General features: G+C 38.6%; 13 protein-coding genes across 24 annotated transcripts; 4 read left to right on the forward strand and 9 right to left on the reverse strand.

The window, feature by feature from the left end:
- The first annotated feature begins 32833 nt into the window (after nucleotides 1-32833).
- On the forward strand, nucleotides 32834-56057 carry LOC131985154 (adhesion G protein-coupled receptor B1-like). Its single transcript, XM_059350206.1, has 32 exons — nucleotides 32834-33318; nucleotides 36330-37226; nucleotides 38132-38281; nucleotides 38379-38477; nucleotides 38618-38782; nucleotides 39196-39360; nucleotides 40487-40651; nucleotides 40747-40911; nucleotides 41001-41102; nucleotides 41209-41315; nucleotides 41447-41641; nucleotides 41767-41835; nucleotides 42945-43053; nucleotides 43539-43682; nucleotides 43774-43843; nucleotides 44055-44157; nucleotides 44580-44623; nucleotides 46903-47029; nucleotides 50304-50407; nucleotides 50513-50615; nucleotides 50760-50910; nucleotides 51031-51100; nucleotides 51205-51271; nucleotides 51370-51455; nucleotides 51650-51821; nucleotides 51955-52050; nucleotides 52166-52205; nucleotides 52389-53011; nucleotides 53132-53167; nucleotides 53280-53384; nucleotides 53600-53650; nucleotides 53896-56057. Exons 2-32 carry the CDS (start codon nucleotides 36524-36526, stop codon nucleotides 54091-54093), a joined length of 4584 nt encoding a protein of 1527 aa, XP_059206189.1. The 5' UTR covers nucleotides 32834-33318; nucleotides 36330-36523; the 3' UTR covers nucleotides 54094-56057.
- A 12189-nt stretch (nucleotides 56058-68246) lies between these two features.
- On the forward strand, nucleotides 68247-70852 carry LOC131984478 (ATPase inhibitor A, mitochondrial-like). The gene is made up of 3 exons (XM_059349302.1): nucleotides 68247-68406; nucleotides 70318-70430; nucleotides 70546-70852. Exons 1-3 carry the CDS (start codon nucleotides 68335-68337, stop codon nucleotides 70685-70687), a joined length of 327 nt encoding a protein of 108 aa, XP_059205285.1. The 5' UTR covers nucleotides 68247-68334; the 3' UTR covers nucleotides 70688-70852.
- Nucleotides 70853-70992: 140 nt separating this feature from the next.
- Nucleotides 70993-81954, forward strand: LOC131984475 (heterogeneous nuclear ribonucleoprotein R). 3 transcript variants are annotated; one of them, XR_009395567.1, is made up of 15 exons: nucleotides 70993-71885; nucleotides 73155-73315; nucleotides 73420-73538; nucleotides 73619-73726; nucleotides 73842-73955; nucleotides 74102-74278; nucleotides 75031-75166; nucleotides 75286-75491; nucleotides 75909-76058; nucleotides 76147-76268; nucleotides 76358-76896; nucleotides 78892-78952; nucleotides 80752-80812; nucleotides 81473-81593; nucleotides 81805-81954. XR_009395567.1 is itself a non-coding variant. In XM_059349300.1 (13 exons), the coding sequence occupies exons 2-12, from the start codon at nucleotides 73159-73161 to the stop codon at nucleotides 78924-78926; spliced, it is 1863 nt and encodes a 620-aa protein (XP_059205283.1). In that variant the 5' UTR covers nucleotides 70993-71885; nucleotides 73155-73158; the 3' UTR covers nucleotides 78927-78952; nucleotides 80752-80872. The 3 variants fall into 3 exon arrangements, 2 of the variants coding, with proteins under 2 accessions (XP_059205283.1, XP_059205282.1); XM_059349300.1 differs by lacking the exons at nucleotides 81473-81593; nucleotides 81805-81954 and having other exon boundaries at nucleotides 80752-80872; XM_059349299.1 differs by lacking the exons at nucleotides 78892-78952; nucleotides 80752-80812; nucleotides 81473-81593; nucleotides 81805-81954 and having other exon boundaries at nucleotides 76358-77784.
- A 2109-nt stretch (nucleotides 81955-84063) lies between these two features.
- dnajc8 (DnaJ (Hsp40) homolog, subfamily C, member 8) lies at nucleotides 84064-93369 on the forward strand. Its single transcript, XM_059349301.1, has 9 exons — nucleotides 84064-84172; nucleotides 85985-86086; nucleotides 86324-86380; nucleotides 87235-87301; nucleotides 87513-87607; nucleotides 87727-87798; nucleotides 88748-88839; nucleotides 92413-92488; nucleotides 92594-93369. The coding sequence occupies exons 1-9, from the start codon at nucleotides 84101-84103 to the stop codon at nucleotides 92714-92716; spliced, it is 756 nt and encodes a 251-aa protein (XP_059205284.1). The 5' UTR covers nucleotides 84064-84100; the 3' UTR covers nucleotides 92717-93369.
- A 4106-nt stretch (nucleotides 93370-97475) lies between these two features.
- On the reverse strand, nucleotides 97476-102715 carry si:ch211-81a5.8 (uncharacterized protein LOC560648 homolog). Of its 2 annotated transcripts, none has more exons than XM_059349480.1 (4): nucleotides 99821-102715; nucleotides 99042-99406; nucleotides 98650-98737; nucleotides 97476-97952 (listed from the first exon to the last, which is right to left on the reverse strand). In XM_059349480.1, the coding sequence occupies exons 2-4, from the start codon at nucleotides 99263-99265 to the stop codon at nucleotides 97794-97796; spliced, it is 471 nt and encodes a 156-aa protein (XP_059205463.1). In that variant the 5' UTR covers nucleotides 99266-99406; nucleotides 99821-102715; the 3' UTR covers nucleotides 97476-97793. The 2 variants fall into 2 exon arrangements, with proteins under 2 accessions (XP_059205463.1, XP_059205462.1); XM_059349479.1 differs by having other exon boundaries at nucleotides 97476-97955.
- A 156-nt stretch (nucleotides 102716-102871) lies between these two features.
- clk2a (CDC-like kinase 2a) lies at nucleotides 102872-113994 on the reverse strand. 5 transcript variants are annotated; one of them, XM_059349475.1, is made up of 13 exons: nucleotides 113768-113994; nucleotides 112247-112458; nucleotides 111810-112095; nucleotides 110608-110698; nucleotides 109688-109754; nucleotides 108400-108516; nucleotides 108025-108191; nucleotides 107342-107436; nucleotides 107022-107151; nucleotides 105877-105959; nucleotides 105474-105553; nucleotides 104524-104614; nucleotides 102872-104431 (listed from the first exon to the last, which is right to left on the reverse strand). In XM_059349475.1, exons 2-13 carry the CDS (start codon nucleotides 112456-112458, stop codon nucleotides 104243-104245), a joined length of 1608 nt encoding a protein of 535 aa, XP_059205458.1. In that variant the 5' UTR covers nucleotides 113768-113994; the 3' UTR covers nucleotides 102872-104242. The 5 variants fall into 5 exon arrangements, with proteins under 5 accessions (XP_059205458.1, XP_059205457.1, XP_059205459.1 ...); XM_059349474.1 differs by lacking the exon at nucleotides 113768-113994 and adding an exon at nucleotides 113422-113660; XM_059349476.1 differs by lacking the exon at nucleotides 113768-113994 and adding an exon at nucleotides 112596-112946.
- A 2438-nt stretch (nucleotides 113995-116432) lies between these two features.
- setdb1a (SET domain bifurcated histone lysine methyltransferase 1a) lies at nucleotides 116433-126220 on the reverse strand. 3 transcript variants are annotated; one of them, XM_059350726.1, is made up of 10 exons: nucleotides 126084-126220; nucleotides 124379-124553; nucleotides 123510-123625; nucleotides 122502-123371; nucleotides 120859-121005; nucleotides 118732-118933; nucleotides 118583-118656; nucleotides 117137-117324; nucleotides 116891-117016; nucleotides 116433-116789 (listed from the first exon to the last, which is right to left on the reverse strand). In XM_059350726.1, exons 1-9 carry the CDS (start codon nucleotides 126094-126096, stop codon nucleotides 116921-116923), a joined length of 1881 nt encoding a protein of 626 aa, XP_059206709.1. In that variant the 5' UTR covers nucleotides 126097-126220; the 3' UTR covers nucleotides 116433-116789; nucleotides 116891-116920. The 3 variants fall into 3 exon arrangements, with proteins under 3 accessions (XP_059206709.1, XP_059206708.1, XP_059206710.1); XM_059350725.1 differs by having other exon boundaries at nucleotides 116884-117016; XM_059350727.1 differs by lacking the exon at nucleotides 126084-126220 and adding an exon at nucleotides 125105-125196 and having other exon boundaries at nucleotides 116884-117016.
- A 1330-nt stretch (nucleotides 126221-127550) lies between these two features.
- LOC131985531 (histone-lysine N-methyltransferase SETDB1-B-like) lies at nucleotides 127551-134365 on the reverse strand. 2 transcript variants are annotated; one of them, XM_059350689.1, is made up of 8 exons: nucleotides 134011-134365; nucleotides 131700-131807; nucleotides 130954-131286; nucleotides 130652-130825; nucleotides 130362-130563; nucleotides 130180-130253; nucleotides 129166-129356; nucleotides 127551-129061 (listed from the first exon to the last, which is right to left on the reverse strand). In XM_059350689.1, the coding sequence occupies exons 1-8, from the start codon at nucleotides 134048-134050 to the stop codon at nucleotides 128960-128962; spliced, it is 1224 nt and encodes a 407-aa protein (XP_059206672.1). In that variant the 5' UTR covers nucleotides 134051-134365; the 3' UTR covers nucleotides 127551-128959. The 2 variants fall into 2 exon arrangements, with proteins under 2 accessions (XP_059206672.1, XP_059206671.1); XM_059350688.1 differs by having other exon boundaries at nucleotides 131700-131810; nucleotides 134011-134364.
- Nucleotides 134366-140102: 5737 nt separating this feature from the next.
- Nucleotides 140103-153368, reverse strand: cers2a (ceramide synthase 2a). Its single transcript, XM_059349640.1, has 11 exons — nucleotides 152973-153368; nucleotides 147859-148032; nucleotides 147614-147731; nucleotides 147276-147394; nucleotides 146687-146744; nucleotides 146287-146337; nucleotides 145516-145608; nucleotides 144608-144736; nucleotides 143786-143892; nucleotides 142663-142816; nucleotides 140103-141873 (listed from the first exon to the last, which is right to left on the reverse strand). Exons 2-11 carry the CDS (start codon nucleotides 148029-148031, stop codon nucleotides 141736-141738), a joined length of 1140 nt encoding a protein of 379 aa, XP_059205623.1. The 5' UTR covers nucleotide 148032; nucleotides 152973-153368; the 3' UTR covers nucleotides 140103-141735.
- A 13255-nt stretch (nucleotides 153369-166623) lies between these two features.
- On the reverse strand, nucleotides 166624-208504 carry celf3a (cugbp, Elav-like family member 3a). The gene is made up of 14 exons (XM_059349564.1): nucleotides 208092-208504; nucleotides 206716-206868; nucleotides 201824-201906; nucleotides 187820-187868; nucleotides 185395-185523; nucleotides 183515-183594; nucleotides 182857-183000; nucleotides 180271-180415; nucleotides 175883-176032; nucleotides 175569-175628; nucleotides 174664-174768; nucleotides 173262-173405; nucleotides 171156-171288; nucleotides 166624-167350 (listed from the first exon to the last, which is right to left on the reverse strand). The coding sequence occupies exons 2-13, from the start codon at nucleotides 206858-206860 to the stop codon at nucleotides 171161-171163; spliced, it is 1362 nt and encodes a 453-aa protein (XP_059205547.1). The 5' UTR covers nucleotides 206861-206868; nucleotides 208092-208504; the 3' UTR covers nucleotides 166624-167350; nucleotides 171156-171160.
- Nucleotides 208505-212997: 4493 nt separating this feature from the next.
- rprd2a (regulation of nuclear pre-mRNA domain containing 2a) lies at nucleotides 212998-230063 on the reverse strand. Of its 2 annotated transcripts, XR_009395636.1 has the most exons (12): nucleotides 229601-230063; nucleotides 224870-224999; nucleotides 224439-224590; nucleotides 223563-223615; nucleotides 223279-223405; nucleotides 222969-223144; nucleotides 221398-221740; nucleotides 219841-220053; nucleotides 218767-218952; nucleotides 216540-218650; nucleotides 213208-213358; nucleotides 212998-213077 (listed from the first exon to the last, which is right to left on the reverse strand). XR_009395636.1 is itself a non-coding variant. In XM_059350598.1 (10 exons), exons 1-10 carry the CDS (start codon nucleotides 229770-229772, stop codon nucleotides 216852-216854), a joined length of 3351 nt encoding a protein of 1116 aa, XP_059206581.1. In that variant the 5' UTR covers nucleotides 229773-230063; the 3' UTR covers nucleotides 214947-216851. The 2 variants fall into 2 exon arrangements, 1 of the variants encoding a protein (XP_059206581.1); XM_059350598.1 differs by lacking the exons at nucleotides 212998-213077; nucleotides 213208-213358 and having other exon boundaries at nucleotides 214947-218650.
- A 1624-nt stretch (nucleotides 230064-231687) lies between these two features.
- ciarta (circadian associated repressor of transcription a) lies at nucleotides 231688-238185 on the reverse strand. Its single transcript, XM_059349126.1, has 6 exons — nucleotides 237951-238185; nucleotides 235755-236102; nucleotides 235575-235650; nucleotides 235382-235460; nucleotides 235128-235281; nucleotides 231688-234469 (listed from the first exon to the last, which is right to left on the reverse strand). The coding sequence occupies exons 2-6, from the start codon at nucleotides 236100-236102 to the stop codon at nucleotides 234089-234091; spliced, it is 1038 nt and encodes a 345-aa protein (XP_059205109.1). The 5' UTR covers nucleotides 237951-238185; the 3' UTR covers nucleotides 231688-234088.
- Nucleotides 238186-242794: 4609 nt separating this feature from the next.
- Nucleotides 242795-244669, reverse strand: mrps21 (mitochondrial ribosomal protein S21). Its single transcript, XM_059350039.1, has 2 exons — nucleotides 244519-244669; nucleotides 242795-243246 (listed from the first exon to the last, which is right to left on the reverse strand). The coding sequence occupies exons 1-2, from the start codon at nucleotides 244599-244601 to the stop codon at nucleotides 243066-243068; spliced, it is 264 nt and encodes an 87-aa protein (XP_059206022.1). The 5' UTR covers nucleotides 244602-244669; the 3' UTR covers nucleotides 242795-243065.
- Between the last annotated feature and the right edge of the window lie 2472 nt (nucleotides 244670-247141).

Here is a 247141-nt window from a genome sequence, read left to right on the forward strand (position 1 = left end):
CTAGAAGCCACTCCATACTAACAAAGTACTAATGATTTAGTAGCTTGCGAACTGGTAATGTAACTTTATTGGAGGAAATGCTAATGGCTGCTGGGAATATCAACATTTTCTTCATGACATTACAGATATAACTACAATGACAAAATCTCTATATGACTAAAATAACAATATATTTACATACCATTCACCAATAAACAAAGATCCATGGTCTCTGCTACTTTCTGAAAAAGTCAGCATACATGACACACTTTTAAGATTTCAGATATTTTGCACTACCCAGGTTATGAATATGACAAGAGAGTGGTGTTCATATGCACTTACCTCATAAGCATGACCCAATTTAAAGGCACCATGAGGTCATTGTCGAGCTGTTGTTGAGCGAGTTATGCATTTACATGAGCTACAGGCATTTTGTCTTCTCTGCAGTATATCTAAGTTTGTTCTCACTTCGCTCCAGTGGTGGATTTACCTTGCAAGGCAGCTGGATTCTCGGGAAATCACAAGATGAGGCGAGAGCCACGGGATTACAAGATAACAAATCCATCTTGTCAGGCCTAAAGTAATGCATTTGTTTCTGAACAACCAGGGCCTCTAACTAATCGGCGTCCCTGGCAGCTACATTATGTTTGCGTGCGACAACAAAGAGAGATGACTCTTTGTTCCAAACAACAATGGCAGCGCCTAAAGAGGTTAGTGCAGGTGCTGCACTCATCAGTTGCAGAACATTTCTTTGGTAAAAGAGGAGCAGAGACCAGCACTGGAGGTTTTTGCTCTTCTCCCTTGTTAGGATGCTTTTTTTCATGATCCTGCAACTGTTGAACTCAGCACAAACGTAATACTTAGATATGTGTGTATTTCAGGCACAGACTTGACGTCACTGTGAGAACTTAAGATGTTCCATGAAAGGACACATTATTGTTATGGGCCACGACTACATAAGACCCTTTTTGTCCTGTGTTGTACATTCATTCATTCATTCATTCTGTTCTGAACTGAATCAGACGTCGTGTACCTTAAATGCACACTGAATGCCACTTCTCAGCTTCTTCTCCTCCTTCGTCAAACCACATCAAAAACACATTATATCATCTCTACTTTCTTCACCACAGACGGTGTGTGATGGTGATAGACAGATCCAATCACCTGCCAGGTATTTTTCTTTCAAAGTGTCTGCCTTTTTCCAAACACATTCCAATGAAGACTTCTCAGATGGTTCTGTTTGACAAACCATCTGGCGGCGTCAGGTTAGTGGTACAGCGACCATCTGGCAAACTGGGTCAGTGGATCGTCAAGAAAAAGAGTTTGCAGTCTAGTTTACATGTAACATTTGCTATCTTGACTTAGTATCCATCAATAGTTATATTAATCAGGCGCCCCTGTGGCTCGCTGGTAATCTGGCTCGGGACCCTTTGCTGCATGTCTCCCCCTCTGTCTCCCTCCTTCCATTCTCACTATTCAATAAAGCATGAAAATATGAAAAAAAAAACATCAACAAATCTTTTTAAAAAAACAGTAAACCAAATAGTAAATTAGTAAAATTATTATTTCTTGATTTAGATGTCAAATTATAGTCATTTACTTGCATTCCTGAACAGAAAAAAAAAAGAGTTTTTGTAGTTGAATGTTGTGTGTATTTAATTTCTGACTTCTCAGAGAAGCCCAGTGAGCCGGCTCAAATTTGGGTATAAAAAGTTGAATTCAGTTTTAACATTTTAGTTTCAAACAAGCTTTTGAAAGATTTGTTAAATATTTATGTTTTTTTGTTTTTATGATAAGATGAGATAAGACCTTATTTATCCTGCAGTGGGGAAATTTAGTTGTGACAGCAGCTCAAGCTACAGACAGATAGATGTATAAGACAGAATAAAGACTATAATAAATAAGACAAATACATACATTCTATATATTATACTACTATTTGGCATTTATTATTAATATTTATATTTTTGTGTTTGTTTTCCTGAAAGTACTTGGTTTTTGTTTTTGTTTTTATATGAGAGGTGGTCTAATACATTTGGTAAGCACTGTATATTAATTCATCAAAACATATATGAAATAGTTGCATTTATGTAATATTTCATGGTAGTAGCAGTAAATGGATACATCCTGTTTGGTCCCCGCAGCGAGAGCAGTGGGTGGTAAAAGCATAAGTGCCTTTCAGGTCCCTCAGAAGACTTCAGGTTGATGTCTGCGTGAATGCAAACAACACCACGTAGAACGTAGGAACGTCAGTGCGTGGCTCCCTGTGACGTCCTGTCTACTCAAATGTGTCCATATTGGAGCCACTCATAGTTATTGTGTGGGTGAGAGGCCCAGCCATTATGGGCCAAACCCTGCTGATGATTCAACCCTTATGGCACCTTCTGCGAAGGAAGACAGAGTTGGAGTGGTCCCTTGTATCGGACCTGCCAGCTGTAAGCGTCCTGTTCTGGGCTGTTGGCCAAGTTATCAGTCACAGATCACGTGTATGAAGGGTAGCTTGCAATGTATCATTCGAGTGGTATTCTGGCTGGAGATGGACAGCTACAGACAGGCCTGAGCCTTGAGGAGTGTGGGCAGAGGTGTTAACTAAATCGTCATTTACTCCCTGCTGCGGTGTTTCATCACCACACACAGCCTCATGGGGCAGACGTCTTCGTCACTGGTTGTCTGAACAACACCTCGCAGCATGGCCGTGCTGTTATTTTGGGCACTGATAGAAGGATATTCCATTCACACACAGCAGCAATAAAAACAACAGTTAAGAGGAGGAATAAACATGTGGGATGATGATGTAAAAAGGGTCAGAGAGACTTAGGACGTCACTGTGTGGAATCCAGACAAGTCCAGGGCAACAAAGTGTGTGGAAATTAATTACTTAATTAATTAATTATCTTATGTAAATACACTTAGTTACAACCGTGATTCCAAAAAAGTTGGGATTCTGTGTAAAACATAAATGAAACAGAGTAATTTGGTCATCCTTTATGGCATATATTCAATTGCAAACTGTACAAATCAATGTAGTATTTAACCTCTTAAAACACACCTGCCTAACAGCAGATGAGGGTCGGGGTAGTTTCCGAGCATCCACATGCTGAGCAAGCAAAACTGCAGAAACTAGAAGATGTTCCCTTTGGGGCGGCTGTGGCTCAGTTGGTAGAGCGGTCACCCACTGATCGATCCCTGACCATGGCAGCCTACATGTCGAAGTATCCTTTGGCAAGATACTGAACCCCAAATGGCTCCCGATGCTGCGTTCATTGGTGTATGAATTAACTCCCAATGGTGGCAGGTGTGCCAAGTATCAATGTGTGTGTGAACGGGTGAATGAGCGCAGTACTGTGTACTGTGTACTGTGAAGCGCCATATAAATGCTGACCATTTACCATTTACTTTCAAATAAAGCCTCATGCATGTATTTTGGCCTTATAATTTATCTGTTATAAGCTTTGGCTAAAAAAGGCTTCCTCTAGACATTAATCTACCCAGTTAGAGGTTAATGTTCAAACTGATATACTTAGCAAGGACAACTTTGGGTTGCCAGGTTGTAAAAAAAAATCCACCAGCATGGTATTTGCTAGATAGCTCATTCTCCAATAGATAGTTCGACCACTTACCTTCTGGAAAAATCCGTTTTTAAATCTATTAATTGTGAACTTATTACCAGTTTTACTGCAGACTTTATTGATTGCTGTAGAAAAAAAACACTTAAAAAAAAACGTTTTAAGCCCTGCAAGAACTGTTGGGGTTGGGCCCCCTTTTTCCTTCAAAAGTGCCTTAATTCTTCGTGGAATAGATTCAAACAAACATTTACTAGAGATTTTGGTCCATATTGACAGGAGTGGCACCCGGAGTGGTCTTCTGCTGCTTTAAGGTTGGATGTGTTGTGTGTTCAGAGATGCTCTCCTACAGACCTTTGTTTTTATCATCTGGAACCAGTCTGGTCATTCCCCTCTGACCTCATCAACAAGGCATCAAGGCTCACTGGATATTTTCTGTTTTTCTGACCATTCTCTGTAATTCCTAGAGATTGTTGTGTGTGAAAATCCCAGTAGATCAGCAGTTTGGGAAATACTCAGAAACCTGCAACCATCCCACGTTCAGAGTCACTTAAATCAACTTTCTTCCTCATTCTGATCCTCGCTTTGAACTTCAGCAGCTCGTCTTCACCACCTTCTACTCAATGCTAAAATGCATTGAATTTGCTGCCATGTGATCGGCTGATTAAATATTTGCGTTAACAAGCAGGTAAACAGGTGTACCTAATGAAGTGGCTGTTGAGTGTATAACATTTTTTTACAGACTTGAGAATAAGTTACAGGATTATTATTATTGCAAAGTGTAGAAACCAACATTTATCTCTGCATTATAACAGAAACAAGCAACAGTCATTTTTCATGGTAGCCCAAACAATTTGTTCATGTTTGGCCATAAGTCTTGGTAAACTTTTCAAGTGGTGCTGTAATAATGTGTTTATTTGTATATATGGGTGCACTCACTAGTGACTCACCAGTGGCTGGCAGAGCAATTACATATATTATAACAAATCAAGGAAAGTTTAAAAAGGTACACATTTTTATTGATGTAATGGCCAAACAGAATATGCTGAGACCAACTCGTGAAGTGTGCTTTGGGCCACAAACAGTCCAGAAATACCCCACCCCCCGACTGAGCTGTGAGTAATATCTGCCCGTCCCAGCGGGGAGCAGACGGCAGCTGCCACTGATTGGAAACACGAGACCGATTGCTCCAAAAGCGAGAGGAAACAGCCCATTCATTTTTTTCTCTTTCTGTGATGAAATGTTGGTTCACCACATCTACTGCTTTTAAAATACCTTCAAGTTTTTATAGAGACCGATTCAAAGCAGTTTGACTCAATCTCCTTGACATTATAAGTACGTGACCAATATAATAGATTATTTTAAATAGTTGACTGTTCTCTTCTATGTAGGCCTGCACTTCTTTTCTTTTTTTAGAGCTTTCATTTTTAATATTTTTCTCTCAAAATCCTTTGACATAAATGGGGTTTTTTTTTGTCCTCTTTGTCATTTCTTCAGAGCCAGCTGAATTCTTGAAGGACATGGTGTTTTTTTTATTATCATCATTATCTGTCATCCATAATCTTGTAATAGGAAGTATTTTTCTGAAACATATGTGTCACACAAATTAGATACACTTAAAGTATGTGGTCATATAGTCACATAAGAGTTTCCTTTTTTCCCCTTACTCATAGAAATAAGACTGTGAGCTGTTCAGAGCTCAGTCTCCCTCTGAGAAAAAATAAGAATGATATTGAATGTTATTTGAGTGATCAATCCTGTGGCCCTTTTATGTTTCACAGAGTAAACATTTTGTATAAGCATGCAAGTTCAGGCTTTCATGATCAAACCAAAATCTGATACTGAAGAGATTTTTAGACTTTTTTGAAAAAATCATCACTTTAAAGGGAGAGTTGAGATTTTTGAAGTGGGGTTGTATGAGTTACTTATCGATAGTCAGTGTATTAACTACGGTAGAAGGCAGTCGGCACGTCCCAGTTTGAAGAAGCAGGCAGCTGCTGTGGACAGATGCAGCAGCAAAATGTGTTTTAGCCACTTAAAATAAACCTGTATCTGTTAAAGTCTATGCTTTATTTAGAATATTTCCACAGTTTTATCCTGCCGTCAGACAGCCCTTTCTGACGAGTACCTGAAGCTGTTATCTATGCTTCAAAGCCACCAGACTCCTTTGACAAAAACAGTAATTTAACATCACAGAACACAGGAGTTGCTTGTCTACCGTTGCCTCAACTGGTACATTTTGTTATATTCTTGTGTGTCTTTAGTGTTTTAAAGGGTTTGTCGGGATTCATCAGAGTCACAGAATAACACAAATCACCAAACCAACTGAGGCAGCAGTAGACAAGCAACTGTTTTTGTCAAATGAGTTTGGTGGCTTTAAAGAGAACATATACATTAAAATAACGGCTTCAGTTCTGATAAGATGCATTTTTCTAGATGTGGTTGAAAGAAGGAGATGGTCGAAGAAGTGGAGTTCAATGCACGTGATTCAATATACACAACGTCGGATTCATCTCTCATGCAGCAGAATGAATACAAGTACAAAGACGTCGAGGCAATTTATACATTCGTGGCTCAGTGCCAGAAGTTTTGGGTGCATTGAAAGTTGCTTCACATTGTGCTTACATGGTAAAGTTGTCAACACATGTAATATATTACTAAACTTGATCAGCTTATATGGTCAACCTGTCAACATAGCTGAAAAATCTAAACTCAAGTGGTCAGAGGCGCCACAAGTCTAGTTCCTCAAATACACATTCCCAAGTTCACGCTGAGCTTATGAACACATACTGAGCAGGAACATAAAACACAGAATAACAAGTTCCCAGTTGGAAAGAGCTGTCTGATGGCAAGATATAGCTGTTAAAATATTATTAAATATAGCACAGACCAAAACTGGTAATAATCTTTTTTACATGGGCCTGTTTTGACGATGTGCAATTTTACATCATCAAGTACTCATAATATCTCAAAAAGAAAACAAATGAATCATCAGAAACACAACGTAGAAATTATCATCTGTATCTTTTGTTTCTCACTTGTGATTTCCAGCACGTTGCAGATCACACAAAGTACGTCAAACTGAAGAATGAGACTCTTGACTCGCAGACATCAGACATTTCATCGTACTCTTCACAAGAAAGTCACTAAGCTTGGATTTTAATGATCTAACCACTTCAGATTGATTAAAATCTTGAGTCCCTTTGGACACTCGTACATTCCATATGTCTCAGGATGTTTTGTGTTGGATGTGACCGGATGTGTTGTTTCACTCACCCTGACTTGATAATTTACCAAGAAGTGCACTTGTCAATTACAGACGTAGAAATTTGCCCTTGATGGGATGTTATGACGCACATTTCTCAGAGCTAACGCTACCTTTAAACACGGCCGGTCGTGCCAAAGTAAATTTCCTCCATGGGTCGTTTAAAGATGCTGTCGTGGTACTTATTGCTTCTGCCTAAATCAGGAGGGTTTAATGGTCGTAGCAACCCCCCATTCTCTGTAAAAGTGAATGAGCAAGGGAGCAACTGAGTGATTCAGTGAGGGAGCGAGAGAGCCGCTGAGCCAGGAAGTACACTCACTGACATTATGATAAAAGGATTTTCCTGTGTATGCAAGTGTGGGTGGACAAAATATTAGAAACACATTTAAATATAATTGCTTTCTGAACAACACGGTCACTAACTGTCTGTTGAAATAACAGTAGGATTAACACTGAACACTAAATGGCCGGGTGGATTTATGTTTACATTTGTGCAGGATTTACCATTTTTACAACACACATAAATTATACCTACAGTTTAATTTAAACTTTGACACTAGCCACTACATTTAACCACTCTGAATGAACAGTTATTTCTTCCCTAATTAAAAAATATTGATGACTGACAGCAAGCATAAATACTAAAGCCACCTTACTGAAAATACATTAAAGGGAAAATCTGACAGTCCAGTGAGATGAAATGTTTCTGTTCAGCCTCCCTTGTTGTGGAGTTAATTCAATTCTGCTTTAATGTCCTCAAAGGATAATTTCAGTTTAATGCAGGTAATTTTACAGGTTTTAGCTTTACAAGCTCTTGTTCCTGCTCATCTGTAAATCCAGTAGACATGTAAAAATACAACCATACAATGCATTAGATTCAAAAAGGCTCCAAAAAGTACAGTAAAAAATAACACTTTCATCACTGGAAATGCAAATGGACACAAAAAAATACAAAATAAAAAGTGGAAAAGTGACATTTGCTTATCCAGTTCCTCACTTGATCTGTACAAATGGAGCATGAGTCCACATTTCTGCCAACTCCAAAGGAAAAGCCAGAGCCATGTTGGCTGTGGTAAGACCATGGATCTCTTTTTCTTAAGATTGTTGTAAATATCCATCCCAGTTTACAAATCGACCTCCCTGGATTTTTAACATGTAGTGTAAATTTCCTTTCTATTTTACCTCCTTCTAGCAAGAAAGTGCCCCCTTTTTTTGACCAAATTGGACTTTAATGTAGCAATGTTGCTTTGTTACTATATATCAGCGCTTCTCAAACTGTGGGGCAGTTTTCTTCAGGTCACAACATGTAGCAGACGGAACTAATGTTTTGGCATTGCAGTACCCCGGACTCATTTTAGGGACGTATCAATAAAAAAATCCACTGCTATGGTGATCACAAGAAAGTCAACAGGCTTGGATTTTTATGATCTAAACACTTCAGATTGATTAAAATCTCTCTCACTCTTACATTCCAATCATCTCAGGATGTTTTGTGTTGGATGTGACCGGATGTGTGTTTCACTCACCCTGACATCATTTACCAAGAAGTGCACTTGTCAATTACAGACGTAGAAATTTACCCTTGAGGGGATGTCATGACGCACATTTCTCAGAGCTAACGCTACATTTAAACACGGCCGGTCGCGCTGAAATAAATTTCCTCCATGGGTCGATTAAAGATGCTGTCATGGTACTTATTGCAATGGTTTAGAGAATGAACAACTTTCTTAATGAGACTAACGAGACAATGTCAGCCGATGTGAACAATGATTCACCACCAAAATCCAAGATGAGAAAATATGAAAATCTCAGTCTTGGATTTTACTTGGTTGGGCATTACACTGACTTTACTTTTTACATGATTTTAGATCTCATGCTGGCATTTAGGGAGAAGAAGAAACGTGACAGAAGGACAGAGATGGACTGTTTGTGTGTCCCATCTTACCTTTAGTTCTGAACGAAAAGTTGTTGTTTTTCTGGCATGCCTCCAAGAGTCCAAAATCAGAGAAAATGTTTGATGAACACCTTGAACGCCTCCAGATGTTGCGATATATAGTTTTACTTTTGTCAAATGCAGCCCTCATTTACTTCAATTCATCAAGACTTTTCTATGTTTTTAAATTCTTTCTTCGCAGTGGAAGCATGCCAGAAAGTTTTCTTTAAGAATCCAAGGTAGCATGAAGTGAGTCATTTACACGGTCGCCCATTAAGTTTCAGACACATGGTTTCATTTTTTATTGTGATATGTTTGGAAGAGATTGATTAATTCACTTTCTCTGTCAAGAATAAATCACATTGTCACAATCATTTCATGAAAAAAGGTAAAAATAACTATTCTGTTCCAATTTTATGGGCAACTGTGTACAAACAAATTATAATTTCCAGCATCCGGCTGCAGTGACGGTTGCATTTGACTTAAGGAGGAACTATGAGGTCACAGGGTGCACACATACTAGAGGTGGGGGGGAAATCGATACAGTATAGTATCACAATATTTTGCATGGCAATATTATATCAATTCAAGTATCATTCTGAAGGCCCGCCGGCAGGCTGTCAGTATTTCCCCGTTTTATTTTTTTTCTCCTCAAGGCCTTAGTGGGCTTTAAGGAATATTCTGGAAATGTGTCAGGAAGTTGTCAAAATAATGCTGCGAAGTTAGGATTTTTTTTTATGTTTCATTCAAAAACATTCAGAGCAGTGAAGCTTTAAGTTGAGGAAAGTTTGATAAAATGCTGCAGTTGTTGTTGTCCATACATGTTTGATATCAGTTCAGTTCAATTTGACTGAATACTTTGTTGGTCAGTCTGTGGGTTTGACTCTCATTGTGGAGAAATAAAAAAGACTGAAGTGAGATGAATAGACTGAGAATTTTCTCTTATTTGACAAAACAATTCTTGACTGAAATTCATTTTGTGGACACAAAATGCAGTTAAACAGTTAAATCGCAATATGTTGAATCGCAATACTCACCATATCACAGTAATATCATATCGTGACTCAAGTATTGGGATAAAATCGTATCGTGGGGCCTCTGCTGATTCCAACCTTCAATACAGACTCACTGCTCAGAGGGCAGCAGGTGCAGGTCAGTGGGGGCACAACATCAATTGTTGACATCCAGGGGAAAAAAGTGGACTGGAGCAGACTTATCGATTTGTAGCTTGTAGTTTAACAGGACAATGTTTCAGCACTACCATGCTTCCATCAAACAGGTTTCTGCCAGGGGGTCTTTAACAGGCCGATCTGACCTTTGGATGTCAGTGGTCAGTTTAAGATCTTTATAAGTTCATACTTGCATGTGCTTTGGGAAAATGTTATCTAACACTCTGGCTCTGCATTTCTTCTCATAGCCTGAACGTAGGCTATTATTAAGTTGCATTTGCAATGTGTCTTAATGCATCTTGAATTTGTTCATTACATGGAATTTTTAATTGATCTATGTATTTTTTTAATTTAATGTTATCTCTGACTGCGTATCAGTACTCACTGAACTGAAACACGGCCGAGCGTTCAGTTCTGCGGCCGTAGTTGAATAAGCCAATGAGCTGAGAATTAAGTTGGATAAAGCCTCAGTTTGCAAACTGAAAGTTGCAATAACAATTATAAAACACACATAAATACAAGAGTATTAATTTGAGCAAAACTAGCTTACTGTATCAAACCTTGCTAGCATGAATTACTTGGTTTAATTTGATCCAAAACGTATTCAAACACAAAATACATTTAAATATTTAAGATTACTGTGAAAACTAACCTCATGTCTCTTTGGGCGCTAAAACATAAAACATTCCTCCTTGATGTTATCTTTACAGTATCACCTCAGTTGAGTTAGTTTTCTACAGGAAGTCTCTGTTCGTCCTTTCAAAATAAAAACACCTTTTTGCATAGTACTGTATATATATCTTTTATTTTGCCCATGTATGCATGCAGAAATCAATCGATTAGTTGATTGTGAACGTTATAGATGCTCAAGTTGACGCCCATCCCTAATATACAGTAATAAACTACAGTTATAGTCATTTTAAGTGAATGTGGTGGCACAAAGCATTTTAAAAGACGCTGACGTGTTTTATTTAATTAAAACATTAGACCCAAAATGTGAAAAACACATTTATTCTCAACATTTCACTATCTTAGACATCCAGTATCCCATAGAGAATATGAACTAAATTATTATGCTGCAATTCTACTGCAGTGTCACTCTACGCAGGGAATCGTTACCCATTGTTTCACAGATCACATGCTGAGATGGAGGAACACACAGAGACAGAATGCTTTTGTAAAACCGGATGAATCAAAAGTCCTACAACATTTTCAACAAGCACAGCCTTGTTTTTCAATCCTCAGCCCTCCTGGTGTTTGTTTTCTTGTGTTATTTGCATCACAAATGTCATGTTAATGTTCTGACAGTTTTGTTTTGTTGTTTTTCTGCCTTTTCTGCCAACTAAAACACATTTTCTGAGGTACACTGTTTCAAGGAATATGTCTCTGTCGGAAAAAATAAGTTTACAGAATAATTGGATTGCCACCACTTTGTACCGTCAGGATTAATGTTTGTTTTTGCTTCTGCAAATAGGCGGTTTTAAAGACAGCAGAACATTATGGAGGGTTTTTGGCTTCGGAAAGTCAAGTTCAGTGAGACTAAACTGGCCTCGGCTCAGCCACTCAGACGTAAACAAGTCGAATGAGTCCAGCCTTACCTCTTCAAGTTTAATATTTTTTGCATAAATAGTAAAAACTATGTAAATTTGCATACAAACAAAACATTTATGTGCCATTTTGCACATATTATACCCTATCTATGCAGAGTGAAAGCTAAGTATGTGTGGAGGTTAATAAACAAGTTTATTTTTGTCTTGACATGAATTATAGACACTCCAGTTATGCAAGGCATCAAAGAGCTGGTTGGTGATATTGACATGCAGTGTCAAATCAATCAAGTGGAGTCACAACAACAGCAACAACAATAAAGCCAGCTGTGCAGGAGAAGGAGGAGAAGGACAGAACGGGAACATGATTGGGGAATAAATAGTTTGGCTCACTGTCGTCTTCAGCAGTCGCCCACTTCACACCAGGATCTGTGAGTGGGTTTGCCAACTGACCAAGCCAAACCAAATCATATTTTTATCACACAGACGCAATATGATCAGATGACTGGATTATATAATCAGAATGAGGGAAATGATGAGTGAAATTGTGTTCAACTTTGAGAATATAAAACTTTGTAGTACAGCAGTGTTGAGTGACCTATATATGCAAAACACTGCCGACAATATCACTGAAGTGACTTTAGGACTTTTTAACCTTAGACTGTTTTGTCCCTTTTTGAATACCTTTCATTCTGCCACTCAAAAAAATGTTTACCATGACATGTTGGTTTAATTTTTTCAGCAAAACTCACCTATATAACCTGATTTTTTTGTTTTTACTTTTACTTACTGGATCAAAATTGTACAGAAGAGGATTTCTGTAAAGTTGGAAAGATATTCATAGATTCATGTCAAATAAGTCATCAGAGGAACATTGTTTTAGAGAAACGGCACATCTATCTGAACAGTTAGTTAGACTGCAAGCTACAACCTGATTTTCATAAATGTCATAAAATTAGCAATAACCACAATATTTAAAGGTGTAGTAGTACTAAAATCCTCCTACACATAACTATTATTTTGGGGGAAATCTGCTTTTATGTAATTTATGTGAATTTTAAGACATATATTGTATTATATTATATATAATATATATATTTATATATAATATGTATTTTCTCAACATTGTATTTCGATTTTATTCTCCTCATCTGACTTTTTCTCCTCATCCGACTTTTTCTCAAACTTATTTATTTTTTTCTCCTACATTGCCCTAATCCTCTTCCGTATAATTTGGAACCAAAAGAAACAAAACAAAACCCCAACATAAAATCGAATTTTGAAAATGATGGGGTTTTTTACTTTCAATTCATCACTCATGATCAGTTAAATGTTGCAAATGTTGCAAATGTGAACACAGGTTTCATTTATAACATATAAGAAGTAAAATAAGGATAACATCTAGTTATATCGTTTTATACTTGATTTACACAGTCTCCCATAAAGTTGGAATAAAATATTTTTACCTCTTTCCATGAACTGATTGTGACAATGTGATTTATTCTTGACAGATAAAGTGTATATCTTCTCAAAACATTATTATTAAATCTCTTCCAAACATATCACAATGAAAATGAAACCACAATTAACAGAGGATTGTCTCCGAAAACAAAATTATTCCAACTTTATGGCTGACCGTGTATTTGACTTTATCTCCGGTTGAAGTTGAAGTTGACAGCAGGGCTTCGTTTTTAAGTTGTGACATCAAGAAGGAGTAGTACGCTGCAGCTTTAGTGGATTGCAGAGGGTTAATGAGAAAAAATGCATTTAAGCTAATCAATATTTGGTATGTTATAACAGTATATGAAACTTTTTGGTTATGTCTGAACTCTTCGTATGAAGCAAAAACTATGTAAATTGTACACTATTTCAAGTAAAATACTACAGCTTGTAAATACTGGACACCACACTGCCATAAATATCCAACTATTTTTTGTTGTCTTTTCTCTTTGGTATTCTTTGTTATATTTTCTCAATGTTTAATCAGTATGTGAATGATTCTGAAGCTTTCTTTTGTGATTAGGATCTTTTACAATTTAAAAAATTAAAAAGTACAGCAACCAGGCTGCTCTGTTAACATATTTTGCCTGAGGTTTGCATTTTATAGCAGCTGAAGTACTCCCACAGACGTGAAGAAAAACCACAAACTTTAAAAAGTTCATGGAGTCAGTTGAGCGGAGGCTCTTACAGTAGGAAGTGACGCGGTTTTTACAGTTCAGTGGGTATAAAAAGACACAAACTACTGTTTATAATAAATTATATTACACTATTTTACACAAACTGAGTCTGTAGTGCAAATGAACGGACGCAGCATATATGTAATGTGAAAGAAATACTTGTAGTGACAAACCCACCGAGAATCATCACCTGACACTCGGCTCTAAATTCAAGAAAATTTAAGCGTCTCTAAGCTCATTTTATTGGTTTTACAGTCCACAAACTTTACAGTGTGGATTGAGTCTCGCAGCTTTCATCAGCGTGCTTCCAGCCACAGCGGACAGCTGTTTTCAGCCAAAAAGCTGATAAACTGTACAGTGGCTGCTCAGCACCAAACGGCACACAGACACAAGACACAGTCAGTGATTAGCTGGCGAAGCATTTAGCTGTTAAAGTTAAATATTTCTTTCAGGGGCTGAAGGGGACCAAAACACAGCCAAAAGGAGTCGATTTTGCACTTGTTTTTACACCAGTTAAATCCGACTCTAGTTCATTTTTCCCCGTTCTTGTTATGATTGGACAGGTGCATTAATCTGCCACCTTGGATGTTTAGTTTCAACATGTGGTGTAATTAGTCATGGAATGTGGTGGCAGAAACGTATTCTGTGTTAAACAAAACAATTCAAGGTGAGCTAAAGTTCAGAAGCTTTATTTGCAGAGTATTTTCAATTGAAAAGGATTTTCAGTTCAGTGCTCAGACACACAATGAGTTTGTTCAGAGTATCTGACGAAGAAGAAGTAAAAAACAGATGTATTTATAGCATAAGTGTATATGACCAGACAGATGAAGGTTCATAAGACTCAATAAAAGAACTGCGTCCTAGCCTAAGAGTGAGAGGTGTGTGCGGGATCATAAGCAGAACGGGCAAAAGGTCGGTTCTGTGATTAAGTGCAGTGGTGGAAGAAGTATTCAGATCCGTTACTAAAGTAAAAGTGCAAAAGTATCAGCATCAGCATCAAAATATACTTAAGTATCAAAAGTAAAAGTATTTTTTTTTTGTGATCAAATTTTTATTATTTTCTTCTCCTTTCAAACCACATACAGCCACATCCCACCCCACATCCAACTGTACAGCATATCAAAAACCACTGTGGGCAGCATGTGAGAAGAACAACAAACAAGAATCTGAACTACCTTCCCACCCCCCTTCCCCCCATACCTCCCTCACCCCTCTGGCTTACTCCCTCCCCCTCCCTTTGCTGGAGTCAGTCATAAATAATAAAAAATAATAATAATAAGAGAAAATAAAAATAAAAAAATAAATAAAAACATAATAATATTAAATAAATAATAGCAATAATAATAATAATAATAATAATAATAATAATAGTAATAATATATATATATATTTTTTAATATAACAAATACAAATAAATAGTAAAAATAACAGTTATTACACAGGCAATTTAGTTAATTACTACAGATAAGAAATATGTGGAGAAAAAAAAAATAAAGAAAAAAGAATAAAAAATAAAGAAAAAAGAGTTGTACCTCTCCTCTTTACATAATGAAATATTCAAGACCCAAACATAAACAAAAAGGGTAAAAAGAAAAAACATACATACATACTAAATACATGTAATTATCTGTTCATATATTCCGTAAAGAACAATAAAAAATACAATTTTACATGAACATTTATATCTTCCAACCCATTTGGAGAGCCAAACCTTGTTGGCCAATCAGTTTCACCTATGTAGCTTAAGCCTAACCTTCTCCATTGCTCTAGAGAGGATCTCAATATTATCTGCTATAGCCCCATTTGATCGAGCAATAGATAATTCTAAAATAATAATGTCATGTAATAGGGCCAGCCACTGAGGTATGTGGCGGTTTCCATCTTTGTATTAACATTTTCTTTGCTGCTGTCAAACCTAGAAACAACAATCTTCTCTGAGAAAACTTAAAAAGTAATTGCGAATCATCATTTAACAGTAAAATAATCGGGTTACATGGTATATTAACCCCAATTATATCTCCCATCAAGGATGCTACTTGCAACCAAAAAAACTCCACATCTGGGCATTGCCACGTCATATGTAGATAAGTTCCTATTTGTCTGCTATTACATAAAGGACAGATGGGAGTAGAAGAAAGATGGAGTTGACAGCGTTTCCTAGGGGTGAAATAAAGTCTGTGGATAAATTTATAATGGAGCATTTGATGATTGAAATTTCGTGACGTAACTTTAATATTTCCCCATACACTCTTCCAGTCAATAATTTGCTTCCACTCCTTCAAATCAACATTCCATACTCTGGTCACCCCCAATGGAAAACTTTTAGCCTCTTGCAGTTTTTGATATAAGGTGGATACCAACCCCCTCGATTTAGATTTAATACAAAAAAGCTTAAGGAGCGGATGTTCAGGAGGGGAGGTATTACATGGGATTCCATAAGCTAAAACCGCACTTCTCACTTGTAAATAAAAATAAAAGGATGTTCTAGGTAAATTATAAGCACCCTTAAGATCCTCATAAGGTAAAAGTAAAAGTATTCATTGTGCAGAATGGCCCCAGATTGACTCAGATTGTTTTATTTATTCCAAATATATGTTGGATTATTATTTTTCTAAGTAGCTAACAGTTGCTGTTTTCAAGATAGGGCTAATTTTAACTACTTGATATACTTTTATGTGGTTTAATTTATAGACATGTGTAATCGTTTAAAATTGATTGTATTTTTTCATGTTACATTTCAACCTGAAAGTAACTAAAGCTGGCAGCTAAATCTACTGGAGTAAAAAGTACAGTATTTGTGTTTAAAAATGTAGTGGAGTAGAAGTATAAAGTTACATATGTAGAAATACTCAAGTAAAGTACATGTACCTCAAAATTGTACTTAAGTAGTTTAACAAGGCGACTTTAATCCACAACCAGGCTTCACCTCTATACTGATGACCTGCCCCCCAAAAAAGTCAAGTATCTTTAATATAATTGTATAAAACAATAAAACTGTGAAGTATCTCACTCAGTCACAGAGTGCAAAAATGTAAAAAGACAAAGAAAAATAGTTTCTAAGAATAAATTGATTTTAAAAAGACATTCTGCATTTTATTTGAAAAGTGTCGTTTTTTTTATTGTTACTTTAATCATAAGACTTTTGCTGAAGTTTAGGCCCGTTCTGACTGAGTGCATAAAAGCTGGCATCAAGCCAGAGGCTCCTTGTAAGCTAATAACTAATAGCTATAGGGCTTTGACATCATGTCAGATTTGGAGGCGTTTGGGAGCATAATAAATAATAAACAGTATGAGTTGTATCCTTTTAAGGCTTAAAAGTTTAACCTCGAAGCTTGCACGTGTACGAACATGTGCGCCATACATTGAGCTGTATGCAGTCACAATTCTGGTTTGCAGAAAAGTTAAATACGCCACGACACAGAGAGAGAGAGTCAAAGAACACAAGGCTGTATACGAGACAGGACCCTCTTTTTTAGCAGTCCTTAAGATCTGACAAATTGTTCTCCCGCTGTACCTAGGCAGTGTATTCTGATGTCTGATAATAAAGAAAACAAAAATGAACATCGACGTGCTCCTTGATTCATTTTCTCACTCGAGGGGTAGTAATTTCACTACAGGAGGGGATTAGCACGGGACAGTGGAGTGTGTGGGCTCGGGAGTTTTGTTTTGCAGCCTGACTGCTTTAGAGAAAAAGCTGTTCATCATTCTGTTCATCCTTGTTCAGACAGACCTGTGTCTTCAGGAGAACAATGAAATGGGCATATGAGGGCTAATTCTGCCTCTCTCTCTCCAAGAGTAAATTATTAATTTTCCATTTCTGATCATTCATGCACAGGGGATGTTTCTACAACCCACTGACACACAAATACAGATATGCAAATACATTAGGGGCAATTTAAGAGCATCATTTCACCCCTGATAGCATGTCTTTATACTGCAGTAGGAAAGTGGTAAAATCTCTTCTCAGAACAGCAGTGAATCAGCAGAGGCCCTATGATACGAATCTATACTGATACTTGAGTCACAATACGATATTATTGCTACTTTAAGCATTTTGTGATATGGTGAGTATTGCGATACAATATATTGTGATTTAACTGTTTAACTGCATTTGTTGTCCACAAAACAAATGTTTTGTCAAATAAGATAAATTTCTCAGTCTATTCATTTCCACAATGAGAGTCAAACCCACAGATCGACCAACAAAGTATTCAGTTAAACTAAACTTTTGATTAAAAACATGCATGACGGCAACAACTGCAGCATTTTTTCAAACTTTCCTCAACTTTAAGCTTCACTGCTCTGAATGTTTTTGAATGAAACATAAAAAGCCTCACTTTGCAGCGTTATTTTGCCAACTTCCCGACACGATATCCTAACACATACAGCCTATAGAGTCCTTAGATCTTCGAGTTTCATATGATATCAGTATCTCCAGTAAATATCGATACTTGGTGACCATAAATCAATATAATATTGCCACGCAAAATATCGCGATACTATGCTGTATCAATTTTTTCCCCCACCTCTAGTAGCCAGTGAAGCTGAGCTGAATAAATCAGGATATTTCATCCGAATCCATTTATTCCTACAAGGATTCGGTGTGTCCGCCACAGTCAGACATTGCAGCTGTCTGGTCCACTGCAGGTTGTTTGTCACAGCAGCAGCATGTCTCTGTGTGTTACGGATGTCTGAGAGCGCAGGGAGCTGATGGCCTGCAGGAAGTAGGGCAAACCTGCAGAGACATCACATGGATGGAAAACGTCTGAATTAAATGTCATTCTGACACAATGCTCCTCCACAGCGGAGACAGGAAACACCAATATACCCCAAAGATGTGGTGATGACATGACGTTGGGAGGCGAAGACATCTCACCTGAAATGGAAAAGCCACCCAAAGAGTCTAATGTGTGTCTGGAGACATGGAGTTTTTGTTAAATGTGGACAAAAAGATCAAATAAAGCACCTGCAGCAGTGTGACCTTAGTGTTGAACACTTTTTCCCCATTGTCAGTCAAGACACAAAAATGGGATACACAAGGCTTTGAATTCTTGACGTATCCCTGTCAACGAAAGAAATCCATCTGTCGGTCTGTCTTTCATTCCTTGTATCCACTATGTGTGCACACATAGAAATCTCAGTGCAAAAATGTCGTCAGAAAAATCCAGAATATGGCTAACCATCAAAATACAGGCTAAATAAAGATCACGCTTGCGCAAATTAATTTAGTAAACATGATTAATAAGGGAACATTGACAATATGGGCAACCTGTTGTTTTTGTCTTCTAATGAATGAAGTGATCCTGGTTTCAGCTAGTGTGTGTTTGAATATAATTAGAGACGGCACGTGCACTGTATGACTGTGTGAGAGAGAGAACTGCTGTATAGGTTTATATCAGGACTGCTTCAGGACACTATAAATGTCCCCTTAATAAAAGAAAACCCTGATTTAGCCACGTATAAATGTGACAATATTTGTCCTTGTGGTGATGAAGATACCTCAAGTTAGATATCCTTGTTGTGAAAAATAGTACAGAAGAAAAGAAAGTTCATGCTGTCTCTGCATTGCCTGCTCCTCTCCACTACACAAGTGCAGAAAAATGGATTTCCGGGCAGCCCAAATATGGCCAAGCAACGATGAGGTGTGCAACAGATGAGTCATCCTTCAGACTCCCACACTCCCCATCCTTACATGTGTGCAGGAGAGAGAGGGAGAGAAAGCAGAGTGAGACGGCGAGAGAATAAAGAAATAAAAGCCTTGCAACACTGTGTAGAGCTAACCTGCAAACCAAGTAATAGTGTTCACATTATGACATCCAGAGATTTTTCACTGAGGGAATAAAAAGATCAGAGAACAACAGCAGAGACTGTGCATAACATAAGTCCCTGCACCCCAGAGATATAAGACATTTTCCTCTCTGCAGATAGATATTCTACCGACAAGCTTAAAACAAAGAGCTGCTGCTTGTTCCCCTGCTATTTGTCGTGCACTTTGCAGTGCATTAAGATGCAGAATGGAAAATAATATGTATTTGGCTAATTGTGCAATCAAGACTAAATTGCACGTCATGATAATTCAGTTTTTCATCTTTACCACAGTTTCCCTATACAAGTGATTTTTTTTTCATAAAAATTTGATATGCAAATGCTGTAATGATAAAACTTTTGCTGTGCAAGCAGCCCTATTAGAATGTAACTCTTTACACATTGGAGAAAAAGTTACTTGAAGGGTGGAAACTGAACTAAAAATGGGAGTGTCATGGGAGGTAAGCTCATGATTAGCATGCAGTACACCAAAAATATCAGGATTGATGTCCTGGTTGCATTTTGCAATATGCAAGCCAGCATGCTTTTCTGGCTGCTCTGCCCCTCAGTACTACGCAGTACATATACAGTGTTTTATTAGACCACCTTTTTAAGTCACAGCTGTTCTAAATTAACAGCATTAGTAATTACCAAAATCATTTTTTATGTTTCTATAATGGTTGATACACCAGTATGTAGAAGCTCTTTAACCAAAATGATATTTTTAATGCAAAAATATAATTATTATTGTTTTCCATGATTTTTCTAAATTACTTTTTACAAAAAAAAACCCTGTAAAAATAGTAAAGCACATTATTATTTCTTGATTAAGATGCCAATTTATAGATATTTTATAGTTAAAAATGTGGGTATAAAAAGGTGAATTCAGTTATAACATTTTTATTTTTAAACAAGCTTTTGAAAGATTTCTAAAATATTTATGTTTTCTCATTTTTATGACAGATGGTCTAATAAATTTGTTAAGCACTGTATATATGAGCAAGAAGGTCAAAGTTTCAATTCAATTGCATGCAACAGTACATACTTTGTAATATGAGCTGCAATAAGTAGTAAAAGTAAAGACAAAAAGTAGACTACACAATTTGAAAAGCAACTTCAGTTGTGGAATGAGCCTAATAACCTAAAGTTTAACAGTTGAACCAGTTGAACAAACTAACTTTAATAAGTTTTAAAGGAATAGTTTCACATTATGGGAGAAAATCTATGTGTCAATCAAAAATATAGTTAAAATAATTGTAGGCTGCATTCTACATTTTATACCAACAGGCTAGTTAGTACACTGTAACAGTATGTGAGATTTTTTTCAAGTTTGTCCAAAACCTTAGTATGAAACCTATAATATAAAGTATATACTATAGGTTTCATACTAAGGTATTAATATTACAGTGTATACTATATACTGTAATATTGGTACCCCAAGATGCAATGCAGTAGTGATGACAGTGGACAGTAACAGTAACCAAGCAGCTTTGTAATAACACTTCAATTTTCTTTTCTACATAATTGGACTAATTACCTTTTTCCAGAAACCGAAGCATTATTATTATAAGTTGGCACAGGTTTTTTCTGATTATGTATCTCAAACTGCCAGTGAGGCTCATCGAACCATAAAAGATACAAACTAGTTTATTCACACAATAATTCATCTAACTCTCAGCAACAAAGCAAAAAGATATATTTCACAATATCCCAAATGAATACAAACAAAAACGGAAGGTATTGTGTCGACGGTGTCTAGTAGTTATAATGTAACACAATGGTACATAACACAGTCGGAAAATTACAACTAATCATTTTTGAACAGCTTAGAGCCGCATAATTAAACTCTGTAGACCTCCTACTTTGGAGAGAATGAATATAATCCCTTTTGAGCCAGAACAGCTCGTCTCTCTGCTGTTTGTGTGCCAGGAGACATGATGTTACACTGTCCCCAAAATGTTACCAAACTGGGTTTTTCTCCCAAAGCACATTGAAGAAATTATGATTTAATGTGTACAAGACTTTTTAAAGCTCCAATGCATTCTTTTTCATTAAGATAGATAGATGGATGGATAGATGGATAGATGGATAGATGGATAGATATGCGATATGCTCTTTGAAGACACTGTCAAGGTGTGATATTGCTTTTTTTCAGCCTCCCAGTCTGTCTTTGGAGATGAAAGCCAGCCAGGCCGACATGGGTGCCAGTTCTTTCCTTTGATGTACAGGTGTTCATCCATAGGTGAGGCGAGGCTGTGTGAGAAAATTTGATAATCACATTCATAACACACATTTACGTCTACATGTCTGAGTTCTATTTAAAGGATGCCATACTGTTAGCAGTGCCGACTTTATATGTTTTTACTCTCCCGGGAACATTTGTTACATCATGAAATACTGGATGTAATGTGAGCGGTTGGAGTCTTCTAAGATTCCTGTTGAAATCCTTTTTGTTCATCGATCATAAGGGGTCATCATTTTTTTTTTATTCCAAACAAAAATCCTGTTCTATTTAACACTGTTTTAAAAATAATCTCATCCCCGGTGGCTCACTGGTAGAGCACATACCACTAAGGCCGAGTCCTTGACTCCGAGGTCCCTTTGCTGCATGTCTTCCCCTTTTATTCTGTCTGTCCCTATCAAATAAAGCATGAAAATACCAAAAATTAGGCCAAACAAAACGTGGTGAAATCACCCTAATCCCAAAGCCATGTTGGCCAGTCAGAACCCCGAAGAAAGAAAAATTTCTTACCAGAACTGTTGAAATAAACATACCGTTCGTTTGCGATTTACATTTTTTTAGAAGCAGAAGACAAAGTGGTCAAATGTTATTTTTTTATGCAAGTAAGTACACAGTGTAAAGTACTACATGTGCAGTGTGCTATGTGAAACAGTGCTGACAGAAGTTACTTTTTATTGATTGGACAGATATTTGACTGGTATCAATCTTCGTATCTCCCAAAAACACTGAACTGCAGCACTTTCTCCTCACAGCTGGAGGGTCACGGGTTCGAATCCCGCTTGCGTCTCTTCTGTGTGAAGTTTGCATGTTCTCCCTGGGTTCTCTCTGGGTTCTCTGGCTTCCTCCCACAGTTCAAAGGTTTAGGTTTATTTGGTTATCCTAAATTGCCCGTTGGAGTGAATGAGAGCATTTCCCTAAGTGTCTGCCCCAGTGATGGTCTGGCCACCTGTCCAGGTTGTACCCCGCGTCTCGCCCCAATGTTAGCAGGGATCAGATAAACAGTTTAAGATAATGAAAGAATTAATAAATGGTCATGATGTGTCGAAGAAAAGCTTTTATTTCCTGTTAAAGTATGAGTGAAATTTTTATGTTAGTGTCTCTTTGGCTGCCAAAACTTGTGTAAGCCTTTTTTCAAAAACTCATAGTGTCAAGGCCACCCTGGCTCAGCTTTCTGCTGCTTTCTCCAGAGACTTACTGGATTTACTCATCAACAGGTAACACCATGTATGTCTTTCCTGCAGCCGTGTCAGTTTCCTCCCTGCAAGCGAGTTGTGGACAGGCCTTCCTCTGGCACTCGGCAGAGCGAAACTCCTGTGAGTCACTCTGCTATATGCCTACATCTCTCTCTCTTGCTCGCTCTGGTGTTTATTAAATTCCCACCACCTGCCCCATCCATGCCTAATGAATCTTGTCCCTTCCATAGACGTGACTAAGAACAGTTTGATGTGTGCTGTTTGCTTGCTGTTGTTGTTGAAAGTGACGAACAGCAGGGAAGCCTTAACAAAATTAAAACCCAGCTTTGTGTTCTTGGCAAAGCCCTCATGTTCATGCAATGAACCAACACAAGCTCAAACCAACATGAAGCATTCGCCTGCAGCCCTTTCAGCCCTGTTGTTTTTGCAAAACTTTTTTAAGCATGAACTGCAACCGACCTCAGCTTGACCACATGACAGGTCAGGTAAAGCCATTACTGCTCTTAAGAAAAAGCCAGAGGGTTCAGGTAAGCTCTGCTGGATGTTGCATTAGAAAGAATCAATTTCCTGCCTCAACTCAAATGGCAGCATTTCAGGGCTTTTTCTTCTCTGTGTCCATATTGATTGCCAAAACAATTGCACTGCCACCCAGGATGTTCAGTAGAGGCAGCTTTAAAAGGGGAATCGAGACAATGGCAAAGTTTATCACCAGCTGATGAGCCCTGTGGGACATCGACTCAGAGAGTGAGACCCCATTTAGTGTCTGTCCAGCTGAATCTGCTCTGTGTGAGAGTCTAAAAATTTACCAATCTTGAGACCTTTAAAAGGTTTCAATGCTAAAGACTTCACGCCTCCGTCAGAAATTATATTTATGTACTACAGATTATTTGTGAGCCACCAATGTGCACTCTGTGGCAAAAAACGACATGTTTTCTGTTTGAAAAACCGAATAAACTATAAAGCCTCCATCAAGGCCAACGGTGAAATCACTCACTTCTCAGATGGTTCTGAGTTGATGAGTCATTCTTTTGACTTAGTTTTGTTCCTAAACTTTAATTTGTAATGTGGAAACAATATGGATGACACAAAGACTGATTTTTTTTTCATGTTATTGCTCAGAGGGTTTAAAGACTTTTTTTAACTGTTTCTGGTCTGGAAACAAGTGAAATATGCCGAGCTCATGTTTTATTTGATCTTCTCCCATTCAGACAGATTTCCAGCTGACTTGGCTCTTGAGTGGCAAATCACAAACATTTATTTCATAGAGGGCGGGTTTGATAGCATAAGTGATATCCAGCACTTCTCATGATACTAAAACCAAACTGTGAAACTAACTAGGCAGCCCTGATCAAATATCAATCAAGATATTTGTCACCTCAAATGTTCTCGAAAACACATTTTAGTGTAACGATAAGCTGTATTTGAGAAACTTTTGTTAATGCTCATAGATTTGTATGTTTATAATCAATTTTACTGACCCATCCACGTGTCATTTGTGAAGATAAACTGTAAAATATAATACATTAATGCGCAGAGTACACTGTGTCCTGCTTTTGTTGACCATAAACTCATAATACTGCATGATTTTTGGTTTTGATATCCATGTGGAGGTTTGATGTGATCTTTAATTATATATTATTTATCAGATGTACTGACATAAAGCAAGCTAGGCCCCTGAACCCTTTTAAAAACAAGGGCACTCTCCTGGTTTAGTGGGCACGCTGATTCTGACACCACATGTTACATGTTACTGTGTTCTCAGAGTGTTAACTAAAGACTGTTTAAAATCCATGTTGCTAAAGGTGTTTTTTTGCCTTCATGTGAATTTTACCTGCAGGAAACTCAATTGTCCCATTGTTCTGACAGCACATGAATGCAGCATGAATGCCCTTTCTTGCAAAGTTAACCGAAATGAAAAATAATTAATGTATCTGCCCCTTCATTCAGACCTGCTCCAAAATTTAATTAGTTCTACCTTGACTCATGCTACACCTTTACACCAAGTTTTATTAAAATCAGGCCAGTAGTTCTTCCAGACAGACAGCCATAAAATCATCTCCTTTATCTGGAGGTAATGTAAAAGAGCAAGCGAAGCACTGACAGACAAAAACAGACCACCTTAAAGCATCTGGTGTGTTCAGTATACAGTTGAGTTTTGCAGGCAGTTGGCAGGCTTCAGTCAATTTAAAGATTTTTTTAAAGGTATGATTGCATGGCTCAGAGGCTGGCCTCACACATCAGATTAGTTTTGAAACATATCCACTCAGTGCCGGTGTCTGAGCTCCCTCTTGTCAATCTCTACATGAGGGATGAAGGACAGATAAGAGCTCGGAGGAAAGCAAGAACTGAAGAGGAAGACCCAGCGAGACTGTCAATGCCTTCAAGAGGTGGAAAGAGTCATAATATAATTTGGAGAGGCTTTTAAAGATATTGTCTTTCTTCTCTCAGCTGTGGTTAATAAGAGGTCCCCATTTGCGCTAGAAGTATGTTTCCATATAAAAGAAAAAAACTCTTTATCTTGTAATTGTAAATACATTGTGCCTATTCTGTCTTGTTAAGTCCCGTGTTTCCACATGTAGGGTAAAATTATATAACTGTGTGACCTTCCCTCACGTTATGCTCTTTCCTTTGCTTTCAGGAGAGCTCTTATGGTTGAGAGGGGAGACAGAGCAGCCTGTACTCCCAATAATACTTATTACTGGCACACATGAAGGAGGTTTACTGGGCAGGGGAGGAAGGAGTCAGGAGGGAGGAGCATGAGGTCATTGGAAGTTCTCTGGAATCATTTTATTTCTCCACTAGTTAAAGTGACCAATATCTTACATTAATATGATGCATCACAAAGATATTTTAGCAGCATTTTAAATCGGTGCCAAGCCAAGCAGTCAGAGGACCAGAGCATCCATCGCTCACGCCTTCAAACACCCACCCAACATTTCTGTTTTTGTCTCTTGTTTCATGCTTTTGTCTTCAGTGGTTGCTGTGATATTGTAGCCAATACTTAACATACAACCACACAAAACCAAAAAAACCCACAAGAGAAAGAATATTTAATGCAAACCTTAAGTTCACAATCTACAACCCTTTGTCCTGGTGATATTTAAATCGATGGAGTGATGCTGGATGATTTATTTCTCTACAGAGACACTCTACAGGTGAATAAGTTGAAAAAATATTTAATAGATATCATCATGAAAATTCCCCAGTTAATTACTTATGCTAAGACAGTTATTGTATGATTATTTTATTATTATTATTACTTGAAAATGTTCAAACCATTTGGCTGAAAAGTGAGTTTTCTTATCATAATCTTTAGGCACATGGGGCTGCTATTAGGAAAAACAGGAGCCCAAAGACTAAATATAGTGTGAAAAGAAAATGTCTCTATCATAAAAACTACAAAGAGCGCAATCACATATTTGGTATCTATGAACTCATAACAGTTTAAAAATCATATATGCATATACACGGTCGCCCATAAAGTTGGAATCATTTTGTTTTCTTTCGTTAATTGTGGTTTAATTTTCATTGTGGTATGTTTGGAAGAAGTATTGAGAAGATATACACTAACTGTCAAGAATAAATCACATTGTCACAATAATTTCATGGAAAGAGGTAAAAAATATATTTTATTCCAACCTTATGGGCAACCGTGTAGGATTTTTTTTTTTAAGAGGAAAAAACACTAACATCGTGTTTGTTAAATGTTTTCTGAATAAATATATTTTTAACTGACTTGATAAAAGTGTGATCAGTCATGTGATCTAAACATTTCAGAGTTGAACTGTTAGACACTCTCATAGCATACTAAATATAGTCTTTGACTTAATAATTGATATGTTTAAATATGTAAATGAGGCATGATCTACTTCTAGCTGAGGTCGCTGGTTTGATCTGGTCCGTGGCGGTCTACATGTCAACGGGTCCTCAGGTTGGAGCCACAAATTGCCGCTGATTGCTGTCCCATCTGTGTGTGAGTGTGTGTGATTGCAGGGTAGCCCTGCCACCTGAATGTGTGTGTGAACAGACTTGTTGTGTCAAAGTGCTTTTACTCTGACTGTGACTAGAAAAGCACTATACAGTGCAGTTCATTTACCATGTTAGTGTTATATATAGTGGGGAGGGTTTTTCAGGAACTACTCCAATTTGTTCCTCATTTGTTTCTCAATAACTACTCAGACTTTTAAAGTGTACTGAGCACTTTTTTTATCCCCGGTACAGTTCTCTGTCTTTTTTCCAGTTGACTCGGATACATTTGAGAAAAGATGAGCTGCTGCAGGTTATTTATACTGTTTGTACTAACAACAGGACTGAGACCTCTTTAACAAGTGTGGAGCTCTGCCTGGTTTGTGAGAAGTGATTTGCAGGTTCAGGTCATGGTAATTGGTTTTTGGACAAGCACCAACCTGGCTGTTTGTTTTGTTCTCCTCTGCTGTGTCATTTCCACTTCTGCTCTGCTGAAAAGAAAGAGAACCACAGCTCCCAACACAGGAAAAGAGTTGTTGTTTTTCAAAACTCAGTCCTTCCGGTGCATATTTCTATTCAAACTAAAGCTGCAACAGATGTTCAGCATGAACAGACAGCTTTGATAGCATCTCATTGAGTTGGACAACACCCTGTACAGTACATCACAGATCAGCTGACTCTGTTATAAAGCACCTGTAGGATCCACACTTGATGTTCTAGTGGATGACAGTGTCAGATTGGATAATATGAGGCCAAACTTCAGTCTGATAATCACTTACATAACACTCTGCATGAAAATTGAGGCTAAAGGCTCTTTGTGTTCTCCCAAAGCGTGGCAAGGCGGCTTCAAGTGCTCTTTGACACGTGCAGGCATCAGGCGGTTCGACACTTATGGTCAAATTCAGCCAAAAATGCTGCCATCATTCACCATGTCACTGTAAATTACAAACCGTCTACAATATGTATGTTAAATTATCATCCTCCACATTAATTATCATAATTATATTTATCCGTCTCGTTTAGCAGTTTATGTCCTAATATAGGAACAGCTAACTGCATATTTTTTCATGTTTCTCTAATTGTGTGATTACAAATCTATTTATTGATCATGTATGACATAATTGTCTCTCTCTGATCATTAACCACACCTCTTTTCTCTGCTGGTTTACACATGAACAGCACACAGGCACAACATGCTGCATCCTCATCACATAGGGAGGCAGAAAGCATCTAAAAGCAGCACCATCTAGAGGCTGGATCCCCTCATAGCTGCAAGGAGCACAGTCATTGTAGTGCAACTCATCGAACTTGAGCACTAAACGTTCTGAAGGAGTTACAGACTGTACAGCGGGCACAACTTCTAAAAAAAAAAAAATTAAATGGGGGAGAAACAAGCACTTTACATGTCCAGTATTGTATAAATAGTAGCAAATGTGGCCGGTTGCAGCATTTACACTAAACTCAAACAATCCTTGAAGCACTCTCCCACCTCAGTGAGGAAACTACATCCTGTGATTCAGCGATACGCGGGGATTTGCCTTTTCCTGGGTCTGTAAGTGCTTTCATCCTGCCGCCAAAATACTTAGTGTAGTGTGAGGGCTGTCCTGGCTCCCGTGGGAGAAAAACAAATGTGTGTAGGCGAAAGGTACAGAGTTGCAGTGGTGATTCCTCAAAACTTTTTTTTTTCCTCTCACATTCACTTATATGGGCATTTGTTTATGTAACTGTGCCTGCAGCGGCCCACGCCTCCCTCTGAAATGAGCTATGGCAAACAGAAAGCAGCCAAGGGTTCAAACGAGCAGGTGCAACAAGTTGGTTGTCGGCTGTTTAGAATAAATGATGTTGATTAGCACATGGTGTTTATTCGTTAATTACTCCCACTTTAATTGTATTCATGTGCTCACGATTGTTGCTTCAGATCATGTTGGAGGTTAAATAAGCTGCAGTTTAGCATTAGATTCTCTGTGTGTTGTCTGATGACTTTTCCTTCTACCACTGTTTGGCCACTTCATCCGAATAAACATCATCCTAACTCATTATTTCTCCTGGTCCCCTGTGACTGCCATCCACATTACAAATGCAGAAGGATGGAGGGTTCTCGAACATCCAGTCAAACTTGTCCTCGTCTGATTACACAGCTGGACATAAATTAGTGACTTCCAGTGAGAAGATTTCTGCTTGATCAGTGGAAGAAGGAGGAGTGAAAAGATTTCTTCTTGGGCGACTGGGGAAACCTGCTAGTTTATGGATTTTATCAGCGTGACAAAAACAGCTGCAGGGCGATTATTAGTCGCCTAGAGGTGTACAGAGAGATCATTATCTGTTTAACCGAAAGAATTGTCTCCGTCTCTGCAGCTATACACTGATAGGAGAGTAAGAGTCATAGAAGTTGGAAGTCACATTAAATCAGCAAAATGTTGTACTTTCTAATTTAATATTCATTGGAAATAGTTGTGCTTCCGAAGCGTCAAATGAGTTTAAAATTGGCATATAATTCATTATATATATAATCTTTTTATCTCTCTATTTTATATTTTTAACTACAATGAGTTAATTAACTGAAGTCTGGCGTCCAGCACTGACTTCACAGAACGTGGCATCACTTTTTATTAATTAGTGGTTAAATTAAATGACTAGTTTGTTCAATCAAAGTCGTGTGTAAAACAGGATGGGATTTCTTATGATATTACTCCATTTGAAGAACTATATCAGCTCATGTACATGTCAATCATGGCCTCCTTCTTTCCCTTGAACAATAAGTGTGATGTGATGGAAACAGACATTTCTTCTTCCCGATGTTGCTCATTATTTGTGCTTATCTGAATTACATGTGACTAATCATTTATGTCATGAACCAGTTTATGAAGGGAATCTTTTACCAGATTACACATTATTTTGCTCCCACTTTAATCAGATATAACTTCAACTGTTGATGAGTTGAAAGCCACACAAGCTGCATGAAATACTCAATCCTAATCACGATGTAATATGTACATTTTATGACGAATATCCATTTTAATCAGGGTACTTACAGAGTTAGAATGGACTAAAAATGATTATAATTACTGTTTATAGTGTATCATTAGGTGATACATGTAGTCTACACCTCTTGAATCTGAATGGATGTAATCTACGTACAGTATGAGAGAACAATGTGTGGGATGAAGTCATTATGTGTGACAAGCTGTTTTACGTATGTGTGACATGATTTCTCATGTTGTGCTGAACAGGAAGTTGTTGTGTTGTGACACTTTTTGTTTCTGAGGCTACACACACACACACACACGTATGAAGTCTTACCAATGATGTTCTTCTTTCTCAAGGTGCCAGCGTCATGAGCCCCGCGCTGACTCCGATCCAAAAAGCAAATTCAATTTTTTTCAGCAGCTGTCTCATAACAGTGAACTCACTGAAGGGATCTGTGGTCGGCTGTCTGCACAGTCAAATATCAGCGCTGTCAGGGAGGCAATGAGGGGACAAGACGGAGTAGATTTACCAGTTTTTATGCATGATGTTGAGTAAAAGACAAGAGTTTGAGATGATTTCTCATTTTAAAAAGTGTCAGTTATATTGAAAATAACAAGTGCAGCCTCTAAACAACAGAAAGTTCTTGCATAGAAAATGATTATATCATACTCAAAGTAAATTTGGTTTACAAACCAATATAAATTCAAAGACGATAGACGATTTAGATGATAATCAGAACTTTCCAGAGCCTAAGGTGAAGTCTTAAAACGTGTTCAGTCATTTTTATATGTGACCAACAGAGATAAAGCAGAGGAAAGCAAAAATGTTTATCTAATCAGGTTATTAAAATAGTTGATGACTAACTTCATACTCAGATTTTTTTAGTAAAAGTAGTAAAACCAAGCTGTAAAAGTCCTGCATTGTAAACATTACTTGATTAACAAAAGTATCAAAATTAAAATACCAAAAGGAAACATAAGCATAATGCAGTGACCCACTTCAGAGTAATATACAAATTTAATTATTGATGCATTTGTGGGTTTTATTGCTTTACTACTGCAGCTTGTAACTGGAGACATTTTTCATTTATTTTATATATTACTGGGCAGCTTATAAATTTCCCCCTGGGCGCCGATAAAGTCCTCTTGATATAAAAAATAGAATTATTTATTGATTATTTTGTGTCATCAGCCTGAATCTGCAAAGTAGCTTGTAGCTAAAGCTGTCAGATAAATGTAGTGAAGTAAAAAGTACAAGATTTACTTGAGAGATGTAGTGGAGGAGAAGTATAAAAGTGAGGAAATAAGATATCAAAGAAATTATTTATTACTTCTATTTATCTTCTTTTATTTACTTCAAAAGGCATTTCATAAAGGTTTAAAGAAAATATCTTAATTTGAAACAAACTTGGCTGATCTTGTGAAAAATATGACTTCAACATCTGTGTTTTATTTAAATACTTTCCCCCAAGAATACATGTAAAGATTTTTTTGGGGGTGGATGATAGTAAGATATTTATGTCATGCTGACAGGACACAATTCTGTCTCTGTCATCGCAACCTAAAATTGTGTGTTGTGTCCACATTTGTGCGCAAAATAGAGATTTTCCAGATGACAAATACAAAGAAATCCAGCCCTTCAAGTTACCATAACCACCTAACTATTAGGTTAAGTAAGCCTCTGCCCTGGACAAATACATGCTCTGATCCTTGACATAACATCTCTTTAATTGCACCAGGAAAACTAATTAATGGAGGAGGAAATTACTTTTTTTATGTTGCTCTATAAAGCACACTGTAATTTCCCCAGCAAGTGGGATCTAAAAATTCCCATGGCATCACAAAACAGCACAGTGTGACTCCTCACTCCCACCAGGCTCAGCTTTCTTGAGGAGACTGTGGGACAGTAATGACAAAAAAAAGGACAATGAGTGCATGATCACTGCTGTTTTTCCACTTCTTGACTCATGTTGTTTGGACAGTAAGTTATTTATTTATTCTCGATTCTTCTCTCTCTATCGAAGAGGAAGCGAGCCAGCATTACACCACCAGGCAGACGCCCACATCAGGTTATCCCTTTCACACTTTTGAAAACTACCCAGATCCACCCACATCCCCGGAGAGAGAGAAAGACCCACAGAGAGACGAGAGAAAAGGGAAGAGGAGGAGGAGAAGGGAGGGAGAGGAAGAGAGTGGGGACGCCTTATTCCTGTGTGCAGGTGTGTGTGTGTGTGTGTGTGTGTGTGAGAGAGAGAGACAGACAGACGGAGAGAGGGAGGGAGGGAGTGTTTCCTCTCCTGCATTACTGCACTGTCTGAGCCTCTCCTCTACTTTTAATTGGACGTGGAGTCTCTATGACAGCAGCCGGAACAGGCATGCTTTCTGCACAGCTGAGTGAACAAACCCCCCCACGTGACCAATCAATAACCCTGATTACCTCTTAATTACCTCTAGAAGGGAGATTACCCCTTTTAATAAACTGGAGAATGACCCTGTATCCAACTTTCAGGGAATAAATTGGACATTAAACTGTTTTATTAAAAACTGTCTATTAATTAACAAATTATAATAATATATGATGATTATTATATGTCATCATATGTGTGCAATGTTCTGTGTGTTGTGCAATGTCCCCAAAGTCATATTTCAGTGGATACAATGCTTCATCCCCGTGCATGCACCATGCACATAGATTCCGCTGATCCTCTTTCCGGTACCTTTGGCTCTGCGTTGATATCTGCGTAGTTTGGTTCTCATAATCGTTTGTCTCCGTCTCCATGCACAGATCCCTCCCTTCTCTTCACATTCACAGTCCCTCCTCTCCCTCCCTCCCTTCTCTGACACAGTCACACTTACACACGCGCGCACACACAAACACTTCTCCCCCGCACACTCCTCCCCCCTCCCTCCCGTCTTGGTGCTGTCTCATTCACTTCAGTACGCCATCCACGCACTGACTCCAACTTCGAGCAGGGGGGGCGGGGTTGGATATATACCTCCGAGAAGAGGCCACAAGCTACACTGAGACTGGACCCACTTGCAGTGCTAAGACCACAAGCAAGAAGACTCCGAAGCCGGGAGTAGAAGTACCAACATTTATCCTGGAGCTTAGAAAGAAAAGCAACGACCACTTCGTTTGATTTAACGGACTGTCTGCTGCTGGAGCTCCGATACAACCAATTTGTCACTCCGCTATACGCCAGCTTTTCTGGATATAGCAACTAAACAAAGTTGGTAGTAAACTCTTTGGAGTTTGGTTAGAGTCACTATTTTTTCTTTGCTTGTGAGATTGGACTGCACTGAAACTTGGGATCGATCCCTTCTCTGGGGTCGGGTTTTGGACCTGGCGCATCTTTTTTTCCACGAGAAAAGTTTTGGCCAGATCTGAAGACTTCCGAGTCGAGTCAGACTTTTGAGTACACTCAGCTGCTGCTACCCCGAGCCCAGATCCGACACCTGGGCGAGCGGATAGAGAGCCACTGACTGACAAGACCTCCAAGAAACTATTTCAAGGTAAGGGAAAGCTTTTAATGCTCTGCTTTTACTGTTAAATGTCTGTTTCCGGTGGTTCGTGTGACTCTTGAGTGTTGATGGACGGAACATCGGAGGTTTTGAAGTGAGTGATTTGAATGAATGTTTTCTGAGTTTGTTTCAGTACATTTTTTCTGTTTTAACTCGTCTGTCGCTGTCCGTGGTGCTGAAACTCTCCAGTCTGACAACCGGCTTCTGCTGTGCTGAAGTGTCCGAACAACGTGCTTCTACTGCATTGCTTTTTGCACATGTATGGTCGCCACAATGTCTCTTTCCTTCCAGATTTTGTGCTAGAAAGTTCGCTGCTTTTCTCCATTAGTGCCGTAGTGGTAGTGATGCCGCTGTGATTCGATCTGATCGCAGCAGAGGAAAGTTAGACTGTAGCAACAGGTTACTGCCTAGAACTTTCTCATTTCCTCAGACTGCATGACAGATTGAGTTGTGGTTGGGGAAGATGTTAAAATATGAAGACCTGCTTGATTCAAATCCATAAAGGCTCACATCAGGCATCTGTTGTCAAGAAAGGATGCTTTTGCAACAAAGTCTTAAACAGCTGCAAGGATTTCTCCTTGTAGGTGTTTGAATCAAACAGCTTGACAAACTTGCACAGCAAGATTAGGATTTATTTGCTTTGCTTGATCCTTCAAGACAGCAAAGACTCCTGCATCTTAGACTTCATCACAGAGATACTCATGACTAATTCACTTTAATGCACATATGGCTTAACCTTCCTCCCAATATGTGGGGAGTTGCTGTCAGCAATCTGCAGCTATTTGTTTAGTTGTTGTTTCTGCTGTCACATGCATTTGCAACAAAACGGTCCAGTTTCCTGCAAGTGTGCAAGTATTTCACCGGGCACAACAGAAGAGAACATGTGAGCAATTTTCAGATGAAGGATGACCTGAACGGCTCCAAAATTGGCTTTTTTCTAAGGTCTGCTTCAGCAAAAGAGAGCATAAGAAAAGAGTGAGGTCAGGAAATTGTGGTTGCCTGCCTATCTTTCTATACATACATATACACACAAGGTTATAATGTACCATTCAAAAGGGGAAAAGCAATTTGGACTGAAAAGCTCAGTTGTCCCAGTTTAGTGTGTCTGGAAAGCATAAGAGTCATCCTGCAGCCCTCCAGGTGAATGTATCAGATGGATAGTAATCAGTTTGTCTTCATTTATTTTAACTTCAGGTTATCAGTTATGCAAATCACTTCACCATCTGCAGAAAGTAATCAGCAGCAAGTGAAAATGTCACATCTCATCACATGCTTTTAAATTTCTTATTTACATCTTATGTCTCTTAGGTCTGCACACAATATGTCTTATGTTTCTGTGATGAGACAGGCTATTACAAAACTGTGCACGGTGGCAAAAATAGAAAGCATGTCGCTGATTGTAATTTTGCAGTTCTTTACTTGTTTTTCACACTGATATGCAAAAAATAAACCTTATGTCTCCATACAACAAATGCCCCACTTTTTGGGCTGCCTGCTTTGCACAAATGTTGTTGACGACAGCAAATAGAGAAAGGGACGGAAAGACTGGGAGGGAGGGAGAGACTGCGCAGAAAAAAAGAGCAACACAGAAACAGAGTTCTCCTACGACAGCTGGACCTCTTTCTTTTCAGTGTGTGCCTCATCAGCTGCCCATTCATGGAGCTTCCGGTTGTTAGAGGGCGGGAGAGAGCCTCCCACCTACACAAAGCAGAGGTCTTTGCTGTGCTGCTCACAGAGATGAGAGGGAGGGTTAGAGTGATGCTGAGAGGGAGGGAGAGATGCGAGGATCGTAATTATGAGTTCTCTGCCTGAAAAGTGCAGGTGTCTCTCAAAGTGAATGTCGCTGTAGGCATCAATTGTGCGGCTGTCTCTCTGCAGCCCCCTTCTTTATGATTAACCTGTTGGTCACGTACAGCAAACACAGACATTTATTGCTAAGTCTTAAATAATATCTTCCTTTATACAGACATCATGATGCCCAGTCTGTTCCACTGGCAACAATAAGTGACAACGGAGGGAATGACACATGAAAACACAGAAGAATAACCCTGAATGTGTGAAAGATGTTGCTGAGCAACAGTGTTTCCTCCTCCCCTATGAGCATCTGACATTAATTCAGATGGTTCCGGTCAGCTACAGAGACCTTGATATTGATTCTGCACTCCTTCACCAGGCAGGATTATTTATTCGGCGGCAAAAGTCAGAATCTCTACATGATTAAGTGAGTTCTACATGAAGCATGTTTGGAAGATCTGTGGGAAAGTAAAAATGACAGAGGATGCTTCATTTGAATGCATGGAGCCTCTCTGCAGAGTAGCATAAAAATGCGTCATTTGAATAAGTTTTTCATGATGCATCTTCATTACCCTGCATGCATTTGCAATAATATGCAAGAGTGACTGTCAATTGTCATTCCAGATGCATATTTCATTCCACTCTATGCTCTGGTATGCAATGCAGGAAATAGTCCCAAAGCAATTTTGAGTCCCACAGCAGGGTATGTAATCACACTTTGCAGTGGACACAGAGTAACCATTCCTCTTGTTTATCGCTCAACAGGAGGAGTGCATTGCACAAATAATGGAACTAATAGGCGTCTGTGGTTGCCAGTGGCAATGTATCTATGGACGTCAGACTGACGCACACGTTTCGCGGTTCAGTTCAGTGTGTGGGAGGAAAGAGCAAGAGCTTGGAGATACCAGCCTGCTGTGAAGGACTGTAATTGCAGTACAGAGCAATTATGTCCCAAAGAACTAGGCATTTTAGATCACCGAATCTGCCCTGAAACACTATGATACTGATCACAGGCAAATCCCTGATGCATATATCAGTTCAACAATGAGTCCAATTAAAATGCATCTCATGAATATTGTGAAGGAAAAAAAGCATTTTATTTGGAGAAGGCTCTTATCCTGCATAGTGATATGTTTTTGTTATGATTATTTACATGTTGGAGCACTCTGACTGATTTTTTCTCTTTTTCATCCTCCTTTTTTGTGCAGCTCTTGCATTGATACAGACAAGACAGATTGTCTGATGCACTAAAATCTGCAAATACAACGGAGTGCTTTCAGAGATACATCAAAAGATCTGAAACGAGTGCAGTAACTTGCAACAAAGAAGTAAAAAAAACAACCTGGTAAAACCAGCAATTACGAAAACAAGAACGACACCATCGTCCTTCAAAGCCGACCCAATGGCGTGGTCAGCTCTTACCGGCCCCTGTGTGGCCCTCGTACTGCTCTTCTTCGGTTTGACCTCCTGCACTCCCTCTGGACCGGCCTCTGCCACCTGCGCCACCCTGGAACAAAGTCGCTTCTTCGGTGTATTCTCCTCTACGACAACCCTGCACTCCACACCATGCTCCTGGACCCTGCAGAACCCTGATCCTCGCCGCTACACTGTCTACATGAAAATCACCAAGCCCACTGACACCTGCGTGCCCCGCCAGATCAGGACTTTCCAGTTCGACTCCTTCATCGAGACCTCTCGCACCTACCTGGGTATGGAGAGCTTCGACGAGGTTGTGAGGCTGTGTGACGCATCCACCACTGTCACCTACCTGGAGTCCAGCAAGCAGTTCCTGCAGATCCGCAAGGTGGCCGCGAGAAATGGCGTGGAGATGTTGGAGGGTCAGGATGATGTCAGTGAGTTCAAGGCTGAGTTTCTGGTCGTGGGGAAGAGGAACCCAAGTATGCCTGCCTGCCAGATGCTGTGCCAGTGGTTGGAGAAGTGCCTGTCCAGTAGCACCCATGACTATCCCTGTGGCATCATGAACACACCCTGCCAGTGCTGGGAGGCCCCGAAGAGGAAGCCAGGAAGCTGCTACAGAGGCGGTGTCTACGTTGAGAAATGCCTTCCTGTTCCCAAAGACAACGGACGCGATGCTGAGATTATCAGTAAGTTTGGAATATTCTTGGTTAGAATAACATCCAGACTAAACTTTATGAAAGATATTATGACAGAGAATGTGAGGGAAACATCTAAAACATCTCAAAACAATGTGTTCTTCTGCATTATCTGTTTGGTAATGACATTTATTAAGCTACCTGCAGAGCTGTGAGGGTCTGAGGAACATGGGGATCATGTTCCTCAGACCCCCACAGCTCTGCAGGCGGTCTCCAGCCCTGCTATCTCTCATTGTTTAGGTGTTAGGAGCCGCTGAGGGTAATGATCCATGTCTGTAGAGCAGGAGCACAGGAGGAGAATGTGCACTCCACTGCCACAAAGTAATGAGAAGTAAATGAAAGGTGTTAGAGTAATTGTACGTCTCCAGGCCTCATTGACCGGACTGCCTGAACCGCACACATAACTCTCCGCTCTCCGTTTTGTCGAAGGCAGGCATGTTCAGTTTAACGATTGGCAAGAAGTTCGGGTTGGGTTCGGTGAGGAATAGAGGGCATGTTTGTGTGTTAGGTCGGGGGGGTTGGAGAGAGCACAAAGACCTCACAGTCTGCTGGCGGCGGAAATCGAATCGCAGCACTTGTGGTCGTCATAGCAATGCACCTGCCTCACACACTGCTCTGCCGCGGTTCACACCAAGTGGTTAAGAGTAAACAAACACCACTTCAAATGAAAAATGTATCTGGTTTAATGCTCGGTTCCTCTCACAAAGAAGCAACCCTGCTTAAACTCTGCACATAAAACACTCACTGGCTGTTCTTATACAAGAAGTTTTGGAGTCATGAGTCATGCTTTTGTACACTTACAACTTAGGTTAAACTAGGTTACTTTTTATCTACCTGCAACAATGTCAGCTTCCAACCTTGCTCACTATTTCCCCTCTTCTTATCCGTTCCTGCAGAGGGCTGGGCTGGATGGGGCCGCTGGTCAGTGTGCAGCCAGGAGTGCGGTGGTGGAGTCCAGGTGCGCAGCCGAGGCTGCCAGCCCGATGACGGTGTGTGCGAGGGAACAGTTGAAGAAGGACGTGCCTGCAACCCTCAGCCCTGCATTGGTAAGCCCACCTGTCATTTAGTCATTTAGTTGGGAGCACTCTGCTGCAGGTGGCTCTGAATTGAAACAATAATTATGCAATTTTCAAATTCTCTCAGGCAAAGAGCGCAACAGGAGCCAGGGCCTGAGAGCCATCGTTGGTTTAAAGAGAGACAATGCTGATGATGCTACCCAGGGAGTTGTTGCAACCCAAACAGGTGAGATAGGAAGGTCTTGTTAATGGATGTTTGACACATAATGCCGATTTTGCACATAAAACTGAACCACAGAAGCCAAATGAAGACCAGAGTGCAGGCTTATGGTGTGCTAATCCTCTTATTCATGTTTTTTTCTGCAGTAGATGCTAAGACTGATGAGTGGTCCTCCTGGAGTGCATGCTCAATCACCTGTGGAGAGGGCTGGCAAAGCCGCACCCGCATCTGTGCTACCTCTTCCTTCACCACCCAGTGCACCGGACCCCTGCGTGAGAACCGACCCTGCAACAACACAGCTGTCTGCCCCGGTGAGTGCCCGGCTCCTTTTCTCTGTAATGTGAGCGTGACAAGGGGAGAATGGAGAAAAAGAGAGTGTGATCTTGACAATGTGGAAACTTTACACAATGGTGGTAAAAGCCATTATCCCTTAATGATTTCCCTTACAAAAGACCAGCCACAAAGGGAGGCAGATAAAGAGGAGCGTTAGAGGCATTTTGAGCTGTCACATGCATAGATTCAGATTGTGGAAAAGAGGCTGCAAATCAATATCAAGTTCATCTCCCATATAGTTTGTGCATTAATTGCAATTTCTGAGGGCTTGTGTGAAGAACTGCCCCACCTAGTGGAGAGTTTATTACATGTTCCTTTTAGTGTGGAGCCTGTATAAAAACAAACTGTGACTTCTTTCATCAAATTATCCCTCTGTGTTCCCCATGTGCAGTGGATGGAGCTTGGGATGAGTGGACCCCCTGGAGCTTGTGCTCATCCACCTGCGGTCGTGGTTATCGTGACCGTACCCGCACATGCAAGATGCCCCAGAATGGAGGAGAGCCTTGCCGTGGCCCTACAAGACAAACCAAGTTCTGCAACATCGCTGTCTGCCCAGGTGAGTCACAGATCTGCAGATTTTCTAATTGCTGACTGATTTAAATAAAAAAATGTAAAAATCACATTACCTAAAAAAAAATCCCAACACTTATCATTTTGTCAGTTTGTACTTTTTACCATCATATTTTAAAATCCATGACAACTGGCTGCGGCACTTGACCTTTCAGCTAACTGATTCATACATGAGAGCTAATTAAACCACTCATTAGCATCACCACCATCACAAACAGCAACTGCAGTGGTAAGTTGTCATTACATCTGACGCACCGACAGAATAAAAGCCTCCGTGGGCCTTAGTCAGTGGCTTTATAATACACGCAGGTGACTCATGCTGTGCTCATGGTCACTCAACACATTAGAAGCTTTCCTACTCTGCCACCTACTCGTGTGCTGAAAGGATTTCACTCATTTTAAAGTCACAGCTGCAGTTTTTACAGTTACAGTTTCTCACTTCTTCCACCCCAGATTTGGCAGTTATTATTATCACATGTTTTTCATTATTCAAAAGCGATTTCTCTATCCATCCAGCAATATATTTTCTTGGTTGCAATTGCATGCTGCCATCAGCAGATGTCTCTATGCGCCACAGCTGTCTGAACAGGGAGGACGGGCTGTTGGGCAAAGTCATTACTGAGAGATGATTATGCTTTTTATTTGAAATTGAAAGGCTTGCAAAATCAAATCATCTTTAATTGCCCCTTTAGCATGATGGATAATATTAATTTGACTAACTTTTTTGCACTTTATTCCTTATATTTTTGTCAACCTTACAAGACAGCTTCTTATTTAAGTTTCTATACATTTTATTTAAAAAAAAAGATGCATCACTTTGCATAAATGACTTTTATATTACAAAAAAATGTTCTCCGTGCTCATGATGCCTACATTAGCATCAACTTGATTTTAGTTGTGAAGACAGTGGATCTTAGAGGTGAAGAGGCACACACAGTCATGCTTGAAGGACAAGCTTACCGAGCTCCAACTTTCTAGTTCACTTAAACTCAGCTGAAGTGGGTCATGTTAAATGTTAATGGCATCATTGAGTGTGCCGTGATGGCCGTGGCCTGAGGGCTTTTCTTGTCCTTGTGCGCCGCTTTAACTCTCTTGTCTCTGCCTCCCTCTAGTGGACGGATCCTGGAACGAGTGGTCTGTGTGGAGTGCATGCACTGCTACCTGCTCCAACGGCACCAGGCAGAGGATCAGGGAGTGCAACGGCCCGTCCTACGGGGGCTCAGAGTGCCACGGCAGCTGGAAAGAGTCAGCTAACTGCTTCCTGAAAGACTGCCCCGGTAAAAAAGAAAAAAAAACTAATTTCACATATTAAACAGGCACTATAACATATCACAGTGCAGAGTTCATGGTGTGAAATATTCTCTTTCTTTAGTTGATGGACGCTGGCATGCGTGGAGCTCTTGGGGCAGCTGCAGCAAGACTTGCGGTGGAGGCATTCAGCAGAGACAGAGAGTGTGTGATGGGCCTTTCTTTGGTGGAGAAGCCTGCCCCGGTGACAAGGGAGAGCAGAGACGTTGCAGTGAGAAGAGATGCCCTGGTTAGTGACTCCCAATACAATGCATACACACTCAACAATACAAAGCAGTAAGGAGAGAGATTTCTTATACTTTTGCTTATACTTTACAGAGCCCCATGAGATCTGCCCTGAGCAGAACACTGGAGATGTTGTGTGGAAGAAAACCCCCGCTGGAGACATGGCAGCTGTTGAATGCCCTGCTGATGCCTCAGGTACAGAGACAGCGAGGACATGCTTTGTCTGGTTTCCTAGCACATGTTAGACTGTTTATTATCCCCCATAATTATGCCAATTACAAGCACTTTCTCTCATTAACAGGTATGATTCTGCGCCGCTGCTCCCTGGACGCTGTAGGTCTTGCCTCCTGGGAGGTCCCAACTCACATCAAGTGTGTCTCCAAGAACTACGAGACCATTCAGACTCTGGTAAGCCCTGACAATGGACCCTAATTAAAACGCCTCGTCTGTTGTGTCCTCGCATGGCTAATTTCCCAGTAGAGAAGTCAAACAAGTGTATGTCAAAGATTCAGATTAACTTCTCGACTCTTCTTCTGCAGTCGAGGGACTACAACTCCAAAGCACAGATTGGGCAGAGCGTTGATGGGGTCGCCGAGGTGATTTCACGCCTTAGATTCTCCTCTGATGAAGGGGCCACGTACAGCGGCGACCTCTTGGCCGTCATGGAAATCCTGCAGAACACCACTGAACTGTACAAGGGAACCAGACTGAGATTGAGCAACGCCGATGTTGAGGTAAGCTGAAATATGTAAAGAATAATATCATGCAACACTCTGTGCTCCTCTGACTGAAAATAGAGTCTAATTAAGATGGATTTTGTTGTGTTCTTACACCTCTGCTTGCATTTAATGATCTGCAGAACTACGTACAGACAATCAGCAACTTACTGAAGGAGGAACATCATGACAAATGGGAAGAGGCACAGCTGGTACGTGATAAGAGAGTGTATGTGTGTGTGTTTGTGTGTGCGAGGGATTCAGAGTGATTATGAGCACAGGAGAAATTAAGTCTCTCATGCTAACGTTCCTGTGATGGGTGAGTGTGTGCAGGACAAATTAAGGGAGAGAATTGTCAGGTTTGGGAAGTTAGTGTGAAAAATGTGCTGATTAACACTTTTACACCAAGAATATACACAAATTACAACAAAGGCATTAAATTACATTTCCAGAGTGTGATCTATCTTCTAGTTTCACCTCAGCTTTTTTAGACTTGCTGATAAGTTGAAGTTGCAGCAGACTTAACAGGACTCTGAGTCACTTGAGCAACCTGTTGATGCACCTTTTCTTCAAATCAAATCAGTGTTCCTGCTAAAGTGAGTGAAGAAGCAGTTCCTTCTAATGGAGTTCCCTGAGAGAGATAAGCAAGTGTAGAAAAGTTAGACAAGCAGAAGACTCCCACTGCAGAGGGTAAACACGTATTTGTGCACAAATTGAAAAGTGGATTGTGAGTCGCCAAGGCCACTGCGACAAGAGAACACTTGAAGGTGACAGGGGGAGAGAGAGAGAGAGAGAGAGAGAGAGATTGAATCAGGGAGATTCACTACGCCTACTTTGCAATCTGTGAGTCTCTTTGCCTTCCTACATACTGATGGCGGTTGTAAGGGGACGCAGACAGCACATCACATACAAGAACACACCTTGCGCCCACATCGATGCAGTTCTGCGTCAGAGACACGCAAGTCAGGCAGCCCTCCCTTCCACCGAGCGAGAGGACAAAAAAAAACGGAGTATGAATCAACAGCCTGCCCATTTATGGCCTGAAGGAAGTTCTAGGGTTGCATAGCAGCAAGAAGTGTGTTTTTTCTTCTTTTTTCTCTCTCTACTGCTGAATGCTCTGAAAGAACAAGTACAAACTGGACTGAGACAAGAAAAGGAAATCTAGATATGGCCGTGTTATCAATGAACGGTAGCCTAAGTGCTCAATTATACTAATTGTGTAAATTGCATATAATGAATGAGCCTCTGAACTTTTCCCTATTTTCTCGTCATGCTAACTCTTTCTCCTTTTCTCTCTTCCATTTTTTTTACTGTTATCCAGATGGGTGCCAGCATTAAAGAGTTCCTCCGCCTTGTTGAGGACTTTGTGAACATGATCGGTATGCAAATGAGCGGCTTTCAGGACATTTACGAAGTCACCGAGAATTTAGGTGAGCCCTAATTTCCCCTGCCAGCTGCTCTATGCTCATGTCTAGTCAGGATGATTTGTCCTTTCTCCAGCTGGGGAGTGCATCAATCTTACTCTCGCTTTATGAATCTGAGTCCATATAAGCAGCAGCAGAATGCATCAGTCATCACTCTGACAGAGTGTCAAGTCCATCAGCTATACAATATCACTCGTGTTATCTCCAAGATGCTGCACACATGGCTTCTACACAAACTTATCAATACTCTAAATAACTGTAAACTTCACACTCTGAGTCACTCTGTGTGAAATTGTGGGACTGTTTGGGCCCAGTGAAGGTGACATTCTCACAGTATTTAGTGGAGAATGAGTACTTGGACACACATGACGCATGAAACCAAGATGTCCCTGGCATTACTTGATTCTTAACACACACACAAAAAAAAACCCGTCACCTCTAAGTGCTGTTCTCTAACAAAGCCTGTGCCTCTCAATCTGTGTCCTTCTCAGTGCTGAGCATTCACAAGCGCCCAACCACCACAAGCTCCAACTTCACCTTCCCTGTGAAGGGCTGGAGAGGCATGCTGGATTGGGTCAGGAACTCTGAGGAGAAGATCTCAGTGTCCCGGGAAGCTCTGTCCATTGAACAAACTGGTAAGATCAGACAGACATCAGTTTCTAAAAAAAAAATGAGTGTGCAGTCTTGTGAATTTGAGTCTAAGCATGGTTTTCTGCTTTCTTTCAGAAGGCAATGATGCTTTTGTGACCGGCATCGTCCTCTACAGAAACCTTGCCTCTTTCCTGTCCTTCCAGAGGTAATATATAATTTTCTGCTTTTATATGTATGCAACATGAAATATATATTTTTGCCACCAGATGGCGCCTCTTTCACTAGTTATTGACTTCTATAGTCTTGCTTTCACTTCACATATTTTAACTGCAAAGCCTTACATATTGCTTATATCAAATCATGGCCTCACTGTCTTATCTGGACGACACTGACAGTTTGTGCAATTATCCCCACAGCAACACCACCCTCCTCAACTCCAAGGTGGTGACCGTGATCGTGAAGCCCACCCCAGCTCTCCTCTCCTCCCCCGTTGAGATCGAGTTCCCCCACCTCCACAATGTAAGTCCCTAATGCTTACAATCTAATGGAGCCTTACGAAAAAATATCAACCCCCTTCTGGGTGTTTGCTCACCACGGTATACACAGCCTGACATTTGGTTGACATTTGCAGCGACACTGTGACTTTTACTTATACTTGTGTCGGGTTGAAATCCGGCAAAGATTACAGCGGAACCAAACGGTCAGTTGGCGATGATGCAAAATCATGCGCAGTAATTAGTCCCCGCAGCTGATAAGAAGCTGTTTTTAGTTCTGTGTGTGTATTATGGGGGGGTGGGTGGCGAGAAATGTGGGAAGGTGGCTCTCTGCAAGCTGTTGCATCTCACAGTTTCATAGTACGCTGTCCCAACCTACACATTTCTCTTTTCTGCAAATGCTCCTCATACTAACCACTCCATCTGCCTCTTTTTTTCTTTTTGCAGGGCACCATGAATGAGACGTGCCTCTCATGGGACGAAAGTGAAACGTAAGTGTTGACCACAGTTGTTTTTCTTCTTAAACGTGCTGTCACTCACATCTATTTTCTGTCTTGGGTGGCCTTGTTAGCGGATCTGGCGCCTTGTTGATTATTGCCTCGCTTGTAGCCGAGGTCCTTTCAGTCATGCATCATTCACTGCATATGAACACACAACCCCCCCCACCCTTCGAATCACCGGAGAGAGAGAGCAGTAATATTTCATCCATGTTTCATGTCAATCATCTCCGACAAGGAGGACAAAGCAATGCCACAACATGTTGACCCATCTCTACCAGCCGGAAGCAGCAGGCCTCCCCCGGCTGTCTGACATACTTACTGCATGACACATAGACTTATATGACAACCTCTGTGATCCTCAGTGGTTCTAGCTGACACTTCACTTCGATCGAGCTAGTCTCCAGCATTGCTTTAAATGAACCACATCCTGCGGAGGGAAAAACACACAGGCATCACTTCTAACCTCATTACATACATCAGTGAGTAAACCCATCGCAGCGTCCCTATAGGTCACAGCTCTGAGTGTCAATCTAAAGACAATGGCAGCTCTCCCTCGCTCGCTTTTAAGTCATTTTCATATGTCACTTGCTGGGTTAATGGCTGAGGCGCGTGGGAGTTTTTAAAGATGCTTAGATGCATTTGAATGACTTATGAAAGGAGCTGCTGGTGGCCAGGCCTGGATCAATCAGCCCCAGGCCCACTCTGCCCTCCTGAAGAATACACAGGTGGACCATTTGCATTTAGATAGATTTGTACACTTACACAGGACAGATAAGAAATGAAAATGCACCTGCACCCGGATACCCGCCACACTTTTTTTTTTACATAAAGCCACAACAACAAGAGCATAAGCAAAAATGAATCGGAGGAGAAAATGTAATTAACTCTTATACTTTCGGAAGGAGGGCAATGTGCCTCAAGTCAAATTAGATTCATTTTTGACAGCGGATGTGATTAACTGAAGGATAGAGACAGTGGGAATGGCAAGAGGAGGAAGCTCTGGCAGAGTTTGGGGTCAGTGCTTGTTGCAGAGCTGCATTTGTTTGATCACAGGAAGTGCTCCATTAGCTCTTCTACCAGTGAACTTTAACCAGATGGATGCAGATAAAAATCTGCAGCTTTTTGTGACAAAAGATAGACATTTCAGAGCCACACATGTCTTTTTTGGCTTTCTTGGCATCACGCAACATTTAACCCATCTGCATGATATGACAACTTGAACATAACACACATTAAACTGTGCAGCCGAGCCTGATTAGACGCTTATTAGATGAGTTTGCCCCCGGGCCGAGCGCCCATGACACTCTGCGCCAGGCTGGACCTGCTGGCTATGATGCCCCCCTGTATTCACCAGTCAGTCAGAGCCTCGGGGTGCTGCTTGTTGCCTTAACCTCCTCTGTGCTCTGTGGCATCTGCTCCTAATGCTGTGCACACACAAAGGCGGATACACGTTCTGAACAGAACGTTGTAGATTCGGTGATTAGTAGAAGCTGATTTGTCATCAAACTATAAGTGCATCTCATTTAAAAGATGGCCTCAATGAAGCACTCATTATTGATTCTACTTTCTGTTTGTAATGTGATTTATCCATTTTTTTTGTCCGACCAGGCTTGGCACAGCATAAACAAGGATAATCGTGACAGATATCGAACATATATTATGTCAGAAATCACTTTTACTTTGTTTTAGATTGAATAAATACAAACATTTATCATAGTGCAAATTTCCTCACTGTGGAAATCATAATTCAGTTTGTCTTCACATTCCCCTCCTTCCTTTTCAAAAGAGGAACACATTGTCCTTTGTCCCAGAGTGCACTGGACAAGTGCTGCCAATAATCTCATGTCTGCTGAGGAAAGATTGGCCATAACAAGAAATGATCCAGATTATGCTAATAATGAGATTTATGAAGGCCTATCATCATTAATCATGGCGCAGATGGCTATTAATCACATAAATGTAGAAAAGCCATCATTAAGGCTTTCCTGAGATGCAATTGAGCACCTCAGAGTTATATGAAATAATGTTTATTTTTCTTACATTAGATACATTCAATATGTGTACGTTATATAACCTGTCAAACAATGAGTCTGCATTGGGCTACTTAAAATGCAATTCTGAAAAGCTTATAAAAATGGTCTAAATGTATTTCTTTTATCATAGGCTATATATATATATATAGAAGAAAAACCTCATTAAGAGGCATTCACATGAGATTAGTCAGATCTCTCCTCTCCTAACCCGTCCTTTCCCTCTCCTTCCCTGTGCAGTTCCTCTCTGCTTGGGTCTTGGTCTGCTCGGAGCTGCAGAGCGGTCCCCGTTCATTCATTCAGAACCAAATGCGTGTGTGACAGCCTCTCCACCTTCGCCATTTTAGCGCGCGTCAACTTCGACTCGGTAAGTCTTATATCTTTTAACAATGTCTGCTTGTTTTTGGCCATAAAAAACGTCTTAAATGTTTCGTGCAGTGTGTGTGTGAGAATGCGGTGCAGTGAATAGAGTACTTGTTGTTTTCGAGCGGTTTTGCTGTAGCGTTGCCTGCCAGCACCTCTTTGTCTCCGTGCAGGTGCTGCTGATCGGAGAATTACAGCCCATTCTGCTTTTATACTATTGAAGAGGGGAAATAACCGAGCAACATGTTGATATGAAGGCATTTTATTTAAAACACGATGATTCGCATATCGACGTGTCGTTTTTTTTTGCACGCGTTAATTGATGTGCATGCAATCAGCTGCATAATGGACAACATTAAAATAAATCGCACCTATGGGAAATAGCTTATGCAGTTGTTTGCATGGAAAACATACAACCTCGATTGCATTTTTTAAATTTTAATCACTCACAGTGACTTTTTGATTGTTGTGTGATCTGGCTTTGCATTAGTGTTTCCGATTATTCATGCTTTTTTGATTAATGCATGCAAGATTAAGTGAACAGAGTTAATGCAGGGGGAGCTTGAGTGCACCAAATGTTTTGATTATCGAAATCTGTCATTACGCATCGGTGTATTTTATGCGCAAAGACAATGTGTAATTTTCCCCCCTGTAGACTGTGTTGCCTCAAGAGCTGCTCTTTCTCCAGTTGCCGTGGCAACGGCTTCTGCAGCGCAAACTCGGCCTGTGTGATTTTTGATAACTGAGATGCTGAGGGAAAAAAACACACACACACACACACACCTTATCTTTTTCTCTGAGCATGCAGACCCCCGGGACAGAGGAAACGGTCTGTCCATGTCTGCTGTGCATCAACACAAAATACAATCAACAGATGTCTTTTAGTTTGAGGAAATGCACGTTTTAAATGTTCATTTTCTCCTTTTATTGAGTGTGCAGAAGCAGCTCATGAATTTGGACTGCAGTGTTTTTCTGCTGCTAAGCCCCTTCAGCCTCCTCTTTCTCTTTCCCCCCAACCTGTTGTTTACATGCTAGATTTGATTTGTCTTGCTGTTGCCAGTCTGAACAGCGCCTCCCATATTTGTTATAGGCTGCTCCTTGCAACCTCCCGCAACAGTAAAAAGGCAGCTGCACCAATCATTCCAGTCTGCCAGTATCTCTGAATTCTCGATTACATCCAGCCCCCCCCCCCTTCTTCCTCATCCTCCTCCTCCTCCTCCTTCCTCTTCGGACACAGCAGCCAGCCTGAAAATGCCAGAGAGGCGGACCAATGAGAGACAGACGTCTGGTCATGCATTTATGGTTCCTCCTCTCTCCCCCTCGCCCTCCCGCCCGCCTCTCCAGCCATCCTTTGATGTGTGCCGTGGACATTTTCAATAACATCTTCCTACGAGGAACACCAGCGAGAAGTGAGAGGCAGAGAGAGCGAGAGAGAGAGAGAGGAGATGTGAAAAACAGCCAGATACTGCAGTGTGTTAGCTCTCATTTGATATGGTCTGATTTCAAGAGTCCCGTGGCATCATGTGTGTTGGATGCATGATGGTCCAGAGGGAGCAGCCCACACAGTTAGTACAGCAGATGCCCTTCACCACTGGGTTAATCAATGTTTAAAAAAAAAGCAGAGAAACTGTTTACCTGCTTCACATTTCTTCAAAATGAGAACATGTGATTCGGTCAAGGACAGGCAGAAGACTTCATGCTTCATATTTAGGTCAAACCGACTGTCTGGATTTCACTCAAAGGCCCATGGTGCAAGCATCAACCCAGATATAGAGATTGGGAAGAGAGGGAACAGAACATACTGTCGCCCTTGTTATTTTTTTTCTTCCCCTCCCCAGATTCAGTAAAGGCTGAAGCAGAAAGACAGCTCACCGCTCTGCTATCTGCCATCTGTTTTGGGGCGCTTCTGATGTAGTTGGATAGATTTTGAAACAAATTTGCCACACTAAATTAGTCTTTGGCTGCCGTAGGCCGGACTTCACCAGCTGTGCTTGGATATCAGAAAAGGCCTATGTGGAGTGCATATTGAGATGAAGGGAAACAATCCTTTAAAGCTCAGTATTGTCCCATTTAAATCCACTACCAACAATGGCAAACGTAGTAGAGGCCATGCTTCACATACACTTGCGATGTAAGGATTTATAGCCATCATAAATCAAATGAAGGCCAAAGGGGTGTCCATTTCTTCCCCTCTACTGTGCTAATTTGATACCTGCAGATTTATTATATTTTAGGACATTTTCTCTCCCACCGCTTTTTTTTCCCCCTCAACACATTATCAAAAATATAATCACACCATTTGTCAATGAGGCTGCCTTTATCCCGAACAATTTTTATCCAGCTTACACGTTTTGTGGTGATGACAACTTGATCAGAGGTGTTGGATTAACTCAAAACCCTATTAAAGCCGCATGAGGAGGTGTGAGACAGACGAGGATTATGGGAGCAGAGAAGCCACACAATTAGCTGCTGGGGGTTTGTAGGTGTTTTAGCCGAGCAGCTTGGGAAGTCTGAAGGAGCTGAGATTTGTGTGTGCAGCAGTGACCCGCCGGCCCTCCAGGTGAATGAGCAGCAGGGAAGACGGGCAAAAGACAATCCCTCCTCTGTTTCCTCCACCAGAGGTTCGGTGCCAGGGCTGTTTGAAACATGGGGCGGTCACCGCCGCTGGCAGTGGCAGGCGCTAAGCTGCTGTCAGAGATCAGAAGGGCAGGTGGTGGCAGATTAATGCACAGGTGATAATGGTCCACCTGTTCACTCCTGCAGGGATGAGCTGCTGGTTGGCACAAAAGCACCAAACGAGCGAGAAAAATGCTAAAACGCAGCTAAAGTGGAGAGAAAAAGAGGATGTGTGTCGATGATTAGAAGCTTCTGCGGCCGCTCAAACTGACTGAACGCAGCAGCCCCCCTGAACTGCCCCTGGGAATTGAACCCCCCTCCCCTCTTTGCTTAGTGGAGAGAGATATATGTGCAGTATCCTCCTCGCCTCATTTGCTGACTCAAAAGCGCACTGGAGGAACGCAGTGACCCTGACCATTTGTTTAGTTTGCCGCTCCATCTTTCTGACATGTTCACCTTGGGGTCACCTTGCCTCAGCCGTGGCCTGATTGTGCCATTCAACTGTTTGCCTACAGGGAGCTGTCTGCTTTTCCAGATAGCGCTAACCCACAGGCTTCACTAGTGCTTGTGTGTGTGGATCGCAGCGCTTGTTCCCCCTCTGCATGAATGTGTGTTCATAATCAGCTCTAAGAGGCATGTTTGGTCTTGTCTCCTCTCTGTAGATCATGGACAAGGCACTGCTCCCGTCCGTGACTCTCATCGTTGGCTGTGGGGTCTCCTCTCTCACCCTGCTGCTCCTCATCATCATCTATGTCTCCGTGTGGAAGTAAGTAAACCCTACCAGCAAAGTCCGGCCTCTAACATCACATCATGCTGTGTTTCCCATCCCTAAAACTCATCCTTTTTCTTCTCCCTTTTTCCAAAACTCCAGGTACATCCGCTCTGAGCGCTCCGTTATCCTCATCAACTTCTGCCTCTCCATTATCTGCTCCAATGCCCTCATTCTCGTCGGACAAACTCAGGCTCGCAACAAGGTAAGGCACTCACCCAGCCAATCCTAACCTCTCTTATAAACCTCTCTGAAACTCACCGCTTTGGGGATTTTCTAAGTAGCAGCGCCACTGACACAGATTTCTCCACTTTCCTCTCTATCTCCCGTTCCTTCTGGGCTCCCACAGGTGGTGTGCACTCTTGTTGCTGCTCTCCTGCACTTCTTTTTCCTCTCCTCTTTCTGCTGGGTGCTGACAGAAGCTTGGCAGTCCTACATGGCTGTCACTGGTCGTCTGCGCAACCGCATCATCCGCAAGCGTTTCTTGTGCTTAGGCTGGGGTAAGGGCACCTGTCTTAATGTGCATCTTTCTTTTCTTGCCACCTCTGCTGCATCACTTTTTATTAAAAATCACAGAATCTAACTTTTTTCTTTCTTTCTTGCATATTTCTATCTTACAGGCCTCCCTGCACTGGTGGTGGCTGTGTCTGTGGGTTTCACAAAGGCTAAGGGATACGGCACTGTCAACTAGTAAGTAGTCCGCCATTTTCTAGGCTTTCATTTTCTCTGCATTTATTCTGAAAAACTCTTCCCTTAGCTCAGGCATTAATATTCTCCCTCCTTCTCTTTTCTAGCTGCTGGCTGTCTCTCGAGGGCGGGCTCCTCTACTCCTTTGTTGGCCCTGCCGCAGCTGTTGTTTTGGTACGTATTCTGACTTTGCCGTCCCAATCCATCAGTGTGTTTTGTAAATGCATTACCTATTATTACATTGTCTCATCCATTTTTCTTCTTGCAAACAGGTGAATATGGTCATTGGTATTCTGGTCTTCAACAAGCTGGTATCCAAGGACGGCATCACCGACGTGAAGCTGAAGGAGAGAGCCGGGTAGGTTTTTATTGATCTTCTGCGTACACCAGAGTATTGCGCTTATCGCCCTCATCAGTGCCATTACAGGTATATCGATGATGTGCTTTGATATCAAGCCTCACAATCAAACAACAGGGAGGGAATCGAGATCTGCCAGCAGAGAAACAGAAGTCCGTTGTGTGATTCTAATCTGTTGTTTTCTCGCCCTGCAGAGCATCACTGTGGAGCTCCTGCGTGGTTCTGCCCCTCTTGGCTCTCACCTGGATGTCTGCAGTCCTCGCCATCACCGACCGCCGTTCAGCCCTTTTCCAGATCCTCTTCGCCGTCTTCGACTCTCTGGAGGGTTTCATCATCGTCATGGTTCACTGCATCCTGCGTAGAGAGGTAAAGGAATAAAATGAGATAAAGTAGCAGGAATTAAGATAAAAAGGAATGTTGTTTCTTGTTGTTTTATGAGGTTACATAACCAGGGATTTTGAATGCAATTTGCTGAAGTTTTTTTCCCTCCATCCATTAGGTTCAAGAAGCTGTAAAGTGCAGAGTGGTCGACCGCAAGGACGACGGCAACGGAGACTCTGGCAGTTCCCTTCACAATGGCCACACCCAGCATATGGTAAATTTCTTGGCTTATTGCCTTTTTAATGTCTTGAGTGCCTCTTGCATTTTATCCCTAAATGAATATGTGCATACATTAAGCACTGATAGAACATTTTTTATTCTTTTATCAGCAGTCTGATAACGAAAAGGATGGAGATTCAAGCAGACAAGGTAAGCATCAGCTTTTTCCCTTCTCGCTCTTAACCATTTTTCCATTTGCATTTCAATCTCTGTGAGCGTTGCACTTAAAAACATCTGGTCATACATAAAAAGAGAACATATTTATTGAACTAATTCTCCAGACGTGGCATGGTTCTTTGTTTCTAATTCTCTGTTGCCATTTTTTCTTACCAGGAATGAAGAGCTCCTCTGAAGAGAAGATGCCTCCTCCTCAGCTGCCTCTCCCCATGGGCTCCAACTTCCACACCCTGCCATCCAACCCCAGCAAGAGCCACATGCAGGCGGTGCCCGAATACTCCAGCCACACCCTCACCCTGAAGAGAGAGAAGAGCCGTCTGGCGGGAGGAGTCGACCCATCCTGCGGGAAACCCGTGTACGTCTGCGAAGGGGAGCTTTTCAAGCAGCTGGACGCCGATCTGGCTCGGGCTCAGGCTGAGGGCAGCTTGTCCGACGGCAGCAGCTACGTCCTCATGCCCAACACTACCTCCACCCTGAGGTCCAAGCCCAAGGACGACCCCACGAAGTACAACATCAGTGTGGAGCAGCTGCCACAAGCCAGACTCATGCACCTCAGCGGGCCCTTTGCAGAACCTCAGGCTGCTTTCGGGATGAAGTCCATCCCCATGGACCAGGTCAGCGTGTCGTACTCTGAGAGAGACTCGCCCATCCAGAACATCCACAACATGTCTAGTGAGTCTCACATCACCCACAGCAGCCTGGAGAACACCTTCGAGTCCATGAACTCCATGATGTCCAAGAGTGAGACCATCTCCACGCTGTCTATGAGCTCTTTGGAGGTAAGAAAAGATGGAATAGTGTCACATCTTGCAGATGTTGTTTCTGTTGTTTTATGTATTCTTGTCTCTGTAAGTATCTGAAACTAAACCAACTTTCTTTATCTTTCTCTATCTTTGCAGAGACAGAAATCCCGTTATGCTGAGTTGGACTTTGAGGTAAATATTGTTAGGAATCCAGCTTTTGAAAATAACTTGACATTTATTTAATGTACTGCAGCAAGAAAGAATTATTTGAGAGTAAAATGTTTTGGTTTTTTGTCTTTTCTAGAAAATAATGCACACAAAGAAACGCCACCAGAACATGTTCCAGGACCTGAACAGGAAGCTACATCATGCTGAGAAAGACAGGGAGTCACCTGCTTCTGACAGCAAGGTAACATACCATTATATTATCCTCATCATCCATTTCCATAGGCATTCATTTCCAGGAGATCTAGAAGAAGCGGGAAATGCAACAGAGGCAATTCTAATGTTAAAAGAGGTTCTTTGGTGTCATAATGACCTTAAAAAAACAACCAGGTATCTGTGTATTGAGCTATGGTTGAGGTCATTTGATTAAGGATGTATTTTCTTCCTTCCTTCTTACAGTCTGTGAGATGGAGTGTGTCTTCAGGAGGAAGTGACAAAACGAACCACAGTGTGAGTGTTTATATACAAACTCACAAACTCAAATTTTTTACTGCCTATAAACCAGACACACAATCAGATCTTACACTTGCCTCAGGGGGGAATCATTTCCCCCGCAAACGACAGCATGACTTTCATTATTAGAAAATCACCTCTGATGTAATGAAGCCCATTTCATTTTGATTAAATCAGGAAAATTTGCTCAGGGCAGATGGGTGACACCAGTGTTAAAGTGCCTCTTCTTTGTGCCTCAACAGGACAAACAGCAGGGTCCCATGGAGAGGCCGTGGGAGGGAGTCCGGGGAATTCAGCAGTCACCCCCTGCATGGGTGCGTAAAGACCTGGAGCCCTTAGCTGCCTCGCCCCTGGAGCTGCACTCTGTTGAATGGGAGAAGGCCGGCACCACCATCCCTCTGGTGGGGCAGGACATCATCGACCTGCAGACAGAGGTCTGAGGCGGAGGAGGGGGGCTCGACAAGCCACCTGATTTCACCTCGTGTTCACCTTTTTGGTATGGGAATGGGATCCTTTATGGATAGAATAGAGGAAACCAAGGATGGGAGAAAGTGAGAAAGTAGGTCCCAGAATCAGTGTCTTCAAACCCTCAACCAGTGCAGGAAGGGAAGGAAGATGGAGGAGTGGATGTGGTGAAGGGATGTTTAATGTAGCTTCTCTGTGTGGACTTAAAGCATCTCGTGTCAGAGTGCTCTGAAAGTCAGAGGGTTAGTGGAGCGCTCAGTGGTTTCCATGGACCAGGACTGGCTGTGGTTCCATTAATGCTTCACTGGGAGTTTCCTGAACTCCTCAGCCTGGGTTCGGAAGATGTGGTCGACATGTCTGTGCTTCTAATTTCCTTCAACTCAACTTTGGAGAAAAAGTGAGATAATATAACACGGTGTGTCCTCCCTGCTTCTCGGGAGGAACAAACCGTGAACTCTTGGCTGCTGCCGAGTTACCTTCCAAAATAGGACAAGGCAAAGAGAGCATTAGGGACCACTTTCATGCTTGGAGTCCAACACTCTGCACTTTGATATTTGGGCGCACATATTTTGTTTTTGTGCAGTGGGTTAATTTATTTTTTCTATTCGTGCATTTGTTCGTGCTGCTTCACACCTGGAACTGCTTCAAAATGAGACTCTTCCGATGAGACTCTACTGAGAATATATAACTCCTCTACTGGAGAGCATTATCACACTGCTATTACCACAATGGTTATTATTATTCCGATGATTATTGTCAGTGTTATGATTATCATTATTATTCTCGTTATTGAGTTTATAGCCTATATTTTTTATTTTTCATCCCCCTCATTACTGTCAGGCACAAAATTTATTGTTTTTGTGCTGTGACCGACAACATTAGGCTCCGAGAAAAGAAAAAAAAAGATTCAATGCATATTTAATGTGTTGTGAGCCCATATGGACTGCATCGGGACAAACATACTGCGGTGATGGAGGTTACCTAAAATGTCCTGGTTTCTTCAGCATTCTGCTTCAATACCAAAACACCAGCACCAGGATGAACACAGACTCTCACACGGGAAGAGCAGTGCACTCTGGGAAAACGCTGGGTTGAATTTTAAGGAGGCGGCAGCAGGGGATACCTCCCCTCTCAGCTGGCACAAGATGCAGGCTCTTCCATGTCGTACATGTGGATTCCAGAGGTCGGCGAGACCTTTACACCATCGCCCTTTTGTTTCTCAGCCTTGCAGGACTCTTGGACCGAGTAGAGGCTCCCGGCACTCACGTGACTTCCAGTGTGGTGCCGGGTCCTCGAGACTTCAACACATTTGTGTTTTCAGCCATCAGTGTGAAATAGTGCAATATGATGGGCGCTTGATGCTCAAGCAAGACTGATTATGATTTAGGCAGAATCTTTTCTTACCAATGTTTCAACACTTTTATACCATCTTCCTCATATAGATGCTTTATGAGAATATTGTATAACAAATCTGTATTAGTAATTCAAGGAATTTATTTACTAGAGATTTGTTCGCGCAAGACTCCATATTTGGAGCTTTCTGTGACAGGTAGATAATTGTACTTCTATAAAGCGAACATTATATAGAATGAATGATAGCCTATGAATATCTCCAAACTGTGCTTCAGGATGTTTGTTATTACTCTCCGCTGTGTAGCGACGGGGTAATTGAACCTCATGTCTTCTGTAACAGTGTGTTTTTGATAACCTTGTCAGTAACTCAATAGTATGTACTACCAGCCAAATTCCTTGTCCCCTTCAAACTCCTATGTCCAACCCCCAGCCCAAATCATACCTTGAGTTACTTGTACTGAATACCCATTTGTATTTTCTTGTCACAACTTTGTTTATTATGTTCTGTTTTACCTCCTGTAGATGTACAGTTTTCACAGCACAAAATGAATGTGACTTATTTCTAATAAAACAAAACTCTATATTACATGAAGAATGTCATCTTGATTATTACTGGGAAGAAGTATCTCAGTGGTGAAATACAACTTTAAATCTTTTCTGAAGTCTTGCATTCATCTGATTCAGGACAGCTGAACAAACAACTGCTCCTGCAGATATCTTAAGCCAGAACAAAACAAATAGCACCTAAAAATAAAAGATTAAAAGGAAAGCGGCCATCCAACAAACTGAAAATACAAAAAAAATTGATGGTTTTTCTCATGTTTTTGGCCCAGCTGGAGAAAAAACCCATTATACTGGCTGAAATACATTCTGTGAAGTCTTGCAATCTTCAGATTCAATAACAAATACAAATACCTTCTGTAGATATCTAAAGCAAGAACTAAACAAATGGCACCTAGAAAAAAAGTTTAACAGGGAAAGTGGGCATCTAACAAACCGAAAATTCTAAAAATTGATGATTTATCATAAGTTTTAGTCCACCTGGTCAATACATTGTCTTAATTCTACCAAGCAACTTCTGCAGATATTTAAAGCCAGAACTAAACAAATCAGCATCTACTAATTCAAGTTTAATCGTAAAACTGCCATAACTGAAAATGCTTAAAAAAAAAAAAAAAAGACATTTTCAGCTTTATTTGGTCCACCTGGAGAATAAACACATTATATCGATGAAATACAACTTTATATTACATACTGTACTGTTCCTGTTTGCAGAAAGTGAGACAGAACTGGATTTTGAACCCATGCCACATTAAAGCCTCTGGCAATCATTTCGCTCTCTAAATATAGACGTGATTTGCAGGTACAAAAGCAGCAATCTCTTAAGATGATAAAAGTGCAATTCTCCTCTGTTCTATTTTCATGCTTTGCAGGAAGACAAATCATTACAAAGAAAAGAAGATCTGTGAAGTTGAGTAATGAGAAAACAAACAATTTTGACAGGGGCCAGAATATGATTGTGACCTCTTTAAAAATAGGACATGTTGTCAACAGTTTAAATTTAGTTTTTGGCTGCTTTGTCTGCAGCATGGCCACTCTGCTTTCTCTCCTCTCCATATAATCAGCTCTTGTTCTTGTTTTTAATTGAACCAGTGTGCTGTAATTCTGCTGCAAGGCATAAGCAAAAAGGAGATTTACATCATCCATTTGTGTAGCGCTGCTCGTTCTGTGAGGTCAGCCGCAGAGCAGACCGGCTTGTGTGCAAATGGTGCTTTTCACTGCATTCCATGTTTGTTAGCGCGTCACGTGGTGTGCACCATTTTCTCTGTGGCGTCTGAATATTTTTTCTGCTTTGCTGAATGTTTCGTGCTAATTTATTTTCACACCAAAAGTCAGCCTGCTCATCCCCATGAGTAGAGGTGGTATGCACATTTACTCAAGTTCTGTACAGTGCTTAAGTGCAAATCTGAGGTACTCGTATTTCCATTTTATGCAACTTTATACTTCTACTTCACTACCTCTCAGAGGGAAGTATTTTACCCCTCTACATTTATCTGAAAGCTTCTCAGATTACACTTTTCCATGCCCTTCCTGTCTCCAAATGTGTTGATTTTGATTGTTGGTGTTGCATGTGTCCTTTGCAGTGGTGGAAGAAGTATTCAGATCCCTTACTTCAGTAAAAGTACTAATACCACACTGTGAAGTTACTCCACTATTAGTAAAAGTCCTGCATACATATTTTACTTAAGTAAAAGTACAAAAGTATCAGTATCAAAATGTACTTAAAGTATCAAATGTAGAAGTATTCCTTATGCAGAATGGACCCACTCAGATTGTTTTTTATATTCCAAATATATTTTTAGATTATTAATATTGCTGCATTCATTAATGACGTCAAGGTAGGGCTCATTTAACTACTTAATACACTGTTGTGTAGTTTAATTTATAAACAATCATTTTAAATTGATATATTTCTTCATGTTAAATCTCGACCTGAAAAGTAACTAAAGCTGGCAGCTAAATGTAGTGAAGTAGAAGTATTACGTTCCATAAAATGGAAATACTCAAGTAAAGTACAAGTACCTCAAAATTGTACTTAAGTACAGTACTTGAGTAAATGTACGTAGTTACATTCCACCACTGGTTCTTTGCATGTTGCGAAAATGGTTCATCTGATATACGTCACACTTGGCCGGTGAATTGCTGGGGACTCAAGGGTTTGCAGCGTCAAATGCAGTTCAGTTTGTCCAGACTGTTGCGCTATAACAACAAAATGTACTTATTACAGCCTCTGTCCAGACAAATCTATCCATATAGGCCCATTTTCCTGAAAGATTTTTGCCGTATTGGTTGTGTCCAAGTCCATTTTTTTTGCTATTCCTCCTACAATAATGATTTTTTTAATGTTAAATGTCGTCCTTAAAAGTAACTAAGGCCTGTCAGCTAAATGTAGTGTAGTAAAAAGTACTATATATATATATATACATATATATATATATATATATATATATATATATATATATCACAAAATAGAAATACTCAAGTAAAGGGCACATAACTAAAAATTGCACCTATGTACAGGGTCCAGATAAACTTGAGTTGGTTTCAAAAGGATGCACACTCGAAACAACCACACCCTAAACTGAGAAAAGAGAAAAAGTGCAACATCATTTGCACATATTACTATTATATATTATAGTTTTTAATGTTGCATTTACTCATATAATCTATATTCACATTATTTTTAAAACAGCATGAATATCTTTCTGCAGCCTTACTTCATTATGACCTGTGGTGGAATGTAACTTAATACATTTATTCAAGTGTTGCACTTAACTACAATTTGGAGGTACTTTTACTTTGCTTGGGTATTTCCACATATGTAACTTTATACTTCTACTTCACCACATTTTGAGGCAAATATTGCACTTTTTACTCCACTACATTTAGCTGACAGCTTTAATTACTTTTCAGGTCAAGATTTAATATAAAAACATGATAAATTTGAAGTGATTAGACTTTTTTTTATTTTTTTATTAAACCTCATAACAGTATATTAAGTAGTTCAAAAAGGGGGGCTTATCTTTACAGAATTAAAATGTTGCTTACATATATGCACCAAAAACAACTAATCTAATAATAATAACTCAGATTGTTGATTGTTTTGATACTTTTGTACTTTTACTTTTTTAAAGTTTTGAATGCAGGGTTTTTACTTGTAGTGGAGCAATACTTCTTCCACCACTGATTATAACACACAACTTCCCTTTAGGTGCAAGAGGTTGCTGCGACCATGCACGCACACACACACACACACACACACACACACACACACACACACACACACACACACACATACTGTATAGCCACATAAACACACATACACAATCTGTATGCAGCTATAATGAAGCCTTTTCTTAAAGTATTATCTAGAAGGAGACAGCCCCTCTCTCTCATCAGCCATTAACAAATCAAATCCAATCAAAATCACAATAATTAGTATATGCAGATGCAGTTTCTCTCTGTGTGTGAAAAACAGAGTCCCAATGCTAATAACATCCTAAAGCTGTCAATGACTAACCACCACCCACCATCCAGCACACACACTCATACATAACACACCATTCTCATCTCAACCCCCCAACCCTCCCGACGTGAAATCCAGTATCAATTAGCACCTTGCTGGCAGTAACAGCGAGGCCCTGGCTGTTTCTTAATTGAAGGCTGTTGCTATAGAAACAGCAGATGCTAATCCTCAAGACGGGCAGAGAGGAGAAGGTCTTTAAACTCCCCGAGAGAAGTGAAAGAACAGAAAGAGAAGAAGCCATTTCTTTTCCACAGGCAGTCGTGTTTTCTTAATGATTGTCAGCAGTACATGAAATTATTGTAATTAAAGCAGCAGCAAGGTTGAATTCTGCATTTTCATTTCCTGTAACAAATATTTTTATTAAGCTTGGATAGGAAATTAAATATAATGGGAAAGAGGAAGTTTGATTACTTCACTGTCTATTTTGTTCTCCCAAAATAAATAAAAAAATTAATAACAAATAATGATAATTTTCTGGATTTTATGGGTGGTAGACATTTTCACATTTGTGCATGTATGTGTACAAAATATTGAGCTATGTATATATATATATATATATATATATATATATATATATATATATATATATATATATATATATATATATATATATATATATACACTTAATTATATATTTTTAGAATTGCAAAATATTTTCAGGGTTATTAAAAGATAAAAGATACGATAGACTTTTATATAAATATGTAAAAATAAAAAAATAATAAGATATTATATGCATGCATAAATATATCTACATTATATGCATAAAACACTTGGCTGCTATTGAGTGTTATTGTTAATATTGCACAAGGCTTTTCCTAAGAGTATTTTTTATTGTACAGATATTGCTTATTGGTTAAAATAGATTGTTGCATGGACAGGACAATACGTTAAAAAATAGATATAGTGTAGTATTAAACATGAATCAAATATAGATATATATGTGATACAGCCCAAGCTTCAGTGAATATAAGAAACCTTGCATCTCAGTGATTTTCTCTGCAGAGCACTAAATATTACACAACAAGGAGAAAAGAAAAGACTGAGGGGAGCTGTGAAAGAAAAAGTATCTTTGGCTGTCTCTTCATAAATCCATTAATGCTGCTGCTTTCTGCATGGTGTCACTTAAAAAGTGTATGACACTGTAAGGTGACAGTTTATCTGAGATACTGGACAGAAGCAGTGATTAGAGAGACAGTTACACAATTAAAGGATTGATTAAATCTCTGGCACCAGTCAATGTCTTTTAACCAGCGACGCTGCAACCTGTCAACAAGCGAGACACTGAAGTACCGCCTGCTCTCTCACTCCAACATCAGCTTCTTGCCTGAACACTGTTATGTAATGTAACCTAATTTATATGCAGGTGTGGACACAGTAAAAGTATCACAAACCAATACACAACTCCAGCAGCAACACTGGGAAACAGCTGCAGGTTTTTATCCCAAGGTCTTTTTAGGAGCTGTTGGGGGGTTTGAATCACATCACACTGTCCTCATCAGCAGAAGGAGTTTGGCAGCGTTGTCAAGGTGGATTTGTAGATATTCAAAGTTTTTGTCCACCTGGTTACATAAAAGTTAAACAACGGAAGCCTGAAGAAGTTCATGTGATGTGATAGATCGCTCGAGAACAGCTACTAAACGGATCTTGTGGGGAAATCTTCCTCTTAAAGGTATTATGTGAAGCCATTATAATTGTGATTGTGATATAACTTAAAAACTTCCTTCACTCTCTCAGTTACCTACAACCACTTACAAGAGCCAGAAAAAAACAAAGGATGTGGCATTTAGGTAGGCTTCTAAGTGCGTTGCCTTTCTTCAGCTCCCCTACAGCATGACAACAGTTAACAACGTTAGCTTGCTTTCTAATGCCAATTAATTAAAAGCTACCTAGCACAGCAAAATACTGTCTTGAGTGCATAACAACAGCTGTTACGTTGTTTACGTAAGTTGCGTGAATCACGTTTTTTTTTTTAACTTGCGGCAGTCACTTCCGGCATTTATGTACATTTATTTACGTTTTTATCACTTTTTTACAACCGCAAACTGTTTGTGTGTGCTGTTTTTAGAACTGACACATGACCTCTTCTGCTGTTTTAACTTGTTGCTTGCTTGCCGTTTGCAAATTACAACACTAGATCCTTTCACCGTTGCTAAGTTACAGCTAGCCGGCAAAGCTTGCTTGCTCACAAACAATATTGCTACAAAAATACCAAATGGATTGTAAGCTGGCTAGTTTGCCAAACTGCCTCCCTGGCTAATGTGACCCATGATACTAACTAATGTATTATGACAACTGGTTTGATTTTTAGCCAACAAAAAATAATATAATGGGGCAAATACAGTTCAGCCTTTTTGTTTCAAAACTGTTTTGGCCGTGGTGTCCCATTGGTAGAGCGCTTACCACTAAAGTTTAGTTCTTGCAAAGCAGTGGGCTCGGGTTCGAATCCGGCACTGAGTCTTTTCCTGCATGTCCTCTCCTCTGTCTTCCCCTTTCACTCTGTATCTCAATCATTAACGGCTGAAAAGTGGAAAAGAAAAACTGTTTTAGCATTTTAGCATGTGTCAGTAATAACATATAGTACCTTTAGTTTGACTCTCTGGATGTGAACTGTGGAATTTTCCTCCCCGGTTTACATCTGCTCTCCATTTTGCCGGGGCCCTATTGCTGCATTGTGGGCTTTGCGCCCCCCAAGACAATTGTGATTAGTTTAAAGAAATACCAAACAAGCTGAAGTGTTTGTTTTTTTCCCTATAGGATGATAATGTGTGCTGCCAGACCTTCTCCAGCGCTGACACAGCACTGTGGAGACAGGTCTGCCTGTAACTCTTTAATGATTTTTTTTAAAGCATGTATTGCTCAGTTTTTGTTGTAACAGGTCAGAGACTGTGTCTGCTTTAAACCAGTAGCAACCTTTCTGATGTTAGTGAGTTAAATTCCCTTATATAATTAGGTGTATCTTATAATCCTATAAGGATTTTATATGCAGGTACACATTTAAAATGTATGATATTAACATTTACACCCACAAAAAGGGACTCAGAGTTCAACAGTTTAAGAACTGATTATGCTGTTAAGTTGATGGTACTGTTGTGCTGTGTTTGTTGCGGGTTTCCAGTCATTGCTGGAGAACAAAATTTCAGCTCTGAAGATTAGCTGCATCCATTGTTTTCAGCTGTGGCACAGCATGTCCTCCAACTAAAATGGTACTCTTGTTTTCCAGAGCGTAACAGATCCCAAAGCAAGACCCTGAGATGCTTAAACTGCCGGCTTGTCTGATTCGTATGGCAGAATTTCTGTTGAATGTCAATACATATTTAAAGCAATCACGGACCACTCAGGAAATCAGCACAGGGAGCGGGAAAGATAAGGAGAACTGTCGAGGTTGATACGGTCTCTCACTAATCTGAAATAACCACTTACTCATATCTGCACATACACTTTCAATGTCTTTCTCTCTTTCACCCACACACATTCCCTTGTTCTTGTACTTTACCTCCTGGTGTGCTGTCTTTACCTCTAAATGACAAGATGTCAAATGAAGTGGATTACAGCTGTGTCTGTGCGTCATAGCCAAAGGCCAGCGGTCTTCTGAGGGTGGTTTTTTTAGAGGGTATTGCCACTTGTCTTCCTTTCAGACCGTATGCTAACCCCAGGGGTCGACTGGGTCGGGGGGGACTAATGACCAGGTTTGGTACTGAGGGAATGCAGATGGCGTTAATATTGAATTGTAGAGGACATTATGAACGATAAAATCAGCTGGAACCTGGAGAGATTCAATGCAGTCACCAGTGACTCAGTCAATAGTGAGGCTTCAAGCACGGTTGGCAGTTAATTGAGATAATTGCAGACATGGGAAACGGGCATTGCTTTGTGAAGAAATTATATATTTTTGGACATGCTAGCTATGTGGTTCCATTACCTATGAGGTAATTAAGATTTTTACAGAGTAGTTTGTTGTAGTATTGTGTATCATTGTGCTGTGTATACATTATTGTACACACAGGAAGCATTCTCATGTGTCATCTCATCTCATCGTCTTTTGGACTTTTCTGTCTTTTATCTGCAACTGCAGGTTTCCTATCCAGGATAAGTGATAAAGAAAGTAAGTCATATTTGTGTGTCTTCACTTTTTGTGTGTGAAATGGTTAGACAATCACTGGATGGATTGAAATGACACTTTGTACAAACTCTTGTGGTGCCTAGAGGAAGAATCCTAATGACTTTGGTGATTTTTATTACTTTTCTTTTTGCACAACCAGCAGGTCAAAGTGTCACATCTTTCTAATGTCTTAACACCTCTGGGTGGCTTGCCAAGGTATTTTGCATTGACATTCATGCTCTCCGGATGATATATCCTATTGATTTTTGTGGTAATAGTGTCATAGGCTCCAGCTTCCTTGTAGTGCATATTTAGGTATATATTTTTTGAAAATGTATTGTCCACATGATTTTCCCTACACATTTATTTAGTGGAGTCTCTAAGCTGCAAGTTGCACTTCAAGCTCAGAGGTACAGCCAAACAGAGCTGGTAGCAGGAGCAGGAGAATATAATTATATAACTACCTAAATAAAAGTACTAATACCACAATGCAGAATTACTCCACTACAAGTAAAAAAAAGTCCTGCATTCAAAACTTTCTTAAGTAAAAGGTACAAAATAATCAGGATCAAAATGTGTATTAAAAGTACTAGTTATGCAGAATGGCCCCACTCAGATTATTCCAAATATATTATTGTATTATTTGTATTGATACATTTATGTATGCATTTTTTATTTTTGTAAACTTAAATTACTTTTATGTGAATTCAATTTTAATTTATGAACATGCATAATCATATTAAATTCATCATATTTTTTTCATGTTAAATCTGGACTTGAGAAGTAACTAAAGCTGGCAGCTAAATTTAGTGGGGGAAAAATACAACATTTGCCTCTAAAATGTAGTGAAGTAGAAGTATAAAGTTACATATGTGGAAATACTAAAGTAAAGTACACATACAGTACTTGAGTAAATGTACTTAGTTACATTTCACCGCTGTTAATGTGTACCTTACCTATTTTCTACTCTGTGATTGTACAAAGTGGCCAGTTATTGCTGTAGGAGAACGAAAGCTTTTACATTATAATTCAGCTGTCTGATTCTGTGCTGCAAGGTGGGGTGAAAAGTGATGCACCTTCAGTGTTTTGCAACAGTTTCTGGACTCTTCACATTGTTATCAGTTTGTTTAATGAGTTATATTCCCCTTTAATTGTTGCCAAGCTGCCTGTGAATCTGGTAAATAGTGTGTACTGTTCCTTGGCCAAAAGACCTTGTATGTACAGAACACAAATAATCTGGACCCCGTTATCAATCCTGATGGTCTCCATGGCAACAGTGGCATCATCCAGGCTGTTAAGAACAAGGAGTTTTAGCAACAGCAGATTCAGACTGAGCTGGCTGCACGTAGGGGACATAACTCTACATTTAAAACGCATACTACAGTTTCCTGCACTGCAGCTCAAATGCAATTGAATTTCTGTTTTTTGTTTTTTTTGCATGTTGGAAAAATGTGCTCCACAAAGAGGCTTCTAGGAAATGGATGTGTTTGTCATTTCATTGCCTTACTAAAGTGACACCATGCCAACACGGTGCTATTAGCTGAGCAATATGCGTTGAAATGCTGAACAAAAGGTTCACTTACATCCCTGAGGCGGCATCAACATATCAACATTTTCCCCAGAGGAATGAATGAATTTCAGATGAGAACACTATTGAAGGAGGCTGATTATAAGCATTACATCCATACATGTGGATTCATAATAGACTGCACCAAAAAGTGTGAGCCATGCACAAGTAATGTGAGTTCACACACAAAATCTCATATAATAGTGCAAAAATGCTGAAAGGATAATATGACACAATTATAATGAATATCCTCGCAAGCCGAGGTTATGAAAATGAGTTGTTCATACAGGCACATTGTACCACATCTTGTTGTCTGCATGACCTTACTTTGTCTTTGCTCAGGTTAGTGCTGTTGCCAGGATACTATTTCCTATGGCAACACTTGAGCCGGCGAGGTGAGCAGCTCTGAAAGGATCCAGATAACTGGCTGCTCTGTATCCAGTGGACCGGAAGTCCATACATGACCATAAAAAAACATGCACAAATGTGCACGGCCGCACACAAAAACAGACTCTTAAAGTTCAGTTTGCCTCTGTGTGTTAGCTGATATTTTCTCCTAAACAATACATTACTTCCAGTTCTAATCAGCTATGATTAATTCTCTCCTCAAAGGTAGTTTTGCATTGGAAGGTATTCACATAAATAATTGCTGTATGTTGATGCTCCCCTTATTGCTCTTATTATTTTAAAGATGCATCAATAATTTTGTTGCAGCAAAATCAGCAACATATAATTATAACATATAATATATCAGTGTGTATATTCATTTTTCTTGGTGCAACTAAATTTTCTCACTCATTCGAAGCAAAATGAGTGCGCCACCCACTTGCTGTCATCCATTACAAGAGAAGAAGAAATTGTTATATATCATTGCTATATGAAGCTTATTCCATATTCACTGTAAGCAGCTGCCCTCCATCTGTATGAGATTATACTGCCACCATTTGTTGCAAGTGTGTTACTACCTTTGGTGTGCAGTTTACACAAACTGATGTGGATAATAAAGTATAAAGTAATGAGTTCCAGTCAAACCACATATAAATGTTTTTTTTTTTACTGACGTTATTCTGTTGTTAATATCTTGTTCCCATCTTTATAAACCAAGGATGTTGAATTTCAGAACACGGTGGAACAATTACTATACATACGTCGTTTTTTCATTGGAGCTTCCGCATCACCATGGTCATTGCTGAACTTAAACCACTTGATAGGATAAAGCACGTCATCACAACAGCGCCACTCCTACACTTGTTCATTGACCGTCAACTCTGCTGGATTCAGACGATGAAGAGAGGGGAGGGTCAGGGGCGGTGAGCTCATACGGGCTGAGCATTGTCTGGCAGGGAGGACTCTTCATCAGTGGGACTCCATTATGACTCATCTGTACAAAACACCCACAACCTCGCTTTACTGTGCAATGCTTCCCTTTGTGCTGCTGAGTGTGTCTCATCCAGCACTTGAGAGATGAGCACTGTGCCTCATCCTTTTGAGTAATAGGCCCACAACACAAGGATACCGGATTGCTGCACAGGCCTGTAGACAACGGTTATAAAATCAAATTAACTGGATGGGCCTGAGCAGCTTTTTATGGGTGATCAATAGATGAAAATGACTGAACACAAAGAAGAGGAAGCCTGTGTTCTCTGTATTGTAATCTTTTGTATGACTGCATTAGAAAGGTTTAGAAATGAGTGACAGATTGTGCTTGTTTTCCCACTGACTGCACTTATCTGTCTTGGACTTGAGACCTGTTGATCTGTGTCTGCTGCTCAGCTCTGATAAGTGTTTGACAAGGTGCAGGATAAACACTTGTCTGGCTTTTCATGGTGCAAACTTCAGTTCTGTACAAGTGAGGTTGCTTTACTTTATGGGTCCATGTTTTCATATTATTTTTTTAAATAATTTTCCAGAATGGTCAGTGTTATTAGTTTCTAATCAAAGGGAAAATTACAATGCATTTTACAGAATGAATTTAATCAATTTTAATAATTTATTAGGTCATAGAGAGAAGGTTTCAGTCAGTGCTAAGGAGGCCAGGAAAACTTTTTTTTAAATGTTGATTTTCTTTATGAGCAGCAATTCAAAATCTATGAGGACATAACTTTCCAATAACAAATTATATTTTACTTGGGTTAAAACATTGCTTTTTTATCGGGGAATCCCTGAACCAAATCACTTCTAGATTTAGTGACCCGCAATACACAAGTTTAACACATTATGGTTGGCAGTTTTTGACATGTCAACAAATGTACTCATTGTGCAGTAAAATGTTCCCTGTCAGTGTTATACTGTTATATATATATATCTGTTATATTTTAAATGCTGTTTTTGGATTCATTCTACTGCTGAACTATTGTGTTTGTTATATTTTATAAATGCTTAAGATTAAGCTAGTTTCACTTGTTTATATATGGTTGGGGATCTTAATCTACAGCAATGCATGAAATTATATGATATATGTTTTAGCGTCACTGTCTTGCGAGAACCACAGTTGACTAATAAGTAAATTTTTCATGGTGTCAGAAAAACAGCATTTTCCAGGTGATCTCACTGGGGTTTTATTTAGTTTAAGACAAGATAACCTTACGAAAGAAACGCATTCAAATTTAACAGATCTCTATTCTCTGGAGAGGATTTATGCTCTCAGATAAAAGTACAATATGTACCTCTGACAGACAGACAGACAGACAGACAGACGGACAGACAGAGCAGATATTAATCCCTGAGGGGAAATTGTGCAATTCTGTAGCAGTGGAGCAGAAGTATAACGTTAAATAAAATGGAAATACTTAAGTCAAGTACAAGAACCTTTACATTTTAGTACTTGAGTAAATGCACTTAGTTACTTTGCACCACTCCTGCTGCATGAACACAGCTGCAAGATAGATCACTTGTGTGAAGAGCCCACTGCATAATGCCTCCTTGCAGTACCGACGCCTGACCGCCTGGGGGCAGCAACAAGAACACATGTTTGAGAGGTGGCTGTCTGCACCCCGGGCACGCCTTTGCGAGACGTTTACGCTTAAATTTCCGCATTTCCAGCCAAGGACCAGAAGACACACTCAAGTTGTCTCTGCCTGCCCTCAACACTAACATCAAAAAGTATCATGTCAGGATTTTTAATTAGAGCAAACCTGAGGAGGTGCATCTTCTCTCAGATCAGAATGGGATCTGATCAGGTAACGTTGAGTGGTGGTGGTGGAGCGGACTGATGACTTTTTACTTGTTAGCATTAGCTTTGGTGGTAGCAGCACAGTTGTTGGTCTCGGACGACGTTAGCAAGGCGAGCTCGCTGCGAAGTTACACAACAAGAGATCAACTTGTTGTGCTGGTTCACTGATGGCACGTCGCGTTAAAGGCTGCAGCAAGTTGTTTCTGACCCCACTGTAACGATATAAATGTTTCTAGTCATGCATAAGAAACTAAAAAGCTCCTGTGTTACTTGTTACTTGCACTCCTGGTGTTGTAGCATTACTAAAGTGCAAGTTGCAACTAATTAAATTTACTTTAGTACACATCTTAGACATTTGCACCATTTTTTTTACTTTACACTTCTGTTTCACTACATTTTAGAGTGAAATATACTTTTTACTTACCATTATATTTATCTGACAGCTGTTTATAAAACAACCCGAACAGTATGTTCAGTTGTTAAAATTAGCTCTAACTTGACAACACTGAAATGTTGCTTGAACTTTACCTCATGAATCATTAATACAATTTCACAGATAATAAATTAAAGGAGCCATTTTGCTCAACACTTTTTACTTTTGATATATAAACACAATTTTCTCGTAATATTTACATATTTTCGATTTGTTTTTTCATTGCTGTATCGCAACTCTCACTTGGTAAAAAATGCGAGTACTTTAGTCTTTAACATTTGACCTAGATAATGAAATATATTTTTCTTTAAAGGAGTTATTGAACAGTGCAAAACACTGGCAATAAATAGGTTTAGTAGCAGTACTAATTTGAGATAGCATTTTATTTTTTTTATCCTACTCTACTGCTTCACTACATTTCACAGAGAAGTATTTTACTTTTTACTTCAATATATTTGTATATCCATTTATCCAACACTATTTAAATTTGTTAAAATACACTTTACTACATATACAACACTGAGATGTTGCCTGAACTGTAGTTAATTAATCGGGAATATAATTCCACTAATAGGTATCTAATAAATGAAAGAGCCATTTTTCATGATAACCTTATATTTGATACATAAACACAATGTAATGCTAATATTTATTTGTTATTTCAAGTAAAATATGTGAGTATTTGTCTTTAAAATTTGATACGGGCAGTGAACAAGATGTTTGTTTATTGAACAATGGAGATAAGGGACATGTCAGTAAACACATGTCTGCATATACAAGTAGGTTAAGTAATAGTAAAATATGTGTAACTTCTAGCAGATACAGCATAAAAAATAATAAAGTCATCTAATGTGTTTCAGCATGAGTTGTATCTTTGTTGTGACAGAGATTGTTTAAGTATTGCAAAATCTTTCCACATCAATGAGAAGAGTCTAAATTTAGCACCACTGTTTGTTTGTTTTTTAGTCAATAAAATGTCAGTCAATTGTTCTGTTTTTAGTATGAGCAGATAGAATATATGTTTATTTATGTTTTATCACCTATGCTGGTGGTCTGACTTTGACATTGTATAAATTTTTCTATTTGCACTTTATTGCTAACCTAGACTTTTAAATTTGCATTTTTTTACTGTATTGCAACTGCTGCACAACAATTTCCATCTGGATAAATAGTTTAATTCTAGCTCAACCATGCATTCAGTGTAATTTTAGTTTACTGAAGCAACTAACAAAGAAACATCTGTACAACATTTTTGAGAACCAACAGAAAATAAAGAGGTTTATTGATTGTATTTAGATTTACACAATGAGCATATAGGAGCAATACCTTATTATCTTTACTAAATTGTTATGTAGTTATGCGATTTTTTTCTTTACAAACATGAGAAGATCAATTGTTTTTGGGGTTTTTTATTACCAAGAAAGTTCTGTGACCACCAGAAAATAGTCTCAGAATAAATACTCATGTGAAATATGCTCATTCCAGCTTGGCGAAATTGGCTCAGGAGTAGGCAAAGGTGGAGGTGGTGGAGGCTCTGTGAGGGAAGCAGGTGGTGCACTCGGAAAGCGAGAAGTGGCAGAGGAGGAGCGGTACTTTAGGTGAGATTAAGCATGCTTGTATATTAGTAATCACACTGTTGCAATCTCATGCCTGTGGCCTTTGGTTTCCACAAGATTTGACCTCGGTTTCTCTCTACATTGTTTCCACCTGCAGGCAGAAGGAGAAGGAGCAGATGGCAGCGCTGAGAAAGCATCATGCAGAGGAGATTGACCACCACAAAAAGGAGATTGAGCGCCTACAAAAGGAAATCGACCGCCACAAGGGCAAAATCAGAAAGCTGAAACATGACGACTAAAGCTGGGAAGCCTCATATCATTTCTTCGTCCGACCAACCGATTGCCAAGTCAATTGTCCACTATTGACTAATTGATTTAATGCTGGTCAAGGCAGGTCCTGTATGAGAAATCAAGATTACCAAATTAAAAACAAAGAAACAATAAAGCACTTAATTTTTACACGACATGAAAGCTTTTCAACATCTGTGTGGCTTTTTGTACATCTATCTTGTTTATTGTGTAAAGGTCAGCTGTGGGTTGTTCTTTGAGTTCTTTTTGCATATGTTTTCTTTTCACTTTTAGTATACTGCAGCTACCCTTAAATAATATGTACTGTACTGTACAGATTGCAGGACTGAATAGTCTAGGGAAAAATGGATGCAGTTAGAAATTCTGGTATTTTACTTTTGCATACTGCATTTGACTTGATATTGTGGATACTGATACTGGGACTCACTAAATCTTTTTCTAGCAAACTAAATGGTATTAGAGTTGGAACTTGCAGGATGTGTGTTAGAAAAAAGGCCGATAATGTATGTAGTCCGTACAGAAAGGTAAAGTTCATTGGGTTTAAATCGCGTCAGTCAACGTTCAACATCCGTCATTGGATAGTTGATGAGGAAGCGCTTGTTTTCAATCACCGTGCTGCCCGCTCGGATTGACCGTCGTCCCTTGAACGTAACTACCTCCTATACCTTTTGTTATAGTGAGGAAATAGAGCTGCTTTGTTTACATTAAGGACATATCTCATACCTTTTTGAAATATCCTGCGATAGATGTTGCTTTAAATGTATTGTCGCTTTATTTAGGTCAGTTGTACATTATGGCTGCCTTTAATTTGCATCAAATGCATTGATGTGTTGTGTGATGGTCAATTCAACGCCAATAGTTGTGTGTTTAACATTTTAAAGCATGTCTTCACTAATCTATAAACCACGGGATCCATAATAGGTATAATTTCTCGCCGGATTGCGGGTTAAAAGAAGCCAAAACGAACACACCCTCCCAACTGCGCGTTTTTTTTGTCCAAATCTCGCGATGTTTGGTGAGCGGTGGCGTTGTTCGGGCGAGCCGACGACGAGACCGTAGCTGTCTGGAAATTTGTCTCGTGGGTTAGACTCAAACATATTCACCATATTAGACATTTTTACGACCCTGCGACGAGTTAATCGCTCTACATTTTTAAACACGCCGTTATTAGTGTCCCGAATTAGACTGGTAAGTTTTGCTAACTATCTGTTTGCACCCTGTACGGAGCGTGTGTGTGGATTCAGTCTTTCTGCACGGCGAGGCCTCCGCCGAAGCTCGCTAGCTAGCAAGCTAACAAATGTTATTATTAGCTCAAAATGCGACCGCTGGAAGTTTAATTTCTCTGTAAATTGTAAAATTCACCCGATTGTTTAAATTGCATTCGCTCAGAATTACCCTAACCATGTAAATGTGAAAATAAAACGTGATCAGCGCGATAGCTAGCAAGCTGCATGTGAAGGGGGCGGGACGGCGGCTACTGTTGAAGTGACCGTGTTGTGTTACCATGCAATACCTGCACGTTCTCGCAGCAGTTCATTATCTTAGAGTAGCTTTAACAATGCAATCCATAGTATGCTGTTGTTACGGTTATAAGAAACGCCGTCTGTTACTATTTTAAGTGAAAGTCATGGTTTAAAGTTATATAGGCCACCAAGTCAGTTTTGACCATGCATCCGTTTAAAACAATTTGCTTATTAACAGTTGTCTTAACGTTGTCTTTATTAAAACATACATTTGGTATTATAAGATTGAAATCCTAGTATTTGTTGTTATATCTTGAATAAATTCAGCCCTGTTCTACCATGTGCCATTTTGAATAACATTTGAAAACCCACCTTTTATTCCGCCCTCTTTTAGTTTGATCTCTTTTAAGTTATTATCAACTTACTCTTACTGCTTTATTCAGGGTTCACACGGATGCTTGAAATCCTTGAGAATGCTTAAATTTGAATGTTGTATTTTCAAGGTTTGAAAAGTGCTTGGATTTTGGATAAAGTGCTTGAAATTATTACTGTATTTCTCTTGCAATCGGACTATAGATAATCAAATGTTCAATGAAAAAAATAACATGCAACTTACAACCGTTGTAAGGTGCTGGAAAAGCTTGAAAAGTGCTTGAATTTGACCACTCAAAGTGTATGAACCTTGTTTATTATTTGTTGTTGATTTTATTCTATTTTTCCTAACGTAACATTTTATTACTTTGACTTTTATTTCACTACATTAGCTATTAAATTCATTTTTTCCCCCACAATTTTGGTCAATCTTGCTTTCTTTACCCTTTTCTCTGTTATTGTGTTATAATCTCTATTATTGCCTTTTATTAAGGCAGATCTGAACCCGTCTGCCTCAACTGTAAAGCACTTTGGTCAACTCCTGTTTGTAAATGTGTCATATGAATTAGCTGACTTGACTTACATTGTTTTTCTTGGTTGCTCTATAATTTACAAATTACAGGACTATGGCTGCCGCTGAGGTGAACGGTAGCTCTGCCCCGACTAAGGAGGAAGAAGAGCCCATGGAAGTGACAGCACAGCACACAGAGAATTACCAGACCCTCATTGACGCTGGCCTGCCCCAGAAAGTGGCTGAAAGTCTAGATAACATCTTCCAGACAGGTTGGTGATGGTTGTTTTGACCTGCAGAGCTTTGGTCTGTAACATTCACATGCTGTGCTGGAGTACTGTGGGTGTCTAACAGTAAACATGCTTTGTAATTGTAGGTTTGGTGGCCTATGTTGACCTAGATGAAAGGGCCATTGATGCACTGCGTGAGTTCAATGAGGAGGGAGCGCTCACAGTGCTGCAGCAATTCAAAGAGAGCGACTTGTCCCACGTACAGGTAATGTTGTTTATTTTGAGAGATTTATTGTCATTGTAGATTATTAACAATAACCTGTGTTTTGTTATTTTTTAATGTAGAATAAAAGCGCTTTCCTTTGTGGAGTCATGAAGACTTACAGACAGAGAGAAAAACAAGGAAGTAAAGTACAAGAGTCCACCAAGGGACCAGATGAGGCCAAAATAAAGGTAAACAAAGTCAAGTCGCTGAGCTTTGTTGTGTAGAAGGTCAAAATGAAAGTCATATTTGCTTTTTAACGTATTAACAGCTTAACAAATAACTTATTTCTTATGTATTTTTCAGGCTCTGTTGGAGCGGACAGGATACACCCTGGATGTCACCACAGGGCAGAGAAAATATGGAGGTCCCCCACCTGAGGATGTGTTCAAAGGAACACAACCAGGGATTGGAACTGAGGTAGAACATTTTTATTTATAGCCACCTGACAATATTTTTTAATTATTAGGTCTCTGTTCTGCTACCATTCACAATTCTGCTGAATATTGTGTAAATATATTTTGTTCTTTACACATCCTTACACCCTTTTCTTCTTTCTTTATCAGGTGTTTGTTGGAAAAATCCCAAGGGATTTGTATGAAGATGAGCTGGTGCCGCTCTTTGAGTCAGCTGGTGCCATCTGGGACCTCAGGCTAATGATGGACCCTCTCTCTGGTCAGAATAGAGGTTACGCCTTCATCACATACTGCAATAAGGATGATGCCCAAAAGGCTGTAAAGCTTGTAAGTAGAATGGCACAGCATTGGAAGAAACCATTAGGGCTGTACCAAATGGTTAGAACCTTTGAAGCTTCATTGATAAAATCATATTTGCTTTCTAAATCCAATCTAATGCTTATCTGCACAGTAGCAGATACGCATTAGGCCACACTGATATTATTAGGATTATAGAATTTGTGTAATAAGATTCCGGTGTTTGCTGCGTAGGGTTGTTTCTGACTCAAGTGATCTAAACATGAATCCAAATCGTTGTAATGTCCAAAAGTCAAACTTTATTTAAAAAAAGATAATTGTTATAATTTCCAAAATTCACAACATCTTTGTATGTACAATTTATAAAACCACATATTAATTAAAGAAAGGTGAATAAAATAAAACACTAATTTAATCAGAATAATTACTTTATGCAAATTTGATTTTGGATTTTGTTTTAGGTCGATCACTTAGTTAAATATGGTGCCAGATATTCAAAGCTTCGTTCAGAAACCTCAATAAAAGCTTTGACGGTAAAAAGCAGAACAAAACTGGTACAGCCCGACAAGCCCGAAACTAACTGAGTTAGTTTTAAAGGAATACAAATTTTCCCGTGGGGACAAGTGTTCATCTACTGTAAATATTTAGAAAATAGTCTGTGATCTATGGAGTATTACTTTGAAGACCTTAAATAAAATCCAAGCTTCATATTGCTTGATGCATTACATTGATGTTCATTTAAAATGAATTTCACACCATTCGGTCTTTCCGTTTTATTTCAGTGTGATAACCATGAAATCCGCCCTGGCAAGTACTTGGGAGTGTGTATATCTGTTGCAAACAATCGCCTGTTTGTCGGATCAATTCCAAAGAACAAAACAAGGGAAAGTATATTGGAAGACTTTGGCAAAGTCACAGGTCAGTTTCAAATCACAGGTGGATTTGTGTCAGAAACTCATTAAAATGAATATGCAGTCATAAAGGATGATAGATGGAGAACTGTTTTGGAGGTCAGCTTTTATATTTTTGTCTCACAGAGGGTCTCCAGGAGGTGATATTGTACCACCAGCCGGATGACAAGAAGAAGAACCGTGGCTTCTGCTTCCTGGAGTACGAGGATCACAAGTCTGCAGCACAGGCTCGCCGCCGCCTGATGAGTGGCAAGGTTAAGGTGTGGGGGAACCCTGTCACTGTGGAGTGGGCTGACCCTGTGGCTGAGCCAGACCCGGAGGTCATGGCCAAGGTTGGTGTCTCTCTAAAGTACAAAAATCAGAGTTCATACAAAGTCTTTAGTTTAGAAAATGTTTGATTCTAAAGTTACTTTTTCAAGCTTAGGAATTAACTGTATTTTAATTTACTGCATTGCTTGATTTATAACATTATCTGGTATCTCATCTACATAGTCATTCTTGCAACCCAAAAATCTTGTATTATTTCATTTTGTTGTCTTTTGGCATTTTTCCGTTACACTCCACACCATCATGAGGGCAACCAACTGCTTATTTTTATAGTACAACTTAGATAATAGCTTTGAGAGTCTGGACATTTTTTATTTGAGCACCTTTTAAAAATGCTTGTAATTTACCTATAAATGCTGGATAATTTCTGAAATATGCCCTGTTTTATAGAGTAACAAACATCCTCCTTTGTGTCTTCCTAGGTCAAGGTGCTCTTTGTAAGAAAGCTGGCCACAGCAGTGACTGAAGAGCTTCTGGAAAAGACCTTCTCTCAGTTTGGAAAGCTGGAGCGAGTGAAGAAGTTGAAAGACTATGCTTTTGTTCATTTTGAAGAAAGGGATGCTGCCGTAAAGGTGGGGGTTTTATGCTTTTGGATAAGCTACGTTGTATCTCTGATTATTTTCTGTACATTATAGTGATGTATTGTTTTTATTTGGTTAGGCGATGGATGAGATGAACGGGAAGGAATTAGGAGGAGAGGAAATTGAGATCGTCCTGGCAAAGCCCCCAGACAAGAAGAGGAAAGAGCGCCAAGCAGCTCGGCAGACCACAAGGAATTCAGGGTGAGGGACAGAGACATATGACTTGTCAACTAGCCAACTAATTAGCTCATAGGGAATTCTTTAAATGTAACACTATCCTCTCTCTGCAGGTATGATGACTACTACTACTACCCACCTCCACGCATGCCACCACCAGGCCGAGGCAGGGGTCGTGGTGGCCGTGGGGGCTATGCATATCCACCAGATTACTATGGATATGATGACTACTATGATGACTACTATGGCTACGACTATCATGACTACCGTGGTGGCTATGAAGACCCGTACTACGGCTACGAAGACGTGTACAGCATGAGGGGCCGTGGCACTCGTCCCAGCAGGGGAGGGCCTCCTCCACCTAGAGCCCGTGGAGCGCCCCCGGCACGAGGCCGAGGGGGCTACGCCCAAAGAGGGCCACCCCTTGGTGGTCCAAGGGGTGGCCGAGGAGGGCGGGGAGCCCCTTTCCAGCCACAGAGGGGGCGCGGTCCACGCGGTGCCAGGGGCAATCGTGGTGGTAACGTCGGCGGAAAGAGGAAGGCAGACGTGTTTAACCAGCCTGACTCCAAGCGCCGCCAGACCAACAACCAACAGAACTGGGGGTCCCAGCCCATCGCCCAGCAGCCCCTGCAGCAAGGGGCCGACTATTCCGGTAACTATGGTTACAGTAATGACACCATGGAGTTTTCACAGGATTCTTATGGGCAGCAGTGGAAGTAGATGCACCCAAAGGTATTTGGCAAAGTGACAACAAAAAAAGAGAAAAACAACAATAAAAAGAAAAAAAAAACAGGAGATTGGCCACAATTTTTGATTGACTTTTTATTCTTCACCCCTCATGAAAAAAAAATTCTGTATATATCTCAGAAATAAATGGACAGACCCCAGAATTGGCTCGAGATGATTGGCTGGAAAGCCTTTTGGCTGAAGAAGTGAACGTAACCGTTGTGGTGAATCATTTCTTACTCCTTCGGTTACATTGGGACATGTGTCTTTAAAAAAAACACACTAAACACTTTTATTGTTACGTTCTGTTCCTGATTCTTTTAAAGCCAACAATGAACATTCACAAAAAAGGTGGACATTCATTCTCAAAAGTCTGAGAGGACATTAAATAATGATATTGCCTTGCAGGAAGTTTTTGTCCATGCCCCTTTCCTCCTTCCCCTTCTTGTACTCCCTTTATTTGTGGTTTCTCATAGTTGCTTAGGGACTTGCTTGTAAATAAATGCATATGGTTAGAGCTTCATACTTCATTTTTTGCAATGGTGGAGAAAAGAATCCACAGGAAGGAAGAAATCAAAGTTTTGTAATGTTCAAAGTGTATGCCTAGCATTTCTAGAGGTAGATAAATTGTGTTTTTTTTTAAACTGATACCATAACTTCCTATGTTTTCTTTGAACTTGCCCAATAGAATTTGGTTTGGCTTACCTTAAGAGCCATAGCAGTTTGTTCTGATGTTATTTGTATTTATAACTTTTACGTTTGTTCCGTTTCAATAAAACTCAGCTGAGCATCAGTCAATTGTCAGATACTCAAATTCAGTGTTGTCATTGACCTCAATTCTCTCATTTGGATGAAGATCTTCAAATTTTTTTTGCCTCAAAGGATAAATACAAAAGGCTGAAATTGCGCAAGAGAATCTGAAAGATGTTTGGATGATAACAGGATTTTAACCCTTTATTTTTCAGTGCATGTTGCATCAGACTACAGTCATTTCTTGCACTCAGAATTTATATCATGAATTTCAACAATACCAACTATTAAAGGACCAAACTGCACATTTGACTTCTTGCAATTACTCAAGCTTGTACTTGTCTTTTGAATTTGTGTGCACAGGTAAACAGTGCATGCTTTAGTAAACATCTCTGCCATTCATGTAGGAGAACACTGCTTCATAAAGATGATTTATATTTGTAGAACATTTTGGATGCTTAAATTACTAGAAAATAGTAAGTACTGTCCTTTACTTAACACTTCTACCTTTTACAAAGTCAGCAAAATAAACATATTTGGGATGCAGCTAAAAAAAATGCATGTCTTGTGCAGAAGCATAGAAATCTGCATATATTTGATACTTTTTTCCAAATTAGTGTGAGTTAGTATACTAGAACATCAGAGGTAATTTATTGGAATAAAACATGCATTATTATCACAGGTGTAAATCCCCTGTGCCTTGCAACTCAAGTTTTAGTTTTCTTTTACACCTTTTTAACAAATATAGTTTTCTTAAGGTAGGTTGACTGAAGCATGCACTGTGTATTCCTGTTACCACAAACCCTTTAAGGACAAGTACAATCTTGGACAATAGTGAAATGTCACTTGCACTGATGAGGTCCTGATACTGACAGAGCAACACATTTGACTTTGGATGGATTCTGTACTTGTATGCTGAGTTGTCTCCAATTCATTTTTTTCCCAAATCTGCACATCATCTCAACCATCTGTGCTCTCCTTTTTGAAGACACCAAGGATCTGACCACCCAAAGGGTTAAAATTCTTAAAACATGCCTTCTGCCATAGAAAGCAAGCCACCTGTCAGAATGTGTGTTTACCATAGAAAATTGTTTTTAGCATCTGCCTTTTGGTACCATGGTATCATTGTATTTTGTTTCATGTGTCTGTCCTCTTATTCCAACCTGCCTAGGTGGAGAAGCATTGAGAGCGGCACCACTAGAATGAGGAACTCACCTGAACGGTACTCAAGGGTGAGCTAGCCTTGCACAGAGTACTGTCTCCTCTCCTGTAGCTAATTGTAATCACTGGACAAACATTAGCCATAATTATACTTTGTTCTTTGTACTTTGTTTCCTTACTAATATACTGTACTACGAATCAAGCTTCTTCTTTTTTTATTCAGTGGGAGTATGATTTTTTTCCCCCAGGCTATGAAGAGCACAAGTCCCTAAATGATTGAAGAATCATTGGAAATATTAAAATTATTTTTTACAGCATGTTACGGGGGTTAAGAGAATACACGAGCAGTGCGTATTTCCTTTTAAGACATGGTGCATATTTTTCCCCTCAAAGGCACAGTTTTTTTTAATGTTTTTTCCTTTTACCTGTAGTGGTATTTATCGATCTAGAATGTTTTCATGTGAACTGCAGAGTGTTGAAAGATATAGGCCAAGATGATTTGGAGCGGATTGTTTTTTTCACTTTCATAGACTGGGCTTTGGTTGAACTAGGACTTATTTAATCACAGCAGAAATGGTAAGTGTGTCATAAAGGAGACACCACGCTGTGTTTAAATCTCTAGATGTGCCCTCAGGATCGGTCAAGATCTAAATTAAATGTCCTGTTTTTCTAGAAAAAAGTAACGCACACAGTTAAGGTTCATACAGTGAGCCTGTGTGTGTGTATTTTTGTGTGCATCAAAAAAGGCGCACGTCAGATAGAGCTTGATGTGATTGATGTCAGAAATTGCAGACTTTGTCAAGTCGGAGCCAGGCTCGGACTTGAAACTACGTGCCGAGGCCAGCGTAGGGCTTTAGTTTTTGGCCCATGCCGGGGTATGGCACTTCCAGAAATCATGATCGGGTAACTCAAGATAATCCACAGACCTTGTGTTAGCAGCAGTTTCATGTAGACACTATGTTTTCGAGTATAGATTCTACATTAAACTGTTAACAACAAGGTCTATTGATTATCTTGAACAATCGGGAAATAATCTTAGTTTTGAGCACCACAAGCCGAGTGCCATTTATTTTCATTACATTTAAGAGAAGGCAGACACCTCTATCCAACACTTGGCAACTCATGCCAAAACAATCTAGACTGATAAATAGCACTACAGGTAAGATGAAAAAATATCTATTTTTGATTTAGGGGGAGCAGTCCCTTTTTAGCCAAATGAGAAGTCATGCACATTTTCAAGAGCCAAATGGCTGTTCCTTTAGGCTGGATTAAACAGCCAGAAGGCACACAGCCAAGGATTTGGTAAGCGCTATAAACCCCACAACCCTGCAAACACCTGTTGCCTGTCTTGGCTCACTGCACCAAAATCACCTCCGCTGTCTGCACACATTCTGTGAATGGAGGGTGGTGATGGACATTTCCCCTCTTAAGCCGCTAGAGGTAGCAGTTCCACACCAGCACCACTAGTGAACCATTGTTCCTTTATCCGGCGCGGCATTGTTTGGCCATTTCCTGAGCTGCAAAGGTGTTAAATAATATGTAGATATTAACTTGAGGAGCTGTTTTTCAGACCTATTCAGATAACTTTGGGGATACTGGATGAATTACTGATCAAATTTGCTGATGTTAGAACAATGGCTGTGCCTCAGAAAATGTGTATACCCTTTAACGCCACCAGATGGCAGTAGATGGGCTACAGTATTAATAGTGCACAGGTAAGACTGAAATAGGGAGCACAGTAATACAGTACAAAACCAATTGTATGTATTTGACACATTTTGGTTTGTGTTGAAGTGCCATCAAATGCTGGAGTTTCCTTTTACAGTTTCTCATCAGAACTGTGTCTTTATATGTTGCCTCTTGTCACCAGGCAGTAATGGAGCTGCCCCCATCCATGTGAATGAATTCACACAAATGGAAGGGACTGATTGGTAAGATTGTTCATTATCTGTACTAATGCTGAGACTCTCAATATGTTTGTCTACTTTTATTTTTTTAGAAAAAAAAATGTCCTGCTTATCTCTGTGACCTCTTTATTCCCTAGAACCTCTACATTCTGTAAGTTGGGTTTCAGAATATCAACGTGGCATCAAGTAGCAAATCTGGCTTACACTTTTTAAAAATTTTACATAAAATCCATTGTAACAAAAATAAATTACAACATTCATACACCAATCTTTAGATTAATTTTTCAGCTTCTATGCAACACACGCCCACAACCCCATTTCTGTGCATAATATAGTGTGTATACACATGTTTATATGTAAAATTAGACGGCAATAGATCTTGGGAAAAGGATGTTCCCTGCTTATTGGATCACTGAGATTTACTCCGTTGATGAGAAATTTAAATTTGGCACCAAATGACATGGCATTTCTTTATACAGATACTGTGGAGGCAATTTGCTTGGTTCCTTAAAGTATCAAAGTTTGGTACCCAACCCTAGCTCTTATAAAACAATTGCATTATATTAAAAATAAAAACAGTCCTTTGTCTCTTGTCCTGTTGTTTGTGTCGATGCTCATGTTGATGCGTGCAAACTGATTGATCAAATGTATTAACATGTCCTCGTGGTTGTGGCCCTTTTCTAGCTGTCAGTCAGGAGGCTGTTCTCCACAAGCTGCTAGCCGGACTCCTCACAGGGTTTCAGATCCCTCAGAATGAACTACTGACTGGTCCAGTACTCCAACACCAGCTCAGCAGAAGGCACAGGTGAGAAATAACTGTCAATTAGTGCAGCAGTTCTTGGACCAACTTGATGTGTCACGTTTTTATTGATTTTATTATTCAACTAAAGTTGTAACACCTGTAACTGTGATTTATGAGCGGTATGAAGACCAGTAGTGCATTTGCAACAATAACTACATGAGTCTTGAGAAATATCTACATTCTAATTTAATGAATGTCTTTTCACTTACTGCAGAAGCGTAGGAGGATACTGTTGGACATGTCATGATCCAGAGCCCCATCCAGCAGACTGCTGCTTCTTTATCCAGCTTAAATAATTATATTAATGTAAAAGTAAATTATCTGTTGCTCATGATTGTTAAATACATTTTATTGCCCAAGTAAATGTGTTTGTGAATTTTTAGTTTATTTTATTTTTAATGTTCTAACATGGATCATGTGCACAACTTTTACTTGAGTTTACAATCCACAGTTCACTGAAGTAAAATAGGGGTTCCTACTGTCATGGATGGTTTACTAGCCTTCACCTGCAAAAAATGTCACTCAAAGAGCACAAAGGAATGAAAATGACCACAGAGACGTTAAAGACATAAAATCAATGTAATAAAAAAGATGGTGCGTTACATCTACAGAGACACACAAAAAAGAGGCAAAGGCATCACAAAGTTACTTGCTCCTAAGTATGAACAATGGTGGGGCCTTTTGCATATCTGTGCCCAGGTGGCTATTGTCTCATAATTCGTCCATGACTGCGGTATGCAGGCCTCACCCTTATTTATACAGTCTATGGCCTCACCACACAAACGGATAGGAATGGGGTACGGGTGTATTAACATTAAGGGTTGTCTACCTGTGCAAATCCTGTTTAATGCGTTTCCCATTTCCTGCTTTATTGTTGGTAAATGAAAGGTTAATTCATGAGGTTTGAGCTGTCAGAATCGGAGGAGCATGGATTGTAGGTTAAATTTAACCAATGTACTAATTCTAAGGGTACCGGTCTTAAAATAATTTTTGCTTGATTACAATGCTAGAGCTAACCGCGATCGAATCGGCTTTGCTTAATTTTGTGGAGAAGTTGCGGAAATACTGATAAAGTAAGTTCACAACCTGCATCTCATTGGCTGTGTCCCAAAGTCAAGGAAGGATGCTCAAATGGCTGGATTTGAAGGACACTACGTCATCGACATCCGCCGAAGGACTGTCCCAATGTCGAGGATGCTCCGGAGGACAGAGTCCTTCTTTTGCCCAAATTCCGAGGATGCATGTGTGTATCCTCCGTGCGCTCCGACTACCCGTAAAGCATTGCGCACACCGGTCTACCGGGAGATTTAAAAATGGCGAGCGTAGAAACAGCGACGCCGGCGGCGCAATATGCATTTAAATATATAAGTATTTTCAGTTTACACTGAATGTTATCACATAACTTACAAAACGTGTGTTCAAAGTCAAGCAAAAACATATGAATAAGCATATGCCAGAATATTAAGCTAAAGATAATAAACGTCATCTTGATACATTGCCGGTTAAGCTAATTAATGCCGTCTCAGTCGCTAAAGTTATTGTTAATTAATTTATATGCGTCAGATGATGATGATGTACTATGTGCAACTGTGCCATTCAGAAAGTTATACATTTCTTTATTGTGTTTACAGGGACCGAAAGTCCGCTATTATCCGTTATTGTTATTTATAAATAACTGTTATTGTACTGTACTGTAAAATAAAAAATAAAAAATCACAGAACATATTTCCATGATGAATTATGCGCCGCTGCTTTTATGAAACTAAGTAGCGGCCAAATTCAGCCAGGATCAGTTAAATATTCAGGTTTAATCCACTTTGTGGCTTTTTCATTTATTTATTTTTATTAAACTGATAAGAACAGATACTAGAGGCCGAGAGCGGCGCTGAATTTAAGCAGGACGGCCAATTACGCAATGACGCACAGCTGCACACTCCGAAGGCTGTCCCATTTATGCGTTACACCAGTGAAAGGAAGGACTCTGGCCTCGCCTCCGGAGGACCCGACTCTGAAGGAAGGATCCTACCAAGGAAGGATCCTTGACATTGGGACACAGCCACAGTGCAGCATTTTTCTCAAGTGATTTAAACCCGTGATGAAACGAAAATAACACGGGCCATGCTGAAATACAAGCGGAAGTTCCTGTTTTGGTTTTTCAAAATAAGCGATATTTTTATTTGAGAAAAATAAATATAGTTGTCTAATTTTGTTGCAAATTATGTTTCATAATCCCCGTCATCAGTACAGACAATTTACCGTTTGTATTTTAGCATCTTTATCAGAAATTTAGTTTAATATTTTATTTAATAATCATTCCAATATAAACTTCTCATGTTATCAACACCAGCTCAAACTATTATAAATAATTAATTAGGAATATTATTGATGTAAATGTATCCATAAAGATTTTCTGATTACAAGACCGCGCACTGATAAACTTTCAACGGTTTGAATTAAATAAACTGCGAGGTCACGTGACGCATCTACGTCACATGTAAACCAGGGGGAAGATGGCGGCCGCCGGAGGAGAGTCGTCCACCGAGAATGTGTCGGATGAATTATTTAACAATTTTTACACGGAGGTACGACAAAACTCTTGTGAATGTTTGTGCTGTGAACGTGTCAGCCGCCCCCGTACATCGGCTCAAGTCGGCTACATAACGGTTCACCTGTTTGTCAGCAATTGGGCCTGGCGAACATGAATATGAGCGAAGCTAACGATGAGAAGCTAACTAACGTTGACTGAGGTGTTTTTGTGCGCAGCTTCGTCTTTCTGCTGTTTTTATCAGGACACCAAAGATCGTATATGCTGTTTTGTTCATTTAATTAAATCCCACAAGTCACATTTTCTCAATCGCACCTATAACTGAATAATTCTACATAGAGGTGCTGTTAGCCTTCAATCTAGCAGCTCTATCATTCGCAGTGCAGTGTAAAGGATTGAGGTCAGGTTCCCAGAGAGGATGCAGAGTAACCTCCTCTTTCATACTTTTACTCATGAATGGGTCTCCTGGTGTGCAGCAACATTTATGTCAACATTATTTCTTCCTTATATGTTATTTTAAATGTTGTTAGATGTGGTTTAAGTTACATTAACAGTCATGGAAATAGTATTAGACCATTGTTTTATTCAATTTCTTGTTCATTTTAATGCCTGGTACAACTAAAGGTACATTTGTTTGGACCAATATAATAACAACAAAAATAAGAGTTTAATTTAAAAGCTGATATCTAGTCATTTTCCATTGTTTTCTTGATAATGATTTTGGATATTATCAAGCGGTTCACAAAGTAATCATGATAAATCTGACTGATTCAATAAATAAATACGCCATTTTCCCACTCTTTTTATCCCCCCATTTCTATTTGATGTTGTAGGGAGAATGTCATTTGTTCTAATAAATGCAGGTGTTTGATAGTGTTGATAAATAGGCCAGCAGTGGTGCAGTTTTTCTGAAGCCAGTACTTTGTAATGGCCTTTGTGCTTTCTGCCAGCAAGATCTTTCAGAAGTAGGCATAATCTCTACTCAGCCTTTCAGAGATGTGTCCTAGATAGAGGGATGTGAAAGTTACACTGACATTAAAAACCAGGAATTTTTAGATATTTGTTGCCACTTTCTCTCAGAAAGTTTGAATAGAGTGACAAGAACAGGAAACATGAGCAGTATCAACCATGATTTCTCCACATTCTCTCCAGCAGCTTCATTTGCACCCCTAATGTAGATACAGATATATATTAAGAGGAATAGTTTTTTGCTTCAGCATTTTGTCATTTGTTGTATGTCCCCAATATAATTTCCCTACCCGTTAGTTTGTAGTTTTTTGACTGCAAATCCATTAAGACCTTTTTCAGGGAATTACATCATTTTTTCGACACGCAGGAGTAAATTAGGGTGAGCATAAAATGTATTTTTATCCCCATGTTAGTCTGTTTGACACACTCTTGAAGTTTCCAGTTATTTAATATAGAATGTAAAAGTTATGTTTATGTGTTGAAGGTTAGCTGGATAAATCTGGATCGCTCACAGACCTGAGGCTAAATGGGTTCAAACATCTCCACCCTGTTAGGTCGATAAATCAATATGTACCATTCCATAAGGATTATTATTATTTAAGTGCCTGAGAATTGACATGTACATTTTTATAACACAAAACATTTACAGGGCTTGGATTTTTGTTTTTGATCTCCATTACTTTAGCTGCTGTACTGTTTGTACAAATGTTAGATTCTAAAATAATGCAAAAAAAACTGTTTTGTTTTTCTCAAAAGTTTTGAGGCTGAAATGTTGCAATATAAAGAGCAGCACCAGAAAGTGCAGCTTCAGATTGACTTTGTAGATATCAATTGTTTGTATTATTGTAAGTGTTCATGGTGATTGTGTCTGTTTTAACAGGTAAAGCAGATTGAGAAGAGAGACTCTGTGCTGACCTCCAAGCAGCAGATTGACAGACTGCTGAGACCAGGCTCATCCTACTTCAATCTCAATCCATTTGAGGTGATTTTACGACCAATTTAGTACTTTAATCATTGATGTTTGTTTAATTATTTTTTTGGTTAATTGTTACTAGCATTATTAATCAAATTCCTGACATAAAGGTTCAACCATTTTATTTTAGAATCATGGGGGGGGAGCAAAATATCTCGTGTTGGGTGCAAAATAATAATCTTAACGAGACACTTTGGTACATATTACTATGTAGAATTAATCTGTTAATGTTCACATAACTTTCAGGTTCTGCAAATTGATCCAGAGGCAACAGACGATGAATTGAAGAAAAGATTTCGGGCGGTAAGTGGAAAAAGAAAACATCAGCAGTCTCCTCTGTGAAGATGTGATTTGACTGTGCACATAGTGATAGTGCTGTCATATTTTTTGTTTCTTAATTAATGCCCGAGCAGGCAACGACCTGCGAGGTCCCTATTGTATTTCGAATGATTATTTATTAGGGACCGAGCACTGAAAGTCCGTCTATTATTATACTTTTTTCACAAAAACTAATTGCCTTTTTGGGGCCTTTATCATATTCAAAAACTCACCATTTTTGGTGCGCATGCGCAGGCTGCAGCGACCACGCAGAGACCCGCGCATAGTTTATGTTAAATCTCGACCTGAAAAGTAAAAAAAACAGTAAAGAAGTAAAAAGGACAGTGGTGGAAGAAGTATTCAGATCCTTTACTTCAGTAAAAGTACTAATACCACACTGTGAAGTAGAAGTATAAAGTTACATAAAATGTACAACAAAGTACCTCAAAATTGTACTTTAAGTCCAGTACTTGAGTAAATGTACATTGTTACATCAGTTAAGAGTCCTCCTTCAGACACTGTATGAGGATTAAAGGGATAGTTTGAGCATTATTATACAAAACTTGGTACAATTATTGTCAATGCCCTCCTGAGGATAACCCTTTAAGGTTTTATTGATCGGCCCCTAGGTGGCACTGTGGTGGCAGTCTAATTTCATATTTGGTACCGTGGCCACACTATAACACTTAAGGCAATGAAATTCATCGGGGTGGTATAGACTGGCCCCTGTAACGCACACACCCCGACGGCAGCATGCCCCGACATGCGTGTACTGCGAGGGCCCGTTCAGTACTGCTTGCAGTCCTACTTCCTAATATTTTTTCTCTTTATCTCTGCAGTTGTCCATTTTGGTCCATCCAGACAAGAACCAGGGTGATCCAGACAGAGCACAGAAAGCCTTTGAAGGTAAATGCTCACACTTTATGTTGACTTATACACTGTATGTCATTAACCTGATGAACCTGTTGCTCAGTTTGTGGTGTCGTATGATTTTAATAAACATGTCTTCTATTGAATTTCCCCTCAGGGATGAATAAAGTAATTTTGATTTGAAGTAATTTTGATTTGATTGATTTGTACGAGAGTTTAATTTAACCTGCATGTCTCACTGTTCCAGCTGTGGATAAGGCGTACAAACTCCTACTTGAGCCAGAGCAGAGAAAGAGAGCCTTAGACGTGATCCATGCAGGACAGGAATATGTGGAGCATAATGTGAGTGTTCAACACATTCCTTTACTGTTCAAACATTAAAGGCCTCCGTGCTACTCAGCTCTCCTGACAGATATTTGTTTGGTAACATTTTATTTTCTGCCATTTAATGCTCCCAACAGGTGAAGGAGAAAAGGAAACAGTTGAAGAAGGAAGGAAAGCCAATAGATGTGGAGGAGGACGACCCTGAAATGGTCAGTCAGAGATTTAAAATAAAACGTACTGGGATGGTGTTGAAAATAAAATAGAGAGTAAAGGAAAACACAATTTTAAAAAAATGTTTCGTCATAATTTAAATCATGGTATTAATTGTGTTATTGCACATGAAAGTGGTAGTTTTGAGATAGAAGAAGTAGCAGTAACGGTGAAAGTAATCTGCCTTTTTTTTGTTTTGTTATTCAACATACAGCTCTGATTACCAAAGAATTGAGACATTGTCTAAAACATTAATAAAACAGATGCAATGATTTGCTTATCCTTTGTGACACACACTACCAGTCAAAGTTTGGACACACCTTCTTATTCAATGTTTTTTTTAAATGTATTATTATTTTCAACATTTTACATTAATACTGAAGACATACTATGAACGAACACACAGAATTATTAGTAAAAAAAAAGAAAAGTGTTAAACAAATCAGAATATGTTTTAGATTTTAGATTCTTCACATTATCGTGTATCGTTGTTTTGATGACAGCTTTGCACACTTCTCTTATTCTTCTCAACATATTCTGGTTTGTTTGACATGTTTTTGTTTACGACATAATTCTGCATGTGTTCCATCATAGTTCTGCTTTTTTTAAATATTAATCTAAAATGTTGAAAATAATAAATAATTGAAAACCATTGAAGGAGAAGGTGTGTCCAACTTTTGACTGGTTGTGAATATTACATTTCTTTGGACTCTGTTTTATTTAAAAGGATAGTTTGGGTTTCTAAAATGGTGTATGAGGTATTTATCCACAGTCAGTGTAATACCAACTGGAATAAAGGCAGGAGAACTGACACAAAAGTGAATTGAAGTATTTGTTATATTTATAATTTCATTAAAGTTTATCTTGCTGTTAGTTAGACAACTATTTCTGACCGTAAACTGAATCTGTTACATCCATGTGAGTAACACTTAACTTTTCCTTTTCCAGTTTAAGCAAGCCGTTTACAAACAGACCATGAAGCTGTTCGCAGAGCTCGAAATCAAAAGAAAGGAAAGGGAAGCAAAGGAAATGCATGAAAGGTAAATGACACACATGTATGTTTACAACCTGCTTTTTTATTATTTTACGATATGAAAAATAGTTACCTGCCTTTAAAGGCAAAATCTGGACCTTTGAAACAGGCTGCAATGTAATCCTTCTGGGTAATTCAAGACGGGCAATATACATCCACTAAAAGTGCTTGTTTTTGCCACTGACAGGCTTATTATAATTGTCCAATAACGTGATGAAAAAGTCCCCACAGAGAAACACAACCTCTTTCTTTACCTTTCACTTGATCTGGTCTGCTTGTTAATGTGTCCAGCCAAGTCTCGGTCAAGGGGAAGTTTTCTTCTGAAATCTCGCAATGTGATTTGTTGCAGATGTCATGCTGTCGTTACATTATTACATATCTATATTTAGGGCCCGAGCAGGCAACGACCTGCGAGGTCCCTATTGTATTTCAAATGATTCTTTATTTTTATTCTTTGTCCCAAATGATCGCATTTTTCACTGCCTGAACATACTCCAAAACTCATGAAACTTTAAATATAAGTCACACCTGGCGAAAAATGTTATAATCTATTGTCATCCTGAATTTCCACCACTAGGTGGCGCTATAATAAAGGAAAGTGCGTTTTGGCTAATAACTCCCACATACTTTATCGCATATTCAAAAATCTTATATCCACGCGTTCACTGAGTTTTGCTGAATCTCGTTATAGAGGCCAAGCCCATTTTCGCCTAGAGTTTTTTTTTCCGCAATTTTGCGAAATGTCTTCGAACTCCTCCGAGGCAATTTCATCGTTTTGCACCAAACTTTGCACACAGCATCTATGGACCCTCATAACAAAAAGTTAATAAAAGAATTTTGATAACCCAAAGAATACTCAAGTTATTAAATAACAACTTCCTGCAGGTGGCGCTATTTTCAACACAAAACACGAAGTGTTGCAGATCTCCACATTGGTGTGTCTGAATGACATGAAACTCAGGTTACTACTTCCCCATGAGCCCCTGAGGCTCTGTGCAAAATTTTGGCCGATGACCACTAGGTGGCGCTCTTTGGAAAGAAGTATTTTATATCTCCAAATCGGTTGGTCGGATTAACACCATTCTTGCCCTCCTGAGGATAACCCTTGAAGGTTTTATTGATCGGCCCCTAGGTGGCGCTCTGGTGGCAGTCTAATTTAATATTTGGCACTGTGCCCAGACCATAAGACTTAAGGCAATGAAATTCATTATCATTATCATGTTTTTTATCTTTTGATCTATGTTATTGTTATTTACTTTGTCTGTTGCAGTATAGAGTCCTCATACACACACACACACACACACACACACACACATGAGAGGCACATCACACATCATTCAACTTAAGACAGTGGGAGTTAAGAAATGGCAAGTTAAATAAAAAAAATAAAAATTATTAAAAATTCTTACAGGTCCAGACTATACTTAGATATTGATGTGAACTAAAATACGAATAGCAAAAAAAAAAGAAGACAGAAAAATTAACAAAATAAAACAGCAAAATAAAATAAAACTTGTTTAGGCTGTAAAAACGTAGATAAAAGTTAAAATGTATATATAGAAATAGTAAATACATACATAAAAGCAACGATAAATAAACACCTGTGCAAAGCATAGCAGGGACAAAACTGTTTTTGTGTCTTTTTGTTCTACATCTAGGGATTGTAAACCTACATTTACTCAAGTACTGGACTTAAAGTACAATTTTGAGGTACTTTTATGTACATTTTATGTAACTTTATACTTCTACACCACTACATTTTGAGGCAAATATTGTACTTTTTACTCCTGTCGTAAACCTACTTTTTCTTTCTTTTCACTTTTTATTTCAGTAAAAGTACTAATACCACACTGTGAAATGACTCCACTCCGCTCATTTTAACTACCTAATAAACTTTTAAGTGGTTTCATTTATAAAAATGGGTAATCATTTTAAATGTATCATGTTTTTCATTTTAAATCTTGATCTAAAAAGTAATTAAAGCTGTCAGCTAAATGTAGAGGAGTAAAAAGTACAATATATGTCTCAAAATGTAGTGGAGTAGAAGTATAAAGTTACATAAAATGTACATAAAGGTACCTCAAAATTGTACTTTAAGTCCAGTACTTGAGTAAATGTACATAGTTACTTTCCACCATTGCTACCTGCCTCTTCTAACTTATACATATCAGTTAAGAGTCCTCCTTCGGACACTGTATGAGGATTAAAGGGATAGTTTGTGCATTATTATACAGAACTTGGTAAAATTATTGTCAATGCCCCCCTCAGGATAACCCTTTAAGGTTTTATTGATCGGCCCCTAGGCGGCACTGTGGGGGCAGTCTAATTTCATATTTGGTACCGTGGCCACACTATAACACTTAAGGCAATGAAATTCATAGGGGTGGTATAGACTGGCCCCTGTAACGCACACACCTGACGGCAGCATGCCCCGACACGCGTGTACTGCGAGGGCCCGTTCAGTACTGCTTGCAGTCCTAGTTTTATTTTATTTTTTTACAGTTTTTGGACATACTGTAATGTAGTGGGGTTTTTTAATCTCTGGATATACTATTCTACTACTATGATCAATGTACTATTCTAAAGCGTTTTTAGGCATTTTTGGAGAAATTACGATTGTTAGAAAAAATTTCAATTTTGACATACTATGATGGTGATATATGGTGTTTGATATTTTGGGACACACCATACTATTACCATGATCAACATACTATAAATGTTAGGGCCCGTGCAGTACTGCTTGCAGTCCTAGTTCTGTATTATATTTCATTTTATTGTACATATATACAGGTGCATCTCAATAAGATAAGTGAGTAATTCCATTCAAAAAGTTTACATTACACACAGAATGAAACATTTCATGTCTTAATTTATATAATTTATTCTAATTATAATGATTATGGCTTACATTTAAAGAAGACCTAAAAATTCAGTGTCTCAAAAAATTTGAATATTACAAAAGACCAATTTTAAAAAGTATGTTTAGTATGGAAATGTTGGCCTCTGAAAAGTATATCCATCTATATGCACTCAATTCTTGGTTGGGGCTATTTGACTTGAACTACTGGGAATGGACTTTTCCATCATATTCACATTTATTGAGATGCTCCTGTATATTTACTTCAAATGTATTTTTTATATTTCATATTCCTATTTGTATCTGTATATTCCTATTTTGTATTTGTGTCTTTATTTACTTAAGACTTGAATTTGTATTTATATTGTTGTATATTTTACCTTTATTTTATTTACAGAATTACTTTCTATTCTATTCTTATACAGCCGCAACCGTAACAAAGCAATTTCTCCCCTGGGATCAACAAAGTATTTCTCATTCTGATTGACAACCCCGTCAAATAATAATAAACTGACCCTGAGACGACAACAACATGGGGAAAATAGGCTCCAAGTTAAAAAACACCAAATTTTCCTTTTGACCTCTTTACTTAAACTTCCAAATCATGTAAATTGTGTTTCTAATATCTTATTAAAATGCCATTACAGACTTCACTATTGAAACAAAAAAGCATGCAGTCGTACAGACTTTTTAAAGAAAATATTTTTGTCATCATTTCCCCAGGAAAAGGGCAAGAGAGGAAGAAATCGAGGCAGCAGAGAAAGCAAAGCGGGAGAGAGAATGGCAGAAAAATTTTGAGGTACGTTCTTCCATGACTGGTTGGTTACTTACAAATGGAAACATGACCGTTTCAGGGTTTTTTTTGCATTTCTTTTAACTTTTTTTTTTTTTTTTGTATCACCAGGAAACAAGAGATGGGCGTGTGGACAGTTGGAGGACCTTTCAGGCCAAAGGCAAAAAGAGCAAGGAGAAGAAGAATAGGTCCTTCCTCAAGCCTCCGAAAGTCAAGATGGAACAGAGGGAATGATGCTGTAAAATGGGACTTTATTAGAAAAAAAACCCACTGTTATAAAAACTCCAGTTGTGTGTGTCCTCACCTTGTCGTCCGCAATCAACTATGAAGTTGTTATCACACAGTCACCGGGATACTTCATCAACCTGACCCTGACAAACGTAGTTTTGTACTTGGTTTTCTAATGTACATAATTGTGATCTAGACCCAGAGATCAAACCTGCCTCACGTAAGAAAGACAAAATGATGCATCTTCCACATCTGTAACTGAGGAGAAAATGTGGTTTATCATTGTTGTTTTTTTGGTTCTTTTTTTTTACTAAATAAAGCTTGGTCTTAACAAGCAAATCCTCACAGTGGTCTACAAAGTGGAGTCTGAAAATTTTCACCATAAAATGAAAGGTATGTATGGGCGAGGTGTGGGGGATTACTGTTTTGAGAATCTGGTTGTTGTAAACACTTTACCAAGCCAGTCAAACTAATTGGATTTACACACAAAATCTTGAAATATGCTGTCAGATCTGAGCAGAATAGGAAAACACTTTTGTGTTGGCCACCAGGTCACAAAAACAAGAGTTTATAGTGAAAATGCAGGTTTTGCAATTAGTGTCTTAGTTTTGCATGTCTTAAATGTGTTAAAATACTGTCAATAAAAACACCTGACTGGTGTTTGTTGCCAATAATTACCTATTTATGTTGAATTATGAATAAAATCCTTTAACCTTTAGTTTCTGCTTTGGATTTCAAATTAATCCACAAAAAGAGCAGCTCAGGAGTAAGAACACTGGATAAATATATATTAATATATGTACTATAATATGGTGTTTTTCCTGGCCATTTTAATAATTTCAATCAACAGACTATAATGGCCATTTTTAACATTTTTAGGCATTACATTTTTTTCACTTTTTGACAAAAAAATTACATGACTTCTTTTTTCCCTCTGTTTTTTCTCAATGCTGCATAAATTATATATGTATCAACAGGCTATAATTGGTACATCTTTGACAGGTTTAGACGTTTTTTTAAAAATCACTTTTTGACAAAAAATGACATACTATATGACTATTTCCTCTCCAAATTTTGGACATCCTACAATATGGAGTTTTCTATCATTTCTGCATAAATTATATGATATGTATCAACAGACTACAATAAGACATTTTTAAAAGCTTCACTTTTTGACAAACGGTAATTTTGTAGATGTCCAAAAATGTCTCAAAACATTTATAGTATGTTGATCATGGTAATAGTATGGTGTGTCCCAAAATATCAAACACCATATATCACCATCATAGTATGTCAAAATTGAATTTTTTTCTAACAATCGTAATTTCTCCAAAAATGCCTAAAAACGCTTTAGAATAGTACATTGATCATAGTAGTAGAATAGTATATCCAGAGATTAAAAAAACCTACTACATTACAGTATGTCCAAAAACTGTAAAAAAATAAATAAAATAAAACTAGGACTGCAAGCAGTACTGAACGGGCCCTCGCAGTACACGCGTGTCGGGGCATGCTGCCGTCAGGTGTGTGCGTTACAGGGGCCAGTCTATACCACCCCTATGAATTTCATTGCCTTAAGTGTTATAGTGTGGCCACGGTACCAAATATGAAATTAGACTGCCACCACAGTGCCACCTAGGGGCCGATCAATAAAACCTTAAAGGGTTATCCTCAGGAGGGCATTGACAATAATTGTACCTAGTTTTGTATAATAATGCACAAACTATCCCTTTAATCCGCATACAGTTTCTGAAGGAGGACTCTTAACTGATATGTATAAGTTAGAAGAGGCAGGTAGCAATGGTGGAAAGTAACTATGTATATTTACTCAAGTACTGGACTTAAAGTAAAATTTTGAGGTACTTTTATGTACATTTTATGTAACTTTATACTTCTACTCCACTACATTTTGAGACATATATTGTACTTTTTATTCCTCTACATTTAGCTGACAGCTTTAGTTACTTTTCAGGTCAAGATTTAGAATGAAAAACATGATACATTTAAAATGATTACCCATTTTTATAAATTAAACCACTTAAAAGTTTATTAGGTAGTTAAAATGAGCGGAGTGGAGTCATTTCACAGTGTGGTATTAGTACTTTTACTGAAGTAAAGGATCTGAACACTTCTTCCACCACTGTGTTTTTTACTTCTTTACTTTTTTTAAAAACTTTTTTTTACATTTATTTTTTTTTCTTTATTATATTTTTTAATTTTTTGTTTTTTAAATTTTTATTATTATTTTTTAAAATTTTTATTATGTATCTATTTTTCTGTGTCTGCGCATGCGCGGCCTTTTTTGCTTCTGCGCATGCGCAGCTTTTTCTGCTTCTGCGCATGCGCGGCCGTATTCGCTTATGCGCATGCGCGGCTTTTTGCGGTTCTGCAGATGCGAAAAACCGCGCATGCACAGAAGCGAAAAAAGCTGCGCATGCAAGAAAAAATAATACATAAAAAAATAAAAAAAATAAAATAAAATAAATGTAAAAAAAAAAAAGTAAAGAAGTAAAAAAGACAGCGGTGGAAGAAGTGTTCAGATCCTTTACTTCAGTAAAAGTACTAATACCACACTGTGAAATGACTCCACTCCGCTCATTTTAACTACCTAATAAACTTTAAGTGGTTTAATTTATAAAAATGGGTAATCATTTTAAATGTATCATGTTTTTCATTTTAAATCTTGACCTGAAAAGTAACTAAAGCTGTCAGCTAAATGTAGAGGAATAACCACTAGGTGGCACTCTTTAAATTGAAGTATTTTATATCTCCAAATCGGTTGGTCAGATTAACACCAAACTTGGTATACTTATTGTCAATGCCCTCCTGAGGATAACCCTTTAAGTTTTTATTGATCGGCCCCTAGGTGGCACAGTGGTGGCAGTCTAATTTCATATTTGGTACCGTGGCCACACTATAACATTTAAGGCAATGAAATTCATAGGGGTGGTATAGACTGGCCCCTGTAACGCACACACCCCGACGGCAACCTCTCATTGAAAAATAAAAACTCAGTCAACCAAATAGTAAAGTGGTCTAGTAGACTGATTGGTGAGCCACAGCTCAACGTGGAGACCTTGTACACAAAACAAATACAGCGCATTACTGGTTCAATTAAATGACAGTTCCCATCCATTGCACATTGAGTTTCAGCCCCTCCCCTCTGGGCGTAGGTTTACAATCCCTAAGTGTAGAACAAAAAGACACAAAAACAGTTTTGTCCCTGCTATGCTTTGCACAGGTGTTTATTTATTGTTGCTTTTATGTATGTTTTTACTATTTCTATATATACATTTTAACCTTTATCTACGTTTTTTACAGCCAAAACAAGTTTTATTTTATTTTGCTGTTTATTTTTCTGTCTTCTTTTTTTTTTTTTTTGCTATTCGTATTTTAGTTCACATATCTAAGTATAGTCTGGACCTCTAAGAACTTTTAATAATTTTTAATTTAATTTTTAATTTACCTTGCCATTCCTTAACTCCCACTGTCTTAAGTTGAATGTTGATATGTGCCTCTTTTGTGTGTGTGTATGAGGACTCTATTTGTACCCAGAGGTAGATTTTGTTTGCAGTATGAAGTAAATAACATAGATAAAAAGATAAAAAACATGATAATGATAATGAATTTCATTGCCTTAAGTCTTATGGTCTGGGCACTGTGCCAAATATTAAATTAGACTGCCACCAGAGCGCCACCTAGGGGCCGATCAATAAAACCTTCAAGGGTTATCCTCAGGAGGGCATTGATAATAAGTATACCAAGTTTGGTGTTAATCCGACCAACCGATTTGGAGATATAAAATACTTCAATTTAAAGAGCGCCACCTAGTGGTCATCGGCCAAAATTTTGCACAGAGCCTCAGGGGCTCATGGGGAAGTAGTAACCTGAGTTTCATGTCATTCAGACACACCAATGTGGAGATAAGCAACACTTCGTGTTTTGTGTTTAAAATAGCACCACCTGCAGGAAGTTGTTATTTAATAACTTGAGTTTTCTTTGGGTTATCAAATTATTTTAATAACTTTTTGTTATGAGGGTCCATAGATGCTGTGTGCAAAGTTTGGTGCAAAACGATGAAATTGCCTCGGAGTTCGAAAAAGTATGTTTAAAAAACTCTCTGCGAAAAAGGGCGTGGCCTATATCACGAGATTCAGCACAACTCAGTGAACGCGTGGATATAAGGTTTTTTTTTTTTTTTTTTTAAGATATTTTTTGGCCATTTTTCAGCTTTATTTGATAGTGTGAGAGAGAGTGAAAGGGGGAGACAGAGGGGAAGACATGCGGGAAAGGGCTCCGAGTCGGACTCGAACCCGGGCCGCCCGCTTGCAAGGTCAAAGCCTCTATGGTACGCGCTCTACCAGGTGTGCTACCGGGGCGCCCCAGATATAAGGTTTTTGAATGTGCGATAAAGTATGTGGGAGTTATTAGCCAAAACGCACTTTCCTTTATTATAGCGCCACCTAGTGGTGGAAATTCAGGATGACAATAGATTATAAAAATTTTCGCCAGGTGTGACTTATATTTAAAGTTTCATGAGTTTTGGGGTATGTTCAGACAGTGAAAAATGCGATCATTTGGGAAGAAGAAAAAAAAAATAATTCGAAATACAATAGGGACCTCGCTGGTTGTTGCCTGCTCGGGCCCTAATAAAGGGTCAGTGTAGTTTGTAAAAAAACAATCCTAAAGACTTTAGAACAGGCTCCTGAAGAGAGTCCTTCTGATTACACCCAACTTACCAATGCCTATGTTGAATAAAAACCTGTCACCTATATGTATTTATTAAAGGCAGACGTTTCAGTAGATTTTTTTTATTCATATTTCATAAAAACAAGTGGATAAATGAAACAAAGCCTGATACAGAGTTCAACAATAAAAAGCAATATTAATTTTTCTAAAAAGGAAAAAACCTAATGAAGCTTGCATGTCCCCTTTTTCTTGGGTTGTGATGGTGTGAGCCTCTTTGTTACGGCATTTTCAACTCAAGTCACCTTTCTGCCATGAGCCCTTAGTCCTTCAAGTCTCTCAAGCATCATGAGGATCATCTGAACAGTCCGATTATCCTTTAATGTTAAAGTAGCTTTCACATGACTTTGCATGGATCTCCGCCACCAGCAGCAGCAGGCACAGAGACAGCTGAAGATCCACTGCTCCCTCCCAGCAGTTCATCCAAACTGAGGCCCTGGAAGGCTCCGAAGAACGAATCATCCTTCACTGAGGCTGGTTTTCTGGCAGAGGTGGTCTGCTGCATGTGAAAGAGAGGGTGAAGATTGTTGGATTGGTATATTTTAATATGATTGTATTTCATTAAAAATGCCATAAAAAGTCATAGTATGTCATAAAATATGCCAAAAAAAGTCATAGTATGTCATCAAAAATGTCATAATGTGTCATCAAAAATGCCAAAAAAAGTCATGGAATGACATTAAAAAATGCCAAAGATGTCATAATGTGTCATCAAAAATGCCAAAAAAAGTCATAGTATGCTATAAAAAATGCCCAAAAAGTTATAGTATGTTATGAAAAAAAGCCAAAAAGAATCATATATATAGTATGTTATAAAACATTTTTTGCAAAAAAAGTCATAGTGGAGTATGTCACAAAAAATGCTTAAAAAAAAAGTTTTAAAAAATCTAAAGAAATTTCATAGTATGTTGTATTTTTTTTCTTTCAAAAAAGCTAAATTATTTTTTTTTAAAGTCATAGTATAGTACATCATCAAAAATGCCAACAAGTCAGTGAAGTATGTCATAAAAAAATGCCAAACAGTCATAGTATAGTAAGTCATAAAAATGTCATAAAATGTCATAGTATAGTACGTCATTAAGAAATGCCCAAAAAAAAATCACAGTACAGTCTGTCATCCAAAATGTCATAAAAATTGAAAGTATAGTACGCCATAAAAAATGTAGTATCACTTGATTTCATTGCTTACTGACCCTCGGGAGGCAGTGGTGGCTCCTGAAGTGCGTCTTTCTGACCGTCCTCTCTGCGTTCTTCTTGGCCAGTATGGCTTGCTGTCGTTTCCTTTGGCAAACAAACAGACACAGAACAACATGAGGAGCAGCACATGGACAAGCAGCTTAATTCATGTGACGAACAGCCTTATCCTCACTAAGCCAAGTCTGTCCCGCCAGGACCCTCAGCTGGTTAACAAGACAGTAACTGAACTTCTTATCGACTTATCACACTGTCAGAAAGTATTATTACAACTATCTATACATGCAAAACTGTAAACAAAAGCAATATGGGATTACAAAATATCATTACAAAAGACTGGAGTGCTCAAGCTGAGTGAATGGCAACGAAAGACTATGAATAGATCCGATACCTTTCTCTCTTCAGTTCAGCCTGGTACATTCTGAGCCAGGAGTCCGGGACCTTCTGGCTGCTGCAGGGAAGGCTTCTCCTCCTGCTGACGCTCTTCCTGCGGGTGAAGCTGCTTCTGCGGACGGACTGGCTGCCCTTGGCCCCTCTCTTGGTGGAGGTGCTTTTCCCGGACACGCAGCTGGTGAACTGCTTCAGCGGGGCGCCCAACGACATGAGGGAATCCATTTCAACAGTCGTCCGGCGCTGGTGTTGTTGTTGTGTGGTGCTTGGAGTTCCTAGGTTCTGATGTGGTTCAAATGATTAAACACTGACTAAAGTTCAGGACCAAAGTCGGCGTTGTTGCTCTTTACTTTCAAACGAAGAAATCTGCAAAAACAAAGAATAACAATCATACAGACTGATCAGCTAGTATTGCACATAAATTAACTCTACACGTCTGAGCAAAAGTGCAAATAAGCACAATATACAGGTGCATCTCAATAAATTAGGAACATGGAAAAGTCCATTTCCAGTAGTTCAAGTCAAATAGCCCCAACCAAGTATTGAGTGCATATAGATGGGCATACTTTTCAGAGGCCAACATTTCCATATTAAACATACTTTTTAAAATTGGTCTTTTGTTATATTAACAGTTTTTTGAGACACTGAATTTTAGGTCTTCCTTAAATGTAAGCCATAATAGTTTAAATTTGAAGAAATTATCTAACGTTTCTATGATATTCTAACTTACTGAGATGTACCTGTACTTTACATACATGCCATAGTATAAATAAGACTTACCAGCAAGTGATGCTCCTGCAGACACAATCAGCTGATGTGTATCATTTGTCAAAGCTGCAAAGTGTAGAGTCCATTCATCGCATTGCGTCCAGTTCTTCAGTGTTCTGCACATGTATACACCTCTGCTCTCTCACCGACTGCTCTTATGGGGATTTGACTGATGACCTCGCTGCTCCTCAAACCGGATTAGCTGAAGACGTGAGAGTTTATCTCATTAGTGACGGAGCACTGCCAAACAAACCTCTACAGGACAGCAACTGCTTGTTTACATTTAACTAAAACAGCTCATATAACTCATGTTCACGGTGAGGGGTTTGACTTTATATATGCTATTTGATCTAAGTTCAAAAGTCACATTTTCAATTTTTTCTTAGTAAAGACCTGTATAGTTGTGTTTAAGTAACAGCTGATGTGATCATTCAGACAGATGGAGCATCAACAGACAAAAAGTTGGAAGGTGGCACATCCGTGACGCAGAGAGGATTTCTTCCTGGACGGCTTCATTCACCGGAAACATTAAGCCTCTGAGTCACAAAGTTGAATGAGTCCTTCAATTCACTGATTCATTCACCCAGAACTGAATCCAGGTCAAGAGAGATAACACTCCTCATTCATTCACATTTCTATAACTGGCTCTGATTCTTCTGAATGGTCCTACTAAATCCAAATCAGGGATCCAAGATAACAGACTTATAATCCTGTACTTGTAAATGTGAAATTCCCAACAAAGGTTTAGAGATTATTCTGTACATCACTAGGGGCATTTCTGGCTTTTTATTCTCTGATCAGTTTTGGCTATGTGTTAATGCATATGGGATATATTTTGGCAAGGTTGTGAGCATTTTTTACTTTGTAGGTTCAACCTTAGCTCCTATAATAAACTGTGTTGCCAAAATACAGACACTCATACATTTAAGGACAATTTTTTTTTCCAATGAAACACATAAAATCCACAATTTTTGACCCCACAACCACTACAGCATACATTCATCCATTATAGTATGCTTTCAATCTGGAGTCCTGGCTTCAACATTCTAATTTTTTACTATTTTTCACAGAATTTAACCATTTTCTCACGTTTGTCCTATGGGGCTAATACATGCGGGTTTCCTGGTTTCCTCTGGGGGTTATTGCTGCTGTATAATGGAGCACCGTACTGTTTGATACAATACATCAAAATCAATGTTGTGGCTAATCATATATCATACAGGTGCATCTCAATACATTAGAATATGATGGAAAAGTCCATTACCAGTAGTTCAAGTCAGATAGCCCCAACCAAGTACCGGTAGGTATAGATGGACATACTTTTCAGAGGCCAACATTTCCATATTAAATATACTTTTAAAATTGTTTTTTTGTAATATTCTTTTTTTTTGAGACACTGAATTTTAGGTCTTCATTAAATGTAAGCTATAAACGTTATAATTAGAAGAAATTGAATAAATTAAGACATGAAATGTTTCATTCTGTGTGTAATGGATCTCTATTATGTTATTTCCACTTGAATTTAATTAACTACATAAATAAACTTTCTGTGATATCCTCATTTATTGAGATGCACCTGTACATATCCTAGTGAAAAAAATATCCCTAGCATACAAAAATTTGTAAAAAGAAAAAAAAGAAGCAATTTAAAAACAGTGGCTTAATGGAAACAACTCTCATTTAAAGGGTTAAAATTCTAAAAATGAACAAATATTTTTTAGTTATGATTAAGACTGAAGTTGATTTAAAGATTTAACTCAGTGAAAGAGTAATGCTAATATATAATTTTAAGGCATTTTTAAAAAGTTCCGTCCTTTAGGGATATAAGGGTAACATCTTTAAAGTGAGGCACAAGGGTTAAGTCAAACAGCAACTAGAAAGGTATATTTATGTAGTTAATTAAATTCAAGTGGAGATAACACATTATATAGATAAATTACACACAGAATAATTATAATGATTATGGTTTACATTTTATGAAGACCTAAAATTCAATGTCCCAAAAAAATGTAATATTACAGAGGACCAATTTTAAAAAGTATGAACTACTGGAAATGGAGTTTTTAACTGCTCATATATCACCTTCTACTTCTGACCACTACAGGGGCTCTGAGGGTCCCAGCATTTCTGTCTGACAATTTAAGCACAAGTTTAGCCAAGAGGTAGGTTCCCTTTATCCTTTTTAATCTTGTATCTTGGTGTATCCAGGGTCTGGTCTTGGACGCCCAACAAGCTCACTTTTGGCTGTAGAGCACTCCAGCAGGTTCTTTCATTCATTCACAGACAAAGGTGGAGGGAGAAAGAAAGAAAGGGGACAGTGAGTGAGGTTATAATGGTACATTACCGACAGATGGAGAAGCTTACATGACGAAGCATCAAAACACCTGTTGCGGCAGATCTCCCCTCTCTTCCTGTGCTGACAGGGTGACAGATGGAAGCGTAGGTTTATGGAAGAACATGAGAGAGAGATTAGTTTCACACAGAACTAAACAAGTAGTGAACGGTGACAAGAGGCAAACAATACCTGGACATGTAACCGCCAAGCCGTTTTCCATAGTTTTCTTGATAATAACCAAAATCATGACCAAGAAAACCATGGGAAATGGCTGGATATCAGCTCTTAAATTAAACCCTTATGAGCTATTTTTGTTGTTTTCATTATATCTGTCCAAACAAATGTACCTCTGCTTGTACCAGCCATTAAAATGAACAAGAAAGCAAGTAGAAAACAAGGGGGGTGGTCTAATATTTTTTTTCCATGACTGTAGTTCCAAAATTAAAAATTCCTTAGCATTTAGGAAAAAAGACTAATTTTGTAGCTTAACTTGCATGTGGAGCACAATAGCTTCTTTCTAGAAAAACAATAAGGTGATAACTTTTTAAAAGTTAAGTAATATGTTAATTTCCTGCAGGAAATACATAAATCTATATTAATTTTCAAGACCAATTAACGAGTCCTTAAGTTCAACCTTCACTTGTGCATTTTAGACATCACTGACTATTTGAAGATCGTCCAGCAGAGGCATTAGTCAGTGAGGTAAGAGACGGACTCAGACACAGTGATGGTATTTAAAGACAGAACACCTCCCTTTAGCTACCAGAGGCCTCCACTGATACTGAGAGCACCATAAGCCTTTGGTAAGGAGGACTTAACTTTAATTCTACACAATCGTACATATATACAGTTTTATACGCTTTAAATTCATACAAAAAACAAAACAAAAAAATGTCACGTGCAGGTGGGGGGGGGGGGGGGGGGGGGGGGGGGGGGGGGACTATGAACAAAAAATAAATACCGGCAACAGGAGTTGTGTTTGGCTCATTGGCTACCACCAGGAGCTGTGCTTAACCTCGATGAAGAGTCTGACTTAATCCCACATGGAAAAGGCAGTTTTTTTGTGTTTAAAAAGTATGTGAGAATGATCCAATAACTAACGCTGAACTACTAAGAAGTCACTGAAGTAACAGTAATATGTCACCCACACAGTCCCTCACCTACACACTCTCACACTCTCACACACACACACATACACACACACACACACACACCCAGAAAGCACTGCATAACGTAACAAACATATATCTATCAATAGGACAGGCCGCGGAGGCCCGTGTGTGTGGAGTGTCCATCACCATTATCATCTCATTGGCGTATATTAAAGAGACCTACTGAACTGAGATTAGGAGCAAGAGTCTCCATATAAGGGATAATCCTTTTAGATGTTTTAAAAAAATAGTAATAATGAAAATGATATGCAACGCAAGTTCTCACTCAACAAAACGTAAACAAAAAATTGGTCTCTGCATGAGATACTTGCATTTTCCAAGGAAATATGATATTCAAATTGACTGATTTGATGTTGACATTATTGAATATCTTGCATGTCTCATTGTTAAAACTTATGTGTGAGGACTTGCACTGCATATACAGCTCTATCTCCTTTATATCCTTTCCTTAGACTTCAGCATTGGAAGACGTTTCTTCTCCAAAACTAAGATGTTGTGTAACTGGTGTTGTAGTGCTTTTTTTCCTATGAAATATTTTCTTTACATGCTGATGGAAATAATAGACGGGCGGACGGAAGGTAGTTCAGAAGTCAAAAGGAAGACAGGAGCTGCATAGAGGGCTACTTTGGGTACAAACATTCTTCCATTTCAGTTTTTGTCCTCTATTGAGGCTGTGGAGGCTGGAAAAGATTTATTCTTTTCAACTCTTCCAGTCTTTTGTGGGTGATTTCGGTCTCTCTGCTGCAAAACCACGCCTGCTGTGGCTGCAGAGACGGACGTCAGGAGGGCAGGATGGAGGAGCAGGAAGTTATGGTGTTCATGCTTCAATGACAAACGACAGAAAACATCCGAAGCCCCGTTCGATTTAACAGTTCACCAGCTCCACGTGTAAAAGACTTTGTCTTTCAGTCTTTGGAGGCTCGTGGGTCACCGGCTGATGTCCCGGTTGCCCTCCCAGTTCTTGCTGCTCCCTGCCTCACCTATCGCCCCGTTCTCAAAGAAAGGGTGTTTGAGAGAGTCGGCCAGCACCAGCCTCTTCGAGGGCTCGTACTCCAGCATACTTTCAATGAGGTCAAACAGCTGGTGGTGCTCCTCTGCCTCCGACAGCAAATACCGCTGAAAGGGAAACAAGAAAGAGTTAAGGGAGAATACTAAAAGAATGTCCAGAACTGCAGTACAGAACAAAAGACCCTATCCACCCCTCTTACCCGCAACGGTTTGCAGTTTTCTCTGACATATTTCCCCGCTGAGGAGCTCTCGTCCCAGTCTAGACGGCCACGATAGAAATATTTCTGTTTCCTGAGAGGACACAGAGAAGAAACAGTTAAGAAATATTTGCATTTTCGGATACATACTTTAGTATGCAGTTTCTTATTTCTTCAAATTTTGGACGTACAATAAGATTGTTTTTAAATATTTTGGATATATTATGATCAACATGCTATTCCAATACATTTTGGACAATCTATCCGATGAACCTTTTTTGACATTTTTGGACATACTACACTTTGGAGTTTTTTTCCCTCAAAATTTAGACATACCATAATATGGTGTTTATTTAATATTTTTGGACATACTATACTATTACCTTGATCAATGTAGTATTCTAAAGCGTTTTCACAAACTTGTGCTACCAGTGAGCAGACATCGGAATATGTCCTTAGGCAATTTTAAATTGGAAAAAAAAAATCACTCTGGCTTTATAAAAGGGATAATTAATGTAGACAACACTGACCAAACCTCTGTTCTCTCCATCTATAAAACTGGTCTCTAAAACCTCCAATTACTATATATATATATATTTGCACATATCTATATTTCCATATTTCTATTTTATTCAATTGTACATATCTTTTTTACTTCAAATGTATTAGACATTTCTATTTGTACATACCTTTATTTACTTAAGACTTGCATTTGCACTTATATTGTTGTAAAAGAAAAAAAAAGCACTCTACACCAAATATACCTTTATTTTTTAAACAGAATTACTTTCTATTTCTATTCTTATACAGCAGCAAAAGCAATTTCCCCCCAGAGACCAATAAAGTATTTCTGACACTGATTCTAGGACATCTGGGAAAACCTGCTGTGTGCATGTTGTTTTCTAAATAAAAAGGTGTGTTCGTGAGTGTTACAGGTTTGTATGTTGTCTAACCTCGTCTTACGAATCATCCTTGAGGGCACTGGTCCCAGGATTCTCTCCATCATGGCCAAATGTTCCCTGTTGTCATGAGTCTAAAAGAAACAGATAAGAGATAGACAACCATGACTCAGCAGGAAAGGTGAACAGACAAGAGAGGGAAAGACGGATTCAGATAATCAGGGTTTAGCTGCTGCTGCTACATATAGTGTCAAAGACAGTCAGAGTTCACGAGTGACACCAAGGGTTAATGCGTACATGATAACACATGCCATGTACACGTGTACGTTTAACCGGTTTGTGAGACGCAGGCAAAAATAGCAATTAATCAGTATCAAAGTAGAAACGGCTTAAAGTAGTCCTAACTGGCCCAAAAATCACATCGCATTAGAATGAGATCTGACGGAGGTAATTGTACCTGAAACAACGTAAAACCCAGGTAGTACTCAAACAGGATACAGCCAATGCTCCACACGTCACAGGGATGACTCCAGCCCAGCTCTAAAGGACAAAAAAAACATGTGTTAAACAAATAAGATGTGTCACATGTGGAGACTCCTCCAAGCTGCAGTCAGTCCACCAACATCACATGAAATTATTCACAATGACTCAGCATTTAATATACATAGAGCAATTCAGTTTGTGGCATTAATACAATGTGTTGCAAGAACAGATTTGGACAAAAAAATATTTGCAGTAGTATTGTTGATGCTGATAATATATGAATATATGATAGATAACATATGACTTTATTTATCACGAGTGGGGAAATTTAGTTGTCACAGCAGCTCAATATATAGACACATAGATATAGAAAACAGATTAAGAATATAAAAAATAAGACATATTCATAAATTCTATACACATGATATACATACATTTCTGCTATTTGGCATTTATTATTAATATATAGTTTTGTGTTTGTTTGTTTTCCTAAAAGTACTTTGCATTTTATAGATATTGCACATTGGAGAAAATATATTTTAGCATGTAAATTAGGTTAAATAAGTTGTTGCATGCAGTAGCATGAACATCAATGAATAAATATATTTAAATATATGCAGAGATACATATAGTATAGTATAAGTGGTATATGACACATATAATATAGGAAAAAATAGAGAAGGCCTAATATAGGCCTAATGAGGTAAGATGTGAACAGAAAGTGCTAATAAACCAGGAAAGTGACCTGGTGGAACAAACACAGCTGTATTAAATAATATAGATGATAGATGATAGAAACTGAGCTGACTCAGAAGTGGACAAGTATAACTTCATCTACTGAAGAACAAGACACCTAAAATTTTCTTTTCAACAGAGGAATGATGAGCTGTACTTGTTTCAACTTGTAGATCTTAGCCTGTTTCTACAAGAGGCATACAATAGAAACTGTTCCTACAAGGAAAACTGACTTGTGCCAACTGAAACAGCTGTTCATCTGCAATCTGACTTCCTCATTGAATGCCTGACTGGATCTATGACGGGTTAAAAATAATCATATAGCCCATTCTGAGAAGAAGTGTTTCAATGAATTTATGGCCCAGAGCCTATAGACATCCTTACCTAGTATGACCTCGGGGGCACGGTAATGCCGCGTCGACACAATGGTGCTGTGGTGCTCGTGGTCAAAAGTGGCGCTGCCAAAGTCAACCACACGAACTGCTGTGCTCTTGACCGTTCGCTCCTCCCGCTTCTGCAAGAAAGAAAACCATGTTTCTTGAGCCTTGAGGGACTTTTCTACAAAGTATTATGCAAATCGTATCAGTGCTTGTGCTGTTTTATGTATTTTTTTTTTCAGAATGTAGCTGTGGTTAATTCATATTTATTCATGAGACAACCATGCAGTGTCTATTAGTGCCTTGTTTTCTATGCATTGATCTTACCTTCTCTATATTGAAGGACATTGTGAAGTCTGAGTTGACAAATAGGATGTTCTCAGGCTTTAGGTCTGTGTGTGTCAGCTTATTGTCATGGAGAACTGTGGAGGAAAAACATGAGTAAATTGGTTATGTAGTTTACTTTTGCCAGTAGATGAATTAGCAGCTACTTTACACTATACATCTTGTAATGTGTACACCATGCAGTGTGCTGACCTTAAATCATGTTCAGTTTATCAACATATTTAGGATGATGATGATACTAACATAGTTACAGTTTAAATAATAAACAAATGAGAAAAACATCAAGAATAGTAAAAATCCACAGAATATGTATGTATACTGACAGCTGAGACTGCAAATTTGACAACTAAAAAGAGCGGAGAAGCTTAGTCCGTTAATAGAGACACTCTTCTGGCTGTCCTTTGGCACTATGATGCCCTCATGTGGCTACAGGCTGTCTACAAACAACAGAGGCCAGCCACTCAATTTGTAGGCAACAAGGAAGACACATTGTTTGGTTGAGGGGGTGTTTGTTGAAAAAATATACTTGGTTTAGGGACATGAAGACAAAAAATTTTTTAGAAAGTAGTTATATTAATTGCATTCTTAATTCTCCTGAACATACATGTTTATTTTGTACTAAAAAATAAATACAGGACACATACACACACACAAAAAAAACTTACACTTCACAGCGAGACAGAGTTGGTAGGCCATGTGTCTGACCTGACCGATCGAATAGGGCAGGTAGTTGTTTTCCTTTAGAAAGTCGAAGGTGCTGAGAGCTAGCAGCTCAAAGGAGAGACACATGTGACCGTGGTAGTCGAACCAGTCGTACATCTGAACACACAGGCTGCAAGACAAACAGGAGGTTTGACGGTGATGTTGGGGATCATTGAGCTTCAGCTAAATCAAATATTTTTATAGAGACAAAGCTAGCACAACATTTGTTAATGTCAAAAAAGCTTTGAAGGAAAGGGTGGGGCTGTTTTCTAACATGGAATTGTTTTGGTGACATTTAATTAAGTTAATTTTATTGACAACTCTAATTTAGAACTTACAATTTGTTATCAGGGTCCTTTTCATTGATCTTCTCTAGCACATTTATCTCCAGGCGAGCTGCTTCCTTGTACTTCTCCACATTTTTGATAATTTTCAGAGCAACATGGGCTCCTCCCCTGAAAAACACAAGGTAGCATGAAGCCAAAAACTTTATAAAAAGGAAATAAAACACAAAACATGCATTACATTTGTATATAAACATCACTTTGGGGCGTAAATGCCCCAGGGAAAGTCCTAACTGAATTGCAGACACAAAAGTGACATGCTTTAACTACACAGTCAAATCACAAAACTTACTAATGACTATGGCAGCAAAGTCTTGATATAAATAATTAGTTATATGACGGGAAATATAAGAAGTCCCTCCTTGCAAAAAGCCTCTTGTTCAAGCAGCTTCGGTTGGTGAACTGACATAAACAAATAATCAGTAGGGGTCATTTTGTTAAGATCCAGATCATGAAAATTAATTTGCTTGATGTGGATTTCTCGCCCTATCGCAAGACAATAAATCTTTCATTATGACTCTAATCTCTATGAACAGAATATCTGCATATGAATGCAGAAACAGCAGGCAATGGGAAAAGATCACTGATTTTAAGTGTTCTGTTTTTTGTTTGTATTTCGAGTAGTATTGACAATAATTTTTAATCCAGCTTTGGCTGCATACAAATGTCAGTTGGTGTGGAGAGCAAAAGAGATGAAGGCAGTGGACATCATCTGAGAACAACTTAGCTGTTTTACATTTATTTATTTATTTAACTGCATCTATTTATAGACATTGGCCTCTCAACTCTGACTCCATGTTCACGTCTCAAGTTGGTAACAGGACTGTAAATAATGACTGGCGCTTGGAAGGGGAAGTCTTGACCTGAATATCTGTTATCCTGATGTCTGCTGGCTACAACGGAAGTGGTTGCCCTCAGAGGCTAAAACTTTGTCAGACCAAAACATTTTTATCTAACAGGGAGAGGGTACAAAGTAACCTGGGGCTAAGATAGAGCAGAGTTAAATTGCCCAGAGTAAACTGCATTATGTTTTCACATCAGCAGTCAGCAGAAAAAACAGAACCTTTAAAGCTGTGGTCGACCTGATGAATCTGTCCTTCAATTTAAAAAAGCCACTGTAAAAATCAGTAGTAATGAATACTGAAGGTGGGGGTTAACTACTCCTATTCTGATCCTCTTTTGGCTCAAGTCAACCCCTGGCAGGCACGGCACAAACTAACTTGTTTCTAAAAGAGAAGCATGGTGAGCAGGTGTCAGTTTTTCAGTGTGAACCGATACATACCTGCGATGGTCAATGCATTGCATCACCCTCCCGAAGGTGCCTTCCCCCAAAGTGCTGACAATCTCATCTGCAACACAACACAGACAGAAAAGGAAGAGAGAGGGAGGGCGGGGAAAAGAAAGAACAGGAGCATTAGACATGTGGACTTAAGCAGGAACACATAATGCAAAAGTGTTGACAGGCGAAACAATCCTAGCGCCCATCCCCGTTTTCAAATGGCCGCCTATTCAATCTGGCAGGCTCGAAACACTTTGAGGTAATCTACGAAAACGGCATTCATAGCACTACGATACGTGTGACGGAAATAAGGGAGCAAGTGCAAAGCGCTTCCTTCCTTTGATGACCAATTTGCAGCCATCGAAAATAATGGCACATCCTTTCAAGATGTGGCTGTCTTTGTCCAAAAGGACCCGGGGGTATTGTGTCAAATGAAAACATGGATTAGTATTTCTACAAAACACTGCATGATCTACTGTCTTAATGTGTACTGGTTGGACTAAGAAAATACTAAATCAGTAATGTGCATGTTAGATGTCTACTAAAAAAAGAAAGAAAAGAAAATCCCTGAAACCCTTAGAATTGAAAATATCTATCTTAAATTACAGATTTAGAACTGTAACTGAGTTATAATCTGAAACGCAACAGAGACAAACAGCTGCAAATGGGATTCTACGTTTAGGAAACCTGTGAAACACAGAAAATGCTCCACAGCTTAAAATCCTAGAACAAAAAAAAGGAGAAGGTATCTAAAGTCCCTCTCAAAATCGTCAACATTCTTGCAATCCACCCTGCTATTTCAGCTAGAGCGAAGAGCATTCTAGCAAGGCATCATCATCATCAGGCACTCCCATGTCATGTAAATGCTCTATGCTTAATACTCATATGGAGAAGGGTTACGATAGAGTAGTGGCAGTGAGTACATCTCTCTTGCAGGACGTCCCCACTCCGACAGATCAGGTGCCCTTCCTCGTCGTCCCTCACACTCAGTGCCCTCGTCCGGCTGTCGCTCCGCTGTTTTCACACCCAAACCGCCATCAGCAGGTCACGACACGACCGGAGGGAACAGGGGGTTTTCAGGGGCAGCCGCAGCCATGGCATCAGGCCGCACAGGTGGACGAGGAGGGAAGAGGAGGGTGGTGTTGGTGGTAGTTGTGGTTGTAGGTGGGTTTGGTGGTCATGGGGCGATTCACGCATGACACCACGTGAAGGAAATATATAACGATAGGGATATAGTGCAAGGGAACAAGTCAAATATTACATGCTGTCCTCTGCTCCTCTCCCCCCTCTACCTTTAAACCACAGCTGCTTACAAACAAGGAAGCGACTGGCATACCCATTCATCAACGCAAAAAAAACAATTAAAACAGTAACATAACTAATTCAAAACTTATCAGGTTGACTTTTCAAATTAAAGATGATGAAAAATAAAATGAGAGGACCATATGTAATCAAGCAGGAAATATTTAAAGATAACCCCAGCATTTATACTACATCAAATTCACCCCCTTACTCACTTCAGTTTATAATACCAAATACAGGTGTGGCTAAAAAACAACCCACAAAGATTATAACAAATCAGCATTCTTTTTAAATCTAAATTTTGCACAGTGTTTGGTAGAACATTTTCACTTTTTTCAGCCTATCTGCACTTAAGTTCACAAGTGGCCAACCAACTGTTACCACTGACATTTAGGCAAACGAACTGACAACATAAGATTTTAGGAAAAACAGGGCCACAGACACAGAATTAAGTGTGACCGATGTATAACTAGACTTTCAAAAAGGAAAAGTTAGGAGAGCTGTGATGGGTGTATATCCGAAGAGCATCAAGAATTAGTGGCTGATCATTGATGAACTACTGGTATCTGCATAAAAATGAAAATGCTCTGCCAAAAATAAATGACAATATAAGCAAAACCCACCTAAACAAAAAAAATAAACAAAACCCCTCTGAAAGAACAAAAACAAAATCATAAAGATTGTACTACTTACCAATTCCAGGGGCTGTGGGGAAGAAATGGTTAGAGAAAGACAGAGACAGAAAGAGCTGAGTGGAAGAGACAGAGATGGAAGGAGAAGATGAGGAGAGTTAAAACACAATCTCAGGACTGGCTGTACTCACCGAGGAGGATGGGCTATAGGACCTGGTTCTACGCCGCCTTCGTTTGTGCTTACGCCTGCTGCCTTTCCGCCGGTACGACTCATCCCGTTCGCGCTCCCTCTCTCGCCCGCGCCGGTAGTCGTACATGTTAGGGGAGAAGTCGCGTGGGTAGTAACTTTCAGCTGCTCCATGTGGCTCCCTGTCTCTGTCCCGCTCCTGATCTCGGCTCTGATCCAGTCGTCTGTATCCCTCGCAGTATCTTCGATCAAATGCTCGGTGCTCCGTGGAGCGATTGTCATAGCTACGACTGAATCAAAGCACAGAAGCAAACACTGAAATATCATGACTGAGAACCAACCAAACCCAAAAGGAAGATCTGCAGATTTGGTTTTGGTGGTATACAATGACTGAGATGTAAAGGTAAAACAAGACAAATCTCACTGTACACTCAAACATACCTCCTTGAGCGTACAAAGCTTCCTTCCTGTCTGTGTCCCCGCCCTCTTCTGTCTCGGTCTCGATCTCTGTCTCGGTCACTGCTGGAGGAGTAAGAAGGCGATCGTCTGTGCCGGTGTCTTCGCCCTCTGTCTCTGTCCCTTTCTCTGTAGCGGTCTTGATAGCTGCTTCGACTGTCTCTGTCCGAAGACGAGTAGCGTCTATTGTGAGGCATCTGGTTGGTATTAGAAGGACAAATTAAACATTAATAAGATTTAAATGAAAAAAGGAAGTGAGCTTAAAAGACAATGTGATACTTGTTGGACTGAAAACTACAGGAAATAAGTGTTGGAGATCCCTAGTCTTGTTCACATTTTCTTCTGGCGAAATATTCAGTGGTACAGCTGTCCATGTCGGAGTCCAAGTGAGTCAGTAGGGTGGGAAGTTGTAGGAGACAAAAATCAAACGGATATGATCCAAAACTAACTATATAAGCAGCCAAAAACAGTCATCTTTTGACTACATGTTGTACATACAGCTGTTGTACATCTTGTTAGCTGCACTTTTAAGAAAAAACAACTGTCTCCTTGAAATCAGATCGAATAGGTTTATTAACAACAGCTTAAAAGTAAACAAATTAGCTTTTTAAAAAGGTGCCTCTGTATGAGGCCTACATTTGAATACAGCTAACACAGAAACACACAGTTCACTCCAGCATTAACAAGCATACAGATTAGGCATTCAGTGACTCATGACACCAGTTTTAAAAAACATAACAAACAACACAAATTTGGTTTTGTATTTTGTATGCCTAACTGAACGTTATATTTGAATATAACCAACCACAGCAACACACAGATTTACTACCAACTTTTACTAGCACCCGAATGAAGCATGCAGCCATAAATATGTGCAAAAAATAGCTGCAGCTAGACAGAGAACTGTTGAAGCAGGCCTCGGACGGGAAATAGTGATCAAATGCGGGGATGCATTTTAATAACCCTGTTGCATGATCCTAATTAACTATTAACAACCCATCGCAGGTTAGCGTAAATACAGCGTTGTAAACAATGACCGTTAACGGTATTACTATACGATTATTGACACCTTCGTGCCATTATAAGTTAAACTTTAACTAAGCTAACGTTAAATTCACAACAAAACAGCATTGCCACTAACATTAAAGATTATTTCCTACCATGTAAGACGAGGCGTTTGTGACACTGTCGTTAAGGCTGTTGATTTCAGCCAGACATGAAGTATATACGCTCATTATTGTTCCTTCTTCTCAAACACCAACATATTTATAGCCGAAATAGCTTTAAACACGAACCAGCTAACGCTAACTAACTAATCAACGAGCAACGTACTGGCTGTTAGCATGCTCTGCTAGCAACATTAGCTAATGTAAATACTTTGACCGCCATCTTAGCTTAGCTACGTTCGTCAAGCTAGCAAAACAGACACTTTCGCTAGCTGCCGAACTAACCGTTTGGTCGAAATGTAGCAGACTTAACGGCTCGTTTGGGATTTATTTTTTTTACCGTTTTAGCAGCGAGGCCTGTACGCTTGTCCCACAAGAAATCCGTGATGGCGTTCCAGTTTTCTCTTTTATCCCCTTGCTAGCCTCGACGTCCAAAGCTCCGGTGCTAGCGATCAGCCAGCTTTTTTCCTGCCTTCGCCGTACAGCTAATTCTGGATCAGACTGGCAGCTCTAACGCCTCCCAGAGTCTAATTCAGTCCTACACCAACAACCACTGAGGCGACTGGAGCAGCACTCTGCAGCTGCAGCACTCATCACTATCACAGTTTTAATAACTTAACTCTATGGAGTCTGGGGCTATTTTGTACATCTTTGAATCATTTCCATCCTGCCTGTATACACCACTTAAAAAATGTTTAAATGCCATGTTGGTATTTTTTTTCCAGCACAACCTCACCTATATGACCTAATAATAATAGATTTTTTATTCTGACTTACTGGATCAACATTTTGAACCAAAAAGAAACAAAGAACATAAATGTGATCTTGTGATTGTGTGTGACCTTGTCATCCAACTCTGGTTTTTATTCTAGTGTGACTCTATTTTATTTGTGCCTTGTGTGTTTAGCGTAACAATTTTGGTCATTTTGTGTATTTTTTTGGTCATTTTGTGTCTTTTTTGGCCATTTTGTGTTTTTGTAAGACATTTTGTGTCTTTTTGGTAATTTTGTGTCTTTTTTTGTCATTTTGTGTCTTTTTTGGTCCTTTAGTCCATATAAAATGTGATATTGAATCTTATTTTACTTTCAAAACACTATCACGCTAATTAATGAATTTTAAATGTTGCAAATGTGAACAAAGGCAAATATAACATATAAGAGGGTTACATCCAGTTCTATAATTTTATACAAAATATATTTACCTTGTCTCTGGCAAGGTAAACTGGCCTCATGGAGTTTACAGCCAGAACTTTAGAGGTAAATTTACAGTAGGGCTCCAGGCTGCTTTGATTTTATGTCTCATGTGATGAAGAAGTCATGCTTTGGCACTTTTGGTGACTCCAGAGGGTTAAAATGCAGTTTTGAGGTCATATAGAGTAGTGTTCAATATAATAGCAGTCCAATGTGACTAACCAGATTAATCCAGGTTTTTAGTATATTTTTTATTGCAACATGGCAAACAAGGTACCAGTAGGTGCAGTAGATTCTCAGAAAACCAACAAGACCCAACATTCGTGATCTGCACACTCTTAAGGCTGTGCAATTGGGCAATTAGTTGAAAGGGGTGTGTCCAAAAAAATAGAAGTGTCTGCCATTGACTTTACAAACTCAAAACTATTTTGTACATACTTTTTTTCCCTAGGATTTAGCAATCCTGTGATCACTAAACTAATATTTAGTTGTATGACCACTGTTTTTTATAACTGCTTTACATCTGTGTGGCATGGAGTCAACCAACTTGTGGCACCTTTCAGCTGTTATTCCACTCCAAGATTCTTTAACAACATCCCACAATTCATTTACATTTCTTGGTTTTGCTTCAGAAACAGTATTTTTGATGTCAGCCCACAAGTTCTCAATTGGATTAAGGTCCGGGGATTGGGCTGGCCACTCCATAACATCAATGTTGTTGGTTTGGAACAAAGATTTTGCTGGTTTACTAGTGTGTTTGGGGTCATTGTCTTGTTGAAACACCCATTTCAAGGGCATGTCCTCTTCAGCATAAAGCAACATGACCTCTTCAAGTATTTTGACATATGCAAACTGATCCATGATCCCTGGTATGTGATAAATAGGCTGAACACCATAGTAGGACAAACATGCCCACATCATGATGCTGCACTGTCTTCACTGTGTACTGTGGCTTGAATTCAGAGTTTGGGGCTCGTCTCACAAACTGCACCCAAAAAGAACAATTTTACTCTCATCAGTCCACAAAATGTTCCTCCATTTCTCTTTAGGCCAGTTGATGTGTTCTTTGGCAAATTGTAAGCTCTTCTGCACATACCTTTTTTTTAACAGAGGGACTTTGCGGGGGATTCTTGTAAATAGATTAGCTTCACACAGACGTCTTCTAACTGTCACAGCACTTCCAGGTAACTCCAGACTGTCTTTGATCATCCTGGAGCTGATCATTGGCTGAGCCTTTGCCATTCTGCTTATTCTTCCATCCATTTTGATGGTTGTTTTCCGTTTTCTGCCACGTGTCTCTGGTTTTGCTCTCCATTTTAAAGCATTGGAGATACTTTTAGCTGAACAGCCTATAATTGTTTGCACCTCTTTATAAGTTTTCCCCTCTCCAATCAACTTTTTAATCAAAGTATGCTGTTCTTCTGAACAATGTCTTGAACGACCCATTTTCCTCAGGCTTTCAAAGAGAAATGCATGTTCAACAAGTGCTGGCTTCATCCTTAAATAGGGGCCACCTGATTCACACCTTTTTTAAAAAAAAATTGATGACCTCTCTGATTAAATGCCACACTGCTATATTTTTGAACACACCCCTTTCAACTAATTGCCCGATTGCACAGCTTTAAGAGCGTGCATATCACAAATGCTGGGTCTTGTTGGTTTTCCGAGAATCTACTGCACCTTGTTTGCCATGGAGCAATAAAAAATATGCTAAAAACCTGGATTAATCTGGTTAGTCACTTTGGACTGCTATTATATTGAACACTACTCTATATACAGTCATGGAAAAAAATATTACACCATTGTTTTCTTCAATTTCTTTTTTATTTTAATGCCTGGTACAACTAAAGGTACATCATGCTTTCGGTTATTGTGAACTGTTTAACGGTTTATTTTGTTTTCCATAGTTTGCAGTTATCTTCATCTAGTTTTAGAGTAGATGCTCATTTCTAACAAGTTCAAAATCAGATCAGAAAGTCATAAAATAAGAATTTTTATTTAAGAACACAAAAATACAAAAACACTTATAAACAAATAATGCATGCATGCATTTCATGGTGCCAAGACCCTTTCGAGTCACTCCCATTGTGGACCCCAAAAACCACCTTGTAATGCAGCATCCAGCTCTCTAAAGGCATTCATTGTTCCATTGCTGTGCTGATTTTGCTGATGCTGAAGTTTACAACACAGGGAAAAACAAAAAAAGACACATTAGAAATTTTGAATACAAGAATAATTATTTAATTAGTTTTAGAATTAAATGTACCATTGACTGTGGATGACTTTTACTTCTGCTTCTTCCCTTAGTCCTTGTGTTTCTCCTCCAAAAGCTCCTTCATCGAACTCATGTGATGCAAGCATGTGGAGCCTCGGTAGACCCACGCCTTTTGTTCATCCGCCTAAGATAGATGACACACAAACTGCTCTTTAGTCTCAGAATCTCAATAATCATGTCAGGACAAAAATACAGAGAGAACCAGTTAGAAATAGTTTAAAAAATGATATTCACAGATACTCACCGAGAGGACCTCTATCAAGCTGCTGTCGACAATCTGCACCTCACACCTCTGCACGACTCCGTTAAACTCCACATTAACTGACTGTCCAACCCTGTACTGGGTCTGGGGAGGGTAAGGCCAGGCATTCAGATACTTCTTCAAGAAAGTCTTGTGGTGTCCATCTGGAATATCATCCAAAGGGTCCGTCACTGTAACAGGAGAAAGTAACAAAGTCTGTCAATTTGCCTACTGGCGGTATGACACAGATAAATACCAGAGACTACTGTAGAGTCATTTGTCCCCAGAATGAATGCTGATTGTAATCTTCCCTAAAAGGCACATGTTGGTGAGTTTTTCGATCCAGTGGGAAAGAGGATTAAGAACAGGTACTGTAAGAAACTGTTCCCATTCCATTGAGGGTGATTTTAAAAATTATGAATATGCTGCTGTATTGTAAATCATCTTTTATAAGTAGACTAGCCTACTTGATGGCAACAAGTGCTTGTGTCTTCTATATTATTCGGTCCACCGTTAATTGTACTGAACACCTACACACATAATCAACACACAGAACAAAAAATAAAATAAAAAAATCCTACACCATCTGCACTCACTACTGAAAAGCAATTGCGTCCCAAAAACACTTACATCCTAAAAGCACTTACGTCCAAACAGGACTTAACTCAGTACATGCCACTTATTCTTGCATTGTTTCTTGACCTCATCATTGCTTGTGTTGTATGATCTCTCAAATGTACATCGCTTTGGATAAATTACTTTGTAGATTGTATATTTGCAGAGAAAACATCTTTTTCACAGAGGACATTCCCGATTAATCTAAAAATAGGTATGAAGGTGGATTGTGGGTGAGTTGAGGCGGGCCGAATGCATCAGCTAGCCCCCTGTGGTTGCACCCACCTGTCACTCAAAGTGTCCCTGTCCTAATTACGCATAACTTTAAGCCTTATTATAATTTAAGTGGTTTAATTCATACAGTTGTCATGATACAGAAATACAAATCAAAACTATTTTTTTTGTACTGGACTGTATAAACATGAACATGTTTATTTTAACATGGGGGTCTATGGGGATTGACTTGCTTTTGGAGCTAGACTCAAGTGGCCATTTGAAGATGTGCAAGTTTTGACACTTCGGCTTTGGCTTAATTTTTCAGCCCTGGAGGTTGCCACTTGAACAGAACCAAACTATGGGTGCATCTCAAATTCAAGGAAGGATCCTCAAATGGCTGAATTTGAAGGATACTATGTCATGGATATCCACCAACGGACTGGTCCGATGTCAAGTATCCTTTCAGTTCTACTGAGGAAAGAGTCCTTCTTTCTATGAATTTCCATAGATGCTTGTGTGTATCCTCACTGCGCCTTGTGCACTCATAATGCTTTGTGCATTAATCTTACAATTAATCTTCTAAAGAGTGCATGTGTGAATTAAAACACTCAAACTTACATGGTTTGCACACCAGGTTAAGAAGAAGCAAGCCAACATAGACGGGGGTGTGATCATCCATAAAGACCAGGAACCTGGAAAATAAAAAAATATAAAACTGTAAAGAAGCTTCTATCTGTTTTTGTGTTTCTACCTCAGTAGTTACAAACCTCATGCGGTTCTTTCTGCTGGGGAGTTCCCCTAGGATGCCGGGGCAGAACGTGCACTTGCCAGGATCAGGCTGGACCACCACACGAGCACCGACAGACAGCTGGTCCAGCTTTGGCCTGTAGTCATACGCGATGTGGTGAGCCCTGACCAGGCTCTTCCCCTTATCCTCAAAAAGGATCTTGTATTTCAGGGTACCATCTTCTACAAAAAACAAAAACAAGTCTGACAAGCAAAGCTCTTTTTAAACAACTTCTAAGTTCTAAGATAAGTAAAAACGTATAAACTTGGCAGACACTCTACAAATTTAAAGTTCATAGTTCTGTTGATAAAAGGGCGACAAGTTATGGGCCTACAACTAAATCTTAAACAGTACAGCGTTTACATTTAATGTTTCTTATTATTTTCTACAGTGTTCACGTGTTCTGAGGCAGATTGGCGTGTCCACTCAATGACACTGTGTGGTACAGTCCAAGCCCACAGGCTGTTTTTAGTCAACAGCTCACTGGCCAAAATAAATGGAAAAAAGACGTGATTTCAAATGTATTTGCGCTATTTTGGACATTGTTTCATAGGTTACACATGAAGGTACTTGCGAACTATTTATCAAAACTAGGAATGTTGTGGTGTACCAGTATTGACAAAATTTCAGAAAGGACAAATACTGGTATGTTACTTATAAACATAAGATAAGATAAGATTCTATACACATGATATACATACATTTCTGCTATTTGGCATTTATTATTAAGGCTACGTTTACACGAGGACGGTCTGAACAGAAGACGCAAAAGTGGCGTCGCGTCTTCACTTTTTATTCCTCGTTAGACAAGCATTTTCGGGAGGAAATCTGCGTGCATACGGTGACGCAAAAGTGTGTGAAATTCGTAATTTGTATGCATGCCAGGCGGCATCACTTAAAGCGATAAGAGCATCTTTGGGCATGCAGAAGTTTTCATGCCACACATTTTCATCAGCTACTCCTTCCACAAAGTTCTCCACCATCCACTAGATCTCCCAGGTCTCATTCACAGCCGTCTGGCTCGCCTCCGACGAATTGCTGCATCCAAAATGTGATAGAGGTAATTACAGATCCTTCTCTGTTCACTAATACTATCTCTACATATCCTGTACATTTGGTGGAAAGACTCCTGTAAGTTTATTAGAGCTGCCAGAGCAGCTTGAAGGTCCGACGCATGGAAATAATCCCACGTTTGTTTATTTTCCTGTACTGGAGCATGTATGTGACGTAAACACATACGTGACGTGAGCAGATCTGAGCAGAGTTTTGCATCTTGGCCGTGTAGACGGACACGCTACGGCGGAGCGTATTTAACTTTTCCACTTTGGAAGGTGGTTTTCAGATTTTTGCGTTTTTAAGCCCCCAAAACGCCTTCACTGTCTAAACGAAAGGCACTTCCGATAAAATATTTTGTCGTTTTTACCCGCAAGCGTCCTCGTGTAAACGGGGCCTTAGATATATTTTTGTTTTTGTTTGTTTTCCTTAAAGTGCATTTTACAGATATTGCACATTGGAGAAAATATATTTTAGCATGTTAAATAGGTTGTTGCATGTAATGGTATGAACATCAATGAATAAATATATCAAATAAATGCAGATATATATATACACAGTATAGTATATGTGATATGACATGTACGACAATATAGAAAAAATACAGAAGGCCTAATAAAGGGCTAATGTGGTCAGATGTAAACGGAGATAAATAATATGGTGTTTGGTGAAGATATTGCGATAATATTGTAACCTTGAATTCTTATATATGATAAATCTGATGCTGTGACAGCCCTAATCAAACCACTATTTTAGTCAACTTTGAGATACTATATGGAATCATAATCACATGGGACTGGATAACTAAAATTTGTTTTGTGCTTTCGTCCTTTTGGCTATTTTACATGATTTTACTGATGTTTTAACATTATTGTGATCAATTTCATCCCACAGAAAATTCTTGAAGCTTGTTCTCTTTGAATTAGTCAAATAAAACACTCCTGACTACTTTGACAAACCTGCTTATTGCTAACTTGGGGACAACTACAAAATAAGAGCCTGCTTCACAGACCAATACCTGTCAAATAAAAAATGAATGTGTTCTTTTTCTTACCCTTTGTTATAATTTCTGTGACTTGACCGCGCTGCCAGCTCATGGGCTTCCTTTTTGCCAGGACATTCATTTTCACAATGATTTCTGTCGGCCCCGGTGGAGGGGTCTTGGCATGTTTTAATTTGCAAATAAACTTTGGGATTATTCCTGTCAGTGGAAAAGGAAAAGCATATGTTAATATCAAAAGTAACGAACTAGAGGTAAATACACAACATGCCTTTGTAATTTCTTTGAAATGTAAAGAATACAAGGTGCATCAAGAGTAAAATTCAAGTGCTTTCCAAGCCCTTTTAAGGCACCTAATCCCCAAATTTGTACTCTCATAGCATTTATCGTCACATAAAAAATGTTACAACAAATGCAATTACGAAAAATAACTAACTCCTAACTTTGAAAACACAACATAGGCATTTTCTAAAATTTGTAAGACTATGAATTCAGACAGACACCTTTAAGCCAAACAAACGGACACAGTGTGTTGTTAATTGCGTTATTTGCAATTGATCCGATAAATTGGGACTAAAAACTTACTGGTCATTGTTAAAAATGTTGCTACATAAATATTATTCTCTACTTTAATGTGATTTGATGTTTGGTCGGAATATGTCAGTTCCTTTTCAAAATCAGCAGAGAAATAAACCAAACCTTAACAACTCAGGATCTCCACGACCGCTGTGCATCAGTTGAAAGACAAACTTTAGGCTATGCTGATAAAATTACACTTTTCTTTTGCATGTTTTTTTTCTTCCCCCAAAACAGTTGGGACATAAAAGCAATAAAGTGTATTTTTAAAGAAGCCCCTTTCATAGTGCTGTCCCGCAAATGTCCCGCTATATTGCTGGAAAGATCTGGGCCGGCTTTTCACCTTAGGACGTTCATAGTGATCCCGTGGAGGCGTGATATTCGTGCCCTTTCATTGTGCAGTCTGGCGTCACGGAACGAGGTGGGAGGAGACGATAGTCACAGCAGCAGCAGTGCTGTACAGTAGCACAGTGTTAATAGGCTACACAGTTTGCGATGCAATAGCATGTGTTCACTTAGCGACCTAGACACTCGATGCCGGTTTGTTTACAATCAGCGGCGGACACCACGTGTACAGTAAGCCTGCTGGTTTGTTTACAATCAGCGGCGGACACCACGTGTACAGTAAGCCTGCTGGTTTGTTTACAATCAGCGGCGGACACCACGTGTACAGTAAGCCTGCTGGTTTGTTTACAATCAGCGGCGGACACCACGTGTACAGTAAGCCTGCTGGTTTGTTTACAATTAGCGGCGGGCGCTGTGTACAGTAAGCGACGGCAGACGCAGTGGACAGTGATTCGATGACTGTCGGACTGAGTGGGTGGTGTGTGTTAGACGTCAGATCGCGACGTCAAATATCCCGCTGTGCTCGGATGGCCTGTTCACAGTGGTCCAGCTTCCAACAGTCCCACCAATTTTCTGCCTCTGTGACTACCTCTGGAGGTGAAAAATTGGTGGGATCATTTGATCCCGGCATCCCACTTTGGGCGCGTTCATAGTGGAAGCGAGACGTTACAGAGCCGTAAATGTCCCGGCATGAAACGGTACTATGAAAGGGGCTAGAGACAGTGTGCAGTAATAGAAACATTTTTGAGTGGTGGGGTGTTTTTTGTGGCCATTACCGTTGTTATTTAGTGCCGATGTTGTCATGCTCATAAGGGCACCAATTGGGGTTTGTGATATCTTCATTGCATTGCTCTGAGCATTAGTACAGGCACTTGTTTGGGGTGGTGATGTCTTTGTTGCATTGCTCTGAGCTTCAGTACAGACACTTGTTTGGGGTGCAGATATCTTCAATGCATTGCTCTGAGCATTAGTACAGGCACTTGTTTGGGGTGGTGATGTCTTTGGTGCACTGCTCTGAGCATCAGTATTGGTACAAGTTTGAGGTAGTGATGTCTTTGGTGCATTGCTCTGAGCATCAGTATTGGCCCTTTCTTTTGGAGTTTTCAGCACGTTGCTCTTAGCAAGAGTATTGGTACTAGCTGGGGGTGTTGATGTCTTTGATGCATTGCTTTCCGCATCAGTATTGGCACTTCCTTTGGGAGTCAAAGTCTTCTGTACTTTTCTCTTCGCAATGGTATTGGCACTTGTTGATGTTTTCGTTCCCTCGCTCTCAGCATTTGAACTTGTGCTAGCTTGGCGTGTTGCTCGACTCTTAGAGAGTGTTCCATTTCCTCTATCTATTCTTCTTCTCTTGTTTGACCCAGTTTTACTACTTGAGATAGAATAATCAGAATCACTTGAGTCGTCTCCTGGCTCCCACGTATCCGAACCGCTGTAGGACTCTTCGCTTACAGGATCATCTGGTTTCGGACGACAGAAAGAACTAATCTCAGATCTAGAAAGTCTAGTCAAGACCACCACTGGTTTTCTTTTAAGGCTGATTGAGACTTTTTTGTAAGTGGCTCTACGGAGGTTCTCACTGTCCTTTAGTTTTGGTAACAGAAGATTAAGGCTGCCGGTGATTGAAGAGCTGAGGTCTGTATATCCTACAAAAGAAAAAGCACAAAAACAAACAAAAACAAGCCAGTCAGTTGTTTGCATTACTGAAACAACTGACTAATCAGCAATAAAGAAAGACATAATAACAGCACATTTCCCATATTAACCCTTGATTTGCATCTTACCACAGTCTGTTATATTATTACCACCATCATCATCATCATCAGATTCTGTGTCTTTGTATTTCCACCCCAGCAGGGAGTATTGTTCCTCCACAATCGCCTCACATGCTGAAACAGACCTGAAACACACGGAGACGACATGAATGAAGCAAACATAGAGAAACATTTAAGATGAGACTTTATTTATCCAGCAGAGGGGAAATCTATTTTTCACAGCAGCTCAAGATACAGAGACAGATGTATAGAAAACAGAATAAAGGATATAAAAAATAATGTACTTGAGTTACACAGATATATGGTGATATATCAAGCTGATTGTCTCTCAGTTTATTGAGTACTGCAGGATCACTGCATCACGAAACAATCGTTGGGCAATGTATCTTGACAGTATGGTGAGTTACTCTGATTCCTAGAAAGGACCTGTACTATTAAATTTGAAATACATGAAAAAAAATAACTTTTTAATATAAATATATTTTTAAATCATCTTTTACAACAGAATTTGTAACTTTTCTAGGTATCAAAACCTGATCAGACAGAATTATAAATGGATAAATTAATTTGAAAGCAGTATATAAGCTGTGTAAATTACAACAGCCAGGAAACTGGGGTCTTTGATTTTGAGAACATGGTTAAATGCGTTAAAAACATTGTTGTTTTTTTCAGGATAGGATTTTGTCGATCCGCCCCATGTTGTCTCTCAAAGTCAGTTGTCTGCAGTATTGTCTTATCAGACATTATTTCTTTCAGTTTTCCATATCTAGCTGTCTACAATGGAGCAAGCAATAAACACCATATGAGAATAGACAGAAGTAGTTGTACACAGGGGTGACCAATTAACGTCCAGAGCACAGAGTTGATTTAACACTCACTCGCAGAGCTTCAGGAGTTGGACGGCCCGTTTCTCCCTCTTTTCCAGCAGAGATTGCAGCAACTTGAATGTCTCGAGCATGTCGGAGGAGATCAGCTTGTTCTTCTGTACCTTCTTTCTGATCCACTTTTGGAGCTCCTCTTTGCTCATCTCCATCTCTTCCTGCTCCATTATCACTGCCACACACAAGGGTTCAAATCATGTGCTAAAGGTAGAGTGTACAGCTGGGGTGTTGATGAGTAGGCAGCACTTGCTAAGTTCTTATTACAAAAAGGACATTTTACATCTGTTAGGGTTGGTATAAAAAAGAGCAATTATCTGCATTATTACATTAGTAGTAAATGCTGCTTAAAGTCTATACCAAGCAAAGCATTAAACACAGATTAAATATGACACAGGCAGTAGCACACAGAAAATAGGGAGTTTCAAGACATACAGCAGGGCACACTTAGATAACACCCCTACACACACACACTCATGTCTGAGAGCAGATGTAACACAGAAACACATTCAAGGACATAGACCCAGGTGGAGGCAAGCACTGAAACACTAGAAAGCTGGAGAGTGCCAAATAAGGAGAAGTGTGCTTTAGTTGCTTTCCTTCAACAGGGCGTGGTTGGAAAATTGTAGTCTAAATCCATAGTGCTGCCCCAACAGTTTTGACCAATCAGATAGTTGTATATTCACATTAATAACTTTGTGTAACAGTAGTTAGTAGTAGGCATACTTTTCCTGGTGGTGGTTGGAGCTTACTGCTTTGCAGACTGCGATTCTTAATTTAAAAAAAGTTACAAGGATATTACTCTCCTCTCTTCTGTTCTGCAAAACAAATGCGCTTTAACACATCATAGCAACTGTCTGTTTCCCCGTGTTTTATTCCTTTCTGGCTGTTGACAGTATTTTCTCAGGATTTTTTTCTATGGAGTTATAAAAATTAAAATGTATATATATATATATATATATATATATATATATATATATATATCCAATATGTTTTCTGTAAAAACCTTTAACTTTAACATATTAAGAAAATTAATTTCCAATCTGGCTTTATCCAAGGCTGGGGTGTCTGCTCTATAAATGTATGCAAAGTAGCACATATTAAATAAGAGTATGCCTCATTTGCATTAAAACATGTCATTTCAAAAAACGTGTAATGCAAAAATGAACATTAAATTAACGTCTCAATGTTACTTCAACTATTGAACTTCAGTGGTGATATTAGTTAAGCTTAGTATCCATTGAAAAAAAGTGTATGACCCAAAAGTACACAAAAAATATCGTGTTTTCCCCTCTGAAACAGTTCAATTGAGACGTTTAGAGATGTTATTTCTTCCAATTCATGCTTAAATCAATCGTAGAGACTTTCTTCCTTCAACAGATGATTGTGAAAACATCAAAATATCCAAGTATATTGACTACATGAAAACACATTTATGAGTTGACGAAATATATATGTGTAAAAATTATTTGATAGATAGGCCTACTTTACGCTACTTTTCTTCATACAAAAACATTACATGCAAAAGTGTTGTAATTTTAGCTGGTGTCAGAAGCTAGCCACAGTGTCGTTACCCGCCACTTGGCGTCAATGTAACGGCTTTAAATTGTTCTTTATCGGAGGGGTGGACGGGGAAGATTATTCAAGAGACATTTTCCAAGTTTCGTACTTAGTTTAACTACTTTTAACAAAGTAAAAATCATACCTTTCTGGAGCATGCACCCAATAGGAGTTCAGCGTCTTCTTCTTCTCATGCTGTTGCGGCTACTGCGCAGAACCGCCAGCTCACTGCTGCCCCCTGTGTCCGTACAGACGACCAACAAGTCCGTGCCATAGACTGTATGTAAATATATGTCACATAGACTGTATAACGAAATGTAGTCATGGAAAAAAATATTAGACCATCCTTGTCTTTTTCAATTTCTTGTTCATTTTGATGTCTGGTACAACTAAAGGTACATTTTTTTGGACAAATATAATGATAACAACAAAAATAGCTCATAAGAATTTAATTTAAGACCTGATATCTAGCCATTTTCCATGGATTTCTTGACAATAACCAAAATCATTACCTTACCAAGAAAACCATGGAAAATGGCTAGGTATCAGCTCTTGAATTTAACTCTTATGAGCTGTTTTTGTTGTTATCATTATATTTGTCTAACCAAATGTACATTTAGTTGTAGCATATATTAAAATGAATAAGAACTTGAAGAAAACAATGGTTTAATATTTTTTTCCATGACTGTATATCTTTAAATATATTTAAAATTCATAGTCTATAGTCTATCAACATGTTTTTTATTTTACAATAAAAAGTAAATAATAATAATTCCCATACAATAATTATTTTTTTTAAAAGTAGCATTTTTGCAGATAGAGGATCAAAAGTCCATTCTCTTTAAGTACTTTCAAAATCAAGTAAAATGTCCACCCTTTTAAATATTTAAAGTCAAAATATCTTATGGACCTTAATTGCCCACTAAACTGCCTTGATTGCATTTCTTTTATGTTGCAATTTACTTTTTGTTTTGTTATTGTCACTCTGTTACTTTGATGTTGTGCACTGTATTGTCTTTAATAGGACCTCCTTTTTTGATTGTGCAGTTAAAAAATGTTATTCAAAACCCAACTCAAAAGAAAATTAACAAACATAAAAATATGTAAAATAATATTATGCTTTACTAGTGGTAGAAGAAGTATTCAGATCTTGAGTAAAAGTAGTTTATTCAAATTTCAAAAAGCCAATATTTTTGTTCTTTTAAATGTGAATGTTATATTACTTTTTAAGTTTTTGTTTGGGAAATGTCCTCTGCACTGTTCTGATAGCACTTTGATTAAATGTATATATTGTGTATTATTCCAGCTCTGCACGTTACCATTTTCTTTGAAGTAAACACTGTTTTTACTAGTTTTGGTCGTTGTCTTATTATCTGTACTTACAGTATGTCTTCTTCATTAATATGGAATAGATGCTGGAATAGGTTGGCGTAGTTTTGATACAGAGAACAAAGGTTAGGTATGTAACAAGTTAGATTTACTGCACAAAACAATCAATTTTACATCTGAGTTTCATTTAGTTGAGACCTTAAGAAACATAAGAAAATTACAAAGTTATGTGCAATAAGTTAAGTGTGAGACATGTGAGGCACACAGCAGAAAAAAGACAAAGTTGAACAAGGTTGAGAAATTAGATTTTCTTTTATACATTTCTGGAAATGAGGTTGGGGACACTTGCAAATGATTTACAATGTTTCTTTAAGTATATTTACATGTTGAAACAACAGTGACAAAATAAAACGAAGGGAAATCAAATTGTGTACTACTGAGTAGTATACCTCAAGTATTGATCACTGGCTCGATGGGTAAAACAAGAAGGAGTGAAAAATGCTGTTGACTCTCAATTGCAGTCAAATAAATGTTTCTGGATCATTGTTCCCAGTTCTCAGCAATTTACAAGAACAGAAACAAATACACTCAACAAACTCACTCATGTGTGTTCTCCTCAGTCTCAGTCTGAAATCTCTTCAGTTTGAATTGCACCTTGAAGATAAAATAATCTCTTTCTTTAAATGTTCATTCATTCATTCATTATCCTTAACCGCTTATCCGCGCTCGAGTCGCGGGGGCTGGAGCCAATCCCAGCTGCATTGTGCGAGAGGCGGGGTACACCCTGGACAGGTCGCCAGACTATTATTTAAATGTTTTGTCTCAAAATGTAGATTGAAGCAGTTCAGCATAAATTTATAATGATGCACTTGCATTTATCAAGACGTGGTTGAATGCACCTATTGTGAGCCGCTTTGGATAAAAGCATCAGCTAAATAAATGTAAAGTAATATTGTAAATTATAGGACAACATAAAATCATACAACTGAAAGATATAAGGGGTAACAATTACACTAAAGTCAAAACTGTCATTCTGTCATCCCACCACTCCAACTGATATCCACACCAGCAAAATTCATAACATTAAATGCACCTTCTCTCTCTTTTCAAAAGGTTCAAATGAAAATCAGCCGAAGCATTTAAGTCACAGAAAGTCTGCATTTGGTCTATCACTCAAAAAAAGATAAAAATAAAATAATATAGAAAGCAAATACTTTGTAATATATACACAGTTGCTTCTTTGAACCAACTGCCACCTGATAATGCTGCCAAAAGCTACTAAAAAGGTAAATTCATGATAATTTAACCTTCACCAAGGAGGTTATCTTTTCGGTCAAGTTTGTTTTTTAGGATTACAGGAAAAACTGCTGTCCCAAATTTCATTCAACTAAACTTTGTCCTATGTAAACATTGCATGATGTGATATGGCCTTGATTGAGGTCTGTGCTCTCTCTCAGTACGCTTCTACTTCATTGTGTTTAATGGTCCACAACTTTAGTTGTAACTGCAATAACCCACCAAGTAACTACATATGGGGTTAAAGTCTTTCATGTGCAATCATCTCATCATATTACTATGAGCTGAAATGGTTCAGGTAATGCTTTCTAAAAAAATCCAACGGCACATCACTTCAGAGTGGTAATGATGAGTAAAGTTTTTTCACATTTTAGTTCATCTCATGTCTGTGGGCCTTTAGTCAGAATCATCCTGTTCCACTCCTTTCATTTCCAAAAATCTTGCCATGTGTTCAAGTCGCATGGAGCCTCGATGGATCCACTCCTTGTGTTGATTTTCCTGAGTGACAAAAAATAGAAAAAAAACCCTTACATTTTACCACAAATATTTAAACTAAAATAACATCAATTGCTTAAACAACAGCAGTGTTAAATGATACTGACCTGAAAAACGACATGAATCAAGCTGCTGTCGACCAGCTGCACCTCACACCTCTGCTGGGCTCCGTTTAATTCAATATTGAGGTTCTGTCCCGCCCTGTACTGAGTTAAATGTGGGTAGGGCCAGTCCTTCAGGTACTGCCTCATGAAAGACTTGTGAGGACAGTCAGGGATATCGTCTAAAACGTCTTCCACTGTCAAAAAAAAACAAAATCGGTCACTGTTTTTACTAAAATGTCAGTCATAATGGTAGTTGACGAATCTCAATGGATTTTAAAAATATTATTTCTGGGATCAATCGTTTAAAATGTCTGCCCTTATACTCACTGTTGGGGTATTGAGCTCAGGGTGCCCTAGGTACACGTACACCCCACCAATTCTACCTACTTCCAATAAACTCCTTATTATGGCTTAAGCCAACCTGATATTATAATAAAGGCAATGAAAGCCTTATGATGTACTTCCTCAAACTGTTACAATACAATAACAGGAAACATGTGGTCTGCACTGAAGCACTGCGGTTTGCTACACCTTCTATCTCTAAAATTAGTTCATTTGCATTTTATCTTCTTGTGAAAGGAAAAGAAGCTTCGGATAAACACAAGCCATTACCCTTGGTTTTACACAGAAGTTGAAGATAACTTGATAACTTGTAAGACTTTGTCACATCTAGGCCTCTTTGCTCTTAGCAATGACACGTATACTCTAGCAATGTGCATTACTCTAGCATGTGTATTACTCAGGACCCAAGCAGGCACAGTGTGAAGTTGTTTGGATGAGCAGCCAAACAACCAGCCCATTTGGAACAGGCACTCGACTAGTTAAATAAATAATGGATAAGTAAAACAAAGTAAAACAGAATTAGAAATAAAAGGTGTGTATCTGATCAGATTTCAGTCAAAGGCCTTATCTGCGGTAGAGATAAATAAAGGCCCTGGAGATATTTTTTACTGACTGGAATGTTTGCTTTTTGGGGTGTGAAAAACAAAGAGTGGGTGAGAAAACAGCCAAACTTACATGGTCTGCACACCAGGCGAAGTAAAGGTAACCCAACATAGACTGGCGTGTGATCATCCATAAAGACCAAGAACCTGGAAAATTAAAATATGCTTTACAAAAGTACTTTGACTTCCCACAAGAGGTAGTAGGTTTTTTAATGGATCATGTATGCAGTGATCAACACACATTCAGACACACACCTTAATCGGTTCTTTCTGCTGGGGAGCTCTGCTAAAACACCAGGACGGAACCGAAACTTGTTATCTTGACATCTGACCACCACGCGAGCACCGACATACAGCTGCTCCAGCTTTGGTACGGTGTCAAAGGCGATATGGTGGCCAGACACCAGGCTCTTCCCCTTCTCTTCAAAACAAACTTTATACTTCAACCGTCCATCTTCTGCAAATAACAGAAAGTCAGTGAGCCAGTGAGTAAAATCATCATTGCGTAATTTTTTTCCTGCCAAAAAAAAAATCTGTTTTCTTACCCTTTGTTACCATATCCACTATTTTTCCCCGTTGCCATCTCATGGACTTCTTCCGAGCCAGGACCATCATATCAACTTTAACCTCTTCTTCTGGCAAGTTTGGCCGAGTCTTTGTGGTTTCATTGGAGCAATGAGCAAAAGCCGCTGATATTATTACAGGAGCTGGAAGTTGGACTATATAAAAAACACAACAGGTGTATATTAAAATTCATGACCTTGAGGGATACTAAAACATCAATAAAGCAATCAATTTTGTATTTTCTTCTGTGAGTGATAGTGATGTTTATGAGTCATGGCATTACCATTGTTGTTGTTGTTTCTTGTTGTGCCACTCTTGCTGTGTTTTCCAGCTTTCCGTTTATTGTTTGAGAGTGAGAAATCAGAATCACTAGAATCATCTTCTGGTTCCCACTGCATATCAGAATCAGAGCTGCTGAGGGAGTCGTCTTCACTGTAGAACTGCAGAGGTGTCGGTGGTCTCAGAGCGCTGATCTTATAATCAGGGAGTCGGGTCAAGACCACCACTGCTTTTTTAATTCCACTCAGAGAGTCAGAACTGCTCTCCAAATGGATCTCCTTGCTGGGAGATTGACTTGTGGAAGGTAAAGACTCACATGGGGAATCTGACATATTTTCTGCAAAGAGAAAAGCATCGGTGAAATTCTTGTTTGCAAGAAAACAAAAAAACTACAGCTGAGTGTTCTAAAGCTGCAACAATATCAATGAAACCATCACTTTTAAATTATCAGCAACAATTTTGACAACTTCTGTTTGAGTCATTTTTTTCAAGGGAAAACACCAAATATTTGCTGGGCAAAATTATCTTTTCTTTAATCAGTATTGAGGATTAGACTGCACCCACAACATTCACTTGCTGCAGGGTGCATGCGTAGCAGAATGACAGCTGGCTCCCCAAAAGTAAAACCAAAAACACACATTTTTATATTTTCAATATTTCAAAATCGTGATTCTGATTAATATTAAATTAATTTGAACTTTAACTAGGTAAAAATGTTTAAATAAATAAAAAACACAATTATCTGCTTACCATCACTATCCATTTCTTCATTAGATTCGGCCTTTGTCTCGTTTTCTACCCGATCCGTAGACTCCTGGATCCCTGGCACTCTTGTCTCCATCTCATCCACCTCCATAACTGCTGTAACACACACGATTTACAATTGAGTTTTAACTCCAGTAGATACCTCATATCGTTTGACTGCCGGGTGTAAGGACACAAATACGACATTAGATGCCAACTTGGCATGGCATTGTGCCATTATCTGATTTTGTTGCTGAATGATAACAGTGCTGTGATAACCAAAAGTAGTAGAGCTGTTCCAAAATAAAATCATCTTTTATAAAAGATCAGCTATTTTTTTCTGACACTTGATGATGATATATTTTTTACACTAAAACCAAAACTAAAATGCAAATATGTCCTTAAGTTCAGTAGTGGAAGTAGTATTCAAATCCCTTACTTAAGTAAGAGAACTAAAACAACAGAGCAGAATTACTCACCTACAAGTAAAAGTTCTTACTTAAGACTAAAGTATCAGCATCAAAATGAGCTTAAAGTATCAAAAGCAAAAGTGCTCGTTATGCAAAATGACCCCCTCAGATTGTATTATATATTCCGAATATATTATTGTATTATTACTTCTGATGCATTTATATAAGCAGCATTTTACTGTTGTCAAGGTAGGGTTAATTTTAAGAACTTAATATATTGGTGTTGTGGTTTAATTTGGTGCATCTCAATAAATTAGAATATCATAGAAAAGTTTATTTATATCAGTAATTTAGTTCAAAAAGTGGAAATAACACATTATATAGATCCATTACACACAGAATGAAACATTTCATGTCTTAATTTATTTAATTTCTTATTATTATAATGATTATGGCTTACATTTAATGAAGACCTAAAATTCAGTGTCTCAAAAAAAATGTATATTACAAAAGACCAATTTTAAAAAGTATGTTTAATATGGAAATGTTGGCCTCAATACTTGGTTGGGGCTATTTGACTTTACTACTGGAAATGGACTTTTCCATGATATTTTAATTTATTGAGATGCACCTGTAAACATGCGTAATCATTCTAATAGTCATATTTTTTATTTTAAATCTTGACCTGAAAAGTAACTAGTAACTAAAGCTGGCAGCTAAATGTAATGGAGTTAAAAATATTTACCTCGAAAAATGTAGTGAGATAGAAGTATGAGGTTTCATATGTGGAAATACTCAAGTAAAGTACAAGTTACTCAAAATTGTACATAAATAGTACTTGTGTAAATGCTAGTTACATTCCATCACTGCTTATGTTACATGTTTTAACTAATAACTACAGGTACATTTAAATGTAAAAGTAAGTTACACACCTTAACCGTCATGATAGTATTATGACACATTATTCAAAATTGTTTTTATTGTGCCTAAATCATCTCCTCATGACGCCGGCCACCTATGGTGAAATCGCCTACATCCTCAGTTGATCAGATCATGTGATTTTACCCCTTTAAGATCATCACTTCTTTGACAATTTGCCACATTCATAGAAATCAGATAAGAACCCAGCAAAGAAGAGCTAGAGGGATATTGTTTAGTTATCAGTTTTATTTTATCAGTGTTTTATTGTTGACACTAATATTGGTAACACTTTACTCTAAGGTGTCTACATAAGAGTGACATGAGCGTGTCAATAACATGACATGGGATGTGTTATGAACATTAATGACACTTTGAAGTAACATTAATGCTCATGATACTTGTCATGTCATGTTTCTGACAGGCTTGTGAGACTCTTATGTAGACACCTTCAAAATAAAGTGTTACCATATCTTGCTTAAGTCACAAAGCCATGTTCAAAAAATTGCCTAAGTCATTTATTTTCGCTTAAGTAACATCATTTACACACAGTATTACTACTATGCCAAAAGCCATCCTTTGTTACATTCTTTTTGAGTGAAATGACCAACAAATGTCATATGTTACACTTTTGGTGAAGTTGTTTGTGTTTCCTGCAAAACTTTGAAAAAATTAGTTCGGCGATTATTTTAACAGGGTGACGAAGTTTTAACTAATAACTACTACAGGTACATTTAAATGTACAAGTAAGAGACAGAACACAACCGTCATGATAGTATTATGACACATTTTTCTAGAGGAGATTAGTGGACATTATATCAACTGACAACATTACAGACGCTTTGTTGTGTTTTTGACGGTTTATATGGACGTTGTTTAACTGTCAGAAATAACGTTACAGTTAACTTATTTATAACGTTAATGTAAGTGTTAGCTAAGGGTAAAACGTCGCGTTAATAACGTTGCTTGTACCAAAACTGACAACTTACCTTCTGCTGTGTCCTTAATATCCGCTTCAAATGGACACATATATTGGTCACCCAACAATACAAGTTGTTATTTTGTTTGTCGCTGAGATTAGAGCTGAAGTAACGTAAACTGAAGCGAACGTTAGCGTTAGCTCCCAGGCTACCACCAGAAGCCTAATGTAACTTAGCTAACACTAGCACAGGAAATAAAACAGGTTCAACACGCACACAGTTAATGCGACGTGTCGACCCTGTATCGCAAACTGTATGGAAGTGGTATGCAAATATGTTCTGCTAACGAACTGCGTTAAACAAATTAGCGTATCCACAGCGACACTCCTCCATTTTAGACTTCTGTTATTGTGTCTCCTTCCTTCTATGGTCTCAGTTGTTTGTCTTCTTCTTCGTTGGTTTATCCTGGCGGACTACAAACCAATGTTAAAGGTGCGTGTCGCCACCCACTGTACCGGAAAGTGTAACGTCATGGCTTTATAAAGACATTATATCCTGCATAATAACTGTTTAAATATTTAACTTCAGCCCTTTGAACCTGACAGCCCTTTGATGCTCCACTCCCTTTCCTTACCTTTGTTCGGATGATTTGACTGCTTTTCTAGATCTTTTCTTTCATAGTGGACATTCACAAGTATATCTTAAAATAACTCGGAGACTACATAATAATAATAATGATGATGATGATGATGATGACGATGATGATAATAATAATAATAATAATAATAATAATAATCACAAGACATTCTCAGCTACACAGAAAAATAAAAGGTAGAAGGAGTAAAAACAAACAAAAAAAGAGTAAAAATGAGTGGTGAGATAGAAAGCATTATATAAAAGCAAGTTTATAAAATGGGGTTTTAAGAAGTGATTTAAAAGAAGTTACTTGACATGTAAATAGTTTATTGTATAAAATAATCAATTTAATGTGTTCATTGTAAATTCCATGAGAAGGATCATCATCTCGGTTCTTTTCTAATAAACTGTAGCAGTGGAACACCAACTCAGTTAATAATCCCAATGTGTCTTTTCCATGGCCTAAGAAAGTTCATTCAATATCAGTAGGTCTGCTCAGTATGCCACCCATGGTCATGGGTTAGAAAGACATTTAACACTCACACACAACCTGATACATGTCTTGTTACTTCCATTCAAAATGTCATGGTCTAAAAACACATATAATACATCAGTGAGTCCTGCAGAGTCCTGCTTCTGCCTAATTTCACCCTCCTGTCTCTCAGGTGATCTGCTCCTCCTGGTAGGTGGAGGTGGAGATGGAGCCGTAAGGATCCATTACAGTCTGTGCACAGCGCACCACCGTCACTAGCAGGAAGAAACACAGGAGGAAGAGGAAGAAGAGAGCAAAGCCCAGGTCCACGTCCACCTCAAACTGCGGCGCGGGGTGAGGAGCCTGGTCCATGTGGTCAGTGGCGACTGATGATTCTTCTTTAAATGTTTCCTTTTGTCAGTTCAGCAGCTCCACTCTACGAGCAGGACCGGCATGTGCACATGTGCTCATGAGATGATGGTGATGACTTGAGTAACAAATCAGAAATACAGAGTTTAAGTTACAGCCAGCTTCCGAATGCAGACACATAAGACCTATAATTTAAAGGAATACTTCACACATCAAATGATCATTGGTATATAAATGTATCACCCCGCGTTACCTTGAATTCTTTAAGAAAAGACTGAAAGTCTGATTCATCCAGTTGTATGCTCAACTTTCCCTAACGCGTACACTTTTTGCTAAAATTTGGAAGTCGGCATGTAAAAAGGTAAGTAAAAATAAAAAAAATAAAAATAGCATACAATGCATAAAGGAGACTGAGATTAAGCTACACAAGCGGTGTGAGTTTGTCAGTGGATGTTTTCATATTGTTTCGCTATTTTTTTAAAGCAATTACCCAATTTCTTCAATTCTTTTCAGATCTACTCCTATTTGGTTCTTTTCCAATTCTCTAATTCATCATAGAGGCAACAACATTTCTTCAAGAATTCAAGGTAACACAATGAGTATTTGATATACAAATGATCATTTTCAGGGTGACGTATTCCTTTAAATTGGGGTCACCAGCATCCTGGTGTTGAGATGCACACATGGTACCTGCATGGTTTGACTGTTGAATGGACTGATGTTTAATGGAAATACGACGAGAGGGTTAGGGGTGACACCCCTCTCTCTAACCCTGGATTGGATTTACTTCCCAAGTAAATTATTAATAGTTTGGTCTGTAAAATCACCATCACAAAGCCAAGAGACTCGGTACCCTGCTCCGGATCAATATTGTCTTCAAAGATATCTGGTTTACTATAGCCTAAAATGTCCAAATGCTCCAGTTTCTTAGAGCTGGAATCAGTGAATGTTTGATCTTTTGTGTTTGAAAAATCATTTAAATTATTAATGGATTGTCAAAATAAATAACATTCTGTTGATTTACCATTGGATTAATCAAGTCATCTTTTTTTTTATTAGCTCTGTTACTTTTTAAATTAAATATTGTTCTGGGAAATTTACTAGCATTTTTGGGGAAAAAACGAGTTACATGTAACAGTGTTGCGTAATTACATAATAAATGTAATCTTATATAGAGAAAATAACTTTAATTCTGGGGTTCTGGGGTTTTTTAAACCATTTTTGGCATGTTTCTGACAACACAGTTGTTTTGTTTAGGGGCAAAATTTAAGTTTTGCTTGTTTACCAGGGATGAAAACGGTTAAAAGCTTTTGTTAGAAAAGTAATAAAACATAATCCATTGCAAAAAGTTGCATTACCTTGATGAAGTACTTCAAAAAGTTACATTACTTTATATTACATTTTTTACAAGGTAACTTTTAATCTGTAACCTTTTACATACTACTCCGTGTTTATCATTGTTATGCCTGGTAGTCATTTAGAGTAACACAGTAAAGTCTTAAAGGCTGAAACACCATAAATAAAACAAAAATTAATTACAAAAAATGTATGTGCAGAAGCATTCTGCACATTTTCTTATATTGTTTTTAAATGTGACAGTTTCAGGATCATAACTGGATCTTGAAGTAGTTTTAATCGCAGTGAAAGCTCACAGCAACATGTGATTTCAAAGAGAATCATATTAGCAAATAACTTAAAAAACATACTATTAATAACTTTAAAGGAATTGTTTCAGACTCACCATGCTGCATCGTCATCAGGTGTTTGTTGCTGCAGTCTTTCCGCCGCCCATCCAAACCTTTGAAAAGCTTTCATAGCATCTCCGTCCCGGCTCCCTCTGAGGTTCCTTATTACTCAAGTTACATAAGACAGTCATCAGTTACCAGAGTCTTAACTGTCCCCCTCTGCTAATGATCATCACAGGAAAAATGAGCAGCCCACAAATTAGCTTCCTGCATACACACATGCAAGATACACAAGCATACACTTGCACCTTGCGACCTCCCCCTGGCGTGTAAAGCCTTTATTAATACTTAAGCAGGAATTGAATAACGGTCTACACAGTTCACAAGTGAATCAAACACCCCACAGCTTTTGTCCTCCTGTCACAAGGACCTCCATCGCTGTCACCAATTAGACTTCACACCACTATAACTCAAGCACCTTAGGCGACACTGAGCTTACTCGTTACACGAGGCTGAAAAGGCAACAGAGGAAGGAGCATGTGAAAGGAAATGCAAAGATTTAAAGAGGAGGAGTAAGACTGGACATCGAAGGGGGGCGTGTTAAGGAAAGCCCAGACGTCGGAGCGGCAGAAACAGGAGATGCACTGACAATTAAATTGCCAAGCCAGATGCGAGAGCAGGGTGGAAATTGACCCTGCCGCTTTAAAATGGAGATTGTTACAGTGAGGCTGCCAGTGACAAGAACCGTGTGGAGGCTGAAGTGCGGGGCACCGAGGTAAAGTGATCCCCACTCCATATGCAATTAGCCAAGAAGGCCTTTTAGGCTGCAGCCAAAATACTGTAGGGGAAAGTGCAGAGGATGGTGGACGAAACAAGAACTGGTTTCTTTTTAGGATGGAAAAAAGAAGTAAACTTTCAAGCAGGATGAAGCTCTTTCACTCCGAGATGATTAGTATAACATCTGAGAGATGTTTGGCATCAATCTGTCTCCCGAAAGTGTGCCAGCCAGGTGCTGCTCAGTGTGTCACCACCACACTGTGCCATCTGATATTGTAATAGCCTCATGGTGCCTTCAGGTCTACTCTACACCAGCAGAACCAATGACTGATGGATGGTCCATGCCAGACTGCGTTTGCTCTACTTTTACAGTGACGCTGCGTTCTGGTACCCACAGTACCATACATACAGCAAATATATAGTATACAGTCATGGAAAAAAAATATTAAACCACTTTTTTAAATTCAATATCTTGTTCAATTTAATGCCTAGTACAACTAAATGTAAGGTGTTTGGACAAATATAATGATAACAACAAAAATAGCTCATAAGTGATTAATTTAAGAGCTGATCTAGCTCTAGCCATTTCCATGGTTTTCTTGATAATAACCAAAATCATTATCAATAAAACCATGGAAAATGGCTAGATATCAGCTCTTAAATTAAACTCTTATTAGCCATTTTTGTTGCTATCGTTACATTTAGTTGTACCAGGCATTAAAATGAACAACAAACTGAAGAAAACAAGGGTGGTCTAATATTTTTTTCCGATTACTGTATGTGAAAATATCAGGATGTTCTACTGTATCTGGTTGAATTTTGCATTTTGTCATGCTTTCTGACCCTTAATCTTCTGTGCAACAAATATATTAAGTTCAAGGTGCAATGTTTTGACAAAGAAGTATTTCCTAAATATTTCCCATACTGCATGCACCAGTCTGTACTTAATAGGGCAGCTGCAGTACGTTCTAAAAGTAAAAAGTAATTTGGAACGCAGCATAAATATCCAAGAGACAGTGTTTATGTTGGTGTCACCATTGAGAGGCTTATTTATCAGCTCCTGGATTATAGCTTGCATCATTTGGTTGTTGTTGCAGAAAGGACTACACAATCTGATCCACAAACGTGTATGTTTGTCCTCCAAAAATTGAGGGGAATTAGGACAATCAAATGCCACAAATTAGATATTAATCATACACACAGAGTTCAAGAAAAAACAAGAATTAGGAAAAATATTGTAGAGACATAATTAGTACAAACTTAAACTACAACCATGTACCCTGACTTGTAGCCAACAACACAATAACTAAATTCACCTTAATCTCAACTGCATTTACAGCAGAAAACCATGCAAAATCAGCATGTTTGATCCCTTTTGATAGAGCTTTTAATGCTGTTGTTTCACACTTGCTTTTTCAAAAAAATTCTTCCCAAAGAGTTGAAGGGCCTATATTGTCCGTCTAAAGTCCTGTAAATAAACAAAGGGAATAAAAAACTCAGTTACTTTCTTGTGACGTCTTCAGGTTTCAGTAAGATTTTTAAGGGCCGTGTTATCGATATGAATAACCCCTTTGACTATGTGACAAAAAATGCAAAGTTGACACTGAGATGTAGGCCCACTCGGTAGAGATAAAGGGTTAAAGATAAAAGCATATAGCGAAGTTGCGGTCTGTGTGCTGGCTAAGATAAAGCAATGCAGAATGACAGTTCCCATTGCTAACTGCAAGACAAATCTACTAGTCAAACTAGTCAATTGATGTAATACATACTTATAAATTAACAGCCTTTTAAATCATGTAAAGGTTTTGTTGCTTTGAGTTTAAATTGAGTTAATTTAACATTGACTTCATTTCCGTTGGCCAGACAAAACAAGAAACTCAAGGAGCATTTGTTTCACTCGTTTCGGACATTTTTAAGGCTAAAGAATAATTTATTTAATAGAAAAACAACCAACAGATCCATTAATAATGAATTCAACAGTTGCATCCCTCCAGGATCTCAAGTTGTTGGTAAAGATTGCATCTACTTCATTATTAAGGGAAATTAACACTTAAGAGGATGCAATTAACAGTTATTTTCATTAATTATTCATTAGTTTCCCTGTTAATTAATTGGTAAAAAAAAGAAAAACAGATCCCAATATCCTTAAGCCCAATATATAGTTTGCCATGAAGTTGGTTTCCATATAATTTCATTTAAAAAAAACGGTCAAAGACACAGAATAGTTATCCACAATTATCTTTATCATCAACGTCATTATGATTTTACATCTCCGCAACACAAAACGCAGAATAAAAACACTTCTGTAGAAGCAAAGCTCTTTAGAGGGAGCTGCAGGTGATTGGTTGTCATGAGCCGAGGCAGGAAATGTTAGAGGCTCAGAGCGTTACAGTGCACGACGTGATGGGGCACAAAAACACAGCAAAAATGAAGACAAAAGGAACAAAAATAACTTTTTTTTTTTTTACAATTAACACTTGAAATGATGAAGGCACTTGCAAATGACAAGGTAGTACAAAATGTAAACCGTACTTTGGTGTTTCATTTTTACCTCTTAATCTTAAGATTTCATTAAACATGTGAATATTTTTTTTTTTACAAAATGAACCGAAACACTGACAACGAGGAAGATCTTGGGTCAGTAATAATGAGAATAAATATGAAACAAAATTTCAAATCTAAACTAAAAAGAAATCAGTTTTGAATTGAGATCAAACACGAAGCTTGTGTACAAGATATTTTGTCAATGCTGATCAATGGATGAAGCCATAAAGTGCATCTTTGGATGGATGGGAAAAACAACAGTGGATGGAAATGCTATTGACTCTTCCAGCCCATAAAGAATTCATAAACAGTTACTGATTGGTTTGGGTTACACTCACACAAATTGCTCCCAAATTTTAACCGTCGACTGGACTGAAAACAAATAAAAGATAAAATCATACAACTAAAATGATATTAAGCACAAACAAAACATTAAAAATAATCTGTGCATTCTGCTGCCCAAAAAAAGGCAAAGCATTTAAGACAAACTTTCACACAAGGCACATTTCAAAACACGTGGCAGATGTAGCACCTTCTTGCGCTTTTTTCTCTCCAGACTGTTAAAAAAACATTATTTACCTCCAATTATTATTTTGTTTTAAACATTACTGAAATATTTCTCTTTTTTTCTTTTCTTTTTTTTAGAAAAGCCAAGATGACAAACGGCAGCTGCAATATCTGACCCGCACAAATTCATTATTAACTTCAGTGAATAGATTTAAATCAGGTTATGGTCCATAGAGAGACATCATTCACCTCCTCGACGTGTCGCTCACTTTCAGTGTGGTTATTTCGAGCAAAAATCAGTCAAGTGTAAAGGGCAGTAATACTTGGAAGGGTTTTAACTGACTGTGCAGGAAGGCGGCGCCCGTCCTAACCACAGCGTTGCCGATAAAACACTTCCAGGGACAAATCATAAAGCTACAAGCAGGCAGATTTGGCTTGTGGCAACTTGGTCAGCAGCACAAAATCTTAGCAAAAAATAAGCGAAAAAAGAGAGAAAAGAGGTGAATGAGGAACACTCTGCTGAGGTGCAAAGCAGATCACTGTGGTTCTCCACCGCAGTCCTCCTCTCTCGGTTTTAATTTAATGTAATCGAAGTGAAATATCCACTTTGGACTACTGGGGTATCAGAAAGTAAGGTAAAGATGCATGTGTGTGTGTGTGTGTGTGTGTGTGTGTGTGTGTGTGTGCTGCCGCCTGTTGCACCTTTCAACATGCCGGCACGCTCCTGTTCTTTGGCTTTCCGGTGAGGGCCACATGTGAGGGGCCCGTCGTCACTCAGCCTCGTCTCCGGCTCTTACAGTCCAATCACTCCGTCTTACTGTGGTTGTTGTTTAGGAGGGTGTGGCCGTTCTGCACGTAGCCGTTCTTAAACTTTTCTTTGTGCTCATCGTCATCTTCCGATTCAGTCTCCTCTTTGTCACTCCGCTCGTCCTCGACAATATGCTGTTGGGTGAAACAAGATATGAAATATGTATAGTAACTATTTCACCGGTCGGCCTGCATTCGGTACTATTTTCCTTATCCGGTCACATCCACAACTTTCCAGTGTTTTGAACAAGATCTCCACCACCAGTGTTAGTAGAAGTGATTTATACATGTTTAACAATCAAGGTGGGAAATTTAATTTATGTACATGAAGATTTACTTATCTAATTACGAGATGAAAGAAACTCTGAAGATGATAAATATATATATATATATACACACACACACACACACATATATATACACATATATACATTTACATATATATATACACACACACACACACACATATATGTATATATACATATATACATACATACATATATATATATTTTTACACACACATATACATATATGACATAATTACAAAAAATATTTTTAAAAAATGGTTAAATATGTCATTATATCTGTGTTCTTACATTTATAAATTGATTTAGATCTGAAAATCATGTGTGCATCAGACTTTAAATTTAATTTTTTCAAGTTGTTTTGTCTGACTTTGACTGACATTGTGCTCATTCAAAGATATTGTACTGAAATAATGAATGACTTTAAAACCGATATATTCAGTTAATTAGTTTATAATGAATATGTCTTTGTTTCCTTGGCACAAAAGGGGGAATAAATAACAACAAATATAAAAAGAATAACAATAACAACACAACATCGTATCGGCCCAGAATCTGTGCATCCCTCTGTGAAAGTTCAATGTGGTACACTAGTAAAGCTAGAAGTGGCGGTTCATACATTGCCTGGCAGGAACTTGACGACCATGCGCAGGATGAGCGCGGCCCAGAAGATGTGCAGAATCTGCAGCACGAACATTAGCCCGTTGAAGAAGTAGAAGCCCAGGAAGGGGGGGTAGAGGGTCAGGGGGTACACCCACGTCGTATATATGATCCTGGACAAGAGGACAAAGGCAGAACAGAGAGTCCAGTCAGAGCCACCTACAGTCACCATCAAAAGCCCATTGAGGCGAGCCAGAACTGTACACAATGTGTCCGTTGTTACGTTAAAATGTCTCTCTAGCTGAGAGCAAATTTGTGACATTTCTGCAAATAAATCAGTGCATGTTTCCATCAATTACCTGTTTACTAACATCTAAGATGGATTTTTTGTTTATTTAATGTAAAACTTTGTCTCTTTTGAACTGCTATTGTAAAAGAGAAGTGGGTGACATGCTCCAATACCAGTTTATTTTGGTTTTCTGGAGTGTAGCATAACATGAATGTGTTATCTACAGTAGCAGAAGCAGAAACTGCAAAATCAAAAAGACTTATGCTGACACTACGTTTTTATTATTTACAGGGGTCACAAGTATATATATATTTTTATATTACTTTTGCAGAGAATACTCTAAGAGGAGTAAATAGTGCCATTTTTGGGGACTACTTTCAGCTGCGGATTAATACCCATTTGATGTGGTGTTTTAGTGATTGACTGAAATTAAACTACAGTGCCAATGTTCACCATAATAATAGTTTTTGGACACCATGTAAGCTCTTTGGGAATAAGAAATATCACCATACACAGACAAAACAGGATAAAGCAATTATTTGTCCTTTTTGTAGGATTGCAATAATAATACATTATTATTTAAGATCACATCTTCTCTTCCTTATATACACCAGCCTTTAAACCTGAGCCAAGCACAAAACATTTTAAGATATGTAAACTGTAAGAAAACTAAGCGTAAATGGCAGTTGTTGTTTTTTTAAAGCACAAATTGAAAATGCCAATAAATACATGAAAGCCAGCTGTGCTTCTATCAAACAAATGCAAAGAGTCAATTTCACAATGTTCCCAAATGTTCCTGTCATACAGTAAAGCTAGTGACTCATCATAGTTTCTGTTGTAACATTGCTTTTACCAGAAGGGGAGGACCACGAGGCGAGAGACGATAAAAACTGCTGCAAACAGGGTGAACATGCAGTTGCAGGTTTTCCTCCAACCTGCATAGTTGAACATTTTGGCTGACTGGAATGAAAGAAAGAATGAAAGAAAAAAAAAAGTGATCAGAGTTTTCATTTGTTCTCCTCTAGAGGGCAGACAGTGAACTGTGTGAGGTGTGCACCGCTCTGACCTCAACGTTAACATTTAGCTGCTAGGTAATATAAATGTTATAAAGACCAGAGAGAGGTCAGCATGTTCCCTGCTTTAACGATCAGGGTTCATACAGCTTTTTAAGAGTAAAATTTAAGCACTTAAAAGGTTTTTCCAGGCTCTCAAAGCCTTTATCATCACATCTAAATTGTTACTATGAATACAACTGCAAAAAATAAAGATTGCAGTATTCCTTTCTACCCAGAACAATCGATTTATTTTCTCATTTGTTTATTTTAGCAGCTTATAACATGAACTTTGATTGCATGCTTGGATCATGGTGATTTAATGCTTGATCATTTTTAGAATAAAGAATTATCTAGCTATGAATGATGATAAAAGAACTTTCCCTTTCAAACAAATATGACGACAGGGTTGTCTTATTTTAAACTTTAAAAGTGACCAAAAAAGGAGTTTATTCCTCATGTTGAAAACATAACTGAGCTTTGTCCAAACCCAGAATTATATATACTTCTGTGTGGTTGTAATTAATTTTCTTAAAAAGTCATATTCCCTGTTATTGGTATGTGAAAACAATTTTCATCAGTGAAACACCCATTTTTTCTGCCATGCTAACACGTTGTAATACCTCCATTAAATAGTCGGAGGCATCATGCACCAACATAATCAAAGTCCCTGCCCGGATGTAGTTGACCAGCCAGGAGAAACTGATGAGGGAGATGGTGGCTACGTGGTGAATTATCTGCTCTTTGAAATCCTGGAGAGAGAAAACAAAGGGACAGAAAGAGACGAAGAGAATCCATGGTCACTTATTGATGCAGCTGTAAAGATTGGTCACTAATCAACAACGTGTGTCCCGATTGATGTTGGATTTACAAATGATTAACTCTCCGCACATGGCTGATTATACGGCTTTACAGCTAGAAAAAAAAAGAACAAAAAAAAAAAACAACCAAATCCATATGCAGAAGCAAAAAGAGGAACTTTAGAAAAACCAGAAACTGATTTCAACACAGAGGATCTCTGGAAAAGTCCAGAAAACTTGTTTTGGATTAAAAGATTAGTTCCTTGCGTTTGTGAAATGGAGTTATAAAACAAGAGCTGGCGCAGAGGTGGGACCTTTCACAACATTTAAATCTGGTGGACAAAACGGTCACTCTGTCTCTCCAGAGTGCGAGCTCCAGTCACACATTAACTCACAGGCCAGCTAACAACACAACATCTCCAACTGTAGAGGGACAGTTTAGTTTGTTACTCACTCACTCACTCACTCCACCAAACTAACTAAGTGGAAGGGAGGAGTGAAGTTTGACATTATCTTCTTCTCGATGCTGACAGCTCCACTTTATACAATGCATAAAGTCAGGACATCTTCATGGGGAAATCAATATCCAAACCTCAAAATACTCTATCAACACGACAGCTCATCCTCATTATTTCATGCACTCTGTGAGCGATCTCTTCTGATGGGCGGTTTCTCAGGGGTTTTATAGTGCCACACACAGTATAACAAAGTTAAGGAGACGGCTCACTTACCTTGCGTTTGACATCTGATGCTACGCTAAAAACCAGCGAGAGATAGAAGCCTAGTTCGATCATGTAGTACCAGTACTGTGAAGGCAACAGTGGCTGGATGAGAGAAAGAGGGAGGAAAAAGCAGTTAGAATCACATGCAAACAGTCATTTTATATATATGTGATTCAAAAGGACTTGTTTTCTGCACTTTTTGTGCCTTCATCATGCCAAAATGGTGTATAAATCTAACCAAGTCTCTGATTTCCTGGATTTTATGGGACATATTTATTAGTAGTGTGTTATGTACACACTGTGTATTGTTTTGAGAGGAGACCCCTATTAACTGTAACAGGCAGCATGCTGGGTACAGCTGGCTCTCAGTCACTTGATACAGTCCTTTTTAGGACAGATGTAGAAAAAGAGACCGGAGATGAAACACTGTAGTAATCTCACACCCATCGAGCATGAGCCATATAACGTTCAGAATCAAAGCTTTTGTTCCTGGACATAGCCTGGTCCCAAATAGCTAGCTGTATCAAATGACAGGATACTCCAGCATTGCAAGGGGAAACAATTATGTTACAGTAGGTGTATTTTTCAGGATAGGAAAGTGTTTTATTAGTTCGGATGAGCGGTTTTCGAGAAAGCTCAGAAACTGGTGATCAAGCAATCGGTCCGTTCCAAACAGGCATGATTTGACTGGATTAGTTTGTTTAAATTTTGATATAATAAATGTAATATTCAAATCTTAACACAAGGAATAAGAGTTTCCAGGTTATAATAATGACATACCATTTTCGGGAAGTCCTCCCACATCATCTTCATATCATACAACCATGGTTTCTGAGGAGAGATTCACTTCAATATTAATCAGGGTTTAAGTGTCCCACATGACACCACAAGCACTCTCATGCACAAACACCAAACTAGAACAAAGTGGAAAACAATGTTTGTGTTGCATCCAACAGTGCGTCCACTACAGTTACAACATCAACACTCAACCTTCTACACTTCAACACTTTGTATGTAATAAGGATGTGTAACATGAGCAAATAGATCCAAGTCAGGGTGACAAAAGTTGCCAGTAGATAAATACTTTCTAGTTATGACTGGAGTGCATTCCATGATTAGATTTTTCTGCTTATTGTGACAAACACTGCATATGGCGACCAGATTCTGATGCAGTACTCACGTCAACAAGGACTGCCAGGCCAGCAAAGAAAGCAAGAAGGTAAAAGGTAAATCTCCAACTGTAAGAGAAGTGCACAGCGGTCTCAGAAATACCATTCAATTAAACATCATTACAAAATATCTCACAGACAAAATAAAAACTGCAAACAGCAGCACACAAATCACCTAGAGTTTAATACTCAGCACACTGAATCGCAGTCAGCAGGAAAAACTCTTTATCAGCTGATGGAAAACACCTGGATGACTCTCAATGTGTTTTGCATTTTGCACATACAGTATGCATGTGAGGATGCAGTGTGTCAGGATTGAAAACCAGAACATTGATAACCAAATAGTCGATTAAAACATCATTAAACACATGGGTTTTTTTTGCAGAATTGTGCAGAAATCCCACAATAACCATTCAGTATATTGAAATCCAAGTGGTCCGGGAGAAACTAGATGTTTGCACCTTTGCAACCTCCCATTTAATTTCTAATACAAACCATGAGAAATATAACAAGTAGAAAAAAACTATCTTTTGAATCTACCTTGTGATTTAATGCAGGGTATGAAAATGGGTTGTTGTCTGCCTGAAGATATAAAAGTACCTTGCTTCCCGAAACTTTTTGAGCTTGCTGGGTCGGTCCTGGTTTCTCCTCCGTCTGAACCACCTCTGGACCTGTCGCACCGAACAGCCCGTCTGTTTACTTAAACTCTCTACGGAGCTCTGACAACACAAACAGAATCAGGAGAGAAAAGCCAGTACGGGTTACATAAGGCTTGGGTGTGAAGATATGAGATGATACTTCTATCATGTTGTAATTCTCGTACATTTACACCTCAAACATCTGTGAATTCTATGATTGGACTCAAGCTGTGCTATTGCCAGAGGACACACATTACGTACGAAGCGGTGCTCGTTTCCTAAAGTATGCAGGAAGATTACCTGTGTGGGATGCTTTGATGTGCTGCAGAAATAGGACTCCAGGACGGGATTAGGAGGAGCATGAACTTGCTGCTTGTCACTCACTCCCAACAGGGAGGCAAGTGGAGTCGCTACTGTCCTGGAAAGAGGAAAACATTGCTCATTTTTAATATTATGAAACATGCAAATCACACCCGTAGGGAGGTAGATTAACAGGGAAATGATGCAGTGGGGAGACATAAACAGTCACTCAGGAGATGACTCACCTCTCAAATATCTGTCTGCAGACAATGAAGCAGATAGCGATGGGTATAGTAGCCCAGAGGTCCTGTGTTTTAGGGTAAACTTTGCCATCGTGGTCCGTCAGGTCAGCCCAGCCGTGGCCTTCAGGAAACCAAATCCAGTCGGCCCATATCGCCTCATGAAGCTGAGACAACATCCTAAAAGACCAAACAGAGGTAGAAAAGGATTTGTGCGAGTTTCTTTTGTATTATGTGGAAGGAAATTAAGACAGGTAATAAAAAGAAGGTTTCGTTCGCTCTGTGATCTCCATTCAGATTTCCCATTAGATAAATATAGCAACTCACTCAGCTGTGACAATATCCTGAGAGGAAGGAGAGGAAACAGAGACGGCTGAGAGGAATGAGTATTGATTGGAAGTGATTAATCTCGCTGGGCATCTGCAACAGGCGCCGTAGCTGGGCACTTCCTGTTCCAGATGAAGAGGAGTGATGAAGAGAGGATTTTTGCTATGCTGCACACAATGCAATCAGAAAAGCTATGAAAACCCATTCAGAGCTTTAATCTGGACTTCAGTTTGGCACCAATTTCCATTCCTTGAGAAACTATTTTTTGCAGCTGAATGACATTATTTACTCAGAGAGAAATCACTCCCTCGCTCACTGATCCTCTACTCTCTATATAACAAAATGCTCAACAGTTTACTTAATAGTGAGCAGTAAACAGCTGACAGAAAGGCCTTTTTTTAAAGTAATAATCTTGAAGATTCTCACTTGAATAAATGTCACAGAATGAGGTAACACAATGGCAATTAAGCCTATGGTTCACTGATTAAAGGCCTTGCAATTGCAGTATAATGAACTAGTTGTCTGTGGCGATATTACTGGGAAAAATAAGCCCAAAACACACCTACAGGTACCACTTTCCACCATATTTGCCTCAAAAGAAAAGAAAACAGAAATCTCAGATTATATCTTTAAGATTAACCGAATTTTAAAGACTTTTACCCAATTTCTCATTCATTTGTGAAATACTCTGTATCTGAACAAGGAAATCGAAATTTCACAATCACCACACTATGTGCTGGCAATCTCTTGAGCAAGTTGACTCATGATAATACCTTGTGTAAACTTGGTAATTTCCACTATAACCTCAATAAACAAAACAGGACTAAACAACCTCATAATTAATACAATTGTGCCTTTTATGTCACTGATATTTAATATTTCATACATTATGTACATTGATTTTTACATTAACTACAGGAGGCAAGCTTATTTGTAGTGAGCCTTTCAAGAAGGCAATACAGAAGACATCAAAAAGACATTAAGACGAGACATAAAAGGCACACAAGGCAATAAAAGCAAGGAAAAAAGACATCAGTGTAACGAGGTAAAATACAATCTAAAGTAAAAAATGTGTTTGTTCCGGGTGTGTGATGCATAAAAACTGAATGTTGCTTCTCTATATTTGTAGTTTGTAGCGCTTTCTGAACCAATAGCAGGATTTTTAAATAATTTCTAAGACACACAGACAGACTAGACAGATGTGATCCACCTTTTTGGGTCAGTATGACGTTTTTCTGAGTCTGTTCATTCTTAGACCTTTTTGCCTCACTAGCATCATGGCTCTAGGGATATGGTTGGTTGGTCGGGCCACCACTTTGGTCCAGACTGTAATATTGCAGCAATTAGTGGAAGAATTGCCGGGAATTTTGGACATTTGTTATTGCCAGACGAGAAATCGTATAGATAGTGATCCTCTGAGGGTAATTTCGTAATACTATTGGATGGATTGCAATTACATGTGTTTCATATATTGAATGACTCTTTGGTTTGCTTAAACTTTGGTCCCACCAAAGATCAGTTGAGCGGTTTACAAATGATGTCATGTTACCGTACTTTGGTTTATGGAATGGTAAATGGGCTGGTTTATGACATAATACCTGCATAGTTAATGACACTGCCATTAGCCCCAGCTGAACTTTTGATTTAGAGGTAATTAACAAACGTTATTATTTAGTTCAAAGGACTGCAGTGCCTAATTACAGCCTGACGGACAGTCTTACTGCTCTGTTATTAAGAGTGAAAGAACAGGATCTGCAATCAAACAGCTTGAGATGACTTTAGTGTCGTTATAATCACTGGCTACTCCCCAGTAAAACACTAAGTCACCTGTGGACTTTTGAAACGTCGGATCAGCTGATTTTTTTGTCTGATCATCAGATTAAGTCATATTACTTACTGCACCCGGTTTCTGCAGTCAAAGTACGAGTGTTTTTATGAAGCAAATAATTTAGTAAGGACATGCAGGTTGTCACACACAGGACTCTGTGTGTGTGTGTGTGTGTGTGTGTGTGTGTGTGTGTGTGTGTGTGGACTTTAACCTGCTATAAGCTCACTATGAATGCACAGTAACTCATGCAGGCTGCCTTTGTTGGCAGAGGAGTTTAACTGTAACAGCATCTCCTCACCTTGAGACAACATAGTGAAAGATCAACGCGTCTCTTCAAGTTCATCAGTTTGTGGATGTTAGTGAACCAGCTGCCTCAAAACTGTCACCAAAATAAACATGTCTAATTTATCTTTAGGTGTTCACCATTATGCTTCAAACAAATAATAGACTCTGTGTGATTTTGTTAAAATGTGTGCAAGTTTTGTATTCGGTCCTGGGGTGAATTATGGGATTTGGGTGAACATGCAGATGGTTTTTCTGTCAAACAGGGGGAACTTGAAACCAACCTCGAGGCTACAGAAGCTCTCATGTGTACACATACTTCTTACACGCAAAGTACTTTATTGTCCTGTAGCCGATCTAACTGAAAAATCTCACTGCCGGTTCATATCCCTTTGTTTGTCTGTAGATGTTTATATGTGACAGGGGAGTGACAGCAGCATTGATTGATGCTGTCAAGAGTTTACTGACTGGAGGAGATCAATATTTGGCTAAAGAACAGGTAAGGCTTAGCAGATGCAACAAGTGCAAGCTAAAATAAACGTCCATTTAATTTTATTATCACGACTTTTGGTGGCGGCTCATCCAGTATGTAGTGTATCAAACAAGTAAGTCAAGATGACTGTTGCATTAGAGCTCAGCCTGGATTTAAAAAAATAGCAAATTGAACCCCATTTATGCACTTTCCCTTGGAAACAAAACCACAGTATTAACTGCATTTGTGAATCTATCGCTGCTGTCTGTATTAATGGCTTTATTGCATTATCTTTGATCTGTCCTCGCCATATGATTTAATCAATTACAATCCACATTGCCACTCAGCTATTGCATGCACATTTTGCAACTTCATGACAATGTTTGGAGAGACCAAAGTGCACTGTGCCACTTTGGCAGCGTTGGTTTAGCGTCCGGGAACAGGAGGGGTGTTCTTGGACTGGCACCAAGAAGAGTGACTTCATCTTCACTTAATTTTAAAGTTAATCAACATTTCACTCCTCAAATCTCAGCAACATGATGCACTGTACTGCAAGACTCACTGCTGTCTGTCAAGCTACACTTCACCTTTGTATTTAATTGTTCTCACATTATCAGTTGTCTGCAAATAAATGTTGCCCCCCTTACCCCTGTAAAAAAAAAATTCTAATAAGTTTGGTCTCAAATGTATTCTTCAATTCAGTGTGATGTTCATTTAGTAAATTATGTCCCCAATTTTGACAGTTTCACTGTGCATTTTCAGTTCATGAAGCAATTTGTAACCTTTTGACCACCAAAAATGTCTTATTAAGTGTTCGGTCAAGATTTGCATCCCACTTAATATCACGATCACTAATATTCACTTTGCTGGCCAAGCTAGCAAGCAAGCACTAGTAATGAGTTGGTAACTTAGTGTCTGTTATGCTAACAGTATGTGGCCACATATCGTCACTTCAGCCACCAAAAATCTAGGATGGGGTGCTGTGGCTAAAATGCCCAACTTGAGAGATCAAAACAATAGTTGGTGTCAATATATGTTCCTGACAATAATAAGACACTATTACACAGGTCTACATGTGGAGGTTTATGTGCCAAGATGTGCAAAAATGAGCCAGTAAATAGATAAGGGATTGGGCATGAATGTAAACAATGCCTGATTCAAACTTTTGGCAAAAACGACAAGAGGCACCAGCAGTTTTCTAAGGCACATAAGGCGTGATACAACAGGACAGTGGTACTCCTCATAGGGTGTTAAGTGAACTCCATGTGTAAAAATCCTCCTCCTCCTTTAAAAGGGGATTTTTTTTCCTCTAATAAAACCTTGAAGGACAGAGGCTGTCTTATGTTTTACAGACTGCAAAGTCCTTGGGGGCTAATAAGATAAGACTGACTGGAAAACAAAAAGAATGACTCATATCTAATATCTAAAATAATGTCGGCCTCCCTCAGGTTTAAGTGGAGCTGGAGGCCACTGTATAATTTTAACTCCAGGGTTGGTTTGTGTTCATAGTTTAGAGTTGAGCAGCTTGTGTCAGTCACACAGCTCTCTACGCTGTTTGCGTAAACCCTTGCAGGGAGTGGCTGGGTGCGGATGAATGGCGCAAGCGGGGAGTCTCCCGGACATAGCGGAACAGACGGCCCGCCTCAGTGAGATGGAGCTTTGAATAAGTTTCCCCAACACATAACTAGCTAAACCACATCTAAAGAGAGACTTCTTATTCTCTATTACATGTGTAATAAGAGAAAGCCGGGGCAACTGCTCGTAGCGACATCTCCACTTTACGTTAGAAAACTTTTTTTGCGCATTCATTATTCGCACCGTAAACGACAGTTAATGGCCGTTTATCTGGTGGAAACAACTTGTGTGTTTACTCAGGGTCTGCCGGTGTGCTTTGTTGGTTAGGCTTGAAGGCTCCATGACCTTCTGTTATCGCGGTGTCCCTAAACAAACATCACCGATATCAGGACAAGCAAAGGCCTGGTAGCTCAACTTTGATCAGCGGTTACGTTTGGAAACCGAGAGGGCTCCAGTTAAGAGCGTGTCAGCAAAGTTTGGTGTGTTAAAACTTCACGTCAACCCTCCCAGGAGCACGACTCTCCCGTTTCTGTCTAAAAATAGCAGCTTAATGTTTCTGTGTGTGAAACGAGCCCGCTCCGGGGCTTTTACGGTCCTAGTGACACGTCCATCCCGGAGCTGGTAACGGTAACTCACCTCTCTCTTCACTGTGCAGCCAGGTAATGTAACGTTCGTCCTAAAATGTCTCCCCTGTACCGCAGCTGCTTCTCGTCCTCTGTTCCTGTTGTGTGGGAGGGGGATTTCATATAGTTATCGCCATCAAAGACAACTTGTTGATCGTTCAATGAGCTGCCATCCGCCTTTTTTTTCTTCTTCTTCTCTAACCGCAGGTTCGCCACATTCTCAGAAAGAAAAAACTGTGTCGCACTTTGCCTCCAAAAACTCTCACTTGTGGTCGTGATTTGAAGCTGGTTCAGTGAGGACAAAAATGTTTAGCTTTTAACTTTTCGTCTGGTTAAAGTGATCTGAAAGGGCCTCGGTTTGTTGCAGTTGAATCGGACGGATACAGTGGATATTATGGTAGTATGTTGGAGAGGAGCGGGGGGCGGGAGCAGGCTATTTAAAGTGACGTGAGCCTCCACTCGCTATGAGGGGTGCTTAGTGCCACAAGAGGGAGGCTGGCAGGAGAAGCCTGTCTGCCAGTGTGTATACATACATAGCCTACATACATACATACATACATACATACATACATACATAGCCTACATACATACATACATACATACATACATACATAGCCTACATACATACATACATACATACATACATACATATATATATATATATATATATATATTTACATTAAAATAGTACAGTAATAATAAAGATAATAATAATATAATATATACATAATATATATATACATATAATAATAAAGACATACATAGCCTACATACATACATACATACATACATACATACATACATATATATATATATATATATATATTTACATTAAAATAGTACAGTAATAATAAAGATGTACTTTTAAGATAGTCGCCTAAGCATTCTTACTGCTTTCTCTCATCAGAGGTACTTTTGTATTGTAATTAGACATGTAAATCTTCATGTACATTGTAACTACACCGGTCCCACGAAATGAATGGCCACGATTCTTACAGATGTCTCGAAGCTTTATTTTCTCTCTCTCTCTGTACTTCAGCTGACACCGTGAAAACTACAATGAATAAAGACATACACACTTGAAAACACATGCAACTCCCAATCACTGTTAATTATCATTGTAACATATAAACAGAAAGTTACCGTGTCCGCCACTTGGACCACATGTAGAATTATTGTTCTGCCGTTGCTTGCTCTCCTCTACAGCCTTTTCTGCTGCTCTGACCCATAATGCAACTGAACCACAACAAACTGACCCGGCCTCACATTTCGACCTCACATTTCCCACAATGCCCTAAATCAGACCCTTACATTTCACATTAAAAGCCCTCAAAAAGAAATACATTTAACCAAACATTTTATGACATTAATTATTGTAGTTTAAATCACCTTTTTATAACCAGGAACCTGAATGACCATGAATGTCTATAAACACTACAAACACATAAACTGTTTCAGAGACAGTTACACTCCCACCAAATTACTATAATTTATGATGATCTTTATGTTTGAATAAATCTAGTAATTTTCAGAACCAATTAGTGGTTATCTGTAACTCTCAGATTAAATCTGATACTTTGAACTTTCTGATCAGGTAGGTGTTATTTGCACCAAAATCATTTCAGTTGTTCTCTACAAGTACAACTACTTTATGAATAGGACGTTCAAGAATGGATGTGGCATTAACTCGTTGACCATCCTTATTGAGCCTTCGATTTCCTATCTGTAAAGTCACTTTTCTCACTAGTCCATCTTCATCTTCACAAATATTTAGTACTTTTCCAAGTTTCCACACATTGCGAGGAATCTCCTCCTCCTTTACAATGACAATATCTCCAATTTTCACATTTCGCCTTGCAGAGTGCCAGCGCTGTCTTAATGTGATGTTTGTCAGATATTCTTTCCTCCACCTACTCCAGAATTGCTCCATGAGATACTGGACTCTGCGCCACCTCTTTCTGGCATACAGGTCTTCTGCCACAAATTTTCCTGGTGGAGGCAGCGGGACAGAGGTTTTCATGGTCAGTAGATGGTTTGGGGTAAGTGGCTCTAAACTTGTGGGGTCATTGATGCTGTCAACAGTAAGTGGACGACTATTTATGATTGACATGGCTTCATAGAGAAATGTTCTCAAGGAAGCATCATCTAATCTTCCTGCACTCCGTGAGAGGACACAGCTTAGGACGCTCCTAACTGTCCTGATCTGCCGCTCCCAAACACCTCCCATGTGACTGGCATCAGGCACATTCATTATAAAGTCACATTGTTTTTCAGCCAGGTAAGCAGTCAATCGATCTTTGTCCAATTCTTTTAAAGCTTTTGCCAGTTCATTTTTCGCCCCAACAAAGTTTGTCCCTTGGTCTGATCTGATTTGTCTCACAGGTCCACGGATAGCCACAAAACACCTCAAGGCATTTATGAAGGCATCAGTTGTTAGATCTTCCAATAGCTCAATGTGAATTGCCCTTGAGGACAGACAGGTGAGTATGAGACCGTACCTTTTACTCTCTTTACGACCTTGCTTAGTGTTAAAAGGTCCAAAACAGTCCATTCCACAGTAGGAGAATGGAGGGGAGGGTTCAACACGGTCAACAGGTAGATCTGCCATCTTTTGCGTTTCTGTTGGCCTGCGAGCTCTCCTGCACGTAACACATTGTTTGATGTGGTTTGCCACAACTTTGCTGCCACCAACAATCCAGTAACCATTTGCTCTCAGCTCATTTAGCGTTTGTCCTCTGCCTTGATGCTGAGTTTTTTCATGACAGTGATCTAGGATCAGGCGTGTGACCACCCCGTCCCTTGGTAGGATTACTGGATGTTTCAAGTCAAGTGGTAAGGAAGCCTTTTTCAATCGCCCTCCCACCCTGAGCACACCATCTTGCAATACTGGATCGAGCTGGAACAACTGATGGCTACGAGGAAGTTTGCCTTCAGTTAGTATTTGCATTTCCTCCTTGAAAGCGTCATCTTGTGCCAGTTTCACAAGCACAAGGCTTGCCTGTCTTCTGTCTTCTACACTTACAGGTTCTGCTGTTTTGGTTGCTTTTGCCAACTGCTGGATTCGAGCAACAACATTCACTGCTGTGAGCCATTTTGAAAACCGCTTGAACCTCTCCAAAAAGTTGTCCTCTTCTACAACCTTGGTTTGTAGTACTTGTGTCGTTTTGATTTCCGGATCACCCAGCAGGAGTTGTGGCGTTGATTCTGGTGTGACAATCTCTCTTTCCCACAGGAACTTGGGTCCAGTGAGCCAATTTGAACTGATCAACTCTGCCACCTTAAGGCCTCTGGAGGCATGATCTGCCGGATTTTGATCAGTGTTGACATGATGCCACTGTGCTGGGTCGGTTGTTTCTCTTATCCTCTGGACTCGATTTGCAACAAAAACATGAAATCTACGGGCTTCATTGTTAATGTAGCCCAAGACCACCTGTGAATCTGTCCAAAAGTATTCTTGGTCAATTTTTAGCTCCATCTCCTCTTTCAACATGTTGCTGACTGCTGCAGAGACCACTGCAGCTGTTAACTCCAGCCTTGGTATGGTTACAACTTTCAAGGGTGCTACTCTTGCCTTACCTATGACTAAGGAGCACTGCACCTTGTGTTCACCTACCACTCGAATGTATGAGCACTGGCCGTATCCATAGCTACTTGCATCAGAAAAATGGTGCAGTTCAGTTCTCTGAACTTTCCCTAGGTTTTCTGGAGTAAAGCATCTTTGAATCTGTAGGTTTTGTAGATTCTCCAAATCCTTCAACCAGCTCTCCCATTTCGGCTTCAGTTCTTCAGGCAGTGGTTCGTCCCATCCAATACTCTTTTGGCACATTTCCTGTAGTATTTTCTTTCCCAGCAGGAGGAAGGGAGCCAAGAAGCCTAATGGGTCGAAAACAGAGGCGACAGTCGAGAGGATTCCCCGTCGTGTTGCTGGTTTCTCATCCATGGTGACCTTAAAGGAGAAAGTGTCACTGTTCACACTCCATTTTACTCCCAAAACAGTTTGGACTGGGAGTTCATCATGATTGAGATCCACATCCTGAGCTCCACTAGCACGTTCACTGTCAGGAATCGACTCCAAGACTTCTCTGTTGTTAGAGATGAACTTGTGGAGGTGCAATCTCGCCTTTGCACACAGAATTTGCGCTTCTCTCACCAGTTTAATAGCTGTCTTCACAGATTCCACGCTGATGAGGCCATCGTCAACATAAAAGTTTTTTCTGATAAAGTTGGCAGCTGCAGGATACTCTCTTTCATTCTGGCTTGCAAGATACTTCAGCCCATAATTTGAGCAACCAGGAGAGGATGCTGCTCCAAAAAGATGGACTTTCATGCGATACTCTTTTGGCTCTGAATTTGTGTTGCCATTTTCAAACCACAGGAAACGTAAGTAATCCCTGTCCTCTCGACTAACGTGAAACCTATGAAACATTTTCTCTACATCACAGGTCACTGCTATTGGATGTTTGCGAAACCTGCAGAGCACTCCTGTCAGCCCGTTTGTAAGGTCAGGTCCAGCCAGTAAGTGATCATTAAGAGCTGTGCCATTGTATTTGGCCGAACAGTCAAACACAACCCTAATCTTTTCTGGTTTTCTAGGGTGATATACCCCTTGGTGAGGAATATACCATACATGTCCTGTTTGGGGTTGATGTTCAGCTCTTTCTGCATCACCATCTCTGAAGACATTTTCCATAAATTTGACATAATCCTCCTTAAATTTTGGATTTTTGTCAAGTTTTCTCTTCAGGTGCTTCAGTCTCACTAGAGCCAGCTGCTTGTTTTCTGGCAGTTTTGGACGTGTTTTAAAAGGAAGGGGCATCTCCAGATGTCCATCTGCATTCTGGTGTACTCCTTCACTCAGTAACTGCATGAACTGTATGTCATCTTGCGATATGCTCTTTTCTCCAGATTGTGTGTCCTTGAAGTCAGATTCAAGGACTTTAATGACAGTGGCTGGCGTCAGTGGTGGAAGTTCCTTGACAGACACACGATGACACAGACCTGTCACTTCTGTTGACCTTGCAACCTGTGGTGAACTGCCAACAATGCTCCAACCCAAGTCAGTTTTGACTGCATAAGGCTCTTCATCACCCCCTGTGATGACACGTCGTGGCGCCAAGGCTCTGGAGCAGTCATAACCTATTAAGAGTCCGACTTCACAATCCATCAGATCTGGTATTTCCCTTGCTATTTCATTCAGATGTTTCCACCTTTTTGCAGTTTCAGGGGTCGGAATGTGGGAACGTTCCAGTGGGATGAAGTCTCTGGAGTATGCAGTTGGCAAGTTAATAAAGCTTTGTGAGGTAAACCCTCTGACTCTGAGACCACTGACTCTCTCACTCTGAACAATGGAATCTTTTCCCATCATAGTGGTAAGCTTTAACTTAACTGGCTCTATATGTGCCTTCATCCTCTCACACACCCCTTGGTCTACAAAGGTGTTGCTGCTCTGGGTATCTAGTAAAGCATACACTAATGTCTCTTTCTCAGGTGTAGTGATTGAGGAAATCCACACAGGCACTATCATGGATGTACTCCCACCATTTCCTCTGTCTATGCAGCAGGAAAGGGAAGATGTATTCTCTTCTGCTTGCATGGCCTGAGCAGATGGGTTTGCAGCAGGGAGACGGTCTTCATGAAGTGGTGTTGGATGATGTTTCTTGCAAATGCTACAAGTAGCTCTATTCTTGCAGTCCTTTGAATTGTGTCCTTTTCTAAGACAACCAAAGCACAGGTTATTGTCAAATATGAACCTTTTCTTGTCCTCCACAAGCTTATTGGTAAACCTCTGACACCTGTGGATGGAGTGGCTTTCTCCACAGCAAATACACGGGGCTGGGTTTGTAGATGTTACTCTCTTGTATCCACTTGAATCCCTTGAGCTGTTTTCCACAGCACTGTATGTTTTCATCACTGTACTTGGTTGATCTGACACTTTTACATTTGTGTTAAACACATTTGCTTTTGGGCGTTTCACATCTCTTAATGGCTTTTCTTCAGTAAGTTTCAGTGCATGAAAGGATGTCACTGGATTACATGCACATTCTGCTTCTCGTGCTATGAAGTCAGCAAACTCCTTGAATTCAGGGTATTCCTCTGTTTCTCTCAACTGCTTTGTGACATGGCGATTCCAGCGAGAAGTTACCCAATCAGGGAGTTTTTGGAGCATCTTTTGATTCTCTTCACAGTCATTTAACACCTGAAGCCCTTTAATGTGTGGCATGGCATTGCTGCAGGCTGTCAGAAAATCACTAAATTGTCTCAGTTTAACTGACTCCCTTGAGCCAATCTTCGGCCAGTTGTTTAGTTTTTCTCTATATGCACGCTGGATTACAAAGAAGTTACCATATCGTGCATTCAATACCTCCCATGCTTGGTCATAAGCTTCATCATCCTTTCTATAGAAGCTTCCTTCCAGTACAGACCGTGCCTCACCACTAATGTATTTTTGGAGGTAAAACAATCTGTCTGCTGGATTCATGCAGCGACGTTCTATCAATGCTTTGAAGCTTGTGCTCCATTCTAAAAACTTGAGTGGGTCTCCTGAAAAGACTGAGGGCTCTGGTGCAGGAAGTCTGGTAAGAACCATTGTGTCATGTAGGGCTTGCACTAACGATGCTTCATTGTTAGCATTCTTTGACTGTTCAGTGTTATTGTTACACGTTTGTTCCCCTTTATTTTCTTTTTTAGGTACAGGAGTATGACTGGCCAACTTACTGCCTGCCGTGCTGTTTTGGTCATCAGCCTCACTTTCAGTTTCAGAGTATGCCTTAAGCCTGGCAGCTATTACTTCAAGATCTCTCTGATTTTCTAGCCTTCTGAGTTCTTGCCTTTGTGTAGCAATTGCTTCTTCCCTCTTCATTTCAGCCTGTTTTGCAGCTAACTGTGCAGCATATTCTGCTCTTTTTGCTGTCATACTTTGCTGTTCTGATGCACAGCTTGACTGATGGCTACGAACGGTGAATTTTGAGACTGAAGTACCAAATATTGACTGGGCATACTCTCTGTCAAGCACCATACGAAGTCTTGCCTCTTCAGCCTTAACATCAAACTCCTCTTGCCCCACTTCACTCATGCGCACTTTCATTAACTCCATCAAATCCCTTGTTACTGCTGCACAAGAGTCCATTTTTCTTCTAACCTCAGTAGAAGGTGCTAATTGACATCGGATATTTTCATACATATCTCTCACTTTTGTCTCCATTCCTTCAACAGCATCCATCATGTCACCCAAGTCTTCATCAGTGCACTCGTCTTTAAGTTTGGTACGAGAAGCTCTAACTTGTTCTTTCCAGCTTTCATAGAGCATGATGAATTTACTCTCTTTCTGTGAAGCCTCTTGTTGCTTCAGCTCTTGCATTTTTGGAGTAAACTTTCTCTCCCGAGAAGATTTCCTTGTTGATGAAGTTAAAGAGGTAGGTTCCATTGTTATTTTCAGAATTTCTATTTTTGCGTGAATGTCACCAATGAGTGTCTCTAACCTTTCCCTTTCAACTTTGTCACTTTGTGATTTTAGTTGTTCACTTAACTCAGTCAGCTCTTCTTGAAGTGACTCAATTTGTACACTACATTCATCAGCCTGTGATTTTTCTCCCTGAACTGACATTGTACATGTTTTAGAAAGGACACTATCACCGATTAATGGCAAAAGATGCACATAGCTTTGAAACCTGCTAACTGCGATCTTAGTTACAATATTTTGTAAGTGTTTAACCAAGAAATCCTCTTAATGCACTCCTTTGATTAAGCATTCAAACACTTGGATCAAAAATACTATTACAACATTCATTAACAAAATAAACAATAACAACAGTGGTTTGTAATCAGGCTTCAGTGATAAATCAGTCACTTTCTTATTAATTAACCAGTATTTTCAACATGTATTATTATTCTCACAAGATTAGCAAATGTTCCAAATTTTATGGAAATTACACCATCAAACCTGATGCTATCTGCCGATTCGCTCTTCTGCCAGTGCTGGGATGAAACAGTCAGTCCACTTTGTAACCCATGGACGGGATATTTGCAGAGCTGTAGTCTACGCTGTCAGACGGCGCCCTCTGTGAATGGAACTGCGATTCTCGAACGTGCCGGTGTCAGGAACAGCCACTCTCCTTCCATGAATTGGCAAGCCTTTTCCCGCGTTTTGTCCGATCACCCGCTGCCCAGCGCTCTTGCTTCTTCTTCTTCCATGAATTGGCAAGCCGTATCCCGCGTTCTCTCCGACCACAAGCTGCCCAGCGATCGTGCTTCTTCTTTTCTCATTCACGGCCGCGCACCTTTCTTTCTCCGGTGGTACGTTTTCACTGTAACTACACCGGTCCCACGAAATGAATGGCCACGATTCTTACAGATGTCTCGAAGCTTTATTTTCTCTCTCTCTCTGTACTTCAGCTGACACCGTGAAAACTACAATGAATAAAGACATACACACTTGAAAACACATGCAACTCCCAATCACTGTTAATTATCATTGTAACATATAAACAGAAAGTTACCGTGTCCGCCACTTGGACCACATGTAGAATTATTGTTCTGCCGTTGCTTGCTCTCCTCTACAGCCTTTTCTGCTGCTCTGACCCATAATGCAACTGAACCACAACAAACTGACCCGGCCTCACATTTCGACCTCACATTTCCCACAATGCCCTAAATCAGACCCTTACATTTCACATTAAAAGCCCTCAAAAAGAAATACATTTAACCAAACATTTTATGACATTAATTATTGTAGTTTAAATCACCTTTTTATAACCAGGAACCTGAATGACCATGAATGTCTATAAACACTACAAACACATAAACTGTTTCAGAGACAGTTACATACATGAACTAAATTTCACACGTAGATTGTTAAATTTGTATAAATCCATTATACCTACACTGGTGGTGGCAATCTTATTCGAAATGACCGTGAAAACACCGGAAAGTGCAGCATTGTAGATGTTTCAGATTTGGGATACAGTAACAAACGGTGTCCGATTTGGGATACAGTCTTGATAGATAGACAGACAGACAGACAGACAGACAGACAGACAGACAGATTACTTTATACATTCCTGAAGGGAAATTCAGTCATCATAGCAGTCCAGTATTTGAATACAATAAAATAGATACAGTGGAATAAAATACTGAGGTAGAAAAAACAAAAAGAAGAATAGGACAAGGACACTTAAAAAAACACAAGATAAATAAATAGGTAAATAAGATGCAGTGGCAAGATGGTGGTTATGGTAATTTTTATTTTGTCTATACAGTGTCAGAAAACAGTGAAAAATGTCCATTATCATTTCCCGGAGGCAATAGTCTAACCTCAAGAAATTCTGCTTAAATATATATGTCATAGTAAAGCTGGAAACCGAGCATGGTTGGCAATTTGGCTTAAAAAACAAGTGAAACAAGCAGTACTGAATGGGCCCTCGCAGTACACGCGTGTTGGGGCATGCTGCCGTCGGGGTGTGTGCGTTACAGGGGCCAGTCTATACCACCCCTATGAATTTCATTGCATTAAGTGTTATAGTGTGGCCACGGTACCAAATATGAAATTAGACTGCCACCACAGTGCCACCTAGGGGCCGATCAATAAAACCTTAAAGGGTTATCCTCAGGAGGGCATTGACAATAACTGTACCAAGTTTTGTATAATGATGCACAAACTATCCCTTTAATCCTCATACAGTGTCTGAAGGAGGACTCTTACTGATATGTATAAGTTAGAAGAGGCGGGTAGCAATGGTGGAAAGTAACTATGTACATTTACTCAAGTACTGGACTTAAAGTAAAATTTTGAGGTACTTTTATGTACATTTTATGTAACTTTATACTTCTACTCCACTACATTTTGAGGCATATATTGTACATTTTATTCCTCTACATTTAGCTGAAAGCTTTAGTTACTTTTCAGGTCAAGATTTAAAATGAAAAACATGATACATTTAAAATGATTACCCATTTTTATAAATTGAACCACTTAAAAGTTTATTAGGTAGTTTAAATGAGCGGAGTGGAGTCATTTCACAGTGTGGTATTAGTACTTTTACTGAAGTAAAGGATCTGAACACTTCTTCCACCACTGTCTTTTTTACTTCTTTACTTTTTTTTTTTTTTACTTTTTTTTTTACATTTTTTTTTCTTTGTTGTTTTTTCTTTCTTATTTTTAATTTTTAAATTTTTTTTATTTAAATTTTTTATTTTTTATTATTTTTATTTATTTATTTATTATTATTATCATCATTTTTTTCCCTTCTGCGTATGCGCAGACTTTTTGCGGTTCTGCGCAAAAGAGAAATAGGTTAGGTTAGATTTTCGGTTGGTGTCAGATAATTCATTTTTAAAGGTTTCCTCAAGCATTTCTCTAACAATACAGTCAGTGTGTGGTCATGGTTGGGCGTTCGGCGGGGGGTAAACAGTCTTTCCCCTTTGCATAGAAGTGCTTGGCTAAGTTGCTTAAACCCACATGCTAATGTTAACAAGGTCTTATTGAGAGACAATGCATTTCAACCCCACCCTCACCAGAAGGGAAAACAAACTATCCTTCTCCAATAACTTTGCAATGAATGAAATCCCTCCCTTGTCAAATCCCTCCCCCTAGGAAAACACCAGTAAAATGCCTAAAGGCCGCTGTGTGGTGGGATGCACTATGAAAGGGTAAAGAATCCAGAACTAAGTTTTTAAGCTGATGAACTGAAAACCAGAGTTTTTTAGAGGTTGAAAAGTGACAATGGGTCAGCTGGTGTATCCTGACGTTCGGTATGCCGAATAACATAGGTTGGCTATGACTTTGGCATTAACAGCATAACTAATACTTAAACCTATTGTAGTTATACTATGGCAGAGTAGAGTTAATAGAATGAAAGTTTATCAGATAAATTTGCTAAAACTGAATTCATCCCATAATAATTTCTCAGTCACATCATACGCCACCATGGACTACAATTTCATTGCTAAGCAGATGATACCCATCTCTCCCTCTCCACAAAAACCATCACCCCCGCCACTCTGCTCACCATCACAAACTGCCTTACTGACATAAAAACCTGGATGAACAGCATCTTTCTCAAACTCAACTGCAACAAATCAGAAATCATCATCACTGGCCCCAAATCCCGCCTCCCCTCTTCCCAGGACTTCTCACTGAACATCGATGGACACACAGTCACCCCCTCCCCCTCTGTCCCAAACCTCGGCGTCACCATGGATCCAACCCTCTCCTTCAAATCACACATCAAGAACATCACCAAAACATCCTTCTTCCACCTCCACAACATCTCACGTGTCCGTCCAATCCTGTCCTCCTCCGCTGCCGAAACACTTATTCATGCTTTCATAACCTCCAGACTGGACTATTGCAACAGCATTCTCTATGGCCTCCCCTCCAACAACCTTCAAAAACTACAATATGTCCAAAATTCAGCTGCCCGATTGCTCACCCACTCCCACTCCAGAGAACACTTCACGCCCATCCTTCAGCACCTTCACTGGCTCCCTATCCAGCACAGAATCCACTTCAAGATCCTGCTCATCACCTACAAAGCCCTCAATAACCTTCTCCCCCATACCTCACAGATCTCCCCCAACGTCATTCCCCCATCCGCAACCTCAGATCTTCAGACGCCAACCTACTGACCCCCATCACCAGGACAAAGCACCGCACCGTGGGGGACCCTCTGGACCTCCCTCCCTACTCACATCAGCAATTCAGACTCCCTCCACGCCTTTAAAAAACAACTCAAAACCCACCTTTTCAAAATAGCTTACAAGACCTGAACTCGAATCTCTCATCTCTGTTTAGTTCTGTTTTCTTTTGCATTTTGTGTTTGTGTGTGTCTTATTGCTGTTATGTTAAACAACTTTGAGTACCTTTAAATGTGCTATAAAAATTGAATGTATTATTATTAATATTATTATTATTATTATTATTATTATTATTATTAATACTTTTTTACCCCAAAATATTCTTCATTGAAAAATACAATAAGACATTTCCAATTACAGAATACAATTATCCTTTTCTTATTTTTTATACATATATGTACATGTAAACAGTCACATATACACATACACAAACGATAATGAACAAAAACACAAGAAAAATAATTAAATTAAATTACCCCCACGTCCCACCTCGGCACAATTCATACATTTTTAATACTTTGAATGGAATATTAGGCCAAAAAATAAAAATATATTTATATATATTTAAAATATTAGATTTCTTTGGGAATAGCATAGAAAAGTAGTAGTAGTAGTAGGATAGAGCAACCTCCTGTGACAATGTTAGGATGGACTGAAAATATGGTGACAATATCCCCTGTAATAGAACTTTTGCTCCACTGACTTGCCAGTTCAACCAGAGAGACTGAGGAAAAATGACACATAGTTAAAAGATGTTTTAAAAAAATAAAATAAATTCAGGACTTTTGAGAAACCATTCAGGTCTGGAGCCCCAGAAACCCACCCACCGCTCCTCACCTGACCTCAGTGTTATTTCAGAATTAACTGTAGTCAAGTACAGGACCTGATATAATCAAATAAAAAAAACAACCTATGGTATTTTTATGAGCTATTCCTTATCAGGCTAGTTTACAATTGTTTTCTTCACTTTTTATCTAGCAGCCAGGACTCAAGTTGAGCAAAGGTTCAATTATATCAGATTTCACTGTCCTCAGGGCCCTTTTCAGTTGGGGCTTCTTTGTTGCGCGGCCATATATAAAAAGTGCCCTATGAGTATTTTACTTACATATATTAAATGATTTCTTACTATACCATGCTCATATCTGGGGGCTAATATTTTCCAACATCATATATATAATAGTAGATCCTCAAGCAAAAGTGTTTAGCAGCTGTTTTTCCTGGATTGTGGCATGTGCTTTGTGGCATTAATCACCCCTCATACACCCAGGCATGCCAAAGGAGGCCGAGGCGTGTTTGGACGCATCAGACCTAACCCATAAACTCTCTGCACACCCCAGCTGTGGTTGCACACACCTCAGCCTTTGTCCATCCTCTTCATACCTGACCTGGATTATCATGCATGTAGTGTTATTAATAAATAAAAGCCTAGGTGTAGTTATCGATGACTCAACGTAACTGTGTGCAATAATAATGGACAGTATGTACAGGCTTGTAATTGCACTCCACTTACCAATGGTAATTAATTCAAGAAGTGACAATAAAAAGACCGATTTGTTCCTATAATTTCCTTCCTGTACGTCTGTGTAAGTTTGGTCTACATGTGCACATGTAACCAACACTGGAGGCCAGATGTTTTTTTCCTCAATTCTCCTTCAGGCCTATAGAGAGCAGCAAACTCCCCTGGATAACTCATTTATGATCAAACACCCAAAAATCTGAGACAATCTTTAGTCTATCCTGTCGTCTGTTTAAACAAATGGAACAAAAGAAGTGCCATTTTTGATTTGTCATGCTGAGAGAAAAAATAATAACATTAAACAGACACACCTTTTTTTCTAAATTGTACTTTATTTTCTTTTAAAGACATGTTTTAAAACAGCGATTGTAGAGAATAAATAAAGAAACATTATGTTTTTTTTACTTCCATAGGTACATTTATGTAATTAAAAACTCTATATTAATAAGTGTGTTCATTGGTCTTGAAGACCACAGGAATCCTCTTTTTTTTCTTCTTCTTCTTCTTCATCTCCATCTTTATCTTCTTCTTAAATTAAAAAAGAAATTGTCACATCTCCCCCTCCTCCATCAAATTGATTACCAAATAAATTAAAACGTAAAAAATCAAGATAGAAAAATTCCCAGCCATTCCTTCCACTTTGTTAATTTGAAAAGTAGTGGCAGCAGAGAATCTCAACTCGTGAAGCCCTTCGACTCCATCTTTAAACCAAGGTATGTACAGTGAGAGGACATCCAAATCTTTTCCAGTTTAATCACCCCATGTTTTTTAATTTACGTATAAATAATAAAACTAACTCTACATAACAATATTACCAATGGTAATCATACAGAATAGTATTTTCTTTTGCCTCCGACTGTGTAGACTGGCCTTCCTTTTGACGCCATAGACCACAAATCACACTATACAGTAGAACCCTGTTCAGAAGAATAACATCAGTGATATGCTTTTTCTTAACATGTAGATCTCGTTGCCGACAATAGATTATGTACATAATATAAATGAATCCAGCTGTGGAATGATAGGAAATCTGGAGCACTTCGGATATTGCGGATGCAGATTCTGTAGATGTATTTTGTTGCTGATTTTACTGCCGTTTGTTTGTTTGTTTGTTGTTTTTGTAAGCGCATACATGTGATACTGCTTTTTGTGAAGTGTTGCTCCTGTGCTATACGGTTGGTCAAACAACCAAAAAAGGCTGGGACATCCCAAGTGGTTTTCTTGATTGAACTCTTAGGTTTTTCCTGCAAGTGAAGAAGAGAGAGAAAGAGAAAGAGAAAGAGAAAGAGCACAGGGCATTTTAAAGCAAATCACACACATCAAACACATCAATGTAAGACTTTGGAAGTGGAGTGGTGTCTGCAATACACACTGCTTGCACTGATGCCTCAGGGGAGTCTCAGTAATCAACTAGTGTCCATGCAACTCAAATAGTGACAGTCACACTGCTGCAAGTGTATGCACGTTCTTAGAAAAATAGTTTGTCATCTCTTTTGGCAGGCAAATTAATTCAGAACATGCACAGTAGGAATTCTGGTGGGGATAACTGTAACCTCCAAAAAAATTTTAGATAACAGTTGGAGACTATTTTACATTTTTTCTAATGATATTCAAAACCGTGTTGTTCACCAAACTGCGGTTTCTCAGGGAGGTAAAATTATTTAAATCATCCACCAGGTAGTTTATTTGTGATGCAGGTTGCTGCAAACAGGGCATCTGCAGGTACCAGAAATATCTGTCTGTGGCTTTTTAACACCTTTTTGTCATGTTAGTTTATTCAAATTTAACACCGGTTGTGTATCGGAGCAGGTAATGTGATTCTGCTGTCCTTTTCTAAATGGTGATTAGATTTTTAAAATCCTCACAAACAGCCATTACAAACCCTCAAACTTTGTCTAAACCTATGGAGTCATAGGAAAGCCATAAAGAAAGGAATAAAGCTGTAAAAGAAAAAGAAAATAATGTGGAAATATGAAGAAGAATAAAAAAGATAATATGGACTGCGTGTAGATAATTACAAATATCAAGTACACAAAAAAGAGAAACACAGAAAAGTTTGAATAAATGTGGAAATAAAAAGAGAAATGACAAAATATGAAGAAGAATAAAAAAAATAATATGGACTGAGTGTAGATAATTACAAATAACAAGTAAAAAAAGAGAAACAGAAAAGTTTGAATAAATGTGGAAATAAAAAGAGAAATGACAAAATATAAAAGAATAAGCATTTTAATTTATTTTCAAATTTAGCATTTTACATATTTCTGTAAATATAAAAGATAAAATATATTTTTGCATATAAATGACTATTTTTTTTCTTTTATTCTTTTATATATTTCTGTCTATATTTCCACATGTGTTTACTTTTTTGTCTTATATTTAATTATCTTTATATTTCCACATTTTTAATGTACTTTTTAATTTGTCTTTATTCCACATTATTTCATGTATTCCTCCTTATATTTCCATATTTATTTTCTTACTCTTTAACAAATGTATTTTTATTTATGGGACTTCTATGACTCCTTACAAACCCATTTACATTTCTATAAATTATAACTATGATTAGATCATGAGATATCAAATATGTCAGGGTCTATTTAAGACAAATGTGTAGAGGTTGAAATTAATTCAAACATCTTTATATTTTGTGCTTTTTTTCAGAATAGAAAAAAAATGATATCAGACTTTTTAAGGCTTTTGTTTTTGTTTAATTAAAATGTCTTACCTTTTCAGACCTGCAGATACCCTGTGCATGAGACACATCATGTGCTTTGTGTTATTGTTTTTTTTGTATATATTATTTCAATAGTACTGTTTTTTGTTATTATTATTATTATTATCATCATATTTTTAGAGTCCCAGAATTCCTACAGAGGAATGCAGTTCCTCAGCCAGCAGCACGTGTCACAGGAACCAAACAGCTTTACCCAAAACCTTCTAAAGTAAGGTTAGTGTCTCATTTGGTACAACACACACACAAACACACGCAAACACACACACACACACACACGCACACACATTCACGTACACATGAATATTTTTTCACATCTAATCAATACAAGACACACGAATATGAAAATCCACGCACCTTCTTGTTGTTTCACACACACACACACTCACACACACACACACACACACACAGCCATTGGCCCTTTTCAGACCGCGTTTCCGTAAAAGTGCTGCAATGAGCTCTGCTGTCATTTCGTCTTAGGACATTCATACTGATTCTGCAACGTTATAACGTTTATATTGGCGTCTATACACATTGCAATCCGGCATTGCAGAACGAAGTGGGAGGACACGGTATTGCCGTGGTAACAGAGCAGTGGCAGTACGTCTACAATAAGCAACTGCAGCTGCAGGTGCATTCAGAACAATAATGGTGGAAGAACTGCAAGTCATGCTGTTTCTTGCTGTAGAGATTCTACATATTCAACCAAAGTTGTTCTGCATTTAGCTGAACATGATTCGATTACTGTCGGACTCAAGATGTTTCTGATGATACGCTCCACTCCCTTTCTTATTACACGAATGTTGGTCACACAAATGGCATACAGTACTGTGTTAAAGTCTTAGGCAGGTGTGAAAAAATGCCTAGAAGAATTCATGCTGGTTTTGAAGGCAAATATTGATTTGATTTAGATTTTTTTTCTTCTGTTCACTCACTTTGCATTTTGTTAATTAATAAAAATAAACTATTAACATTTCTATTTTTGAAAGCATTCTTATTTTACTGCATTTTTTCACACCTGCCTAAGACTTTTGCACAGTACTGTATGTCACCACCGGTCCACATTGATCGAACGAATTTAACATGTCTGTTACTACCTCTGAAGGCGCGTTACTACCTCTGATCCCCCCCATCACACCTCTGGGACGTTCAGACTGAAGGCCAAACGTCACAGAGGCGTGAATATCGTAGCTTGAAACGGCAGTCTGAAAGGGGCTATTAATACTATATTGTCAACCATTTACAGGGGCACGATCAGTACATTTCCAGTCTCACAAAAACCAAACAAAGTTCAGGCACAAAGTCACTTGGAATTGAGTTACAACCAAACGAAAACCCCGCACTCACCGAAAACTACCACACCAACCAACTAAACAGAGGGGATGTGTAAGAATGATAATCATGACAGACAAAAAAGGAAACTAATCAGAAACCAAAAAAAAGGAGAAAAGTCTAATAATATCCATATTTGATGGACAACAGGCTAATTTAGCTCTGAGCATTGAAGCTTTTAGAGGACTTGAAAGGTGAAAAAAACCAGCATGTCATGATAATCAGTTGCTTACAGATGCTGAGGTAAAGTGACAGTTATTGATCAGTGTTTGCAAGGATTAAAACCAGGACAAAATAATAAGAGGAAACTCACAACGCACCAAACACAGTTCATGGTCGCCACAGTAACCCGCCATGCAGTTTGAGCATGGTGAATCAAGGCAACGGCCCAAAATAACAAAAAAAAACTTGCTAATGGCAACCATCACAGGCAATATCGCCACAGCACCCAACACAGGCCAATTAACTTACAACGCAGTGAGAAGGAAGGGGGGGAGGTTTTAGCGGTCTTTTAGCGCACGTCTCCACGATATATGTATGGACGGGACAGTCTTGAGAAGTGGTGTGATGTTTTTTTCAGGAAAAATGGCATATGGCACAGCACAAAAACAATAAATGAAAAAAGTAAAACAAAAAATTAATGACGAACAGTTTCAACCCTGCGACAGAACACTGGTTAGACACAAACATTTGAACCGAGTCGGAAAAAAGTCTACTTCTCAATCGAAAAAAAAAGAAAAGAAAAGAAAAGAAAAGCAGCCTCTTTTTATACACAGTGCATTTCAAATTGACGAGTGCTGCCACCTCATTAAAGTTAATCTACTGTAGGGTTATTGACTTCTTCAGTTCCACATGAAAGACAGCCATTTAAGAGCTGAGCCCCCCAATTACATCCACTCTGTCTCTTTAACTTCCAGACACATTCCCAGCTGTCTATCAATCCCTCCCCAAGTCCTCGAGTGTGTCAATATGCAATAACTCACCTCCTTCAGTAAGGCCTGTTGGCATCCTTGGGCCTCTTCAGCTGCACCTTCAGTCTCTTCATGCCGATCTGGAAGCCGTTCATGGCCTGGATGGCAGTCTGGGCGCTGGATGGGTTGTCGAAACTCACAAAACCTGCAGAGGGGAAAATTCAGCATCAGTTCTGAATGGATGTAACTAAGTACATTTTGAGGTATGTGCACGTTTCGAGAGTATTTCCATTTTATGTAACTTTATACTTCTACACCACATTTTGAGGCAAATACTGTACTTTTTACTCCACTACATTTAGCTGACAGCTTTTGTTACTTTTCAGGTCAAGATTTAACATGAAAACATGATCAATTTTAAGTTATTCAACTTTTTAAAAATGTTTATTAAACCTCAGTATATTACAGTTATATAGTATATCAAACAGTTAAAATGAGCCATATCTTTGCAAAATTAAAATGCTGCTTACATAAATACATCAATAAAAATAGTCAAACTTTAATTTGAATATATATAACAATCTGCATGGGTCCATTCTGTATAACGAGGACTTTTAACTTGATACTTAAAAATACATTTTGCGGCAAATATTGTACTTTTTACTGTACTACATTTAGCTGCCAGCTTTAGTTACTTTTCAGGTCAAGATTTAACATTAAAAACATGATCAATTTTAAGTGATTTGACTTTTCATAATTGTAAATTTAATTTAATTTAGCCCTATCTTTACACAATTAAAACACTGCTTACATAAATGCATCAATACAAATAATTAAATAATATTAGAATATATATAACAATCTGCATGGGTCCATTCTGCATAACAAGGACTTTTATTTTGAAACTTCACTACAAACTCCCATGAAAATGCAGGTCTGCTTCAACTCTCAACTCAAAACTTAACTCAAGACTTTTCTGTTTGCCACTGCCTTTCAGTAATACTGCACTGTAACCTTTATTCCTGATATTTGATATTTTATTTTATTTCTATCAGCTTGCTTTCAATATTTATATTTGAATGTCATTTTATATTTTTATCTATATATTTTATCTGCTCGTTTTCAGTCCTAAAATTTTATATTTGAATGTCATTTCATATATGTCTCTTTTTAATGCTTTTAATGTTTTGTGTAAAGCACTTTTGTTGAAAGGTGCTATACAGATAAACTTAGCTGCCAGCTTTGGTTACATTCCAGGTCAGGATTTAACATAAAATAACACAATAAACCTTCTTAAACATAAATTTCAAGGGCTTTTCAAGGACTTTCAGGACACTTAAAATGAGTCATTAACTTGTCTTCTGCTCTTATACTGACAGAGCATGTACAATATACCTAAACTCTAATATGTAACATAATTCAATATGTGAAATTAACTTACTGCCTTATCCTTCTTATTATATTTATTTATTACGACACCAGACATGAGTGTTTTATTTTTGTTTTATCTGTTATTCTCATTTTTATCTGTTTTTATATTTTCTTCTTTATCCCTAATGCACCTTTAGTTGTGGCACTTTATAATCTTGTCCTATCTTATCTTGTCTTGTCTTGTCTTGTCTTGTCTTATCTTATGTTATCTTATGTTATCTTATGTTATCTTATCTCATCTCATCTTAGCTTATCTTATCTTACTTTTAAGTCCCAATTCCCTCAAATTCAAGACACAGCTTGAGACATGGATCTAGGTTAATTACTGTTACAAAACTGAGAATTTCTAATGAGAACTAGCACGCTTTAGAGAAGCTATTAAAGACAATTAAAAAGGGAGAGAGGCTTGAATGTGTGAACACTTCTCCATTGTGTTGTGTTAAGGGGACGCACATGACTGTCGCACTTTCTCGAGGCAGGTGGCGCGTGAAGCAGTGACGCAACACATGCAGGCAACTGAACGTAGCCATTGTACTACATTAATTAAAAAAATATATCAAAAGCACTTCAATTGCTATTATTGCACAAAATATATTAATTCAAGCACTTTCAATGACCTTTGTCTATATAGGACTCAAGGACTAGTGGGAAGCATGAAATAGAACTAAGATGACATTTTTGGTGTAAAAGACATCTGTCATCAAACGGAAACACCACAAGGTGACAGCAGCCATCAGAGTGACTCACCAAAGCATTTACTCTGGTTGGTGGCGCGGTCGACGAAGACCTTTGCAGAGATGACGTTTCCAAAGGGAAGGAACATCTGCAGTATCTCAGAGTCGGTGAACTCCTGTGGCAGGTGGTAAATGAAGATGTTGCAGCCCTCGGGACCTGCACACAAATAGAGGAGAGGCACGACACACGCAGACGTGACACGAAGAGACAAGACAGGTCAGACGATGAGTGAAAAGTGCAGTGAGTGAGTGCAAGAAACACAATATACAACACACACTTTTGTTAGTGAATGCTAAAAGAAGGATTAGCTTAGTGCATTTTTGCTGTGAGTTAAATTTATGTCCTCTTTAAATCTGCAGCCAGAAGCTGGTTATCTTGGTGCAAAAATAGAGGCACAGGGCATAAAGTCTGGAAGCTGGAGGAAACAGCTAACCTGGCACAGACCAAAAGGTAACAAAATCTGTCTACCAGCACCTCTAAAAGCTCACTAATTAGTGCTGGTAGACAGATTTTGTTACCTTTGGACTGAGCCAGGCAAGCTGTTCCCCAGTTTCCAGTCTTTATGCTAAGCTAATTGTCTCCAGGCTGCAGCTACATGTTTACCATACAGACAACAGAGTCATATCATTTTTGTTTTAAATGAGCAATAAAACATCATATCATAAAGTGTCTCAGCATCATTGTTGCAAATGTTTTTTTTTTATTGTTAAGCATAATTTGCTAACAACAAAACATGATAATGCCATGATTCTTTTTCATAAAAAGAAACAAAATGTAAAAAACTAAATAAATATGAAGAACACACTTTAAAAAGACAATAAATAAAATGAAATTAAATTTTAAAAATAACCAAATACATACTTAATATAAATAAATAAAAAACAGGGGAAAAAAACCTGAATACGTATTTAAAATTAAATTAGAAAAAGAATAAAATAATAAAAAGAATGAAGTATTATTGTAAATAGAATATTTTGGGCAATCTTTTGGACTCTTGGTCTGATAAAAAGAGATTCAGAAACATAATTTTGGTCTTTTGGAAATTGTAATCTGTCACATTTTTCCTACTATTTTTGAGACATTTTATAGTCAAAACCATATAATTAAAATAACACTTGATAGAATTTTCAGCAATGCAAATGATCCTTAGTAGCAGCAGCTATTGGTCAAAGATTAACTCAGACTTTGTCTTCACTGTGATAAATCATATCTCTCAAACAAGTTGTAAAAGTCTGCTAATGCACTTTCATATCATACATAAATAAAAGAAAACCCACAGCTATGTAGAAAGGCAGCAGCAGTAAAATCATTATCTGTGAGTGTGTGTGATTTGTGGTAAAAGTCCTAAAACAGGCGATACCACTGGAATGTCTCTCAAAGATATGATTATTCGAGCACTGCTTTTTGAGTTTACCTTCTCGCTGCTGCAGCTGTTGCGGCTGCTGCGGCTGCTGAGCCACCAGTGTGGGCTGGTGGGGGAACGGCTGTCCCACCAGGCTGTAGGCAGCAGGGTAGGTGGCTGACGGGGAGGAGGAACAGGTGAGCAGAGAGCAGGAGAGAGACTGCAAACTAATCAGTTTTTCTTCAAAACAACATCTGACAGCGCTGCATCCCCCACCTACAGATTTGCTAAAACCGGGAGATGCTTTGCATTTAGTTTGTGATGTGTGACTCATTCTATAGAGCGGCGGGTATTTACATTTGTAATATATGTGCATGTTTTGACTTTGGATGTGGATTTTCTACTTTGCACATGCAGTGTTGGGTAGTTGGGGAGAGCAAAGGTAATGTAGCTGCATCCCATTATGTTACATAAAACTGATTTGTATTCTAGTAGACTGGAGGGCTGTTTCAAAGATCTAAAACTACAAAAATGTGAGGTCCAGCGGTCAGAATTCATGTAAAATGTATATTTGTTTGTGTGAGATTATAACCAAGAAGGTTATGTTTGATTGTTGGTCTGTTTGACAGCAGTACGGCAAAACTGCTGACCCGATTTTCATGAAACTTGGTGGGAGCGTGCAGCATGGGCAGAGGAAGAACCCATTATATTTTGGAGCAAATCCCAGTCACAGTGTGGCTGCACAAATAATTTTTCACTTTGCATTTTGCACTTTGAGATTGGGCAGAGGGCTGGACTCTGAGGGCCCTTTACATTTTTTAATATTCCCTTTTTTCTCCTACAAACACTGACACTAAGCCCAAATGGTATATGCAGCAATAAGACAAGCATACAACAATACATTGCTATAAATAAATGTCAATTTATGGTGTTACATGGGACACATCTGACAGTTGCTCTGAAACAGTGAGGCTCACCTGTATAGTGCTGCATGCCTGTATAAGCTTGCTGCAGAGGGTCCAGGACAGGACTCTGAGCTGTGGCAGAATAAACACACCGTCACAAACTGTTATGTGTACACACACACACACACACACACACACACACCAAAAAGAAAAAAAAAGGGTTATGTGGGGCACATCAGCACGCTCTAGATAACATTTAGTGCTTTAATTTAATTTCCTTTCCTCTTGATTAGACCACTCATGAAAAAGCCTGTGAATCTGTGGAGCAATATTCTGGGGCAGTTTTTCTCTACTTTCTGGTGCTGTGAAAGATGTCGCAGCAGTACCTTGATAGGCATGAACCCCGTTGGTGTACAGGGCTTCGGTTGCTGATTGGCCGTTGGGTGGGGCTGGCACGGAGGCGTAGCTGTTCACTGCGATTGGCGGAGGCAGAGCAGGAACAGGCGTGGCTGCCATGGAGGGTGGAGTGCTGGTACCTGGAGACAAGTTTAAAGCATCACTTTTTATTTTATCAAGACAAAGAGGAGATAAGTACAAGGCAAGTGCATTAAAAACCTCTTAATCAACGGAAAATGATTTGATTTCCCTTTTTGATGATTGATTTTTTTTAAAGTCAGTAATTAACTTCAAGTCAAGTCGGTTTTATTAATATAGCCCAATAGAGACAGAGCGCAATTAAGTCCCGCCCACACAAGAGAAGGAGAACTATTTATCGCTCTCTATTGATTTCGTATTACATGAAGGTGCATCCATGTCAATTCTGCCTGCCAGCAAACAACAGGAAAAAGCCTGTAAGCTGCTGTGTGGTGGGATGCACTACCAACAGGATGAAGAACCCAGAGCTAAGTTTTTATAAGCTGACGATTGAAAAACCAAGTCTTTAGGAGGTCAGAAGTGGAGACAGGCATTAAAAGGTGGGGCGTCAGCAGGGAGGATGGGAGAACTCAGTGTGCCTAACGTTACGTGTGCAGCAAGTATTTTGTTACCAAGCCATTCATCCAAATGACAGTGAGTTTTACAATATCTATATTTCTGTTAGTTGAGCTGAAGCATTCTGACAATATGCAGCTTGTGTTGTAGTGGATAATTCTACTCCTTAAAGAATTGTCACTAGCACTTATTGATGCACTAATAGGTCTTTTTGCACTATACCTTGATTGTTTGCTTTTCTTCTTCCTATAAGTCGCTTTGGATAAAAGCGTCTGCTAAATGACTAAATGTAAATGTAAATGGATAAATCAGAAAGCTGCCGTTTGCAATCACCTAAGCTTGCTAACTCACAACTAAAACAAGTTTTTGTCCTCTCTGGTTGACACAAGGTGCTAAAATAATCCTTTCACATGCTTATATCTAATGTTTCACCTGGCTGCAGGCATTTTTCTAGTGTTTCAGCACTGATTCTTTTCCCCTCCCGTGGGCGTAGTTTTGAGAGCATGGCTTTTTCGCAAATTTGCCTCTCAGGGCTTTATAACTTTACTGATTCACGGCACAATATAATAACATTATAATATAATGAGGATGACCAATTACTTTGTAAATGTCTGTAAAAGTGTGAGTGAGTATTTTATTTGGTTCAGACTGAAAGGATCCAACCTCGTTTTCTTCAGTTTCTTGTTCTTTTTAATGCCTGGTACAACTAAAGGTACATTTGTTTGGACAAATATAATGATAACAACAAAAATAACTCAAAAGAGTTTAATTTAAGAGCTGATATATAACCATTTTCCATGGCTTTTGTTGATAATGATTATCGGTTATTATCAAGATTTTTGTTGTTATCATTATATTTGTTCAAACAAATGAACCTTTAGTTGTACCAGGCATTAAAAAGAACAAGAAACTGAAGAAAACAAGGGTGGTCTAATAATTTTTCCATGACTGTAGATTATGTCCATTATTGCACTTGGGTCCAATTGGAAATTAATGTTTAACCAACTGCTTGTTGCCACGGCAACCAGGGTCTGAGTTTGTGACGGCCAAATATCTAGTTTTGTTCCCAATATATTTAACAACACATCTGCCAAATTGGGTGCTTTTATCACAACAATTGTTATGATATATTGAGCTATGCTGCCCAACTATTTATAATCTGTTCAGCGTATGACACAATATTTCCTTTCTGACTGCTTGCAAGAAAAACTCCACAAAAAAGTGGAATAAACCTCAGGAAGAGCAACTAAAGAGGGATCCCTCTCCCAGAACAGACAGTCATATAATATGTTTTGTGTACAGAATAAACAACATAATGAAATGAGAGAATAGGAAATCTATGTTACAGAAATTATACACAGAATGTGAGCGTATATGAGTGCACAGCGAGGCGAGCGGCTCTGAGAAGCTGCACTTCGGCACAGCGGTGTTTTGACCTAAATGCTGGCATCAGCATGCTGATATTCCCACAATGACAAAGGTAACATGCTGATGTTAAAGGTACCCTGCGGAGCTTCTGACCTTTAGTAGTACTAAGGAGCTTTTTATTTTTTATGATGCACGCAGGGGAAGTGATAAACCCTCCTGCCAGTGCTTTCACACCATCTCACTGATCTACAGGTGGCTGTAATGTGCAAAGAAATGTGCCAACAAAGGCAGTAGAGGAGAAGAGGCTCATAACCGTGGACGTAAACAATGCAGGGTTTAAAAATACTTAAGAAAGATCAGCTTTGCAGATGTTTTATGGGAAAGGAATGCATTCGACACTATTGTAAGACCTCATGGATACAGACCAAAGTTATTATAGTTGACAAAAAAATAAAAAATAAATAAAAATAGGTGTGAAGAGACATTTTAGTTAACTGGGGGAAAAAAATAAAACTCCATGGATATGATATTGTGTGCATAGAAAACAAAAATTTACAGGAATAATTACAAGAAATATCTTTATTTTTCTAGATTTGTCAGCACAATAAGTATGAGGAGGCATATGTTTATTTAAACATGACTGTATTTGTGTTGTAATATCTATTTTGAACTATTCAAATCAGACCTGGGCGTTGGCTGCCTCTGTCTGGCCTGTGTGAGGTTACGCGGAAATTAGAAATCAATACAGCCACAGTGCTTTTATTTTGAAGGCGATTTACACTTGTGCATGCATTCCACAAAAAAACACTGAGTTAACTTGTTACCTTGTCAAAACACTTTTTGCTTTTTGCATAGAGTTGAAAAGAATTGCTGGTTTACTGCATTACAAACATGCTCTTTATTATTTTCGTGGTTTGAATGTTGTTTAAAAATAAATGGAAAAGTGAGATAATGATTGGAGATTTTACTATTGTTTTACAGCTTTATTTGACTTCCTCATTAACATAGTTTTATCATAATTGTTTATTCTTACCAGCAGCTCAAAACTGTATAATTTACTGCATTTTATCAAGCGATGAATATAATATTGAGCAGAATTTAGTTTTGAGGTCCAGCCCTTCACAACCTTCACAGTATCTCATGTGGCCCCTTGGGAAAATGAATTGCCCACCCCTGATTTAAATCATGCAAACACTACCACTTATTATTAACTAACCAAAACTGTAAGTAAAATAAAAGCTAATGAAAGATTCAGATCTACAATAACTCTCATACATACTGTGTGTTCTGGTGAGTAACATAAATATAATTTTTGCTTGTTTAGAAGAAAATTCCACTGGGAACCTTTGAGCAGGTCATATTTACCATGATCATCATCTTGGTTCAACCTGCTAACCTTTGCTAATTTGAACTGAACACAAAATACAACCAAGGCTGAATAATATTTTCAGGTATTTGGTCATGAATCAAAGTATCGGACAAATTAAAGTTTTGACCCCCGATGATGGCTCCAGTTGAATCAGCTCGGGGATCACCCAAGTTATTACAGTTCATCCCGAGGGGGACATGACTGTCTCCACATGTGCTGTTTACAGTTTCATTAGTGCGAAGTTGCTGCTTCTGTCTGTTTCATGTAATCCTAAATTTGGGACTGACTTTTTGCTCAATCTCTCAAATCTCAGCCCTGGTAACAACATGCATATAACACAGATTATCTGAGGAGTTGCAGGATGCAGGTGCTCTGCTGTAACTCACCATTTTACTGTGTTTTCTGCCTTAAATGTTAAAGAATGTCTACTGTCTATTTCTACGATTTAGATGAAAATGTTGCACTTTTTAATTGTTTACATTTATCTAATTTATCTATATAGACAAGTACAGCTGAAATGATTTGGTGATTCATTTGGCAAAAAGAATGACATTATTTTGACCAATTAAGTTGTTTTTTTTACGTAAAAACATTTCATGGTTCCAGCTTTGTGAAATGTGAATATTTGCTGCTTTTCCTTTCAATTATTTTAATAATAATTATTATAATGTTGTGTTTTATTATTTTGGTTGGACTGTCGATTGGACAACATTGTAAAGGATCACAGAAAATCCAAACTATGTCTTATGAGGAAGTACTTCTAAAAAGGGTTTTTTTCTCAAAGAATATTCGAGTAAATAAATAACATTTTCAATGCAGGACTGTAACTTATAAGTGTAGTATTAGTATTTTTCCTCAAGTAAAGTATCTGAATCCTTCCTCCACCTCTGATCATGACCGACTGGGAAATAAATAAAAAAAACCTACAAAATAAATGTTTGTTATTTTGTCCTCTTAGGTCCACCTCTCCTTGTGCTTCTGTCGTCATATTTCAAGTAGAAATCTAATCAAAGCCGGCCGGGGCCAGACATCTCTGCCTCTCATTACCTGAGGAGGGGGTGATGGATGCGATCGGCGTGGCAATGATGCTGCTGGGGTTGAGGGCGGCGAGCTGCTGCATCTGAACAGCCGCCACCGTGGCAACGGGAGAGAGGTAGGCCGACTGCGCTACCAGGGCCTGCTGCTGCATCAACTGGAGCACAGAGAGAGAGAGAGAGAGAGAGAGAGAGAGAGAGACAGAGAGAGAGAGAGAGAGAGAGAGAGAGAGAGAGAGAGAGAGACAGAGAGAGAGAGAGAGAGAGCGAGAGAGAGAGAGAGAGAGACAGAGAGAGAGAGAGAGAGACAGAGAGAGAGAGAGGAGTCAGGATTTTCTGCGTTTGGAGTCTGTTCCTGCAAGTGTGCATCCCCCGAGTGTAATATTATATTGCTGTAAAGTAGAAAAACTACACCGGGAAACTTCCAAACAAATTGTGAAAAGACTCATTATCAGTCATTTAGTGAGTGATTTCTGTAGATCCCAATCATAGACAGACAATCTTTGTTCAGTTTTCTATTATTAACTCGTCATAGAAATGGAGCATGTTTAATATAATTGCAGTGGCTCCAGTCTGAACCTCAATCAGGAGTCATTATGTTTGAAGGCCACATCTCTGCACGCTGCAACAGAACACAGACGGACCAACTGTCCTCGCTGACTCGCTCTGTTTGTGCAGACGCTTCATGATCCTCATAATCAGCCAAATCAGGTTAGAATCAGCCTTTACATCTGCGTCTGGGCTCTAGTTATAACTGAACATGCACTGTTTTTTAAATTACCCTTTCAGAAAACAGTTGTTTTTTTTAGAGGGGTTTAGTGAAGTATAGAATGTCACTATAAATCAACACATCCATTATGAGGAAAAAAACAAAACGTTGTCAAGCCTCCTTAAGCCTCACAAAGTGAACGACTGTAAATGAGCCAAATCTGCAGCCATTTGCAGTAAACGGTCAATTAACGATGAGAGCAGTAATGTGGCTTTACTCTACACTGTAAATTGCAATTTTTTTCCTGCTAAAATCATCTTGTTCAACGTTAAAACTATTCCATTAGAATCACATGAACACACTTGTTTGTTATAACAGAATGTTTTGAGTCAAGTAGTTTTGACTTTTTTTCCTGCAGGGCCTCTGCTTAAAGGCACAATAAGTGGAATTTTCTTTTTTTTTTTTAATCTATAGACTAGGGATGGCCTTTTGGAAGAAACCTGCCAATTCGATTATCTCTAACATTAATGATCAATTAATCGATTAATTGCTGTATGCATACATGGGCAAAATTAAAGATATATACACAGTACTGTGCAAAATCCTGTTTTGATAACGGATGCTTTTATTTTGAAAGGACTAAAAGAGACTTGAGCCTGTCAATCGTAAAGCTAAATCAACTGAGATTAAAATGTAAAGATAACCTCAAGGAGTTCAGTTTTTTTTATGTTTTAGCCCCTGAAGAGGCATGAGATTAGTTTTCACAGTAATCTTGCATATTTAAATGGGTTTTGTGTTTAAATAAGTTTTGGATAACATTAAACCTATTAATTCGTGCTAGCAAGATTTGATACAGTGAGCTAGTTTTGCTCAAATTAATATTAATATTAATATTAATATTTCTGTGTGTTTTATAATTATTATTGCGACTTTCAGTTTCCAAACTGTAGCTTAATCCAACTTAATTCTCAGCTCATTGGCTTATTCATGTACGGCCACAGAACTGAACACTCAGCCCTGTTTCAGTTCAGTGAGTACTGATATGCAGTCATAGATAAAATAAAAAAATATACAGATCAATTAAAAGTTTCACGTGATCGACCAAATTCTTAACGACCATTAATTGATCATTGATTAATTATTTCCATCCTTACTATAGACTCATACACACAAAAAAACCTCTCAATCATCACTTATGACCCACTAGAAGTGTGGCAGTGACAGTGTCTGCAAAGACCATGCCTGTTTGTTTGTTTTTTTCTTTTTTCCCCCCATTTTGCTGTGTTTTGCATGTTTTTGGGTGTCACGATTTGGGAAAAAGCTCTAAAAAAAGCAGACACAGCATCGAAAAAAGACACAAATATAGTTCTACATAGTGAGGCAAAACGCCAAGCAAACAAAGCTGCACTCTGTGCCTATTGGTGGTCTATAAAGAACAAAGCTGCACTGTTAATTGGGACTTTTTTGCATAGCAGACTGTTTTTATGTTGCTAATTTTTGTTGTTGACCAATCACTGACTGCCTAATTGTTCTTTATAGGACAATAATAAGCACAAATAATGTAAAACGTGACATTTTATGCTCTGTTTTTCATTATGGATATTAACCAAAATAAAAAATATAGATATAGACCTCTCAGCAACACTCAGGTAGTGTCCTCATGAAAAGTAGAGTGTGTGCTTCTTAAAATCAGTTAATCTGTTATTCGAATCAATAATCCTTTGTAATCAAATTCATCGAATATCTCCTCACTGTCCGTTGCCTGTCTGATCTGTGTGCGCGCAAAAAAAGGTCAGAGGCAGTGAAAGCCAGAGGGAATATAAATCTGGAGCATGCAAACGTTCTGAAGGAGCACTGACTCCACCTTTAAGAAATGTGTGTGTTACTCACGGCCTGTGTGTAGGCGTTGTAGGCCCCGAGGTGCAGAGTCATGGGACTGATGACTCCCAGCTGAGAGGCCACCTGCTGCATCCGCCGGAGTCCTCGCTCCTTCTCTGAATCAGCAAACTTCACCACCAGGCTGGACGAGGCGCCCTGCGGACAGGAAGGGAGAAAAAACTTTTTATTCAACCGTAAACTTATATGTCTCTGAATTTTACTGATTAGCTGCAGTGTTCCTACACCAACTACATGTGCTTTACAATACACACCATCAGAACAGAGAAATATATGTAATACATTTTCCCTGAGGTTGTTTTTTGTTTTGTGAAGTATTCCAGTGAACTTTGGTATTTTTGTCTTTACATGATTTATTTGTGGTTTCCAGCATGAACTCTCTTAATTTAGTCAACCTGCACCAAACCACAGCACAATGAAAAACATGAGCATCCTCTATTGTGTGTGTGTGTGTGTGTGTGTGTGTGTGGAGGAGGGGGACAGAAATGAGAAGTGGTGACTATTAGCTGAGTCACCACGTTGAGTGTCTAAATGACTGGATTTGGAGCATCTAAAAGTGTGTATACTGTATTTGAGTACACGTGTGTGACCCTGTGTTTCTGTGTGTGTGTGTGTGTGTGTGTGTGTGTGTGCACAGGGGGTGGGGACTCACTGGTAAAGTACGACTCCCATGCAGAGCGTTGATGGCGGCCTGGGCCTCTGCGTTGCTCTGGTACTTTACAAACGCACACCCTACGTGAAATGACACACCATTAAAACACGGCCTCAAATAGACAGGTAGACACACACACACACACACACACACACACACACACATGGTATACAGAAACTACTTCCCTTTAAAAATACATTAGGAGCCGTCTTACATCCAGCGCTCCATCAGTTACCGTGGCATCATTAAACATGGTCCACAAAACATTCATTGCTTCATCAATCACAGTCCGTAAACCACCAAACGCATCATTAGCCATGACCCATAAAACCTATTGCACCATTAGTCATGCCTCATGCAACAAACGCAGAAAAATCTAGCATCTGTGTTTGAACTGTCGCAGGACTTTGATTTACACGGCAAATATCATTAGCATTGTTGTTAGTGACAAAAGTAATTTACATTCACGTGACGGTAACGTGCTGCAGGCCTAATTCTCCGGGCTGGATAAAAATACAAACTGTTAAATAAAGTCAACGTCACTCGTGGACGCCATCTGTAATCATTTTACATCACAGGACTGTAGGTTCTAAGTGAGTTAAGAGTGTTAAGACAATTTAAATCCTGACCTAATCTTTTTAATCTGGCTTTTAATATAATGTTGGTTTAAAAATAGGGTTTAAAGCTTTAACAAAAATCAGTCTAATCACCCTGGGTAATTTAAATATGATATAATGTTGGATGTTACTGGTTCTATTTAAGTAAACAACATTTTAAATCATTCAAATCGTGAAACATTGCTAAAAGGATTCTATATTTAGCAGGAAGTCCTGTTTATAAAGGAGAGGCACCGGGCTATTTACAGGTGTTTGAGTGTACTGCAATTAAAAGATCTGACTCTCCTTTGAATGTGTGGGTTTTAACCAAGAAGTGGAAAGAAGAGAAATAGTTCAATGTTCTTAGTATTAGAGCTGCAAGATTATGGCAAAAATAATAATAATCATGAAATATTTTGTCAATATTAAGATCACGTATTGACTTTGGAAACATCACACATTTATTTTATTTTATTTTTTATTTAAACTTGTCTTTTTTTATCAGTGGATTTTCTTGAAATGTAAATATACTGTATATAACGGAAAAACAAAAATGTAAATATAAGATAATAACAATAATGATAATAATAAATATACATACAGTTATATAAATAATATCTAATGATGATAAATTACATAAAACAAATAACTTTATCACCTAAGTGCGTTAGTGAACATTAACATTCAATATTAAATAAAATAAAAATGATAGATACTTTGTAATGCACTGCCACAACCTACTGAATACTATTCAACACATATTCAATGAATAAAAAATAATTAGTAAAATAATAAAAATAAATCAGATCAAATATGTTGTTATGTATTGCTACTGAAAACTCCTAAACGTTTACTCAACATTTAGGTAAACTATATTCAAACTATTTCAGTCAGTAACTCAGCGAAAACAGGCAAAAGCGTGAGTGTTGCACAATAAAACCTTATATTCTATACATTATTTTGCTTTTTATAATCAATCGAAGCCAAACTAATAATTGTAAAATAAAATAAGATTAACCCTCAAGCCCTAATTAGTAGTTAAAGAATAAAATGAGTTTGATGAGTAATTCTGTATCTACTACAACTAAAACTGCATACAACTTTTAAGTCTGTAATGTAACTTTTCATTGTTTTTATACTGTGTCATTCTTCAGTTATATGCATTACAGTTACTTTGTCATATATGCCGTTTATGCTTAGTGTTACTTTGTGTTAATGTGTTTCTGCACGTCCATACTCCACGTTGGATTGAACCTTAGCCTTTGTGTCTTGAGTTGACGTTACCTTTGCTGGTCCCGTCGGGCCCGCGGAGCACCGTGCACTCCTCTATGCTGCCGAACGGCTCAAACATCTTTCTCACATCAGTGTCCGTCTGTTGTTTTCCCAGCATACCCACAAACAGCTTCCTGTCTTCTAAGGGGAAGGAGATCAGCGAGATGGGAGAGGGAGAAAAAAAAAAGGATAATGTGCCGATAATGTGAGTGAGGTTAGAAAGGGAGGAGATGTTTTATAAAAGAGGTGATACGGGCAGCAGGGAGGGAAAAAGAAGAGGGGGGAAAAAAGGGAGAAGTGCCATGTCACTGTACATGCATGAATAATAAAGGACAACAACAGTGTGATAAGCAGCCACAGAGCAGGAGGGATCAGCCTGCTATGCTTCACAGTGCCACCAGAGTGCAGTAACATGAACATCACAACAAACAAACAGCATCTGGCGGTGACTCAAATGTTTGTCACCCTCTGTGTTGTCAGAGAAGCTGCTCCGTCTGTCCCTGTCTGTGAAGGATCAGACCAGTGTTTCTGCATGTTTTAGCTCATTCACTACAAATCACATGCACGCTGCATTCCTGCAGACTATTCTCCAAAACATGCCCACAGATTTATAGCTTGTTATTTTTTTACTAACATTGAGGTTGACATTTCTTTCCCAATTGATTTTGGTGTGAAAATCAACCATCAAGAGACTTAAAGTGTGAGCAGTGGCTGTCATAGTCTGTTGTTTTATTACATATATGCAATTGTTACATGTCAAAAGTCTGCCTGTGTTGGTTTTGAGAGCTGGCTGTTGTAATAAATCATCCAATTTACAAGCTGTAATTTAAAAAATAAAAATAAAACAGAAAAAAGGTACAATTCTGTATGAAACGTTGCGGTTTGGACGGCCAACATGCAAGGCGAAAGCACAGAAATAAAACCTACCATTATGTAGGCTGTGATGGATTACCTAGCGAGCAAAATTTCAAGTGTCTGCAAGCTCACTGTCAAACAATCCGGACATTAAAGCAAACTAATGGCCTCGTAAAAAATATAGTATGTTCTGCAACAATTAACAAATGTGCACTTTAAATGTTAACAAGTTGGAGAAGCTGATCTTCTGTTTTCACAGCGGGTGTTTAACATGTCATAGAGGGAAAGCAGGTGTTTCTTATAACATTAACAAGGGCTTTGTTCCATTAAAGTGCTCCAGTGTGAGCGACAGTGTGACAGACATGCACGACGGCAGGACCCTGAAACTGAAGCAGCTAAATGGAATGGACACATTGCTAAGTCCCGCCCCTTTAAAGCAGACTGGCCAATCATCGCGTAGCACCGGACAGCTGACCAGGTTCTGACAACTATACAGCTCTGCTCTATAGACTCACATAGATTTGTTTCAGATATTCTTTATTTTCAGGCTGGTTTTGTGGATTTTGAGCTAGGTCAACCCTGTGTCTGAGGCTGTAATACTACTGGAAAGGAGATTTAAAAATCTAACATAAGCAGAGTACTTCACATCATTTAAGTGCATGTGCACCCCAAAGTCTAAGCCTAACTCCATCTACAGCAACATTTTGGGGATGGGTTAAGTGGGTGGCATTAACAAATTCAAGGCTTTAACTCTCCTCCGTTCCTAAAAAAATGAACATAACAGGAGGGTTATATTTGATGACATAGATAAGTCTCAACTGCTCGAGTCTAGAGCCAGGTTTACATTCAAATACATAGCAAATTTTAACAAAATTAAAAAAAAATCTGCAGAAGAATGCTTGTTTCAAATGAAGTGTTACTAAAAGGCAACTGTTGCCATAAAATGATGGTAAACTTTGAAAGAAATTGGCAACAATAAAGTATAAAATATCTAAATTGTAGTAAATTAGTGAAAATATACAGAAATATGAAGCTTTAAGCTGTGTCAAAGTCAGCGGGCTATTGAAATGGGTTTTTGTTTGAATGCTTGAGATAAGGTCTGTGTTTCAAACGGTCATTTTGAAGCTTTTATGTGTCTAAAAAAAGGCAGTTGCTAACAAGTGCAAATGGCATTTACGCCTTAAAAATCATAAAAGTGGTGTTCATTTGTGCAGATTATCTTGCTGAAGAAAACATATAAATATCACAACTTTTGTTTGCTACAGAGTTTATTCTCTGTAGTAATCCAATCCACAACCCATCAGATTAATCCCATTGGATTTTTGTTGGGAGAACAAGGCGATGTTAACTTTCAGGTTGACCTACAAAATATGCCACCAGCTCTATATGTGTCCCTCATAAAATCTCAACTCTAATTGAACTGAGCTGGACTCAAAAAACATCAAATTTAACTTGTTGCAAGAAAATAATGTGTGTTTCAATGTGGATTGAGTGGTTAAGATGGCCACTGTTGTTTGTTTACACAGTGAAGGTGTTGTTTGAACAGGTGCTGTGTCTCTGGATGGGGACAGGTGTCTCTTACCCCCTCTGCTCTCGCTGTCTGCCGGCTTCACTTGGATTGGACGGTTCATCTGGAAACACAGAGGTCACATGACACGGTCAGACTTAAATACAGGTCAGGTGAAGCAACCATTGAAACAAACACAAAAAAAGTAAAAGCAAATTTAATGTAATGTTTAATCAATTATAAACTGCAAAACATGACGTTTATGTGCACTGACATCATCTACAAATGCTATGAATGCTTTATTGTGATGTCACAGTGACATATGCGTACATATAGGGATGTTGGTGAACTCCAGCCTCCTCCAATCCCTCCCCAACTTCGTATTTTTGCCAGCTCTACTCCAGCAGACCAACGGCTGACACCGATATGTGTGATATTACAGTCACAGTCTCTCTCTCTCTCCCCGAGTCTCTCTCAGAATCTGCTCTAATCCTGCCGTCTATCGTTCCCTCTCTCTCTCTCTCTCTCCCCCCAACCCCTATCACACAAAACCAGGAAAAGCACACACCCACGCGGGATTGGGGAAGTGATAAGATTAAGAACACTCGCCGGCTAATCTGGATTACAGGAGCACGCAGCAGAGACTCTGAGCCTGACAGAGAGACAGAGATGAGGGTATACAGGGTTAGAAAAGAGGGAATAATGTGTGGAGAAAAAACAAAGAATAAAAAGAAAAAGGAGAGCATACACGACAAGGCGAGGGATTATGTGACCTTTTCATAATTCATCAAAAGACAAGCTGCCGAAACACCACAATTATTATCATCGTCTATTAAACTAAATCCCCCCTATATGAAATTGTGCACACATGAGTGCTTCGGCGCCTCAAATGTATAGAGCGGAGTGAAAAGAGGTATTGAATGAAATAGAGAAAAGAAGGGCAATAGAGAGAAGGGTGGGATTGAAAGGGATTGAGGGGAAGAGAAGGAGCATATGGAGGAAGGGATGGAGGTGGGGGATGTGTGGATGTGTGTGTGTGTGTGTGTGTGTGAGGAGTCGAGGTGAGAGCAACAGAGTGACACTCTGTTAACTGTGGCTTAATGAAGGTCTTAATTATGGAGCTGGTGACATTTCAGCCAGTCACTGATCCTGTGTCACTGATTGATCCACTGTGATCGGTCACCAGGAGACACTATTGATCGGCGCCACGGTCGCGCTCCACCGCCAGGACCAGCATTCACAAACACCACCACCACCTCCACAACACCACCATCACCGTCCAGCACCACCAGCTGAAGCACCTGCTGCTGCTGCAGACCCCCTGCACCTCCTCCTCCTCCGCCCAGGGCGTCCAATTGATTGCACCAATTAATAGGAAGATAGAGTAGACGGAGGGGGCAAAGTCTCAAAACCATCTCGCAATCAGTCAAGCAAATGTGGGCGCCCGCTCCTGCAGCCGGTGAATAGTAATTTTTGTTTAAATTATAGTTCTGTTTGCAGGGAAGATAACACCATCCAGTCTGCTGAAATTCATGAACTCGTGTTTTGGATAAAAGCACTCAACAGATTTGACCTGTGTAATTATAAAAGTGTCCATTCATTGTCGTTGTTTACCACTAAACCCATCACTTTTTAATGTTATTTGGGCACTTACAGCACAGTAAAACAGTAGAACTGCTCTAGTATGGCAGATATAAATCATGATTATTCTAGTCAATATCATGATTATTTCTAAATAAAATAAAATAAAATGTCTTATTAACAGTTGATTATCTTCTAATCCTAACTTTAAATATAATTTAGCTGAAAAACAAGGCTTCATTGTCCATTATTTACCACTAAAACTATCACTTCTTATTTTATGTGGGCACTTACAGCACAGTAAAACATCTTAGAGCTGCTCTGTTGTAGCAGAAATAAATCATGAGTATTCTAGTCGATGTTGAGATCATGATTATTTCTAAAAAATAAAATAAAATGTCTCATTAACAGTTCATTTTCTTCTAACCCTAGCTTTCAATATAGTTTAACTGAAAAACAAAATAAATCCGGTAAACAGGTAAATAATATAATATATATGAACACATATGCATTTAAATAAGATGAATATAATACATAAACATTTATTTATATTGTATATATGTAATTTACCAAAATAGATATGATAAATCATGTTGTAATGTTAGTGCTCTGCCACAAACCACTGAAAACTACTAAACTTTCAATATATAATAAATGCCTAAAAAATCAGATATGGCAATTGGGATGACTTTCTTTTGACAGCAAACAGCAAAAGATATGGTCATGTAAATCAGTATTCATCACATGTGACAATAATGGTGATAAAAGATAATTCCCAGTGAAATATCCTGAGAGTTTTTAAGTGGATATTAAACAGTCTCAGTTTAATTCTGATGCCTCTGTATGACCTACATAAGCAGACGAGAACATCAGAGAGAAGATTTTTCTATATGGTTATTCTTAATGCTTGTCCCAGAGTCTGACTCCCCGTGAAATCATCTGATGAAACGTTTACAGACCGGATAAGACTATGTTTACATTTTTAAAGTTTGGCAGTGAGTCGTACTTTAGCCTGTTAAAAGGAAGCAGGAGGAGATTTTCCTTTAGGGAATTTAGTTTTTGATGTTGTATTTTGTGGTTATGGCTGATACTGGAGCAGAATCAGCAGAGATGAAGAAAAAAGAATGGAACGAAGAAGCAAAAAAAGGCTAAAAAGGGAAAGTGATGGTGTACATATAGACACATCACCTCATCAATATGCATCCTGCAAACAGCTGTTTAAAAAAGCAAACTATGATTAAAAATGAGTCACATCTTTGTCATCTCACACGGTGTTTAAGTACCATGCCACTTCAAAGGACATATTGTGTGTCATGTCTACAAATCTGAAGCTCATGTAAAGTTTTTATTCCATACTTTTATAACCGCAAACGTGGTTATTGTTGTGGATTAAACAAAACTTTAGGTTTAGGAGAATATCATGGTTTGACGTCTGTTATGTTAATACGTATGAAAGTTGTTAAAGAAAATAAGTCAGTGTTGAATTTTGGTTTCACACTGGACACGAACATCAGTCTCCTGGGTGAAAGTCCTGTCTTTCTTTGACCCGTCCATCACTCCTTATCCTCCCTACGTGGACTTTTTCACTCTTTATACTATCACCTGAATCCTAGAGCACTTATTCTGAGCGTCTAATATTGCCATGACATGAAATGACATGCAGAGAGCAAAAAATGTGTAACAACATGCAAAATGACTTAAGAAATCTGTGTTTTTGATAAGCCACTATGTGAAACCAGACTGCACAGAAACATCCAGATCTCTCAGAGCGTCTGGGACAGGTCTGTTTTCTGTCCCCTGAGTCAAAACCAAACATGGAGAAGCAGCGTTCAGTTTCTACGCTCCATATATCTAACAAACGCCCAGAAAACTGCAGGTCCACTGAAACTGGATGAAAACTATTCTGTTAAAGCTGCCTTTCACTCACTGATTTTAATATATTTATTTTGTACCTATATAACTCTAAACTGTAACTTTTTTTAATATATATTTTTTATTCTATTTTAGCTTCTGTTTTAGCTGTTTTTTCTCTTTAATTTATTTTTCTGCCCTCTGTCATGATACTTTGATATAAATAATAAAGCCAGAAAGATATATTAGTTGGGCGTCCCGGTGGCTCACACTGGTAGAGCGCTAACCATGTATGCTGTGTGCTGCGGTGGAGCCGGGTTCGAATCCGGCCTGAGCTCCCTTCGCCGCATGTCTTCCCCTCTATCACCCTGTCACTATCAATAAAGCAACAAAATGGCAAAAAAATAATCTTAAAAAAAAAAAAGAAAGATATATTATTGACCGATATTTTCCTATCGAAGCCATATCATAAGCTGTCTGATATGTGTCCCGTTATGAAAACTTTTTGTTTTACACAATTTATAATACAGAAAATGTTGCTTGCCATGATTTAGAAATGGTGCCAGGCATTATTATATATATTTTTTTTTTTGAATAGTCAGCAATTGACTGAAACTGGACAGTAATGATGTTAATTTAGCGATTTATTTCATTCCTATTTAATCTTTATTTTTTCTGTTATCATTTATAGAATTTGTTCATGTTAAATATTGTTTAATTAAGTTTTACGTTTGAGAAAATAGCTCTCTGGGTACATTTGAGTGGTGAAAAATCAGTGCACAATCCACATAAAAAAAGGTTTATTTTCATTCCAGCTCGAAAAAAATTACTGTATCAGCCACCATATCAGTTATCAATCAATTATCCCCTCTAAAATCAGTATCGGCCTCAGTCTCAAAAATCCCATATCAGTCGGGCTCTAATACAGGGGCCACCAAAATCACCACAAAATGAAAATTTCCTGTAGATGCTTTAATGTTACACCTAATCTTTGATTTATAACATGTTTGAGTGAAGCCTGGTGGCCCATATTTCACTGCAGGAAGACAAACATGGAAGGCCGTGGCGGTGGCGATAAGGAGAAGCGCAGCAGATGGCTCAGGAGATTGGAATTAGAATATACAAGAGGGAAAACAGTGAGAAGTGGAGGCCATCGAGGCTGTGCCACTTCAGATCGGCACAGCAACCGGCGCCACTTCTCTGACGAAGGCCACGCATGCATGGCCATTGTCATGACAACCCCGGTGGTGATGAGAACCCCACATCAGGTAAACAAGGTTGGCCTGAATGATGCGCGGAAGAGACGGACGAAAAACAAATGAGGAGGACAAAGGGTGCTTCTAGGTCGAGAGATAGACGGATTAGATGTGTGAGGGAGGAGGGTGGAGAGAAAGGAGGGAGGGGAGGAAAAATGAAAGACAGCGAACAAAAAAAAAAGAAAGAGGATGATGCGCTTGTGCCTGTTGAATGTTGGTGCTGTCTCGAGAGCAGATGCAGAAGCAGGGAGAAAAATATCTCCCTCTAAGCCTAAACCACTAACGTACACTTTACAGTAATTTGCTCTCTCCCCTCCTCCTCCTGTTGCTCCCCTCCTCCTCCCTTTTCTCTCTTAGGCTTGTTTACAAAAACAGTCCCATACTGTGCACAGACAACACACAGGCAAAAACCTGCCTGATCAACAGCCCATTTTACCACAGCGCTTTCCTGTATTTGATTTGTTTCTCCCCCTTGTGCTCTGTCTCCAAACACGCAGATATTATATACAATCATGCTCCTGACTGAACACACATTCATTGTTGCCCACACACACACACACACACACACAGTCGCTGTCTGCTCCTGTCGCTCACAGCAACATCTACACATGCTTAATCTTTGTGATGCCGAGGGGGGGATTGCGCTTGGATTATGAGATATTAAATCCATAGATTATCCAATCAAATCACAGCTCGACCCCTCCGCCATAATACATGACCCGCTATAACATCAAAGGAGTGGCCCCATGTAAAATGTTTTCATCCACTGCTCCTGCAAATGTGTTTTAGATAGAGGATCGTTTACCGTCGGAGTGAGTACAGCATGTTGATGATGATATTTTTCTCTATTATGACCCTCAGAGCAGATGATAATCTCCATATACTCTCATGGCAGACAGTGTTGTTAAGTCTATATAGCTGCTGCTGCTGCTGCTGCTGCTGTGTGAGGGTGACACATTTCTGTCGCCTGTTTTCTCTCCAATTTCAATCCATTCTGCTTGTCTGCCCTGAAAAGCAGCCACTCTGAATGGTAAATATATCAGCATAGACCATCTCCCCTGCTCTTTCAAGAACATTTACAGCAGTTGGAGGTGGAAGGAGGGAAAGGAGGGAGGGAGAGAGGAGGTGTAGCTGGGTGGGGCGGGGGGCTGGAGAGGGGGGCACAAAGACAATTTTCCGTCTTCGCCTCCCCTCCGCTCCATCACACAGCGCTGGTCATTGCATCGTGCCGGTCGCCTAGCAACCTGGCATCCCTCGTCCCCGCCGTCTCCAGGCAACGAGACCTGCGACCGTAATCAACCTGCCACCTCCCGCCTCCCCTCCTCCCCCCTCCTCCTCCCTTCGTTCTGTTCTGTTCCTCTCCCCGTCTCTGCTGCTTTGCTCCCTCGCTTCTCTTCTCTTCTCTTCTCTCCATCCTCCTCCTCCTCCTCCTCCTCCTCCTCCTCGCCACCGCCGCTTATACGCTGGGTCGCACTTGTGAATTCACCCGGGGGAAAAGAACAAGCACAGGTGGAAATTGGTATATTCACAGGCAAAAAAAGAAAAAGAAAAAAAGGGGGGAGATTAATAGACGCAGATGATTGTGAGCTCGCACAAAGAGTTGGAACAAAGCAAAAAAAAAAAAAAATGCACAAGTACGGTCTGTTAATGTTTCCACACGTGGATGCACACACAGATGCGCACACACATGGGCGGGCAAGCACACAAAGCAAAGAGAGAGAAAGTCTCCTGAATTCAGCCAGTCGCTAAAATCAATCAAACACAAAGAGACTGACAGCTCAACGCTTGTTCAGTTCTATAATATTGAATCGATAATCCGGTCTTCAGTGTCAAAGCTGCTTCGCAGCGCCGTCTCCTTCTTCTCCTACAGGGTTCACTAGTCTGTCCAGTGTCGAGGCGAAGCTGACAGCTCTCCAAGCTGACATTCAGCCCTCTTTCTACAGACAGCCAACAAAAATCCTTCAAAGTGGAGAAACTGAATATCAAAGAGTAAATTTTCTAACAACACTCAAGTTGACTCTCAATTGTTTTGTCTCTTCTGACTGTTAAATATTCATGTCAAGTGTTGTTTGACTCGACTCAGTGGAGCAGAAGGGGGGAAAGAACTGAATCACGGACACATTTCTGTGTGTGTGTGTGTGTGTGTGTGTGTGTGTGTGCAGATAGGGTCCATGTCCTACTTTCCGCACTTTTTTAATTCGGGCATGCGTTTACACACTTTAACTCCACCGGAGTCCAGTGTATGTGCAGTTCAAAGAGCCTAATTAGTTTGGTGACAACAGCCTCTTTCCACTTTTGTGTGTTTTCGCCTGCCACGCGCACACACACACACACACACACACACACACACACACACACACACTCCCAACCCCCCAAAAACACACTATTTCTTAGTAACAGATGTCTGTATTTAAGCTGATAAACACACTGCCTCAATACACCTCCAACCCCCTCCACCCTTACTGCCACCCACTGTTCATTATCTCAAACTTTCATTCATCTCTTCCTCCCCTCCCTCCCTCCCTCCTTCATTTATCCAATTTCTCTCTAACTCACACCCATTTACCACCTCTATAAATCCAATCTGCATTCATCATTACAGTCGCCCCAGAGTGACGTACAGAGGACAGGCCCTTTTTTTAGTATTATTTGTCCCCGCCTGTCCTGCATTTGTATGCATGCATATGTAAATGAATGGACGCATGAATGCACACTTAACTCCAGATAGATTCATCAAGTGAACACAGTCGCTCTGAGGCGCGCTAATTGCTATCATCAGCAGCAGCAGCATCCCTGCGACTCACTGACATCAGGACACAGTGTGGCTGCATATGGAGGCATCGCTTTATCTGCTTATTGTCAGATACATTAAACAACATGTTACATGCTCGTGTCCACGCCATAAAAGCATGTTTTAGGGCCTCAGTGAACCAAATCTGAACGGCTACTTTCACTGCACAACAGATAAGAAGATTTTTGACAACAATACAGATTATAAAGGGAAAAAAAATCACTGATCACCAATGTGCAGACTCATATAATTTTTGAGCTGCAATAAAAATAGACATTTTCTATGTGGATTTTGCACCAATATGACTATCCAAAGGCACTCAGAAGGCTGATTTCTTAAATGATAAACTTTCTTAAGGAATATTTAACATTGTTTTTGCAATAATATAATATGTACTGCATTGTCAATCAATTGAACGCTGACAAACTCAAGAATAAATAAAAATGAAATAAATAATCATCAGTACTGTATGTTCAGTGTCAGTGAGTTGCTGACTATTTAAATAAAGAACAGTAGAAAAAAATAGCCAACACCATTTCTTAATCACCCATGCACTATTTTTGTTCTGGAAATTTTTTTAAATACCAATTCCCCAAAAAAAGTTGGGACATTGTCTTACCCAACTTCTTTTAGAATTGGGTTGTAGAGTGAGAAAAAATTAAATAATAAAAAATTAGAATAACATGAAAGCACTGTAAGTTCACTACCAGCCCCCTACCTTCTTACCATTTAAATACATTTAAATAAATAAAATAAATTAAAAATTAATAAAAAATCTCCCAAAGTATAGTTTTCTGTATTATATGTTCTATAAAAAAGTTTTAATAGACCAGTATGAATTGGTATGACTCTACCTTTTTTGCCTTGTTGCACATTGAATGTCAGTTTCTACCTGTTTCATCTTTGCTTGCTTTAAAAAAAGAGACTAAAAAGAGACTGAATCAGTGATAACAGGTGTACAAGAGACTGTTTACAACACCTTGCAACTGTTCACGGCAGAGAACGTTTGCTCAGACATTAAGGGCACACAGCGTTCTGGCACTACAACTTCCCATCTCATATCCTGCGTAAAAAGCCTGGGCTATATTTAGCATATGCATTTATTTCAGACTATTGATAAAACCCCTCTGTCTGCTCCGTCTGAGTCCTTATGGCTGAGTAAATGTCAGGCTTAGTCAGATGTTCCACTCAAAGAGGGCTCTTTCCTCTCGTATGGGCAGCTTAAACACAGAAGGCCTCGCAGCTCAGATTTTACTCTTTTACACACACAACCACACGCACGCACGCGCACACACACACACACACACACACACACACACACACACTATACACACACACACACACACATACACACACGCACACACACACACACACACACACACACACACACACACACACACATACACACACACACACACACACACACACACACACACACACACACACACACACACACACACACACAGGGCAGATAATGAATGAAGAAACCTGAGAGGAGCCTATAATAAACCCAACAACTTTCATCCAACCATCCATATCTTTGGATGTGTACTCTCCATGGAAACACACAAAAGCAAACACACATTTACACACAGCCAAGCGCGCACACAAAAGCACACACACCCTTCATTAAACCGTGTTAGTGCGAACACCTGCCCTCCCTTCCCCCGCTGCACATGCAAATATACACCAAACACACACACACACACACACACACACACACACACACACACTCTGCTACTTTCTCACTTGGGCACAGTTGCACTATTAAAAACTTATTGCATTTAAAATTAACAGTGAAGCACTGTTGCAAATATTAATTCAAGTAAGTGAGTGTTGGTGTGTGTCTCGACTGAAGCACAGCTTTAGGGCTGATAATTATTTTCCTGATCGATCAAATTAAAAGTTCGACATTTGGGGGAAATACACTAATTCGATTTCTAGCTGAGAGTTAAGAGAAGATTGATACCTCTCTCTCATGTTTGTTTGCTAAATATGATGCTACAAACAGCAGCCTGTTAGCTTAGCTTAGCATCAAGACTGGAAACAGGGAATCAGCTAGCCCGGCTCCGAAACAAATGTGTTTATTATAGCTTTTCCCACCAAAACTGGCACGTATACTCAGGTTTTAAAATGTGGAAAAACCTGCCAACAAAAGGAAATTAAGTCCTCGTCATTGACAGTAGACGAGTATGCCTTTTGTGTCACATTTAACATCATAAACAAGCTGGGAAACGGTAAGTAAAGAGTAGAAAGCAGTATGGAGGCCAGTGAAAAAAGCTGCTTGGACAGAGATGGCTGACAAGATGACAAAGAGTCATAAGATTGTACCGGAAAAGGGGCAACAATTTGTGTGCCCACCCAGGTGTCAAGTTTCCATCACTGCTGATGGGAGCTGGAGTCGATAAATATCTTTATTGTAACCTTAGCCACCAAAATAAAAGAAAGCCAGATGTTTGTGGGTGTTTATGTATTTCTGGTCCAGTGTTAAAGGTTTAGTTAGGCACTGGTGGGTGGATTTGTCCCCATTGGTCTGAGTCAAGCTAGCTGTTTCCATCTGTTTCCAGTCTTTATGCTAAGCTAAGCTAACAGAAGCAAATTTCCCAAAATGTCCAAATGATCCTTTACCAAAGTGATTATTTTCTCAATTAATTGTTTAATAATGAAAAATACTGACGTCTTAAAATGTCCAACAGTCCAGAACCTTAATATATTGACTGTACTATCATCAGGGCAAGAATCTGGTGATATGATATGTATGGCAGGCAGTTCTCATGAACAGTTTGTAGTTATTCCCACGAAAATAAATGAATGAATTTCTTAGCTATAGCCTATGAAATTGTGTCAGTTTATTAAGGCTGGGTGAGAGGTGGAGGAGGGTCTGACCCAGCAGATCCAGTGTTCGTGTCCGGTTAAACTTCTTTACGTGAGTTCTACATCACTGACATAATGGTGTCCAGTAGCTCTGTCCGGTAGCAGTTATTTCAAGCCGACCTACTTCTTTTTCTTCTATTATAGCAGAAAACCAGTCAGCATTAACTTCTAAAAAAAACTGTTACCAGTTAATTTTGACATTTTTTTAAATAATACATTCATTAAATGTGTAGAGAATGATGAAAATAGCTACTGAGTCAATTTCTATTTTTTAAAAATCTTTTGACCTTTAACGATGAAAAGACTCAATCGTTCGATTCATTCAACAGTTTTTTTAATCAAAGTTGTTGAAATTTAAGTTGAGATCGGAGGTTGCTGTGTAAAACTGCTTCTTTTTAATGAGGTTTAGCTGGATGTTATTGTCTCCTCTGTGAGGCGGAAACAACTGACATGTCCACATGAACTGGCCTGAGATAGAGCGATAAAAACAAGACGGGGACACCAAGAGGACATGATGTCCAAGTAGGAGTGAATACAAGTACGTCCAACCTCCATTTCCACACTTCCTCTCAGAGTGAATCTAGTTTATTGCTTTTTTCTCTCTCCTCTCTCTCTTTTTCCAACTCCACCATTCTCTCACTTTCTTTCCTTGCTGTCGGCTGAATGTGCTTTCGACACTCTTCCTCCCCCTCTCACTTTAGAGACGGACTCTCTCACCTGAAATTAAACACAAGGCCAGGTGCCACTCCGAAACAACCATCTGTTCGCCCCTGCCTGACTCCTTTTCTTTCTTTTTCTTTCTTCTTTCCCATTGTTAGCAGAGAGTGAGAGAGAAAAAACCCCAGAGTAAAATAGCAAAGAGGAGAAAGCCTTAAGAACGACTCTTACTTTCCAGAGGAGAAATCTTACAAAAAAAGCAGCTCTGAGTGTTAATGACATCCTTCAGCTTTCTCCTCATTCAGGTGTGCTTTCATTCGAGCTCTCTCCTCTCAGTCCAATAATTGCTTTCATGTTATTTCTTTTGTATCGCCCCAACCATGAGATGCCAAAGTTAATTATTCTTTGGCAGTGCAGGTGCAATTAGATGACAATTACACCACAGCTGGTAGCAGGGGTGGGAAGCAGTTCTTGTCCGTGTGGGCGTGTATGGAGCTAATAATATGGTTTTCTCCTTTTTTTTTCTTCCCGGAGGAGGAGGAGGAGGGGGTGGGGGGGTAGGGAAGGATTGCGAGAACACAGGAGGGTTTAGCTTGTTCCACACTCGGCTTAGAGGTAAGAGGTTGTGAGGAGGGTTGAAGCACAGGGGGGACAGGCTTTAGCCGCGGGGCATCGGGCCCTGCTGATCCCCGACGAGAGGTCAGCGAGGTCACGCTACTGTCACGCTAACAATGGGATTTCTTTTGTTGCCACCCTAATACCAGCCCGCTCCTCCAAACTGTCCCTGTGTCCCCCAATAACCCCCTGCCTGCTGGTACAACAGGGCCTCTGCTGAAACAATCAATAAATCAATCCAGAGAAAACCAGTTTCAACTATTTTAATAAGCGACTTTATTTATCGAGGCTTCTCAACATGTGATGATTGGTGCTCGTGTCTTCTCTACGGTTTCATCAATTATTTGTGTTGTCTGTAAAATGGCTGGAGAAAAAAAAAGAGCCTAAAACTCAAATATATTCCAACAAAATGGATTAATTTAAAAGAGCAAATTTGAATCCATTTTCCCATTAAACGTATCTAGTTTCAATTATAATAAAGCTTTTGTTCAACCAAAAATCCATTCTGTTTTCATTCCTTTAAAGGCCATTTAACTTATTCTTATATCAAAATGAGTGGATATAAACATATAAATGCACTGAAAATCTCACACAGTTGCAAATCTAGAAAGAGCAAATATTAGATTATTAGACAAATTAGACAAAGTAAAACATTTTACGGGCTGTAACTGGGGAATATTTTGCATTTTGATTGAAAAATTACCCAAATTATTCATCGAAAATAGATACAATTAAGCTAAATTTGATTTAAAGCGGATAAATCTGCCAATCTTGACATTTGTGTGCCAAAACTTCCCCATAATACATGTTAACATCATCAAATATCTTGTTTTTTGTGATAATCAGTTTGCTATTATATAAGACAAAGAAAAACAGCAAATCGTCACATTTCAGTAGCAAGAACTGCAGAACGTTTGCATTTTGATTGCAAAATTACTTATGTTTTCTGTAAATCGATGAGTTGATTAATTAACCATTCTCTTCAAAATTGCTCATAATACAAGGTTATGTCATTATCACTTTGATGATCATCAGTTTGTTCTCATATAAGACAAAGAAATGCAGAAAATTGACACATTTTAGAAGCAAGAACTAGAGAACTTCTCATTTTTGCTTAAAAATGACTCAAACAAATACTCAATAGTTGCCAAATAACCTTCTGTTCTTTAACTATTCAATTAATCGACCAATCTCTAGATTTCTTTTAAGAAAAAAGACCAAAAAATCTCTGGTTCTGCCTTGTCCAATGTGATTATTCTTTGTCCGGTTTCATATTAAATTAAATATCTTTGGGTTTTGACAGAAATAAGCAATTTGACCACATCACAAAGGCAAATGAATGGCTAAGGGGTTTAATCAAAACTGAAAACGGGATTTATTGTCATTATTGACTAACCTGATTATTTTAGAAATTAATAGATTAATCCTTTGGTCTATAAGATGTTTCTCAGAGTCTAATGTGTCTAAAAATGTCATGTTTTGTCAGACCAAAATCCAAAGATATTCAGTTTAATATGATTAAAAACAGAGAAAAGCAGGGAATCATAATATTTTAGAGGCTGAAAACAGCATTTCCTGCCATTTTGCATGCATTTTTATTTTTTTTATGATTTATAATTTATTAAAATAGTTCCAATTTAGGTTTCCCTTTATAGACTGAAAACAATAGACCTGCACTCTTCACCTGCTTCTTCAGCCTTTCCTCAAAAACTGTGGTCATGAGCTGCCGTTTGATAGGGGGAAGGGGCGGGGGGAAGAAGTGAATGATGTAGATTTCAACAAAAATAACCAAAAGGAAACAGGGGTGAAGCCTTGTTAGTAAAAGAGGAAGCAGCAGCAAGTCTGGGAGCACACTCTGTCTCAGTAATTCCTTGCCTTGTCGCCTTGTCTCTCATATAGTCGGTTATTATAGAGACGCGGCTGTCATGTCATATTTAGCTCTGGAAATGTCATTTGGCAGCACACCTGCTGCCTGGCTATGCTAATAAAGCTAGGTTTAACTTTGATTAGAATTCAGAGGGAGAGATGGATGGAAAGAGAGGAGAGGAGGAGGGGGGAGGGACGGATAGAAAGACGACACAGAAAGGAAGAGAAACATCAGAGAGAATAAGAACTGGCAAAGTCACTCCAGCAGCGAGCCTCATAGCTGTCTCTTTCAACCCGTGACATGTAGCAAGATGACTCATGCCTTAACTGGATGGATATGTCTGGATGCATCACATATGAAACATAAGAGGGAGAGCAGCCTCTGACCTTTATTGGAGCACATCAGCTAAAGGGGGAAGTCAGGCCTGCATGTCAAACTCGGTTAATTTCCTTGTGTCACTGCGTGTCCACGTGTGTCTGTGTGGTGCGTTCAGATAGCCCGGCATGCCAGTTACTCTGCTCCCCCCTTTGTAAGTAAATATAAATACATGTGAGCTTGTTGAGGAGCTTGAAAAAAGGCACACTCACCCCTGGTAGTGTCTTCTGCTCGTGCAGTGCATTCTGGGCTTTGAGGGCGGATTCACGTGCACAGTATGTCAGGAAGGCACATCCTGCAGATAAAGACGAGTGTTAGACGATCAGAGCACCATAATGTATTTTTAATGTCAGATCCATGCACTATATATTTATATATAATGCAGAGGGTTGGCAGTGTTATTGCAACTTAATCTTAATTGGCCATTCGCCCCGAATGCCTCAAGGCAGAAACATGCTGCTGGAGTTTATTGTGCTATTATTAATCCGCCATATATTTATATATTGGTTTTTATTTTAATAACAGTTCTGGGTCAGCATGTGTTTAAAATTTCAGTTACACTTTCTATGAAGACCAAATCTATAATGCATTATAAGCAATATATCCACACACTATAATAACTTGCCTAATAATTATAAAGCATTTATATTAACCCCCTGCCCTAACCATATAATCACATCATAGTGGAATATAACAGTATAACGCACTATGAAATATTATAATGCATTACAGCAATGAGAATTATAAGGTCACAGTTTGATTCAATTTTCTATTCAACCCTCCTGTTACATTACGGGTGAAATTGACCCATTTCAAAGTAAAAATTAAAAAATTAAAAAATTTAAAAAAATTTCATAAAAATTAAAAATGTAACATAAAATGTACAAAAAAAAATCAATGTCATGTAATACCATTGTATTTTACATGTAGGTCTTTCCAATGTTCATTAAATTAAATACCGAATTTCCCTTCGGGGATGAATAAAGTAATCTATCTATCTAAAAAAGTTTAACATGCATTTTTTTATGATAAATGAGTGAATTATCCTCATTGAACCATGATCTGTGAGAGGTAAAGAACACCATTGCACTGAATATTCATTGAACGGTTAGTAATGGAGATATTAATGAAAAATAAACAAGGTTTATTGGGATTTATTTTAGTCTGTGACACTTTTGGATAATTAAACATGCCCCAGGTTATTGCTGTTCCTGAAAAAAAAAAACATAACAGGAGGGTTAAAGTGACTTATAAGGTCATTATATAAAGAAAATGTTGCTTACATTTTTGTTTTTGCAGCCCATGTCTATAATGCATTACAAACATACATATAATGCATTATAGTATTAACCCCCTGCCCTAACCATATAATCACATCATAGTGCATTATAACAGTATAATACAACAACAACAATGAGAATTATAATTAAGAGGGATTAGGATTTTCAGTTTTAAGGTCACAGCTTGATTCAATTTTCAACTTTTTTTGCAGCAGTGAAGGCTACTGATTGACATTGATAAAAATCAACAAATTATGATATTGATTTTATGCCCTTGTTATTCGCATCTTGAAATTCTTCTTTAAAAAGATGCTACAGCTACATGGTGTCAAGTGTGATATCACTGCCATATGCTGGGGGGAATTTACCACACCGAAGCCATATGGTCTGTATAATTGACCAGAGTAAAAATCAAGCACCTTCAAGGTACCTAAATAAAACATTTCCAGACTTTCAAAGCCTGTATCATCACATCCACACTGGAAAAAATAATGTTTACAGATATTCCATTGTACTCAAAGCAATCAATGTGCATTGTGGTTGTATCTGTTGTTCCAGCTGTTTGGGTCGACTTTGATTGTTTGTTTTGATCATAATTATTTAATGCTTGTTAATTTCTGAAGCAAGGGATCAAAGGAGGACTTATTCAGCTGTGAACGATGAGTGAACACAAGAAAAGAACTTTGCTTTTTCAAACAAATGTGACAACGAGATCGTTTAATTTGAAACATAAAAAGATTTTTGCTTTTACATGAATGATTGTGTCGATGAAACACCATAAAATGTTGAGAATGAATCATTTTTCAAGGAAAATTGTTGAATTTGAGCATATCCCTAACCTTGAAAACATAACTTTAATTTAAATTAATGCAAAAAAAACTTTCCAGTCTTTGTACAAAGTGTATATGTATTTAAAGCTGCATAAAACCAGAGAAAAAAATAAAATGAAAACATTTTGTTGAGTCGTTCTCTCAGCACCACTGGAGATCGATGTGATTATTAAATCATAATACCTGGAGACTATTCAGACACAAGCAGTCTAAATGGGTATTTAATATCACGCTGGTAAAGCCAAATGTATGCAGTCCCACATAATAGAGAAAGGCCTTCATTAACCTTTAGGGCTCCCACAAATCATGAATATGTAAATGTATGCAGAATAGGTGTTATAGGTGTTAGAGGACTGATACCACCTGGCCTATACGTCTCCCAAATGGCTGATGGTTTATGTGGATTTATAAAAGCCTTTGTTTTCAGTGCTCAGATTTGCATTAGAAATGACAGTAAAGATCATTGTTTAGCTTAGATCACTTTGACCAGCTTTGGTCCATCTGTCAAGCAGGATTTCGTTGAGACGTTACTTGTTCACCGTGTGACGCGCAGCAGTGGAAGAGGGTGACAATTGACTGATATCGCCATGTGAGGCCAATTAGGGACTGACAAAATAGTTTTTGAGTGAGATTGATCCAAGACGACGAGCTTTCGGGTCATGACAACTTGGATAAAATGTGTGCAGTGCAACATTGTTAATTCCAACTGTCTGATTTTTTTTGGCTGCAGTTATTCATTATTATTATTATTTATTATTATTCATTCATTGTAGCATCCAGAGTTAGGTTAAAAGGAAAGCGACTGTCCTCCTCCAAAAAACCTGATGCAGCTTATTACAACCCATATTTAGTCATTTGTTGTTAGTGGCGCCCCCTAGTGGCCTTAAATTATGGGGGACACCAAGGTGGAGGTGACATTATGAAGCGTGAAAGCAAAAGAAGTGAAGAAACAGAGTATAAAGAACAACAAAGTCCACTCAGGGCAGGTGGGAGGGGTGTTGGAGGGGCCAAACGAACACGGGACTTTCACCCATGAGACCATCTTATCACTTGAGCTCAACATTAGCTGTGTTTCCATCAACACATTTTGATGTGCATTTTAAAGATCTGCATAAGAAAAGCTTGATTGAAAAAAATCGGATAAAATTTTCGAAAATGCACAGTTTTTTTACGCTAGGTTTTTACACTTGCTTGAGGTGGTTTTTGTCTTTTACAAAAAAAAAGTTGAATTGCTAACAGGAGATGGAAACGATTTTTCCGAATAAGTTCTGACGTAGCGAACATTTTACTCACATGACTGATCGGCTGTTCCCGAGCTGACATGAGAGAACAACTATGAGATATTCAAATGAATCCAATTCTCTCCGTTTTCTCTCATGGAGGGCCAATGTTGTTTGATTAGCAACCTCTCTTTTGTTTGTTTTCTGTTTTCTTTCTTGCACAATCTCTTCTTCTTCTCCTGTTTACTGACGGATTAGCCTACAGAAATACATTACACTGCCATCTTCTGACCAAAATATGTTTATGCAACTTTGTTTATTTGCTCTAAACCAGCTGATGGAAACGTCCCTAATTCACATTTTCTTTCATGCAAATTTGGCTTCAAAGTTCGATTGGACTTTAATGGAAATACGGCTTCTGTCTGGCTTTTCCCCTGTGCCGGCTGATCTATCAACTAGCTGCAGTGGTTCCTCAGGGAGTCGCCATTACTGTTCAGCAAGCAGCCCATCATACGTCATACGTCATCATCTACAATGCAGCCGCTAGTTAGCTGGTGACATTGTCGACTCTGGCACCATCCCTGATTGACCTGGGTAAATTTTAATTGAAGTGGAATCAGGGAAAGACCAGACTATCACGTAGACAGAAACAGAAACGTTAAGGTCATGTGACAGGATGGTCTTACCACGCTAACATCTTTGTCTTGTGAGAAACTAAAGCAATGTTATTTGGAGCAATGTAATTAACTTCCATGCATCATGCTTCCAAATAAGGGTAATTTTATAACTCCAAAACAATAATCAGAATCAGAATCAGAATCAGTACAACAGCAACTCTACGATTAGGTCCAGTTTTGCTTCCATTTGCAAGAATCGGAAAGAAAGTGTCATCATAATGCCTCAAATATTGCCATAACACAGTTCAGCTGATGGAAATAGAAGCGATAGATACGATACGATCGGTAAATATAATTGACAGTTTTAAGATCATTTTGATGACATACAGTATATGGTCATATCGTCCAGCCTTACTCGGCCTTTTTGAAGGACTTTGAGTGCCCTTCTGTTTCATTTGTGTTTTACACTGTGCTCGCAATGTTTCTTCACATTTCAACTGTTGTTATAGATTTAGTTCTCTCTCAAGTGTGAGTGCATGTAGACTGAATGAGGCTGAAGAGTGTATTGTCTGTTAATGAGCGAGCGAGTTGTAGGCAGAAAATGTCCTCTTGTCCTCAGTCAGGACACCGAACTACGAAGTGCTCTTAATGAGCAACAGGCCAGACCAAAGTATAACAGCGTGGAAATATAATTCAGCACTCTGTCGAATTATAGGTGGTCTTGTATAAAATAAAAAAGGAAATTAATTATTACAATCTGAATAAATACTTTGCTCTCAACTTAAAAATGTAGTTTCAGTGAAGTGGATAGAGTTATGTCGGTTGAAATTTGAAGTATTTAATGTGAATCGCTGCCTCATATTTTTAAAAATATCCTCAAGGATGATCAACACTTCATGTCTAAAATGTTAAATACTTTAATCAGTCAGTGAAACATGATGATAGAAACTTTGAATCAGGGTTATTTTTTAGTTAACTGGTGGTAAATATCAGATTATGGCCTCACAGGAGAAACAAAAAGATAAATTATAAGAGTCGTATTGTAATAACAGGCTATGCTCTCATCACTATCTTGCTTCATAATGAATATAAACAATATTTTTCCTCAAATTAGCTCCACGAGACAAAATCTCAGCAAATAGGAGTTGATCCCTCACCTTTGTGCATCCCTGTGTATTTGTCCTTTATCACTGTCAGCTCGTAGATCTTCCCAAACTGCTCGAAGATGGGTTTCAGGTCCTTCTCCTCAAGGTTTCGGGGTATCTGCCCGATGAAGAGCTTGATTGCATCAGGCTCCTTCATTGAGAAGTCTGCATGGGGAGGAATAATAACACACACACACACACACACACACACACACACACACACACACACACACACAGAGTGGAGGAGGTGGTCAGGAGGAGCAGACAGGAGCCTGCAGGCTTAAATTCACACTGCACAGGAGGTGCAAACAGGAGGCCGGGAATGGAGGTGCAGATGGGAGCCGGAATGGGGGGCTGAAATAACAGTTTCTACACCCTTGGGGATATGATATTCCTGATCTGGTCGGATATTTTAGGAGCTCTGGATATATTTATCACAATAAAACACATAAAAATGACAATATAAAGTAAGTTATTAACATATTTATCGGGGTGTAAATCACAAATGTCCTCATGATATGATATTGCTTCTTTGGATAACGATACGATATTTAGTGATATTAGACAAAGTCGCCACAATACTGTTTCAATTCAATTTAGGTTTATAACAACATCATTTCAGAATCTAAAATATGATTTTATTTCTGAGCTCTTGCAAGCATTTCAATGAAAAACACCTATTCTTTTTTTAATAAAAAATAATACAATATAAAGTAGGAATTTCAAAATAAAGGCTTATGGTAAAGATGATTATTTTCACTTAGCATCGATGACATGTTGATTACTGGGTCGATGCATCGATCCACATCGATGTATCATTACACCCCTGCACATAAATGGGTTAATATCCTTCATCCACTATAAGCTCACTGTTGACTGTCACAGACATTGTAAGAGCTACGAATACTATCAAATATATAGGAATAGTGATGTCATTTTATTTTAGAGGAGACAACATGTAATTAAACATCTTTTTGGTATAATTTCACCAGTTGAAGCCACTATTTTGTGTTTTATTTGCACAAAATACAAAATAAATTCAGAACAATTGCAAGAAAATCTGATTTTAAGATCATAACTTTGATATTTTTGCCAGTACATGAACATCAGGGATCAATAATCATAATTCAGAGCTACACAGCTGAGGTATATAAATGATTTTTTTAAAATACATGTGGTATTGTAGTGAATGATAGTACGCACAGTGCACTGATATTCGGTCTAGGCCGCCTGTATTCAAGCAGCTACTGAAACATGACAGTGTGTCTGTCAACACAGCTGGAGACCTGCGCTCTCTTTGTCAAGACACGGGTGACAACAACAATGACCTGAACATGATGTTACACATTCGAGCGAAAAGAGTTTTGAAATGAAAATAAAAATCATACCTGTGGTGCTGCTCGTGGAAAAGAATCGGCGTGATCAGTGGATGCCTTTCTTCTTCTCCCCACGCTGTTATTTAGTTATTGAAATTCAATTATTCAGTTCATTTGTCTGTAAGAGCGTCTTTGAATCCTGTAACAAGTTAGGCCTGCACCCCCCCTAAAACAACACAACTAACATCCAGCGACGGTCCTTTATTCGGCATGAGCGTGTTTTTTTCTAGATCTGCTTGTTGTTTTTTTCCCTGACAGATGCTCCGTAATTTTTTTCCCCCCCTTTCAAATAAAACCAGATATAAACAAATGTCTCTCTCTCTAGCTGTGCTGAATGGAGAGTGTTGTGATAGATGAATTTAGGCTTCCTTCAGTAGACCGTGGGGAATTGGCGGTCTGGTTGGTTGTCCTCTCCTCTCCCTCTCCCTGTGTGTGTGTGTCTGTACTCCTTTGACGTCGTAAGCCGGTGTCTCCCTCCCTGTCCATCTCAGCTCCATCCCTCCTCCCCTGGGCTGTACGAGCCGTGATGTCTGCCGCCGGGGACCGTCGCCAAACTACCAGCCCTGTCACATGCGCAGGTGACGACGAGACGGTAAATAAAACACAGTCATGGCTGCAAAATGTGATGCTGGATGTTCATGTGTACTTCAGAGATGTTTTTACTATTTGTAATCAAAGCTAAACACGTTGGAGTAAGTAGTTATTTATTGACTGACAGAGAAGTGTACAGAGATGGAATCCAACAAGCACATTTACTTTTCTGGAGTATTTCCATTTTATCTAACTTTATACTTCTACTCCTCTACATTTTGAGGCAAATATTGTATTTTTTTCCCACTCCATTTGGCTGCCAGCTTTAGTTACTTTTCAGGTCTTTGCTTAAAGCAAATAACAGTATATTAAGTAGTTAAAATTAGCCCCATCTTCACAAAATTAATAAAATAGATAAGTGCATAGATACAGATAAATCAAAAATCAAAATTATATATATATATATATATATATATATACATATATATATATATATATATATATATATATATATATATATATATATATATATATACATATATATATATATACATATATATATATATATATATATATACATATATATATATATATATATATATATATATATATATATATATATATATATATATATATATATATATATATATATATATATATATATGACTGGGTCCATTCTGCATAACGAGTACTTTTACTTTTGATAAGTAAGTACATTTTGATGCTGATACTTTTTGTACCTTTATTGCAACTACTCTCTTTTTGTAAGTTTTGAATGCAGGACTTTTACTTGTAGTGGAGTAATTTCACAGTGTGATTTTAGTACTTTAACTGAAGTAAGGGATCTGAATACTTTTTCCACCACTGCTTGAGTATTTGTTTGTGCACTGTTTCTCTATCTTTTGTTACCCCAATATCCCAGAAAAAGTTCTTGTAAATGCTTCAAAATACAAGTTTGTTATTCACTGGGTCATACTTTTATCATTCTTTTTTTAAAATTATTATTATTCTCAAAAATGCATATCTTACTTTATACTATTAGAACAGGTACCTGACAGCTAAATTATTATATATTTTTTTAATATATATATTTTTTTTTCTCTTGTACTTGATCGATACATATTTTACCAGCCTGGTTCTCTAAGAATTACGTTCACATACAACTAAAATGCATTGTCAATTTCTTTTCATATTTCATCAGGAATTATGTTTGTGTCTGGCGTATCACAAATACATTTCTCGTTAAAGTCTTTGTAAGTCCATGCAGGCAAACAAGTCCTCCAAACCATATGACCTCATATGTTGTTTTGATTCCTGCACACAGTACAAACAACAGGAGCATTTCCAAAAATATAACTTACTCTCAGGTTTAAGCTACAAAACTACTTCCCTAAGGATAGGTAAATAGGTAGTGAAGTAAAAACATGATGCAGTTCAAGTGACCTAACTTCACATAAGATGTGAAACCCAGGGACATGCACAAAATATTAAATTTTGTGCCCTTATTCTGATAAAGACAATATTCCAACTAAGATGTTAAGATGGCTTATGAAAATGCAACAAAATATGGACAAGCGGCTTATACCATTTTTGTAAAAGCAGAATGAGAAGTGAGGATACAGATACAATAAGATCAATAAGATACAATAAAGAACAACATGGTCCCCTTAAAGTGAGGGCGGGTGGATGGATCAGACAAGGAGACTGGAATTTGGGTCCCAGAATAAACCAAAAGCCAACGTTGTTACTTAAAGTTACACACTTTAACTTATGTACATAGCCTGAGCTTAACTACATAACGCCTACGTCACACTTTACGTCACTTACATAACTACCTAACCACCAAACTTCTGGTAGTTAGGGCCATTTCCTTTTTAATGTTAAGTATGTTTTGTTACGTTCATGCACTTTTGTTGTTGTTATAGTTTAAAATGAACCCATTACTTTTCATGATCTGCAAATACACAAATATACTCACTAAAATAAGCTGAAAGGCAAAAAATATACTATAGTTGGGCAATGCTAAACATTATTTTGCATTGTAATTAGACATTAACTATATCATTTTATACATTTAATTGTAATCATGTTGTAAAATTTAAAAATATTTTTAGCAGTTATTTTCTCGTCCTCTTATTTTTGATCCAACTTTATTTGTCATTTTACTCTAGTCTTGTTTTGTCTTTTTTTTTTTTAATCTAATTTTGTAATGTACTACTATTGATCTTCTTATAGCTCTTAAATCTATTTCACTACATATTATCTTGTGTGTATAGGTCTCTAATTATTGAATTACTTCTTTCTTTTTCCATGATTTTTATGGTCTACACTTGGTCCGTCTTATAACTGGCTTGTCAATTAACTGTATGAAAGGTGCTACAGAAATAAAGTTTTATTGACTGACTGATTGATTAGGCTATCAGCTGTTGAAGGAACTAAAAGGGAGGAAAGGTGTGTTTTTCTCTGAGGGATTTATCCTATTTTTCGTTTTTCATGTGGACGGTTAAAACGCAGACGGTCCCTGACATCAAGCGATGCAAATCCGCCTTTTGTTCTCGCCGTGGAGCTGGCCATGGTGCTGAAATGGGTCCACTCAACTCGTGACACATTATCACGGTTGCACTATTCCCTCTCTCACTGGGAAATAAAGGAAAACACTATTTCAATAAGTGTGCTCGTAAATGCAGGGACATTAATTTCACAAACGACGCACATACACACGTACACACACATACACACGCCCTCTATGAGATCTGGACAGCATGTAAACAATGAGCCCACATGACACACAGGAGGCTGCACACACCCGACTTGCGCACACGGCGACACTTCGAAGGAGTCACGATCTGGTCCCGCTCGGCTTCAGCGACATTATAGTGTTTGTTTTTAAAAAAACACAGCAGACCTCTGACCACACTGAACCGTTAATGCCTTTATTTCCAGCAGCAGAGCTTCTCCTCGGCTTGTCTCTAATGTTAAGACTGCCATCTGCCAGCAGTCACCAAATCCTATCTGCCTTCAGCCTGAATATAAGCTCACAGAGCAGCCAGCAGGTCATCTGACTCCAGCCGAATATAAATAAATGTTAGCTGCGCTTCGAAAAGACGTGATTTCTGTCAATTTCACAATGGATGTCGTTTTTTATTTTTTATTCCAGTGAACAACGACATCTGGTGACGAGCTGTAAACCTGCCTGCTGGTGTTTATGTTGCTTTATGACTTTGCAAAATATACTGTAGCTTATGTAGAGGATTACATGTGCTTCCCTGCTTTCAACATTGGTGGATGACTTATACAGATCATTTAATTAAGTAAAAGTAATAATGCACCAATGCAAAAATACTCCTTTACAAGTAAAATCCCTTCAATAAAAACTTCAGTAACAGTCAGGTAGTATTTTCAGAAAAAATACTTTAAAAACACTACTTTAGAATGGCAAAATTCTTGCCATATAAAGATTATTAGATTATTATACTGGAGGATTAACTGGTAAATAGAATTTTACTGTTGCTACTGTTTGAGGCGCAGCTAATTAATATTGTTGTTGGGCAGGTTAATCTCTAATAGGGAATATGTGCCTTTATTTGGGTCCTAAAGGGAAAAAATCAAAACTGCTCTTAAAACCATCTTGTTAAACTAGTTTGCTGCAACATTTTAACTGCTGATTTCATTGCTGTTTTATTATTACTTCACTGATGTTGTTGTGTGTCTCAGAATTGATCTTATGTGATGTTATGTGTCTTGAAAGTTGCCATTGAATAAAATGTATAATAATAATAATAATAATTCATAAAACCTTTATATCTGTTAGTGCAGCAGGAGTTGTTCAATGTACATCTTTGAACAGGAAAGAAGCTGCACAACAATTGTGAAAAATGAAGCTTTGAAAAAGTAAAAAAAGAAAAAAAAATTTTATGTAATTTTCGACTGCTATTAAAAAAGGTGTTGGGACTAAGGGATACACTGAAATGACTTTATAAGAGGATTTTTGAGAAGAATAAATATAAAGTGTAAATTTAACAATAAAGGAATATCTTTATATGTACGTATGATTATGTGTATTGATATTTTTACTTTGCATGGATGGTATTTAATCAAAGTCACTACAGCTGTTACACAAATATAACTGGGTAAAATGTGAAATTTCGTTTTTTAATTTCTAACAAAGTTTTTATATTGTATACTCCAGGTGTTGGTGGTGTTGTGACCTCTTCAGAGAATCTGTCATATTGGAGATAAATAATTCTGACAGGACACAACACAGCTGATGCACATGACTTACTGTGACATGTTGTGAATAAAGAAAGACTACACAGCCTTGTGTCATTTTAAAATGAATCTTTATTGAATAAAACATGCCTTTTATTGACATTTATTTATCTGTATTGGAGCAAGAGAATATGGTTAAAAAATATACTTACTCATATTGTCTTTCCGTTCCTCCTTCCTGCTCTCCTGTGAGTCCTCCTAAACACACACACAGAGAGAAAGAAAGAGAAACAATTTCAACACTGTATTCTCCTCCACCTTTCTATCGATTGTTTTTGATTTCCTGCTGGTGGCATCCACTTTCTGATGTCTTAAAGTGAATTCTTACTCGGCTGCTGTGGTGCACAGCCTTCATGATCACTGAGAGAGCTGTGCAGGATTCAAAGAGGAGCATCAGCCCCCCTCTCCTTCTCTTCCTCCTCCTGCATGAGGATAAGGTTCCCATCACACCAGACACATCAAAGTGACGCTCTGGATCCCTGAGGAGGAAAACAGGAGGAGGGAGGGGATGAAACAGGAAATAGGTTAGTTTTGTCTGAGAAAGTAAACATCATTTTCTAACTCCTGATAAATTAATATGCAAAAATATAAATTATAGTGGCCATAAACGTCATTAACAACCCCACTGACACAAACTAACAAAATGAAAACCAGACATCTGGTGACGGTCATTGCACTTTTTATTTATTATGGCTGATCGCCACTTCATGCAACGTAATAATAAACTCCGCCCACTAATCGCGCCCTTTTTTATTACGCCGAATAAACAAGAGCGAGCTCATAACAACTTTTAGCTTCACTTTTCTTTATATTTCATCTTATTCCTGCTTTTGCAAAGTTGCATGACTGTTAAGCTAAAATCGAAACTAATTGCCTTTAACAATGGCTGTAATGATTAAGAGCATGACTTGATTAAGGTCTATGTAACCCGGACGAATTAATCATCAGTCTCGTTCGAGCAATCAAAGCGGAAATGTGAACACAAGTATAAAATATAAGGATAATATTTGTTTCTTTTAAACACTGACAGAATTCAGAACAAAAAGTTGTTGGAAATTATATTACTTTTGTAAAACCTAGGAAATCTTGAAAATATTAATTTAACTTATATAATCTAAAAAAAATATGAGAAATTTGCATATAAAATTATTTAGTTATATTTACTTAATTTTGTGAAGTCGTTCCAATTTAAAAATGACAAGACATTAACTTGTTCTTTCCAAGTTTGGGACTATAATTGAATTACTGCGACTGATTTGATTAATTAATTAACTTAGGGACTATAATAAAAAATGAGTATTTTGATAAATGTCATAAAGTCTATTTCTTTTTCTGGGCATACAATCAGAAATGTAAGACTTCAACAGGGCAATAAGGTTTTCAAGTTCGAAAAGTCTAATTGATTTTTGGGAAAATTAATTAATCAAGTAGGACTTAGGTAATTGCCTAATAAATCTTACTGATTAACACGTTGTTCTCACACTGAAGCTTCAAATTAAAAGCCCCTCACTTTCTGCTCTTCCTTAAAGAGGCAGGGGGGTGTTTGAGGAGTCAGAGAGCTTTGGTCTGGGCCACGAGGGAAACAAACATCTGTTCTCCCAAAGGGAAACAATGAACCCTCAACTGGAAAGGAGCTCATCACACTATCAGCATAGAAACCAGTGGAGTGATTGTGGGGAAGAATTTTAAAGTTGGACTGAATGGGAAAAGCTTTAACAGCTCATAAAAATAGATTTGGAAGACGGATAACGGCTTGAAAGAAAATCTGATTTATTATTTTAAAAAAGGGCAATGAATTATTTTAAAAACCTTTCAGGTTACAAAGAAGACAAACAAAAGCAATATGTAATCTTTATAATCAATGAATAAGCATTAGATTCCACTGAAAATACCAGTCTAAAAATCTCTTGTTGTTTCAAGGCCAAATTGAAACCTATGCACAAATGCTTGTTATTACTACTAGTACAATTTAACAGAGAAAATACTAGGATTGCAATAACAGACTTGTCTGACTACACCAGGCCTGTCCAATTTTTTCCATAAAAGGCCTGTGTGGCTGCAGGAGCACACCTGATTCACCTGATCAGCTGTTTGAAGCCTGAAATCAGTTGATCAAATGACTCGAGTCTGGTGTGCTTGTGCTTGGTTGAGAGGAAAACCTGCAGCCACACAGGCCTTTATGAATAATCTGGACATACCTGGACTAAACTAAGTAACCTACAGAGACTTTTAGGGTCTATTTAATTAACTGTGGTCTGAGACCACCCATGAAAACTTATAAGACTTTAATTTAATCAACAGTTAAACAAACTATTGTAAAAAAAAAAAGAACAGGTAAATCCACACAGATTAAAATATGCAACCTGTGTGGACATTTCTTCATTCGTAACTACACAATAGTTTAAATGTCTTATTTTTAACAATACTGACTTAATTAACTAGAGTACAGACAATCTTTTTGATCGTGACCTGTAAAACATTTCTTTACAAACTGGCAGCATCTTCATAATAAGATTATTGTTGTCGATTTTAAGGCCACAATTTAATACAATTTTCGATTTAAGTTTTTAGCAGTGAATGCTGTGCCGCCATTAGACCATTGAGTCATTTAGGTTTCAAATTCTTCTTTAGAAAAGGTAAACTACATGGCATCAAGCTCCACAATAAGACCATATGGATACATGTAAATAGTTAATTCAATCAATTTTTAACTCTAACTATTTAAATACAGTTAATGTACCTAAGTTAGATTTATTTCTATTCTTTAAGTGATTATTTTTACCCGACTGGAATAATGTTGCATGGTAACAGGAAACTATTTTAGTCCTCACAGGAATCTGACACTTTCAGACCATATTGCCCTGTTATAGCAAAGCATAATTCTACAAAATACATAAATTTACTCTAATGTTGTGTCTAGATGATAACTAGTTTAGGGAAATGGTGCAACAGTTCAAGGGTCAAAGGAAAAAAAACAACACAATTTTTCAAACTCATATTTTTATTAGTCAGTACAAGTAAAACGAAACTGAAGACGAGTTTCTTCATCTCCTCCAAAAATGCACTTCTTCTTCTTCTGCGTCAGTGTTGGAGGCAGAAAAAAATAATAATCCTCACACCTCTACCTCTCACTTGAGTAGACATGTGCCGCTCTCCTTCAAGGACCTTAACGAGACGTAAAACTATCGTCGGAGCAATCTGACGCACTGGTAGAGAAATCATCGCTTCACAAATATATAACAATCGGAGTTGGAACAATGAAAAATTATTCCCTAAATATGCTAACGAGTATCGTAGAAGGAACATACATTCTATACCATACACTCTGATTTTCATATCCAAAGTTAATTAATTTAAATTTATGTTTTACCAAAAAAGCTACTGGGAAACTGCTGATATGTGGAGAAGCAGTCAAAACTGCTCGCTGAAAAACTAAGTAACAGCAGAAACATTGCACCAACTACATTCTTATGTTCCTCTTTTAGTAAAAATAACTTTTGTCTGATTCAACCTCAGTGACTAGTTAACCTGAGCGCATGCACACACGCATACCATGCACGCACGCTCTGACCTTTATCAAGCTGACGCTCAGTTATATATTTAATGCAATGCTTCGTACTGGAGCAAATAACACAAAAAGTGAATTATATATATATCCACCTCTTATTTTCTTTAATCTTCTGTCTTCAGTCTTCAGCTCAGCAGCCCTCTCAGAGCCTCCGGTGTCTTTTACATCTCCTGGTGTTGTTTCTTGTCCTCCGCCTTTACTCTCCGCCATTCACACTTTTCTTCTGGTGAATTAATAACCTCGCTTCCTGTTGCACCAGCTCACTTTCACTTTTACCCACCCAGATTTTCACAGGTTTCTCATAGTCCAGGGTCTGAAGTGCCAGTCTTAGTGAGTCTTAAAAGCCCTGCACCTGCCTTAATGACGTCCACAGTGATTTGAGATGTGTAAAGCTACATGTCCCATCAGTACCGTGGGGGTAGGAAGGGTCTTTTCGGAGGGAACATTGGACCAGGATTCCCGCCTCCTCTTGGACCTGGACGTTTGGCTCTTAACCTCGGATCGGGGCCCTGCTGGAACCGAGGAAATGGTGCACGTTGTGGGGGTCCTCTGGGGGGATGTGGGTGGTGTGCTGGATGGGGAGGCCGATGTGGAGGCCGCGGACCAGGATGCTGCGGACCAGGATGCCGAGGACCAGGATGCTGCGGACCAGGATGCCGTGGACCAGGATGCCGCGGACCAGGATGCCGCATTGGTTGTGGTGGCGGAAGTTGTCTCCTTGGAGCGAAGGGCCGAGGAGGGGGGCTGTGCTGCTGGTAGTCTTGTCCGTAATAAGAGTCCTCTGAGGGTGAGAAAGGGTGAGGGAGATGCTCTCGAACTCCGGGGTGGTGGTGCGGAGGGCTGCCTGTTCTGTGGTATGGATCTGGGTCCGGGTGGTGGTAAGGGTCGTCCTCAAAGAAATGGGGATCATGATGATGGAGCTCGTCCTGGTAGCGCAGGTCGTCCGGGTGAGGATGAAAGTCCTCAGGGTGAGAAGGTTGAGGAGGGTGAAGTCGGTCACGTTCATACAGCGAGTCATCAGGATGAAACATAGATTTGTGCTGATGGTCGTGGACCACCATCCCACTGATGACGCTGTCCCCTCTGGCCCCAGGCAGCTCCCTCGGCACTGGTTGCTGCATTGGCTGCTGCTCTGGCGGCATCATCATGCTTCTGGGCCTGGCAGGAGGAGCGTCAAAAACATTTGGAGGGGGCGGGAGCTTTGGGACGGGAGGGAGGCCGCTTGTGAAGTAACCAGGGGCTGTGTTGGCGCCCTGCTGGGGGGGCAACTCTTGAGGTTCCTGGAAATTCTCAGTCTGGTACGGATAAAGTCCTGATGTCTTGTTTTCTCCAGGCGCTGTCACTTTGTAGCCTCTGGGTTGCTGAGAGTTCCCTTCTGGGTAAGTGTCACCATACCAACCCCTTTCACTCACCCCCTGAAAGCCTTCGATTGTCTGTGCGCTGCTGGCGCTGCCTGGGGCTCTTTCTCCAGGCACTGGCCCTCCTGTTTGTGCAGAAATCTGCTGGTAATGTGCAACAGGTGCAGTAATGCCCTGCTCTGACATCTTGTGTTCGCCGTAGTGGTACGGCTGGTAGACCTGTCCGTTCTGAGCCACACCTGGCTGCCCGTGAGCATGCTGTTGGGGATTGTTGCTGTTCTGGTATGCAACAGGTGCTTTTTTAATAGTGTCACCAATCAATGACTGATTTGTGTCGGTAAATGGGACTACCACAGGCTTGTCCATGATCTCATCTTGAGTTGGGGTGCCTCCACCCTCATCCCGCACTGGTGTCCCACTCTGAGTGTCTGTCCCAATCACTGGGCTGAGATTATCACCTCCCGCCCCTGGGTTTGTAGAAGTACCTATGCCAAATGCATTGAAAGCATTGAAAGCAGGGTTCCCCTGCAGGAAGTTGTGGATTTTAGACTCTAAGCTCTGGGAAGAAAAGGACGTGTTTGTCTCTGTTGATAAATCCATGTCTCTGTGGAGAGCCTGGACCAGGGCAGAGGCTGGGTTGGAAGTCCGAGGGGGGACTTGAGAGCCTGTGCTCTGCTTTACAGAAGAGCTGTGTGGAGAAGGCACAGGTGCAACTGTGGAGAGAGACGGGCTCTGAGAGGGTACTGCTGATGCAGAAGTGGATGCGGGAGAGGGAGGGATCTTGCCTGTACTGGAAGAGTCTGAGGAGACATTTGCAGCTGGGCTGCTCAGAAGAGAAGGGATGCCTGAATGAAGAAATGGAGAAAACAGAAATTTATTTTTAGCAATTTTAATAAAATAGGTACAACGTGAAGACTTAAGTTTTTGTTTTGAAACTAAACAGAGGGCTCCTTATTCTCACCCTCAAAGCTGCCTTGACCATGAACTTTGGAGAGCGCGCCAAGGAGGTCTGCAGGACTCACATCCACCTTGGAGAGCAGGTTCACCAGTGAACTGGCATCCTGAGAGGTCACAGGGGCAGCAGCAGGTGTGGTCTTCCCTGAGGAGCCAGCAGGGGCAGCTGCAGGAGGACTCTCCACTAATGGTCCTGCGAGACAGAGAGAGAGACACTCACTTTAACAGTAAATCACCATAACTGATCATTGAGATGTTAAGTGTTTAGATGTGAAAGCACTTGAAGATCTCAGAGAAATTACAGCTATTACAAGATCCTGGGGCTTTAAGTTGTGATAGCCCAGAATTTGAAAATACAGGTCTTTTATTTCAATCATCCTGATCTTGATGTTATTCAAGCAGCAGTTTAATGAGAATAAACATAGTTTTCTCTGCAAACTTGCAGCCTGTAAAACTCTTTGAGATGACTTACTGTGATTCAAGGCTCCAGCTAAATGCATTAACATGAACTCGAGAGTAAAGCTCAACTATTAGCAACATTTCCTCTCCATCTCTGAAACACTAACATATTACTGACACATATTTTATTGTGTTTTTTGTCAGATTCTTTTTTGGAAAATTCTTCCTTTTTTGGATTGCTTTGCAGTTCAGGCAGTTGTTGCCAATGCTATATAGCAACATTTTTCTGCAGGGTTTTCCTACATTAAATCAGGATTTCATTGTCTCAATGGACATGCAAGCGTGTTTGCAATTGTAGAATAGCCTCTCTCTGAAATGGCTACGTTTTCTGAAGCCTGAAAACCGCCAAGAGGAGGTGCAGAAGTCTGGTTTATTTCATATAACTGGTATTACAATATACTGAAAGATTATAGATATACATTTTTTATTATTTAATTCAGACTTATTCAGTTCTACATTGCAGAGATATTGGGGTTTCTTCCACACATTACATTTGAAAAATACGTTCTTTCATAGCAGAGGTCAAGAAAAAACATTCACACAGAATCGCATCAGAAAATTTTACCAAAAGAAGATTTTATTACAGTTTTATTATGATGTTTGAAAAGCCACCAGCACTCACCTGGTTTCTTCATGACTGAGTTTAAACTGTTGAGGATGGAGCCAATTTTTCCGAGGTCAACACCTTCTACTTCTACTACTGCAGATGCTGCTGAAGTCACTACAGGAGGCGTGGCCTGCGTGATCTGAGTGACAGGGGCCTCCGTCACCACTGTTGGTTCCATTTTTGAAGTGCACTCATTTGGGTGGGTGGGATGTTCAACATGCTCCTCAACTGAGTAGGAAAATAAAGCAGAGAGATAGAGTTTGGCATCAGACATGCACTTGATGTAATGACACAAGACAACAAGTTATAAGCAGGATTCCTATGCTTTTTCATAGTCAAATTAAAGCACCTTTCAAGCATTTTCCAGCACCTTACAGCAGTGGTAAATCAAGCATTTTTAGTGCATACAGCATATATAGCATACTGATTATTTCACATCTTCGTAATATTAAATGGGTGTTATTGTGCTATAGACAACAAAAAAGTGTTTCTGCCAGCACTGTACAGAAGAGCAACAAATAAAAAAAACACAATAATGTTTCATGCTTCAAAATGTGTCACATTTGTATGTAGACTTGGCATCCTACACAACCTAAATTCCAAGTAGTTTCAAGCACTTTATTCAAAATTCAAGCATTTGTTTTAAACTTTGAAAACACCATATTAAAATTCAAGCATCTTGAAGGATTTCCAGCACCCAGAACCCTGATTTAGGCAATATTATTAATTTTATCATTGTTTATCTACAAGTGCAGATAATTTATGGGACCAGAGAAGTCACTGCTTATAAATTAATGGCGGAGAACATTCATCTTTCAGTTAAAAACATAAAAGTTAAAATATAAACCTTCTTAACAGGCTGACATTACAATGAAGAAGATACTCTTAGACTGCCTTTAAGATATTATGTGTGGTGTTTTTAAATTCATTTAAGGCTGCATAAGTGATTATTTTCATGATCAAGTAACCTGCTAATTATATTCTCATTTACTAATTTATGGTTTTGGTCAGAAAACAATAAACCTGTTTCACCTCTATAAAAACAGCAGGAGTAGAGCATTGAAAGTAAGGCAAAATAGGAAATAAACAATAAAAATTCATCTTTGCATAAGGCTAATGAACACATTTAAGAACATGAACATGGTGGGGAAAGATATTTTTATAACCTTGTGAGTGGTTGTTAACGCAGGTCACTTAAGTTGCAGGTGCCGTAGCCAATAAAACACTTACCTGGACATTAAACTTAACAGAGAAATGTCAGGTATATGGCTGTCTGGAGTTATAAAAATGTATCTAATTTTAATTAGATGGCTCTCCGGGTGGGAAACATGTTCCAGCAAAACTGGCTGGAGAACAAATTGGAAGAAACACTTGGATCTTTGTTGACATATAAAGGCTGTGAGAGGATTTTTTATATAATTATCTGCATGATTCAGTGACCCAACATGTCTATTTTTGATGCTGCTTCTCAATTTTATTATTTTAACACATTTTCTGTATACTTCTGCCAAATACATCTATAAATGTTGCATCTGAAAAACCCTCACATTGTGCAGTCAAATCACTCCTTACCTATAATGCCACCGCTGTCCATTTCTTCATCAGAGAGCTCCATGTCTTCCACCTCACGGTTGTCAATGTCCCCGAGAGACTCCAGGCGTTTGGGGGATCCTCCCAGAGAGGACAGAGGGCTCGGGGCTGGTGGCTCTGCCTCATCATCCATAGCAGAGCCATCAAGATCTGGATCAGGGTTGGCCATGTCCAGACCATGAAAGGGGGACTCTGAGCCTGTTGGGGACGGTGCGTCTGCAGAGGGCGAAGGGATTGGTGAGTCGTCCAGGTCCGGCAAGTTGGCCTTCAGGCTGTCCAGTTTACGCTTCAGGTGGGACACCCGGTTGGCAAACGTCTGGTAGGCCTTGAGGAAAAGACATTGAGTGTCAGTAAATGATAAGTAAAAAAAAAAAAACCAGACCAAAATATTAGACCACCCTTGTTTTCTTCAATTTCTTGTCAATTTTAATGCCTGGTACAACTAAAGGTACATTTGTTTGGACAAATATGTTTTTCTTGATAATGATTTTGGTTATTATAAAGAAAACCATGGCAAAGATAGATATCAGCTCTTAAATTAAACTCTTATAAGCTATTTTGGTTGTTATCATTATATTTGTCAAAACAAATGTACCTTTACTTGTACCAGGCAAACATTACAGGCTTGTATACACTTCCTTGTATACCATGAGCATCAAGCATAATGCACTTTTTTCTTTGCCAGAATTAGATATATATTCAGCTAACATACATTTTTAGCATGATGAAAATGTACTTGACATTAACTTACAGATCTCACGAGAGTGTGTCGTTGAGACAAGTCCTGAACAAAGATAATTACATCCTTATTCACCGACTGAAAAATGCAGTTTTCGTGCCAGAATGTTGTTCACAAGATATGTGGCTGGTAATGAATGGTCCCTGAATGGGTATTTACTTTGGCAACTTTTGGGAGAAAGAATCTGTCGTAATTTTTGCTCGTTTACTCCTCCCAGTGCAGGTAACAGACTTAAGGTCTGCCAGTAGTGTCCTAAAGGGGCATGGGAGTGGCAGATACAGAAAAATTGGGGGCTTGTCTGGGATATTGAATAAACCTGTGATTGTGCAGTAATTTCGTTGGTCGCTCTTGAATTTTTAGTTTGTTCACAGGACAAACAATGTAGAGCAGTTGGGGTCTTTTTTTGAAGAATACTTCTGGGGAAGCAGTAAACTCATGCAACTCTAAGTGGCTGACTCCTTTCTGAACCATCTGTGACACAGTTTTTGCATGTGACGTGTCTTGTAAATGAAGGGCTTTTATACATAAATTATTTTGAACACAGGTCATTTTCATGTTCTTCAAACATACACTGTTTCATGGTGGATCTCTTCATGTAATGGGCAGGTTGAGTGACTTGCAAATTTACAAAAATTACAAAAAAAAACTGCAGGTGGGACTAGCAAACTATACTGGCATAATTTCAGTTAAATCCACATTCATAAATTACCAGGATCTGGCATTGTACACACATTTATGGGAGCGAAAGTGTAATGCGAGGTTTATGAGGGTGCGATCTGGAAGCCAATACAACAAATATCTGACTGTCACTCACATTAGCAACAATCTTGACCTCCTTGTACTGCATCTCGTAGAAGATATCAGCGTTGCTGAGGGCTTCCATGAGAGGAGGCACAGTTTTGACTTGTTTGTCATAGAACTTGACAAACTCTTGAAGTTGGGCACTTCCCTCCTCAAAGTCCTTGGAGAATTTCTTTCCTCCGGCCTTATCTGTAATGTAAAGCATGTAGGGATTTTTAACGCAATGCAAGAAAGAGAAAAAACACTGCTGATCTTGAACCCAAGACCCATTGTTGTTGCAAAAGGAAAGACGATACAACAGTAGAAGTTGAGTGAAGCAGCACCTTTGAGTCTCTTGAGGGCGTCAGAACTGCAGATGTCGACCCTCATCGCTGCCAGCTGCTTTTCTCTCAGGTCCAACTCCTCCATCGACTTCCTGTACTTGGCCAGTTCGTCAAACAGTGCCTGGGGCTAAAGTAGGGGAGCAGTCAGCCACAATGTCAGACCAACATAATATTAGATCAGGAAAAAAACAGGATAATTATTTATAATAGGCTTCTTTAGTAAAGTAAAAATGTTGCAGTTTAGTCAGGGTAAGTTCAGCTCAAAACTTTAATATCTTGCTTACCACAAACTCAGCCACAACCTTGGACCGTAGATCTGCTTTGGACTCTACTGGAGCTTTAAGAAAAAAACACAAAAACAGCAAACTAAGGATAATTTAGTTTACATAATACTATAAGACCTCTTAACCCTGCAACCCACCAGCAGGTTCCTAAAGCATGCTTTCTTTTTTTTTTTAAATTACCAAAATGAAAACATGGATCATAGCAGGAAACTCCAAAAAACATAAAATTATTGTTTGATTCTCACTTTTCCGAGGGACCTTGAACGAATCATGTGTGATAAAAAATAAGCCACTTGCATTAACCAGATCCTGTAAATAAAACATTAAAGTCTGCGCTCCTCGGTGCAACTGAGAGGCTGCTTACACAGATCAGAGGGAAGTGGACAAGAGAGGTTTGAGGAAAATTTCCAAAAGAAATTATCAAAGAAATTCAACTTTTTCTTTAAACATTTTGAAATACTTTTGTTTTATAACTGTGTTATACTTCATATATAACATTTTGGAGTTTTCCCTAGTTCTAGCCATGATTATGCTGCTTCCATAAAGGTGCTGGACTTGTATATTGCAGCGAAAAATGAGGACACGCGTACTAAAATGTGACTGGAGCAAATACGCCCTAAAACAGTTTTGGGTTCAGAGAGTTAAATAAAAACTTCTAACATGTTAAAAACAGGGTAGCATATCAATAAAATATATAGTAGCTAATACAACATCAACATATTGTGAGTAATAAAACCAAAATGGATGCAAAGTGAGTTTGTAAAATGTGTTTCAATAAGTCATTAAAATGTAATTAAAATCCAAACTCTGCAGCGCTGATGTTGAGATGAGGTATTAATGAAAATGTCAAAATGGAGGTGAGAAACGGAGGCTTACTTTTCTGCTCTACGGGTGTCTCAGGAGGGGACTCCTCTTTGACTAAGCTGCTCCTGAGCTCAGTAATGAGTGTCCCTGAATACACACCCCGCTCCTCCCAGATGGACAGTATCCTCTCCACCGATTTCATTACCTTGGCGTCACCTTCGCTGCTGGAGAAAGGAGAGGAAATGACAGAATGAGAACGAGGGAGCTCAGGGATTTATGTATGCTTTGTTTTTGTAATGACATTTGTGTTTTATGTGTGAGGGATTTCTCTGAATGAATAAAACAAGGACAGAGGAGACAGAGAAACAAAAGATTAAGTAAAAAGGACGATGAAGAATAAGGCAGTATTTATTATCAGTGCATCGAATGTATTGTGCATCATGTCTCTGACATAACTACTAATAAAGACAGCATCTATAAAACCACATCAATGATCCACTTACTTCACCAATACGAAGGCCTCGGGGAGTATCTCAGCGAATGCCGTACGGTAAACAATGGCATTTTTCCTTTTACAGGTCTGAATGACATCATTGGCGACGTAAAATAAGTTGAGCCTGTGTGAGGCGTCACCTGTAAGAGGAGAGACAATAATGTTAGTTTGAAGAGTGGGACAGAAGGTCTGCTGAGGGAGATATGGAGTCCACATAACATAAAGCTTCATTCATAACACTGATATTTGAATACTAACGCAACATTTGAATGCTGCCTTTTTGCATGTCTTGTCATTCTGTTTAAACCTGGTATTTCTGCACAGTGGCAGATAAAGATTAGGCTCCAATGACATTGTTAGTATTATACTTTTTGTAGAATTATATTCCAATGCTGGTTGTGTAGGATTATTACCGACTTCTGCGATCCAAACTTTTTAAATAACTCCTGAGCATTGTAAAAAAACAAAATTATTGGAAAAATAAGATCACCATCAAAATTCAAAACATGTTTATATTGCACAAAATATTCAACTTTAATCCATATTTGTAGGTGTTCGCATTTGAAAAAAAAAAACATTTTTACTGTGTTCAAAAAATGGTTAGCTCTCCCACACCTGTATTAAAATGACACATTGTTTGTGCTTGGTGGTCCATCAAAATGTCATCACCTTTTACACACAACTGGGGAATGCTGACTTAATTGGAAAGTAGCTTTTTTTAGGGTGTAACGTGATAAAATATGAAGACAGACATTTGAAGCTTCAGTAAAATCCTCGATAGTAGCTTCGAATGTAAAAAAGAAAAATATATTCAATACATCTGTGTTGACAATTGTCACAATCACAAAATACATCTTTCAACAGACAATTGTCAGTTAATCATAAATATGATTAACTGACAAATCATCAACTGTATAAAGCGTCAAAATTACAAGCATTCATCAAATTTTACCAAAACCTAAACAAACTACAAATTCCCAGCCGCTAATAACTACATTCATGAAATATCTGTAAATTGATAAACTCTCAATAAAAAAAACTTTTTTTTCCTTTTTGTACAAATCCAAAGAGGCAACGAGAGAGATGGTCATGTAAGAAAGCATCAGACTATGCACTGTAACATTACACCATCATTACTTTCTTTGTCACCGTCTCAGTTTGCACACACTTAGGATTGAGTATAATTTGATATTTTTGGATGCCAGCATCAACAATCAAATCAATATTTTTATTTACTGCCTGACTGCACTATTCCCCACAAACATTTTCTTTAATTCAACAAACTGTGGTGCGAACATAATTTCATCAGTTCTTTAGAAGTGCTAAGTCATAATATCCAGCCATACAAATGCTATATAACTCCAATAGATCCAACTCAAGAAGTCTGTGCAATGCAATGCAAGACATTTGAATACAGGTCTATAGGAAACGGTTTACATTGTTTAAAATTAATTGATGTAATCAAGGTGCAAGCACTGTGACCAAAGCATAACATCCTCTACTTCCGCCTTGCTGATATACGCCTCCGCAAACCAGTCAAGTTCCAGTTTTTGCAGCATGTTATGATGTCACAGTGAAATTGACCTTTTCAATAAAATGTCATCACGTATTTGCATTGTGTATGATTTCTTGAGTTATGGCTAAAAATATATTTTGTGAAGTCACAGTGACCTTGAACATTGAAATTCCCCCAACATATTTCTGAAATATTGTGTTTACAAGAGTGGAACAGACATAAGGAAACAGGGACCAAAAACTTTGACCTTTGACCACCACTGGAAAGGGACTGATGGGTGGACAACCCAACTGAACTGCCGTCACCGGCACGGAGGCGTAAAAACAACAGGCTTCAACTCACAGCCGATACATTTTCACAACTGTTGCAAAGGCTCCAGTGACTTGCTTAACTTCTCTAGGTGATAGAAAAATGATATGTTTCTTACTAAGAGCACAAGATTCAACAGTTAACAACAAAACAGGACAAACTAAAAGCTGCTGTAAACCTTTAAAAAAAATCTATAGCTACTCATGTCCTTACACTGTTGGCCATTCACCAAAACACCATCATTTACAAATTATCAAAAATCAAACTGGGGGCTACATTTATGCATTTCATAGTTTAAATGTGTGATCTAACTGGCAGAACAAAAACAAAGGCTTGTTTTAAGCTGTTCACAGTCAAACAGCTTTAAACATAATTGGCAAGAAAAAAGACACAGCAACATTGAGGCAAGTCCCACCTTACAACAAGCCAACCCTGGTATAGAAGTCATAATAAAGCCATGGTGGATGTGAGAAAAAAACAGATTTTCACAGATAGACATTATTTAACAGCTACTAAAGTTAGCATTAGGGCATCTAAACATCTCTACATGAAACTGAATGCAACAGTAGTGAGTGTATTTTGAATGCAAATACAAACATTCATTACCCTTATCCACTTATCCACACTCGGGTTGCGGGGGGCTGGAGCCTATCCTAGCTGACATTGGGCGATGGGCGGGGTACACCCTGGACAGGTCGCCAGACTATCGCAGGGCTGACATATAGATACAGACAATCACGCTCTCATTCACACCTTTGGACAATTTAGAGTCACCAATTAAACCTAAGTGTGTGTTTTTGGACTGGGGGAGGAAGCTGTTGATTAATCTTTTTAAACCTCCAATCAAATGGCATTTAGCAGCAGGAATATTGTTATAGCTGAACACTCTACAGGTACAAATAACATGTACATGATCGATTTAATTGTCAATTTTTTTTGTGAAAAATGGCTGTCATATTCATTTTCCAGAAACAAATGTTACATCTTAAATGTGTTTTGTCTAACCAACCCAAATATATTTTATTTACAATGATAAAAAAAAGACAAAAGCAGCATTGACTCATATTTTGAGCAGCAGGACACAACACATGTTCAGCATTTTCACTCCTAAGCAGTTGGTCTTCATCTTTAATTTGTTCCAATAAACAGCTAGTGTCAAACAGTGTCTGAAAAGATGACACCATACTGCAGAAGCAGACTGAAAAGCCCAATCACTTACTGTAAGACAGCACAGAAAACTTTATGATCACTCACTAGGATCAACTCTTCTCTTTGCTCACATTAAGAAGCACACAAAGCTAAAGTTACACAAGGCCAAACGAGCAAACAGAGGCAGAAACAAAGATGATGACTGCTTTGAGACCTCAGGTCCACAGAGGGAGCTTGTGTGAACATTAAACAAGAAACAAAGCTCAGAAAAGTTGCTGTGAAACAACATTTGTGGCATTTTGAATCTTTGCATCTTTATATGGTGGAAATGTTGTCTTTTATTAATTTATTGCAGTACATTTTTGGTACAATTTTCTTCACTGATGACAAAAAAACCGACTTTGACTAATGTGCCCCCCCAAGTGGACTAGTGAACATCTAGTTGTTTTAACAGCTCTCTGTTATACTGATAAACCTCCACTGAAGTTTTTCCATATGTCCATGAGTTTTCTTTGATTAAAAGGAATTAATTTAGGTAAATGCTCTAGCACAGCAGAAACTAAATAAAATAATAAAGGTTTTTAAATTAGATTTGGACACAGACTCCTCTCCAAGATAATTTAAATGACGCTATCCCTGTTGATATTGTAGTTCAGTATCAGATTGCCAAAAAGCAACAGAAACCTGGTACCAGCTTTTCTGGGTTGGTACTCAAGTTTTGAATAGCACTTGACAACAGCAGTTAAGGACGCAAAAATCAAGCATCACCCTTAACAAAGAGCTTCAGTAACGTTACTAAAACCACACAAAGTTCTAGTTTACATTAAAATACATATTTCTCAAGCAAGAAATAAACCCACTTAAAAGCAACTAATGGTGCCATTTAAAAAGGCATTTCTATCAACACAGTATTAGGCAGTGGTGGAAGAAGTACTCAGATCTTTACTTAAAAGTAGCAATAACAAAGCATAGAAAACATATTTTACCTGTAAATGCCCTGCATTGAATTGATTAAATTAACAAAAGTATTAACATCAATATGTATCCACAGTTCCTAAAGTAAAACTACTCATTTCAAAATGGCTTTTTTCAGATTTATATCTAAGAGATATTAAGAGCTGATATCTAGCCATTTTCCATGATTTTTAATCAATTTATCACCAATTGATAATTTATGATTTTGGTTATTATCAAGAAAACCATGGAAAATGGCTAGATATAAGCTCTTAAATTAAACTCTTATGAGCCATTTTGTTGTTATCATTACATGTGTCCAAACAAATGTCCCTTTAGTTCAAGAAATTGAAGAAAACATTGGTCCAATATTTTTTCCATGACACGATTTTGAATATACAAAACAATCTGAGTGTATTTCGAGTAAAAAGTTGCAAATGTACTAGATTAAAGTGGAAAATCTGCAAGAAATAAGCCGCAGATTTAAGAGATTTAAAGTGGCAAATCTGCGCGAAAAAAGTCGCAGATTTACGAGAAAAAGGTAGTGAAAAAGCAACTTTTTTCTCGCTGATTCACCACTTTAAATCTCATAAACTTTTTCCTCAAAATATTACCCCCCTCCCCCGGGGGTACACATTCCACAGTCCACATTCTGGCAGTATGTAATATCCTCCAATATTCTCTAGGGTTTACATTTGGAATTTGCAAGTATTTCAATGAGTGCCCTATTAAGGGTTAAGTAAAGTACTTTTTCCACCACTGTTTGTTACTTTATAGCCCAAACAAGTCAGTTAAACAGTTAAATCTACTCACATTTCCTCATACACTTCATCCAGTGTCGCACAATCAGGCTGTGGTACTTCTTGTTGTCGATGCACCACGTTGACAGCCCCTGAATGGACTCCATAGTGTTGTTGACACATTTAAACCTCCTCTCCAGGGTCGACTCCAGAGAGCCAGAGGCGGCTCCGGCTCCAGCTGCCATCACCGGAGCAGCTCTCTCATTCCAACGGACACCAACTGACGTTAGCCGCGGCTAGCACGGAGCTTAGCATTTTAGCTTAGCGTAGCTCAGACAAAATGGCATTCAGCAGCCTCCCAGCTGCCATTTAAATGTTACAATAGCTTAAATATATCGGGTTGCAGTCTCCAATCACTTTTAGCGCCTAGAATCATCCGCCGTGGGCTTCTGTGGCACAGCTAGTAGTTTAAATACCATTTAAGGCTAAAACTTAGCGCCTGGCGACATCCTGGAGGTGTGTTTACTCGCTGCTGATGGAGCGGTGAAGGGCACTTCCGCCACCATGCGCCACGGAAGATATTATTTGATATCGCCCCCTGCTGCCTGTTGGTGGTAGTGGTGGTGGAGGAAAAAAACATGTAGAGTGGTCGTTCGTATTTTTATTTTTTATTTTTTTTAAAACTTTATTAAAGCAACATGGTGCAATACAAGACAATACACCATATAAAACAAAACGCTGTCAGGGGGGTTTCAACAACACAGAGGCAAGCTTTCATACAAAAACATTGTAAAGTGTACCTAAATTATAGCTTTCATGTTGGTAGATTTCTTAAAGGACTGAATATATTGTTTGGTTTGATTTTCAAAGACAAGAAAGAAAGGTTATTGATTAACGTAACGACATTTATAGATATGAAATTTGGCTAACTGTATCATGAAATTGATGATATAGTATTGTTTTTCTTTTGCAAAAGGAAAGTCAGTGAAACCAAACGGTATATGTTCAAAGCACAGGGACAAATAAGGTTCAATCGAAAAAGAAATCAGGTTACAAATATCTTCCCATAATTTAGTTGAGAAAGAGCAAGACCAAAATAAATGAAAAACATCTTCACAGAAAGACCTGTTTAGGACTATGTCTTTCTTAAATCGTTGTAAAAAAAACTTTAGATGGGTAAATCTTGTGAATTATCTTAAAAGATACTTCTTTAACCTTATTATTGATTATATATCCAGCGGGTCGTTCGTAATATAGCAACATTTCTGCTCCCATGAATTACTTCCTCAATGGACATTAAAAAATGTTTTTGATTTCACTTCGATTTTTTGTACATCTGCTCTTACTTATTTTTTATTTTTTTTGATTGTTCATACTTACGCTTATATTTCTACTTGTTTATATTGTAAATTGTTAATGCTTTGTTGTTGTTTTTTTTGTTTATTTGCTCTTAGATTTCTACTTTATACTGCTGTTTACTATTTATTGTTATTTTGCTATCCACTTTGCTGCTGTGACTCTTGAGGGACTAATAAAACAAATCTTAATCTTAGACTTCTACAAGGACAATTTACCATAAAATTAAGTATTCTTTTATATTTTCTTCTTTTATGTTTTCTTCCAAAAAGACTACCATTCCATTGACATCACTTTCTGGCAGATACTTTTTTTTCTTTTGGAGGGAACTCAAAGGACTAAATTAAGTAAGGATAAACATACATTTTAATTTTTCCCATTTCACTGTGTTAATCTATTTGTCACACTAATAAAAACCCCCTTTCAGCTAAATCATGATGAAAGCTTGTCTCCTAAAAAAATTTAAAAACATCTTATAAAAGCTCTGTTAATGTGCAGAAGGGAGGTTATGGGTTATTATTTGAGTGACTAAGATTGACCAATGTTTTCCTCACATTACTATGTGTGTGTGTGTGTGTGTGTGTGTGTTTCACCCAGGTTTCACCATACTAATTATAGACCTTTAGGGGTTTATTCATAATGAATCAATGAACTGAAAAAATAGAAGACTATATTAGAAGTGATAACATTTGTATTTCATTTGTGCATTAACTCAAAACATGCGTTATCCAAAAATATAAATAAATAATTGGAAATCCTTGCAACATTTAACAACTGGCTAATAAGAACTTTGGCTGCTGTGCTGTTAGCCAGATTTCATTTAATTTCTACGTGGTAAACTGCTTTAATCTCAAGAAAATGGAAATTTATCTGATTTATGACAAGCGTAGATTGTTAGTGTTTCTCATTCCAGAAATGAATAGACAAACTGTATTTTGATGAACCATGTAATTCATTTAATATATAAAAATATGTGCATTTATCAATCAGTCACCATTAATGACAATTTCATTATCAGAAACAAAGAAGTCGCCTGAAACAAAGAAACGAAAAACAAGAAATAGACTGGTAAACAAGATTTTTTTACTCTACTTGCAGTTTTTCTCTTAATTCACAAATGCATGATGCTACATTTTATATACCAAAACAACACTACACTGTTCTCTATCACCATGTCCTTTCGGTTCCCATTTTAAATAACATAACTCAGGGCCAATGAAAATGACTACTCAACAGCACATTTGGTTTTTAATGACATATGTGGTGAGATGAAGATTTTAAGCATCGCTAAATAAATAACACTCTTTACTTGACTGATGATGGAATTTCAGGCCAGTTTATGGTTACCTTTATATCTTATTAAATATAAGTAAGGCTGACTGGTGACAAACCACCAGAGATGAAACACCATTCAACATGAATGATATCTAATTTAAAACATGGTGGTCAGGAATGGAAATTTGTTTATCACATCTCCATGATATTCTGCGTTACATAGTCAAAAGTAAAGCACTTTGAGTGATACAAATTTTTAAACAGCAAGTCAGTAATACAAATCCATTTTAAATGGGACACAGAAGCTGTTCTTTACCCTCATAATGACTCATTTTGACACATTTGGGGCATTTTGTGTGAACAATAAGCCTGGCAATAAGTAAAATGTGCTTTAACTAGCCCACTATCCACCGCCAAAACGCTTACATTTCAAACAAACCACAGTCAAATAACAAGTCTTTCTTTAAAGTACCTGTAAAGCATCCATTTGTCCATTTGGACACTTTCAAGTACTGATCCTCTTAAATAAATAAAATCACAACTCTTTGATGTTAACAAATGTGTAACATTTCCTCATGGTCATCCAGAATGCTGTTACATCTATTCCAACACACACAGGATCAAATATATTATACTTGCTCTATAATATTAAAAAATAGTCACTTAAAAATAGTGTTTTCAACACTTTCTACACCTCACTGGCTAGTGAGTATGGAGTAACTGACATATCAACATTCAGCCATACATGTCATATATCCTCAGTGATAGTTGATCAATCAGGTTGTGGTATTTCCTGTGCAGCATGTTGCACCTTTTCTTTGAGTGTAGCTACATCGATTTAAATTTACATAGAAGCAAAAATGTTGCGCGTTTGTTAAGTGATAATAAATAAAGAAGTAGCGACTGTGAACTGACGTAAGTTGTATATGATATGATAATGCAAATCGGTTTTGTTTGGCACATCTTGGCAGCAGCTACATACCTTTGCTCCACCATATGCTACAATCAAACAGCCGGCAAAATCAATTTTAATGTTTCTAAATGGCAGATTTTTTTTTGTTAAAACCCCAAATAAATAAAAAAATTGGGTTAGTCGGACTCATGTTCAGTTGATTCTGTCCATAAAACAAATTCAAAATAGTTCAAGCTAAGTTATTGTGGCAACTTATACTGGGAAACTAGTTAAATTTGCTTTATGGAACCAAACCACCTGAAAAGTAGTGCGATTCACCAAAATAACCCTGATTGGTGAACAATTATTTTCCCTACAAATGAAGCTGCCTATTATTTCTTCGATTCATCGTTCAATTAGTTGGTCTAAAAAAAATGTCAGAAAAAAAGTTTGTTTTTTTAAATGTCCCATCACGAATACCCATTACATGCTCCCATATAAGAAGGTACCAGCAAATTTAGGGCATTTCTGCTTGAAAACGACAACTAACTAATTGTTTCAGCTTTAAACTGTACCAGCAACGATCTCTGTTTCTTCACGCTCTTAGAAATGATATGTTAGTTCTGTTTTTCACTAGTGTTGTAAAATCCTATATTGTACTAGTAGGGCTGATATGATATGAAAAGGTACAAAAACGGAGCACAGGCTGCTTAGACGCATAACACATGTAAAGTATTTTCAACATCCTTTTTTTAACTTAGTAAAAGAAAATGTATACAAAAGTGACACACAATATACAAATCCTGGTATTATAGTGCAATAACTCTGCAGTAATGAAAAACCACACTGGATAGTAAAGGGTTAATGAGTGTCTTGCTGCATTTCTCCTCCTCCTCTTGTGGTTTTACGTGCCTTGCAGCCATCACAGACTGGCTCTGCGCCTAACTTTATCCTTATGTAATCGAGTCCGCCCTCTGCCTTCACTCTGGCTGGCATGCGGTGGCACCTCCATGTGGTAGCGAGGTCAGCTAAGGCCGGCTAAGGTGAGTCAGACGTAGTTGTGATGTTGCTTGAGGACACGGAGCTGTCCTGTGTGGCCAGTCTTTCACAAGCAGAGGGCTGGGAAATCTCTGACTGCTTCCAATATTCATTTCCTCTCTTGCTCCATAATTGTAACCGTCTGACTGAAGTGTCGGTGCTGTATGTAAACTCGTGTTCAGCTGTGCAGCTGCCCTCTGCCTGTTTAACGGTTTCCTCCTCTGGAGCTCTCTGCTGTTTTGGTGATTCGGGTAGACACGTGGCCACAGAGTCAAGTGGAGTCGCAGCCTGGCAGCTCCCATATTTTCCATGTTGATAGTGCATTTGCTTGGTTGGGACTTCGCAGGAGTTGTCAGAGTCTGACCAGCTCAGTTTTCTCTTCTGGAGCAGAAAAGTACAACCAAAAATAGTAAGCAAAACAATCCAAGGTCTTAAAAAGAAAACTACAGTTCATTACAACTTCAGTTCTTTGAGGTGCAAAATAAAACCCAAGACTTAATCAGCCATTCCTTCAAACAGAATCTTGACAGCTATCAAAGACACAAGTCTCTGGAGTTTAAGCCTACGGACTCTATCATCTGCTGAATAATATATTTAAATCTCTTATAATCATGCTCTACAGAAATATTGTTTTTTGCTTTCTCCTTTAATCTTTCTTCATCTTGTACCTTATTTTATTATTTATTACTCTTCCTCATTTAAATAATGCCTTTTTATAATTCCCAGTTTCTATATCTTTTATCTCAGAAGGACGCAATATTTTTTGTGTATGTAATTTATTCGGTGTCTTAGTGTGCCTGTGTATTGTTTTGTTGGCTATGTATTGCTTTATGTTGATTGCAGCTGTGTGTAGCACTATATAAAGTATATCTAATGCCCAGCTGTGTATTAAAATATATTTCACATGGATGCTTGGGTGTCAATATAAAGGCACCTTCATATGTATTTCTGTCCCAGCAGAGTGTTAGTCAACTAAGAATTACTTAGTTGAGGACAGTCCTAGTCATATGGTAACAAAGAAATCTGATATAAAGCTCACCTTAACTGGCATGTGGAGCTGATTTTGGCGCCACCGTGGACGGATTCTGGGAGTGGTGGTCTGGACTGTTATAACTGAAGACTGAAATGCCACCCGAGGGAACCATATTTTGAGCATCATCTCTATCTGCAGCAGGTTTTGGAGGTATTTCTCACTGCAGAAAAAAAGAAAGAGTTAAGGATCAAGCACTGATGACAATATTCCAATTTTTATTACTTTCACAATATGAGGCTTGATACTCGTGATGGTCTTACCCCATTTCAGGTCTCTGTAGAATCCCAAGAATCCTGTGCAATCTGTCTACGGCAACACTCTGCTGGAAACTGGATAGACCTGCCACAGAAAACATTCATCATCCAAATGAGAAGGCAAATAGGCACTTCAAGTACAGGACACACCAAAACGTACGGAGATTGTAATCATGTTTGATATTGCTCAACCACATACCTTTGTCAAACCGCCCGGTCTTAAGTCCTTGTAGAAGCTCAAGCAAGGGACAGATAAACCTCTGCAAATCTGCACACTGGGAAAATAAGGAGAATAGTTATACTACTGTACAAATGACCTGCTATTTGGTTGATCAAAATACCATAACAAAGATCTAGGAATCAGTCTAAGGGTGCTCACTTTCTGGGCAAAGGCCAGGTCTCCTGGTGTTGCTGAAGACGAGCCTAACGCAGCGACTCCAGGGGAAGAGGCTGGGTCCAAGTGCTTTGTTTCGTTGGGGCAGTGTTCAGGCTGGTCACTCTTAGATCTTGAGTGTAGCTGATTTGAATGAGCTGGAAAACCAAGATACTTCTCAGAGAGTGTGATTCCTTCATCACCTGAGAGGGGCTTTCTGATTACAGTGTACCCTTCTCCCTCTGAGAAAACATCTTCATCCTCAGTCTGCTCACTTTCACTAAATAGGAAGCTGGAGGTGGAGGTTAGAGAGTCGTAAGATGTCCACTTGGAAGAACTGCCCAACGAATTCATCTGTGGAGCCAAGAAAATAAAAATATGTCGATACAGAACCTCAATGAGTTACAACTTTTGGCACTAGGCAATAATCACACAGGTAACAGGTCGCAGTATTACATTATCAGTAAACTGCATACTAAAGAAAATCTGCTGGTGTCTTCCAATTGCGCAAATTTCCATCCCCATAGTTACTATTCTATGAAATATTTAGTACAATGTTATACTGGCTAGAAAAAATGGTCACTATACTTTTGTGCAAATATTATTCTAGTTGCTGCTTTTTAGAAGAAATTGAGAAGTCATGAATTGATTACTCAAGATAATCCACAGAATTTACCTGTTTCATGTAAGAATTATAGGTGAAAGAAAATAGTTCCTACATCAGCTGCTCAACTCACACTGAATCATCTAGATTGATAAATAGCTCTATGAATTTGAATTTGGGGTGAACTGTCCCTTTAGAGACAATGGAAATACAAGCTATATCATAGCAATATCCATTCCCCAATAGGATCACATTGTTGACAATACACAGTAAATAATGGAAATAAATCTTAAGATATTCATATAACTATCTCCAAGCTGTGAGAAATGCCTTCACCAAAGACAAAATAATGGAGGAGAGGACAAAGTAAACAACCAGTTTTGATAGATTATCACATAGAAAGAAATCACACAAGGGACCTGCTGCTCTATTATGACTGTGCAAATCAACCCGTGCAGTACAGCTGGTACTCACTCTAAAAAGAGACACGTGTGTGTGTGTGTGTGTGTGTGTGTGTGTATGTGTGTAAGTACTCTGTGCTCAGGAGAAACTATGTGCCAATCTGAGGACAGATTTTTTTTTAACGTCCACTGTTTACTGTCATGATTACCTAGTGTGATCTGAACATCAATAACAATCATTTGAGTTGACATTAAAATGATTGTTTTCAACACGTTTCCTGACAGTCATGAATTATACAATTTCTACAGCTATGGCTACATGTTCACATACTGTGAGACATGCTAGATATGTGTAAATGCTGATACGTAATTTTAAGGCTGTGTATAAAAGATAAATTGTAAAATATATGTACAGTTTAAGAATACTTAGAGACCCCACTCAGCCAACATACAAGACTTTAAACATAAAGTTCTACTTCACATTCTTTCAAATAATCATGAAAGCCATGCAGTTTTGATAAAGTGGGCATAAATGCAATAAACCCAGCCAGAAAAGAGCTTTTATAATTTAATTTATGCGAATACAGCAAATACAAAATAATGGAGGAGAGGACAAAGTAAACAACCAGTTTTGATAGATTATCACATAGAAAGAAATCACACAAGGGACCTGCTGCTCTATTATGACTGTGCAAATCAACCCGTGCAGTACAGCTGGTACTCACTCTAAAAAGAGACACGTGCGTGTGCGTGTGTGTGTGAGAGAGAGAGTGTGTATGTGTGCGTATTCTGTGCTCAGGAGAAACTATGTGGTCATCTGAGGACAGATTTATTTAACGTTTAATGTTTACTGTCATGATTACCTAGTGTGACCTGAACATCAATAACAATCATTTGAGTTGACATTAAAATGATTGTTTTCAACACGTTTTCTGACAGTCATGACTTATACAATTTCTACAGCTATGGCTACATGTTCACACACGTAATAGGAGAAGGTAACTCTAACCTGATAGCCTATGACTGTGAAAAAACAACAAACAAGCAGAATTAACAGAATGAGTTGGTCCCTGAACTAGGCAGAAAACGAGCTAGGTGTTTAGTTATCCTATTTAACCTACAACAATTTAAAATCAAGTGTGAAATACAGCCAACTCTCTTTAAAAAAACCCAGAATAAAATCCAAGAAGTTGTTACCTTTCAGTTGGAGAAGAACTGGATTCACAAAAACGGTAAAAACGCAACACTGGAGGAGGCACTTTACGCTACTTGAACAAGTTAAACAAATACTAAATCTTGTAGATGTGACCTTAACGAATATATCAGCTGTCTTTTGTGAGCAAAGATGTGTCCACCAGAGTCTGCGTTGACGGCTGTTATCCTGTTTACTCTCAGTCCCACCCTGTTTCTTCTATCTCTGCCCGTGTTTCGTTTACTTTCTTTGTCAGATTTCCAACCTGTTCGAAATGTACCCACGAAGCACAACGGACGCTACACGTGCTGGGTAGGAGCAGAGCAGCGATTGGCCGAAATGAGATTCGACTTTTTCCTCATTGGCTCAGAGGCTCGGCCAATCAGAGGCATTCCCAGCGCTGGTTGGCTGGTCGCTGCGTGGATCCCACCGCACCTCTAACTGCAGCACGTGTGGGTGGTGTGGCTGGAGAACGAGAGGAACAGCACGCGGCAGTGCCTAAAATTTTGGTATGCAAATTAGGTCACATTTTGGCCCGCGTTAGTAGATGCAATACTTTAGGGGAAAATAACAGCGTAATCACATGTCAGGCTGGTATTTTCTACCAAGATCCCACTCTTTTTTCAGTGTAGTTGCATGTTTTGTTAGTATGTTTGTTTGTGTTTATGTGGAGTTGCCCTCTATTTTTGTTATAAGACACTACTGTGAGGCTCGAGGCTAGATATGTGCACATTCTGATACATAATTTTAAGGCTGTGTATAAAAAATAAATTGTAAAATATATGTACAGTTTAAGAATACGTAAAGAGACCCCACTCAGCCAACATACAAGACTTTAAACATAAAGTTCTACTTCACATTCTTTCAAATAATCATGAAAGTCGTGCAGTTTTGATAAAGTGGGCTTAAATGCAATAAACCCAGAAAATAGCTTTTATAATTTAATTTATGGCTGCACTTTTAAGGAATAGTGTGCACCTGCAGCAAATTGAGCAGAATGGCTTTATGTTCACACTGTAGGTGCTTCAGGTACTTCATTGTTAATGATGAAGTGGATGCAGATAAGACACATGAGATTATGTGATAGGCCTATTAGAGCCGAAGACAAAAAGCTCAGGACGCAGTCTTACATAGTTACATAATAAGATTGCTATATGCTGAAGAGTGAATCACTTGTTTTGTTGCATGCAAAAACATGATGCTGTCACCTGCAGGAGACTGTGGTAACTATAGGATTTGCTGACAAGGCGGTTTAACCAAAAGGTTAATAATGATCATGATACTAATTATGATAATGGTAAGTATAGTTGGTTAAGGTAGCAATTAACAGGTAGGGCAGAATAAGTAAATACAAAGATGGCATAGGGAAAATTAGATGTCACAACTGGGTGTGGAGGAGTCTGTTTCAGTTTGAATCTCTGCCATGCCATCAAACATCTGTGCAGACAAGTATAAAACATAATTTAATTAGTTTAAACAGTAAATTGCCCTTGTCATTGCTAATATCACAAGGCAACCTAATTAAAGTTGGAGAACGCTCCTGTTGAGTTTCCAAACAGTCTGTAGTTTCATTTTTTATGGTTTTATTGTTTGTCTCATGCTTGCCAGAAGCTCCTTGGTATCAAACCATGATTGATGCATGCTCCTAAAGTATTCATAGGGACGTTTAGTTCCACATTTGTTTGATTGCAAAATAGATACCGTCACCACACTACAAACCTTGGCCAGTACTATCTGGTGACATGGGAAACACGCAAACTGTAGTGGCCAATACCAGCAGCTCTCTATGCAGAAGTGTGAACACCACCATGAGATTTCAAAGATACAAAGGCTCAGCCTGCACGTGTCTCATGCTGTTAGACAGCTTTTGCAGTGGAAATTTGGCAACATAAAAGTACAACAACTTTGGTTGATGAAATTGTTTACAGATAACATATCAAATAAGATAAAACAGATTCTGAGCTAATTATTTTCTAACTGCTTCAGCACATGGCAAGTATCGCTTTATTTTCTGCAGAGGTTGTCTAAATTTGCTATTTACAGTCTGGTTACAAGTTAGGCACATTTCTAGGTGTTGGTATCATCCAGGTTAGAAAATCACATTACAATTAAGCATGAGCAGCAGCCAATATGTTATTCTGCTGCATGAGTTAAAGCTGATGGATATGTAAAGTGGGACAGGGAGCTGCTGTCAGTGGTTCTAACCAGGTGTGAGCAGGTTTTTAAGCAGGTTTTTAGGTGACAGGTGGCCTAATACATAGATAAATAACAGGGAGACATGCTTACATCATGTTTGTTACCACCCAGTGGTTGTTTGTCAGTGATAAGGAAGTGACAGTGTGTTGGAGTGTGCATTTTGGGAAGAGGCCAACAGAAACATTTGCACATTTCACAATCATATTAGTGCACAGTGACACAGACTCCTAGTACCTATTGACACATTAGATAAGTCTGCAAGTCACGCAGACTTCATGTGCCCCCTTTGCTGATACAAAAAAAACAACTAACATATTTACAAATGATATATTAACCCTTAGAGACCCTCAAAGACATTTTTTCTTGTCTTTTTATGGGAGAATAGGGGCACTTTAGGTGGAGATAGCAGGTCAGCAGTTGATGCCACATTTAAGTGGTGTACATCATCTGAAAGCTGAAGATTAATTTGAAATGCAGCTCAACACTGTGTGTCAAGTTGTTCTAGTAATAAATCCATAATAAACATTGTTTTGGTTAGGTCCCTTTTCAAATTTCTAAAGTTTAGAGTGTGTTAGGGTTCAAAACATGATGATGGAATACCTGGTTCTAACAAAAAAAGAGAATTCTATCAAAAATTGGAATTAAATCACAAAATAAAATATTATTCTATTTGATCCTAAACAGAGACCCTGTTTACACTCACACTTCCGCTAGAAGGTGAAATTGCCCCATGTTCATTCATTACGTTGTTTAACAAAAACTTGAGTCTCTAGTTGCTATCTTGATAGCAATACCCTCATAAACGATGAGTCGCCAAGTTTTCTTTGGACTGAATCTTCTGCTCAAAACGAGATTAGACATGTGGTTTCACTTGCACCCCAACCACGTACATCATTGCTCCTCTCCATTTTTACAACCATTGGCGCTCTGTCATCCAAATGACCACCACAATACTTGTATGGATTACCTATTTTACTGTAACGTCACTACATGGGGACGCATCAGTGTTTACACTACTAAATATATGTGGTCAAATGCGTCCTAGACCACCTTGGCAAGTGGTTTGAGTGATCCAATCATAATGTGTCTTGGACCCTATTTACACTTGTATTTAGTGCTGACTACTTGTGATCCGATCACCCAAGATGCATTTTAAAGCCAAGTGTAGACCGGGTCAGAGAGTGCATGGTGGCAGAGTATCTGACCATCGTGACTGACAATGTAGACTGAGTGAACACTTGAAAACATCCTGGCCATAAAAACGGCTGTCACAGGCAGAACAGGTGTTATGTAGGGAGGCCAGACACTGTTCATTTTGTCATAAAAGTGAGGTTGAAACCAAATCTCTTTGGAAACTTTCAGGAAAACAAACACAAAAATATATATATTAATAATAAATGCCAAATAGCAGAAATGTATGTATATACTGTGTATAGAATGTGTCTCATATGTCTTATTTTTTTATATTCTGATTGCTATATCTACAGTCATGGAAACAATTATTAGACCACCCTTTTTCTTCAATTTCTTGATAATTTTAATGTCTAGTACAACCAAAGGTACATTTGTTTGGACAAATATAATGATAAAAAAAATAGCTCATAAGAGTTTAATTTAAGAGCTGATATCTAGCTATTTTCAATGTTTTTTCTTGATAACAATTTTCAAGAAAAAACATGGAAAATGGCTAGATAAAATGAATTAAACTCTTATGAGCTATTTTTGTTGTTCTCATTAGATTTGTCCAACAAGGGTGGTCAAATAATTTTTCCATCTGATTTTTTTGCATCTTGAGCAGCTGTGACAACTAAATTTCCCCGCTGCAGGATAAAGGCATATCTTAGCTTATCTCACTTCTAACTGTACTATGAGAAAATAAAAGTTGTGACAAAGGTTTACTTTGAAAAATTTTGAATGTATATCCTGAGTTTTTCCATGTAAACGAGTGTGTTTAAAGTGTATTTGTTACGTTGTAATTATTTAATTTTCTTGTGTAAAATGTTATTCTAGAATATGTAATTTAGCTTTGGCCAATAAATCTTATTTTATTAGAAATATTCTTTTTAAAAGTAGATCACCTGGCCTTTTCAAAGAGGTATGAGAGATAGCAGTCAGTTTCTTTCAGTATTAAAATATAGGTCAACTATTGCACGGCTCCCTTTGGTCCTTACAGTGCCACCCATTGACTGAGGCCACAGGACAGGAAATCAACTTGACCTGGTAACCTCTAAGACAAGTGAGCCTGGTGCAAATGTTTAATTTTCCCTGTGTGAGTGGAAGCGAGATCAAGTGCAAACATTAAAGCTCCCTGTGGTGAAAGCTTGGAGCCTGACAGATGTGCATGGTTGATGCTTCTCGCTTCTGGGAGTTTGCGGGAGGTGGCCGACATTATCAGTGGACATTAACGCCACACTGTGCAGTACTGACCTTGAATTAATTAACAGTGAGATGCTGCTGACCCAAGACCCTATTACCACAAAAACATCCCCCACATTGTTTGAGTTTCCTCCAGGAAATTAGGTCACATCCAACTACTTCTGAAGATTTTGTGTGGGCACAATACCAAAATATGAAATATACTTCACTAAAGTAAATACTAACATCTTTATTGTTTAAACAGAGGTTTAAATGTGATAAATACTTGTTCACCAACTTAAGATTTAAAGAAAGTTTTATACATTTATTTCCAAGATTGTGCGGGAAGATTCAAAACACAAAGTGTCATCGAACAAGTTTTGAATAATCTGCTTACTACAACCAGGAATAAGGTACACACATTAAACTTTCTATGTCATATTTTAGTGGAGAAAATGAAAAGAAAAGTCCATGTCGACTTCAAGAAATGCATATCTGCTCTTTCCACTTTGGTGACCTTGTTTCAATAAACCCATTGATAGCGTCCTGTTTCATCACACTTCATTTCACTAGGAGCCGAGCCAGGGATCGTCTCTGTTTTTCCTGGAGAGGAAGGCAATTTTTCTGGCCATTTCCATGTTGTAGATCCGCTTACAGCTCTCAAAACTCTTCCGCTGCCGCTCTTGAAAGGGCTTCTCGTAGTAACGTTTGCGCTTCACTGCATCAATAACCCCATCCTGACTCAGGACCCTGGAGTGTGTAGAGAAAATGTGTGAGTGGCTGACCCGGAAGGTTACATTCAAGAAAATTTTTCAACTGGTTAATGGAAACACAAGTAACACTGACAGATCACTTACAACGGAAAATATAAAATCACAGCAGTGCAGGAGATATCATATAATACATTCATTTATTAACTACTTTAAAATACAACCAAATTAAGTTCTGCAATTAAGTCCTGGCTCACCTAATATAAAGTTAAGGCCACTTCTTTAGTTAGGTTTATAAATTTGATTTGCTTTACAACACATTATAAACAAAGCCAAGAAAGCATTAAGACTGCTTACATCAGCCAATGCTTTACAATCCATGTAAACACCTTTAAAAAAAAATAAAACATTTTCAAACTGTACTTTAGAATCAAACTGTACTGGGTTTGGGGTTTAAATCAAGTAAGCAATACGATATACATTACTTGATGAAGTATGTATGTGATTTTTCAATAATAATACAGTTAGTGTCCTATTTTGGAAAGTTAATAACTCATTTTATAAAGGGGCCTTGTTGTGCATTTTTCTTTTCTTGATTCGTGAAATCTAATGGCACCTTTGGGATGTCTTAAAAAAGTTATTAAAATAAATTATATATTAATATTTCAGAAATAGTAACTAAGTAAACTTATTTCTTCAGCTTTTTACGTGCTGACTCATCTAAACATACATTTTATTGATACGATAGTTGATTTGATTAAACATCTTTGTATATTTAAAACTGAACATTTAGTAGCTCAATACTACACATTATGTAATACAAATAGTATCTTTATAATGCCAGTTTCATTGTATTCAAAGTCAGTGAGTCTTCCCTTTTATATGTTAATAGTTGGGTTTTTGAATATGCATCTGAAGCGCAAGTTATCCATTTCTGGAGCTGTTTTAGTGGTAACAGTCTACAAACTGCCAGAGTTGACTTTACATCTGAAAAATGCTACCATCAGTGCGGCCAAATGTCGTCACACGGCTAGTAATGGGGATCATGTTGCTGCAGACCCTTGTAATATACAGCTAGTGGTTACGTTATTTTGCCTATGTCTGTATTATTTTTTAGTAAACTAGTTCTCTAAAAGCATTAAAAACATTAAAATTAGCGTTTAGCTACTAGCTAGCAGTGACACCACTGCGCAGCCGCAGCTCTGTGACATTGAGCGGAAGGCTAACTTCAATTTAGCTAACGTTAGTTTATCATTCCCCGGAAAGAGCAACTTTTTGTCTTAGATTTAATATAAAAAAATAAGACTTTGACCTGTGTAATGTCTTATATGCCGCATCAACGTTGCCGTCTTTGACCATCACTGTCCGCGAAATGAAGCGAAGGTGCCTCGCCATGTTGAGACCGGTGCTGGTTTAATCACGGACCGGCTGGAAACAACTACAAAACGTTCCGGGTACGAGAGAGAGAGAGCCTATAAATCAACGCTAGGTGACGCTTTATTCCATTCTCCTAAATACTTTTGGCATGTGTTGGAATTTACCCTACATTGTTTAGTTCTTTTTTAGAAAGATTTCTCCAAATCTCCAAATAATTAATTTAATTAGTTTATTACATTTTTAATTTAATACTACTGAAAGATAAAGTGCTTGTTTTTTTATGATTACTGAATGTATAAATCAAACAGAAAATATGAACAAACATTTACAGGTCTCTACAGAAAAGGGAGGACACACCAGCATTTATCATAGTTTTTATAAAGGGAGATTGCTTTCAGGTGAATCACAGATTAATGAAACTACATCCGTTGTCATAGCAACAGGCGCAGCGGTGTGGTGTCCAATGTTATCCTTTCATCAGGGCCATTCTCCTCTTCTTCTCATCCCTGAGCTGCTGTTGTCCTCTGTGTGTTCTCAGCCCGAGGTCAGCCACAGGTGAATGCTTGTCTGGCTGGTTCAGTACAGGCTTATGTCTTATTTGCATGCAAACATTTTGATTTTATTCATTTCCTTTCTGTGGTATAAAATACCCAATGAGGTTAATAATCCCCCATGTTCATTGTAACCCTATAGGGTACAGTAGCTGCATAGTGCCACAGGGAGGAATGCTTGAGACAACCTGCACTGATAACATCATGACTCCTTTTGTTGGGTGGATGAACTGCATCGTGTTTCCCGAGTCATCCCTTCTGATCCAGGCCTGCTGAAATATTCTTGGCTGTGTGTGTAACGCATGCGTGGGAGAAAGAAAGAACAAAGAGAGTGTCTATCACCTAAAGAAAATGAAGTTTGCACAAAGTGGCTCAGCCAATTCATTTTATTCCACGTGGGGTGCTATAATTAAATACATCTGCCTCTATTCTGCTCAAGGCAGCAGTGCATTTTGGGTAACTGAGTTTCTTCAGAAACATTTTAAAAAAAGAAGTGTCAGTTAAACATTCTGTTGCCATAGCAATCACTGTCGGCAGAGTTCCATAGTAACTGAAGTTCAGCTGACATTGTTACATCCACCAGTTTGTCAGATGTGATTAAGCTGATGATTATCATTATTAATGTTATGCTATATTGAACTACTCCACAGTCGCATGACTTGAACATCACTACCATTATGCTTCAGATGCTCTCCCATTCAAAATCCTTCTTGAGTTTGAGAGGATAGACTCCAGGGCACTAAAATGCTAAGCTACTTCATGGTTTAAGAACTCATTTCTGTGGTGCTCTATTTTGTGACTTTGTAATTGTAGATATAGTGTGTATATATAGTAAATAAAGAGTGCTAACCAGGCTAGCCTTTCTGCTAGCTGCCTGAAGCTAACATGTTGCTAACATGACATTCTGGTTAAAGCTAACAGTTAATTTAGCACTGGATTAAATTATTTTGTATAACTGAAAATTGTGTTTTTATAGCTAATGATTATTGTTGAATGTGGTGTGTTTTCAAATACTATTTTCACAATTTTGCTTCCTGTGAGGTCCTCGGCCTTTATTAACTTCACCGTCTTTTCGGTTTGGTTTGTCTGTCTGTTTCTTTGTTTGTTTCTTTGCCAGCATGATTATGGAAAACTACTGGCTTGATTTTCATGAAACTTGGTAAAAGGGTGTGGCATGGGCTAAGAAATAACAGGACTACATTTTGGAGCAGATCAGAATCACTTTTTTTTTGTATGACATCTAATTTCACTCAAATATTTCTGTTTCCTTAATTGTTTTTAATTTACCTTTTCATATAGTATGTGTTAATGTCCTGCTTGGCCACCATTAATGTCCTAACATGAAATACCACTTCAGCCAATTTTATTCAGCCAGTTAAATACCAATGTCAGCTATTTAGCTCCAAGTTGTATTCAATTCAAACTAATTCATCTTCACTTTTCACACTAACATTAACAGAAACAATCTTTCTTGCAGTATAAAGCCCTTGTGGGCTGCAATCCTGAATCTGCAATTATGTTATTGGTGCTACAAAAGGTTAAAAAAAATAAATAACCAAAACTTTAAGTTTAATTGACTCAGGAGGGCCAGATTTAAAAAGATCCTGCAGGACATATCCATATATAGATATTTAAACTGTTTACCTCACTGAGGAGGTAAACAGTGTCTTGTGTCTCTGTTTACATAAATAACATGTAGCCCCAAGGCATGTTACCTGTCTAGGCTACAGAAGTGGTGAAAAGAAACATTAACTCAAGTACAGTACTTAAATTAAATTTGACATGCTTGTACTTTACTTGAGTATTTCCATTTTATGCTTCATTTTACTTTTTCTTCACTGCATCTCATGTTTCTTCTTTCTCTTAAATTTTACCGGTAGAGTGAAAATGCTGGTGGCACCTTCCTGGTCAGATGCCTCCAGCTGTTAGTGTTATCTTTTTGCTATTTCATTACCAGCTTTTCAACCCCCCACTCAGAAGCTGCACATTAACTCTGATATCTGATTT

Source organism: Centropristis striata, chromosome 14, assembly GCF_030273125.1.
Source record: "Centropristis striata isolate RG_2023a ecotype Rhode Island chromosome 14, C.striata_1.0, whole genome shotgun sequence".
In the NCBI taxonomy this organism is placed as follows: Eukaryota; Metazoa; Chordata; class Actinopteri; order Perciformes; family Serranidae; genus Centropristis; species Centropristis striata.

Bases quoted from the DNA above. Each gene is read 5' to 3' on its own strand.
- setdb1a (XM_059350726.1), bottom strand. The intron at 118,934-120,858 runs GTAAGAAAAAGA...TGTTTTTTGTAG, and splicing joins CACAGAAATTATAACAAAGG to AAGATGGTACCCTGAAATAC. The intron at 117,017-117,136 runs GTGAGTATCTGT...CATCTATCTTAG, and splicing joins GCTTGATAGAGGTCCTCTCG to GCGGATGAACAAAAGGCGTG.
- LOC131984478 (XM_059349302.1), top strand. From the start codon at position 68,335: ATGTCAGGATTTTTAATTAGAGCAAACCTGAGGAGGTGCATCTTCTCT. The intron at 68,407-70,317 runs GTAACGTTGAGT...TGCTCATTCCAG, and splicing joins TCAGAATGGGATCTGATCAG to CTTGGCGAAATTGGCTCAGG. The intron at 70,431-70,545 runs GTGAGATTAAGC...TTCCACCTGCAG, and splicing joins GAGGAGGAGCGGTACTTTAG to GCAGAAGGAGAAGGAGCAGA.
- LOC131985154 (XM_059350206.1), top strand. From the start codon at position 36,524: ATGGCGTGGTCAGCTCTTACCGGCCCCTGTGTGGCCCTCGTACTGCTC. The intron at 38,478-38,617 runs GTGAGATAGGAA...TTTTTTCTGCAG, and splicing joins AGTTGTTGCAACCCAAACAG to TAGATGCTAAGACTGATGAG. The intron at 51,272-51,369 runs GTACGTATTCTG...TCTTGCAAACAG, and splicing joins CTGCCGCAGCTGTTGTTTTG to GTGAATATGGTCATTGGTAT.
- mrps21 (XM_059350039.1), bottom strand. From the start codon at position 244,601: ATGGCGAGGCACCTTCGCTTCATTTCGCGGACAGTGATGGTCAAAGAC. The intron at 243,247-244,518 runs GTCAAAGTCTTA...TACACACTCCAG, and splicing joins GCATATAAGACATTACACAG to GGTCCTGAGTCAGGATGGGG.
- si:ch211-81a5.8 (XM_059349479.1), bottom strand. From the start codon at position 99,265: ATGGATTCCCTCATGTCGTTGGGCGCCCCGCTGAAGCAGTTCACCAGC. The intron at 98,738-99,041 runs GTATCGGATCTA...TGTTTGCCAAAG, and splicing joins GCTGAACTGAAGAGAGAAAG to GAAACGACAGCAAGCCATAC. The intron at 97,956-98,649 runs GTCAGTAAGCAA...TTTCACATGCAG, and splicing joins GCCACCACTGCCTCCCGAGG to CAGACCACCTCTGCCAGAAA.
- clk2a (XM_059349474.1), bottom strand. From the start codon at position 113,496: ATGAGCGTATATACTTCATGTCTGGCTGAAATCAACAGCCTTAACGAC. The intron at 110,699-111,809 runs GTGAGTACAGCC...GTGTGAAAACAG, and splicing joins CCTATAGCCCATCCTCCTCG to CGGAGCGACAGCCGGACGAG. The intron at 105,960-107,021 runs GTAAGGATGTCT...TTTGTCCTTTAG, and splicing joins TGCCCCCGAGGTCATACTAG to AGCTGGGCTGGAGTCATCCC.
- LOC131985531 (XM_059350688.1), bottom strand. From the start codon at position 134,050: ATGTGTCCATTTGAAGCGGATATTAAGGACACAGCAGAAG. The intron at 131,811-134,010 runs GTAAGTTGTCAG...TGTGTGTTACAG, and splicing joins TATTAAGGACACAGCAGAAG to CAGTTATGGAGGTGGATGAG. The intron at 131,287-131,699 runs GTAAGCAGATAA...TTCTCTTTGCAG, and splicing joins TGAAGAAATGGATAGTGATG to AAAATATGTCAGATTCCCCA.
- cers2a (XM_059349640.1), bottom strand. From the start codon at position 148,031: ATGTTGTCTCAGCTTCATGAGGCGATATGGGCCGACTGGATTTGGTTT. The intron at 145,609-146,286 runs GTATGTCATTAT...TCTCTCATCCAG, and splicing joins GGGAGGACTTCCCGAAAATG to CCACTGTTGCCTTCACAGTA. The intron at 142,817-143,785 runs GTAAAAGCAATG...CCTCTTGTCCAG, and splicing joins CTCGTGGTCCTCCCCTTCTG to GATCATATATACGACGTGGG.
- rprd2a (XM_059350598.1), bottom strand. From the start codon at position 229,772: ATGGCAGCTGGAGCCGGAGCCGCCTCTGGCTCTCTGGAGTCGACCCTG. The intron at 224,591-224,869 runs GTAAGTGGATCA...TCCTTTCTCCAG, and splicing joins GAGGCCTTCGTATTGGTGAA to CAGCGAAGGTGACGCCAAGG. The intron at 223,406-223,562 runs GTAAGCAAGATA...CCCCTACTTTAG, and splicing joins AGGTTGTGGCTGAGTTTGTG to CCCCAGGCACTGTTTGACGA.
- LOC131984475 (XM_059349299.1), top strand. From the start codon at position 73,159: ATGGCTGCCGCTGAGGTGAACGGTAGCTCTGCCCCGACTAAGGAGGAA. The intron at 73,539-73,618 runs GTAATGTTGTTT...TTTTTAATGTAG, and splicing joins GCGACTTGTCCCACGTACAG to AATAAAAGCGCTTTCCTTTG. The intron at 75,167-75,285 runs GTCAGTTTCAAA...TTTGTCTCACAG, and splicing joins AGACTTTGGCAAAGTCACAG to AGGGTCTCCAGGAGGTGATA.
- ciarta (XM_059349126.1), bottom strand. From the start codon at position 236,102: ATGAATTCGTTGGGCAGTTCTTCCAAGTGGACATCTTACGACTCTCTA. The intron at 235,651-235,754 runs GTGAGCACCCTT...TTATTTTCCCAG, and splicing joins ACCTGGCCTTTGCCCAGAAA to TGTGCAGATTTGCAGAGGTT. The intron at 235,461-235,574 runs GTATGTGGTTGA...TTTCTGTGGCAG, and splicing joins GACCGGGCGGTTTGACAAAG to GTCTATCCAGTTTCCAGCAG.
- celf3a (XM_059349564.1), bottom strand. From the start codon at position 206,860: ATGAAGGAGCCTGATGCAATCAAGCTCTTCATCGGGCAGATACCCCGA. The intron at 201,907-206,715 runs GTGAGGGATCAA...CTTTATCTGCAG, and splicing joins ATACACAGGGATGCACAAAG to GATGTGCCTTCCTGACATAC. The intron at 173,406-174,663 runs GTAAACTCAAAA...ATTTGTGTGCAG, and splicing joins ACAGCTGCAGCAGCGAGAAG to GTCCCGAGGGCTGCAACATC.
- dnajc8 (XM_059349301.1), top strand. From the start codon at position 84,101: ATGGCGGCCGCCGGAGGAGAGTCGTCCACCGAGAATGTGTCGGATGAA. The intron at 84,173-85,984 runs GTACGACAAAAC...CTGTTTTAACAG, and splicing joins TTAACAATTTTTACACGGAG to GTAAAGCAGATTGAGAAGAG. The intron at 87,799-88,747 runs GTCAGTCAGAGA...TTCCTTTTCCAG, and splicing joins AGGAGGACGACCCTGAAATG to TTTAAGCAAGCCGTTTACAA.